Source organism: Meleagris gallopavo, chromosome Z (genome assembly GCF_905368555.1).
Source record: "Meleagris gallopavo chromosome Z, MGAL_WU_HG_1.1, whole genome shotgun sequence".
NCBI classification, from domain to species: domain Eukaryota; kingdom Metazoa; phylum Chordata; class Aves; order Galliformes; family Phasianidae; genus Meleagris; species Meleagris gallopavo.
Window position 1 is genome coordinate 44969402 of NC_139435.1, and position 235864 is coordinate 45205265.

The 235864-nt window shown below is 38.6% G+C and overlaps 1 protein-coding gene and 1 long non-coding RNA gene across 3 annotated transcripts; both read right to left on the reverse strand.

Annotated features, from left to right (window-relative positions):
- Positions 1 to 1212: 1212 nt before the first annotated feature.
- On the reverse strand, positions 1213 to 171509 carry SSBP2 (single stranded DNA binding protein 2). Of its 2 annotated transcripts, XM_085212588.1 has the most exons (17): positions 171309 to 171503; positions 134577 to 134649; positions 127120 to 127181; positions 125091 to 125175; positions 64859 to 64948; positions 48948 to 49007; positions 45693 to 45759; positions 45344 to 45414; positions 41497 to 41564; positions 35375 to 35423; positions 33689 to 33724; positions 29594 to 29648; positions 26495 to 26565; positions 25210 to 25288; positions 22206 to 22234; positions 16541 to 16639; positions 1213 to 14383 (listed from the first exon to the last, which is right to left on the reverse strand). In XM_085212588.1, the coding sequence occupies exons 1-17, from the start codon at positions 171365 to 171367 to the stop codon at positions 14354 to 14356; spliced, it is 1083 nt and encodes a 360-aa protein (XP_085068714.1). In that variant the 5' UTR covers positions 171368 to 171503; the 3' UTR covers positions 1213 to 14353. The 2 variants fall into 2 exon arrangements, with proteins under 2 accessions (XP_085068714.1, XP_085068715.1); XM_085212589.1 differs by lacking the exon at positions 64859 to 64948 and having other exon boundaries at positions 171309 to 171509.
- A 22849-nt stretch (positions 171510 to 194358) lies between these two features.
- Positions 194359 to 212494, reverse strand: LOC146542241 (uncharacterized). The gene is made up of 3 exons (XR_014880510.1): positions 212275 to 212494; positions 198775 to 198938; positions 194359 to 195750 (listed from the first exon to the last, which is right to left on the reverse strand). It is a non-coding gene; the product is annotated as an uncharacterized LOC146542241 (long non-coding RNA).
- Between the last annotated feature and the right edge of the window lie 23370 nt (positions 212495 to 235864).

Genomic DNA, 235864 nt, shown 5'->3' on the forward strand with positions numbered 1-235864 from the left:
AGACTCCTCAACCTCTCTTGGCAGCCTGTTCCACAGCTCTCTCAACCCCACAGTGAAGTTCTTTACTGATGCCCATTTGTGGCAAAGGGAACAAGTGGTCATGGGCAGATGGAAGATGCCTGACATCCAAACCCACAGATCGCTGAGCTAGTCTTCAGTGAAAGTAGTCTTCTGAAATGAGAACTGGCGATGAACTAGAGTGAGCTCAATTCCAAAGGTTTGGTTAACCACCTAAGACATTGGCTTTCCTTCAGAAGTTATTTGCTAATGTGGTTTTAAAGTGTTTGTCAATAAATGATTCTCACTTTATGGCTTGAGACCTGAACTGAAACAGTAAAAACAACCAAAGAAACAGGTGCAGAATTGTTTTAAATAGTTTTAAAAGGAAAACAAAACAAAACAAAAACAAAAAAACAACAACCCCCCCCCCCTAACAATGGATATTAGATTATTCCATCCTAATAACATGTATTTATAATGGAAGCAACACAGTGTTAAAGGCTTTGTGTGGCACAGTAGCACGTCTAACGGGTGCTTTGATGAACAGGACACTGTAAGGGAACTGTGCCAGGGGAGATAAGGCATTTTATTAATAAAGGATGAGCTCAATATTACATGTGAATAAATCTTCTGTAAAATAAAGCCATTAGAGCTAGCAAGAAATATTACTCAATCGTACAGTAGCAGACAGTTCAACTAATGTAGCTGCTCTAGATTTGACCCTCAGCCAAGTGAGACCTTATTCTGTGAAATGTTGTAGGACAAAGGAGGTCTGATTTAGTACCAAAATTTCACAGAAATCTATAATCTAGAACTGGTTTTTAGGTGCCTACCAAAATTCTGTCAATGTTTGAACAGATTTATGCAAGACCAGAGAGCTGTGGAGTTCTTTGGAAAACTACAGCCTCCTGTGTAATGTTGACATCATTAGCGTGTTCACAGATCTCTTCTTACCAATGGAATCAGGAGGGCTATGACATGCCTCCTGACTCTTTTGGGTAATCTTAAATACAGATATCAGTTAGTGCAGTAAGTTGACTGGAATATAAAGCTGTGCATCTTTATAGGTTTTGTGCTTCCATTTCTTGAAACAAAACACACTTCTGCCTGAAGTTATACACGTTTTGGAGAGTCATATGTTTCTCCCATAACCCTAGTTATTCCTGGAGAAAAGTGGTGTTTCTTTGACACAGCTTTTGAAAATACAACTACTTCTTGTAAAATGAAACTTTATTCTAAAATGTATCCAAAATTGCAAGACACAAGCACCATTAAACAGATAAATAGACATATATTTATGTACAGAGAGCATCAAAACACAAAACAATTGTTAATATAATTCTTATACCATTTTAATGAGTATCCATCAATAAAACCTTACAATTTAAAGAAGACTTTTCAGTTGCAAAACAGTTGTAAAATCATATGTATAAATTATGTTTACTACAATTCCAATAACAGAGGCAAAGTAAAATACAAAAATAATAATCAATACTGCAAATTCAAATACAAAACCCAAAGTAATGCTGCACAGGTACATACGTACACTGGATGAATTCATGCAGCTAGGCAGTGCAACAAATTAACTGCTTAGTTTAACTTATCACAAAGTGGAACAACCATGTCGGCAAACAGAAGAAAATATATTTTTGTAATAAATCATAGTGCATTTTGAAGTTAGGCTTTATAAAATGATTGTTGAGTGATATACTTCTAAAATCCCCCATGTGATCTGAGATTCCCCAACTCCTCTCCTGCAAAATAAAATACAAATGACAAAAGCTAAAAAACCCACTGTAGTACAGAGTCTGATGTACTGGTACCATGTTGATTTTTTATCCTTGGTATCAGACTTGTTTGCAAGAGTCCATGTCCCTAGGGACATACATTACTCCTTGCTATGTGAAAAGTAAATCTTAAACGTTCAAATGCTATCCCCATTAAGTTGAATCTCACATGATGCGTAGACTGCGCTGTTTAGAGAGACACAGCTGAGCCTTGAGAAAATAACTCTTAAATCCCTACAAATTACAGAGAGAGAGAGTAAAACGGAGGACAGAGAGACCTCTTCATTACCGAGGTTCCTATCCCTAATTGCTTTGATTACACAAACACAGAATAACATAAAAGGCTTTTATGGCTTGGATGAAATTTCTTCGAATTTGCTGGGCAAGCGGAAAGCCCATGTTTCTCCACAGAGCTTGCCTTTCACAGTGTAGAAGGCTACGGACTGTTTTGGGTGAAAGCAAGCCTCAGGTAACTGGATGGAAAAATACTTCCACAGTGAAAATGCTTTAGAAATAAGGAAACAAAATCAGAACAGAACCTCGTGAAAACTCGTGATTTCTTGTGTAGCTGTGATAATAAAACATGGCTGTTCACCTTTCAGTCTGCGTTGTTTGGTACATCATGATCAAACATAGTTAAACGAGAGGCTCACGCCTCATCAAATGTTACTGGTTAGGTGTCTAAGTTAGATGAGATACAATTACACAGTCTGACGCTTTTTCCTAAAGTCTTAAGTGATAAGCACGCTCAGTGTTTTCACTAGGAAGTCACTGCTAATGCTACATTTCTTTGCTGAGAAGACATTAATGCACAGCAGCCTGTAAACTACTGAGGAGTTGCTCCCTGCATCCTTTGTGCATCCACAACTCCCTTTCAAGCCAATGATAACTTTCGTGTTAATAAGTTTCAAGCAAACGAGGGATGCAGGAAAACACCTGTATTGGGTAAACAAGGTAGCAATTTATACAGCAGCATTTCTAAATTTTCAACATGCAAGCACATGTAGAGAGAAGCTAAGAGACAGCATGCACTGCAGTGATATGTCATTGTGCTTATGTCTGGTGGAGAACAATATGGCGTTTTCACCTGGGAAAACATAAACATTAGACCCAGAAGATTCATATAGCCAATATTAATGAAGCCATCAGCTACTATGTAGTAAAGAATACCCCAAAGGTTTGTCCGCTCGTAGCTTATAGATACTGAAGCTGAAGAGAATTACAAAGGCACAGTACAAGCCTATATTTCTTGTAAATTATATATATTCATATATTTTGCTCAAACCACCTCAAGATACTGAATGATAAAATATAACTGAAAATATAAACATTAATTGAAAGTTAAGCACTAAAAATAAATGCTTGCTGGAGAAGATAGCTCATTACTTGCTACATTTCAACACTTCCCGGGTGCTAATCTTGTCCACATCTCCTCCATGGCTTACAAAACCCATCAAGATGTTCAAGAATATGGTGATCCACTGAGAAAAATGCAAGAGTATATCAGGCAACAGACAAAATGGCTGTATGCATCTGAAAAGTTGTCCATAAGTGGCTACCACAGTTACCTTTGTCACTGCTACTGCTTTACTTTTGGTCCAGAATTCACTAAGGACCCAGAAGCAGGAACAGAAAAAGTCATGGAGGGATGAGTCTCGGGTAATTCTCAAAGATAATATTTAGGTTCAGTTCAGCACTTAAAATATGAAACAGCAGAGCAGGGATTGTACTAGCATTATCATAAGAAGCATTTCTCAGTTATTCTATTCATAGCTACACAAGATGCTTATCATTTTCAACACCAAATGACCCACAACTCCGAAAATATAGCAAACATACCACTGCTGTTAGACTCATTAAAATATGAAAAATAAATTACATCTATGTTTGAGTGATGAAATTATATGGCAACTTTGGAGGAAGCCGCTCTTTGGAGGCTCAGCTGAGACAATGTGGACACTTCAAGAAGGTGAAAAGGCGCAAATTGCAACATTCATATTTTTAAACCTCAGCTGTTCCTCAGCTTGCAACAAGAAGTGGTACGACTGTTTTGACATGGTACCCATGGTGAGTGAAGAAAGACAGATACCAAGTTAGGTGAGAATTAAGGTAGGTGTATGGTGCAAGCCTGAGATGGAACCTAGATGGGCTTTGCTAACCCAGACCATAATGCTATCTGCAAAAATCTGGTCTATCTGAAACTGGGTACCTTCCTTATCTCCAAACCAGCATATGAAATTATATACATTTACAGAAAGCGTACAAAAAATCCCCATATACTGCCATTACTACCTGAATTTTCACAATCCTAAATTAGGAGCTTCTAGATTCATTCCTGAAAGTTCTTAGGAAAGGAATCTAGTCATCCCTAGAAAGTATATACATTAATATCTTAGTTACAACCTCACAGCTGAATTTAAAAGCAGCATATGCTATTGCTGGTGTTGATTTATCTATGCAATGGTTTCTTCATATGTTGCTTTAAATGAATGAATCAGTGCAGACAAAGAATGAGAGAGCCCATTTAACAAATAAGGGAGGGCAGGGATAAACCTTCCAGAAATGTTTAACAAGCTAATTCAAGTTACCCCTGCTTATATATATATTATATTTAAAAAAAAGGGAGAAAAAAAAAAAAAAAGAAGTACAGAAGGAGACAATAGCAAACTATGGGACAGAAATTACATTTGAAACCGAAGGATTAAAAAACTCATCTGGAAGCCACATGGATTCAGATTCTCAGGAGCTGTGTTATTCTTTCCCATTTTAACCCATTCCAAGGATGTGAAGCTAAGTAAGCCAAGTATTAAACCCAACTGTATGCTCTTAAAAGCAATCAGGATTTATCACTGGAAAGGACAATGGATGCCATCATACAGTTTTCCAGAGGCAACTCTGCTTCTGCCCTTCCTGTGACTTAAAAGCGGTAACTTAGATTGGTAATTTTTAGGTGGCTAAAGTTAGGATAGGTTGAATCAGACCAGTGGAACAAAACCAAGTCTGGTATGGTGGTTTCAAATTACCATCACCAAACACCAGTCTGCAAGTGCACTGTCAGATGCTCCAACCCAGATACGCCTTTGGTCATGGACCATGCACTCCATCACTTTGCAGCTCCCTGGTCTTGCCAGGAGCCCTCTGAAGATGAAACAGTGAAGTGAGATTTATGACCTTGTTTCCCATGTTTGGTCCTTAGGCTTCTTGGTACACCAGGGATTCCCAAAGATGTGCCAGCCTGACACCTCCTGTGGGGAAGCTCTCTGCAAACAGGCACAGGTTGTTGTTTCTTGGTACAACAGAACTAACTCCACCAAACCTCTCAGCAGCTGGACATTTTTTTCAAAAAGTACTTTTAAAGAAGGGAGGCCTTCAGGTGCATGTCTGTTTTCTGACACATTCAGTAAGCTTCAAATTAAGATGCATATGTGGTATAACTGCTTCTAAGAGCTGCCATTGGACTAGTTATGATCCCCCAAAGCAAAACCTTAAACCATTCGGAAAGGTACGCTGTCAGGCAGCTTGTTGGACCTCTCATTTGCGCAGCCTGCTGCCCTTTTGAAACGGTCCAAGAGACTGCCTTCAAAAATCACATGCAAATTCTGGAGGAGTTTGCAGCTGGAGTTTTTACTTGCCCTAATGCAACATGCATGCATCTGCATATTTACGATGCAGAGGGAATTTTGTATTGCCATACTTTTGGTATGCCATGGATTACCTCTTTGCTGTACCTGTCAATAATGAAAGTCAAGCACTTACTGAGGAGAAATACAGCTGCACTGAAATATACAAAATCTGTGAGACTCGACACAAAATCAGTATTAATGCTCAAGGTCAGAGGCAGGCCATCCTGCTCTGTATGGATTTTCTATATTAATATTTAGATTGACAAATTTAATTCTGGATGAGTTGGAAAATTTCTGAGGTTCTCCTTATTTCTAGAGACTAGAGTTTGAGTGTTAGTTTCACTTGTGATATTGAAAGTCAATCTCTGTCGAGATTGACACCTGCCTAGCTGTTTATACGCAGCCAGCAAGCACTTTTCTTTAACTGGGATTATGCCCTGTTCTCTATGTTTTTCCTTTCCGGCCTTAGAAATATAAGGACTTTATCTACAAATGGTCTTGGAGGTGTAAGGAACATTTTTTTCAGTACTCAAGAGTTTTACATGAATGCGTGAAGGTGCAAAGTCACTAACAAATACTGCCTTTATTCAAAAGGTCAGCCTAGTCCCTTAAACTAAAAAATAAATGACTAGGAAGCCCCTTCAACTTTCTCAGGTTGCATTGCCAGTGATAGCTGGTGACAAGGGCACACAGCACAGAGAATGTTCCCTGACTGCAACTGACAGTTCTGGGTTTCTGTCCTGGCACCATGGCAGAGGCTTTGATACACCAGGGGAGAACCTGGCGTGTGTTGCCCACAGGGTCTTATTTCCAGCCGCAGCTTGCACACACAGCCAGCATGGCGTTGCAAGATGCTGGTTCTCCAATCGTGCTTGGCCCCAGGCCCTCATCCAGGCTGCAAATCGGGCCAAATTCGCTTAGGTTGTGTTTGACTTAATATTCCTACTAGCAGCTTATGTATCCTGCTGTCTGAAATAAGTCTTGAAATCACTAAGCGTGCTTAACAAAGGTTTACCTAGACGTGAACAGCAAGTTTTGATGACAGAACAGGTACTACTGTAGTACACAGTACACATGGCTGCACAATCAAAGCCACTTCTTGCTTCAGGGCAGGAATTTATAGTATTAGGCAATAGAGACAAGGTTTCTTGCACAGAACCTGTAGGAATTTACAGACCAAGGGTTGCTGAGGTAATAATGCCAGCAGTTGGCTACATAGAATATATGTGCAATGTGAACCAAGTTGACAACAGTTTACCAATGCTTTAAGTAATACCACAAATACGCAATTTAATCTTCCTCCTCTCTCTGCCAGAATAAGTGTTTTCCAGCTGCACGTATGGCAATAAAAATCTGGCATAAAAAGCTGCTTTGATGTTTTTTTGTTTGTTTTAGGTAAACATGCACAAAATAGATGCACTACAACATTCTTGGAAGGGGATACTTGCCATAGGAAAAAAAAAAAAAGGCTTCACAATTGGTCAGTAAGCATATAGGGCATGCTGATACACACTTCTCAGACAGCCACTGCAGGGCAAACAGGGTTCCTTGGATGCCTTCCTTTTGTCTAATCCCCAAGAAAAAGTTACTCTATTCTCAGCAGAAAGTTCCAGCTCACACTGTCCTCATGCCTCTCTTCCCTCATCTTATTTTATTTAGGAACTTGTATTCTTTTCCTTAACTTTTAATGTCAATGTAAATTAAAACTTATTGCCAGCTAATGTACTTTTCAAATTCTCCTAGAAATTACAGCTTTAGTAATCATTTCCTACTTCAATCACGTAGGCTCTGTTTGGGTTTTATTTTTCCTCTATTCTGCATAGCAAATATCAACTTCTGTCTCAGGCTATTTTATGTCATTGCTGGAAGTCATAATGTCTAATGCATAATAAGCCTGTGAGAAGCTAACTTTCCTAGTGCTGAACACTTAACAACAGCTCTCGGGATTTTGCACAGCCACAATGTTTGTAATGAAATAAATGTTCTATAGGGGGACTCTTGTTACAGATCTGAGTAACTTCCTGTGTGTTCATTGGGCAAATTGTTCTTGTTTTTGTGTAAACAGCTGGCTGAGTATATTTAATGGAAAAATCCAAATGAGAGGAAAAAAAAGAAAAGAAATAATGCCTACAAATCTACAGTTCATCCAGAGGAGAATTGTGGTAAGGAGCAAAGTTCCGTACTAACAACTGTTCACACCAAACTGTTCACTCTAATGGGGACAAACATAGGTTTGGCCATGGGTGTTGTTATAACTCCCTCCAACCCTGAAGAGCTGTACATATTTCTGAAGCAAACCAGACTTCCAAATGGTATGATCTAGTTCCTAGCACACCCAAGGTACTGGGGAAATGTGTCTATTAAAAAATAAAAAAATAATAATTAAAACAAACAAACAAAAACCCCCAAACAAACAAAAACCCAAACACATTCTTCGCTGATTCCAAAAACCAGTGCCAATGTCCCACAACTTTCTCTTAGAAAAACCAGACCTCTTGCTCCAGCCCTGCAAAATTCCAAAGATCCCACAGGCCTAGCTGCCAGACGCAGTGCAGCAGTTCCCTTGGAAAGGTGAGGCTGGATATGAAGGTCATTTGCCACCCAGTTCTCCACAGCCAGGCCCCACATAGGCCTGCTGAGCCATGTGCATCAGATGTGAGGCAACTTGCTCTTAGGGATATGGAAGGAGATTTTAGCATGAAGGCCTGTATTATTCATAGCAGCTAGGCAATAAGTTTTGGTTTGGTCTGGCTTCCCAAAAACATGTATTTCATTAAGTTTTTACAATGCTGAATTCAAATAAAGAGAAAAAAAATGTCATTTGTTTTCTTGAATTCTTTTGCACATAGATATTAAATAGTGGCTAGAAAGTGACCACTTCAAATCATAACTGAAAATTGTCTCTTTATTAAATGTGAAAACATGTACCCGAGAAAACCCTTACACATTTTTATGGCAAGTTTTCCCATTACATGAGAGGCTTTCTTACATATTTTAGGCTTAGATGAAGAACAGTGACCAAAGAGAAGTTCAGACTAAAACTGCAAAGCTGTTAGCTATGTTGAGGGAAACTATGACTGCGTGACTGAAAGCAAAATGAAAGGACAAGTTCACAAAAACATTTAATATAGTAGTGAACAATGCACTAAGAAATAAAATAAGAAACAGAAGAAAGCCATATCTGTTCCACATATCAGTACTATGGGCACATGAATGTGTTCATGCACCAGTAAAATCAGTAAAATGAGATAAAATGTTGGCTTGGGGAAGACGTCTAGACTGTCCACGCTCAGTCTGGGTTTAGCATTTTAGCAGTCTCACTCTTCTGAAGGATATTATTTGTATTGTTAAATCTGCTTAAAATTAAGCCTGTGTAGGCTTTATTTCAAACAAATGTGCATGTGCAGGATCAGAATTTCAATTGCTGAGTAGACAGTCCATTTATCTTCCCTAAATTTGTTACTGTATTTGTTTCCAAGATGACAGTGCTGGCAAACAACTTGCAATGCATGCACTCAAATGAGTAATTTAGCTACAGATTTTTTCCTCTGTTTTTCATGTTGAAACATCATTTTGGTGATTTCAATAGACTCTTTGTATTTTTCTCCATATATAGATCTGCGAAATAATGTCACATCTCACCTCCGACAAATTCTACATTTCACCAAGGTCAGGGTGAAATCCTACAAGAAAAATGATGCTATCTGAGTGATTTCATCAAAGTTTCAGCAGAACAACTGGCACAAACAGCAGCTTATAGGATGGAGCCAGTAATGTCTGGAAAGCAGAGGGAGCTGCACACATTGAAATTTAAACCTAAGTCATTTACATTTGAGGGTACTCAATTTTTATAGATGTTGTTGTCATTACATCCTGAATTAGATCCTTAGTGTAATCAGTTTAAAGAAAAATGAGCTGTCACTGCTGAAACAGTTTTTTTTTTTTTTGGGGGGGGGGAGGGGAAGGGGTTAATTTAACAGATGTGCTTTGCCAAGATTCCCTTCCTGAACGCCTAACCAATCCCAAGAACATTTGGGACAGAAGTTGTGGTTCTATCCTCACTTACTGTGAAATAAATTAGAAAAAAATTACCAGGTTTTCTTTGACTGTTTGTTTTGCTTTCAATATCTTTCAACCCTCTTCTATGTTCTGCAAATGCAAAAATATATGGTCAAATTCTGGAGATTCATTCCATATTTATCAACAACAACACTGGATCAGAGATGCCTAAGAAGAAGAGAAAACACCTAAAATAATTAACTGATCTGAGAAGTAGAAATCACAGAAACATTTGTCAACTGAACATTCATTTTAACTAGTACAGTAAAATGTTCGACACTGACTCCTGTAACAGCTGGTCTCCCATTACACTGCCCATCTAATTCTGAATCCTCTTGAAATGCAGTTTTTCATTTGCTAACCACAGAGCAGGGCAAAATTCAAATGATTTTTGGCCAGTTCATGAAGCTGCCCTAATGCAATGATTCTGAACTCCTCTCCAGAACAAGGTTCTACTCCCTTCTTCCTGTTTTCAATTATTTAAGATAAATGATTAGCCTATATCTCTCTCCTCGTGTTTTACAGGGAGAGCAAGGGCTGAATGCCTCCAGAGTACACGAAATGAGACATGGGGCACTGTGCTCTGCAGAATCAAGTGGGGAGTGAGCTGGTCATTCTGGCAGTCAGTACTCTCCTTGAGGAGGTGACACACGGGTGGGCTGGCTTCTGGAGACTCCCGGGGGATTTGCCTGTCATTCAGATGCCAATCATCCCGAGGCAAACTAGGACACATTTGGGCAGCCTACAGAGTGTCAGAAACCTGTCTTGCCGTTACTGCTGTCTTTTGCATGTACCAACTCCCAGAACATCAAGTGCAATTGCAGTTCTTCCTTGTGCTCAGGCAATTAAGAAAATAATGCAACCCATGCATGCAAATACAAGGTACTTGTTTACATCAAGCTACATGTTTTACTAATGATTCATACAGCTTCTTCCTTGCCTTAACCCCATTCTTGTCTATGCAAGACTCAGATATGGTGATAAAATCTGTGTATGGGTGCTCCTACTCATGGGTTTATGCAGAAGGTAAAGTACTGATTTCACTGTGAAATCCACAAATGAATCCCAACTCCAGCTGAATTCTGCAAGACTAGAATTTTTGCCAGAGTTCTGATGGTATGAGACTCTATTTCTGCACTTCCAATAAATTATTCCCATATCTCTACACTTTTAAGATTTCATCACTAATTCTTAAAAATCACAGAGTCACAGAATTGTAGGAGTTGGAAGGGACCTTTATAGATCATCGAGTCCAAATCCCCCCAAAAAGCCTTACTTTAACCTTGCCTGAAAGATCCATCTGCTAAATCATTATCTATTTGTTTCTATATGAAATCAAGAAATCTATCTAAAAACACAGTGTGGAAAAACTACTCGGCATCACAGAGAATAGTATTTTTCCCAGAGCTGGACAAGTTCTGACATAATCAACAATGCTCTTGCATAAGGACAGATAAAAACATCAGTTACATTACACACTGATATTTAGTGCATTAGAAACATAAATGAGTGTATTCAGTCAGTACGTGGAAACAATCTTTCTTTCCATATTAATACTCCTTTATATGATGAAAATCCTACAAGGATCACGAGCAAAAGAAAGAAAAGAAATGACCAAGCAAAAATCTCCATGCAAATTTAAAAAATAATGGGATACTTGTAATTTTTAAGTCGAGCATTTAGCACATCCTGTTGTTTTCTACAGATTCACTTCCAGAATGGTTGTAATCACCTGATCTTAGCAATGAGTAATGAGTTATTTACAACTTACATACTCTCATTTATGTAAGCACAGAAGGCAAGCATTCCTTACAAAAAGAAAAGCAAGATGATTAGGCTTCTTTATATCTAATTAAAATTCTAATAATAAGATGTTCACCGATTATTCAAACATCCCAAATCTACAATTTTGCAAGCTTGCACATCTTCTATCCCACCTATCTGTGGAGCTGTATTGTTATGGAAAGCGCTGACATACCTAGTAACTTGAAGTATCAGGGCACAGGGTTACATGTTATAAGAAGCACAGCCCAGTTCTGTTCCTTTCAGAACCAGCAGCGTATGTGCTGACATTCATGCTGCAGGATTGATGCAACAATGTTTAATTTAATATAAATGTCTGACAAATGAAATGTAAAGGGGTAACAAAGATTTGCTGGCAATAAAAAAAACTGCATAGAAGGGAGGTTCAAAAGAATACAAAAGAAAAGATATGTCTGAAAGGATGCTATGCTAATGTATATACATTAGGCCAACATATTTTGATAATAATATTCAATAGGTGCTGGCAGCTCTTTTTAAAGTGTATTGCTTTATGCATAGATTTAATTTAATGGTCAGATAAATGGTTAATTTATCCTTAACACGTGCCAGTAAGCTAAGCTGCTGAAGATAATACCGAATTCAGGAGGAAAAATAAAAAAAGGAGTTTTGATTAATACAAAGCCACAGCTCTGTTTAATTTTGCTAGAGCAAAAAGCTCTGGTGCCAATGTGCACTGTCTTACAATCTCAGTGATGCTTTGCAGGGGCTCCCTCCAAGGCGCTCAGCAGACCCCAGATGGACTCAGGTCACAGGCTCACTCAAGGGCACACTTACCTGCTGCAGGAAAAGGGCTTTGGCACGTGATGTCCAGATATATTCATCTACCTTAGTCCAGCAGCAATGACATCATGTGCCTGATACTGGGCAGAAAAGAGTCCTAGAATTGTTCTTGGAAGGCTACCAACAAGGATAATACAGATGACAAATACAAGCTGCAAGGATGCCTGCACTTCGCACTATTTCTGGGAGAAGCTGTGCTGTACCTTGGACATAACCAGGGAAACTTACTAGTGACAACCACGACCGATCTCAGGAAATTAGATCTTGCTTTATGTTTGTTTGTTTGTTTTTTTTTAATGCAAATTATAGGGGCTCCTGATATCTCTTTAGACAGCAACAAAATGTTTTCCAAAGAGAAGCAAATTAATTCAACCTTCATAATCACTAGGAACAAAGTCCAAGAAACTATATGACAATCTAGTTCAACATTACAGCTAATCAAAGTAAAGTACTAAAAAATAACACTACCAAAACTTTTAACATAATTTTAAGCCTCCAAGAGCTTCATCCTTAACAGCCCTAACAAGAGAATAAAAATATGTATTTTTTTCACATATATATAACATATATAAAAATAAAAATGAGTTATGAGATTCTGTTACTTCTTATGTGCATCTACCATCACAATGAGCATACTACATACAATTCTTCAGCACAAATTTATGAAAAAATATCCCCTTACAAGACTGCATGGACATTGTCCAGAAGTGCTCCTCCTATTAAGTGGCTCTTCCATCTGCAAAGTCCACAGTGGACTTTGGTTTTTGTCTGTGGCAAAAATTTTAGTGCAGCCACTTTGTGTTTGCATTGCTGATCATCAATGTTTTGACCACTGCTCAATTGAAAACTTTCATTTTCTTGGGAGATCTAGAGGTCACTAGGAACAAAATTAACTAGTCTTGGTTTTAGAGCTTTGCCTAAAGAGACATGGGATTACTTCGAGAAGCTCTTCCTTAAAGACCACACACCTTTTCTCCATTCTGTTCCCAGCTTTCATATATAATATCCTGACCTTATAAAACGCCCCAGACCTTTGTTCCTCTTCTGTTCATGGCAACAGGTAAGACCCTCACAAGACATACTAGTCATAAAAAATTTACTCCCTCATTTTGTTTCACAAAAATGGCTGCTTACTGAAAGGTTTGGGGGGTGAATTCATGTACCAGAGTGACCTGATTTCAAAATGGGCTTGGGAGATTGTGTCATCAAGACCATGCATTATTATGATTCAGTTGAGAATCACTGAAAAGGGGAAACGTAAACATAAATTGTTAGAATTTTTTGTTAAGGTTTTGTTAATAAGGACACTACTGTATTTCCACTAGTTACCACCCCTATGGAGGATCGTGCTAAAAAGAAAATCCAATACCAAAGGCAGAATAAGCCCTGACACTTTATTGCTAGATTCTATAGCAATTGGAGCTCACATATAGTAACCTCATAGTACTCTATATATACTGAGAAGCTTGTATCAAATTCAGGCTTCCATTTCAAAATAGATATTGCAGATATTAGGCTTCAATTAAAGAAGAAAAATAACCTTCCATGCTTCTTTTTTTTTTTTTTTTTAAAGGCAAAGTATTAAAAAAAATCACCAAACTAGGTGAAAATTATTAAATTTCTCCGAAAAATTAAGATGAGCTTTCTTCTATTTCTTGAGACAACACAGTTTGTGATTCACAGGGTATGTAACTGGTATCAAACACAAGTTAATGAAAGCTCTTATAAGCAATTTTATTCCTATCCATAATGGCAGACATTTACAAAATCAGAATTTATCAAATGAGTTCACCTTAAAAAATAACTTATAAAGCAATGATATATGCAACGTAAAACAGTTCAGGAGGAGAGAGGGCAAGCAAATTTTAACAATTAAATGTAAACGTGAAAAAAAAAAAGATGGAATATAAGTCCCTACTTTTCATTTCTACTTAAGATGTCATGTGATAATATTTTACAGTGTCCTGCAGGGCTATATATGTATGTGTGTATTTCTGTGCCACACACACATACATATACATTTACCCATGCATGTACATACACAGATAATTGCAGTTCCATCATGGGCAGTTCTGTTATGCCATTCAGTTGTCTCAATCATGTTTGGGACCCACTTTCTTGAAAAAACAGGGGAGATGGTAGGAAAAAAAAATGGTGGGTCTGATTGTGTCTGAGATCCTTTTGTTAAGACTGTACACTGGGATGAATAATTTTCTTCTGTAGTAGCTCTCTGAAGAGGGCCAACTCACTGTGGTCTTCAGGACGAGACTTGTTAACGGATCACACACTCATTGTCATGCTAGGGGAGTACTGAAAAAAGAGGAATTCACATTTTAACAACTGTTTTTTACCCAGGTAACTATAACCACTTCAGGACCACTGAGTTCAAATGTCAACATGCTCTCTGAATTTTCTCCTACATCTGTATTATAGCCTGAGCAAAGGCTTGTAGTTCAATTTGCAGAATCATAATTTCTATTACCCTTCATTCATTATGTAAAAATACAGCTCTTACTGATTGAGTCAACTCACTCAAAGATTACTTCCGTGTTACCTGACTGATGTGATGAGCCATTACTTCAGTGATGCTTTCCAGACCTTTTCCTGATTGATTTTGGCTACTGGGGATTTAGGTAGTCAAAGAGCTGACCTCAAGTAGAGCAGCTGCATTTGTGGTAGGCTGAACCACGTAAATATTCTGGAGAGCTTTTTATTACTTGATGGGAAGAAGGGCGTGCAGATAAGCCTGACTGGAATTCAGCTGCGCTTTTAGTCTCTATTATTCAGTGTTATTGACTTTAGGAGACAAGCTGAATCAGTGACCGCTCTCCTTTACGTGAACTGAAAGTTCAGTCACCACTTTAACTTATTATTTTAACACAAGCTGAACTGCAGCCCTTATAGAAGTTACAGTTGTCCTCCAGTTAGCAGTACTTTATTACAAATAATCAATGGCACAGCACAGAACTCCACATCTATATACCTAATTTGTGACTTGAAGACTATAGAAACTCAATCGGCCTAAAATCTAAGTAGAGGAAAATGTTCAATACAAGAAAATTACTGTAATGAAAACTGATAGAAGAAATGGAAATATTTATTTGCCTTTGCAAAAACAAGGCAGGCAGTGAGATAATTGCCAAAGCTGGAGCTTTGAGTTGGCTGCTTCCAAGTGTCTGTGAATACCTGATATGGGTCTTTGTCATGTAGATTGCACAGAATCTACTCAGGTAAAATATCCCTGATGTTTCTTCTGTTTTGAAGCTTGATCTCACCCTGGGCTGAGCATTCTCACAGTGGGTCAGCATGCTTATGTTAACCAATGAGAGAGAACAACTCAAATGTTTAAAGTAGAGCCTTTGTTGAAGTGAGTTTCTGTATTATAGTAAAGGTCAGTGTATCCCAGTAGTCACTTTGGACAAGGAATCTAAAGACAAAGTAATGCTTATTTGTCAGTTTTACTTTATTATAAGTCTCCCTAATCCCAGTCAAAACCCCTGATGAATGGCAAAGAAGTTCTGCCTTCTGTTCAGGCAAAGTAAGCCAAATTGAAAGTCAAAGATTACCACGACCAAAGATCACATTTAATTGAGGTTTTTCTGTCTAGTGCTTTTTTGGCAGATTTTAAAACATCTATCTATTTAGGTGGTACAAACTGATTTCCTCCAATACTCCAAACAGTTTGACCATATGCCCTCTTTCTGAGGATACACGCAACTAACATGTAGAAACTGCTCTGCCTTTCTTTTCACTTTCAAATAAGTAAATAATAACAACAACAAAACACCCCAAAATCTGATTCCCATTGAACTTGCCATGCAATTTTTCTTTCTGTGATTTGAGAAGAACTGTTTATTCACATTTAATAAGTCAAAATTCACCACTGGCATAGTTAATGAAGTTGCACTCACTTCTGGCAGCAGTGATTTCCAATAAGAATAGAAGTGTTGAAGCCACTCAGCACTTCTGAAAAATCAGGCCACTTCTACTTAGGAACCTAAATGTGGATTTAGAAACCCAGCTTCAGGCACAGGAGTAGGAAAATACCTTGCAATGTACTATACCATGTTTTGCTGCCTTAAGTGGTCTCCGTTACAAAAAAAAAAAACAACACCATTTGTCCAAGAATGAACACTAGAGGGCACCTTTGCCTTTTCTGCCTTTGAGACCATACTACCTCCTTAAAACAAGAGATCTGGTGCTCTTATTTATATACTTCAGTGTGAATTTGTCCTAGAAGATATTCCTGCAGTGTAAAACACATTGTTTAGGAGTCAAATGTTGAGCAATCACAAACTGAAATACTCAGATGTAAAGATTTGTACTTCAGCTGCTCAGATAGCACCTGATAAATGCCCACTCTGCATCACTGAACACTGAATGCATATTATTTTTCTTTTTCCTTTTAAACAAAATATCAGGAACAAGAGTTCCCAAAGTAAAACAACTCCATAAATAAATACTTACGCTCTCACTCTGAAAAGGGTTTAGGAAGTTTCCACCCATCTCACCGTCATCTCTGGGAGTGCCAGGCTGATTACTCATGCTCATATTACTGGGAGAGTTCTGTTAAACAAGATTTTAAAACACAGATTAAGTGCTGAACACCAGTTAATTTCCAGGCTTCATGAAGTGTCACACACTCGGTACTACAACACAAAGTAGCGCAGCATACTATGCAACGCACTAGATTTACAAAGAGAGATAAGACTGCTGAGATCTGCAGCCTTATGTCAATAATTTCAGCCCATGCAGACAGGTTTCTGGCCCTGAAAGAACAACTATTTACCTGCAATCCTAATTTTCAGGGTTACTGCCACCATCCTCTCCTAATAAAGTCAGGAAAAACTATAAATGACTTCAGCAGGTCTAAGAGTAAGCTTTGGCACTGTGTTCATTCATATGGTCAAATCCAGCGAAGTCTACGAGTATGTGTCTTGACATACATGACTTCTGAAGGCATACCTGGTGGTCAACATGTGGACAGTATACACAGACCTTACAAATCAAGGCCCATATCTGGGGACTCTGCTCACACTGTTAATGGAAATAATTTCATAAGTAGTTCAGGAATGTAGTCAGACATGGAGGTGCTAAACCACTTCACTGTGAGCAGCTAATAAGGAGTTTATAGGCAGCTGAGTTAAGGAAGATTCAGACAAAGTGCTCCCGATCCAGCCCCCAGATCAGACTTGCACACACTTTCAGAACCAGCTGTACTTTTGTATTTGCTTACACGGAGCCTATTGCAAGAGTGTCTTAATTTACTTTTCCAGTGTCTAGTTGTAACTGAGATGCTAATTAATAGTAACAATACAAAGGCATCTGAAGATAAATGTCTATTTAAAAAAAAATAGATATTACACAATCAGATCTACAAGGTTCAGAAAATGATTTCATGATTCAATTACTTACAGAAGGGATGAAACTAGTTAACTGTTACAGAAATTATTCAGTCAACAGCTAATACATGATTATATCAGACACTACAATTCATTAGCTGTTTTCACAAAGCTCATTTGTGGCAACCTGTCACGCCTGGAGTACAAATGCTTCTATTTCTATCACTGTTAAGACTCCTGTTAACAGAGTTTTTGTGTTGGAAAAGGAATAGTCATGGAAATATGAAACCAGGATCTTCTTTAGAAAAGTTTATAATGTCTATCATAGTTTTCACCTCGTGTCTCTTGATCCAAAAAACTGAATGTTACTGCTGTTAAATTTTACCAGTACAAATCCAAGTTTGATACATCAATATGAACTTAACAAAAATCCAGTGTAATTTACCAGCAAGCTGGTAAAACACAACTTTATTTTGTTGTAAGTGGCCAAATAGCAACAGCTCAAAGAACCCCGAGTCATCCTTTTTTTGGTATGTTATTTCTGAATTAGAATAACAGATAGTATGGCTGCTAGCATAGTTTTATAAGACTTCTTTAAAAAAAGATGCACCTTACTTTGAAAATACCTACAGAAAGTATTCATTTAGGATAACTCAGTCTGCAGTAGGATAAACCATGAATGAAAAAAATACGAAAGATTAAATTAAGAGAAAGACTCCTGAATTCCTTGGTATTCCTCACTACTACAAAGACTACCCACCCCACAGTGGCTTTCTAAAGAATTCCAGAAGGATTGAGGCTGGCATAGTCTCTCTGTCCCAGCCCCTGCTTCAGCAGGAACTCTCAGAGGAGGGTGCCCAGGCTCACGCCCAGGTGGCTTTTGGAGATCTTCAAGGAGGAGATCCCACAGTTTCTGTGTCCCTGTACCAGCACTCCATCACCTGCACAGCACAGAATGCTGTCTGATAGTCAGAAGGAACCTCCTGCGCTCCAGCTTCTGCCTGGTGCCTTTTCTTCTATCACAGCACCACTGACAAGAGCCTGGCTCCATTCAAGTGGTGCTCAATGGCAGGAAATAACATGTTCTGGAGAATTCAGTGAATAGCTATAACTTCTTTCCCTTCACACCCTATTTCTGAACAGTCCTATTGGTACTCTAAAAGCTCCATTTTGTCCTCTGCCCATGATTTAAATATTGTAAAATGTTACAGAGTTCCACAGGATTATTTACTTCCACCACCAGGAAGAACAAAATTTAATTTGCACCTAGCTTCTCCAAAGCTTAAATCTGTTACCTTTGTTACCATACGAGCAGACCAGTGGGACTGATTGTAGTACATGCCATCTGCTTTGAAATGCCTTTTGCATAACTAATGAAAACATGCCGTTAAGTTTTTACCATAATCTGAATCACCATTTTCAATCTGAATGGTTACAGGTTCAGCTTGGTGTATCTATTTGCAACTATAGATTAATTATTAAATTATTACACAATCCACATGCAGGCAGAATTGTTTTTATAAGCAACCTGAAATATTAAAGTTGGGTCAAGATCTAGGCCTTCTGTGTTCTTTACCAGCTCATTCACTCTGCTTCTAATGGTGATTCTCAGATCCCCAGGAATCACAGTACAGCAGCACTAACAAAAACTACAGCAAATTAACTAATTAACACAAGGCAATTACATTTGTTTTTCAGTGAAGTTATTGGAGAATATTTTAGGGATCCACAGTTTGTAAAAGGTTGAACACTATTGCCTCAGTTCAACCGCACCTATCAGACCTGAAGCAGGAATTAATTCAGGGTAGTCCTGTTGCCAATGTTATGCAGGAGGTCATACAACCCAATCATAGCAGTCCCTTCTGGCCTTAAAATCTATGAATAAAAAGTTTAAAACTCACTAAGGCCTTGTCACATTTATTTTATATGATGCTCCCGTAATTTTGATGATTCCTTGGGGATTTACCCCTATTTTATCTTGCTCTGTGTAGTACAAAGCTTTGAAATTCTGCAATTGCTACAGTATGCCAGCCCCAAAGGTTCAAATTCCTGACATAAATGCTTTTATAGCAACTCCCCTGGGTGGCTTTTATGGCCAGTATGGGGTTTCTCATTGTAGCACTAGCTGAATTTTTCCAAAGCTAGTACTTCTTTGATGACTGCACAAATTCCACGGGCACTGAAAGAAACACTGGTTATTAATGTTTATTTAATATGCATAATTTCAGTTCATTTACTTCCTCCATCTCAATCTACTTCATAAAAGCTTCATGTTTTGCCATTCAGCCAATTAAAGTAAAATCGTCTTTGTCTATGGAAAATGTAGCTCTGAATTCTGTGAGCTGTACTGACTCCACCAAGGCTGGATTAATTTCCTTTATCTCATGGGAAAAGACAATCAGCTACTCTAATATGCATTTTAATCCACTGGAGTTCTACAGCGTATCTGAGCATGCAGCAACGCCCAAGCAAACTCTGTTAGCTCCATTGAACAATTCCTGTCATATTAATTAGTAATCTGGAAATCTGTGTGTGAAAAAGCCAACTGCAGGACTAGCTGGTGATGTGTAAAGGGAGATTGTCGCTGTAACCAGAACAATCCTGGTAAATGTGTACAAAATTGGAAGGCAGACATGTAGCAATTCTGCATGCATCAACTCTATAAATACACAATTTCCTGCAAGCAGAACCTCCAATCAAATTTCAAAAGTATTATGTGATATTATCTGCATGAAATTGTCATTGCAATACACAAGGCTCTGCCCACAGACTTCTTCTGGTACCAGTGAAGGTTGCCTATTGGACTGTGCTATTAAGAAAAAGGTATTTACAAGCGATTATATAGAATACTGTAACAAAACAACTCTGTTACTTCCAGAGTAAACACCATTTTCTTTTAGTTATTTGAAGACGTGCCTCCAATCTGATTTGTATGATGTTTATTAAGGTCAACAAATTACAGGACTTCCAGGTAAATGTCTGGATCCAGGTTTTCAGAATACCTGATTATCATATTAGTACATATACTGATATTTAATACCAGTGGGTTCAATATAATCTTTTAAAAATAGTCCTATGGCAAGCTAATAGATATGGCTTTATTGTTCTCTTTTTTTTCTTAAAAGTGCTGCAGTTTGCAAAACAAAACATTACAGGATCAGGAACATTGATTTTTAAAGTGATGTATGCTTATTATCATTGAATCCACCTCTGCAGCTCTCAGCATAGCTCATTTAGGACAATATGGTCATTTCAGACCCTTACTTTACACTTTGCAGGGCCTGAACACAATGCAGACCTTAAAGGCTTATAAAAACATAGCACTGCTATACATGCTACTCTATCACAGGAGCAGCAGCCAGCTCCAAGACGCACTGCTGAGCTACTTCTCTTCAGGAATGGCCACAGAGGGCTGTTGTAGAGCCATAACCACCTGCACAATTTTGAAACTATGCTGTTTGCCTGTGGTGAATTTCTTCTGATGCAAGATAATGTCTTCTATATTGGCAGCAACTGCAAATCCATTATGAACAGCACAGCACACTATGATACATGTCTATGTACGCTTTACAAGCTGCTCTTCTCCCACAGCCCTACCTGAGTGCCACCTGGGGAACAGTTCAGGCTCCTCCTTCTCCACTTTAGAAATACAAATACATTTCACTAACTATATGTGCCTTTTGGACAGCTGGGAGTGTATTCTCAGCCTACAGAGTTCTATTTCAACAGAAATTTAGGCATCTATGTGTTGCATTTCACCATAGCCCAGGGCCAGCCTGAGGGTGCATCAACAGTGATGTCCTCAGTAGGACCACAGCATCCACAGACACGTCCAAAGTAAAAAAGCAGTGCTGTGGTACTTAGTCCTGAACCAGCCAAAGTACAAGAGCACTTCATACACTTATCACAATCTCATGCTCCTTTTTGGAAGATTGTTAAGAATTTTGCAACAAAAGAATAAGCTACAGAATTTTAACTGAAACAAGCTATTCATCTTTTTCTATATTTGTAGATCAAAAGCACAAAAGTGCAGCGGTTTACTGATATACTTATTAATTTTAGTCAGTTACACCTGAAGACACTGAGTACAAAACAGTAGTTTGCAGGGACAGATTTATACTGCTTTATCAATGCCAAATAAGCTCATTAATTCCTTATTTGAATAAGTTCCTAAATTAATAATGATCACATACATAGTAGAGTTCTATTTTTATGGAAGAAGTGACACATTAAAGCATAATATTATTTTTGCAGATGCAAAACCCCTGCAGGTTAAGCTCACATTTGTTCTAAGTAAACTATTTAATGGTTATGGAATCAAAACAGTGACTCTTCTGCAAGTATTTTTAAATCTAGCTTTTAGAGACTGATTAAGATATCAACTGTGCCTTACAGAGGTGACAAAGACAATCATGCACTGCATAAAAGTAACATCCTAAAGGCATTTTCCCCAGCTGGCACCTAATGATATTTATTAGAACTGTACTATCACAGAATCTTTGAATGGCTTAGTATAGAAGGTTGTAACATGATTAATCAAAATATGAAATGGACATATATTAATCACATGCATTATTAGTACACATTATTACACAATATAAAGTGACTCTATTTATATTCTCTATATTCTTTATAATTTCTTTAAAATTTTCAGCTAATATTTATTGTCCGCATTGCCTCCAAATAGTTAACGAGCAGAAAATGTAGATACATAATAAAAAGATTCATAACAAAGACAAAGAAAATATGTTTACAATGAAATATTAAAAAATATATTACTAGGTACTCACTTTGGAAATACTGTCCATGTCTCCTGACCCTTAAATTAAAACAAAATAATTATTCAATTAGTTTTGAACTGAGATTACTCAAAAAGCTTTTTTTCCATACTAAATATAAAGTATGACAGCAATATTTTTAAATTTACTGGTTCACTATCTCCTTCCTTCCCAGTATCTCATTTTGTAAAAGTTTACTGTCAATATAGGATAATGCTAGTTTCATGTACGCACCTACTGTAAAAAGAAAAGAATGAAGGACACATTTCTCTTTTGCACTGCCAATTTGAATCACATCTGCTAGGATGAGACAGCCTAGTACAATCTGAAGAAGAGTATGTCCAACCTCCCTGACCTCTCAGCCAGGGCAGGGTACAGGTAATGCAGTTAATTCGGGGTACATACACCTAAGAGAAATGTTGCTGCAGACCAAAGAAAAAAAAGATAAAAGCAAAGTCATGGACAACTAGTGGAAGTTAATATTTTTGGGGTAGGAAAAAAAAAGAAAGACCATATTTTTACTGAACTTAAGTTATTCAGAACTCCCTTTTAAGGAGTGCTCTAGTGAACTCTTGTTCATCAGTGCCTTTACTCAAAAAGCACTAACCTACACTCAAACTTGCTTAGATGATACCCACTTTTAATGTATTACAAACACTGATGATGACATTATCATTTAGAAGCAGATGATCCTCAGGGTTGGAATAACAGAAACCAAATAAACTGGAATACAGTGAATGAAAGACTACTGGCAAGATTTTTTTTTACATGTTCTCACTTTGGTAAAGACAAGAATAAAGGAAATATTTTAGGAGGCATGTATCACAGAAAGCATTTTTAGGAGCAACAGACAATAAACAATTCTGCTCACCTATTTAGAGGAAAGACACTCCAACTAGAAGAGTGTCATAGAAAAACAATGAAGCAAGTGGGGTTGTGGGAAGTGACTGAAGTAGCTTACTAGACTTAGCCACAGAAAATAAAGGTTGAGAAAGAGTAAGATGTCTCTCCATAAATGCATCAAATTCATGAATGTTATGAAGAGAAAGAGCTATTTTGTTACAGCCAAAATAACACACGGTGGTGGAAATGAGCAAAAGACTTCCAACCACCAGCTCTGCACTCTACCACCGGTACAACAGTTGTGGTCAAAGAAGATTGGTAAATAGAAGATTGTACGTACAATTAACACCTTTGATTGCGAGACACTGCTGCCTACCGCAGCACGGAAATGAAAGCAGATCTCCCCCAGCCTTCCTCAGCAGAAAGAACTCAATTTCACTTTCAATTCAAAATTAACCTTATGAAGAAGTCATAGTTGATTTGACTAAGCATGTAATCATTTTCACTGCCAGAAGTAACTAAACAAATGCTACATACATACAAAATCCTTCTGTAACTTTCAATTTTATTTCTTATTTTATCCAAGAAACAATTCCATGGCTATGGAAACTGACAGAAAAAAATGTAATTACCTTTTGTACAGTTTCTCAATTATTTGCATGTAATGTGCATCATTACTAATTAAAGCAACAACACATTTTAGGATTGTAATTCGTAAAGTAAGGCTGTAAAATCACTAAATTCCCTTATGTAAAGTAATTTAGGAATTTTAGGAACCTGTCCTCCTACAAATAAAAAGGACAATTCTATCAGGAATTAGATGTGTACTGTTGAATTTTAGTAGTTCAGAATGTATCTCCTACATAGATTTTGATAGCATAGCTATTTCTCATCTTGTTATAAACTTTTTTTGAAATTTCTCCCTTTCTTTTGCCTTTTTATGATTCTGTCTCACAGTCCGCAACTCTGGTGTTAGGAATGAGAGATACTTCTTTGCCATGAGAGTATAGAATTAAATGTTATTAATTGCAGGATGAAGTTGAGGTTCATCCACACCCGCACTGTGAAGATGACAGAGCTTTTTGCCAGGGAGAAAAGCCAGATGGAAGTGGCAGCTTGGCATCTACCAGCTGGACATGTATTCAGCTTGCTGGGGTTTTTCCCCATAAAGGAAAATGGCACTCGGGAAAAAGCTGCTGGTGCTTTGTGGAGGCAGCTCTCAGATGTAAAAGAGAACCTTGCCTGGCAAACAAGAGAAACAGAAGTTGCTGCCTGTCACAAGAAGATGGAAGAGTAAGACATGTGAACTGTATTCACTGTTACTGCCCTGTTGTGAGCAGAAATAAATTCCTTGTCTCTATTTCTTGTGGGTGTGGAGAAGTAAGGCAGAAATGCAATTTATTTAACTGTCCCTTGTTTCGTACAGCTTTTCAAGTGTCTATCATCCTTCTAGCAAAGAGCAAAAGCAAAGAGCAAAGAGCTTGCTAGTCAACAGATAAAGCAATGAATGTTTTGTAGAACTGTGCAAGGCTTCTCCCTTAGATTTGTGTCCTTCAAAAATTATAGTGTCAACAGGCAAAATAGTATCCCGTTTTTCCTGTGTTTGTACGCTCTAACAAAATAGCGTGCTCTGTCTTGTTGCATTAAAATTGGCACTTGTATGATGCTGCTTGTGTGAATGGAGTAATAACACTAATTATTAACAGACGGATGGTTAATTATAGAACAAATGAAGATATCCAACTGTTGGGATAAAAGCAGTTTAACACATACATCAGTGTATGTAATAACTTACTTCCAGGTAATTGATTAGAGCCTACACCAGCATGTCAGAGTAACACCTCAAGTTTTTGAAAGATGAGAATAAGTAAAAATGGCTCATAAGCCATCACTTCCACTTAACTGTCATATTACATATGCTTTTAGAGTGTTTTCAATCCACTGGGATAAAACTATACTTTGTTACATTAATACAATACAGCATTTTTCTTCCAGAACTACATTATATATGCCAATTCATAAGCACAAAAAGTATCCTAATACTTTTAACTGATGTATTTACAGCTATTTTTTAACAAGATTTTTACATACAGTTTTCCACGTCACTCAGAGAACACAGAAAATGGCACTGGTTGTTGAAAATTCACATTGTCCATGATATTACTATTATTACCTAATGATCCATTCATATGATGTGAATCCATTCCACCCAGTCCACTCATAGGTCCATCTGACCCTGGCCCCATTGGAAACTATGAAAGGATCAGACATTAAAAACCGGTATTACTGTACAAATTTTTTATTAGATGTCATCTAATAAAAAGAAAATATTCCTCAGGACAAAAGTAAAAAAGTACACAGTCCCAGATCCGAATTGAAAGTCAAGTGAAAGTCCTATGTGAAGACTGTAAAAGCATCATTGCTTTTGTTTACTTTTTCTAATTGCTGCCTTCATGATTTTTTGAGAACTTACCTCTGTAGGCTGGCACAAAATTTAGCAATAATTCATTATTCACTTCAATACCTTGTCAGTGTATGACACAATACATTGTGTATGACTTTCAAACCTGCCAGTGCCCTAGCTCTATTCCTATTGAACTTACAGGGAATTTTACTATTCTCTTCAACAAGTACTTGATTAATGAACAGCTTTCATACCCCATCCTATCTATACTGACAATCAAATATATTTGTAGTGTGAGTAGTTTCTGTTCAATTGTAGTTATTAACCTCAATTCAGTTTTTCAAAAACTCAGAGGCATTAACATTATAGAATATTTTCTACAATTCACTGAGTAGTGAACTAGGAATATCTGAAAGTCTGATTTTTCAAGTTCTACTGGCCTTTGTTTTTCATTAAGGCCCATAAAGTGGACTGTACTAAAGTGAAATATGGTTGTATTAAAGAAATACTACGAAACTGAAAGCACAGAGATCAGAAAAGATACAAGTTCCACCTAAGAATCCAGATTTTCATCAGTTCTAAAACTTCTGAAGTTTAGGGCTAAAACAGAAGTTTGTTTTTTTCTTAGAAATACTAATCTTATCCCTTTATTACAGAACACCCAGGCAACATGACATTGCGTCACTTTCAACGTTTCTATCTTGGAGATATTATGGAATTTTTGAGCCTTTCAGAAACTAATACTTAGTGGCAGCTCTAAGGATTATGACATTTCACAAGGAAATCTATTTTACATTGCAATCTGACAACTAAGCTATCACCAAGACCCATAAGCACAAGTTTCTAAGGTCTAAGTGTAGAAAAAGTGCCCCAATCATTATTTTATATGTACTGTTATGATTGATTTGAGAAACATTAAAAAGGACAGGGAAGCAGCTAAAGCATCATCCACAATAACAGAAAACTTATTATTAAAAATATTTGATGTAAATGTAGCAGTTTGGATATAACAACCCTTTTTATTCAAATAGAATATAACCAGATTCATATTTACGTTAGGTCTGTTGGGTCCAGGTGGTACTGCATTCATTAAAGTGTACATGTTGTCTCCAGAGTTGGTTGAATCTGTAATAAGAGACTATTTTAAGTGCCAATATGTATATTTCAATGAATCTACTCACCTAAGACGTTTCTCGTCATTTTGTACATATTATTTCCTGTGCCTGAATCACTGTTACACAGTAGTAATATAAAGGAAGATTTCATTCCCTTTCTATTTCTACCACACAACAGAGCTATGAAAAGAAATAATTGCAGTGATCCCTGAGTGACTATTTCTAGACTCCAGCTTTACACATGACTGTTAAAAGGTTTATAAATCACCCAGTATCTAAGTATTTAATTCCATAAACCCTTTCTCCTGGACTTTCAAATTATTTCAGTCATCTTTGACATTCTCTCTAAAACAGGAGTCTCTTTCTTATCAATGCTTTCTGTAATTTGTTTTCCATCTGTAATAAATGATAAATAGTTTCCCATCATACAGACTTCAAGTTAGTATAGTAAATGGAATTTTTTATTCTTCCTCATCTGTGTCAGTCCATTAGATTTTGAACATATCTAGCTATTCAACAGAGCACTGTGCAAAGATCCTCACTCTAAGAACAGCTTTAGTTGATCTGTCTTCAAGGTGCAGTGTGGTGCAATGCTTCAAAACAAACCTGTGTTCAAAGCCAACAAAACTATTCTGGAGCAGCATAGAGCGTCAGCTATTAATTCTGACAAGATTTTCACTGGGCCTTGCTGTAGACACAGCTATAAGACTTGATCTCCAATTTAATGTGCATGAACTTTCTTCTCTGGTGGAGCACTGCACCTCCAGCGTGAAATGCAAGATGTAGCTAGCAAGACATACAGGAGTCTTCAGGTTGAACTGAAGAAGCCAATAGGTGAGAATTACTATTAGATACAAATTATTCATTCTGATCTCAAACTTATCTGCTAACACATATAAAGTCTTAACACCTTTCATCAAAATATCAAAGAAAGGGAAAGGAAAAAATGCAGCAGATGGTGAACAAATTAGCAAAAGTCTTTCCCAAAGGAACCTGAGAAGAAATAGGCCATATAATGAAAAATTTTACTGAGAGGTAAATGTCTTAGGTAAAGTTTAAATATATTTTGAAAGGGACAGCGTAACATTAAAAAAAAATACTGGCAGCTCTGGAAAATCTGTAACCTCCACGGTATCTGCAAAAAGATCTCAAACAGACCATTCAATCTCTTTGAACCAAAGTTATGAACTCCAGACCATGCAAAATTCAATTCTGAGCTGCAAATCTTTTTTTCCAAAACAAGGTGATGGATGTCTTCTAAGTCTGAAGTAATGAAAGTAAAAAAGCCTAGATCTGATTGAAATGTTTTGGAATTGAGAATGTGGCCTGATCTGATGTGGCGCGAGAATATATTTGTAAACTGCATTCATTAAAATCAAGATCTGTGCCTATTTCCCAGTCTTTCTGATGCAGCATTTTAAGTTTCAAGTAACCTTGGTAAGTAAATAATTTCACTATACACAGAGCTGTATTATAACTAGGACATCCAAATGTACTGTTTGTAGATGAGGGGAAATGCAAGCTTTTAACTTCAAGTTATCACAGTGGAAGTAGCATACAGCAAGCTATATTAATGTTTGATGAGGTAAACAAGAAGTTCTTCAACCACAAGATTGTTTTGAGACATACATCCCTGGCTCTCTCCAGGCCTTGAGAACACTCGGAACTGGTCTTCTCAACTAAGTACCTCTGTAAAATTCTCAGATACTTCCTAAGCATCTGCACACTTTGGAATACAGAGTGTTAAAAATTTTTGAGTACCTTTAACTGAAAATAGGAAAAATTTCTCCACAGAAGCTTTACCTGAAATGCACATGGAAAGCCTAACATGTCCCATAACTGCAGGACTGTTTATTTTTAAAGGCGTAGGCTGTCTTGAAGTTTGTTTTATAATAAAATAAATTCTAACTTTTAAATGCCAGCTTGCACTATGTATCTTTTTCCACAAGTGATATAGCTGATGAAGCCCTACTCTCTACCTTGCGTTTTTAAAGCCTTGGAATTGTAATTTAAAAAAATATTATATTGATGCAAGAAGTTTTCATGGGAAATTAGGTAACTTCCCTGCCCTCATACACTACAGAGGACAGCAAGAACATGTTGGATATAAAGACTGAGGATTCTATTTCATAACTGAGGTGAACAGGTCTATCTTAGCTGGGTAAAGTTAAAGTGCATTACAAAGACAAACGTTGTCCAAAAGGAGTCTCAGTAGCTACTAAATACTGTGTAATGTATTTAGTTTCATCTTAGACTCCCGATGTTGTCCACAGGGGAGGACAGCATCTTCCACATGTTGTGATTTTTCCCTTCTTTGAAGAACAGAGATGTAGTATCTGTCTGATGAATTTTAAGCCTTGAAAAGGTAATTAGCTGGCCTGAATCTTCCCATCCTGATCGGTTCTTCAAACCTTGGTAGCAGTGTGGCCAGTCTTTTGTCACCAAGTTGTCAGAATGTCAGTATACAGACCATGTAACTAGGGAAACAATGGGGCCCTGAAGATCTGGGAACAGATAACTGGTAGAACACAACAAGGGTCCTTCTGAGGTCTTAACTCCTTCACAGCAGGACAGAGGAGAGCCATCTGCCCACAGTGGCTGGCTGCTGGATGACACAGCCATGCCTGTGAGTTACACTTCATCTGAGATCCACAGGCTCATCAGGTCTGTCCCACAGGATACTACAATGGAGTTTTACCAGTTCAGAGATCTCCTCATTTCCAGCCTGACAGAACTGTCCCAGATAACTTTACCAAAAACAAATAAAGACGGTGTCTTTTTTTCCTTTTTTTTTGTTTTCCTTTCTACTGCTGAAATCATGCAAGAAAGGTCGGGCTAGAAATGAACTGCTTTGAACTGTATAGATATAATGACTTGTATGTCTGTAAGACAGCAGGGACAGAAAGGGAGTTAGAGAGTAGGAAAAAAATTATATAGAACATATAAGGCTAATAATTCCTCATTAAAATCAAAGTTTATAACGTACTTCTAAAGTCCCTTATAATTTTCTTTTATAGTTTCTAAGTACATTTCAGTACCTGCTGGACTAGGCATGATGGGTGTTCCTGGTGGCCCTCCACCTCCTGGAGGACCCTAGAGAGAGTAGGAAATGTCAGTTAGAATGAAATGAAAAAACACCACAGAAAAAAAAATGAACACAGCACAAATGAAAACAAAGTATAAATGTCCCCCACACACATATTCTGATAAGCAAGCAGAACAGCTACTGAAAGACTGAGACAACACAATTGCTCAGCATAGGCATAAACCTATGTACACAGGTATATTGACACAAGAATATCCGTTAGTCAGTAACTGTACCACAATGTGAGTCAGACAAGAGAAATAACCTGGATCAGGACCTGAAACAGTTATATTTAATTCCCTCAATTGACTTTTGTTACCACTGTTTTCTAATTGGATTTTCTATTCTGTTGTGCTTTGTTTCAGAGTAGCCGGTGTTCACTAAGCGCAAAGTGAAGGGGTCTTATGGAAAGGGAGGAAGGTAGCCATCTTAAGGGTTTCTTTGAGACAGTTAGTATCTCTGTGCCTTTAGCCAACTTAATTCAGCCTGTATAATATTCTACATTTTTGAAAAATAGCATCTGTATACACACTTCCTTCTCAAACTAATGACAAATGGATAAAAAAGAGTCACTATAGTAGTGGCAGCATAAGTTTGGGTACAGTTTTATCACTTGTCTAGACTGCTAAATCATAGATTACAAACAGCAACAAAACACAAACCAAGCAAGGAATATTACTTCCTTAGTTTCAGGTATTCCTGTGTTACAGTTTTTATGAGTAAGTGCCGTACACCAACATGTCTGGTTGCTAAACATGCTTTTAAAGTTTATTTAGAAACTTCACTATTTTTATTATCAATACCCTAATTGTTTACTAAGCACAGAACTATAGCTTCTTGCTTATATTTGCAGACTCACTAGCATTTTAACCTGAAGAACTACCAACTCAGTGTTATTAAAATGTCTATGTCAATAAAATGTCAATAAATACAAATTGCTCCTCCTCTGCATAATAAAAAACACACAGGTTGGGAACAACAGGTGATTATTTTCAATGCTATATGAATGTTATTATATCTCTTTTATTGTATTTTAAAACAGCAGACAGAGTGCTCCAAACAGTAGCAGATTTTTCAAGTAACACTGACTATGCAGGTTTGGCTGCTCCTATCTGCTTACAAGAACCATTGCTGGGATTTGCTATAAATCACTGAGATATTTTGCAAAGAAGCAACAAAGTTTTGGATTTAAAACAATAAACTCTTTCTCTCAGTGATCTACTAAAACTAACATTTCTTACACAACACTTAGCAGTGATGCACTAGTGTACAATGCTTTCATGCAATCAATATCAGTAATGTAACAGCTTTCTGATTGATACCATTCCTGCCTCTGCTCATTCAAGCAAAATACTTATCACATCAGAAGCAAACCTCTCTATCTGCTAATAAGTGATTAACTCACAGTTAATTGTAAACAAAACAGAAACTATGAATATTAAGCTCAGAAACTCTATGATTTTAGGTTTATATTATTTTTTCAGCCATGGTATAAAGAGATGTAGAAATCACTAACTGGTCATTTATTAGAATAGTAACTCACATTCACTGTTAATAACTGCATCTAATATAAGTTCGGTGTTTGCCCTCAGTGTGTGTATATACCTGTATTTAAAAAAAAGCCTCCTAATGATTTTCCCCCTCCTAATATATTTATATATATTGAAATTATTTCTCAAAAAGCTGTATGATAAAATAGACAGAATAAGCTCCCAAAGTAAGTAGTTCCACAACAAGAGCCCTTTGGCTAAAAAACTGCTTTAAGAACTCTCCAGCTCACACCAGCCCCCACATGATTGCAACTGTTCTGTTCTAAAAAGCTCCTGCCCCCGAGCTTTGCTTATTTAACTGTCTGTACGGCTGACCATCATGTGTTCCATTTTCCAAATTGCAGAGAGTCTCTCTGAAGCAAAACTACTTCTCTCATAGTCAAACAAGACATACAGTGTGCAAGCATTCGTGTTGGCAAAAGCTTTCAACCCATGGTACACCTCATCTGCTCCATCACCGTACTCTGCAAGAGGCAGTCTCTGCTCTGATTGGATCTTCATGAGTGAGTGCCCCTCAACATTTTCTGACTCAGTCTCACAGCTTTACAAAGGATCTGATTCTCCAAATGCTTACATCAACTTCAGCTGTTTTGAATGAAGAGTAGCATTCATGCTAGGAACATCCTAGAATTGGTCAACTTCAGCAGAACAGTGGGGACAAAGAACTAGGCAGCAACCTCTCCCATGGGCACAGCTGGAATTCACAGAGCATATCTACTCAGAGGCTCAGGTATTTTTTTCCAGTACTTTTAATTTTTTCTGTCTCCTTCTTGCACCTTCACATATACTGCTACTTCTCTTCAATGTTCAAGTTAGAGATAGTAAACCACCATCAGTCTCATCACTGTCACTTGCGAAGTAAAATCACCTCATTATGCTTATTCCTCTTCTGCTGCTTATACACTGAAATATGGTGATGTCTTTTTTTGTAAGTCACTTATCCCAGCTGACCTTTGCCTTAATATTTGTACAACAGAGAGAGTCCTTCAGTACAATGTCTGTTTTACTTAGTTTTACCTCTTCAAAATTAATTTCTTTACCATTTCCTTTTCTAGTTTTTCAAGACTTCAGATATTTCAAAGGCTACCATTTCCAAGATCTGCAACAATAAGTGATCACTGGTATCTCGGGCAAAAACAGCAAGAACAGCCTCCCCAACAGAAAGAACTTCCTGAAGTCGATTAAAAGAATTTGCTTGGACATCAGCAGATATAGACTGTGTAAATCAGGCAAATGAGCCCTAGAATTATGGATACTTATCAGAAACTTAATCTCTTCAGCAGCTAATTGTTTAAATAAAGGACAAAATAAATTGTTTTTAACAAGCTTATCCTTGAGCTCATCTTTCAAGCATTATCTCTGAAGGATCATCTCTTTTACGCAGAAATAAAGAGAAACCTACATGTAGCAGAAACAGGTTAAAAAACCATTGATATATTGTCCTCATGGTGAAAGACTTGATATTTCCATGTTCTGAATGATTCATGTTTTTGTTGACTCAAGCTAAAACATGACAATTATCTGACCTTCAGAATATGAAAAATCAAAAGAGAATATAGACTGTCCAGAAAACTGGAATCCAACAACTTGCAAACAAGAATGACAAATGGCAAATGACTGCAGAGAGGAGACAAAATTTCCCCCCCCCCATTACACCATGACTTCAATACTAAATGTGATATAATACATGAAACAATATGCCTTAGAAGAGTAGAAGGGAAGTACAGATAACCCAAGTACAACAATAACGAAAGCAATTAAAACTCAAAAGGGTAAACAAAGTTAATCTCTTGGGATACAAACAAATATGAGCAGCACATACTCCAACAAAGACTTTTGTTGATAGGTAAAATGCTTTTGTGAAGTTCCAGAGAGATGGTTAGCATTCTGTGTTCCACGGAATAACAGATCAATGCTGGGCACAATGACAGTGTTTTAACTATTTCATTCTAAAGTACAGAGTAGGAAAAAGAAAAGCCGCTGACTAACCCATAATAAATTAAGACAATCTCTGTGAAAGACATAATAGACTAGAGAAAAAAGATTTTCTAAGTCTCCAGTAGGTAATTATTAGAATAAAAATTTACATTAAAATATTAGCTAGTATCACCCATTTATATATTTCTTTGGGGAGATAAAAGTTTGCACTCATTCTTTTTTTTTTTTTCCCCTCAAGAAATGAAGGAATTCATACATATTATGTTTCCAATATAGCTGGGTTTTTCGGCCTTATTATATAAGACAATATATTGTATTGGTTATTATAAACATGTTGAAATAAAACAGCACACAGACTCATTTTGACCAGCCTGATAATGATTCTTGTAACAAACATCAACATATGCACCAAAGATGGCAGACAAAATACTCAGTGTTGATCAGATGTTCAGTACTCAGCCAATACCCCAAGGTTCTTCTTAACATCTGGGCTGTTATTCCTTTGCCTGAATAAAATGTAATATCTATTCTAATAAGTAAACACATACAGTAGTACTTACTACATAATTCCCAGGAGATGCTGAAGAATAAGGTATCTGTAACATCAACAGAAAGAAAACAGTAGGTTCTTCTGCAGTGACATGAAGTTCATGCCAATATTTATGAAGACTTATAGGTTAGTGCATTTTTGTTTGTTTCCAACACAAAGTGAAAAATGATGGAAACATATTGTTGTCTTCAAACATAAACACCTTATCAACAACTTGTCATTTTATGCATGTTCAAGTCTAAAATTTGCAATATAGACATAAACTAGATTTCATATCAAATACTTCCATTTAAGGCTACTGCGTCCTCATGGCCACCCTACTGAAAACAATACAAATAATTCATACATTTAAATGTTTACAAACTGGGGTCTGGTGTCTGAGACACCTTGAATTTGTATGTTCTTTCATATATTTAAGCTTGATTAAAATCTGGACCACAGGAGGAAAGAGACTCTTGTTTTGTTCACCCTAGAAGCTACTCATTTTATTTCTCAGCATTATTCTTTCTTCTTTCTTTTTGAAAGACAGTGTTCTAATTTCATGTAAAATTCAACTATGGTATTTGTTACACAGGGTATCTTCAGAAATCCAGTTGGTTATAAATAACCCAATTCTCTTCTTTATGCAACACTCTTTTCAATGATTCACTCTTAAGGAACGTGCAGCAGTGCCATTATAGGAGGACGAGGTAAGAAGAAACTGAATTGACAAAAGATACATTATTTGTAGAATAAGCATCTTACATCAGCGTGAATAACTTATAATCCAACATATATTATTACACATATTTATTACTGAACTTCTCTATTAATTTTGTAGAGGAAGTATTTCAACCACCCATTGAAAAATATCCTATTTTAGTTGAGTCCATGCAAAAGAAAGCTGAGGAAGAGTTTCAGCTCTTTCTTTCTGCAATTGTCTTTCAGTATAGTTAAAAATTCAAAACTGAGAACAGAAAGAATCAGTCCATTCTATTAAACAAAATTTATCCCACGGCAAGTGCTGAAAAGGGATATATTTTTACACTAATGATATACGACTGTTGAATGAAAATGAAACTCTGCCTTTGTGTTTTCTGAGGAAATAGCAGACACTGTTGCTCACATGGGATACCTTACTGACCTCCTCTTCCTTCAAGCTGCTATAAGACTATCTCATTTTGTAGTTTTAGCAACAAAATTCAACACACTGTACTCCTTGTTACAAAAAGCCTATAAAAAATGGTTGATTTCTGCTATTTGACATTCCCTAGTTAACGGGAGCAAACGTCCTTTTGTTATATGAAATACGTGAGCAGACATTAAGCTCTATCTGCCCAAGCTTTAATTTCTGTAGAGCCTGCAGGCCAGATAGCTTTGCCCTAACTCTTCCTACTTAAACTAAAGGAAGTGAGAATGTATTTTAAACATCCTCCATGGTAACATTCATCTTCAGGAGGGTCTGTAACTGATATGGAGATGTAGGGCTGCTGTGTGATCATGGAAAGAGCTAGATATTCACAGGTCACTGACTTCTCTGTTAAGATATGCTCATCACTGTACCTAATCTGCAATAGGATTAGCAGGAAAAAACAGAACGTATGCGCAGCACTTTAATTGGTGAATGAAGTAGATTGTGTTTTTCTTCCTGGAGTACTGATGAGAAATAATTCCCTGAATGTAAAATGATATTTAATACATTTAAATATTTACTTACGGAATTGGCATTAGTTGGATTTGGCCAAGGTCTACCACCCCCTGGGCCCCTGTAATAGAAAATGAAAGATGAGACACAGAACAATTCTCTTTCCTAGACCCATTTGGAGGAAGCTAATATTTCAAAGTAACTTATTACCAGAATAAGTCATGAGATGGCTTTTTTCAAATTACATTACAGTGTGATTATCAACTATACCAAGTTACACTGTTGCAGCAAAGCTCGCACTGTTGCACAACCTTCTTCACTTTATCAGTTTATGAGCTGATGAAAAATTGCTTATAACTACTGCCCTGTCATTTACAATTCAGACACCTTGGGTCCTAACTCATTCCGTGCACATGTGCTTTTCAGGACACTACTGGTAACATACCCTTTGCCTAGCACCTTTTACTAACATTTTTATGTTTGTAGGAAATATCACACATTCCACAATAATCTTGCTACTATAATGACCAAGGAAGAAAAGTTCTAAAATGTAAGTGCAATCTCAATCATCAGAACTGTACTCTTGATAATGTAATGAAGTAGCTCCCTGAAAAACTGTGGATACATGTATTGAGTATTGCTGTATAATTCTGCATGTATAATACAGTTTCATTAGCAGTAGTGTTCTCCTTAAAAAAGTTTTGGCAACAAATACATTTTACGAAAAGAAGCCAGAGAAAATTAGCTACTCTAATACGTATCTGAGAAACATACATAGTACATATCTATATCATAATGTAAAATAGTGTATATATTCATTAAAAAACGAAAGCTTGCCATTTTATACATATAATTTAAACGTATCTAAATAAGCACCTACAAACACAATGCTACTTTACTAAGGATACATTATTTCCACAGACATATCAGAAACACAAAATTTGTCATAAACCAAGCAAAATGGAAATTTCAGACTTCTCAGACATTCTTGTTACACTTGGCTCAAGTAGCATATCTATGACTAAGTAGCAGCTTCCTCGCAGGAGGTAAAAGAGTGTAACATGCCAAAGAAGTCTTTGATAAAGCTCATTCAGACTAAACATCAGGCTGATGCTAACAGCAGAGTGGAATGGAAAAAGGAAAAAGGAAAACTTTCCAGCACCTTTTTTCTCACAACTCTTGCTGTTCTTTTGAGTTTCTTATTCTTAGCTGAGATCAGAGAAATGCTTTGGTGGATAGACATCGTCTTGAGGGTACTAAACCATAGTCTTGAGTTGTCTTGAGGAAACTAAACCATATGGGAGGCAAAATCTCTATGTGTACAGTCATAATATATGAAAAATCATAATTATCCCTGGAAACATTAAGAATTCCTAGTTATTTATAAATAAGACAAAATCACTATCTGTGAAGGCCCCGACAACTGAAAGGCATAGCAGATGACAAAGCCTTTGCATTTAAAATGGCATTTTGGCCTCATTAGCTTTAGAAAGGGGACATTAGCAACCACAGCTTATGAGACTTGGGAGAATTGTTCAAATAAAGAAAAGTAAATTTTATAAATGAGTTTGGGAAGTATTTTAAAGTTTTACAAAACTAAAAACTATTAAGTTGTTATGTTGCCTGAGGGATTTAATATAAAATTTATTTTTTATTGCATTGTTGGCAAGACTATCAGAAAGAAATTACTTCAAACCACCAACAGAAATAAATCAAGTGAAAATTAAAAGAATCACTCCATTTAGAGCTGCTGACATTTTCAGGTGGTTGGAAAACAGAAATGTAGGAGAGGATCTTCTTGCTGAAACACTCCCCCCACCAAAGAGGAAGATATTTTTAAATGGTCCTTCCATGAAAAGTGTAACTCCACCACCCCAGCAGCTCTCCCCAGTCACCTCATGCAGCACATTCAGAGAGGCTTTTAGCAATGGCCTGCAGCCGCCTTCTAGCCAGGAAATGGACTCACTGCCCCAACCAAGCAATGTCTGATACTAGTGGACTTTTCAGATACAGTACTCAGGTCGAATATTCAGCAATTTCTCCTCTGCTAATAATTACATCAGAAATATTGGATCTTCTGCTTTTGCTTTTCATTTTTTCTTTTCTGAAATGTCACATGCTGCGTGTGGTTCATTGGCACAACTCTTCATGAGAAACCAGCAGCATTCGGAACAGCACCAGAAGTCTGTGTTCACCATAAAACCCTACATGTGTTTTGTGTAAGACAAGAATGGCCTGCAAAAAACATCAAGTGAATGGCAGCCGTGATGATACTGATGGTTACTGCAAAGTACAGAGATACGAAAAAGCTGGCTCAGGTACATGTTCGGGTTAGCCATGGCAACAGGCAAATTCAGGTGGGCTTTATGAGGAGACTGGGAAACCAGATCCTTTCCATGTCACAGTATCTCTGGCGAGTGCACAAGTTTTAAACTAAGCCCACAATAATGCCTGTGCTATCCTGCAGGCTGCACTGCTGCTGCTTCCAGAGAGGAAACTCACCTTTCATCTACACAGCTGTTGGAATTTGCAGATTTACTGGAAGTCAAGGACAGCTCTAAGTACAGACTTAGAAAATGCTGTAACAGATTCTGCTTGAAAGCCATATGGTTTATCCAGAGCATAATGTTGTTAGCTTATAAAACACACAAAAAGACTACCTGGATTTTTTATTTTTATTTTTATTTTTTTTCTGAAGCAATGCAAGCTTTTTTTTTTTCCCCCCTCTTTTCTTTACTTTTAAAGTTAGATAATTATTAATGTTCCACTTCCAAAATAAGAGTAATTTACGAGGCTAATCCACTGCTATCCCTAATTTCAGTTGCAATCTAAAGGTTAATCTTGTACCCTTGATCATAAAGTTTCATATCTCAGTTTTCTAACAGGAAAATACATTCCATCAAGAATTAAACCTCTAGATACAAGTTTGGGAACTGCAGTTAAAAAATAAAATCACATTTTTTTTCTTTTCAGGCATGACGGAGATATTGTTAGCACTTGAACAGAACTGCGGGTCACACCAACCATTAAAAAGTGCCAGAAAAATGTAACAATGCTCCCTGAAATTTGCCATTTTGGTCCTAAAGAAAGCATTTTTTCCACAAAGGAAAAAAATATTATTAAAAATGGCTCCACTGATTTTCAGCCTAAAAACTTATAGCTAAAATAAAATTATTTTGAAAAAGACATAGGATATGTATCAGCTGTTTCAAGTAATCTAGTATGCATTAGTTATGATGAAGCAAGGAATTATTTAGCAGTGCTACATATAAGGAGTACATGCTCATGGAGCGAAATACTGTCTATGAGCTCTCAGGCTGGTTGCTGCTGCTTTTGACAATAAAGAACACTTTCTCGTTGATAGAAATGTAAAATTATATTTGGCAGATATTCTGCTCTTAGCCAGAGCAGCTTCCTTTGAAGCTTTCCCAGGAGAAAAAGCTGGATTTTAAAATGGCATCTGCTTTTGTAGAATGCATGCTTTTATATTTTAACTTGCCAGAAATCAAAAAACATTGAATACAGCAGTGCAGAATTTTAATGTACGATATGGCTATGTGAAGACACATGTAAGTTAACATAAGGCAACAGTTTTATATATAGCTATCCTCTTCCCTAGAAATGTAAGTAGATGAGATGATTTACACTGTTCTTCCTTAGTGCTGTGCCTTAGGTAATAGAGATGTGTAAGGAGTAAAACAGAATGAGCTCAACACACGTGCTGCTGCCTGTAGGTCATCTGCAGATTCTCTATCTGGTTCTGAACTAGACTGGACATGACAACTCTTTACTGTGGCTGCAGGGTAATGGCAAACCTGACAGCAGCAACTTTACAGTAAGAAATGAACGCAGTGTCTTGGAAATACCATTAAAAGAAGCCCACATCACAGTAATGTCTCTGATCCTTGTATCAGTGTACGTCAATCCAGCTGATGACTAAAAAGTGTAATTGGTTTGATAGTAAAAAACACCAAAAACATTTATGTAGTAAAACATGCATTAATGAAATTCCAGATGTCTCCAATTCAGCATGGACATATTTCAATATATACTAGAGCATAACACTCCTGTACAAGCACTCTGGACTCCCTTATGCCTTCAGCATGCACTATAATAAGCAGATGGACAGCAGGTTGTCTTATTCAAAACCAAAGTGCTCTGTCCCACTTCCAGCTGAGCTGGAGGAAAGATGAACTTGTAAGAAATGTAGAGGAGTGTCGTAAATGCATGACAAATCAAAGAGACAGCTATGGTTACATGCTTCATAACTGTTGTTTTACTTTGTGCTCTTCTCAGAATATCAACCAAAGTTCTTCAACTTGTGGTATCCAATTCAGTGGGACAGACAAATTCAAAAGTCAATGCATTCCTCACATTTCTGATTTAAAAGAACATGACCTACATATGTTTACTGACTTGACACAAGATGAAGCTTGCTTATGAAATGTTGCGATATGGAAATGTCAGTATTTCAACCCATAACCATCTTGTCCTAGAAAGGGATAGACAAAGAGTTCTTTCTGTCATCCAGAATCCCATTTATTTTTCTTCGGTAAACTTTTGTTTATGTGGATAAGTGTTGTTAAAATGCCTTATCTGTCCTCAGTTTTATTCCTAGAACATTTAATTTTAGGAAGTTACGTTTTCTTTTCATAAAAATCTCTCTCTCTTGCGTGCTTATACTCTCATTGAATTTCATTTATTGCCTACCCTTGGAAGGTTCCTATAATTCTCTCTAATATATCATGTATACGACAGAGTAATATCCAACTTCAGAATTTATTTTATTTGCTTTGAGAAGTCAAAGCATGTCTGGGATCTGAAGAAATTAGGGGCAAGATGGATTAAATACTTTTCCTTAATGATATTATTTCAATAACTCTTTTTCAAGTGTGGAACTTTTCACTTTTAATGCAAATTCCCATCTTTCTTTCATTTATGTCTCCCCCCAAAAAAAGAAGAAATAGGAACCTAAGATGTAACAAACATATGTCCTGGCTGTGTTCTCAGCGTCCATCTGCTGGAAAGTCATTCTTGGAAGACAAAGATGTAAAAGGAATAACAAAATAAATTGTTCTCTGATTTGGATTGTTGAATCACTTTTGTGTCTTGATACGCTGGCTGCCATGCTGCCTTCTGCAACTACTCCAGGGATGGCAAAGTTCTTGTTATGAGAACATGTAGTAACTTAAGTAGAAGCAGGGCCAAGATAAAAGAATGATCATGCAGTTTCTTGTCTGTATTCTCCTAGTAGTAATTATAGTAGCCTCTTAAAAGTTTTGTATCTCCTATGAAATAAATCTAAATAAAACAAAGAGCATCTTACTTTTTTTAGGCTTACTGATCATTCAAACAACTCCATACAGCCAAAGATTTATGTGAAGTGCAGAAGATTCCTCACTTTGAGTCACTTGTTCTGTTAAAATCCATAGTTTAAATCTAGTTCACTTAAGAAAAAGTAATTTTACATATGAAATTGTTCTACGTGCTTAAGAGGGGGAGCTGGCTACAGGTGTAAAATGAATAATCCACTCCAAAGACAAACTCCATGCCTAGAATAATTCAGTAAAGCTCAACAGAACTCAGCTGACATTAATTTTTACTAAATAGGAATCCAGCCTCAGAAGAACATAGAAATACTGGAAAACTTACACTCATATCTGTAAATCTGTTCCATCTGTTAAGAGTGAAAATAAATGTAGCCATGGAAATAAAAGCAGAAACAGAGAATCATCCACATTTATTTCAAAAAGTTGTTTTGTTGTGGGTTTGGGTTTTTTTAAATGAAGAGGGTTTGTTTTTTGTTTTTTGTTTTTTGCTAAAATTATGCATTATTTTGCAGAAAAGAATCATACTTTTACCAATCTTTACCAAAAGAAAATTAAAAACACAAAAGATCATAATGCATACAAGGACAAATTGGTGGCTCTACTGACAAAATATTTTCGGTATTTTTACTTTGGCCTGTGAAAGAAACTCATTATTTTTATAGACCTGAAAGGACAGCAAATGAGCCTGAAAAAGATACATGCAGAACAAGGAAGCTGCTGTGGGTTTTTATAATTGCAGTTATTAGACATCAAAGCATGTTACTTATCAAAGCATGTTCTCCCTTAACTTATGTAATCCAAATGTCACTTCTACAATGAAATAATGATTTTTCTAAACATTGTAAGGTTTATCATTGTGCTTACATGTTCATTCCAGGCATCCCCGGGCCACCTAAAGCATTCAGTGGGGGTCTCATTGCACCTCCATAGTTCTGCAATGATAACCAAGGGTCAGACTACCACAAAACAAAAAAACAAAACCAAAGAGGAGGGGGAAAGAAAGGACAGCAGGTTAATGATATCCCTATATAACTGCTGACTGGATAGGCCAGTGTAATTCATTCTTTCAGGAGTTTCCATTGTTGACTTAAAAAAATAATATTGTTATCCCCAAGGACAAAGAATTACACGTACTATTCAAATAGAAATATACTAAGAATACTTAAAATTGTTACAAGAGGAATTATTTACATATAGAGAAGTCAAGTCAATGTCCAGAGGAACAACTTTTATAACATATTCAGCTTTTAAATCAAAGAAGCTCATTCAAAATTAGAAACCTGGACTTAGATTCTGAGATTTCTACATTACAGAATTTAAATAAAATTTCTTTTGTGACATTTTGTTAGGGTATCAATAAATTCTGGTAAGAAATTACACCATACGATATCACTTCACAATAACATACAGCATAACCATCTCATTTCTCTTCAAATCAATCAATTCAAAATGTGAGCAAGAAAAAAATTACTTAATATGATAATGAATGTCATAGCAATGCCAAAAAATGAATTGTCTAATGCCTATGAAATCAGAGCTATGCTGTGATAATGACAAAAGCCTAACAATTGTACTGTTTTATATGAAAAACTAAACCGTACCTATTTTAATTCAGATGAATACAAGCAGAACAGTCTATCATCACAACTCACGTTCCTAATATACTTTGTGGTCTGTGTTGACTTTTCTTATTTTTTTTAAACTTTTTTTTTCTGATATTGCAAAGGAATGGAAAACATAATATTCTCTAAAATGAACAGTACTGACTTATACATACTGGCTCTGCGTTTCAGAAGGTAGAGAGACAAACAACTTATTTTAAAAAATCAAAGTTGTTGTCTATTTTCCAATAAATATATTAATATGCTTTAAATTGGTGTATATTATACTAACTACAAAATCTACATAACATAGCCTTATGGGTATTCTCCATGTCAGCCTAATTCACAAAGCATGTAAACATGATGTCATGAATACATGAGAAAAATCCAACAGTATTCAAAGTATTGGTCCAGTGCTATTCACATGTTAAGTGACCTAGATATCTAGAATTGATATAGAATTGGGAGAAGAGGTCCCATGCCCCAAACAGATACCCCAAGTGTATAATTTCCCTCACTGTTAGACACTCCTGAAAGTGTATGATACAGAAGTTTGCAAGAACACATCCAGAGGCTGAAAACAGGGGTCATTTTCCAGATCTACTCTAAGATCCAACAGTGCCATCTGAAGATAGTACTAGCCATAGCTGCTGGACATCAATCATTACTCATTTCTTAAATTTGTGTGCAGCTGACAGATCAATTGGTGTGCATGCTCAGGCAAAAATCAGCCAGACTAACTCAAACCTCTTATTTAACCAAGCTACCCCAGATAATTTTGCCTGAACCACTCCTCTGTCAGAACTGTAGGCAGGAACTAATGAGTAGTCAAAGCAGATGGTTACAGTAACATCATCAGATAGTACTAGTGGATGTGGAAGAAAACATAGGCTAACTGTAACAAAACAATTGTTTCATATCTATTTTATTTCATTTTCCAATCTTGATCTGGAGGGCTGAGCCATTCGTCCCTTTTAGGCTATCTCCCATCTCTATTTTAGTATAGGAACCATTTTTGTAGGACAGAATTAAAGACCATTATGGAATACTGAGGACTGGAATTTTTTCTAATCAAATGTACTTCCAACTCTAATTACTGCTAATTCTAATCAAATGTACTCTTTCGTCCTAAAATAAGAGCACTTTCATTAAGTCTACTAATACACACATTCCTTCAGCTGCAGCTATGCTCTCTGTCCTAATTTGATCCTTACAGGTTTTTACTTAAAGTCACCACCACCTCTGTTTATCTCATATTGGATTGTTCATAAAAGGACTCTCTAACATCAGGTGGTCAAAATGAGATAAATGAGTCTAGACTTTTAAATATTTAAGATAATCTATTTACTTTTTACTTGAATGTATGAAAGACACATTGTAAGCTCACCAGTAACTTTGAGGGACTAGGAGTAAGTAGTCTATCACAGTGTGCACTGTGTACATTGTCCAGTTGGTATAACCAAGGCTTGAAAAAAACTCAACCTAATTCTCTGAAGCTTTTCATAGATTCAAGCACTTGTAACACTGCTTTTAGCTTCATGGTATTTAGTTTGGAACAGTGTAGAATCATAAAACACGAAATGCTGAGCTGCCTGTGCAGCAAGGTAGAACAGAGCCTTACACTCTGGGTACACCAAGGCCAAATTTACAGCACTGTAGCAAGAGATCTTTAAAAACAAGTTTGAGAGACAAAATTCAGTTCGGTTTTAGAACTGTTTTCCGAGATGATTCTAAAAGCAATACACAAAGATGATCCATTTACAGAAGAAAATTATTTGCAAGTTTAAAGTTGTGTAAATAAACAATGTTTTCCCCACTTTAAGGGGATGTTTAGCGAAAGAAAGAAGAATTTTACAAATGCTGCATTTTAAGAGACAGCAAAAATGAAAAAAAAAAAATAACCACCCTTATAAAAACTGGCATGAGATTTGCCTGCTGTGTGACTCATGGTGCTGCATACAGTATCAGCTCAATCTCATCTGGCAGCACTGCAAAGCTTCTCTTTCTACCTGCCAAACACAAGTGGTAAATAAACTTCAATGCTATACAAGAAACAACAAATTTATTTAATAAGAGTTTGTTGGTCACACAACAGACGTCGCATAGAACCACACAACTGGTTTCTACCAATAGGACCCAAAAATGTAAAGGCAGTTATGAACAGATTTGAAAGGCAAGGCTACTTAATCACTTAAAATTCAGTTTCTATTCCAATGAAAAAATAAATCACTAGAGAGATTATCTAAATTGAGAAGTAAAAATGGTAAGTATGAAAAGAAAATACTGGCAACGGGGTACAAAACACAACTACCTAAATTTTCCCTCACCAAGAATGCTAACAAAACACACAAAGTAATCTTTAGGATTAATCTTTCAAGTATACATCACAGCTGATGTATTTGCCTATCTTAGTTTATTATTAAAATGTAATGCCAACAAATACTGGTTCTACACTTATGAGAAAAGCACCAATATACAATTATGAACAGATCAGCACCTTGGAGAAGATGAACTCTTACAATCCAAGATTGCTTTCCTCCTTGGGATCAAAGCTGGAGAGTTGTTTATGATTGATACGCGGCAGAAAAAGAAGCATGAACTCCTAATTTTACATTAAAATGTCTTTGAAACTAACAAATAATCTATCTCCATAGTGGTTAAAGAAAATCTTATCACTTTTCCTTTCACTACAGTTTGCCTGAGTAATATTGTAGTACTACGTAGTACTGTGAGATGAACTTTACATTCCTTGATGGCATAATATAATAGGTTGAGAGAATGAGGAAACTCTTCCTTGACACTCAGACTCCTTACAAATCCTATCTTTTAAAGTATACACTGGATGAAGGAAAAATGTAACTTTCCTGAAATAAGTGACTTAAGGAATTCCTTCTAATTTCAAATCTTTAAAGTGTGACTTTTGAATTTTAGATTTTATAAAGCTGTAAATCAGAATTAATTTTTAGAATTGATAAAATTTATTTTTAAATGGTATTTTAAGAACAACTCCTAGTACATTCTATCTTCAACCTATGCAACACTGGAATCAAAGTAATTAAGTATAAATACAGATCTATCAATAAAAATAGGTATTTATTTGTAGAATGTACCTGTGGTCCTAAAGGAACCATTCCTCTTGGAGGAGTCATTCTCTGCATAGGTCCACCCATGTTTGGATGCCCTGGAAATAAAATTATGTAGTTTAAAAAGCTATGTGAAATACAGACACCTTCCAAATCAACTTTAATTAACCATTCTACTGGGAGGTGTTCCTGACTATAGCAGGGTGGTTGGAACGAGGTGATCTTAAAGGTCTTTCCCAACCCAATACATCCTATGACTCTATGACTCCTTCTAAATTAAGAACAAAAAAGCTACAGTAAACTTTGAAACACTGACCAAAGGATGCCAGCTTGAGAAAATGTTACATTACACGGTCCAAATATTTATTTCATTCACCTTGCTGCCGTGTTGGGTCCATCCCGCTAGGCAATAATGGCTGACTTCCTGGGACACCTCCAAGTGCCTGCAGGCATAGAAATCGTATTACAAGAACATAATACACTGAAATGTATGGTAAATAGATAATATTTTGGTTTTAATTCTTAGATGTTTCTTCTGAGTCAAGAGTAACACATTAGAGTTAACACTCTTAAACATCCCTACTGAATGTCCTGAATGCCCAACTAAATGTCCAGTATGTCCAACAACCGCATCTATAGATTTGTATCGACAAACTCTTGCACTTCTTCAAATTATAATAAATAATCTCCAAAACAGATCCTCATCTGATTTGCTTCTTTTCTCCAATTCTTCCTTTGCTTTAGCTCACCTTTCTTTAATGTCAAATCATTGCCTATTTCTTGGTTACATGGCAATTTATCCTAAGTGTATGTTATTACAGTTTTCCCTTTTAATAGTAATTTTAACATCTTGTTTTTAGAGGCCCCAGTGTGGACACCATGATTTCTTCTAAGAGTGAGCTGTAACTACACCAGTTGGTTTCAGTACTCAAAGGGTTAGGCAAAGCAGGGCTGTGATGTGGGAGATGGATATTTCTACCTGCCTCCCCCTTGAGGAGCACTAGCTTATTACTCATCTACAGGATATAACAACAGTCACAACACTTGCTCCTATAGCTTGCCTTCATGTCTGAAGAAAAATTGTAGTGTTACTTCACCTCTGGAACAAATCAAGTGTGTTTTTATTTTTATGTCCCTCTTACAGTAACCGATTCAAGATTAAGGCTAATTTCTACAATCTCTTAGCTACAGTTTAGTCAGCTAGAATCAATTTTTTATGAAAGGATCTTTGCAGCTGATTCACCAAGTGTCATTTAAAATTCCAAAACAACAATACTTTTTCATTAAAATGTGTCTGGAATGAATAATTCTCGTGCTAAGAAAATAATCTACTAAGGCAGCATAGGTAACTGCTTACTGAGGGAACGGATAAGCTACTGCTTATCTGAAAATGCTGTGGTGGTTTTGGGTACACACAAAAGGGAATTTATCTGTAAATATTTTATAGTTTATTTCCAAAGAAGGAAGTTCAAAATTAAGATGCACATTATCATCTTAGTTTAGCACCAGGTTAAAAGGTATTCTACTGTAATATTACAGAATAAACACATCATCTGTTAAATTCTGTAAATCATTTAAAACTGAGTTTTGCATTTACTTCTGTGGCTTGATTGTCCTAAGGACAGTTGTAAGAAGAAGACATGAAATACATAGAGAAGCATCAAATACTCCCATAAAGTAAGAACTGGTCAACTCTGCTCAAGATACCAGACAAATAAGGATGAGCTGCTGCAACATTTGACTGATACTTGGCTCATGTGGTCATTACGATTTCTTGCCAATGCACCAGGGGACTCTTCAACAACATAGAGTGTGCCAGCACAGCATGGGCAATGCCAAGAGCAAATACACTTGCAGGGCTGGAATTTGAAGGTATGATGGAGACCTGGAAACATCCTGGGGGTACTTTGTGGATGCAGTATTTACAAATGCTTCTCATCATGGGGCCCAGATCCAGCTCATGTACCCCAACACAGGATTGGAAGTGCTGGGAATGCACGTTCCATGTCACACCTCCCTGTACAAAATACAAACTTTACGTTGAGGGATGTAGGTATAGGTGTGGTGAAGGTTTAACATCAGAGTAAACTCTGACAAATATCAGATAATCTATCTCCTTGTAACCCAAGTGTTGGCCTTAAAGTAGTTCACTGCTTTCAGTGGTAGCCTTAAGGTCCCTTAAAATCGAGCAGTTGTGCTAAGAGCAGTAATTCATGAATGCAGCATAATGTAAATGAATTGCAAAAGCTGTAATTCATGAATGTTATCTTGCAATCCCGTGAAAATGCAGTGTGCAGACAAAAACGCTTCTGAAAGCTGTAGTTTGGCAGCAATTTCACAGCATTCACAACACCCAGGTTCTACTTGCCATATTTGCACAGTTCAGAAACACAGAAACAAAAGAATAATGGACATCCAACACTGGTGTACTCCTGGCTGGGACGTTAGTGAAAGCTGGAAAACTCTGGAAGACATTTTGAACTGCATTACAATATAATTTAACTGTTGATAGCCTTTAACAAAGTACTCTGGATGCATTTCACTGCACTTGCATTGTCCTTTGATGTTCCACATCAGCATTGTCACACATTTCCCTTGTGAAAAAGTAGCTATGTTATAGATCACCAACATTTGATCTAAAGAAATCTTGCAAGCTAAAATGTCCCCAATTCACTAAAATTTGGTGTTCAATTTCATGACAATATTGTGCCAATGGTCAAGAAAACATTTTAACACACAATTACAGAAAAGTTGAGCTCTGGTAATAACAAAGACAGTCCTGGAAGCCTAGGTTGCACAAAATGATATTCTAGCTTGCCCATCAACCTTTCTAAATCTTGCAAATAACACAGTTTTTCTTAGAGCTCTGTCTCCTTCTCTATTAACATATCAATTGCTGACATTCACTTTCTCCTCTTCTAACTGCACTAAAAAAATAGAAATACTATCTCCTTCCAGAACCATCTTTTCACAGACCGGCCCATAAAGGTCTCTGCTGATGAACAACAGCTCATTACTTGTTGCTGTTAAACTAGCACTCATATTCTCCGGTGGAGATAAGAAAAAAGTAGTAATCTGATGCTTTTATAAAGTCTTCAGAGTGCTTATAAAAGGCACAGAACATTTGACAATAGCTGCTTCTCACCAATCATCTCCTGTTTACTGTGGAGTAAATACATTTCCTTGTTACTGCAATACTTTACACATCCAACAAAGAGGAACAAGTGATGCACTGTGTGTAGATTGAAGTAAAGCAATTCTAAGAGCTACCTGCATAATGTGTTTAGGAAAGCTCAGAGAACATAACAGTGACGGAGATACACTGCCTTCAACCTGGGCAAACAGCACAGCCTGGCTGAGGTTAACATGTCTCTCTCTCTCTAAAAGGCCACTATTCTCTCTCTGCAGAGAGACTAAGAGCACAATAAATTTTGAGGTATACACAGTAATTAAACAAAGGAAGGTGAGCCAGCAGTGGCATGATGTGTCTATTAATGGTCAGACAAAATGGAGTGGAGAGGGACAGACAGTTTTGTGTGCCAGACATTGATGGCATTCAGGACAAAGCACCCTGCACCCAGAATTGCAACATGACCTGGATCACAGCTGTGCAGGAGATATAAATTCTTACCTGGTTGGGTATTCTTAAAGGTGGCCTTGGACCTCCAGGGTACCGAGGGGACATGAAAGGCTACGAAAAAAGAAATACTGCTAAATAATTCAACTTTGATTGAGTCACTGGATGCATGGCTTCTGCCACGCTCAGACTTTAGACATCCATCTTAAATACTTCCACAGAGCATGCAGTAGATTATTGCACAACCTTTAGCAGGGCTAAGTAAATTTAGAGATTTTCACTGAATGTGTCTACCAAGATACATTATTTAAAGTTTTTGTTACAACTATTGTGAATGCAGAATATAAACAATTTAATGCTTTAACCGTGAAGAATAAGCCAGTTAGCTCATGTTATCACACATCTAATCTCTTCATTGCAGGAATGAGACAGATAACCCTGGAACACAAAAGCAAAATGTTCTTGGAAGAGTCAAGAGCCAGGTACCAGCATAATGATTCACAAGTAATTTCCCCTCACTTTTTCATTACAATGCAGTGAAATATCATACAGGACTTCACCTGTGAGGGCACAGATGTGTTCATGCCACAAGCTTCCACAACTTCATTGGTCTATGTGAACCATACTAAATCAATGTATCAACTCCTCTCATCCCTCCACTCACAACTCCATAGTCATTACAACTTTTCTTCTGTCAAAACCACAGATACACTAATCCTGTGTTCTAAGCTTCTAGTGGCTTTTGGCTTATAGCGTACTACTTCACAGCCCAGAAATAAAGTCAGTCCCTTAAACTCAGACCATAAATAAATGATAAACAAATGGCACTACAAGCAAATATACTTAACATCTCTACTTACTCCATCTCAAAGTGTGACAGTAATCTAGAAGTCTAAAAAGCAGGGAGATTACCAAGAAAAAGGCACAAACATCTGACTGAACAGACAATGAAGAGGATCATTTTGGCATGCAGAAGTAATTATAACTCTAGAAGAAAATGAGGAGCTAAAAGTGTGTGCTCTTGATTGTGAAGACAGGGACAAAAATGACTGATTTCTTCAAGAGCTGGAGAAAAAGTATTTATATAAGGTGTCTTCTCAAATCTTCCAATAATACACTACTTATTCTCTCCTATGCCAAAATTGTCAGGCACTTGGAAAGCAAAAACTTTCTTTCATAACAAGAGTTTATTTCTGTTCATGACCCAGCCTAGTAGTCATCGGAGAGAAGAGAGGGATGAAAGACACAAGTCGCAAAGCACAAGCCAGGAGAAATTTCTTCTGACAAATGAGTTACTGAACAAACTCAATCCAAGGGGTCTCTTGGATGAGAAACTAATACACCTAAACAGGAATTATCTAGTCAGCTTTAGCTAATGACCACTTGCAGGCCACACAAACCCCCATGTTCAACATCATTTCACGAATGAATGACATGTTTGAGCTGTCATCAGCTGTGCTCTGTAATAAAATACAATGCTAGTGATCATCACTATCACCAATGAATGCAGTAATAGTAGCAAGACTAGCAGAATAGTTGTAATTGTTGCTAATAATTAGCAATGGTAATTTTCCTATGACCTGTAGGAAAAAAGTCAACTGAACTTTTCATGTTGGGGTCAGATGAAAATTCTAATAACCATCTACACAAACAGGCTTGAAATAGACACCAGAAAGTGATTTTAAATACAGATAGTTTACCAGTTGGAGAAGAAAGCTTGAACAGCAATTGTGAAAAGTTTGCATTAATAAAAAAGACACTTGAAATGTGCTAAAGAGAAGGTTTCTTTGTGCATTCTTATCTGTTGGTGAGATTCCACAATGGGAAAGAAATAGAAAAAACTGCTCTGCTTTAGTGAAGGCTGTAAACACAAGGATCCTTGAAAGTGTGTGATGAAATTAAAATTTCAAGAATTTCCTTACAGGTGAACCAATTGCATTCTCTGGCGTGAAGCAATTTTAGTGACCGTGTCACATTTGGCTCACTCTGTATATTCAGAGAATGATATCTCACAGTTTATTAATATTTGTAAAATGGAAATCAGGAACATCTCACACGTCAACCATACAATGTAAAATCACATGATCAATATTAGTGCATAATAATGTATTTGTTAGTCACAGAACAACTTCTCTCTTCCAGATTTCCTTTAAGGCAGGAGGGATACTTGCTTGTCCCCTGTCTTACCAACAGGTTTACTTTCCTGTTCACTGTATACAAATATCTAAAAAATCAGTTTTTGTATAGAACCTAAATTTTATAACATGTGCTAAAACAGATATTAACTCAAACTTTACTTTGCACAACATGACTCACACTGTCACTAATGCATAAGTTAGAATCCTCATACTCTGGTTTGCTGCATCCCTGAGGTCAGTAGCTGTTTCAGGTATTTCAGATATTTGAGTTAGTCTGCACACATATGTCTCAAGTCTATTTAATAAAAATCACACAAATTACACATAAGATTTTTCTCTGAAATAATATAATGAATACCCATAGGAGCCTCTTTGATACAACTCTGTCTTACAGGAAGTTTTATTTGCTGTAAATATTAATGCACGTATGTATTTCTCTTAAGTATTATTTGTGGAAATATTTAAACCTTCTCCCATTCTTTCAGTATCTCAATCTAAGAAAAGCAATGAAATTTCAGACAATTTTTATAGTCCTTGATTTTTCACGGATATGAACACTGCACACAAAGAACATTATATTCCATGGGCATGGAAATAAATAAAAAACTGGTAAGTACAAATAGTATTTTGGTGAATGTACGTGCCAAAGAAGTACCATGTAAGATTACAGAAAATGGTGAAATATTAATGTCAAAGACAATTCTAAAATATCTTACACCATTTCAGATGAGCATTTAGTATTAAAAGCTACCAGAAAAATTATAAAATTCACCAAAAGAAAAAATAAACTAATTTTTGTATTAGTTGTTAACTTTTGTCTGCTCCATTATTAATGTCATGTTTGCCAATAAAGAGTTCTACCAAGACATATCAAGACATGAAAGAAATTCTGCCAAATGCTTTATGGAAAAATAATTAAAGATAAATAGCTATTCTCTACATTAGGAGCAATTTTTTTAAAGTCTGACACACACAAGACATCACTAAGATATTCTGAAAGACAAGTAATCAAGCAGCAGGCACTTTCTGTCATATGTACTGTTTTGCTACATTTTTTGTAATTAGGAGAAACAGTCTCTTGTTTTATTCTATTGTTCAGACCTGCTGACTATGGTTTATGGAGAAACAACACTGGACTTTGTTTCTAAAAGTTAGCAGCATTCTCCTTTGCCAGCTCTTTGATTCTCTTCCCTCAGAGATGTTGCAGCATATATATCCGTATATATAGGTAATGAGCCCAATGCATGTGCACTGATTTGAAAACAGTGACCACAGATTTAAATTGGTCAATGTGATGCTTATCATTTGAAGACAAATGCAATTTATGTTGCACTAACTTTAGCTTCTTTAGCTTCCTACCTGATGGTAGGAAGGGCCAAAAGACATTACTTCCTAGAGCCCTCCCTATGCAGAAGGATGCAGAAACACGAGGAATATCACAGCCAGATCTTATTTAATATAAGAAAAACCTTGAGCAGTGTATTAGAACATACAACCTCTTAAGAAGCTGATCTGCCTGGGGAAAAAGGATATTACTAGAGTGGTTCAATTCAACAGTAATTTCCAGATTCTGCAATGGCTCGATTGTTTCCAGTGACTAGTGCAGCCTTCAAGTCGCTTGAATCCACAACAGAGACATTACACTGAGTACAAGGAGGTACAAACAATGCCTTCACACATTACCCAAAGCTACAATTAACTCTCAAACAGTTCAGGAACTGGCACACAACTTCAGAAATAAGAAAAGCAAGAGCAACAACAACAATAACAAAAAGAGTTCAGCCCAACCCAAAAGAATATGAAGAAAATAAAATGCTAGACAGGTATGTCTGATCCAAGCCACAACTGAGAAGACAGCCCTTGATGGAGGTGCTACCAGCATTGGAAATGTGTCACACAAGTTATAATAATATCAGAAAAGTAAAGCAAATGTTTTTAAAGATCAGCTTACTAAACACATCTGCAAACACCAGTATATTGTTACTACTGCAGTCAGATATAAAATTTATTAATTTGGTATCACAATATCGCTTTGCAGGCTATTGTCAAGTAGCTGAGACCAAAGGAATAGAAAAAGAAAATTCCACTAAACTGAGTGAAAACAAAATGTGATGGGAGAAATTTTTCATTTAATCACCAGAGGACATACATTCATCAACTTAAAGAAATGCTAAAAAAGAAGAGAGAATAACATTTTTTTAACTTGAGTGTGCATAAGTGTGTGTGAATGTACAATGTAAAGATCTTGTAAAACACAAGGGAATCAACAGATAATAGATGTCTTGCAGGGAAGTTAACTGATGTTGAAGCTTCAGTTAGTAGTTCTCATGGTCCACATTCTTGTTCTGATATTTGGGAAAAATGATTTCATAAAAAAATGTCCACAGGGAAGCTGATGACATAAGAGCATGGAAGCTAGCATGTTTCTGTGCCAGTTATACAATTTTCACTCTTGTTTTTTTCATTGTTTAGGTGACTTTACAATATGATGCACTTCAGTTTACTTGTACCTAAAACCAGTGGAATAAACAATAATAAGTTAAAAGATAAAACCTCAATAAGCAGCACAGGTTTCAATAAATTTACTTTTCTTTAAATTTACCTCCCTTCCCAACATGGCTAAACTATCAACAACTGTGTATTGTTTGACATAAATTACAAATTACTCAAGAATCCACATTATATTTCATTTCCTATTCGTTGCTTAATGAGGTTGAATTTACTGTATGTATTATAATAACTATATGCATTCCAATATTACATGATATTCCACACCTTGTAAAACTGCATAGTACAATTTTGTGCGACAAACAAATGTACACGAGGAAAAACAAGTAAATGCAGTTCAAAAAGAATTACAGCAGTTCCTAGGCATGAGCAACGATGAGGTTGTGTGCATCAGCTAACAGTAAAAATATCAAGGAGCAAAATGACAGCAAAGAAGACAAGGGCTGTTTCTCTGAGGAGAGTAAAATGGAATGAGCAGTGCTTGAACAGGAGAACTTGTTTACAACATATGAAAAAGAAAACCAGCACTTTTTAAATTAGGCTAGCATAAAATAACAACACTCCTGCAGATTCACATTAACATCTTCCTAACTTGGTGTATCAAGCCCTTCCTCTTCCATCAGCCCAGCAGGTTGCTAATGGACGGTGGGAAGAAGAGGATATGTTTCTAAGCTACATCCAGATCTGGAAGAGGATGTTATGCCCTGCTCTTGCTGCACTTGTTTTGGCTTAGGAGAGCAGAGGGATGGGTTCTGCTTGCATCAAAACCTGAAGGCAAACCTCCGCAAGGCTTGCCAAGGCCATTTCTTACACGCACACTTCCAAAAGCAAACAAAAACTTCTTATTAGGATGCAGTTTTTTTATCACCAAATTTAGTAGTTTCCTTAGATTGTGAGTCTCAGCATCCCAAGAGGCTGCTGATATTCCCAGCTAGAGAATGCCTCGTTATGAGATAAGAAGAGCACATTACAAATTTAAGAATACAAGGTGAAACACGGTTTTTAGCACTTGGTATAAAAAGGATAGAAATTATTTAATTAATTTGCATAACTCAGTCACTGTAATCAGCACAAACTCTAAATTGTACTTACACTGGAAGCTGAAATGGAACCACAGCCTTTGTGCCCTTGCTCTGATGAATTATTTTAAAATAACTGCACTTCTACAAGTGAAGAGCAGGTATACTTAGAGGGTCCAAATTACTGGCATAATGATTATAAAATAGGTATGAATTCTCATAAAGAGCAAATCTCTTTACTTAAAAAGTTGAAGTTCTAAATATTTGTTCTCTGCTCCTCCACTCAAAACAAACAAACAAACAAACAAACAAACAACAAAAAAACACAACTATCAAATTATATATTGTGTTGCTAAAAATAGGATTCATATTTTCTTTTTTTTTTGCCAAATTCCATTTCTGTTGAAAATGACCAGTATTATTTAACTATTTATAATCTAAATGGTATCAAATAAGACTTGATGATTCTGTTTACTTTTTAAATTATACTATTGGTACAGAAGAATGATTAGGAAGTAACATTTTAATATATCTTCTTAGGATTCCCATATTCTGTAGAATAAGTTGGTTAGAGGTACTTTACAACTTTCACTGGTGTAATGGTTTCTGTTATAAAATACATGGTTTTGCGTTTAAAGAATACAATGATAAACCATTAAATATGTGTGAATGGAATGTATCCAAGTTACTTTCCAATTTGTATATTTTAATTTAGTTTCCTTTGCATTTTTTGTGGACCTCCTCATTAGCAATCACAGTCACCATAGCATATAAGACACTCACAATTAACACACTGTAATTCCAACTAGGACTATTACTAAATTAGCCCTTACAATGACACTCTTGTGCTGGCACAGTCTGCTGATAAGCATAAACATGTTAACTGATCCTCTAAGAAACTCAGACAAGCTATCATTCAGTTCTTAACAGAAATTATTTTCCTATTCAACTGCATTTTGCTGTTAATTTTTACAAATCCTCTTGTCCTCCTTTGCCCCCCAAAAGGCTGACACAGTGTCAGAGGTCTTTTTATTCTGCTGTAGTATTTTAGAGCTTAAATTTGGGTTACACACTGCATATCTTGTACACTACAAGTATAAATCAAAAGAATTTTTTTAATCTACACTACTTCAGATAAAATTGTATAACCTCAGCAAAAGACAGGATGAAAACAGCAAAAGATGCAGGCATTTTCTGATGTTGAAAATAATTTTCATGACCAAGTTCTTCTATATGCGTCAGATAAAGATCCCCGTAAAAATCCTTCCCATATTTATGGTTTTCTAAAAGCAGCATTACATAGTCTGACAACTTACAAATGGCAACAATAAGACCTCTATGTTTCCACATTTAAGTTTCTAAAAGCCATAACCAGAACAATACTTGCATTTCAAACAAAATGAATGCATCATTCCCAGCCAAGAAGGACTCATTCCACCATATGAAAGAATACTGCAATACTTTGAATATATATAATTTGCATACTCCACATAGAAAAAAGAGAATCAAAACTTCAAAAAAAAAAAAAAAATTCCTTTTGTTCTTAGCTAAACATTTCTCTATGATCTGAACAGCAGGACCTGCCTCCTAGCCAGGCTATTCCCCCAGAAATTACTGAGAAAATAAATATCATTCATTTTGATGATAGATGATCTTCAGGAAATGTACTGTTAATACATCTGCCTCACTTTGTGAAGAATATCATTATTTTTTGCTCACAAAGACTGAACAAGTGAGAGAGAAAAAAGATAAATTATGCATATGATATATAAAGGAAATTATCAAGAAATGTATATTTTAAGATGGTTGCCATTTGCATTTTAAACCATGTTAACAATTTTTACTTCAGTTTTTATTAAATAAAAATACTACAAAAACAAAATATTTTGAATGTGATTTAAGCTGAAACTGACAGGTCAAGCATGACCTTTTTAAAACAAATAAACTGTGCTTTTACAATTCAGACATCCACACAGCTCACAAAGCTTGAGATTTTGCTTAAGTTCAGTGAGCCTGCTTGTCACCCCTAACTATGAATTACAATCAACTTTTTAGAACAGTTTTGAAAATGACAAAGAGTTTATTACTCCCACTGTTATTTCTTTATAAATACATTGTTTTGAGGTTAAATGCATTACCTTCCCCTAAGAACTTTGGTCTAAACCCAGGTAGCTCATACCTGGTGACAGCAGAATGGAACAACCTCAGCAAGAAGATGCACGACATATAAATGTAAACCCTCCCCTTTTCATACACTTCAAGCAGCAAATAGAGCATCAGTTTGGATGGACGGTCAGCACACTTTCATTTATGACATTTACTTTGAGAACAGGGAACATGAATGTTCAAGATCAAGATGCCAGAAGTCCAGAGCAGACCTCCGAGAAAATAACTTACGCCTAACTCTCCCTTCCCTCCCTAATCCATGGCTAGCACTGGGTCTGCTTAAACTATGCGTATGGATGGGGAGGAGGGGAAGTGTGGACTCAAAGCTTATTTAGCTACTCAGGCTGAGCAGTTTTAATTTGTTCTAGCAGTTACATGCAGCAAAACCATTACCACAACTGGAATTGTGGTAATGGAAGATAATACCACAAGATGGAATTATCAAAACCAGCAGATGTCAGACCTTCATCTTTTTAGAAGTTGGCTTTCTTTCTATAATATAGAGAAAGCAAGTGAAAAAAAGGAACACATATGAACTACCCTGAGACCTTCTTAGATGCTAATCCCCTCCCCTCCCACACAGACTAGGAGGTCAAATTAATTTTTAAAATATTTTAAGATGTAATGTGATACTGGCAAGGGCAAAAATGCACATACTCCTATTCTGCAATGAAGAGACATACTCATAAATTTCACGCAGTGACGTGGGTGGATGCATTTGCAAACAACCCAAATTGCAGATACAAGAAATCTTTCTTCACTAACTTCATTTATATAGACTCACAGAAAAAAAAGTCCCTTAAAAATGTGCTTTCCTATTTTCAAAGCTTGTCAAGGCCTAGCAAGCCTGCTAGCCTTACTCACAAGCTATATTTGCAGCTCTGAAGATGAGTAATTGACTCGCAGTAATGGCTTGTAGTCCATGTTGCTTTCCATACTTCTTCATTCTATCCATCCTTCTCAAGGATGGTGCTTTAACTTTTCAATTCCTCATCTGCAGTTGTCTCACTTGTTCAAATGGAATTGAGGTGGGTTATGAACATGCAGAAAGCAGAGCTAACTTTAGTCACAATAAAGTTCATTTATAATTATGTGTACATTTTCGTTACAAAATGCTTCACAGCCTTAGAAACTTTTGGTTTCTTTATGCAGTCTTAATAATAAATAGCTCCTTGCTTTAGTAAGCAAAAATAAAGGTCTGCATGTGTCATATATAGCTTCATTTATGCCATTCACCAGGAAGCAGAAAATCAGAATTGAGAAATATGGAAAAGCTGATTGGCTCGGTCTTTCACCAGAAGCCAATAGAGGGCAGGCTGCAGATTTGGCACGGAGGAGAACATAAGATTCTGAACTACCATCCATAAGTTGCTGTCTGTGAAAAAGCTTATAATTGCTCTCAAAGATCAATTGCTCTCAGAAAGACAGGCAATGCCAAAAAAGTGGGGAAAACATGAGGACCAGCAGTGAAAGATAAGTGACTAAGCGGGATGTTAAGTAAGTGAGGCCGTCCAAAGGAAAATTCAGAGGGGGGTTAAAAACATGGTAGTCCCTGCAAAATCAGGAAATTATATGAGAACTAGGGAGAAGGCAATAGCTGAAACAGTGGGATTTAAAGAGAAACAGGACATTTTAAAATGCATGTAGATGCTCATTATGGACCTAATCAGACTGAGAGGCATCTGTATGTTTTAACTCTCACCATGTAATGGAGCATCACAAATTTGGAATCTTCATTCCTTGCAAAAACAATGACCCACTGGTGAACAATTCACAGAAACAAAAGAGCCACTCCAACGTGGCTTTGAAGGCACTCTGGAGAATTTCTCCTTCCTCATCTTCCTTGCTGCTGGATGCACACCCAAATTAGCGGTCTGGGAGGATACTGCGCATGCCTGAAGGGCCAGCACAGAAGACAATGTACCCAGCAGACCTCAGGCAGATAACCTGTGCTAAATGTCTGCAAAGGCTGAGAGAACTTGTAAGGGGACAGTCAGAGCTCCTAGCTGCCTTTCAGTCAGAACCATATGTATTCAGCTGAATACAGGAGACCTTGCTGGCCACCAATTTTTAAAAAGGAGCAGATGTTTTATAGCCTTACACAACGGCTTAAAAAAAAAAAACAAACAAAACATTTTATCTTTTCATATAAATAATTCATTATTTATGTTTCAAAAAGCGAAGAAGTGTGTGTTACCCACTTTCAAGCCAACAATTATTTTTTGTTATTTTCACTACTTACATTTAATTTAAATTCATTAAACTCATTTTTAGACAGCAAATAATAATGCAAGTCAGAAAGAGAAATGGAAAAGTTCTTATGCTCATGTGCTCTACTGTAACATGCTCTCCAAAAGCATTAGGTCAACTCTACCAAAGCAAAACAAGGCTAAAAATAACATTTTAGGACATGTATTAAGATAAAATTGCACCAATACAGGCTGGGGGATGAGCTGCTGGAGAGGAGCTCTGCAGAGAGGGACCTGGGCGTCCTGGTGGACGACAGGTTGGCCATGAGCCAGCAGTGTGCCCTCGTGGCCAAAAAGGCCAATGGCATTCTGGGGTGCATTAAGAAGAGCGTGTCCAGCAGGTCGAGGGAGGTGATCCTCCCCCTCTACTCTGCCCTGGTAAGGCCTCATCTGGAGTACTGTGTCCAGTTCTGGGCTCCCCAGTACAAAAAAGACAGGGATCTTTTGGAAAGAGTCCAGCGGAGGGCCACAAAGATGGTGAAGGGCCTGGAGCATCTCCCCTATGAAGAAAGGCTAAGTGAACTGGGTCTGTTTAGCCTTGAGAAAAGAAGACTGAGAGGGGACCTGATCCAGGTTTATAAATATCTGAGGTGTGGCGGCCATAGCGGTGAGGCCAGTCTCTTTTCAGTGGTACGTGGAGACAGAACGAGGGGAAACGGGCATAAGCTGCAGCATAGGAAGTTTCGCACGAATGTGCGTAAGAACTTCTTCACGGTGAGGGTGACGGAGCACTGGAACAGGCTGCCCAGGGAGGTTGTGGAGTCTCCTTCTCTGGAGATATTCAAGTCTCGCCTGGACGCCTACCTGTGCGACCTGGTGTAGGGAACCTGCTTTGGCAGGGGGGTTGGTCTCGATGATCTCTAGAGGTCCCTTCCAACCCCTACAATTCTGTGATTCTGTGATTCTGTGAAAATGTGGATGAACAACTGCCACTAGATGGCACGACAGCCCTGCATTACTTCAGGGGGTTGGGTTTCTGGTGGTTTTTCTTTTATATAAGAGTAATATGTAACATTTGTTTTTCAAACATGGTGTCGACACATTTTTCCCATTCCTATCCAAGTATATCTGATGATCAAAAAATTGGCAAATGAAGCAAACTATATGACAATTCCTTCAGATGTATGAGCAGTGGAAATAAGATTTATGGATGCAAAGAAGTAATGCATTCAAAAAAAACTTACATAAAGAAGTTATAGTCAGTGGTAAAATTCTTTAACTTCTTTGAAACTATCAAATTTTAAAAGTGAACTGTGAATTATCAAACAATCTATTTCCTACATTTCTCAGCTGGCATTTTAGTTACTTATTCCGCCATGTCTCTCAGGTGAGTGAAGTACAAACTCAATGTTGCTTTATGGATGAGTGCCATTAAAACAAAAGAAATATTCTTTGTATCGATGCAGGCATGGTGAACTTTTGATCAGCCATGTAGCAAAAGAAGTGAAGATAACTGGTGTTTAATTAAATATGCATTTAAATGTTTTTCATTAGTGGAGTGCAAGAAGAAGCAACCTGGGTCATATCTTTAGCAGCGACAGTAATTTCATGAAATATATTGGATTAGAACTAGAACTCTGCGTTTTCACAGAATCACAGAATCACAGAATGGCCAGGGTTGGAAGGGACCTCAAGGATCATCAAGCTCCAACCCCCCTGCCACAGGCAGGGCCACCAACCTCCACATTTAATACTAGACCAGGCTGCCCAGGGCTCCATCCAACCTGGCCTTGAACACCTCCAGGGACAGGGCATCCACAACCTCTCTGCACAGCTGTTCCAGCACCTCACCACTCTCAAGTCCCTTGATCATCTTTGTGGCTCTCCTCTGGACCCTCTTCAACAGCTCTGTCTTTCTTGTAATGGGGGCTCCAGACCTGGACACAGTACTCCAGATGAAGCTCACAAGAGCAGAGTAGAAGGGGACAATCACCCCTCTGTTTTCACCTGCTTTAGAACTAAACAAGTAACTAAATGGCACATAAAATCACACAGAACCAGCACTTTACATGCTGTTTAAAAAAATTAAAATATTCTGCTGAACACAACTCCAAAACTTTCCTGTGGCATTTGTATACATGCTCATGAAAGCTCATTATTTGTAACAAAGGTACTGCACCTCTACCCAATACAACTTTCAAAATCAACACTTCTGCACTGCGTGGAAATATCTCTTGTGAGATATTTCACCTATTTCACCAATAGGTGAAATTGGATTGCATCCTAGATCCACATAAATCTGCTTTCTTGACTTCCCAAACTTATTTTTGACATTTTAAACCACATTAAAAAAATGAAGTATAGTCGATGCTAATAGCTGTACATAACTCTTCTATCTTTATTCCACTGTATCACTGCACTGTAGTGCTCAATTTTGACACCTGAATTGAAAATACAAAAAATGCAAACATGGAAGCACAATGCAGATTCAGCTTCTTTCTTCAGAACTCCACTCCATGGTCCAGGCATAAAATTACAGACTGCTGAGTAATGTCAGCAACAGTGGCCTATACACACATGAAAACCTCACTTTTAGAGAGCAGAATAGAGTTTTTAGTGGCTTTTCTGTCTGCAAATCACTCTGTTCCCATATTGACCTACTTCACATGCCATGCCATTGTACTAGATTACTGTCTTCTTTAAAGAGATACAGAACTAATGTTAGTGACCAGCAGTGAAATGGGAGCTTGGGTAAAGTTTCCTGGCTCATCATCCCAAATGCCACCTTGACCAACCTCTCATGGGAAGAACTGAGTCAGGAATATCATCCTGCCTATACCCCAGCCAGCATTTCATGCTGCACAAGAAAATACAGCTCCACTACTGATTAGAAATGAATTGACTTGAAGACATCCAGCAAACCTGAGCTAGCCAAGCAGAGCTGGAAAGCAGTAGCTGTGGACAGCTTTAGATTAAGAAAAATGTTTCCACAAAAGTAATGAAAGACATCTTTATCAGGATGGTCTTCCAAATATTTTAGACTGCAGAAAGTTGAGTTGTTACAATATTTTTGCAGTGCAAACTCTTAGTGAACTAAATACTGACAGAAGTACCATTCTTCTGCTGTTTCTGTCATCTTCTGATATTCAAAAAAACCCGAACTGTTCACTTTCACAATCCAGGAGCGAGTTGCAAGTCTGGGCACAAATTCCTTGACAGAAGACGAGTAGTTAATAGAAAAAGGACTGCAGTTTGCCATTATTCAAAGACAGATGAACATGTTTTCTGTGATTTTGTTTATTCATATGCTCTATAAGGACAAGTGAAACTGCAGAAGCGCATATAGAAATTGATTTTCTGTTTAAAAGTGTACTAGGAAGAAAACAACTATGAAACAATACAAAGTTTTGACCAGGAGTTTCATTTGTTTTTTCACCTGCTTTTACAGCAACAGATGCTGATGTTCCTCCATTTTTTGAAGTTCATATACGCAGCTGTCTGCCAATATATTTTCTTGTCCTCACATAAATTGACATTGGTAACATTCAGCTCTCGGAGGAACTACAACCAGATACTAGCCATTTCTTGACTACATTCCCTTTAAACCCACAACACTTGTTGTGGTCTGTCTGTACATATTTGCTTTATACCCACCTTAGTGTTTCAGCACATCCTTATATAACTGACCTCATTTTGGCCTGGCTCTCTCTCTTGGGATTGCTCCCATGTTAATGCTATTTCTTTAAATACAGTCATAAGCAGATGACTACAGTGAAAACAAGAAGTTTCTTGGAAAATGCTTGATTTGTTAACTGGGCCATTCAACAAAGGCAAGTAGATCACTAACAACTAAGACATTAAAGGACCAGTCTTCTGTATGGCATATTACAGAGACACATGATGTCATCACACTGATGATTTAGCAGTTCCAGAAAGAGGTGCACAGTGCTATCAAGAAGACTGGACTGTGCAGATTAGCCCTTGGAACATCCCTTGCAGGAGTCACCAGATGTCCTGCTAAGTTATTACAGCTCTGATTAATGTCGCAAACTGTGTTACATCGCAAATGGATTTTCCTCTGTTTACTTTTAATCCCAGGCCTTGGTAAAAGCCTGTGAGCATCTCAAATAACCATAGAATCATGCAAGCATATAGGTTGGAAAAGACTTCAAGATCATTAAATCTAAACACTGACCTGACTTAAGGAGTCCTATCACTAAAACACATCCCTCAGTGCCATTTTGAACTGACCATACGATACTGACATGAAAAAATTTTTACCAATACTTAATTTTCTGTCTTTCTTGTATCTTTAAAGATCTAAAATGGATAGATGTATTTTCATGCTTACCTAATGCAAACTAAAATCCCATGCCCTTCTCCTGCAAAACTTTTGAACTGTCATTCTCTCCTCTATTTTTCATATATTTGTCACATCTGTGCCTTTTTCTCTTCTTCATTATTTTGTGAGACAGTAGAAGAAAAAAACCATTAAGCTTCAGTTTTTTTGACATTATGGCCAGAGTGGGTGATTGAAGTAAGAAAAAGTGAAATATTTATATAAATATAAAAAGTAAAAAGTTCTGTTTAGAAGACTGTACTTAACCAGTTGTTTAATACAGAAAAACCTGAAATAAAACAATTTATCACTTCTGCCAGCTGCTGACGATTTTGTCACTGGCAACAGTAAAATATTTTGTACTTTACTTACACACACCCTTTCACGCATGTATGGAAAATCACAGCTTTTTTTTTTTTTTTTTACATTGATCAAGGGAACAACATTTTCATGCCACATTCAGGATCTCTTTAGATAAATACCAACACCACATACAACATTTTTTCTTTCTTTGACTATGGGAAATGGAGCACCATATAAATAATGTTGCAACTCACATACAGGCCAAAAAAACAAAGTATACTTTGGGCTGATATCCCCCCAGTTTTCTGTATAGTCACCATGTAGCCAAAATAGTAGGAAGCTGCTAAGTAAAACATCTCTTCTTTTTCTTTGTCCGGATGAAAAATGTTTGACTACATCTCTGAGGAGAAGGCATAAGACACTTGTCTCCACCTGGATTTCAATGCCAGCTTTCAATTCAACATAAGATTACTATCATGATTTTCTCCTCACACCACAATGATGGAAATCTGGATTGTTCCCTCCCACCATGAGATGAAGTTTGTGAAGTGGAAACCTCTGTTCTTAATAAACTTTTTAAGCGGCAGCATTTGCTGCTACAGATCGAAAGCCACAGTTTGCCAGTTAGGAGAGAAACAACTGAACTTTGTTGACGAGATGCGAGCTGTCCAACCTCAGACCACAGCTGTCAGGCTGGCCATGCACCAGAAGCTGTCATTTTGCCCATCACTACATTCTACACCATTACTGCCCAATGTGTTAAGTGGGTGTTTCAATACATTTATGACAAAATTTACTAGAGGCGACATTCAATATAAATCCCTGGCTTGTTTTTCAGGCTTTAATGTCAAGATTTTCAATGCAGAGGGAGGTTCAGAGAGATATTCCCAATTGTCTGGGTCTAATTCCCATTGAAAGTTGAACATCTTCAAATCTGGTCTGTAGGTTTATCATAGAGCTAAAAGTGGCTGAAAAAATTCTAATGCAGTTGTAATACTTTATCATAATAAACTGTCATAAAATCATATTCAAGCAATTTCATTCTTCACTCACACATAGGTACCATTTCTTATCCTCGAAATTCTGAAATTAGATGTTTTGTACTATTTTAGTAATAGAATACCTGTCAGTCAAAGAGAGCCCTTTCTTTTTACCTATTTACTTTTGTTAAAGAAAAACTCTCAAGTATTGCACCATATAGTGAGATACAGTTTAGAAGCAGGACTTTTCTACAGACTTTTAAACCATTATTATGGAGGATTTTCTATGCTAAAATTCCTGTAATTATAATTTTTCTGAATACCTGAAAAAAACCCGGTGGTACAGGACCTACTGGCATGCCATCTCCCGGGGGAATGTTTCCTAGCACTGGACTGGGAGCTGCTGCAGCACTCTGAAAAGAACAAAGGGAAAATAAACCTTTGTCATTGCATGGTAGGCAGTAAACCAAAAGAGAAAAAAGAAAAAGAAGAAAAAAAAAAAAACCTTCTGTGACCAAATACAGAAAGTAATTCTCTAAGTATGTTGCTGTCGTCGTTTCATTCTGAAGGTAAATTAGAATTGTTTAGTGTCTAGCCTTCTTTTATACAAGCATAATGAATTGCTAATAAGACAGGTTTAAGTTGAGAGGAAGGATGCTAGAGATTGCACAGATACACATGTATGTATCAAATAGATAGATCTCAATTAATTAAAAAAATGTAAATGCAACTTGCATATTTTGTCATTGTTTTATGTGCATAAACATCTTCACACATGCACAGACATACATGCAGCATAAAGAAACTATTTTATGCATCTTACACGCAATTTCAAGCACTTTAGAGACAATTTCAGCAGACTTTAATACCCTTTCAGGATTATACCGAGCTTCAAAACAGGAACGTGTTACAAAGGGTACAAGAAGGAATGCTCACAGTTCTGATAGTACTGACCATGATTTTACGAACCCCCAAAATAAACACCATGACAAATTAGAAGAATTCAGGTTATATTTTTGGAAGGAAAACGAAAAAAGATATTTTTAAGAAGTAAATCAAAGGATGAAATTAGTTACCTTTGCAGATCCTTCAGCTGGAATAAGCAAGTAAAGAATATTGCTTCTGGCAATTTACAAGCAGGAGATCACCACAAAAAGGGAAGTCAAATTGATTTTGTTGTCATGTATTGGAACCTCAATTACTTTTAATTTCTAGCACTCTTCCTACAGTACATCTCTGCGAGGCATAAGGCTCATAAGGCTGAATCACCTATAAAGGCTTACGGTCTTTTGTGAAAGTACTCATGCACACACAATGCAATGACAGCCACTTGCAGTTTACTAATGATCTGCCAATATCTGCTCTACAAAATGTGAATGACTTATGTTTATTAACTTATCACTCCACTGCATGCTCGCACTTGATATCCAGAAGATGCAGATCTAGAAACTGCATTTCCAAACATTTGGCACTCTGTCTAGGAAATTAAGGCAAAATGGTGGAAAGATCTAAAAACTGGCACAAAGACAAGCTGACCTTTTTAAACCAAGCGGAAAGGAAAATTGAATTAATTGCCAGAGATTTTTCAGTGGTCTAAACTGTGCTTTAGAATCATTTTTCTAACAGTAACATACTTAGCATCCAAGCAGTATGTCCTTTTCAAACAAACATCTATAACGTATCTTTAAAGTACCTACTGTAAAAGATACTGGCATCAGAGCTGACTGACATCCAGTTTTATTCACCATATAAGACTGTGATGAAGGCTCGTATTTTTGTGAAGATCTGGACAGCAGGATCAGTGCTGAGATTGCAATTGACAAAGTCAACCAGGTGAACTGCAGGTAGCAAATACATTTGAATCACAATACTTTTTTGCTGGAGGCTTCACAGGCCAATCAGACCCATTGATAAAACTGCAACAAACAGTTATCCGCGAGCACTACCTGAAGTTCTAGAACTAGAGCACAATGCTGCCTGAATTCACAGAGATAACACCTGAAGCAAAATAATGCTACTCTTCTTTGTTTTTGCAAAGCTTCTGTGGATCTCCACTACTTACTTTTACATTATCTACATTTCCAAAGGAAAGCAGAAGAGACCGATATTTGTAGTTGTTTATTTTTTATATACAAAATGACTTGTTTAATCTACACATCAGATAATCATGTTGATTAAAATCCTGATTAGGTGCAGAAACAGTTTGAGTGAAGTATAGTGGATCTTCCTTATTTCTAGATGAAGAATAACATTAGCATTACTGAAGAAAATCAATGTTAAAAGCCTGAGCATCTCAAGCCTTCCAAAACAGCCTGCACTGCATTCTCTGTATCCTATTAAAGGGGCACAAATAATGATGAGCCTTATTTCAATATCATCCCTTGCCTACCAATTCCTGACTGTTGCTGTGCAATCTTAGCTGTCTATCTTTATTGGCCATGTGTGAAGCACTGTAACAGGTCCATTGGAGCTGATTCTACAGAATAACGCATTTGAACAGACAATAATCACTGGACAAACACATTTCAACAGTGTGAAGTCAGATAAACAAAATCCTTTAAGTTGAATACTCTCAGAAAAAGAGCTGAGCAGCACCTCCACTGACACATGAACAGTTTTCAGAAGCCTTCCAATCCAAGCTTCACCCTCCTGCTCACATTATGTAAATGATATTATGCATTAATGCAAGACGGAGAGTTGCAATGCACAACGGAGAACGGGTCTGAGATGTCCTTTCCTGCTGAGGTCTCTGCTAGACTCGGCAGGTTGCAAAATGATGTTCATAAGAGAAGGAGAGAATGACTTCTCACAACACTCGTATAGGGACATAGGAGTCTGCCCCCACAGAGTTCATTGTTTACCGCACTTTGACACTATTTAAAACGAAACAAAGCAAATGAAACAATAACAACAACAAAACCTAGTAAAAATTCCTTAATAGATAAAAGAAGAAAAAAGGAAATAATGATTATCCCTATAATGGGGAAGAAAATAATTAACATTGTATCCGTTAAATTTCTGTTAGCCATTAAACCTCCTAACGAAGCTTCATTTAAAAGCTGCCCAAAGGTAACATTTAGTGAGTTATCAGTAGTTATTTTTAAATATATATTTATTTTTATTTTTTAAACTGTCTAAGCACTAAGGATACTGGAGGAATCCAGACTCATTCCTCAGTGCACCCCGGGGAACAGCAGGCAGCTCTTCAGCAATGGTGCAAGAAGTGCATAACCATTTCTTGTCTTGTTTGGGATGTTCTTCCCCAACACACTTGACAAAACCTGAAGTATGGTGTTTTGAGTGCTTTAGCTGTACAATGTTTTCTATCTTACACCATATGATGAACATTTTAGAAACTTATACCAGATAGATCAAACATGCAACAGCTACATTGAGACATTCTTATTTATTCCATTCTGATCAATTATTCAGTTCTTCTTCCACAGTCCCACAGTAAAATGATGTCTTCATTTTGCATGCTTTACAGGTCGCTCATCATTCACACTTCCATTAGTTTGAAATCGTAAATATTTGTAATTTGCTTCTTCCACTTTCAAAAACGATGAAATAGGAACAGCAAGCTGGTCTCATGTTTCTATATTATATTTCATCTCCTTAAAAAATTGAAAATTTTATATGCTCTTGTATCTAATATACTGATTTATGCTATCTTTTCACAGTTATTAATTAAAATGGTGTACCTGAACGACAGTTACTGCAGATATTCACTGCTATTTTCATGCAACCCTGAACAATGTAAGAACAGACTATAACACAGAAACAATTTAAACTGTGTCTTCTAGGTAGATTTCAACAGCCGTAGTTTAGAATAGTACTTACTAACAAAGAAATCACGAAGTAAACATAAAAAATGAAGTTACAAGGAAGTGTGTTATATTAATTTACTCACATATATCACAAAATGTTTCCACAAGGAGGCAACTTCAAATCTGTTAGAAGTTTAGTGAGGAAGATCTACAGCCGCCCAACTCCCTCATCATCCAAGCAATCCTCCCCACCAGCCTCTGATCTGCACAGTTAGTTAAACAGCCTCTGCAAAATGGCTCTCAGCCTCCCAATAATGGGGTAAAGGAGGTGGTATCTGGAAGAGCACAACCTACCTACAGCATTTACACACTTCTGCTGTACAGCTTGATGCCCTACGAGTACAGCAGCACAGGTTGCACACATTAAAGAGAATCCTAGCAGCATAAGAATGTGTATGTAAAATCTTCCATATTGCTAAAATTTTGTAGCAAAAATGTCTGTGAGGTGACTCAGAAAGAAAAATTTCTAACTTGCCTCTGTGAGTCCTACTATGTGAATAGACCAAGAAGAAAAATTCAGTAGCGGAACTGGCTTCAAATTCTATTATTGCAGTTGCATGTTCTATGCACCCATTTTGGCACCAAGGCCAAAATGAGGAAAAACAACAACAAAAGACAAAAAGACATTATGTTTATACTATCTCTCAGAACTCTTAAGTCCAGGTAGCACTTGCTGAAAACATGGTGTAGGAACTCCTACTTTTCACTGCAGAGACACTAACAATTCAGTGATAACTTGAAAGCTTTTAATTATTCCAAAATTTCATATCTGATTTTGAATGAGAATCGGGAAAAGGCTTCTGGTGTTTGTACTATTGCAAGTTAATGACAAACATACTGTAGCTTTCTTTCTTCTTTCTGGATCCAGTTTCAGAGTTAGGTCATGAGAATTTAGACATCTTCAGGAATAACAGCACTTTATAACAGTTTTTCTGGAATTCACATTTTGCATTCATATATTATGATATTTTCATAGGAAATCCACTGCAGACAAATACAGAGAACTGGTTCTAATATGTAAGAAGAATCATTTTACATTTCATGTAAACCTTAATGTCAGAATGATGTACTTCATTGCTCAAGCTAAAGTTTTCAAATATAGATAAAATGGACAGTTAGGACCATTTTGACATTGCAGTAAGTAAAATGATTATCATTTTATTTTAAAATTACTTAATTTTCTAATGTAAATGAATTTAGACAAATGATATTAACAAGACTTTTTTGAATATGGTATATATACAACCAAAATACAGTGGCCAGATAAAAATGTTCTGTCGCAGAGAATACAAAACAATAAATTCCTCTAAAATAACATCATTTCAGGCTAATGTTGTTATGCTTACATGACACCAACAAGCAGGTATTTTACACAAGTGAACAGCAAACAGAAACTCCGTTTCCAAAAAGTGCTGCAGTCTCAAAATGTGACCTGTCACCTGTCTGACACTGCTTTGTGCAGCTCCTTGCTCCTATGTGGCCTGCATGCTTGGCACCCAACACCTCAGCTGCACTTCTTGAGCTTTGTGAAAGTATCTCCACAGAGGCAGGCATGTGCAAGGATTGATGTGAACGATAACACAGGGAAGTGACAGCTGCTGCTGGTATGAAGTTTTAAGCACAGTGATCACAGCCTACCATCGGGAGGGAAAGCTGAAATGCCTGATTTTTGGTAGAAATATCGTTAAGTTGATATTTAAATCCCACATTGCCACTAAGCCTAAATAAGACTCTGCTAGGCAGTCGATAGTTCTGAGATGAAAACAGAAGCAAGTTCCTATCAAAGTCAAATGCCTTCCCAATCAGTACTGCTTATTCACCACACCCAATGAGAAGAGAACTGTAAATAAACCGGGCCATGTATATTCACATCCAATGAAAAGAGAACTGTAAATAAATAGGGCCATGTAAATAAACACGATGGGACTATCAGGTTTATCGGTGACCAGTCCTTGATGCACCAAAAGAGCTGTGTGAGCAGCAAAATAATCCAAAACCCAACTTTCTCTCTTTGTCACTTTCTCATACTCTCTTTTTCCCAATATTTTTTGCAAGTTAAGCACAGCATTCTGGCTGCTGTCTCACAAGAAGTGTGGATATGAATAACATACCCAAAATCTAACTACTTATTACCTATTTACTAGTTATGATCTTAAAGAATACCTTCTAATTCACAGAATTTCATGCATTCTCCAGCTTTATGAAAACAAACAATTAAGTGAATAAAAACAGACAAGCAAAAAGTGAATATTACATTTTACTGAGTATTTTGGATGCAAATATGTTGTCTTCATAAGGACCCTCATATGATGTTTTGTTTTACACAGAGGACAAAGGATAAGAAATATTTAGTACTGCTTATTCAAGATCATAAATTTTGGGAATGGTGGAAATAGGGGATTTTTTTTTTCCTGACAGATAAACAATTAGTAGATGCAAGTCATTTGAAAGATCTGCATTGCAAGTCCTGATTAATTGCTGATGTTTTGCTGATACATCTTTGTCTAAAATGTTTTATTTCAGATAATAGTACTAGACTAAAAAGTGCTGTGGTAAAGGATCATAATGCTACTCCTCACAACTTCTCTCCCTTTTTTTTTTTTTTTTTTCCAAATTGCAGCTCCCTACAAATAAATTTAGACTCTGGAACTATTTCTGTTTGCTCCATCTTACACAATATTATCAGTGTATGGATAATGTACTATAGCAATAATTCTACTGATAGCTTATTTTTTTTATTCTGTTGTCTGAACGAAAAAAAAAAACCAAACACATTTGATATTTTGGGGGAAAAATATTGGGTTTGCCTCAGTTTACTTTTTCAGACCTTCACTAAGGTGGGGTCCAGGAGAGTACCATCTTCCTAAAAAATAGTTCTTCCCACAGGGTAACCTGCCACCCAAGTAACCTCCGTATGAGCATGGCATCCCTGTATCTTAAGTAGGATTACAGTTTGTTTTACTATATCTCAGTGTCAAATCCTGGATTTTCACTCTACTAAGCCAAGATAGTGAAATTCTATTACAGAACTGAAAACTACATACTAGTTTGGAAGTATGCCAAGGATAACAGAAAGAATTTAAGGATATATTTGCCATCAATGATAAAAGCATTTCAAACTCTCGTTCAAAGACAACACAACAATCCTGTCTCTTAGCTACATCTTCCAGGATTGTAATAGTTTCTAGGCAAAGATTCTCTGAAGTATGGTTATAAAGAAAATTTATTTTGAAATAAGAGTTTACGATTTGCTAGAAGTTAATAAAATCATTATTACATGTACATGTTAAGACATTACAGGTCTCAACAGAATGTTCACTATTTAAAAAATAATATGCTTGTTTAAATAGCGAAATAGGATTGCCAAATTTTTGTAAACTCTAAAAATTAACAGAACTCAAATTGAAAAGTATATACTTGACTTTTCTCATTTATTTATAAAGATGCAAACAAATTGGGAGCAATATGTTAAGTGGTTTTCAGACAATTTTCTGCTGAAGTAAGGGTGTATGTTTCAGCTTGTGTGCTGTGCCAAGACACGTCACTCAAGCAGGAGATAATGTGAAACAGATTGGAGGAACCGGCTTAATTTTGGTGATGGTGAGGCATGATATGCACTCCACTAAATGTATCTGTAAGTATTCAAAGCATTACTTTCACGTTCAAAGTTGCTGAAATATAAATATAAAATATAAAACTGCATTAATAGTCTTTTTTCCCAAGTGTTTTCTCAAATGACTTTTGGGATCATAATAATTTGACTGCAGAAAAGAGAAACATTGCTGCATGTTTTTAAAATTCGGTATTGAACATGGCTTGCTCTTGAAGCCATTATTCCAAATAATATTAAGTAACTGGTAACCAGTCATATGGCATCCTCTTCAATCACATCAACATCTACACTAAAGTTAACTTTCAGAAATACCCCACCTAGTCTTCCAGTGAGCATGATTAGTACTCAAACTATCCCCGGGCTCAATCCATAACATTCTGCACAAAAGTTGGCTGAATGCTGCTGATTTTCCTCTTCCTGCTCCAAACATTTCTCCCCTTTATTCTCTGTTGATGCTCTACAGAAAACTTACAGTTGGTACATTGCAGTAGTTAGGCTGATGTGATAGGTCTGTCTCACATCCTATCTTCCTCTAGTAATTAAGCTCTTTGGTACAGTGTCTTTGAATCACCTAATTAATCCAATTCTTAATCCTGTTTTACTTTCCAAAGATTTTAAGACTGCTGTACTATTGTATTCCCATTCTCATGACAATGTCCTCCACACAAGTACTTTTCCCATTTCATCAAGAATATCATCATTAATAACAAAAGTTTCTCGGCATCTCTCTTTTCTGCAAATTATGAAACACAAATAAAAAAACATGCTGAGAGTTAATACGCATTATCATATGTTGAAAGTCTGAATTTGGAACAATAAATGCAAAGTAGACAGGTTTGAGGTTATCTTTAGGTCATTTGTGAGTGATTCAGCAATCCCAGCAGTTTGGAACAACATTGTCAGAAAACTAACAAATCCTGCAAATCCCTGCCTACCCAAGGGGAGTTTAGCCGCTGCAGGTAGCTGGCTGAGAAGGAAAGCATACAGAGTGAAAACAAATCGCTATTTCAGGACAAGCTGAAATGCAAAATTTACATCACCATGAAAATACTGTTTTGCTGAAGAAATGATGTGTTTACGTGTTCTTGTCTGGGCCTTACTGTCATGAAACTACACTTTCATACATTACTGAAATACTAACTATAGATATATCTCTGCCTTTTTCAAGGCCATGTTGTAAATGTGGTCTAATTGTAAATTACTTTAGCGAAACAGGAAAAAGCCTGACTTCACAGGTATTTTGACAGCAAATTTTCATTGACTGAAATTGACTGAAGAAGGTTTTTAAACATCACCTCCACTCTTGGTAAAGTTACTGATATGTTACACATATTTTTTCTAGCCTGAATTTTGTGACTTAAAAATCAGTGGCATTTTTCATATATACAGATGCTAAAAAACAGAGTGTTTAATTCCATGACAAGCACGGTACTTTTAAATAGTGGGAGACTAGAATTTAAAACAAAACCAAAACTATGCAATATTATTACTCTTTGAAAGAAATTTATTTCTTTGTCTTAAGTGAAGCAGCTTCCTAAACTTCTTGAAATTAACTTCACAAGCAGAGACATCAACGTAAGGTAGATATTTTCAAGAAAAAAAAAAATCTGAAAATTAATGATATATGCTCAAATATCTCAATTTATATGTAACAGAAAATAAAGCTCCAACAAATACATTTTTGCTGTGCAAGACTAACAAACCTAGGGAGGCTCCCTCTACAGTCAGCACAGATTGTCAGCTGCTCTGAGCCACTCTCTGGAGATGTGCATCTTTTTTCATCAGCTACTAAGGATGTGCAATGATGTTGGCCTTACAAGACCGAGTTAAACCTTTCTGAAAATCCTCTGCTTTCAAGCATTTTTCTATATCTGAAGCATAGTATGCAATCAATGGTGCACAATATTTAAAATAAAAGCAAGTCCACTAGGTAAGATCTTTGAGAGAGCTGTTTGTAACATGGATTTTGAAGAATAGCTAGAATTCTAAATTTTTGAGTACGAGAAAAGTCATGTGAAATTGAAAAAAAGCCATGATTAATACTAAACTCAGTTTAGTATTAAATAGAAATCCACACATAAGAAAAACATAAAAAATCCTTGATGAAATTTAAACCCAGTAATTAGTATGTGGAACTAAAATTTCTGAGGAAAAATAAGATAATCAATCCATTCTATCTACTGTCCTCCAGAAAGCCTCATGTTGTGTATGCAAAATATATGAATGGCACAGCATCACAAGCAAGTGGTGTTCTCAGTATGTCCATCCCTGCAGCTGGTTTGCATCCCAGTGGCTCTTCTAATGCCCAAATGAAAAACCCCAGGCAAAATTTCAGTGTCCCTCACGTTAAACACAATGGGTTGCTAGAGATAAACAGATTAAAACTTCTGGGAAAGAAGTAAGGTGCTAATGTGAGAAAATGAATTGTTATTGCAGGGCCACAGCCATGGGGTTCCTCAAGATAAGCAGGAACAAAGAACTGCATGGGTGGGAGCCCTGCCTTCAGCGTGAGTGACCCACTGTGGGGCACCTGGAACATGGTGGTCCCTTTGGGTTACTTCTCCTTGGGGAACCAATTATTTTATACCCTACGGAGACCAACAATTCATAGCTGGAATAATGAGAACCGGAGACTTTCAAAGTAACTAGCCACTAACACTCTGAAATTTATTTATCTTAATTTTCATGTGGATTCTTAGATTACCCTAAAGATTAGTCATTATGCAGATTCTTAGAATTATGGAATCATTTAATTTGGAAGGATATACAAGATAATCAAGTCCAACCATCACCTAACTCCCTAAATCCATCACTAAGCTATGTCTCTATGCACCACATTCACATGTCCCCTACAGTACTTCAAGCAATGGCAGCCCCTCTCTTTCCCTGGCATAGAAGTGGTGATTGGTTTATTTCTACTTGGTTTACTCTTTATTGGTTTATTTATGCTTTAAACAACAACAAAAAGCAATGAAACAAAAGCACTGCTGTAACCCTTTCTTCATACTGTCTCACAGACTCAAAACAAAATAACAAACAAAACTCAGCCTGCCACTCTCACAACAAAAAGAAAAAAAAAAAAAAAAACCCAAACTGAAACCTGTTCCTTATCCTAAACTACAGCAGTCAGAGGTGTTTTCCCTCTCATCCTGTCTACAGCATATCCTCCTATGATACCATTTCTCCTCATTCTGATAGAGCAAATCTAACAATGTACCAGCTGGGTTGGTTAATTATAGAGAGCTAACTGGTTCCAAAGTGCTGTGCTACAAGGGCATAACACAAGCTGCAAATTGCTAACACAAACCAGCACTCTCGCTGTGCCCCCTACTATCAGCTAAATAGCCTATATTATGCTGGGGAAGCTAGCAGTGGTGATACAGGCTTTTGATGGGAAATTATACAGCTCTATCTGCTGATAAGATTCACATCAGTAAAGTATTGGAGAGCTGACATTCTTCTCCTTTGAATCTTGAACTGGGGAAGCCTGACAAAATAAGACTCACTTGCAGAAGACAGCAGCTGAGTGGCCAGATATCAGGTTCACATCCAAGTGGTGTTTTGTTAACAGAATGAAGGAAATGCAACATTTATTGGGATTTCCCAAGTGACAGCCAAGACTCAGAACTTTACAGCTCATCTATCCTATCACTTCTCCTTTGCTTCCAAAGTTTTAAAATCTCTGGAAACTACTCCAGACTTCCTTTTGCCCAGGAAGCTTGGCTCCTGACTCACAAACCAGCAGGCGTCTACTGGCAGAGGGTCTCCCTTGGTACTGCTTAGCTCCCAGTGGAGGGACAGTCACGTACCAAAGCTGACAAAATCCAGCAGTCAGGTAATGGGGGATGATTAAATTTTACAGAAGAACTTAATTTTACTGCTTAATACACTCTTTTTTTTTACATAGCAAGAGTGGGTGAGAGGAAAGGACAAAGATTTCTGTGACTGTTAAAGCAGTTCTTTCACAAATTAATTTGGCAAAGGTAAAGCTGCTAACCTGCACGCCTGGAGATCTTTATCCCCTGTAGCTCATGAGCTACTGTGTTTTAAAATTCCCTGTGAATAGCTTTCCACGGTGACACACAGCACCAATGTATGTTAATTCCATGACATTAGCTAAGGAACTCAAACTGCTGCATTTGCAGTGGGACTCCACTTTTCAGTCTGGTTCCCCATTCTCTGTGATTATTAATCTCATATTTTGCTAATCAAAATTACATGCAGTAAAGGCTTTTTTCCTTATTTCCTAACCACTCAATAAACCACTCCTTTTAAAATGGTCAACAAAAGCACTCCCTCTCAAAACTGGCCATATGGCAGAGAACAGGAGGAAAAAGCAGCACAGAGTTTGTAAGCACAAATACTGCCATAAATACATTTTTCTTATTTCCATCAAGCTGCAGTTTCATTCTTTCTCTTGGTGGGCTCATCTTGGTGTTGGTTCTGTGCTGACCTGAGTTACTGGCATACAGCATGTTAGTGCTCCATTAACTTAATGTAGCAAAACTGAAGTATTTCAAGTCAGTGAATGTCTACCATAGATAGAATGAAACAACTTGAAATCTCCTTACCGAAAAGAAGCTCAAAACACAGTAATAACTGTCTGAAGACAAGAACAGGGTTTAAATACATACAAGATGGACAAAACGGTTCCCTTCTCAGGCTGAGATAGCACTGTCAGAAGTAGGCGGGTCCACATTTTCAGGTCAAACTCATGCCTTAGCACAGCCTGAGTAAGACACATGCCAGCAGGAATATAGGCATGCATTGGAAGCCTTGAAACAGCTCTGCTCCCCAGGCACAGACGGCCATCTGCAGGCCACAGGATGCCATCGGCCCGGCATGGGACAGAGGAGCCGTGCTGTCTGCCTGCAGCCATGGTGCCGCACCTGGGGATGGCCAGGGGGGAGGTTCATGTTGGGTGACTGGATGCCTTCACAGGTCAGCCAAGAGGAAGGAAAGATGGCGTGACCTTCTATGTCTAACGGACTGGAAGGGGATGGCAGACTGTCTGCTTGGTACAGCTCTGATTCACCTTCATCCTAATAAAAAGGGGGTAAACTGCAACACAGAACATCAAGTTCAAAATCCCTCTTAAGTATTGTGCTCAAAAGACGCTTTCAAATGCTTGTTTGCCTCAAAAATTTCCTGTATGCAACATCTTGCTCCAGACTAGAAAATGTTTTCTGCAGGCAACCCTTCCCCCCTACTTCTACATTGTTAGTTTTGGCTGAGGCCACTGTTACAACAGGAAATAAAAATTATAGTGCTCAGGAAGGAAGCTAATGAGTTTCCCCTCCCCCAAATGCCATTAGACACTTCCTGAATAAAGGAGAAGCGCATTAATATAAAGAACGACAGTACGCAGTAAGTAACCAGGAGCAGAGCCTGCTGCACGATTAAAACTACGCATGGTTTCTGGATGGAGAAGGAATACTGGATCAGCCGCTCTAATGCAGCACTATTACAGCACCCGATAATGCACTCCTGACCACCTCATGCGTTCTGCTCACAAATAGCTCAGAAGCAGCAATGCTCACATCACTTCCTCTGGGAGAATATTCCAAGCCATGAAACAATGACTTGTAAGGAGCATTTTCCACATGCTCACTTGCAACTTACCCTGTTCATTTGTCTTATTATCCTGAATTTAGGTTTGCCTAGCAAAAGTAGGGTTTTTATTTGGTTAATTCTGGATGCTTTAGAAGTTACTTAAAATGAGGGATTTCTCAATCAGGGAAATACCAGAAGTCTGACAAGTAAAATACCTTTAGTGCCAAATTTATGGAGGTTCAGTGACTGTCCCTGTCCTGTCATGAACATTCAGCATTATTCAGCTTTAAAAAATGCAGCAACTCTTTTAGTGTGCAAAATGAAAATATTTGTTTATGATGAAGAGATTACATTAAGGCTTAACTCAAAATCATCAAGAGTTCCATGCAGTTTAACTGCGCAGCATACTTTGAACAGTGCTTACTTCAAATCAGTTTTACTGTATTTTATTTTTTTTATCAAGTTACTATAAGCAATTCAAGTTGCGTTTCTGCAAAACTATAAGCAAATAAGGAGAAACTTATCAGGGGGGATGCTTTCTACATGTTTAGAAACCTCACAAGATCAGTTCTAAAACCTTCTCCACAGAGGAACAGATTTTCACTAAAAGTTGGATCAAAGGCACATAAAATACTTGAGTTTTTAGCTGGTTTACACAGGTGAATTTTTGGACTGCTTCAGAACGATCACTCGGTAAGATGATGTGTGTGTTCCCAGGATAAAGGCACCTTGCTGTATGGCACTTTGTACCATGCAGAATGACATCTTCGATAGGGTTAGTTGTACTGCTGAACCTTGTCCTTTTCCTTTTTTGTCCCCCCAAATTTTTAAGACAGCACCTGCAAAATCAACTTTTTTCTGCTTTTGATTAATCTATTCTTAATCTTTTTTCCTCACCTGTCAATAAAAAGCTTGTTTTCCTGCCTTCTTCAGGCTCCTCTCTTCACTTTTGTCCACTACTTCCTTTTTCACCTTCAGACTTAGTTCATTTTCCAAGATTTCATAAGGTACTAAGAAAACATTAATCCAAAGATTTTATTCACCTCTTACTGGGAATAAGAATGGTGAAGAAAAGTCTCCTTAGTGGCATACTGTCTGGGTCATACACCCAGCAGTACTCAGTTCTTATATGTAAAAAAAAGAATAGTAATAAAGAGACAGCAACTGCCTGCTACAGCTTCTCCTAGCACTTGTATTTTAAGACTTCTTCTGTATCTAAACACTGATTTGGAACTACTTTACATGTCATATAGTTCATTTTAATTTCAAACAGCATCTATATAATCTAGAAAACAAAATAATTGTCTAGCTTACATAATTTTAATTTTCCATGTTCTTTACATAGTGTTACATACATTGTACTTATATTATAAAATTGGGCCATTTCATAATCACACTAAGACATTCTGGAGTGTGTCTCATTCTGGGATCTCTTAACATTTCACCAGTATCTAAGACACTTGGCTTTTAGTCCTCCAAGGAAATTAAGATATGGCAATATATGCCAACAGTGCCTGATTTAATTACAAAGATTTAATTACAGGATCTTATTTTTTAAAACGAAATCACACAAGTCCTCACACCACGTTTAAAACAACAAAAATATGTCATTTAATCTGTATTGCCTAAATTCTTTTGCTACACATTCCAGACAAACATTGTATTTGTGATGCTAATGTGAAACACTCAAACAGCAAAATAAATAAAATCTTTACTCCCAATTTGTTTACCCTCCCAAACAGTACAGCTGTTATTTCGAAACAGAATTATAAGCCTTTGACTACAGCAATTCTGAACATATTTAAACAGTGTTTTGAACAACGAAGCAAGTTTACAATACTGGGGAGAATCTCTCCACTGAGCACAGAGAGAAGATGGCCTGAGGCCAACACAGCCAGTCAGGTTGGGGCAGACTTTGCTCACAATGATCCTAAACTAGAGCCTTTCAGACTAGATCACCTTCAGACACTGCAGAGTGAATAGAAATGATTACTAAATGACTCCTAGAAAAATAAAGCACGTTTGTCCAAAGCCTCTAGTGATTCTTACTCTTAAAAAATGAAATGTAAATGAACTCTTACAATTCAGCACCTGTTAATTCTACAAAAACAGCCTACGTCCTCAAGTAATTAATGTAAAATTTACTTTAGAGAATATATTTTTTCCAAAACTGCTTGTTTTCTGTTTGCAATACTCAAGTGTTATATACACTAACTTTCTTCATGAGTGTGTCTAGTCAAGAATGTATTTTCAGACTCTTCAGAAAGCTTGCCATTATTTATTTGCCACAAATCTAACAGTTCAGAAGTTTTTACATAGCGGTCTCTACATCTGCGACTTATGATATCACAGCATATTCTCTTTACATCAGTGTAAACTGTAAATACACAGCATATTTTTCTGATAATTTGTATCAGTTGCGTTGGAAGAAAACAAAATCTAAAAACATCACGCCTCCAAATTCTTACCCTACCAGCTCGCTACCACTTTTGGTTCATAAAATAGCCAGGAGACATTCCATTAAAACACAAAGTTAAGAAAACTTTTAATCTTTTTGTATTAGTGTGTTGTGAACACAGCAAAAAGGACTAAACATCATCCCAAGTTAGGAGAAGTTATTAATTAACACAGGCATTTTTAAACTGCAGTCTTCTCCAGGGGACGCCTCTCCATTTTTGCAGGCAGGTTGAGTGCTCTCAGCCTGGTAACCCCAGCTTATGCCAAAGGAGCAGCGTCTCCTCTGACAAAGGCTGTCTGTGAGCAAGAGCATGTTCAGGAAAATGGAGCAATTCAAAATTGTAAGAATTTTCTTTCAGTTTAAGTGGCTGCTGGCAAAAAAGAGGTAACCAAGAAAACTGCAGAGAAAGCAACAGAAGTGTAGTGGTGGCAGAAGTCCAGGAAGCCCATCATTGGTAATGACACCATTTACCTGGACTTGAGCAAAGCCTTTGACACAGTCCCCCACCACATCCTTATCTCCAAATTGGAGGGATGTGGATTTGATGGGTGGATCACTCGATGGATAAGAAACTGGTTGAAAGTCCACAGACAGGTCATGATGACTACAGGTGGTCATCAATAGCTCTATGTCCAGGTGGAGGCCAGTAATGAGCGGCATCCCCCAGGGATCTGTCTTGGGACCGGTGCTCTTTAACATCTTTATCAATGACACCGATGATGGAATCGAGTGCACCTCAGCAAGTTTGCTGACAACACCAAGCTGAGTGGTGAGGTTGACACAGTGGAAGGAAGAGATGCCATTCAGAGGGAACTCAACAGGCTAGAAAGGTGGGCCCAGGTGAACCTGATGAAGTTCAATACAGCAAAATGCAGATTTCTGCACTTGGGCCAGAGGAATCCCAGCCATCTATACAGACTGGAAGGAGTGGTCCTTGAGAGCAGCCCTGCAGAGAAGGACCTGGGGGTCTTGATAGATGAAAAGCTTAACATGAGCCAGCAGTGTCCTCTTGCAGCTCAGAAAGCAAATGGTATCCTGGGCTCCATCAGAAGAAGGGTGGCCAGCAGGGACAGGAGGTGATTGTCCCCCTCTACTCTGCTCTTGTGAGGTCCCATCTGGAGTACTGTGTCCAAGTCTGGAGCTCCCAGTACAAGAAAGACAGGGAGCTGTTGGAGAGGGTCCAGAGGAGAGCCACAAAGATGACCAGGGGACTGGAGCACCTCCCCTATGAAGACAGGCTGACGGAGCTGGGCTTGTTCAGCCTGAAGAAAAGAAGGCTGCAGGCTGACCTCATTGCAGCCTTTCAGTTCCTAAAGGGAGCCTACAAACAGGAGGGGAATCAGCTCTTTGAAAGGGTTGATAACTGCAGGACAAGGGGAAATGGTTTAAGTTTGAGGGAGAGAAGATTTAGGTTGGATGTCAGGGGGAAGTTGTTTACAGAGAGAGTGGTGAGGTGCTGGAACAGCTGCCCAGAGAGGCTGTGGATGCCCCGTCCCTGGAAGTGTTCAAGGTTGGATGGGGCCCTGGGCAGTCTGCTCTAGTGTTAAATGGGGAGATTGGTGGCCCTGCCTGTGGCAGGGGGGTTGGAGATTCATGATCCTTGAGGTCCCTTCCCTTCCAACCCTGGCCATTCAGTGATTCTGTGATGCAAAGGGCAGCAGGACTTCTGGATTCAGGGACAGGTACAACAGGTCTAACCAAAAGTGAAAGAAGTGACATGAACTTGTCAGGCTCTTTTATTTATTTACCCATTTGTTTGTTTGGGGCTTTTCTTAGAGGACAGTGAATTAAAATTAAAAATTGGAAGAGTGATATGAACTTTCTTTGTGGGTGTGACATGTGAAGAAGGCTAAAGGACACTCCATCAGCAAATTTTGTACGCCCTATGTCATGGTTTGTACTGAAAAAACTGTTCCAGTCTGCTAAAAAAATCACTACTTCAAAATCCATTTGAATTCAGTAATATTTTTTCTTTTTTGGCCTATTTTACTGACACTTAATATCCATATGAAGAGCAACCTTCTTTTCACCTAGAGATCTTGAAAGTGCTGGGCATAGAAATCTGTTTATCTTTAAGGTATTCAAAATCTTTGAAATTAAAATGCAAATATTCAAAGAATGCCTCCCACATCAAGACTAAAGATAGTAATGTTTCATTCCCATTGTATATTTTGAACTCCGGAACTGGCAGTTTCGGATTTCTGAATTTCTGAGTGCTTTACTCCAGAAGATGGAAAAGACTGCACAATGATTTCATCAAAGCTCAGAAAATATTTTTAACCCTTATTTAAAATGATTTTCAGCCTACCCTCACACTTCCTGCTCAATCGCAGGGGGCAGACCCACATCTTCTAAAGCACTTCAACAGCTTTATACAGCATAAACAAAGCATTAAATCATCATTTCAGATTTATGTGATTCAGCAAAATCTTTTGAACTGAGTTTCTAAACCTAAGAGATCTAAAACTCCTAAAACATTGAGTCAAATTGAGCTTAAAAACCTCAGTCAAGACTTTCATTAACATTGCTGAGGCAGAAAATCCTAACACCTAAAACTATTAGTCTATTTCTAAAGGGTTTCAAATATAAACACGAGGTCTGCTCCAAAAGTAATGCCTCTATTTTATTACATTGGCCCATGGCAAAGATTTTCTTGAGATTTGAGATCATATATCATGTACTCAAATTAATAACCATTTCTTTGGTGTGGTAACAACAGTGGGAAGTATCTTAATATAAATCAAGAGTCCATGCTTGCAAAAAAGCCAGACCAAACAGGATATGACTTCTCTAGGGAGCGAGAAGGCCTTGTGTATAAACTGTCAACTCCTTCCTCTTCCTCTAGCAGCAGGAAAGGAAGCATTCAGGGTGGGACATTACTTAAACGCCCTGCACAAAAATGTTAGGGATCACAAATATGACAACGCGCTATCTATGCCACACGCAGAAATAAATCCTTTTTATTCAGTAGAGAGAAAAATAAAGTGCAAATATTGTACTGCTAAATAATTTAGGAGAGAAGTAAAGTAAAAGCACACATCATATAAACATAAATACATAAAGCCAATTTTTTTGTAATTTTTGTGGTTAATTAAGAAAAGGAAAAAAATCCAGCCTTCCAACCAAGTTCTTCCCAGCACTCGAGTTACAAAAATGAACTTATGGCCATCCACAGGACTCACATCTTTGCTAACTAAATTTCACATAATATGGTTTAAACCAATTTTATTAAGAATTCAATTATATTGAAAAAGGAACTTAAATTATTTCATTGATGGCTTGTAAGTCACTTAGCTAGTTACTATGTTATTGAGGTTCCAGGTACTATGAAGGCACCCCAAAAAACAGCGAAGAATTGAACCTCTGTCAGCCTAAGTTACTATATTTTCACTGGTCAGCAAACAATTTTAGAGTGTAACAGTTAATTTTAGAGCAGTTCATTGTTGTCCTTGAGAAACATTTTTTGTTCAGCAAGTTTGTAGCTGGGTTTAAATGTTCTGGTTCTTACAAATGCTAATCTGTCTATGGCAGATCTTCACAGGTCTCTAAGCAGTAGTTCTTGCCTATGGTGGTTTGATAACAGTTTCAGAGAAATTTCCATTCACAACAAGCTCCTGAGCTTCAAGACAGCTTTGAAGTTCACATCTTTTTCAGACATTTGCTTGAAATCTTTGTTCATGGAAAGAATTAAATCAGTGTATCGTGCATCTTTATGCCATCAAAGATCTCTTCAGCTGGACAGAATGACATTTGTGGCCGTTCTTCGCCCCAAGAGCCACAAGCTCCTAAAGGTTCTCTGTAAGATCAATGAGTAGAATTTTGAAAAGAAAAGAAAGATTTTCCACCAGATTTTGAACAAAAATTTCTATCTGAAATAGACCAACAAATAAAAAGTATGCTTGCTAGCATCAAAATAATTCAAGAATAAGGCAGTTTGATTAGATTATTTTTATTACTTCCTACAAAAGTCTGTTATTTTTGAATTTCTTTTTCCAAAGGAAATTCAATGAAGCTCCACTCACTTCAAAGTATGGAGACTACCAAGGATGAAGAAAATAAAAAACTGGACATTTTGCCGAACAGGAAGGACCTTTTTAACAGATAAAGCACACAAGTAATTTTTTCTTCCGGTACATTTTGCTTAAAACAGAGGAAAAAGACAGTACAGAATTTTTCAATTCTGTTTCAAGTAGCCTGTCATTCTAGAAGACATTCATATGTCAACACTCAGCACAAAAGAATGGTAGGAATATGATTGTAAAGCAACCACAACTATATGGTAAAAGAGAAAAGGGTTGAGTAAGTGTCTTGAATAAATACCCATATATATAAATATACCCATATATATAAATACTCCACAAAACATAGTCTAATTTTTTCAATGTCTTCGGATATTCTCTAGTAGATTATCTCAGTGCTAATCACACTGATATAATAATGAAATGACTAGGACTAATTAGATACAATTAATTTGTTTTAAGTCTACCTGTCAATTCTGGAGAATACTCAATGCAACCTTGAACCTTCATATCCACTGCTAAAATGTGCCTACTGCTACAGAAGCAAGTTATTAGGTAATGTACACTGTCTCTGTGTTACTTCCAGAAAAATAAAAAGCACAAAAAAGTCCACTGAAAGAAGAACAATGGTTTGAGTGGAATAAACAAATAAATAAATAAATGACATCAATTTATAATAAGAACTATACTGACTGACGTCCCACTTCAAAAACATCATGAAGCGCTACGAGGATGTAAACACAAAAGAAGCCTGCCTGTGAATAAAAATATTTCTCAGAACAGCATTGTGGAGGTATAGCTTGAAGGTAAGATGAAACAGAAAATTCTCAACCAATTCCAAAGAGAGAATGTCAGAAAAAACTCCCTAGAGGTATAAGTCACAAAATACAAACCTGCCCACGATTATTATTATTAGGGAGGGAAGATTTAGGTTGGATGTCAAGGGGAAGTTATTTACAGAGAGAGTGGTGAGGTGCTAGAACAGGCTGCCCAGAGAGATTGTGGATGTCCCGTCCCTGAAGGTGTTCAAGGCCAGATTGGATGGGGCCTTGGGCAGCCTGGTCTAGTATTAAATGTGGAGGTTGGTGGCCCTGCATGTGGCAGGGGGGTTGGAGATTCATGATCCTTGAGGTCCCTTCCAACCCTGGACATTCTGTGATTCTGTGATTACACCATTAGAAGTATCTTTCTTCAGAATTAAGCTTAATTTAATAGTTTAATTAGAAGACACTCTTAAGTCCTTAACTGATTAGGGATGCATAGAGTGGCATGCATAGGAAGAATTACTAAAAATAGAAAAGATTATATTCTTTCAGAATATGTAAACAATGGGCTATTATCACTTACTATCTTGATTTCTCTGAGTCTATAGAAGAATGTAAAAGCATGACTCCCCGATAAATAATTAAAATGAAGGCCTTACCTGATTCTAGAATGCTAGCTATGAAAACATCATACAGCTTAGGTGCTCTGCTAATGGCTGTATAGGAACAAGTATAAAAATCAGTGATAGAACCTGTTAAATATGAAAGGCACTTTTTTTCACTTGAACAAGCATTTTTAAAACCATGCCTACAATTCCCATCTTCCACAATCAAATTAAAAAAGCAAACTGAAATCATATAACCTATAACAATTGAAGAGCCCTCATAATACTGAAGAACACCCAGGCAAAGATTGCTTTCTACAGGAAGGAATCTTGTACAGTGACTCTGCAGAGTCACTCATATATGCAGTAAATAGTTTTTGCAGTGCGGGAATAAAAAATCTGCCACAAAACTTAAACTAGATGGAAGTTTTTTCTCTGATATACAGCAAAGAGGATCTCCACCACTGGACCATCATGCACCTATTGTATGAGATCACTTAAAACACTGTACAGACATATATGAAAATTCTTAATAACATTTCTTCCTCTACTTATGCAGAAATCCGATTAACAACACAGGAATTTCACATTCATATGGAAAAATATATCAGTTTTTGAGTAGTAATTGGGGGGAATTTCCGAAGTTAGTTATTTTTTGCAGTATCTGTGGTATGCTGCATATGAAACAATACATAGATCACAACAGATAATCGAAGTTTAAAAAAGAAACATGGGTCATTAGGATTTTTGAAATTAAAAGTACATTATGCCTTAACTGGCATACCTGAAAATGACTGACTGCAGTTGCATCAAAAAGATAGTTTAAAGGACCACAGAACTGGAAAGTTGAAGATCATTAGCTTGTTTCCAAGCTACATGGTGCTCAGTGAAACAAAGCACCAATCAGTTCCCCATGGGAAAAAAGTTTTACACTTTTCATATAGAATTCACTTGACATTTTGGGTTTGTCTTCCCCTCCTCCCCCCCCCCCCTTGAGGAGATGGGTAGTAAGTTATTCTTAAAATCAGGTAATAAGTAAAAGTTTAATTGCACTCCTTTTTTCACAACTTATTTACTGTTGTAACTAAATAACAGGAAACTAGTTCCAGACCTTTTCAAACAGGCATTTACACACAATGTCAGCAGAAGAGTAGGGAAATGAGCATATGAACAGAAAAAAAAAACAAAAAAGAAACAACAAAAAAAAAGAAGTAAATTAACACTCTCATCCTTCTTTGCCTTGCAAATAAAATGCATCTTGAGCTGCATTTGCAAAGTCCTTTGTACCTTCAATATTATTTTCCTTCTTAGATTTTAGAAAGGGTCTCTCCTAAAAGAAACAACCTCCCACTAACCAGTCAGCTCCTGGTTTTCAATTTTCACCCTCCGTGATGATGCAAGGATTTAACCTCTTGATGCAAAATAAGCAGTTCCCTTGAATTAGCTATATGTATGGCTAAAAACAAAGACTATTATGGCAATGATTCCAATTAACAGAACTTCTCACAGAAGACACTATGTTTGTAACCAATTAACATCCTGCAGGGTAACTTACCAAGACTAAAACCTGTGGTTCTCCAGCACAGTTAGCGCTCTTAAAAGAACCTGAAAGAAAGGCAGCTCTAGTTTCCTCTGTGTGCACAGAAGCAAGTCCCCAAGGCTATTTAGTCATCCACACATTATAATACAACTTAGAAAAAAATTGGTCATTCTAATACAGCAGTATCTGTGATGTACGAGCATGACTTACATATGACTTTTAAAATGCTCTTCTTCATTCAGTCATCTAAGAAATGCAGTCTATCCTGGTTTTTGCAATAATGCTGTAGATTTAAGGATGCAAGGTGAGTGCAAATAGAGAGGGTTAACATTTATTTTGCTACTGACACGTTTGTATTCTTTTCTGCATCAAAACCAATGACTGACCTAATCACTGCAGAATAAAATAGCTTCTGCCCATTATTGCTAGCCTCAAAAACACATAAGAAAATACTGTCATGGAAACCAATCTACCCCTGCATTTTGCTAGATCCAAATTGTACTAGTATCCATGCTTCCCTTAATAGTAGAGACAACTCGAATTCTTTGACACATTATACATTGCACTGTGTGCAGCTGCAATTCAATATATCTGAAAACAGCTCAATGTTTTTAAAACAAATTACTAAGAAGCGTTAGGAAATATTCTATTTCACTTACAAGATTTGCTAATTGTGCTAAGTTGTAAAATATTGAAACAAAATTGAAGATGAATGGCAAATAGTGGAAGAAGACACAAAACATAACAACATGCTTTTTTGAAAAGAATCAGTGTTTGTGCTAGCCCCTGGTTCATTTCCCAGTACTTTCAAACTGATAGATTATGCTGATCCATTTCTGGACTTAAAGTGCTGTAGATTTACCACAGAGTATCATGTGTTTCCTGCAGCATGGGGCTCAAAATGTTTAGATATAAAAAATACAAACACTGAAAAGCATTAGGAGTGACTGTACTTCTACAGAGAAAGTTCCGTACGAGATGCTCACTCTAAATCTATGTTAGAGCACACTATGCTTACCTACCATATTCTATTAAGACCTCAAGGCACAGCCGTGGGAGGGAGATCACAGAAGGATCCAGGCCCCTAACAGCTGGTTGCCTACACGTGTTCATATGCTCGCACACATAAATAGATTAAAACAACACTTGTTTTCACAGAAATGTCCTGGGGACTGAGGTGTTTGAATTGTGAAAGATTTCTCACACCTAAAGACTGGATTTGCTTCGGTTGTATCTGTGGCCAAAGTGAAGTCTGAGGGAATTCAGTTGCTTTTCCCACTGTAAAATGACTCAGGAGGTAAACTTATGGACCCAGCTAAAGCAAAAAGAATTTGCTTGTCTGATCATGCAACAAAGTACCTTCTTGATCCTACAGTCACAAGAATAGACTGACCTCTAATTCTGTCTCTGTAAAGCCTGATGTGGACTATCTGCTCACTCACAACAGTATTTACATTGCAATTAATTTTACGATATCCTTGGGTTCCTTCAAACATCACCATCGATGAATGAATTCAAAACTCCATGACTCAAACAAATTTTGCAATTTTGTGTCAAAAATAAAGTTTCTCTCAGTGTTTCTTCAAGAAGGACTATGCAGTGAGTGATGCCTGTAGTGAGGGTAGCGACTGAATAAACCCAGAGTTAATACAATCAACTGCAAGTGCAGTCTCAGTAGGAGGGTACTACCTGCCAACCAAAATAAAACAGCTATGCTCAGTTTCTCATTCTTACTATTTTTCTGTGCTAAATGAAAACATGCCTCTTGGGCAGCACACAATGTACTGCTTCAGTTATCCTCACTCTAATATTTGGCACTAAAAACACCACTGCAAAACAGAAAGGAAAAAATCAGAAAGCATCTGAGTTCAGGTAAATCATGGTGAAGCAGAAAAACAAGCTCTTGGAAAGTATTTCAGACCTGATTATTGAATAGATAAAAAGAAGCTTCTAAAAGATTTTAATTACAGACTTTCTAAAGAACATTCAGTGCACCAATGTGTTTATAAAGAACTTGGTGAAAACAGAAAGTGATTGCTTTTTTGAATTCCAACTTACATAGACACAACCTCAAAAAATATTCCTCCAGAGCACCAGTTCTTTCAGCTTCCACAAAGGAGGAGAAGAGCTATAAAAAACTGCTGCTAAACAGCTAAGAAGGCAAAATAGGAACAGAGACATATGAAGACTCTGAGGTGCAATAAAAAAATATCAGCATAGAACATAAAGCAAAGAATATCTGCTGTTCCGTGAAAAAGAAATTAACAAATACTGTTCCGTACTCCACCAGCTCTGGTCTGAAAAATGCACACAAGGGAAACAGTCATATAATATCAGTTCTTTCTGACCTGCCAATGACCGCATGAGCTAATGACATCAGAAAGTACAAGAAGTACATCTGGCCTTACAGAAACTTCACATAGTATGACCACACGTAAAAACCTTTCACAGAAACAGTCAAAATCCAGACGGAACTTTCGGAGGCATTGTAGGACTAATGGTGTGATCAGGCATTGCAGAAGGTGAGTTAAAGCAGAAGACTCTGCAGAGGAGTGTACTCAGCTTCCTCCAGGGAAAGACAGCTGCCTGGTTCTGAAATGCCTAATAACCATTGTGAAATGTATGAAAGGTCAAGTGGGGAAACTGACATATTTTTTTTCATAAATGTTAATATATTTGAATGTAATTTGTTTTGGTGATCTGTGCTGCATCTGAAACTTTCCACAGTGGTTCAAACATCTCTTTTACAAATAATTTAAGTGACAAAATCAACCCAATGTTCAGAGTAGTTCAGTTTTCACTGAAGCAATTTTACCTATTTTACAAAAGTAATTGTGAAGAAAAGCTGTGAAGAAACTCAAACTCAGGCCTAGGCCATGAATATTTCACTTGGCCTCTTCAGGACAGTGTAAGCAATTAGTGCAGAAAGTAACATACTGGTTTTGTTGTCATCTATTTACCAGGAAACAAATTATCAAAAGATGGTAATGAATCTGGGAATTAATTTCAACCCTCATTTCAAAGTTTAAAGTATCTTATCTGACTAGCAGCTCAAGCTTGTAATTATTTTATCTCTTTCAAAATGATTTTGAAGTGGCCCAATGGCATCAAGTTGTTTTTACAGCACTGACAGGACACTCTTTCTTAGTTTCAGGTTCTGGTACTCGGTCTCAAGGTCAGCAAGGGCTAGCAATGTGTTGTAAGTAGTGGCTTCCACTATGCACAGTCCAGCCAGAGGAATGCACTATGCTGACAAGAGCTTGACCAGTAGGCTTATGGGTGCTCCAAAAATTCCTTTTGTCTTGTATGCATTTTTCAGTCTTCTGCTTTTGATTCCAGCTTTGTTTTCAGGGTTCTACCTAGCTTGTTTATGTTGCTATTTTTTTCACAGGCCATACTACACCTGCATATTATTCCATGGATTGTAAACAATATTGCAAAATAGTGAAATGACTTCTGTAAGTGGAACAGGAAATTTTCAAGTGTAGCTGATTACTACCATATGCTTTCATAAAAAAATACCAGGTCATATTTCCTCAAGTTCCTAATAGAATTTTTACAGACTGTAAGAATTACTTAGAAAAACTAATGCATGGACAGTGCAGTGCCACCTAAAGTAAGGCAAAGTTGAAGTTGTTCAGAAATTCACAGAACTGAAATTTGAAGAGACATCTGGAGATTAAATAGTTCAACTCTTGGGCTCACTGTAGAATCAGATAAAGGATCAGGTCTATGTCCAGATGGCTTTGGGGTATCCTCATGGATGGACTCTACATCATCTCTGGGAAGCCCCTGTATCACCCTTGAAGTCAGGTCAATACTCCTGAGCACTTTTGTCCTGAATACATTTAGAAATGGTTTCCAGAAATGCAAGGTTTCCCAGAAATGTAAGGCTGACTGGCCTGCAGTTTCATAGATCCTCCTTAATGTTCTGAAAAATAGGAGAAACTTTTTTTTTTTTTTTTTCCCCTAGGAGCCTGCTTTGAACACTATGACCATTCAAAGATAATCAAGAATGGCTTGCAGTAACTGCCAGGCTGCTTTGTACTTGTGGGTACATCCCTCCAGATATCTAGTTTCTCTACAGGTTCACTAGCTAAGATCCTGCTTCACAAAAGACAAGACTTTCTTGCTCCAAACCATTCCATGGGTCCCAGTGTCTTGAGATTCTAAAGGGCAAATTGCACTGTAAAGATCAAGACATGGAAGACATTGAGTACCTTGGCCATTTCAATCACCTCTGTGATCAGAGCCCCTGCTCAGTTCAGCAGTTGGCCCATATTTTCCATTAGATTATTCTGCTGCTCTAGAAACCTTAGCTGTTACCCTTCATTCCTTAGCTTTCATTTCAGCATTCTAGATTAAGAATTTAATTTGGAAATGTTCATATGACATTTGCTGCTTCACAGTTTGGAAGCAACTAAGAAGCAATAGAAATACTATTTTCCCCTTAACTTTGTAGGTATGCCTGGTGACAAAGAAAGTAATATGGAAAGTTCAAGGGGAAACATTTTTACCAGTGTAGTACAAGCTTATATATATACTTACCAGCTTGAAGCTTCATCAAGGTTGAATCACAACCCAAACTGTCCAAATATAAAAAGTGGCTTACTTTCAAAATGTGCAAGAGCCAAGAGTACTAAACAGTGGTGGGAGACATAAACTAACAAGTGCCAGTGTTAATCTTGCTTAAAGCCTAAATCACCCTCCTGGCATATTGCTACTGACATTATCCAGAAGAGGTTTGAACAATCTAAAATAGTGTATATTGGTGTTGCAAACTTGTATTGCAAACTACTTCTGTCTCTAAGAAAAATAAAGCTTCTTGTTGTACAAGTAGAGAATTAAACTGTGCAAAACAGCAGTGAAAGAAGGCAAGTTAAAATAAGAGGGGCTTGGAAAGCATGGGTGAGAACAAAATGTATGATAAAACAGAATAACTTCAGAGGGCCAAACAGCAATACCAAAAAACATGTTTCCTAAGAGTAAGTTGCAAAATTTTTCTTTTGCATTTTTCTTTTGACTGGTCTAATTGTAGATGAAATTTATAAACTAACCCAACAGAGACAGTGGGAAAACCAGCAAAGTCTATGGAAAACAGAAAGTTATATCAGTTCACGCTGTTTCCAGTTTGTCTCAAATTCAATAGGGGCTACTAATGTTTTTTAAAAACTTTCTACCACGGAGTTAAACCTCATTATTTTACACAGATTTTTAAATTAAATCTCATGCCTTTATCCAGCAAATTAAAGAATAAGTTTAAAAAAAAACCCAACACGCTATTATTTCCACACGGAATAGTTTTAGATACAAGAGGATTTCTTTTGTACTTTTGGACAATATGGCCAAATTTTAAAGAGACAATAAATTAAAGTCTATTACTATTATCATAAAGGCTGTGTAGCATGTTTCAACATCACTTAGGGTTTGTGTCTTCTGTAGTAGAAATTAATAACCCCTGTGCTGTCCAGAAGTGGTTTATTACAAAGTTACAACACCTAATGAGGCTCAAAAAGAGCGGTAAATTAATTTAATCTGTAAACCTCAGATTTTTAAAAGAGGGACATATTTAGAGAGAAAATATGATGAAAATAATCTAGAGGATTACAAAAAACAACAGAACATGGAACTGCAAGTGACTTTTTCCTTTGCACACAGTGTTCCAGCAATTATCTTTAAAACTGCTATTTTCAATGGATTAGGCTTATTTCTCTAACAAATGATTATTTAGAAGACATATAATCATGTTTCAAAATTAACAGGGTAGACACAGTTTCCCCCAATAACAACTACAAGACTGCATCAGCAAGTTAGTCCCTGCTGATATTTTTAACCACTTAGGGTTTGATGTTCTGATATCCATGACAATTTTGCATCAGAATCAGCAACTCAGTTCAGCACAGCAGCATGATGTATCTGGCATTCTTTTCATAATGCTTCAAAATCGTATTAGCCAGTATTAAGGAAAACTGAAAACTCACAGAAAATACCTTTTTCTCTAATGTGACCTCAGAGTGAACCTAGTCAGACTTTGAGTGGGGAATCAAGCAGGATCTAAGACATTTACTATAGAAGCAGAAACATATGACTGCTTCTAAAAAAAACCCGAATTATTACGGAGGCCTGAAGAGCATAAGCAGATGACAGCAGATAGGTACACAAATACCTAAGGCACTCTTAATTTGGATTTGTCACTCTGACAACAATTATTACTTTATGTGTGTGCATATTTTTGCTTAATCTGAGTGTGATTTATGATGCATATATTTATGCTAAATCATTTGATAATTTCTCAGAGAATCACAAAACCATAGGGCTTGGAAGGGACCTCTGGAGATCAAGTCCAACTCCTCCCCCTCCCCCCCCGATAAAGCAGTAGGTTGCACAGTAAAGCATCAAGGTGGGTTTTGAGTATCTCCAGAGAAGCAGACTCCACAACCTCTTTAAGCAGCCTGTGCCAGTGCTCCGTCACAGTAAAGTTATTTCTCACATGTATATGGAACTCCCTGTCCTCCACTTTGTGCCCGCTGCCCATTTTTCTGTCAGTGGACACCACCAAAAAGAACCTGGTCCCATCTTCTTGGCACCCACACTTCAGATATTTATATGCATTGTTAAGGTCCTTGCCCCTTGTCTTCTCCAGGCCGAAGTGTCCCAGGTCTCTAAGCCTTCCCATGTACAGGAGGTGCTCCAGGCTCCCAGCCATCTTTGTGGTCCCCCATTGGACTCTCTCTAGGTTATCCCTACCTTTCTTGAACTGGGTAACCCACAGTATTCCAGATGTGCTCTCGCTAGGGCAGAATAGAGGGGAAGGACGACCTCTCTCAACCTGCTGGCCTCAGTCTTTCTAATACAGCCTGGGATACCACTGGCCTTCTTGCCACAAGGGCACGCTGTTGGCTCATGGCCAACCCGTCGTCCACCAGAATACCCAGGTCCTCCTCTGCAGAGCTCTCCAGCAGGTCCCTAACCTGCACTTATTTCTCCCAAGATGTATGACTCTGCACTTGTCCTTGTTCAACCTCATCTGTACAGTCTCTGCCCAGCTCTTTAACTTGTCCAAGTCTTGCCGAATGGAAGATGTGTCCTGTGTGTTTATGGAAATTTTGTTGTAGAGGACTGTACCAATAATGTTTGTCAATTACATGAAGCTGAAAGGTCTCAACAGAAAAGGTTCAGATACAACATGTAAAGAAACAGATGGAAAGAATATCTTCAAAGGGACTAAACTTACTAACTGTAAACTATAGGATGTAATTATAAAAAAATCAAAGTTCCTGTTACTCACCTACAAAAAGGGAAACATATAAACTTAATGACCATGAAAGTAATGTAAATATAAAATTATAAATAATTTTGATAAGCACAATAAAATACTAATAACAAGCCAAAAAGCACTGGTTAAACTCCATACAAACCCTTTGAAAACTCTTTATGACTCCATCTAAACAACATTAATTCAAGCTGGAACAGAATTAGAGAAACACTAGTTTTACAAAGCAAAAGTGGGAAGAGATCCATTAAGAGATGTTGCAAATCTAGTCAGTCTTATATACTCATTTATTAACTATGTTTCTTCCCATGATGTGAATTAGCAATATCGGAGGAACTTATTTTAAGATGTAGTATCTCCAGATGGTGTACGTTCTAAAATATTTACATTGACATTGACATCTTCTGAAGTTACATAACAAAGCACCGGCATACAATTAAAACAAAAATTTATGACTACCTTTCTGTTATCAAAATGTTAACATTAGCAACTTAGATGAGAAGAAATATAACGATACTGATTTGTTTCAGTTCCTGCGTTTTTCAATTTAAGTGAGAAATTCTTACTTCTTTACATGCCATGTACCTGAAAAGATGAAAAAAATGTTTAAGGTGCTCATGTCTGTGTTTCCATAGCACTGTATTTGGCAACATTCTCATGCAACCCATTCATAGACTCACATGATCAAAATAACTCAAAATAAATTTCTATACACATAACTGTAAATACTGCTGTACTACTTCTGACTTTGGTCATGGAGTTACCACAGCTGAAAAGTTGCCCCAAAACATCAGTGCCAAAAACTAGTTCCAGTAGTGCACAACAAGTAAAAAGAAAGAAAGAAAGAGAAAAGACAACTTAGATAAAGTGATCTTTAAAAATCACCCCAAGTCCTTTTTCTTTCAAGGAAGTACTCAGATTGTTTCTTCATGTATGCTCCTCTTTAACATTTAAGACAGAAGTATCTTTAGAGGTGGTCATTTTCACTTCCCTCATTTACAGGAGCACAAAAACGATCCCACATATTTAGGAAAGAAAATCCACAACAGCACTGCAAGGAGCAGACACAGGACCACAGGAGTGCCAACATGACAACAAGGTCTTTTCACCACATTGACTTCTACTAAAGTTGAATGCAAGTATTTTGCCTTGAGAACTACAAGATATCAATCAACTGGTTTTATTGTTTAAACAAGTATTGTCACAGCTTTGTATCTGTGTTACACACACACACCTTTTCTTATCTAACTCTGAACATTCATGATCTGCATTATAGGCACATACAGAGCTCTTAACATTTCACAGAATCACAGAATCACAGAATTGTAGGGGTTGGAAGGGACCTCCAGAGATCATCGAGACCAACCCCCCTGCCAAAGCAGGCTCCCTACACACAGGTAGGCATCCAGGCGAGACTTGAATATCTCCAGAGAAGGAGACTCCACAACCCCCCTGGGCAGCCTGTTCCAGTGCTCCGTCACCCTCACCGTGAAGAAGTTCTTACGCACATTCGTGCGAAACTTCCTATGCTGCAGCTTATGTCCGTTTCCCCTCGTCCTGTCTCCACGTACCACTGAAAAGAGACTGGCCTCACCGCTATGGCCGCCACACCTCAGGTATTTATAAGCCTGGATCAGGTCCCCTCTCAGTCTTCTTTTCTCAAGGCTAAACAGACCCAGTTCACTTAGCCTTTCTTCATAGGGGAGATGCTCCAGGCCCTTCACCATCTTTGTGGCCCTCCACTGGACTCTTTCCAAGAGATTCCTGTCTTTTTTGAACTGGGGAGCCCAGAACTGGACACAGTACTCCAGATGAGGCCTTACCAGGGCAGAGTAGAGGGGGAGGATCACCTCCCTCGACCTGCTGGACACGCTCTTTTTAATGCACCCCAGAATGCCACTGGCCTTCTTGGCCATGACACCAAGTTGTTTGCAAGGATCCACAGAAGTAAAATGGACTTGAACAAAATTGGAGAAAAGGGTAATCTTGATCAGCAAAAGACAAGCATCTACCTTGATGTCACATTTCATCTACTCTGCTACGAGATGAAATCTGGTCTTTAGAACAAAAGTTTTTATAGGCATATAAAAACTGCATGCATTACAGAGGAAAATAGAGTTTCAGAGAAAGGGGATAGCTTGAAGACAGGATAAAAAATCCAGAGGTTGTCTTTGTATTTCAGTATAACTTTACAATTACAACTTTACAAAGTATGAGGACTAGACTGAAAGTAATGCCTACAGTTTCATTAACACCACAACATTAGAGGCGGATGAGGCTGGCAGAGCGCAGAGGATCGTCGTTGGTGCAGCAGAGTCTGGCTGGAGACCTGTAACCAGTGGTGCCCCCCAGGGGTCTGTGCTGGGTCCAGTCTTGTTCAGCATCTTCATCAATGACCTTGATGAGGGGATAGTGGCCATCCTCAGCAAGTCTGCTGATGATACGAAGTTGGGAGGATTGGCTGACACGCCTGAAGGCTGTGCTGCCATTCAGCGAGACCTAGACAGGCTGGAGAGCTGGGCAGTAAGAAACCGGATGAGGTTCAACAAAAGCAAGTGTAGGGTCTTGCATCTAGAGAGGAATAATTGCATGCACCAATACAGGCTGGGGGATGAGCTGCTGGAGAGGAGCTCTGCAGAGAGGGACCTGGGCGTCCTGGTGGACGACAGGTTGGCCATGAGCCAGCAGTGTGCCCTCGTGGCCAAAAAGGCCAATGGCATTCTGGGGTGCATTAAGAAGAGTGTGTCCAGCAGGTCGAGGGAGGTGATCCTCCCCCTCTACTCTGCCCTGGTAAGGCCTCATCTGGAGTACTGTGTCCAGTTCTGGGCTCCCCAGTACAAAAAAGACAGGGATCTCTTGGAAAGAGTCCAGCGGAGGGCCACAAAGATGGTGAAGGGCCTGGAGCATCTCCCCTATGAAGAAAGGCTAAGTGAACTGGGTCTGTTTAGCCTTGAGAAAAGAAGACTGAAAGGGGACCTGATCCAGGTTTATAAATATCTGAGGTGTGGCGGCCATAGCGGTGAGGCCAGTCTCTTTTCAGTGGTACATGGAGACAGGACAAGGGGAAACGGACATAAGCTGCAGCATAGGAAGTTTCGCACAAATGTGCGTAAGAACTTCTTCACAGTGAGGGTGACGGAGCACTGGAACAGGCTGCCCAGGGGGGTTGTGGAGTCTCCTTCTCTGGAGATATTCAAGTCTCGCCTGGACGCCTACCTGTGCGACCTGGTGTAGGGAGCCTGCTTTGGCAGGGGGGTTGGTCTCGATGATCTCTGGAGGTTCCTTCTAACCCCTACAATTCTGTGATTCTGTGATTCTGTGATATTGACGGCACGGAGTAGAAGCTGAACCTTCCTACCAATATTCCATTACATGTTGTCACCGTGCAACAGATGGCAGCAGAGGAACAGTCTGACAGAATGGTATCTGACATGAAGCTGCAGAATAAGTAAAGGAAAAAAGCCTTTTTCCATCTGGAAAAGGTGGCTCCCACTGACATTCAATGATGCTTGCTGAACGTTTCTGGAGACCAACCAGAGGGTATGAGCACGGTGAGATGGTGGGTGGTGCATTCCAGCAAAGGCAATAGTGACATGAAAGACAAACCATGTTCTGGACAGCCATGCACAGCTATCACACCACAAAATGTAGAGTCTCAATCAACTCATCCATGCAAATTGGCTGACCATCCAAAAAAAGTGTTTTGTAGCTGAGAATTTTCCCAATCAAATTGTGTTATTGCGCTCTCTGTTGTAGTTTTTCCATGGAAATAAATAGGAGGCATTACTTTCAGAATGACCTGCATAATTATGGTTAAAACTAGGCTTGGTAATACATTTTTTAAGAGTGTTTTACTGTATGTAATGAGAAGAAACAGCAAAAATCTCTGCAATAAAACCATAGTGAACTAATATACTTGAGCTTGAACTAAAATCTTGCATAAACTGTCCAAACTACTGTAATTAAGCATGCTTACTTCCTTTATCTCACTTTACTTATATCACCTCACCTCACCTCACCACTTTCCTGGAAAATACTTCCTCTTGAAGACAATATTTACATTGTGATTATCCAAAAGGTTTGAGCATGAATATTGTCATAAAGGAAAATAAAAGAATTTTCCACTGACTAGAAATCTAACTATCTATTTTCCATAAAAGCGAGTATCAAATATAAAGGGAGTATTTTAAAATACAAATGTATCTTAAAATATGAACACTGTCATATAAACAAAATGATCAGATACTTTTCTGGTCAGCAAAGAAAAATCTGATGCACATTTTCTTAGGAATAAGTATGACATGGAATGGTTTCTTTTATAAAATACTACCACATTATATTTTTACAAATGATTAACTATAAGAGAGAACAACGATAAGCATATACAACTCATCAGCAAAGGGGTTAAATTAAAAATTGTGCCACAGTAAAACAGAAAATTACATTTTTCTACAGTGGTCATTAAAAATGAATCTTATACTAAAATTAGATAACTGTACACTGGTAAAAGAAACTGTCCACATCCCTTCCTAGTTTAGGTTCTCCATGGAAGAACATCCAGTAGTGTTTACAGTAGCTGACTTGAGCTCTGAGCCTACTCAATCCCTCTAACTGTTAATAATTTAGTAGGTTAAGCCACCATCACTACCATCAAGTACTGCACATAAAGTTTTTTATGGCTTCCTTCACTATTCAAAATCCTGTCAGCCAACAAATATCAAAATTCCTCTTTTTTAAAAATCTTCTATTATCATCTAATATTACAAAATCAGTTCACTGTATTACTTCCCATGTGAACTTCACTTCCAGAAAGTACATTCTGGAAAAAAGAAAAAGAGAATTAGTTTATGTATTAAATATTAATGACTCAAAAAATACTTCATGTTTTCAGTAAGGGTGTACCTAAGAAAGTTGGAAGGGAGAAAAATTTTATTAGCTATGTCAAAAATCTTGGATTTGAAAAAGAGAACTCCAGATATTGCTGTCATTGAGAAATACTTCATAGGAATCTTTTGTTCCTCAGAAAAAAATATCAAAAGAAATGACAATGTGTATCTTGAAATTGAAAGAGGCATATTCTTTCATCAAAGTTTTGTCTTGTTTTTTTTTTTTTTTTAATTGAAACTCTTTTTAAAACTATTTCCAAACTAAAACAAATCCAAATTGACAGCACTCTTGGGGTACAATGACATGTAATTAAACAATGTTTTCCTTCTGCTTCAATAAAGCTGTAGCAATAATTATCATAAACAGAAACTGTATTTTACTTTTAAACAATGGGACTCACATTTCTGAACTAAAATGCCAATAACAGAAGTATTTTCAAACAATCCAAATATATTATTTGAATTCTACGTTATTCAATTATTTCGCTGGCTTTAATAAAATATAGTTTTAATATCATCTCATTGTACTATTTTAAAAATCTGTGGTAATTCAAACCTACACTAAGAAGTGTTTGAAAACAGTAGTTTTCCACAAATACTAACAAATGTAATAATCACAATCTACCTTGTTTACTATTATAAAACAAGTGGAGTTATGCCACATCTTGAAGTGAGTCCTTCATACTTCCCTAGTATACAGATCTAATGCACACATTTAGATAACGTTATCAGAATGCCTATTAACCAAATTTGGTTCTTTAGAAAAATTTTAATACTGGATGTACCAACCAAGTGTGCTCCCTAGTGGATCAGTTAATTTTAAGTGCTGTGCTCTTTAAGATCTTCTAAAAAACTCTCCCTATGATTCAAAAACTAATCACGCAGAGAGGTACTTACAACATTATCTTAGATGTGTGGTAAAAAGACTTCAGCCAAACAAAGATCTTGTGGAGTACTGGATGTCTGGTACACACCCAAGCAATACAGATAGAGGACATAAGGCTAATGGTGAGGAGAGAGAGCATCTGACTGAAAACACGACGAAGAAATGATAGAAAGAGAGGATGAGGAGAGAAGGAGAATGTTGTTTTCTTAAAATGACATTTTATCTATCATAACTGAGAAGTGTCATTTTGAAAAGAGCTGGACTAAGACGAAGAGAATCTTTCTAAGTATACATGCTACATGACAAAAAATTACTTTGCTGTGATTGTGAAAAAACAGTGTATAGCCAGAAGTTAACCTTTTCTGCCTACCAATACAGCAGGGGAAAAAAATGAGTTCCTGAAATGGGATGAACCAGGGAGATCCCTGGGACTCCATCCTATCTCCACAAGAGGACAATACCAAGAGACAAAAGAGCTGAAAGCAGAGGCAGAGTAATTTGACCCACAGCACTGAACGTCATCCTGGTGCTAGATGCATTCCTAGTGCTAGACATTTGCTTAATCTCTAAAATATCAGATTTGATCATACTTTCTAGTTGTTTGATACCTATCATTCTAGATGTTGCTTTAACCCACAGATATGTATCTCTTTTGACATCGTGCACGCTAATTTCCAATGGCAGGGAGCTCTTCAGCCTAAACATACACAGTTGTTTTTTTCCTCTTCCAATTCTGCCTTGACAACTTCTTATTTTTGCTCACTACAGCTTTTGTGTGTGTGTGTGTGTGTGTGTGTGTGTGTGGAAAAGTAATTGGCTTTAATCAATAAACACTGATCCTTTGCACTGCTCCTCCTATGAGGCCGCAACACCTTCATCCAAATCCACTGAACGCAATTTATGACCAACCTCAGGCCCATCTCACCTCTACTCCCACAGATTCATACTTCTTGAACCCAAAGACCTTATTCTCTTTCTCACCACTAACTACTGAACAGCTAAAGCACTGGCAACCAAAAATAAATCTTCAATTGCTAAAAAGTTTAATTTCCATTATAAAACAAACAGCACTGTTTTATGTAATTGCTCCTCTACACAAAAGCACAGGAATAGGACAGTTTTGGAGAAAGCATTAGGAATTATGCTACTTTTGTTGAGCTCTGTTATCCTCAGTGTCACCTATTTTAAGTTTCTGTGTCCTTCACCGATGTGGCAGTTTTTCTTTCTCATCATGCAGTAGTACTTCTGGCACTGAGGTGAGCCCTACTGCACACAGAAGTCAGATGATGCCGTAACAGTCATTTTTCATAATGAGGTTACAAAATACTCCATACTGCTTTCCATTCTGTTTATAATGTATGTGTTACCACAGCATATCTTCCTCTGCTTTCATACCCAATTTCAAATTGAGGTATATTTTTCAAAGCTAAGGAACAAACTCCTTGCAATTATAGTTTCAGAAACACTGTAAACTGAAACCAAAATAAGCCATCAAAAGCCACTTCTTCAAAAGGATGCAAAGTGGAATACAAAGTGCTCAGCCAAAAAAAAGCTGGTCACTATTGAGTTCTGGATTTATGTGAACAATCAAATAGTGTTTCTCATTGATTACATGTTCTGTCAAGGAAATCTACTTTTTTTTTTTTTTTTAATTTGTGCATATATTAATTATGCATTGACAGTATTAGTTCTAGTTTATTTACATACTAAGAAGGATTACATTTTTAGTGATAAAACTGTGGCATGCCCACCATTACAGAGCAACACTCAGTACTGGAATTTCCCAAGGTTCATTATAAAAGTTCCTCAGCCACTGAACCACACACATTATAAAGCAAATGTTTATGGTACTAAAAATCCACCTGATAACAGAGAGCATTTAAACTGATTCTGCCTGTGGAAACAGGCACAGGGAAATCTTTGATCACACAGGATTTACCAGACTTACTGACAAGTGCATAACAAGATCCAATTACTGGAAGTTAAAATTACATTGTTAACACTGAAGAGCACTCAACATTAAATGCTGTTTTCCAGCCAGCAATCCTGAGTTGCTCCGCTCCTTTCTTCCTTTTACTCAGCCCTGGGGAGCACTGGATTGCATGCACTGCCCTGAATACACCTGGAACATGTGAAACCCCATGTTACGGCACCAATCAGTCAGGTGTCCCCTCTAAAATGGCCTTTGTCAGCAACCCTTCAGAGCCCAGGAGCAAGTAAGAACTAAGCCTGGCTTATATATCTGTGCTTTCCTTTCCACTGAAGCAAACTAGGCTGGTGTGTGACATGGTCCTGAGGAACGATGCTCCCAGAAAGATATGGACACCTCTACAGACGAGTGCTAGTGCATCTTGTTTACATCTTCAAGATGCACAACTGCACATAAAGGGCCAGAAAGAACACGATATGGTACAGACGAAGGGTATCTGTCATTATCTGCAGCAGCTCACAACAAGGTTTGTCTGCTGAAACACTTTGATAATGTCTTATCTAGCCCCTGCCCGTCAGCTCTGGAAGCACAAAGCTCTCCTCTATGGCCCATATTTTTATGCAGTCCTGACAAATTCTTGGAGTTTGGGTGAAACTTTGTAGCCTGACACAGACAGAATGCCAAATCATTCAATTTAATTTTTCTCTTCTGCTTTTAATTTCATCTTAATCTGTTTCCTGGACCACAGTTATATGCAAACATGTTACATAGAAGTCTCCACCAAACTAGCTACAATGGTCCAGAACCTATTTTCCTTTGTTGTAGTTAACTATGGTAGTTAAGAACTTTCTGGACTAATTCTAATTTTTAAGCAATAAGCTATCAAATATTTCATAATTTGGCTTTCCTAACCCTCAAAATTCATTTGTGTACATTCTGCTTTTATTACATCTTAAGAATTGATTTAGTTTCCTATTTTTGCCCACAGAAAATTGAGAATTTATTTTCACCCTTCTAATTTCTCTTTGAGTACAACTTAGTGAAATTCGTGTTCTTTTCTCTTTACTCTTCACTAAAATGTTCCAAATTTCCATGTTTGTTTGCTGTCTGAAGAGCTTTCACTACACAGGTTAATCACCTTGGCTTATCTCTACTTTCTGTTCAATGGCACACTGACTTCCAAGGAACTGTTGGTCTTCTCTCAACTAACACCCAGGCCATGTTTCTAGGTTTTCCTTTCCTTTTTGGCTTTTTTTTTTCTTTCTTCTTTTTTAACTTTTAACCTCAGGGCCTCTCTGACTAACCATCTCATTTTATTGAAATCACTTCCTCTAAAGTTTAGTCTCTTTCTTTGTTGCTTCTTGGTTCTGTTTCTCCCCCTAGGATATTGAATTTAATTATATTGCAATTATTATTAACTTGGCTGCTCAGCTATACTGTCTTTACTTTAGTTTGCTATTTAATATTAAACTGAGAATGCGAGCTCTTGAGCTACCTGTTCTGAAAAAAAGTTCTGTAATGTGTTAAAAAGCTGAAAAATATTGTGCTGTCCAACCACTGTAGTTATGACTAACTGAAGTCCCACATTATTATAATTTAGACAGATTTTACACTCTTCAGCTTCTTTGCTGTAAACTCAGTATCCTTTTCTCAAGTGACATTCAATTATGCAGCACAGTTAGCCTCTTGCAGCAGGGGAAGAAAATTCAAAAACTGTCTTTAAATCCACTAGCTAACAATATCACTATAAAATAATCAGTGAAATTTAAAAATAACCTCTGTTAGGGCTGTCCTACTGATTGTCACACCTTGCTATTCACTTCTGCACATAAGAACTTTAAAAATCACATAATCGTAGAATCATTTGACTGGAAGGGACACTGAAAGGCCATCTAGTCCAATTCCCCTGCAATGAACAGGGACACATACAACTCCCATCAGGTGCTCAGAGCCACATCCAGCATGACTTTGAATGTCTCCAGGGATGGAACATCCATCACCTCTCACACAACCTATGCCAGCGCCTCATCACACAACATAAAAAAAAAATGTTTTCTTGTATCCAAACTAAATCTCCCCTCTTTTAGTTTGAAACCATTTCCTTTGTCCTATCCCCACCCACACTGCTAAAGAGCGTGCCCCTTTCTTTCCTGTAGCTCCTCTTTAAACATTTAAAATGGCTAAAAACCTATATACTCTGGCAATCTCTGCCTCCAGAGGATTCTAAGTATCAGCTTGCCTTAAGGCTTTTTTAATTTGCAGCGAGACCCCGTGCCTTTTACTACTTATCACTTGCACTCTGATAAAAAATATTCAGTAAAGACTCACAGTTTGATTATGGTAGACATTATATAAACAGAAAGCATTCTTACCATAAATAATTCAGAGTTTACAAAGAGGTAAGAGATCTAAGGAAAGGACAATTACGATCAGTTTAGAGATCAGGTGCTAAGGTAGAAAACTTTAATGAACTTCATCCATTAAGACTGCTTCACAGTTGGCCACTTTTCTTAGTCCTACCCAGTTTACGCCTACACAAGTATTTACACATTTAACTACAAAGTCATCCTTTCTTTCTGGATGTAATGGGAGGTAATAAAAAGAAAGTTTAAAGTCCTCCCTTGAACCATGTCTTATAAGCACAGAGTGGTTTAATGTTTGATGATAACCTTTCACAAAACAGGAACCAAACTGGATTTCCTACATGTGCAAAGTCAGGCATGTTTATATCCTCTGTTAAATTATAATTGTTTGTGATGTTTTTACTACATTTCACTAATATGCTGGGCCTGCTATACAGAACAAATGAAATGCAAAACAATATACAATCAGCAGGAAGCACACAGGTGTGCATGTGGTACCTTAATGTAAGTCATTATCTGTCTTACACCAGTGGTTTGGAGTGATGGGAAGGATTCTCATTAACGTAAGTCAGCACTGAAACCAATGCATAGCAACAGCTCCTTACTCTACGGCTTTCCATCTTTTTTTTTTTCCACCACTGGAAAAAGTTAATGAAATTCTGACACACCACCTAAAAAGACCAGTGACAATATTCGCTTCCTTTGTTTATTGTCTGGACTTACTTATATCCTTTGATTAAATATTTTTAGATATGTAATAATACTCTGCTATTCTTTAAGATGTAAAATACACTGTCATTGATACTTCCAGCTCCGATCACTGGTTGCAAAGTGGTGATCAGTAACACAAAGGCACACAACAAATACACTGATTTTGAAAACTGGAAATTGTTCTATCACTTGCCAGTAATACTTTCACAGAGGGCTTTATTATAAATTTCTGTGCAATCCAGGTATCCCAGAAGGCATGTGAATCAGCAGTTACGCAACAAGTGAACATCCACAGGAAGCAACTATTGTAAAATGAACGGCAGGCTGACTTCGCTCATATTTTCAGGTTTTACTGTTTTACTCCACACTGCAAGACTGGTAGTATTAAACACTGCACTTAATTTACACTTGCATATTTATAGTTGATCTATTTGATGTCCTCCTTTCTTTGCTGTAAAAACTTTCATAAATATCAGCTTTTACAAGTATATAAATACAGCAATGTACAGAGACTTCAATCGTTGTCCAATAGTCACATGAATTGCTTTTTCATTTAACTGAAAAGCTCTACCAGTGTAATTGAAATGCTGCTTTGCCACTGCTTTTTTTTTTTCTGTCGCAGAGCAGTAATTAGAAGAATAACTACAAGTATATTTCCTTCTCCCGTACAGCAAAGAGAAAAGTAGTTTTGTTAGTATTCGCATAGGTCTTGTCTCTGGAAAAAGGAAAGAGACATGTTGTAACAGGCTGTAGTAGTAAGAAAATCTGAGGAATGTCTTATTTGAAACATATGCAATTATCTCAGTTCTATAAATTAGTTTATTTAATAAACAGTAAAACATCACTGCACTGCTTTGTATATTTATTTTAGACTGCTAGTACTGTTTCATTTGACTATTTTGTTCTCAGAAACTGCAAGTCTTAAGATGTCCCCACTTCTAAAGCAGAACGGAAACACAAAATCTGTTACTTTTCCTTTATTCATTAGAAAAAAGAAGTTATTTCTCTATTCCTTCACAGCTTTAGAAAAAACAATAAAAACCCCAAAGCTCAATTTGCTTCTAGTATTTACTTCTTAGCTCTCCAACTGAGTATTTAAAACTGCACACAACAGTTCTGCTTGGGATTCACACGATAGGCTTGGCACAACTTACAAGAGCATCACTGTCTAAATACTGCAGATCCTTTTGCCTCCAGGACAGAGAATGGATGACACATGTACAGATACTAAGAGAACAGACAATACAAGAACACAAATACACGTCCAACTCTCTCTCCCTTAAGATTGTTTTCCTCTAGTTCTTCTGGTTAGTGTAAAATTGCCATTGAGAGTGAATATGGAATTTGTTGCTTCCATTTAGTAGTTCTGTTTTAGGGACAACTTTCTGATAGCTCAACGTCTGGGAGAGAATTTACATTCAGATTGTACTACGGTTAATTGAAGAGGTTAAAGCTGTATTAAAACACTCCTTTTGATTAAATACAAGTTTGGAGTTGTCTATTATTATCGTGTTCTTATGCTACTCAGACAAGATCTTCTAAATCTGCATAGAGAGGGATGAAAGTTTTTTTTAAATGCTGCTGAGTGGAAAATATTTTCTTGTTTGTTTAGTCTTTTTTTTCCTGTACAGTACATGAGGATGAATATCCAGGGTATTAAAATAACTCAATCATTGTTTTAAAAAACAAACATGTACACCCTAGGGGAATAATCCTTCCTGAATTTCTTCCTCAGATCTATCTAGATTCAATTCTGTGAACTCTTTTTCTCCCACAGAAGAAGAAGGAGAGATGCACATGCTCTTGTTTCCTTATTCTTAGGGATTTCTCTTTTATTTTTCCTTGATCTTTAGACTTGATCAAGGAGGAGCATCAGATACAAACTGTAAACCATACTCTTCTGCATCTCCCCTAAGCCGCGGGGATTAGTCCCGTTATCAATATGCTATTTGGAAAAGGAGGCCAAATCATGCCAATGTTACATTGTGAAGTACCTCTTTTTACTGTGACACAGCAAAGCTCTGGACACTGAAGTCTGGTTTTACGGGAGACGATGCAAGCTGACTGGGAAGGAGATTAAGGGGTCCGTGTGCTTCCTTTGTCGCACTGATATTAGTACAATAGGCAAAGACTCAGAGGATAAAGAGGATAAAATGCCTTCCTCTGCAGTAACACTGCTGAACTGCTTTCTAATCAAGACACTGATTGCTGTGAGGAATAAACTCAAAGACTGCCACATTTAAATGTAATACATTTCAGAAGGGCAGCAAATATATTTACTACTAATCTTTCTATTCTAAAACAACAATGCCTGTGATAACCAATAGGGTTAAACTATCAACAGAAATCAATCTAACATTAAAGTGGTTTTGCTACAAAAGCTGAAACACATAACATTAAGCAGTAAATAACTAAGCAGTTCCTAACATAGAGAGCAAACTGAGTAACAGCTAAATCTGCTCAAGGTGTCAAGCATGGCAAAACTCAATCATCTTCACTTGGACTTCTATCATTCTTGCAAATTTTTCCTCATATCTGTCTCAATTCTATCCCCACCATTTGCACTTCTGTTAGATATGTACCTCATTTTCAAAAATAAGTCACACATTAAGACATTACTGATCACACATCTACTTCTCCATATTTATTATCTGAGAATTTACTATTTTTTCAGATAGCACACTAATATAGCAGGGTACCTCCAATGAAAACAATTTATTTAAAATCATCTTACTGGTACAGAGAGCTATGCTTGTTTACCATCTTTAGTCATACGGTTTTATTTATTCTCTAGTCTGAGAAGATGTAACATTAAACTCTAAAAATCTCCCTTAGGATTACTAGCTTTTTTTTTGTTTTGTTTTCAACTACTACCTTTTAAACATCTTGAATATGTTCAAGTAACATTGCTATGGATATCTGGAAAAAGACTTATCTTCTTTCCTAAATGGATAACAGTATGTACTGTTCTAGTTTAAATACAAAGAGTGATTTTGTTATCTATAATTACAACCAGAAGTTTTGGCCTTGCTATTACTGTCTGATCATATTCCAGCAATCATCATTCTTCACTTAATCAGGTTTTCTGTTGTTTATATAACTCTTGTCCACCTCTGAAATATTCTAATATTTAGGAAAGGAGTTTGGGAAAAGCAAGTAGCTCAGATGTGAAAAATAAATAACTAAAATAGAATTTTGTCAACACATATCTACAGAACAGCCTCAAGGCTGCTATAAGATTTCTGGCAAATAAGTCTGACCTCGATAGCCCTGCAATCAGTAAATACCAAGATACCATAAATGTCTGCACAAGTCACAGGATATCTAATAACAAATGCTGAAATTGGTTATGGTGTTACATTTCTCAAATTTCATCTTGTGAAGAAGAAAATTATATTTAATAAATTAAACCAGATACACTTCGACAAAAGAAAAAAAAAACTTTGCAAATTTATAGGTATGAAGGAAGGAGAGCAAAAGGAACATTTCTTGTACATTTTTCTATTACCTCAAGCTCTGTCTATGAGAATGGTGAAATGAGCACTTCGCTGTTTACTCCACTTTGGGACACCATGTACCCCTAAGACTTTGAATTCAAATTCTGTCCCCCTCCACAGCATCTTAAAGCCTGCGTGTGGCAGCAGGTTTCTCTGCAAGGCAAACCTTATGGGCCAGCATGGCATCAACTCAAAAGCATATGTGGAACAGAGCCTACTTATTTATACTAGAAGTTCTGGAAAAAGTTTGTTCAAGCGTTGCATGTCATGTACTCCCCTATAACATCAAATTACGACCAGCATTTTTTCTTGCAATGGTAAATACACGGAGGATTATGTTGTCCAGATCATATTCTTCATATACTATTCTTAAGCATGATTGTCTCTGAAGAAGTCCAAAATTGGTCTTCCCTACATAAAGACAATTACAAATTCAGATAAATACTACTAATATTAGTTTTCTGGCTATTTTAACATTTAGAACTGAAAACACAGATACAAAGAACCAGAAGAACTAAAGCTGAAGATGAGACAGTATTGACCACCACAAAGGCAGCACACATGCCAAATCAGCAGTACAACTCCCTGATGAATACAAACATATACACTTACATTTTACATGTCTCATTAAAGTGAGCTTTAGCAATGAAACTGAAGGATGGTAACAAGGTATGTTAGAGCATATTCAGATGCTGTCTCTGATGCAAAGGAAAAGCACAGGAGTGCTTCATCAAAAACTCTATGCAGGAATAACAGAATACTGTGTTATGGCAACCTAGGAATACTGGTAAAGCAAAACCAACTTTATCACAGCCAGAATAAAGTACAATTCAGCAGTTGAAATATTGATTAAGCACAGACTTTATGTATATAAGGATCAGAACGGGTATATGTACAATATCTAGCAAATACAGCTCTAAGAACAAAGCTGGTTATGGTTAGATGAGTTAGAAAATAAGACCACCTACTTCACAAAGCTGAGGGCAGAAAGTGTATTTCTTCCATCAGTCAAATAAGAAGGTAGAGAGAAAATCCCTTTCTTAATCAAAATGGTCTTGAAAAAGCGCAAGAGAAAACCTAGCATTTTGTTTTCAGTTTAAAAAAAAAGTTGAAATAAACATAAGTAGCTGATTTTGTGTTTGGAAATGAAGTAAGGATGAATATACAAAGAAAGGGCAGTAAGTTGGTGGGAAGGAGAACAAGGCAGCCAAAAGATAAGAAAACTGTCATAGCACACGTTGAAACAATATCTGAAAAGGAGGAGAAAGATATGAGTGTATAGCCAAAGAATTAAAGACACTGAAGATAGGACATGGTAAATTCAATCAAGAGTGGGTCCAGAGCTGCAGTTCACTGCAACATGACAGGGCAAGTCTGGATCAGGGCAGGTCTCTCAGACCTTTGGAGGAGGGGTGTTACCAATTTGGGAACAGCACATTAAGCCCGACAATTGGAAAAAGCTGGTGAGACAGCCTGTGGCTCAAGAAAAATGAAACCAAGAGAGCTTCTGTTTTTAAAGATCGGGGGGACTGAAAAGAAATTAAGTTTGATATCAGATGGGAATGGCAGTTAGGAACAAGTGAAATGGAGAAACTATATGAAGTATGCAAGAAAAGAGGACTGAAGCACAGGAGCAAGTGAAAGGATTAGAGAACTAGGACTCCTTCCTGAATACGTAATATTAGAAAACTGAGAAAGGCAAAGATGGAAAGAAAGGCAAACCAAAGAAGGGTATATACAGTATGTGTAAAGTCATGGTTATTTTCTTCTTTTTCAGAAGTCAGTGAGATCATACATGGAGACGGACGAGAGGAAGAAGTCAAAGACTTTGGCAGGGATTCCAAGCAAGCAAAGAAGAGCCAACTGAGATGGTGAGCAATGGAGACCTGGTTATGTCTGAGGATAAAACTGATCAACTACAAGGATGGCAGAGATGAAAAAAATAAATCTATAGCAAAAGGAAGTTGGGCTGGTCAGAGGATTTCCGCTGGAGATCCTGTATGTGCTACATGAGAGCAGGACTGTAGGAAACGGATGTTGGGAGACCGCCAGGGCCAGCAATTGGTAGGGAAAAAAGAAGACAGGGTAGTTTACCTAAAAGCTCTGTTCAAATACATGATTAGAGCAAGACAAACTCAGAAGCCAGTATAAACAGAGGTCAGGACCAGCAGTGTTTGCTCCTTTAGGACAGAATTTACAGTGACTGTACAAAAGCCTCAGAGGTGTTATTTGACAGGTTTGGTCTTGTTTGCAGGCTGAAGAAGATGGAAATGATTGGTGAGCATGCAGAAAACTGAAACATTATCAGTTGAAGTATTAATTATCGCCAGGAAATCTCCTTTTGATTTGGGGGATTCCAGCTTCCCAATGGCACAGAGCATGTATGTGTAGAACTGGAGGTTTCTGAAGTGTTACTGCATGCCTAAATTACTGGTTCCATGGCATAGAATCGATTTGACCCAGTACTCACTGCAGCAAGTTCTCAACGCAACAAGTGATTTCTCAATTTTCAGTTTTACATCCCACTATGTCAGTGTACAAGAGGTTCCTGCTCACATAAACCATGGTTGCAGGCTTTAAAATATGCCTCCTCCTTCACTGAATGCTATGAGTAGTAGTATAATACAAGCTCTGCAACCTGTACTTGTTTTTTAGCAAGTACTGGGACTGAAAGATATATGCATGACACTGCTTCACAAATTAAGTATAGAAATCAGAGATCTCCATTTTGAGCTATAGTTTATAATGCTTCCATTCATCAAATGTATTCACACATTTACACATTCTATACATCTTGCAAATCTCTAATGCTAACCTAGCAGTCAATTTTAAAAACAATCATAGATCATAAAATGGCCTGGGTTGAAAAGGACCACAGTGATTATCTAGTTTCAAACCCCCTGACATGTGCAGGGTCACCAAACCACTAGGCCATGCTGCCCAGAGCCACATCCAGCCTGGCCCTGAATGCCTCACATATTCAAGGAAGCAGATAGTAGCAGATAACAATCTTTCAGCCAAGTGTCAATGGTTTACGGGCTGGTTCAGTCCGGTTCTGTGACTAGAAGGGCGGAGGGATCTGCGGATCCGCGCCCCCGGAAAAGGAAAATAGGGGACCCCGAAATAATTGAAAACAGCGGCAACAATCTGAGGTGAAACAAACTAATTTACTAAATATAGTATCAGCAGAATATAAGGAGAGAGAGAGTGTGTGTCTGGAAGGTGGATCGGCCTCACCACAACGCTGAGATGAGAAGTGCAGTCCAGTTGAGCCGATGAAGAAGCGCAGGCAGAGAAGCGCAAGCGAAGAAGCGCAGGCAGAGAAGAGAGAATCAGGTGACCTTGCTGGGAGTTATATCTCCCCACTGACTGCAAAGCCCCCTGGGGAAATGTAGTTGTTCTTCTCCTCCAGACAGACACCCGGAACTTGAGCATCAGCAGTCAAACCCCCAGTGCATTACATGATGTTATGATGTGGAATACTGATAACCAAAAATCATGAAACCATGACACCAAGGAAGGAGTTAGAGCTCGTCCAATAAATAGAAAGAGAGAGAGAGAGAGACAAAGAGAGAGAGAGAGAGAGAGAGAGAAAGGATTAACAGCTTTAGAGGCATTGGTAATAAAACTAAAAATCAGTTTGGAGAATTACACAACAGCTGTAGAACTGCATGATACTTAAAAAGTTCAAACAAGATATGCTATCCACAAAATAAAAATGCAGCTTTGCAGCATTTTGCAGCTTCAGTAGCGGTACGGTTTGCTTATTCAGCAAAAACGTAACAGAAATTACTATAAAATGCAGTTTTCATTGATGTAATTCTTCTTCCAGGAGAACATGTAACATACATATTTCGGTTATGATTCTGTATAATTGCTTACAATATGCACAGAAATAAGACAGAAATAATTCAATTTCTGCTATCATCGCAACAATTGCAACATTTGTCAGGCTCCATTAAATAAAGTTACAATGCACTTCCTGACATGGATTCTAGTCAGTAGTAAATAAGGAATCCAATATGCAAATGTTTTATGATCTTTTTCCTGAAATATTTCCTTTGACTTCACCCTGAAATTCTGAAAACTGCGAATAATCTGAAAACGCAATAAAACAAGTAATGAAATCACTGTTTCACTACAACTATTTTTCTAAACCAGCAGTTCCTGACAGAATCAGGATACACAAAGTCTGTTGTGTAACCAGTTTGTGGAATTCCTTCCATTCATTCAGTGTATTTCCTGCATCAAAAAATTCTCATTTTTAAAAAAGAAAGATATTGCTACATGAAGATGAATGAACTGAACCATAGCATGATAATATAAACCTCATGATTTACAAAGATTGGTATCCCAGTGCCTATAGATACACTCAGCCTCCTTAAAAGGAAGCCTGATTTATGACAGAGATCCTCTGGAATTCATTTGACTTCAGACAAACTTACTGCATACTCAAGAGAATTTGAAGCGAAAGAATAACCAAACAACAACAAAAGGGGTTACGAATGTTAACACGACCTTTGTAGCCAGCCTTCATGGTCTCAGAGCTGAAATTAATTCATAGTGACAAAATCATCACAGTACAGATTACTAGTCCTTTCTGCTCCTGCTATCTTCAGAGGTATTTTTAAAGCACATAACACAAACAGAGGTTTTAACAATCACTCATTCTAGGCTTAATGGTAACAACCTTAATAACGTTAACTGGACCATTTCCAGTTAACATTATTAACAAATCATCCTCTGCTCTTTCTACCAGCCCTGTTTTTGAACCAACTGCTAGAGAACAGGAATCTCATTAATAGCACTCCCCTGCTGGTTCACAAGAAGAGAATAGTTAGGATAGTCAAAGTACACTGCAATGCACATACTGTCATTCTATTATTTTACTTGGTTTTTTTTTGTTTTTTTTTTTTTTAAGATTAACTTATTTTACATCTTAGAAAGCTGACAAACTAAGAATTAATAGCAAAATGAACTTACCAAGATGATTATTTTTTACTGTTCCATTTACTTTGAAATTTTTAATTTGTAAGCTTGTCAACAGTAGCTACACACTAGTTGGGATTGTCTAATGCAAGGAAATGTACCCAGACTGTCACGAATACTTTAAAGACAACTGTAGAGACAAGGGGTCTTGTGGAAGAAGAAGAATTTTCAAGTTGGGCACAGTATTTGAAAAGTACAGAGCTATTTAATAAAAACAAATCCGGAAAAATCCATCTCTGCTACCACATAACTTTACAAGTGTCCAACTGCCATTACAGTCTATTTCTATGAGATCAAGCTGCTACTTATCTAAACTCTCCTCTTTCCAAGAGAATTACTCTTTAGGGGTGCTTGGGCTACACTTTCTATTACTCCAGCTCCCAAAATCAGGCATCCAAAGTACAACTCCATCAGACAAACATTTGTATTCCAGACTGAGCTATATGGAAAGTGCAGTGACACAGTGCATTTACTAATTATAAAGGTTCTAGAACTACTGCTACAGGATGAGATTAACCTAATATCAGTCTTAAAAGCCACAGCAGAGCCTCCTTTTCAAATCAGTCCTTTGGATACTCCTTTCATATAGTTCTCTTATTATAATTCAGGTTTAAGGAAACAGAATATAAGCAGGTCAACCTCTTTTTTTGAAATCTAATCACATCCCATCTTTCTTTCATGTCATATTTTCTAAACAAGCAAGCTGAGAAAGATATTTAAAATGGTAAGGAAAGCTCAGTTCCTTACACATCATTTAAGGAACCTGATGCTTCAGCAAACCCCTCCCCCCCCCATACTCTAGTGCTGCAAAAAGAAACTACAGTACCACATTTCTTGCAGGAATATTCTGCATGTTATCAGTAAAGAAAGCAAGGATGTAGAGGAGTTTCCTTCTTTCTATTAAGAGAAAAAGGAATCAGCAATTTTCCCTGTGTCTCACTGTTGAAAAGGCTTGGGAATGGATCTCAGACTTGAGGAAGAAGAAGCTTTCTTCCAAAGCTTTGCTTGAATATTCATGGCAGTACAGAGGATGCAGTTTTAACTATCCAAGAACTAAGAGCATTCAACTAGCTGCCGGAAGTAGGCAGCCTCTGAGAGAACAGCACAACCAAGCAGCAAGAAAGGCCTCTGGTAAAAGGAACACAGAAATTCAAGATGCTGACAGACCAGTGACTTCCTTCTTTGCACTCATGGAAAACATCCCAGAAGACAGTGAAAGGAAGACTTCCTTTTTTCCCCGCATCATGAACATTCCACTGACCCCCAAAGGATGTCCATCACACAGTGAGAGAAAGCAGTTGGTAAGAGGCAGTTTATTTTTAATTTTGTTTATCTTTCAAGGGAGGAGGGCAGTTACTGGAAATGCAAAAAGTAAATGGTTCTAAGTGAGTAAAAGCCAAGTCAGCAGCTGTATCTGACTGAGGAGTGGTCATCCGTCAGTTCCCAGTCCTCCATGTAACAACAGGGAAAAAGCAGATGAAGCAAGAAAAGTGAAGCATGTGGCAATGGAAGACAGAAAAAGTAATTCTTCATAAAATAAAATTAATGTTAAAACTGTAAGAATAGTGGGAAAATAAACACAGTATTCCAACCAAACTGTTATGACTGAGTAAAATGCTTTCTGCAATGACACGAGCCATTCAGAAGATCCCTCTTCAACAGCTATGAACTTTTAAAAAGAAACTCAGGATTCTTCTTTGCAACAGAGAAAATTGGAGAAAGGCCTCTTTCCACACAAATACAAGGGGGGAAAAAAAAAAAACACTACAATGGAAGGATGGTTTCTATACTGAGAAATAAATAGAACCAGACAGAGAACCAGAATGGCCAATTTTGTCCCTACTGTTTCCTACGACCCCAATACTGCAAAACACATACGTGAGTTTAATGAAAGCATTCAAACATACAGTGCTACTCAACCATGAAATTGTTCGCCAGATTAGGGCCAGAGTCGCTGATCCTGCCATCAGATCTGTGCAGGCAGATCACAAAATCCCTGTAGATCTGTGATAAAGTCAATGAGGTCGTGCTCCACAGGGATTCCAGCGTCTATTTTTACAAATCTCACTACAAATCTTATTCCTGTAAAATTGATTTATTAAACTGTAACATCATAATTCACTATAGGCACATATAATATTTGCATACTTTTCTCTTTCTCTCTTATAAAAGTTACTAAAACTTACCTTATGGATTATATCCCCTTAACTATTTTATAGTTAACAACTTTGTGTATTTCATAAGCTAAAATTTCAGTTTCAAATTACTTTTATAGAAGTCTGATTTGAAAGTATTTTCAAGATTCTCAGTGGTTCAAAACATAGTATTTACCATAACCTTACAAAAAGCTTTGTGTTCCCCTTCCCAAACCAGAGTAATTGTGATAGGTCATGCACTTCTTCCTGTGTGAATTGTGGACAGTACTGCTTTTTTGGCAGCATTAGCCTCTGAAGAGTTACTGCTACATCTGTGTTTTGTTACAGGTCTTCTTCCTATCTAGCGCAACCATAGTTTGTGCACATTAATGCAACAGCACTATGAAGATGGCCATTTAAATTAAGGGAAGGCCACATTTAAACAGCCTATCATGAGTAAGTGCAAACTTTCATCTTTAAGGCAAATTTAATTTTTATTTCCCTTGATTATGCCTATTTCCATTTTTCTTTTAGTGCACAGGTCTGTATATTATTTTCCACAGTAATACATATGGGAATGAAATGCTCTGTACACCTTGCAATTTTACATATTTTCAGCAGCTAAGTTAACATTTACGCTGTTTGGGATGGTATTAATGTGAAGATTTTAAAAAGCCATAATTTTAAAACCTCGTTTGTTAAACAGATATCCAAATATAGAGATTTGCGTTTCACTTCCCTGAACTAAAACGTTCAGTACATGCTCAAAAGCCCATGTTACCACAACTGTTTGTAACAGTAAGGCATTAATTTGGTAGAAAATTCAAGTAGGCTATTATCTGTTTGCTGTGGCTTGTGTTATATAATGTGCATTTCATATTTAGTGTAAGGTTTAGATGTGACAGTTCTAGTCAGCCATGGATATCCACATTCCCTCAAGAGGCTTCCTCCTCATTACTTCATTTTTCACCACCTCTCACAAGACATTTGTTGTTCAGCTGTTCTTATTAAGAGCTGCATGTCTCCCACAATTTGTGATCTTCAGGACTCATCTTTCATCATATCAGAGAGCAGATGGAAGTTATAATTCCTTGGTTTTTCCAGGCATGTGTTAAGCAAGTCTGAAATGAGTCACTTAGAGATATTAGCAGAGCAGTCAAGCTTCTTACAAAATCTCTGTTTGGCATATTGTGCAGAAGTAAGACTTTCACTCTTACGATTTATGAGGCTAAAGAAGAACATATTCAGGCAAAGTGACTCAAGTCTAGCTAAATACTGTTATCAGAAAAATAAAAATGCTTTAAATCAGTATATTATTGGATTGTACTTCACTATTCTGTTAAACACATATATATCATATACATATCATATGCATATATATGCACCTGTGGACGCATGTACCTAAGTAGAGTTCTTGAAATACCTCCTCATAATTACCTCTAAGAGAAATTTCCCCAGCTAAATTGGAACCTACAATGCAAAAAATTATAAGAAGACTACCTGAAATCTCTACCCTCATTTACCATAATAAACATCAAATGAAATGAGAAAAGAACATTAAGATGGGACAAGGAGCTTACACACGAAGTTGGGAGGCTATAGTCCAACATTTGCTCTCTATTGATCAAATGTTTGTTCAATACTTTATTGATGTAAAGCATTATGTACAATCAATGTTAAAAATTAATGCCAGAAGATCTTTAACTCTAAATTCAGAACATTTGTTAGTCAATTTAGTATTCCCAGCGTTACTAAGCTGCAACTTAACCTTCCTTAATAACTTTCTAGAGTGCTGTAGACACATGCGGCTTACACTGTGCAATGAATACGAATGATCCGTATGTCAACAGCAGTGAAGATAAATGATTTTACATGTAAGAAAGTATAAAGGTTTGAAACAGGACCTTTCTCAATGCATGTTACGTAAAACTAACGTATATTCTTATTCTGAAAAGTAAAACGCATTAAAAACTTTGTTAAAAAGACTGAGTTCACACCAAATATTAAAATCTACCACAACTTTTGCTATAGTAGCATACTAGAAGTGGAAATCTGAATTTAAATAAATTGAGTTCTATTCCAAATACACTACGGGTACTACACAAAGATTTGCAGTAAGACATATTTAACAACATCACTCCAAGAAATAGTTGAAGAGCCATACATGAAGACAACCAAGCAGAGAAAAAATTGCAATATCCTGGGATTTCCATCAAACTGGTAAAAAATGTTCAACAAAGGCTTTATCCAGGCAATAGTATAAGTCACAACTTCAGAAATATCTCAGATTTACGTTAATTATAAAGTAAATGCCAGTATTAGGAGGATAGAAATGTAAGCCCATGCAGGAATCTATTATGGACTAAAAATATCTAATAATTTCACAGTGTGTCTACCAGCTTTTTAAAGATCACCTCACAAACAATTTTTACCTACACACTATAAAAATTACATTATTCTGGAAGACTGCAAATCAGCCTGAGCATTCCATCCACCACCTCTCATCTTTTGATGTTTATCTTCTTCTGTACGTTTCATGTTATTCCTTAAACCACCCACTTCTTTCTTAACCTGTTGAATCCCTATTCCCTCTTACCTCCAAGCAAAAGAAAACAAAACTGTTTGATAAATTTGACATGTTTTAAATACAGTCTATATTGTATTTTTTTTGTATTTCATTATGATTAAATATCTGTTTTTTTCCCAACAGATCATTCCCTGAAAGTTTCGCCTCATTAGGAAGGCTTATTTCCTTTGTTCTCAATGAAAGTGAAGCTTAAAACATTCTTAAGAGAAGAGGCACTCAGTTCAACTAGTCCATTGCCTAACTCTGGGAGCAATGAAAGAGGAGCTAAATTGCCTTCAGGGGAGACCGTGATTCCTTATACTGTCAGAAGCTTCCACCTAACTGAAACTAATTAACCATTTTATTTCTAAATTCTGCAAAAATGAGAACTCCATTCAAACAGTAAAAGTTGAAATTTTGGGAAGGATACACTGTTTTTTCTACTTGAAACAAATGCTTCGGTGCCCATATTAAAAGTGAAACATAGCATATATTTACCTATGAAATTACAAATAGGAAAAAAGCCTATGTGCACTGTAAGAAAATACATTTCCTGTATCAGCACTTACAGTTTATAATTTGACGTAGTTCAAATCTGAGTAACTATGTTATCCAAGAATGTATGGGAAGCAGGAGGACAAGGACAATGGTCACATCTTTCTTCATGAAAATGTGAGGAGAATTCTCTCTGGGGTTTTCTTAACATGAACTAAGATGAAAAAAAAAAAAATCCCTACTTTCCTGCAAAGAGTATCCATGTAATCCAGTGAAAACACCAATTTCTCAAGCTGGCCAATTTCTGAAGAACAAAGGGAAACAGTTTAATAATCTTGCAGATAACAAGCAATTCTACTTTGTGCTACTTGAGATGTACGTATAATTATGTGGACCAAATCCTGACACAAGTTAATGCAGTTTTCCTGCAAACAGTGATGCCTACCTTGCTGGGAGTATGAAGCCTCCTTTTCTTTATCCCTTTCTGAACAATTGCATTAAAGAACATCTATTAAGCAATAAAATTGAGCAGTCAAAAGGCTGGAAAAGTGAAGCCTGATTGTGCATAAGTCCACCAACGCCATTATTAGAGTCTCAGATCATGAATAGCAACCGTTCTCCAAAGCAATAAATATTATTTTCCAGAAAGAAATTCATCCAATTTTATATTAGTGCCCCTTTACAACTGCTAACTAAAATATAAGAATTCTTCACATTCTTGATGTATTTCAGATTTACTGAATTCTGGCTACAGAAGAAATCAAGGACTTACTACCTTGTAAGGCACTTTAACAGAGAATCTTAAACTGAACACGACTTTTTAATTATTTTATTTTTCCAATAAACAGAGTAATCTGGTTTATTAATCTACCGCGTTTAGACAAGGGATTTCAGAGTAAATGTCAGAAACCTCCTTGGTTTCCTTTTAGCTTTCACATCCATATTTTACTCTATCTAAGCACTGGGAAGCAAGGCATACCTCTGCAGAATTAAGAGTAGTAAACAACAGCATTTCATTCATATTTGAATGTCATGTACACAAAAAGCAAAATGTATTGTTCTAACAATGACTTTATGGAAAAGAGATGCTCTTCATTTCCGTATCAGTTATGAAAAGCACTCTGTGACCACTTAAAAGAAATTTTTTCTAGCTTTAAGAAGTAATCTATGCTGCAGGGACAAGGGTAGTTACCTACACGCTAAGAAGAATTATATGTCTGAAGAAAATACTCTTGTCTCCAAGGGTGAAATTACAGATACAGTGATGAATAGTAAAAAAAAAAAAAAAAAAATAGTAAAAATGTTAAGGCTCTTCCAAGAGTTTGCAGAACTACTCTGTTAGAGACTCTACTACACTGCTTCAGTAGAACAATCCTTAAAACACTACTGGCAAATCAGCCCAAGTAGAACCTCTGCAGTGCAGCACACATTCCCTTTATCAAGGGAAATTACATCCAACCACAAAAGTGTGCTTTAGAATCTCTGCTGTTAATGACAACAGCCCATAGACACATGGAGAACCTTAGAGACAAAGAGAATAAAGCAACAGAGAGTTCACAGGAAGGCCGTAAATTGCACAGAGATCTAAAATCTGTCAACTTACTCTCATTTATGGATCTCATAAACCTGTGGCAATACAATTTGGCATTTGTCCCATGAATTACACCGAATTCAGCATTTTGTAGATCCTGTCTGCTGCTTCCTCTCTCCTCTCTGCTTGGATTTCTCATCTCATGCTCTCCACAGCTTGGAAGGATAGAAAAGCACCACTGGTTTTGGTTTTAAGCAGAAGGAGTTACCATAGATTCTCCATGCCCTGTTCCACTGAAACTGATAGGCTAGAAGACAGGACTAGAATCCAGTTTTCAGCAGAAAATCTGGGAGGACCTAAAAGCACAAGATGCCTAGTGATGCTGCCCGCAAAATGCCACAGTAACAACAGCTGGCAAAAGAAAGAAAATCAACAACTAGAAGATTGCTCCATCTCTGACACACATGAGAGTTAGAAAAGGAATTTCTCTGATGCACTGAAGAGATCATGACTGCCCAGAGCACCTGAAGAACGTAAGAAAATCTGTCGACAAAAATTATCCTGAAACAGAAAAAACTTGCATGTGTTTAGGTCATCAAAAATCTTCACCTAAAAAGATAGCTCTGTGTGGGTTCCAGAAATTATTATTTTTTGACATATACATATATGTTTCATGAAAATAGAATAAAACCAGATCTTACTGCAGAATAGTTTTCACTGTGGGAACAAAAGGCCTGAGATTTGTGGTCACATCCAATAAACATTCAGTGCTGCCTTAGATGATTTTCTCATAGACCTTATGTGGAAATCGTCAGTACTTAAAAAAGCTGTAAAAATATTCATAGTCCTTCAAGTTCTGTATACTACTAATGACGTGTTAGAATTTGAGTAACATTCAAGGCAAGCAACTCTTCTGAAAGATAAGCACAAAGAAGAGGGAAGAAAGTGGTATTTCTTCTTCTATTATATGTCAGTAAGTGCAAAGGTCTAATTTGTTTCTGTGAAATACTAACAGACTGATTCAACAGACTGAGCCATTTCAAGTGTCTAAATACTATTCCAATTAACCTCTAGAAAAAAATTATTTATATCACTATGATTTTAGATGGAATAATCTATATAGAATTAATTATAGTGGTCTTTAATACACCCTACAACTTTCAAGCAAAGCTAAGCTCCGAGTCATACAGCTTTACTATTAAAACATGCTAACAAATCAGATGGAAATGCGATACAAGCTTACAGTAGTGTTTTGTAGCTGAGAATTTGCTCTATCAGATAGTTACTGTACTCTTTGTATTGGTTGTCATTTACATGGAAATAAGTAGGAGGCATTACTTTTGGAGCAACTTATGTATATGCAGCACAAGACAATTCCTCTTAGTGCAGCCCAGGCAATCTCAAGGTTGGACATTCATGCTATAGAAGATCTTAAGTACTAAGCAAGGAAATCACCTTTCAAGACAGAATTTCACAAGTACTATCCCTGTACCAGAGATGCACAGGTGTGAAAGAATGGCTGAGCCAGCAGAATTGAAGAGCAGCCACTTGTGGTGGTCAGAAGCTCATTGGTAGGGATGATTCTAAAAATCCTTTCTGCTCTGAGGAATTACATTTACACACCAAGTTTTTGGCCTATAAACAGATGAAGGAAAGTCAGAACAACATGCACATAGGAACCTGCTTCTCTCAACAGAAGATCTCAGCTCTAATCAAGATAAATGAGATTTTAAAAAGAGAGATAGTCTCCTTAGCATTTTAGCAGGTGCTAAAATGTTATGGCAAACTAAACAGTAAAGTAAACCTCATCATTCAAAAAATTTTGTCCAATTATTAGTGGTAGAGGATAATTAAATAGTATCATTTTTCTTGCAATTGTAGTTGAAATACTGTGAAACTTGAAGAAAACCCTTCTGTGCATATTTACTGTATGAGTTAATCTCTGTGTTGCAGACTGAATATCAACTATGTTGTTTGAGGCAGCAACATTTCACAAATTAGTAAAGCGTCTCCAAACACCTTCCTCCTTCATCAAACATTCTTAAACCTTTCTTCTTTCACAAAAGCAAAGACAGAAAACATATTGGGTCAGCTCATTCAGACTAATTAGTGTTAAAAAGGATATGTCTAGTGTAAAAAGACCACACCTTCAGCAAGAACGACATTCCCAGGTCAAGTGGAAAAACACACACCTAGTAAAAAATTCTAAATTGCTAGTATGAAATACTAAGCAAGTCTTCTCTACTTTTTGTACTTGGCAATTAGTTTTCAGATATGACAACACAGCTATGAATGCTCTTATCCTTGTCCTGCAGTCTCACTGGAGGACTGGTGTAACAGCCTGGCTCTCTGACAGTCTGCACTGTCAGTGGAATTTTGACTCCAGGGGAGTCAACACTCCACATGGGTCAAGATTTCACAAATCATTAATAAATGTAAAATATACTTAATGGTACTTTATAACTATTTGTTAAGTCTGTTAATATGAATGTAAGTGTGGTCATGAAATATTAAATATGTGCAGGATTTCAACAGCATGCACCTAAAACAATGGAGACTGCTTTACAAACAGCACATGACAGTAAGGAACACATATGAGTAGTTCTAGGTATTAGAAAAGTTTACCTCAACTGTGAGAAAGTAATGCAACAGCTTGTTTTTCTTGTCACATTAAAGGATTAAGAAAGTGATTAGAAACGCTGGGTGAAATAAATAATAAAATAAACCAAATTTTTTTCCTGACATAAGCATTCATCTTACTCTATGCAGATTGATATGTGCATAAAAGAACAGCATTTTATTTTTCCTTCATCAAACATGACTTTATACGGTAACTTAAACATCACACAATTCTGTTTCACATGCACACTCATTTGACTGTTTTCTCAGTATTTTAACATACTGTAACATCTGCCATAATGCAGATGAACTGAGCAGCAAGATGATGTAAATCTGAAATCCGTAGAAGTTTGAATTACTAGAAAGCTGACATCAAGATAAAATTTATTTGACATAATTTTGATTTGGCTACTCAAATTCTTAGTATCAACACTTAGATAAATAGTGACTTTACTGATCAGTGTAATTCTCATGAGTTTAAAGAAGCTTGGACTCCATTCTGTTTCAGATTCCAAGTGCTTTTGAGTTTAAATTTTCACTGCTAATAATTTCAGAATTATTTCACGACAGGTTTCAAATTTTTTGCTTTGGTTACTTACATTACACTGCAAGTGTGCAATGCCTCCACTGAAGTCAATTGTCCTACTGTGGATTCTAATCTCCACGGATTAATTCACTAATGTCATTTCCTGTGGTCATAAGCTATTCTTATGAAACTATTTCTCCTTCAGTGAGGAATTAAACCTTGATTTAATAACAAAAATTCAAAACAACAGCAAAGCTGTTGAAATGCTGTATTCTGCCAATGACTGTGTATTGAAAACAGAATAAGTAAAAAACATAATGGAAGTTCTGCTTCCAACAGTTAAACTATTCTTATTCTGAGGAAAGCGCTTTGCCAAGTTGGTTGACTTTAACACCTTTGCGAGTGGAAACTGCCCTTATAATTTTGTTCCCTTCTCCCAACACTGCTTTTCAATCATTGATTATTACTGTGAGTGATCAATGCAGCATGGAAAAAACAGTGTAGTTATCCAAGTTCCTTTACCAGTCAGCCTCAGGTATTAAGGAGAAGGTATTAAAGAGTTATTGGTCTGTAAATAAAATATATTTAACATATTAACTGTGTTGTTGATGCATTAATAGCAGTCACAGTTAACTACATATAAGGCAAGATCATTAATCATTTGCACGCTAAAGGATGCCAAGCCATGTTCAGATTATGATAATAGAAAATGGTTAATTAGCTGATTTATTTTTTTTTCCAAATTTATGTTTGTAAGACCTTCAATTACTGCAGTCTAGTTTCATTTTTGTATAATTTTTTCTGCAGAGACTAGACAGTATTTCTAAGACAAACCGTGAAAACTCTGAAGAGGTTTCGTAACCTTTTCAGTGCCATGAGGGTCCCATACCCCTTCCTTGTACCATACGAATGACCCAAAGGAACAACAGCTCAGCCAGTTTTCTGAGGACTTCCTTAGTGAAAATGAAACCAACAGATGGAGAAGAGCTTGCTGGAGACAGAACCCAAATTCCTTGCAGTAAAATGAAGTAAATTCAAAATCCATAGAAGTTTGAATTACTAGAAAGCTGACATCTCTGCTTGCTGGAGACAGAACCCAAATTTCATCCTAAATCTGGAACACAGACTTCTAGATTGCTCCATGTACATGATGATAATGGATAAAAAGGAACTTTTTTAGTGTTAGGTATCCTAGTTTCTAGAACTATTATTTTTCCAGGGGCTGGGGTCTTCACAGGCAAAATACCACCAAACTCTCTACTGTGTTTTAAACTGTGTCTCAAACATACCAAAACTGGCATAATACTTTAAATTCCATGATTCCTCCTGTTCTCCTGGACAGGAAAATTTATGTCTAATTTCCTCTGTGGTACATAAGAATGAGAACAATCACACCTGAAGTCAGCACAGTCCTGACAGAAGCCAGGGAGTCAACTGACAGAGTATGGGTATGCAGACAGGACTTATCTGTGCTTCCATCTGGCCTGTGCCATTTTGATTGGCTTGATGTTTCCATGTAGAAGAGACAGAATTATCAGTTCATTCTGAATTAATACACAGGACAGCACTTTGACCTCTGAGATGGGTACAGAGTTTTGCAGATGGCACACCTGGTCACACAGTTAGAACGTCCTAATTCTGAAGCATCACCACAAATGTTCCTTATATGTGACCAAACCTGCATTTGAAATGCTGTCATGCAGAAATACTTCTGTATCACATTTTCACATACAGTTAATGAAAGCATGGTAAAGACAGACAAAACTTACATAGTCATGAAAGGCTTTTGCTTCACTTGAATGTTCACATGTTTCACGTCTTTCTGGAGCTGCACAGTAGAGATCCCAAAATACACTGCAAGTGAAGAAGTTACAGATACAGTGAGAAAATCATTGTGAGAAAATCATTACTCCAGTAGATTATACAGTGCACATCACACATGCATGTTTATGTGTAGAAACAGATACATCCCTTCCTTACCAGCGGCTGAAAGCACTTACCTTAATGGAAGAATTTAGGCTGGTAAAACATCTCAAACAAATCAAGTCCTGTTATCTGATTCTCTGAGGCAAGAGTTTAAAACTACTGAAAGTATGAACTAAAAAGCTAATTTAATATTCAGTGTCAAAGGGTATGAAGCTCTGCATTTAACCTTGAACCATTTGTGACTGTTATAATTTACCTCCACAAAGCACTGGAAGGAACAGATACATACAGTAATAACATAAAAAGGCATGAAACTGAGGAGAGAACTGCAGGGTTCTTCCGAAGTTCAATACTATGCCTTCAACAAAAGTTCCTAGAGAAGCACATGTATGGAGAAGAGCAGGAAATGGATGGGTATCTTCTCTTAGAGCTTTTGGTTTACAAGGAATAGTGGTGGCTACAGTCATTCTTTGTCCTATCACTCCCCTTCAAACAGAGTTACACATGAATTCGCCCTAACCCAAAGTTTCTAGAATGAAAATGTGTATACTAGAACAATCGTAAGAACACAATTTGTCAAGAGTTTAATATTCTTTATTACTTACTTTTAAATCTGAAAACTCTGCTGCCAAAAATCAAAATTAAGGATAATTCTTGTACCTTCACAGGTACAAGAAACACAACGTAATAATAACTAGGCTTTCATCACATAGGTAATAAAAACAGAAAGGTCAGTGAAGAATATGCCACATTTTACACAGCTGCATAAAAAACTTGGGTTTTTGCATTCAAATGGAACTACTTTAAAACTTGTAAATTGTTGTACTCCTGACAGCTGGATATATTCTCCATAATTTTGTATTCTTGTAAACACAGACATATTGGACATATTCAAATCCAAATACAACAATATTTATTAATATAAGTACAATGACTAAATAGCATTGATTATGAGCACTCTTTTCTCCCTGCAAACTTTACACTTACAAATGTGTCTCTGCACAATGAATTTTTACATGAGGAGATAGTGATAGGACAAGGGAGAATGGCTTTAAACTATTAGAAGATAAGATTTAAACTAGATATTAGGAAGAAATTTTTCACTCAGAAGATGGTGAGGCCCTGGCACAGCTGCCCAGAGAAGCTGTGGGTGCCCCCATGGGGCCAGGTTGGATGGGAGTCTGGGAAGCCCCATCTGCAGAGTGGCAACTTGCCCACAGCAGAGATGTTGGAACTGGGTGAGGTTTAAGATTTCCTCCATCCCAAACCATTCTGTGATTCCATAATTGCATGATGCTGCGGTAACATACATTGAAAACTGCAAATTATTTGTCTACCCATACGCTGAGCTGACAGAAACTATGCAAATGCAGATACTGAAACTCCAAGCCCATGCTAACACACACTGAGTTTCAAAAAGGCTGCTGGTTTGGGTTCATCTAATTACTTCCATATGCTATACCCATTAATAGATGTAGGCAAAAAAAAAAAAAGAAGCTCACTTCTATATGCACAGTCACCGCATGTCTGCATATGTTAGGTAATATACATATATATTTCTTTCCTAAAGTGCAATTATTTGGGATTTGTATAAGGATCCTTCAAATTCAGTTTGCTGAAAGATGGTAAACAAAGAAGTGCAGGCCACATTCTTTCTAAGATGCTGTATAATTGATTCACAATGTAGTATCTGTTTTCCCGTATCTTATATCTGTGCCTTTTCCTCCATCTTATTTTCTATTCATTTATTCCTTTATAAGAAAATGACCATTCCACATTCTTTTAACAATGTTCACTTGAGTTTCTTGCCTGCAGCTGCTGAAACTTGCAATTGTTGTATTCTAAAAATCAGAGGAAAAAAATTTCACTTACCACCACCAGGAGTGCAAGAATCCTGGGGGCTCCCCCAGTGTGATGTTTTTTTCCCATCTTATCTGAAACAAAACCATAAAAACACACATGTACACTTTTGTGACTATTGCGAAAAACCTTACTTAATAATAAAAGGGAAGAATAAAACATTCTGTAGTTATGAAAGGCTTCAGCATCATTAATCTGGATGGACATACTATGTATTTTATTATTTATACTATTTTAGCCGATGACTTTTATTTTGGGAAAATGTATTTTAGAACATTTTCATAGATTGTGAAAATAATTTTATTAAGGACATACTTTGATCACTCCACCACTGAAACATGCTCTTCTAAAACATTTTCCAGTTTGCACTAGGAGAAACTTAAGACACAGAACTAATGTTACTGATTCAGCAGGTGGCAGTCTTCTCTCCACATTCAAAGCTAGCCAATGCTTCAGTATCCTCAAGGAGTGCTGTACTGTTAGAGATAGCGAGACAAATACACCCCAGCTACAACCTGTTCTCCCACCACCCAGCAAAAGTGTAAAACTAGTTTGGCTTACTTTGTCTGCACTGGCAAACGTTCTTGAAAAGACACACACTGTCTATGAGTTTTTTCCCCACTTATGAAGTCTGGTTTATTCAAAACTGTTTCCAAAGGAAACGCAATTTAGGAATGTTTACACCCTTAACTTCACACTTTTATTGTTAGCAGCTAACTCAGTAGACATCATGCCATGAGTATCCAGTCTCTCAGCAATCCTTTACAAATGCTCTACCTTAGATATTATCAACAGTCATTTCATTAATGCCACATAGTTTGTCCTAAACTATAACAGTAAATAGTTTGGAATACAGTAAGCCTAGTATAATTGTTTTAGGAGCTTTGCTGCAAATAGATTCTACAAATTTTACATTACACAGTACAGAAAAGACCATACAGAAGACAACATCTTGTAAAAATAGAGTGGAAACCAGAGCATTACGAACGTTCAAAATTCCTACAGTTACAATTACACATAGCACTATTTCCTGTCCAGTTTTGTAAAAAAATAATAATAATAAAAAAAAAAATTAAAAAAATTAAAACTCCATTGTTTAAACACAAGCCATATTCCATCCAACAGACATAAGCACTAACTAACAATAATAATAAAATTTTAAAAATTCCATCAAATACCTAAACAGTCTTACACGAAAGGCATTTTAAGTTTTACATAAAAACAAATATAAGCTTACTAGAAAAGGTGGCCACAGTGTTCATACTGCAACGAGCACTGAGATTTTTCTAAATAGAAATAAACTTTGATTCTCAACTCTGACTTGATTACCACTCTGAATTGTAAAGAAATTTACTTCTTTGAGGAGTAAATATACACTTCATACATCGAAAAATGTTCTTTGCACACATATCAGGTAACCTAATATAATTTCAGTATGTTACATAGGTCACTCGGAAGCACATTCATTGAAACTACAGGAGATACAAAGAGCACAATAACATAATTTGATATAATGAATTCTCAGCTACACAACACTATTTTTCAACACGGTCACCACCATCTATTGCTATGCATCTTTGCCAGCAATTAACAAGAGTCGGCATGCCACGCTCATAAAAATCTGCAACAGTGGGGGTAGCCCACTGTTTCACAGCTGCTATGACAGCACAGCCAGCATGGCTTCACCAAGGGCAGATCATGTTGTCCATCTGTGATGGAGTGATGGCAATGGTGGACAAAGGAAGGGCAACTGAAGTTGTCTACCTGGACTTGCATAAGGCCTTTGACATGGTCCTGTACCACGTTCTTACATCTAAATGAGAGAAATACGGATTTGAAGGCTGGATTATTAGTTGATAAAGAATTGGTTGGACGCTTGTAGCCACAGGGCTGTGGTCAGTGGCTCTATGTCCAGGTGAAGGCCTGTCACAAGTAGATCTGTCTTGAGACCAATGCTCTTCATCTTTATCAACAACATAGTGCGAGTGAGCATATGCTCAGCAAGTCTGCGGATGACACCAAGCTGAGCGGTGCAGTTGACAAAACAGAAGTAAGATATTTCATGCTAAGGGACCTGGAGAGCTCACAAAATAAGCAGATGAGAACATAAGGAGGTTTAACAAGGCCAAATGTATTGTGTTGCACTCGGGTCAAGGCAGTCCCAGACATGAATACAGACTTGGCGAAGAACTCATTGAGACCAGCCCTGGGGAGACAGACTTAGGGGTTCTAGTGGATAAAACTCAGCAGTGGGCACTCAGCCTAGACGGTCAGCTGTACCCTGGGTTGCATCAGAAGAAAGGTGGCCAGCATGGAGAGGGAAGTGACTGTCCCCCTTTGCTCTTGTAAGGCTCCTCCTGGAGTACTGTGTCTCTCACTATGGGAAGGATGCAGAGCAGCTAGAACGAGCCCAGATGAACTCATGGAGATGGCAAAAGGGCTGGAGCACCTCATATACGAAGAAAGGTATAAGGAATTGGCCTTGTTTAGCCTGAAGAAGGCTCTGTGGTGACCTCATTGTGGCCTTCCAGTATTTGAAGAAAGTTTACAAGCAGGAGGAGGACAAACTGTTCACATAGTCTGATAGTCATAGGACAAGCAGGAATGGCTTTAAACTAAAAGAGGGGAAGATTTACATTAGATATTAGGAAGAAATTTTTTACTCAGAGGGTGGAGGTTCTGGAACAGGTTGCCCAGGGAGGCTGTGGATGCCCCATCCCTGGAGGCATTCAAGGCCAGGTTGGATGGGAGCCTGAATATCCACAGTTTTAGTGGTCAGCAATTCTGCCATGGCAAGTGGATTGGAACTGGATGATCTTTAGGGTCCCCTCCAACCTACATCATTCTATGACTCTATGAAAATGTTGCCCATGCAGTTCAGTCAAGATTGGCAACGTACTCCATGGTCTTCAAAGTGGTATAGGCCTAGCATTATCATGTTGTAAGAGAAGAGTTGCCTCTGTCTCTGGCCAGGTTCTGGAATTTCAAGCCTTCAGCTTAGTCAGCATCATGATGTAGTGGTCAGAGTTGATGATCCCAAGAAATCCAGAAGGATGACCCCTTTTGTATCCCAAGAAACAGTGCACATCACTTTACTGTCTGAGGGCTGCATCCTCTTTTTTCTTCAGTGGGGAATTCACATGTCTGCCACTCCATGGACCACTGTTCTGACTTCAGCTCATAGTGGTGACACCAGGCCTCATTAGCAATGCTGAGATCCAGGAAACTATCACCTTCAGCATCATATTGTCAGGGTCTCAATAGGTCCAGACAAACTTGCATACGTTGCCCTTTCTGTTCCTGTATGAGCATTCATAGCACTCACCTTTGAATTAGTCCAATGTTGGCATCATCGTTTTCAACACACTGAAGCTTATGTTCAGCTCCAAACACAGTTTCCTGGTATTAATCCACCAATTCTTGAGGATGAGCCAATAGAGGTGCTCTTCATTCTATGGTGTGACAGCTGTGCACGGCTGTCCAGAACATGACTTATCTTTCATGTCACTGCTGCCATTGCTGAAATGCACCACCCACCAACTCGCTGTGCTCACATCCACTTGTCTCCGTAAACATTCAGCAAGCATCAGTGAATGCCAGTAGGTGCCATTTTTTCCACACAGAGGAATTCAGTGGCACACATTTGCTTCATACTCACTTCCACGTCAAATGCCATTCTGTCAGACTATTCCTCTGCTGCCATCTGCTACGTGGCAACAAAAGTAACAGGATATTGTTGGAAGGTTCAATCTCTGCCGCCATACCACTAACATCAACCTCTAATATTGTGAAGCAACATAATAGTAAGAAGTATTACTTTTGGAGTAGCTCTTGTACACAAATACTCAGAACTACTTATAAATCATTTTGCTGCTTAAAGAATATTATACAAAAACAAACTCCAGGCATTATAACTTCTATTGATAAAACTGGCAGAACAAACCATTTGCATGGCTCTTAATCCCACCACCACCACACCACTTAACAGCACTTAGTATAGAAAACGTCCTTTTGAAATTATTGAAATCCCGCCTAAACTGCGCCAGAAAAAATGTAAGTTAAAAATTGAAAGATATAAACAAAGCCAAAGCCACCAACAAAGTTTTATAAACAATTCAAATGAGCTCCTCTGGGGCATAGCCGTTTCCCACATGCATTCAGCCTCACTTAGAACTAGCTAGGAAGTTTCAAAAGCAACATAATGGAGAGGTGCAACATATAGTCAAGACCAATTTCTTTTTCCTGAAGTTTCAAAACTCATTGACTTAAGACTAAAGTTTGTGTTTGCACAGAAAGGCCTCACTACATCTAAGCAGTATTCATCCTTTTCAAAGCATGGCTCACTAAAAATACCTTATTCATAGGTCTTATATTTGTCCTTTATAATAGGACACAACTTATCCTCACAAATGTATTCAAAGAAGGAACCTGATAGGAAAGTGGAAATTTTGTTTTAATTTCAATAAACACACATCTCACATGGCAGGTCTTAGTCTATCTGAACAAATAGAAAAGAATTATGAAACAAAAAATTAAAACAAGAATACTCTTATTGGCATCTGTATCAATAAGCAGCTTGTAACAGCTGGGAAACACCTGTCTTCCTGGTCTAGCCAAGAAAACGGAATTATTCCTCCAGTGCTAGAACCTAACTTCAAGAATAGAAAATGCATATAATAAGAACCTGCTTTTCAAGAAAACACAGCAGTTGCCACACCAAAGAAAAGATTCAGGAGCAGAGCAGTTTATTTCGTTTCAAATATTAGTGTACCCAATCTGAATAGCTCTATTCAATCCTCAGCAGCAAATGGCATGGCTTAGCTAGTGGCACAAGTGCCTGGCCATTTTGCCAGATGTACGACAATTACACATTTTGGGATGAAATAGCTACTGAGTTACTTCCATCTATTACTTCATGACATTTTTCCTGAAAGGAAGTTAATATGTAGAGCAAAAGACAAGGATTATAGGTGTTTCCAACATTCAAAGCTTCAGGAAAAGACCAGTTGAACAGGTGGTCCTACATTTTTGAGACTAGGGCAAGAAAGTTTTGAAGGGTGTACTCAACAGGGACCACAACAAAATGGAAAGCACTGTTTGCCTTGTAAATAAGAATGACTAGCACAGATCTTACTGGCCTGTGAACCAGCTCTACAAAATATATACCAGATACAAAGGATTACAAAATTGAAGTCAGGCTTAAGACAACTATCTCTAAGTCATATAAGTGATTTTATGATATCCAATTTAAATTTTCTTCTCTCTTTTTCTTTCCATTAATCTTACTCACTTTACTTGCTAGATCTTGAAGAAAGGGACATTAATCTTTGCCATTTATACTCTTTAATTATCACTGATAGCTGTGCTGCTCAGATAATCCATATGTGTTTATTTCTGTTTTGTCCAAATACTCTGGGTTAGAGCAACTTTGAACTGAATGAGTTTTAAAGAAATCCATCCAAATTATTCTGGCAGGTGCAGGCTGCCAGAATAGAGAAGGCAGTGAGCCCAAGCAGCCATACTTTTTAAGAAGTGATAAAGCCAATATAAATTTCATCCTATGCAACCTGGACATCTCCTACACATCCTGAAGTGCTCTCCTATCACCTCAAATCACAACAGGATAGTTGCTTCCCATCAGCCATGAGTGAGAAAAACAAAAAAGACACATGGAAGATTGCAAGTTTCACATCGCCATAAAGTTGTAAGAAGACATTTTTTGCAGTGCTCAACTGCTGTTATTTTCATCCTGTCTTGTAATTTTCCTTCTCTAACAAGAACAACGACTCACATGGGGTACAGAGTTGGACTAAAGCTTTTATATTGTGGTTTCCTCCTTTAGACAGAATGGGCATCACAAAAGAAGGTTCTATATATTCCATAATAAGCTACCTTTCCCCCCCCCCCCCCCGCTGCTTTTACCACTCGCCATTTAACTCTGTGTTTAAGGTTACTTTCTCCCAGTCATGTTAGTGTACATTTTGCTCAGCCTGAATCTCATTGCATCATTTTAATCTCAAATATTATATTTTCCAGGCTTCCCTGTAACAATGGTAACTGCATTTGGTTCCAACATGTAGCCATTTACAAATATTATTAGCATTGTCTTTACCAATTCAGTACACTACTAATATATGTCTCTCTACATTGCAATATACTATATTTTATCTCTTACCAATTTGGGAGTAAAGTTCAGCATCAGACGGATTTGGAAAGATTTTATACATTCTCAAATTACATTTGCTCAGATCTGAGAGTTTCTCTATAATCTGAGACTGAATTAGGTTTTAAACGCTAAATTTCAAGATACTGCATTGAATGTTTTCCTGAAATCCAAATGTCATACCAGTTACACTCCTGCCAGCTGCTCATTTTGCACATAAACGATAAAAAACAAAATGAGCAAAATGAATCTTGCAACAGTGCATTATTTACAAATGACAAGTGTTTCCAGGAAATCAAGATATTTCTTATTTTTCCATTGCTTTACTAACGAGAAAAAAAAAAAAAAAAGCAATTGTTAGAAACAAATTTTAAAACATTAAATGATACTACAACAACCCTACTCTTTTTGCCTCTCTCTGTTCCATGAATTGTCTATAAATACCAGAAACAGCCCGCCTATACTCACTCCCCCTCTTCAATTTCCAAAATGCCATCACTAGCGTAGAAATTCTATTATTGAAGGAGGATCAGTTGAAGCAGGAAATTTTCCTACTACAACATGCTGCCTGGTTTTCTCACTTTTGTTCACTATTCAACTACTACCACTATTTTACATGTTCTCATCAAAGACATATTAAAAACAATAATAAACCCCAAAGACCTCAATATTTCTGGCATGTGTTTGGGTACTCTTCCATCCCAGAATAATTGTAGAATATTCAAGAAAATTGATTTACTTACATCTTCAAATATGTATATAACTCTTTTAAAAAACAATGAAAAACAGTAACTATTACATGATGGTAAAAATTGCATCAGAAGTTAAGAGTGCTTAAGAAACAGGACGTAAGTGATTACAGACATAATAGCTTCACCAGATGAAAAGAAACTAAGTAGTTAGAAGCATGGTAGGAATATGCAGTGAGATCAGTGTAAAATAGCTGCTAGCCGTGTACTTAGAAAGGATACATCATTCAGATTGGAGATTCCAACAGTATCACGAAGGAGTACAATGGATGTACTCTCCATCACCCACATTTATTACAGAAAATAGATAAGCCTTTTTTCAATGTAGCACCAAATCAGACAACATGGCTAACAAATCACAGCAAAAGTAATTATGCAAAGGCATACAAAATGACATGGCAAACTCTGCACAAAATCAGAAGTCTACACCGATCAACATAAACAGATATGCAAAATTGTCATTGCTGTTTATTTTAAACCAACACAGATTTAATTTCACTTGCACACACACATTGGAAAGTTGTGCAAGGGAAAAAAAAGAGACAAAGAAAACATACCTCCGATAAAAATGTCTGGGCTGATTTCTGTGCTCCTACATGGAGCAGATATTCATATACATACAGTGCTAACCTGAAAAACAAACAAACAAAGAGACAGTATTTAGAGTCGTGTACTTGTTCGCTTCTCTTTTTATGAAGATAGGATTTCAAGAGGTTTGAGTCGCATGCTATTTCCTTTCAGAAACTACTATGTACCAAATATGTCAAATCTATCGCCTATAACAGAACTTTTAAGTTAGACATATAGGTCAATCTGAGCTGAGTTGTTTAAATAGAGGTTAATTAAATATTATTAAAACCTTAAATTACTTAGAGTCAACATTTTTAATGATGTTTGGACAGGTGCCCAGTTAGCTAACTATTGACCTACTGCTGCTCCGTATTTGCCCACAATACACCACGCTCATTGTAAATACAATATATTCGTACAGCACCATTATTTCTCTGAGACAACTGGAACGTGTCAGGCTGTTAGCAGGCTTGAACAACACCTCACATTTACTGAAAGAACACACAAACTTCAGGCTGCAGAAGGAAAAGCAATCCTAGAATCCACATCCCCATTGTAGTACAACCATGTATCTACTGTAAGAGAACCACATCTCTCAAGTAAACAGATTTTTTAGTTTATTCAAACTTGGGCATCTTTGAGCTCTGATGACAACAGCTATGTAAAAAAGATGTTGTGGCTAAAGAAGGGCTCAGGTCCCTCTGGACCATGGGCTGAAAAGGCCACTCCAAAAACCCAAGAAAAGGGAAAGCAAAAGCAGCAAGGCTTCTGTTAACAGAGGTTAGATTTGAATTAGAAAAGTGAGAAAAGTAGCACTTCCTATTCTTCAGCTGACTCCCTAGAGAGTCCCCCGTCTGCTTGTACTTTTAAGGACTTTCAAAATGAAATCTCATTTGAATGTTTGATTTAATAATGATGCTTAAAAATTGTCTATAAAATATTTCAGTCCAAGAGAAGAAAAGGAAGTCATACTGCATTTCTTTCAAAATTGCTAGCTGAAATGTTTTAAAGTATACTCTATTTGCACTTACTTTGTGATATACCACCATTCCTATTTGGAACATTTTACTATTTATATCCTGAAATACAGTTTAACTAAACGAAGCAGAGAGGCAGAGAATATGTACTTTCCTGTAACTGTTCAAAACGTTTAGCAATATGAGATAACTGTCATCACGGCACTGACAGAGCACTAATTATTTCAGTAAACTGTAACAAGTGAATTTTTAAAACGTATGAGTGGATGTTTTCATTAGTTATTTATGCTTCACACATGCAATACTGCTACCACTTTACTCTCCAACGTTGAGGTGGACATGGATGCACCCTTGTGAGTTCAACACAGATCTCTCATACTTCAGCCCCCCACTCCAAAAGAACCACCACATCTGGCAAAAAAAAAAAAAAAAAAAAGCCACTTTTCCCTGACTTCATTCTTTCCAGTTCAACTATCACTCAATTCTTACACATTAAATGGCTGTAGACAAAACCTAAGATCCAAGGAAGATGAAGCACTCTCTCTACAACAGCTAGGATGACTTGAATACCTACTAACACTTTAAAGCACCTCATTTGTCTTCTGAGATTCCTCTTCTTGCTCTTATCAAAACATGAAGCCTGTAGTCCAGATAAAAGGATTTGTGTGATCCTATCCTTTCTACACCACAAAGGCAAACCAGAAAGTAGAAAACCCAGGAGTTTATTGCAGAGACAGAACCTTCTTCAGCCTGCCATCTCTGGAAAGCTTTAGCCAGCACTGCACTGGGACAGTCAAACTGATTAATGCTACAAGTCTTAGGCTCCCAAACTTGTGTTAAGCATGGCAGTGACAGGAGAGCCAAGTTCAGGGCCTACCACAGACACACATCAACCTGCTGGGTGCGTGTCTGATCTAAATGGATCCTTGTCCATCCCCAGCAATTATGCTGTCAGGAAGTCTTCACAGAAGTTAACAGCGATACGGCTTCATTCAGAAATAAATGCTTTTACCACAGAGATCAAGAGAAAGATACTCATGTTCTACTGCATTAGTTGCAGCAGGAGGATCAATGGAAACTGACACTCTGAGGAAAGGCAACAAAGAAATCAAAAAAGACGCATCAGAAGGATTAGCAGGGATAGTGACTTTAACTACTCCACAGGAAACACAAGGAGAATATACAAATGGCCACAAACCAAGTGTGCAAAAAAAATGAATTACATGTCTCAGCAGAAGACTAAGAAAATAGTAGTGAGGTGGTCTTCAACACCAGAGGACTTGGGTTTGAAGTGGCATTTTAAAAGACAGTCTTCACCCATTAAGTTGATGTGAGAAACAGCAAGAAAACATACGATAAATTTTCACATTTGCGTGCTTGTTGACATGCTATGAGAAATGTGAGGAAAAAGTATTTCTAATCAGTTCATGACAATGCTGAAGTAATTCTTCTTGAAGACATGCCGCATGCCAGAGCTCCCCCATCCTGCCAAGACAGCTAGATCACACATTCATCTAAGACCTGATGATACATTCAAAAAAAGTTATGTCATTTTGGTGAGCTGTTGTGTTTTTCACGAAATCAATGCTCTAATTTCTTAAGTTATTCATACATTTTACAGGAGAAATATCGACTGCATTTTGAAGTGAAGAACCACCCAAGGGGTCCCAGTCATCTAATTTTCACAAGAATATCTCCAAAAAATAAACAGTAACAGCTCTAAGTGTGCTGTGCAAATGACTTGCTACATATCAAGGTGGAAATACACAATTAACTTTGGGAAGACTTACATCCAAGCTTTACAGCTGTATGACCACTGATTAAAATTGGGCAGAAAAATGCCCCCGATTTCAAGTCCAAAGATTACAACACCCAGCTTTCCATAAAAGGGAGTGAAAGCTGCAAGCATAATGAGGATGTTCACCTGGTCTATCTTTGGCACTTGGGTGCTTTGAGTCACACTCCCTCCACCGCCCCAGCAAGCCTTCCTGACGCTTTGTGGGCTACTCATCTGGCTCTTTGGCTGAACAGGTGTTGGCTGCCTACAGAAAATACTGCAAGCAGCAAGTACATTCTACCTGCACACCCACGTTTCTTGTTTCTGTCTGGTAAATACCTGAACAACTCACAGAAAAAGAGAAATGCGAATCTTCGCTGAAAATTCAATGACAACATCTAGTCAGATTCACTTGTGTGGAGGGTGAACCAAAGGTCTTAAGTTATAATCAAACAGTCTTAGGAAAGAATGCAGGTGAAACACTATTATCTTGTTTAACTCTACAAGAAGATGTGTATCAATACAGTTTCTGTCTCTCAGTCTAAGACTGAAGTTCAAGCACCCAGTTTGGTGTACTGTTATTTCTAAGGAAACAAAGAATAAAAGGATGAGGGCCATGTTTTTCTGTCACATTTAAAAGCTGAGCTTAGAAGAGAAAGGAACTGCAATAATTTAGCTCCTACTTTCTCTTGTAAGATGTTCAATAAACCTGCCAGAAGTAGGCAACTATTACACACAGCGTCATGCAGTTGAGAAAAAGTATAGTTACTTTCACTGTTTAATTCGCCACATGTCGTATCTAAAATACATGTATTTTAATTGAGAGTACAGTTGTGTATAACCATTATCCATAAAGTTATAAAATCAGTGTGGTAGAGCAAAAGCCTCCAGCTCCCCAGATTTGGCAGTATGTCAAAGCATGGTTCAAGTACTGTGCCTCTTCTAAGGCCTATGGCAAGCTTACTTTGCATTAAGCAATTGGTGCTCCTTTTTCACTAAATCTGCGGAGGTGAACTAGTGCACGCTGCAGAAATGTCCTTCTGCCAGCAGCAGCCATTATGCTGTGCTGCTGGATGCAAACAGCAAAGTAGAACTATCAATATTTGGAATGTTCTAGGTCTGAGTATCACAAAACAAATCTTGCATTACTTTTAAACTTGTTACATGTGGAAAATTCTATCATAACACCCTAAAAATTAAAAAATAAAAACAAAAAAGAACTGTAATTAAAACCAATGAAAATTAGTAAATCAATACGCATTATTTTTAGTTTGTGTGAAGAAGGATGAGGCAACTGAGTAACATTTAAAAGCATTTCCATTGAGGAGATCCTAAAAGCTTCTGTTTGTTTCACGAGACTTGCAGTTTTCCAGAATTGTTACTCTGACCTATAGAGGGAAGCAGCTTCTTCTCTTCCTTTTGTTTCATAAAGGTACGCAGAAATTGTTTCAAATCCAGAGTGCCCTTGGAATCTCTCTGATGAGAGAATACAACTTCAGTCACTAAAAATTATAGACAGCAGCACTAAATCTGTATTTTAAATATAACAATTAAAAACATCTCTAATTTGAGGCTTCTTGAGCAAACTTGCTTGAATCCATCACTTTAGTAGCTTTAAAGCTCTTTAAAGCTGCTTTTGGTCAGTTTCAACTAACAATGGCAAAAAGTATCGAATTTTGAGTAGATTTGCATGCTGTGGCCAAACAAACCCTTTTCCACTATTTAATCACACAAACAATCATTTCCACACACACACATACATATGTATATATTCTTCTAACATATTTACACATCATAATATAATCTATATATCATTTTTACATATTATTCTGCAGCACCAAGCCAGAGCTATGCCCAAGAATACACATGCTTTTCCATTTGCTTGGGCAGGTAGGTCAATTAAAGCGTCAGTGTTGCAGAGGTACTTCAGTGCACACCTTCGTGCATCAGCCCTCCTGGGCGTGCCGTTCCACCTACGCATGATTTATGTTGTTTGTTTAGCTTGAGGCTCACAGGCTGCTCTTTCAAAAGTCTCTAACCATGCCAGTCCGCAGTTTCTCTCCAGCTCAACAACTACATTGGTGCCAGTGCTGCCTATCCTATCTACAACATGATCAGTTTTCTTAGAAGCACACACATATTAAGCAAAACACAAACACTGGTGTAAGGAAACAGCATTTCCCAAAGGTGATATCAAATGTTTGTTTAAGTATGTGCCCCTCTTTTTCTGGGAGTTCCTACCACAGCCCTGCAAACACACAGAACATAAAAGTGTGTATACTTGGCAGTATTCATAGCCACTCATTTTTCCTTCTCTCTGTATACAGCAGGAAGAGCTCTCCCAGCACATATCCACTTGGGGCTTACGCTCAGTGCCTTACATCAGGTTGGTGTCACTTTTGGAATAAGATGATGATTCCCTGTTTATTCTAGTTTTACAGAAGGAAGACTTCTACCACGGCTCTGGGAAGATGCTCTCAATTCTAGCCACCTTTCTACCTGCTACTTGAAGATACTCCGAAAACATGCTCACTAATGCCAGGCACACCCCTCCTTGATTTATGTACTGCTTCAAGTGTTAAAAACAGTTGTAGCTTACTAAGTGCTCTTTTATTCAAGAAGTGGTTTTTTTTTCAGTTTACTCATGCACTCAGAACTCGCAGATTTTGCAGGATAATTTCATGTCTTACTACTGAATCTCCCATAGATGTCAAGAACATTAACTGGTTCCAGCAACATGCTAACTTACATGCCAACTAAATATTGAATTGATAACTGGTATCTGTTGATTTTTTTTTTATTTTTTATTTTTTTAAGAAATTACATTCTGTGGTGGCATCTGCAGTCTCTCCCAAAAGCATGCATTGCATGGTTTTATATATTCTCATCTGCTAAGGATCTCTTGGTTTGTGCCAAAATGTCACACTGCATAGTGCTCTGCATGTTACTTTTGACTCTGGCTGAGTTTAGAATCCATTTTAGTCTCAGGTCTCAGCTTGTAGAGATTACTACAGATTCAAAACATCCAAAAAGTAACAACAACAACAAAAAAATTATCCACAAGCCCAGAGAAGTTGAGGATGCCCTAATCCTGGAGGCAGGCTTGATGCAGTCCTGGGCAGTCTGATCTAGTGGATGGCAACCCTGCCCACAGCATGGGGGTTGGAAGTAGAGGATCTTAGAGATCCCTTCCAACACAAGCCACTCTATGATTCAATGATACTGCAGTACTGTTAAATCTTCTGAAGATTTCATGTGGAATGGGATAATTTCCACTTCCATTGATTCACAAATTCCCAATGCTTCATGAGAACATAGATTTTCTTGGTGACCTGTAAGGTTACAAATCAAAAGCTTGTTGTTTTTTTTTTTTTCCCCACTTATATTCTGCACACATACACCCCGAAAAGCTTTTCTGTTGAATCTCAGTTTTCCATAAGCAAGGCTTATGCACTTGAAACCGTCAACTTTTTTCTAGCCTGGCTGGTGTAACAAAATAACACGCTTCTCTTCTAGCCCACTTCTCTTGGTGTGTTAGATATACAGCATTATTCCCATAGTATAGCTCTATGAAAATCGTTAAACATTTCTAATGCATCAACAGCTGCAATCATCACAAATAAGCTTTTACTTTCATTTCCAAATGGCAGATGCAAATGAAGAGTGAAACATGCTGAAACTGACTTTGTATTTTCAGTTTCTTATACAGTTTCCCAGTGTTCCATTCTTTCAGTTTACTCAGTAGATATTACCTTTTTTTTTCCTTAAACAAATTACGTGCTTCTGCAGCCTCTTTTTCCCCTTTGCCTCCCCAACCTGAGGTCACTGATCTAGAAAGCTTCAACACTCAGACACATTGTTTCTGAGGCCACATTACAAAGGGTCCTCGGCTCTTGCGCAGGTTGAAGGATCTGCACCCTCTCCCTTCAGTCTCATGGCTCAGCCATTCGTTTATTCACATTCTAGTTAAATTATCCCAACTGTTCAGCTTAACTATAAAATACGGGAAATGACAGCTAAAAACGTTAAGTGACAAAACACATTTTAAAATGTACCTGGGAGAATTCAACACCGTCATAAATACATGAGGTTCCCCACTTCCCAGTAATAAAGGTGCTAACCGTGGTCTTCCCTGCTGCTATCACTTGGGATAGTCAGGTTTTTACATGCTATTTTTTCCCCATGGTATGTAATTTACTATAGTTAAAGAGTTTATAGCAACGCATCCTGCCCCGGCAGTAAACAGAGCTAACAGCATGGAAATGTCCTAAGGAGAGTCACTGACAGAGAGTAAAGCATCAGTACAGCCCTTAAAAATCTAGAGTTTAAAGCTATACATTTGCCACAGGATTATCAGTAATTGGTACCTGGCCTTGAACTACTTGTAAGGTATGACAAAAGGTTGCTTTAAGAGGCTGGTATCCTCATCCATCTAGACTGATGTTGATCATGGTAGCACAAAAACTGGGCTTCACTGCTCACCTGCTGCACTGAATAGAAAAACTAACGGGCAGAATGTGCCCATGCCTTACATATTTTAACATCATGCGTGAGGAAAAGTTAAGTTTGTATTTATACACCAGCAGAAAAACAGAACTGGCTTCTCATTAATCTGTCAGTGCTGTGCGCAGGCTGCTGAGAACATCACTGCTGAAGCACTGCTTGCCAAAGGCAAGGACTCGGGTTTTTACCAGTTGCCTTCCTAGCTTTTCTCAGGAAATAGAGGGTTGATATCAGTATTAAATATAGTGAGCAGGTCCTCAACATCGTATTACTAAGCCCCCTCCTGAAAGCTGGAGCTGAGACAGCAGGAAGTTTTATCTCAAGTGAAGTGAAGAAGGGAAAGGTGAGGACTCTAGGCAGTAAGACATCTATAGGACTCACAGTTCTATCTCCTTTTTAAGGATCATAGCAAAGGCTATGTGGGTATTTTTTTTGTTGGAGCATATAATGGCTGAATCCACATAAGTCACTAGCAAGCAGCATACTTCTTAAATAGCATGTAAAATCACTATTGATTAGTTAAGCACAGGCTACATTGTTTTTCACAAATAAACCTAGATGGCAGATTATCTCAATGGCAAGCTAAAGTAATGGGCATTAGCATCAGAGAATGAAACAGCTGACTTCAAGGAACCATAGGCAAACATGAAACAGAGAAAGGGGTAGGGTGAAAAAGATGAAGAGACTAGCATGAAGGAGCTACCTCATGAATCTTGAAGGAACCAGCTGGGATGAGAAAACTGAGAACGAATTTCCCCTAGTATCTATCTAAAAGTAACAGTAGAGAGTAGTAAGTATGAACAATTACAAAATGACAGCTTCTTGAGAAAGAAGGTCTGAAAACATCAGAGTACAGCTAGCAGACCTCAGACGCCAGGCAAATTTAGAGAACTGGCGGAAAGAGTGTCCTCAAAAACAGATAACCTGAAGAGAAAGTACAATACAATCATAAGGCGATTCAGGCTTTATTAAAAAACATCAGTATCAAATAGCATTGGAAGAAAGACAGGAATTAATATAAAGTAATTCTGGCTTCATCAGTAATTCCCTAGCGATCCAAGAAAAAGAAGAAGAAACACAAAAGAAAATAAAGGCATGCATTAAGGAACAATACAAACACGTAATGACAAAAGTAGAAAGGCAAAAGTGCAAAATGAGTTTCAGTTACCAAGGACGTTATGATGGCAGCAAGAACAAGCCTCACAACGCCAGGAAATGGATTTCTACTACTAAATGAAAAACAAAAAGTGCAAAGAAAAGAGAACGTAGAGAAGTTTTAGGTCTCTGTGACTGCCTCTTTTCCACCTCTAGAAAGCAACAAAAGAAAGCTGAACTACTTGAAACAACAACAGAAGGAAAAGAACTTTATAGTAAGATAGTGGTATTACAGGCAAAAGGACTGGACAATTCCCCCACCCACGCTCAGACAGGAAACAAAATACGTTCTGAACACAGAAAAGCTATGGGAAGTTCCTGTCTAAAGGAAGAGGGGCACCCAATGGCAGCACTGGCTGCATAAACAGGATGCCTGGGCCAAAGCAGCTCCATGGCCTCCTCAGTGCTACATCACTTCTGGTAGTCTTAGCGTCATCAGGGGCTGTCACTGACCTGCAAAAGATAGGGCCTGTACTTCTGAGCACCAGTGCTTGTATGAGAGAAAAATTAAGCTTTTTCTAAAGCCCTTAACCCTCATCCCCCAGTTCAGAATTGCTTTATTTGTTTGAGGAGCTGCATCACTTCTTTCAAATGCTTTGGACTCCAGAGCTGCAGATGACACATCAATAACTATGACACTGACTTTCACAGAGTTCTTTATTTCTTCCTGTGTCAGCTTATCTGCATAGGCCAGGAGCACTGCATGTCTGCTTAATGGCTTACGGGATGGTGCTGGCTCAGTCAACACCTGCCTGTTGAGGCAGCTTAGAGAAGCGGTCTTCAAGGGTGTGCTGTTAGTTTCAGCACTCTAAACCTGGGATCCAGTAAGATGATCCATCTGACTGAAAGTTTCCCTTTCAAAACAATGAGCTGCTATGTTGATCACTGAGACTGGGTCCTTGGCTTCCAAGTCTGCTCCCCACGCTAGGCAAAGAAGTCCTGCATTGAAAGAACTCAAGGCGTTTCTCTAAAAGAGAAAAGCAAAACAGTAGCCAATCACAACCAAAAGCATATAAACAGAAGCTCTCAGGATGCATACATCAACCCTCCAAAGCCCCATGCACAGTATTTCTCTTTGAATCACTGCCATACCCATCCGTGGGTCAGTTGCACACAATTAAGTACTGCCAAACACAGTAACCATCTGTCACAGGGCTGCCAACCCTGCTACACCTGTCTGCTGAGTTCTCACACATCTGGATAACCTGCTACAAGGTTTCCAGCATTTGCCTGCAGTTTCTTCTGCTGGCTGATGTAAACATGCTGAATAGGCAGCTGGAGGTGTTCTCCTGCTGCTCTCCAAACTGGACTGAAGCCAAGAAGGATTATACAAGACCCCCAGCTTACTCAACATTTCCACTCAGCCACTACAGCAGATAAGCTCAAGCACCCAGCTGCTGGCTAGGGCTCACGCATGACAGGTTTGCTGAACGTCAACTCCTCTCTCAATATGCTCAGGGAAATTGCTAACCAAAACATACGTATTTTGAAACTTGCAGATGATCCACTTGGAGTCTAAAGGGGAATTTACTGGAAATACCTTCCTTTGAAATGTAGGTCATTAAAAAATACTAGTTTCGATTTCTTACCAAAAATTTTTATAGGAAGATGCTTTTCAAACAGAAAGAATTTTATCCACAGAAAGGTACTTGAAAATCAGACTAAGTGTTGCACCCAAGAAAACCAAAACAAAACAGTTACAATAAAATCCTGTACTTGTGAAGTTATCCTAAAAGCGTTGGACCAGCAGTCTAGAAAATGTCAATGCTGAGTCTCAAAATTGCTGATGCTTGTTGGTCTTCAAAGGGAAGAAACCAGACAATAGGAGTGAAAGTATCTGATTCCACACTCATGGCTGACAATAGGTTAAAAAAGAATGATAAAGAGCTGTATTTTCTCAAGAGTTAAGAGAAAACAAGTAAACTATTTCTCAGACAAATTTTGCAATTCTGCCAAACCTCTTCTTGTTTCTAATCTCAAATTTAAAGCATAAAGGCATTAAAAATTACAGTCCTGTCTGTACAGGACACACTTCAGGCTGATTATTTAACTCTCACAAACTATGAATACATTTCTGTACAAAACAGTCAATTCAGTAGAAGTTACCTTACATTCCACTCTTCTGTGTGCCCAGATGCCCAAATTATATTTTCACAGTTTTTTAAGTAGGCATTACCAGAACTACTAGAATCAGAATTGTCTTTTGATGGCATAAACCAATTCAGTCTTCAAGTTAACATTACTGACTTCTTACAAGTAGGAATGTCAGGAAAGACAGCACGTAAGCCAGTTTTGCCAGTATTACTGCTGAGATGCAATGCGGCAGCATGTACCCAAAGCAGGATAGTGAGTAGTCAAATGAGATTTCAACAGGCGAAGGTGCCAGAGCACGGCACTGGTTCCAGAAAAGGGAAAGAAAGAAACAAACAAACAAAACAAACAAACAAAAAATCAAAGCCATATGGGGTTCTTGGAAATGAAACAATTCACGTTTCCAGAAGTCATCAATGAGGCTTGTCCTTCATAGGTTGATGCACCTCAATGCTGCATATCTAATTAATAAAGCTGGACAGATGTGGGGCAAATCTTGAAGTCATAAGCACTCCTGGGGGCTACAAACTCATGCCATTTACAGCAGAGCAACAGTACTTATTACTGTTTTCTTACTATAAGGAAAAAATAGTGAAGATGTCCTAGTGAATCCAAGGTTTACTATTAAGAAATGCTGATGAGTATTTTGCAAAAAGTTTGGGCTTGCAAGATTTTCAGAACACATTTACCAAAATATGACCAGTGGCATTTTACCTAAACATCCTCTGTAATAATAGAGCAAAATAAATTTGACAATCAAAATGCACTTAGAAATGCTTTACTGAATGTAAATACTACTTTCCTTTGCTCAAGTTCAGACTACTAAGGAGTATTTTTAATTTCTTCTCAGTGACATTTTAAAGAATTTTTTACCAAACTACTTGTGAGCATAGGAAAGATGATTAAAAAGACTTACACAACTTTCATGTTTTTCATTTGACAGTTAAATACAAATATTGATATTCAGCAAATATTTGCATTTGAGAGGCTGTTTACACACTATCTGAAACAGACTTGAGTTATTTATATGGTATTAAATAGATCTGATGTCAAACCACAAAGCTACACACACACACACTACAATGGTTATGCTGCTACTCCATCCTCCATTCATTCCCTCATCATTTCTTCAATCTATCCGTTTGTTACCAGGAAAGAAAAAACCATGTATAATCTTGATTTACTCTGAAAACTCTTAAGAGCACTTTCCAACATAAGCAGTTGTCTGCTCAGCATGTGAGAACTACAGATATCAGAAAGTAAGAACTCCGCCTTGCTCAGTTTTATCCTAAACAAGACCCATACCTGCTGAGCCAAGGGAAAAGAAGCATTTTTTTATGAGCATCTTTCCCAGGCTACTAATGTTATCAGAAACAGACAAATCAAAGAATCAAACAAAAAAAAAAAAAAAAAAAAAAAAGGAGGCAGGGAAAAAAGGTTTTAAGACTTCTCCAAATATATTTTGCCTGCTGCCTCACGTATCAGCTGGTTAAAAAAGGGAAGACTGTTCTTTCAAGTAAACTATGTATTTCTGTTTACTTGTTTACATAAATAAATTAGGGAGACTATGCTTTTGTGTTTTCTGCACAGAAAGGCTGAATACAGAATTTCTCAAATGCAACTACTTTAGTTTAACAATGCATCACAGTGAAATGATCACAAAAATCAAGGCTTCACTTTCTCTGAGCGACAAACAGGTTAATATCAGAAGAGAAACTGTAAGTATGTAAAACTTTCTCTATAGGGCTAACCCAATGACAAAAGAAGGGAGGTAAACGCAACACAGGAGACAACAGTGGGATAGCACCAAGTTACTGTTCAACAGTAGCAGAGTTTCCTTCCCAAAGAAACAGGGATATAGGCCTTCCCAAAAGGCTGAAGGTTCTTAATCTGTGTCAGGGTTAGAAAAGACAGGCCAGCAGATGAACTCTGCTTGAAATGAATGACAGCAAGCAGTTACCATTAAAGAAAACACCATGGGGCCACCTCCCCCATGACCAAAACAAAAAGGTTCATGGTATCTCCTCATTCTCACTGGGTGTGATGTGAAGCACATCTCCAGAAGTTTCCCTCCTCAAAAGGGAAAAATTAAAGACATGTTCACAAGACAGAGCATGAATATATACACAACTCTTGCATTAAAACCATGAGCAAAAAAAAAAAAAAAAAAAAAAAAAAAAAAAAAAAAAAAAAAAAACTTCCTGTTTAAATACAAATTAATTCATGTTAGGTAATACTTTTTTTTTTTTCCTTTTCATTTTCTAAATGAGATTTCACTAAATATCGCACTCAAGTTACAAAACACTGTTTTAAATTACTGATGCTCAACTTGATCCTACAGGTATTTAGAAAGCAAAACACTTTGTTTTCCAAATTTCCTCTTATTAATATGTTACAAAGAGACAGCTTGCCAGCACAGCACCAGGCTTTCACAGCCTTGGATTCTGCTGTCACCTTGAAAACCTTCCACTGCCTCATTCCCTTCCCAGCAGGGTTTCACTGGAGGGCTACAGCCAAGGGATGATATTATACATTAAGGTATTTATAAATGTGCATGACGTATTACATTTTTAATGCATGTTTTAACAAATGGTCATTCCTTACGGACTTTAGTGCAACAGTTAGACAAAATGCTGCCTCCAACACCTTCTACTGGTGTGCTTACTGCCATATATAATACACTCTATTCATGCCTGTAACCTATTTAATAACAGACATTAATTATTTATTTGCTCTCTATAAACAATTTATAAATGTACCCTAACCATTAAGTGTGACTACTATGGCTTTACAGAGATGCTTATTTCCACAACAAAACATTCTGCAGTATTTTAACTGTTGTATTAAGAAGTAAGCCCTGCTTACAAAAAACTTAATACACTAAAGAACGTAACAGTAATACGCATTTTGTGATATAAAACCCTAATGAAATAGCACAGCAATTCCTTTATCTCTGAGTTCAGCAGTATGCAATGCAGTTAACAAAAATGTATGTGAGTTGGTTAAAATTCCACTGTAAATGAAACTAGAATCCTGCTTAGGTACAATAAAATGCTATCCCTCTGTCAGGCAGCTATCAGATAAATTCAGTTTTCCACTTAGGACATTTAACTACCCAATTTTGAGAGCAAACGAGCTGCTACAGAGACAGGCAGTCACACCAACGAACTGAAGGTGAATTTTAGCACCAATTTCTCAGCAGCAGCTAGCCCATGTGCTAAGTTCTTCTGAAAATCCCACTCTCCAGTTGCATGATCTGCACAAGCTACTCCAGGTACACAGCTAAGATGACAGGTTGCTGCCCATACGTTATTTATAGAACTCACGTGCATCTTATTCACATCCAGACTGAGCTAACAACACCAGTGCTTCTTCCCCCAGCACTTAAGAGCTCCTCAGTAACTCTCCAGGCAATGGCCCTGCACACTAAGAATCACAATTCTCCCCCTCAGGTGTGGGTTGAGGAGGTATCAGAGCTACGCTAGTTCCTCAGACCATCCCAGCCAAAGCTCCCCGAAATCTCCTTCACTGACAGTACGAAAATCTTAAGAATAATTTGTGTTTCATTATTCCCTCATTTGGGAAGAAAAATAGAGAACTAAATGTAGATGCTGAAATTGGTACTGTATGTTATCACTCCTGCAAGGTAGTTAACGTTCTATATATTCTGCCATCAGTAATTAATTTACTATGTGCAAGGTGCCCTGTCGATTCCTGGTGCAGCACTGGCCAGCCCTTACTACTAACGTTTTTCTTCTCATGTAAGAACTACATGAAATTTAAAGCAGATACATACCATGTAGCGAGAAATGTAAGACAAATTCCTTAACAACAAAACAAATACGTTCATTAAGTTCTCAAATCTGTTGTCTGCTCCCCACTTCCCTAGGATTCTTCCCCAGCTCAGTGAGTAATCAACCACAGCTTTGCGACAGTGCCTAAACTTGTGGTTTTTGGCCTTTTTGTTTTGTTAAACTCAGAATTTTCCTTACAACAAAAAAGTCCTTCTTGAGTCACATTAGGACATCTAACATGAGGATGTTAAGATATTAACTTCTAACATGGGAATCACTGGCGAGTAGGCTTGCAGAGCACTTTGCCTATCCCCAATAGCACGATCTGCCATAGAACACAGCAACAAACTACAAGCAAATGCCAAAAATTCCCCATCACCACCCTGGTATCAGAAAGAATACAGCACAGCCTCCTGGTTCCCAGCAGTCTGGATTCATTGAGGAAAAATACACAGCACCAGGGGAAAATAAAATACAAAACAAAGGCCCAGAGCACAAAATTAACTCATGGAGCTCAAAATTACTCATCTATTTTATGTCAATTAGAAACTATAAATCACATCCAAGGCTGCTCTTTATGCATGTGAAAAATGCCTGTCTTAAAAAATAAAACGTCCTTTTCAGATCTAAATTACATCTTCTATACCATCTCACAACACAAAAGCAGGGAACAGTAAGGGAAAAAAAGCGTTCTTGTGCATATGAAGTTCACGTGAAAGCTGACAAAGGAGCGACTACATAATCTGAATAAAGGAGAAAACAAGATTTCTTGGTACTACATTTCATAGGGAAGACAGACCACCCCTAAGGTGTTTTTCTGTTTGTTTGGGTTTTTTTAACATGTGGGGGGTGTTTGTTGTTGTTTGTTTGTTTTTTAAAGCACTGTTTCATTAGATATGTGAGGAAAAAAGAAAAGCAAGCAAACACAGAAGGCAATACGCATGTATTTTCAGGTAAAAGAGGAAAGTGCAAAAAGTGGAGGACAGAGAGAAATAACCAGAGCGATACGTAATATTACACAGCATCATATTTCGGCCAAGAGAAAATGAGCCAGACATGGACAGAGGTACCAGATGAAGGTTCAGACAGTTACAGCAGCAGAGAGGAAAACAGCACGAATGTTCTGACAGCGCTGGGTGCAATCAGTAGTTGGACCGCAAGCAGATGGCTGGCAGTTCCTCAGCCATCTCCACTGGCCACCACACATTGTGTGAACTGGATTCTTGTGCGACTGAAAATGGAAGTTCTACCACCCTCAGCAATGAAAGTCCACTTCCACCTTGAGTGGAACGTCAGGGATTGAACCTTGTGCAGCTTCAAACCTTACACGCAGTGAAGAACGTTCAGTTTGCAGGACCAGACAAAAGTCTAGCCCAAAGTATAAACCCAGAACCTCCAGAACATGGGATCTTCAACATCCACTGATGACATCTCCAGGTGTGCTGCTATCACAACAAATTAGGAGCTAATTCAGTAGGCACTCCATGCAGAGTACACAGCCTATCTTATCTGTATGTGTAACCTCATCTTTCCGCTGCTTGGCCAATGAGACAATTCTGTGTGGAATCTAGACCTGCTAGAAAGGTCCATGGTACAATACCAGGGTGCAGATCAGTCCCTGAAGATGCAGAGCACTGAGTAGCTATGAAGGCATCCTTAAGCTGTAAAATGACACATGCGGGAAAAATGCATGTATTAGAATAACAACTAAACAAGCACAACTGAGATAAAGATCTGTCAAGTCCAGTGTGAGACAGACAATCTGTGCAAGATCAGCATGGTTAAAGGCTGCTCATTGTTTTATAATCTGTTCTCTCCGCAGTGCCTCTGACCTAAATAAGAATGTCCTTGCTTTTTAGAAGATGGTTACTCAGTGGTTCCTTGCTGCTCTGTCTTGAGGAGAACTCAAGCCTTGCTGTGATAATCACAGTAAAATGTGAAGGGGTTGCAACCTAAATCCCAGGAATTCAGCCATCTTCCACCACAAAGAAACCAACAAAGTCCAAGACCAAAATGAAACGTCCTTGAAAAAAATGCAAGGCGCAACAAAAGGTGCCTAAGCCTGAAATTGCATCAATCAAGAATTTGCAACAGACAGAGAGATGCAGTTGGAAACACAATTGATCTCTACAGTGTTCTCTATTACACTATTCAGTCTCTCATTATCACAAGAAATGTGGAGGGAGGGGAGGGGGGAGAAGAGTAGTAGGAGAAAAATCAGCAAAGTAAGCCCTGCTAGAAGCCTGTGGCCCCATGAAGCCTACATTTATAAAACATTTCCAATGAGAACCTTGCAAATTCAGTAACCATCCCTGCAGATACAACAACCACAGAACAGGAAGATAATCCTTAATAAACACTTTTTTTCCAAAGCAGCCTGTTACGGGCATCAGTCATTAGAACTATCAAGTCTTATGTGATGACTGGGACTTGGTGGTGAGCAATCTGACCAGGCCTTTGCACTTTCTGTGCATATGATTTCCACTAGATCTCTCACACGTCTTCTGTTGAATCACAATCACGGTTCTAAGTAACCAGATTTGTTGTGGCCAGCAAAGGGAAAAAAAAAGGAAGTCCTTGAAACCCTACAGCATACACCCCACCTGTATACAGATGGTAACAGACCTGTTGGTGCTGAGGAAGACAATCCTGGCTCACAGGCTTCTTGTATTGTGTTCTGGAGAAGGGGTAAAATCTTTCTGTGCTAGGTGGTGGGTGCATGGCACCAGCCAGACACCATTTTTTCCTCTGCAGGAGGAACTCACAGGCCAGCTCACAGACACCAGGGCAATCTTCCCCACCAGTGTTTACAGAACAGAGGGCAGCCCCTAAGACCAGAGCCCATTTCTTGTGGAAGAAGGAAGATTTTGTAGCACATGTTGTTTCATTATTTATGCACCCCAGTGGTGAGATCTACAAAGGTCATGGGACCTGCCCATAGGGCTGTCTCCTGCTGATACTGTAAGTGGCTTGCTCTTAGTATTCCTGCCACATTACAGCTCTTAGACAAGTTGGACATTTCCTTACGACTATATGGGAATGCTGCTGCAGTCTGCATTCAGGCTGCAAACTGAATTTTATATTTAATTTACTCTTCAACTCTTTAAAATTCTATGCAAAAATAAACATCTTCACCTGCAGTTCTTTGCTTCATTTGGAGGAGCAATTAGTAAAACAGGGAGAGGTTCTAGGAAAGAGTTTTTTCTGTTTTGGTAATCTTATACTATTGACTTAAAAAAAAAATAAAGAAAGAAAGAAAAAAGGTTATTGCTTGATCATAAAAATCTCACATCACATTCAACGGTCAGGCAACATTTGCTTCCCTTTTATGAGTTTTGCCATGCCTGTACAGTGACAATTTCAATAATCCACTGAAATATGAGAGCACTTTGAAATCTTCTGGAATCAAAATACAAGAGGTCACAATGATTTGTTTTTATATCTCTCCTTATAACTATTTCAATAATGTTGTCTAAGGGAATGCAAAAGTAAAGGTTGTCTAGAGACTGAAATTTCTCATGATTCATCTCAGCAGTATGACCTTTCCTGCTGTTTCAAAACTGTTCTTTTTCCACTCAACAGACTAGGAAATAACTTTCTCTATACACAGTGAAGAAATAAGAGTATGTTACCACTTACAATGTCAAGATATGCCAGTCTTACCCCCTAAAAGTTGGGCAGACAGTTCTACAGAATTATTGTTTTGTAAAGTTATCAGTCTCTCAAGATTTTATATCTTTGCATTGTTCAAAATGTTTTGGGTGTGCCTAACACACACGTCAAATGCCTAGACGGTCTGTAGTTTTTTGTATTGATCTGAACGTGGTACAAATGACACCATGCTGAAGTGGTGTCACAATCCTCAAATGAAACTAAAATAAGTAAGAATATCTGTCCTTGAACTTTATGATTAGTTTTGTGATTTCAATCCCAAATTTAAGCATTCAGTACACTACCCTTAAGTGAGTAACAGGTTCCCTTATTGCTCCTATCGCAAGTGTTCAAGCGTTATTTCTAAAACCAAACTTTTCAGAGCCAACTGGCAGCTCTTCAGGCTCTTGCTTTCCTCTTTCACAAGCATTCTAACACATTTGCAGATAAGAAAGGAAGATAAGCCTCCCTAAAGGGCTTTTAACATTTCATTCAAGGTGAACAGTGCATAGAAACTTTCTTATGTATACCCGTTAACTTTACAACAGCAGGACTATATTCAAGCCTGTAAACTGATACTGAAGATTAACAGGGGATATTTGGTAACAAAGGCTTTACCAAGCACCCTGATGGCCCCGAGCTCAGCTCAGTCCGACCCAGCTGGTACCGAAAGGATGATTATCGCCTATTTACTCTACAAGGGCTAATGGGTCATAGTAATGGTGGTACGTGACTGTGCATCTAATACGCGCACACCCACGTGTGCACACACACAAACACACACATACGAAATCTCTCTGCCATTTTTCCTAGTGGCCGAGTTGCTACAGTGCTCTCCTGTGCTGCGCAAGAAAGCACAGCTTCATTCCTGCTCTAGTTATTTCACTCCCCAGGGCTTCTATGAATACAACAAATGAAATCACATGGACCGTGATATTGTCAGATCTCATAAGCAAAGCAAGATTTGGCCTGGTCATTACTAGAGCAGCAGATTTCAAATATACGCTTGAAGCAACTTACACAATTTTTGTACACAAGTCAGTCACTGCAGCTTCTAACATCTTCCTTTCCTCCAAATACCTGACCAAACTGCTTCTCAGACTGAAGAAGGAAAAAAAACAGTTGTACAAATGGCAGAGATAAGGAGCCAGCTGCTCAGTTTAAAACAAATTGCACAGGAAGCTCAGTCACCAATGTAAAATAAAGTTATTCAAGATAGGATATGCAAATAAAAAAGCCAAGGAATTGTCCAGTAAGATGCTAACAGTGCAATCAAATTAACCTGTTACAAAACAAGTAAGAGCAATGAAATTTCGACTGTTCTCAATGTAAGTGTTAAGCTGCTCAAGATCTGTGTTTAGTTCATCTAGTGGCCCCACCGAGAAGCCCCAGCACAGACACACAGCATCCTTAAAGGCTGCAGCCTGCTTGCTCTACAGCCTCTTGGCAGTGTCAGTCACCTTGGTGCACATGGACTGGTGATACGAAACAACAGCAGCTTCCTAAAATTATTTTTAGAAGGTGGAATGGAGACACCTCTCTCTACAAAGCACAAAAAAGCAGTTCATAGCTAACAGCAAAACACAGTAACTCTATCTTTAAATACGAGACCTCATGGCTTACAGCAGTAGAATGGCAAGTTTCCAAGAAGGTTACAATTATCAACAAAAATTCTCCCTGGTGCTTAAGAAGTACACAGAAACAATTTTCTAAGTGCTTTGAGAAAACTGGGGCACACGTATTAAACTGGGTCCTCAAAGCTAAACAGACACGTCTACACAGGGAGCGGTGACTGCCCAACCTCAGGAAGCAGCTAAGAAGGCAGCATTAAGCAAATTCAAAAACAAATCAGAAAAGGAAGGGAAAAAAAAAAAAAATACAGAACACCACTACTCTTTTAGATGGCATATTTAAGAATTCAGCTTTGCAAATGCTACTGGAAGGTTCAAGCTCCCAAAAGGAATAGTTGGGTGATGAAGAGCTACTGCATTCTGCCAATACATACTTGTATCCAGCTGGTCCCAATTAATAGGATACATCCTGGTGGTTGTTGGCAGCCTTCAGGCAGCTCTGACTTATGCCACAGACCAGACTGGCAACCAGAGGACAAAGACGCTGCATAGATAGCACAAAGTCATTTCCCTCACTCTGCAGAACTGCATCGGATAGCTAAGTGGATATGAGTAAAGCAACACGATAATACCACCCTGCATAATAAAACATCTCTGAGGTGACAATGAGAAGATTCATACACAAAAACAAATGATACTTATTTAAAACAGGGTATTTGCTACCAGCCCCCTGGAGTCCCACAGAGACACTGCACTAGCACTTAGTGGAATCGGTACATTTCACTGTGGCAAATGTATGTATAACCAGTAAGCTACGCAAAAACATTCTCAAGAGTAATTTCTGAAGAATAATTTCTCTTAAAAGATACTGGTCCAGTGATGTAAACAGTTAACACTCAAACAGATTATTGTTTTCAGTGCAGAAAATCAGCTCTACCAAAGCTTTTCACTTTTAATCTGAAACTCTGTTAGGACAAGGGAAAATAATTGATGACAGTAAGATCTGTAACGTCATGGTTAAACAAGTTAAAGCGCTTCTTAAATGCAGAAGATCAATATTAAAATATTTTTAGAATTTTCTTTCAAAGTAACATTCATATAAATTTCATGGAAGGGTAAGTTTATCCAGAAGCTTGGAAATGCTGTGTATACAAGATGCCAGCAGGTTCAATATTTGCAATATTAAAGGACTAGATCAGACCATACGCCAGACAATCAATACAGCACTAACATGAACAGTAAGACAGAGGATTCTGCTACTCAAAAGGACCTTGGAAAAAAAGGAACAAGGACAACATCAAAGAGTCAAAATGTGAGTTGCCACTTTATAATTTTTATGCTCTTTTTAGTCTATTTACTTCTTAGGCTATTTAAGCAGAATATTAATTTTATATATATATATAAATTTAATACTAAAAACAACCTCTATAGATAAGGAGTAACGTTCTATGACAACATAGTTATAGAAACATCAGTCACAGAATGGAGTAATGAGGCTAATTCAAATACTTAAGAGCTAAGCTCAGACTTCCCCAAAATTCTGAGGTGTTCAGATTCCTAACAGTAAGAACAGCCAATTTGGCAAGCGTGCTCATTAATATATTAACTAATAAGAGCCATTTTTTCTCCCCAATTAATATATCTCAAGGAGAAAACATGTATAGAGGTTCAAATAGCTAAATATCTCAGGCTAAAAATACCAAGAACTCTCTCAGCTGGAAGTTGTTAGCAGAGCCCTGATAAAAATAAGGAACCAGGACAGCATAAATTCCTTCCCCTCCCTGAAGAAAATGAGCTACATTTGGGAGGAAAGTATCAAAACATAATAAAAGAAGTGACTCACTCCTATCAGCATACTGTACACACTGGAGCACAGGGTGGGGTGGGGTGGGGAAACAGGGATGCAAACCCAAGCATGGCCTCCTGGTGGGAGGAAAGAAGCAGCTCTTGGCTCCTTGCACCACAGAAACATGCTTCTCCTGCCCATGGCATAGACATGAAACAATTACTACAGCCTTGCAATGCTCACAGTACTCCCACCCTGCAGCACTTGAAAGGTAAATGGCATGGCTGAGTTAAGTTACTGCTCCTAGAGCCTGCTGCCACTCAGATGACCCCCCCTTGAGGAGCTGGAGGCCCTTCCATTGGTGCTGATCCAAAACCAACCCCTTACCCAATAAGATTTCTGGGCTATGTCCTCTGTTTCTTACCTATTTTCCAAGCTTATGGCAATGCTGTTAAATGAGTAAACCCAAAGCCAGATCAGCCAGCTGTGTTTTGTTTTGGTTTGCAGGGCAGATATTCAGGGTTTTTTTGTTTGTTTGTTTTTTGTTTTTGTCTTTGTGAGCAGTCAGGGTATTGAAAAGAATGAAATCCACTTCTGTTCAGCAGCTTTTTACACTCAGAGTTGATTCACATCAACTGCAAGATAGACATAGCAGCCATGATATTTTAGGACAGTCAACGCAGACCTGAAATCTGAGATTCAGTGATATGTGTTTTGGATAGAAAAAGCTTAAAATGCTAGAGAAACAGCATACAAAGAAATCATCCTGATAAAGCCTATCACATAGTGTATTAATATTTCACAATCATATAACAATACATCATATTGAGTCCTACCACAGCTGAGACACTTGAACGGGTTTGTATTTTTCAAAACCATCTCATGTATCTCCTCCCACGCACCATCCAACAGAAGTGCAGGATGCTTTCAGCTGTGTAATCCTTAGTAGGTCCTCAATGACATGAAGCATTTCAGTTTGGAAAAGAAAGCAAATACCAGTACAAGCCTGCTGGCCTCTTAGCCGATCCCACTTACGCTAATAACAACAAAAAAAAACCCAGCTGAAATTTACTTAATTTTACAAACTGCACAACATTAAAAAACAAAGATAGCAGTAATTCTACCACTAGAAAATACTTCTATTTCACCACTTCAGTCAGCAGCATTCTCAGACCCTAAGTAATAAACATAGAATAATAAGAAGCAAATTATCTATGGGTTGGAAAATGACAGTTTCGTGAGTTTCGAAACTTCAGTGTAAAGAAAAAAAGAAAAAAACTACAACGTAATGACATCTCATTATATCTAGACTGAGGGATCCCAGAAGTGATAAATCACCACAAATGCCATAGTCTTTTCTATCACTATATAGAAGCCTTGTCTGGCTCCTACACACTGGATGGAAAACAGGCAGAAGAAATGCTGGGAAGTTCCCAAAGCTAAACAGCAGGTGGAAGGAAAAAGAAATGGGGTGTCCAAGGAGCACCTGAGCAGCCAGGCATATCTCCAGATAACTCAGAAATCTGCCATACTTATATATTCAGTCCTATGGTACAAAGAGGGCTCAGACACCACTGTGACATTTAGGGCAGTTCAAGCACTATTTCAGAATGGTGAAAACCAGGCCTGTAGTCATCAAATACTTACGTTTAACTAAAGTAGCTGCTGCTCCCTTATGGGCACTGGTTCCGTTTCATTCACAAAACTCCACATGCTCTCTCCCTACCTGACAAAATCATACACTGCTCACAAACAGCTGTGGCAAGGTGAACTGTTGACACATCAACACATTGTTTCCACAATCCATGCATTCATAAACGGAATAGGAGATGATAACGGGCAAGGAAACAAGGCCAGCACCCAGCACTACAGCAACTGGTTTGTGTTTAAGGATGCAAGGGATGCCATCCAGAGGGATCTTGACAGGCTTGAGGTGGGCCCATGACAACCTCACGAAGTTCAACAAGGCCATATACAAGGCATGCACCTGGGTTGGGGTAATCTCAAGCACTAATACTGGCTGGGGACAGAATGGCTTGAGAGTAGCTCTGAAGAGAATGATTTGTGGGTGCCAGTTGATAAAAGACTCAACATGAGCCGGCAATGTGTGCTTGCAGCCTCAAAGACCAACAGTATACTGGGTTGCATCAAGAGAAGTATAAACAGCAGGTCAAGGGAAGTATTCTGCCCCTCTACTCTGCTCTCATGAGACCCTGCCTGGAGTGCTGCACCCAGTTCTGGGGCCCAAACACAAGAAGGACATGGAGCTGTTGGAGCAGATCCAGAAGAAAGCCAGGAAGATGATCAAAGGGCTGGAGCACTTCCCCTGCACAGACAGGCTAAGAGAATTGGGGCTCTTCAGCCTGGAGAAGAGGGAGACCTTATAGTGACCTGCCAGTACCTGAAAAGGGCCTACAGAAAAGCTAGGGAGGGAGCTCTTTTTATAAGAGCATGTAGCAATAGGATGACGAAAAATGGCTTTAAAGGGGAAGACTTAAAGGCAGATTTAGACTAGGTACTAGGAAAAAATTATTTACAGTGAGGCTGGTGAGACACTGGCCCAGAGAAACTGTGGATGCCCCCTCCCTAGAAGCATTCAAGGCTGGTCTGGATGGCGCTTTGACAACCTGGTCTAGAGGGAGGTGTCCCTGCCTATAGCAGGGGGGTTGGAACCACATGATCTTAAAGGTCTCTTCCAACCCAAACCATCCTATGATTCTGTGACTCTGTAAGGCCGTACTGTATCTCTACGTAGCATCATTCGCTAAACCAAACTGACACAGCAGGAGGGAGGGGGGGAACCAAGCAAACAAAAGAGAAATCTTTAGGGCACAAATGCTTCTTCAGGTCACCTAGGCTGCCGGAAGGGAAGAAAAAATTCTTACCTTTTTTGGATAAGCTTGTGTCGATTGCCAGAGGCTATCCAGGGAAACACACTGTGAAAGGCTTTTTGGAAGAATCAGATGAAGCTTGTTTTACTGGATAAGCATCAGGGGAGTTGTACATTCCTAGTCAGAAAAAATTACATATACAGACAGCTTTTGTTGTCTTCAGATGCTCTCTTTCAAATTGCTTTAGGTCTGAACAAACGCTTTGCTTTAAAAAGTTTGGTTGCTGGCTGCTCCTGTCATGGCTCCCTAAGAGAACTAAATCACAGGAGTTGAACATAAAGTCAGCCTTGGTGTGGTAATTGCAGTTATTACACAACAGACCATACCCAGGTCGTAGGTAGGAATAATAATTTTAATGATTTCATACAAAGAGGCATGACAAGAGAATGAGGATACAACTGAATAAGCTAAGAAGCGGATGAAGAGTGCAGTCAGCCTATGAACTCTGACAATGCCTCTATTAATTTTATTCCAAATTTGAATTAAAAAAAAAACATAATTAAATCAACCTGTTCCTGTAATTCAATGAATGCAGGTTTTGTACCGTTAACTGCTCTAAGGACAAAGAAGATTTTAACTTTGCCTTCCAAGCTTGTGCATAAACACATCGACTAAAATGGAAAGGTAGTACACTCAACTTTCAACTATAAAAATGCAACAGTCATCTTTCCTCATATACGTTAATTCTTTTAATATGCCACTGTACTGGTAAAATAGAATTCAAGGAAAGTCATGGCCACAGTTACAGAAATGATTTCAAGCTCAGGTGGCACCAATAGGGAGTCACAAAAGCAAAATGAGCATGACATTTCTATTTGATGCTATAGAATCAATATCTCTTTAGCCAAATTATATCACTGGTCTCTCCAATTTAGCTTCTTGTTTTTATTTCCAGCCCTTTGGAATGCTTCAAAATAAGGTATTAGAGACCTGAATCATGTATGACACTTTTACAAGTTAGGTTTCCTTTTACTTCACTTGTTTTTTCACCTCACTCCAGAATTGCTGAGAATTTCTATGTCTTCACCTAAATAAACACAAAATCATTTTCAGAATCTAAGTTCTTTTCCATAACAATATTCTACACCAGAGAGCTCTTCTCTTTAAATCGACATTGTGTGTTGAACTGTATACATTGTACAAAAGAGAAATTAAACACAAACTAACACCAAAATAAGTTTTCAGTGTTTCCACTGTGTTTTAACTCTTGTATTCACAAAGTTCACCTTGTCCCACTTTCTCTTTTCCTTTCCTCACACTATCTTTTAATCACTACATGAGTGAGCCCAGGCCACAATGGTGCATCACATAGCTAGTAAAATGACATGACAGAAGTAACATTGCAAGATGAGAAAATAAGCACAATTTCAGCACGTGCATAAACAAACCCTATTTGTTTCAGAACACGTCCAATTACTGGAGCTGAGCATTTCATGCACTTTAGAAGTGAAAATAAAGGCTCCTATAGGTGTACTTTCTTCACTGCTGGGTAACTGTGAACCAAAACTATGTATGCAGCAGCTTGGATTTTTCAACGAAGTTGAAAAGAAAAATTGATTTTCAGCTTTGGATGAGGTGTATTTCAACTGACTGGGCTCCTAAGGGCCAAGATGGTATATGAGATTAACCAACGCACTGCCATGATTCTCCTATAGTCACAGAATCATTGAAGCTGAAAAAAAAAAAAAAAAAAGAACAAAAAAACCCATCAAAGATCATCAAGGCTAACCACCACTATCAGGTTCCCATCATTAAAGCATGCCCTTAAGGATTACCTATCTCTTGAATACCTCCAGGGCTGGGGACTCCACCAATCTCTGGGGAGCCTGTTCCAATGTCTTATCTCTCACTCTGAGATATAATTCTTCCTAACATCCAATCTAAATTTCTCCTACATAACCCGAGTTGTTGATATGATCTGCAGTTTTCAGCAACTGCTTGTGAAAGAGCTTAGAACAGAGAGGAGGCATCCTGAAAATCTGCTGTGTGCATGGTTGTATACTTTCAAATGCATTTGTTTAGCTCACAGTCTAAATATTAAAAACAAGTGTCCTTTTTCAACTTTCTAAACTACTTACTACTACTTACTTCTAAACTTACAAGAGTTTTACTAGATAGTAGTGTGAGTGAAACACTGATCAATCCAGATCTATGGCACTGCAAGGTAACAAATACAGCTTTATGACATTTTTCATTATTCTATGAGTTTTTTTTTTAATAGATACATAATCTCACACAGAATTGAAAACTAACACCAGGCAGCTCCAAACTGTTTTATTTTTCTAATTTTGAATAATTAACTACAGACTCACAGAGCTTTTCAGAGAATATTGGGAAAGATTTAAAAGCAGCTTTCAGAACAACTGGAATTTGACTAGACTAGTATTCCAGTCTGATTTTTTATTAATTATCTATTTAAAATGTTCTGTGAAAACATGATGTGCTTCTCATTCACTTTTTATAGGTTCCCCAACCATAACTCAAGAAATTGTTTGAGCTACATCTTCAAAGAGAGTTTTCTTCAGGCTTTGATGCATTATATTCTCATCTTATTTCTAGAAAGATTTTAAAATACACATAACTATGTTTATAGTTACACAGCTCAACAGATATTAGTCTCATAAGAGTAAACATCTCTTTTATAAAAACTTAGATATACAGGTAGCAAAATTAAAAGTGACAGTGAATTATAGTACCTGCAACAGAAGTCAAAAACACCAATGTGTACCTTTCAGATGTGCTTGTCAAGTATTACTGTAACTAGAGGCATATTTTCACATTTCTCAAGTGTGTTTTTTTTCTCTTCTGATCTGAAGCTTTCCTTTATCTCTGTGAGCCTTGTATTTTTTATGTATTGTCCTGTGCATAAGCACTAAGTGTTTATTTGTTGATCGTGTACTTTTCCTGCTTCAACTCAGAAAACCAACTTCCATTTGTATTATTTTACAACATACAGACAACGCACAGGAAAAACAAACATAATTCCCCAGGACAGGAAATATGCCTTTAAGTTTGTAAAACATCCTCTCCACATACAGCACTCTATAAATATTTCATCAATGCTGGCATCACCCCAGAAGTTTTCTGATCTGCAGGATGGGGCTGAGAAAAGCAGAGACTGTGAATGCAGAAGACACCAGCTACTGAGTCGCAAGTTAACCAGTTTTAAGAAGCACTCTTTGAAGGTGCAATAAATTCAGACAATTTTTCACTATATTACTCAAAGGCCTTGACTTGTAATTCACATTTCAAGGCAGATTAAACAATATACATCGACTTAGGAGAGTTTTAATAATAAACAATTAAAGGAGACAAAGAGTTCAAGAGGCTGTCGATGGGAGCCATAACCTTCACTTCTCAGGCAGTTTCAGATTCAGCAGGGTGCTTCATTATTCCCGACACACCTGATGAAATTTCATTAACGCACCCGCACTCCCTACCTAACACATAGCTTTTACCAACATCCCACCATCACCTTGCTTCAAAGGATGACACAAACAGAAATAAGCAGAGCTATCCACAGCAAACCCCTCCTTTTAGCAGTTGTGGGAGAGGAATGGCAAATGAAATGCTAAGAAGGAAAGCAAAGTACTTTTTTTTTTTTTTAAATCAAATCTCAATGTTGTAATTACAAATATTTGATAAAGCACTACAACTTTTTTTGCATGAGCAACAGATAGAATCCTTACCTTCAGTCTCATAAATCAGTGAATATTTATGACACAATCATACAGCCTGTCAGCCAAATGATCCATTTTGTTCTGAGACTGTCAAGAACAACATGTTTATTAAGGAATAATAGATCAGTTTCTCAACTCAAATATTTTCTTCAGAAAGTGCAGACTTTTCCAATGAAAGCTTGCAATATGCCAACATGACAGCACAGGCGAGTTCAAGTTGCCACTGATTTTACTGTAATTTAAACAACAAAACAGTCTCCAAGACTAATTCCCAGTTTTTATGAACATTAAGGTGGTTATCACAGAAAACAAACAGTACAGATGATACCTATTTTCTTCAAGCTACCAACAGACACACTTAATCCCAACAATGGAACAGTATTAATTTTCCAGTCTTGTTAGATGAATTTACAAGCACATCTCCTAACAGCAAGACATTTTCAGTATCAATATCAATATAAAATTATATATATATATGGAAGCTTATAGAGGTATCTATAGAATTACACTCAATTGTTTTTATTGCAAATAAAGTGGAAGTGAATATAAAGCATGAAACAATCTAAATTACAGTGTGATTGTAATTTACTGCATTAATTGCTTGAAATTCTCTCCCTGATTGAAATTCCCTCTGCCTTTCAAAGATGGTCCTTTCTTTCGGGATAGCAGAAAGGAAAGAAACAAAATAATATTCACTTCAAGGAGTGTCCAATTTAAAAAACATGAAACTGCAGTATTGCCAGGCTCCTCTGGCTGCAGGGACAGTCCCAGGACTCAGGACAGGCCGGTAAGAAATTGAGCTAAGTGTACCATTGCAATTAGGTGAAGTCTGCCTGAACCTTTTCTTTCTTTGTCCCCAGCTGACACTCCTTGTTAGGGGTTCTCCACAGCTTGTTTTCCTGCCTGAACCACAGGGAACCCAGAGCTTGAGAACAACATGCCCTGAACTCCCAGAGTGGCCTCACCCAACACACAGGCCTCAAGCCTGACTGTTAAAATGCATCCATAAGGCAAGGCCCGAACTTGGATGTCTTAAATCACCACCACTAAAATGGCAGTGAGATTTTAGCCACGTTGTTGCAATAGCCTAAAAAAAAAAAAGAGGATCTGAGCTTATTTACTACTTCAGATTGAACTCAAATTCATACCTCCGCCACTGTACAGAAAAGCAAGTGAGTTGAAGGCAACTGGAAATGAACTTCTCTGTTCCACTGTCATATGATGAGCAGAAGTCATAATTTTGGCCTGTTTGTACATATTGCACTCATTTTACTGAGGGGAAAAAAAAAAAAAAGAAACAAAAACCTTAAAATGCCACAGCATGTATTAAAACTCACACGCGCATGCACACAAAAAAACATATTAGGAAATTTAATTCAGACATCACTCTTGCTATCATAGAAGACAACTGCAGAAACAAATTCAAGAACACCTTCCAAATACAAAGATAAGAGCGAGCCAACATAATCTATCCAGGGAAAGAACCAGACAGCTCAATTTTATTTTAAAGGGTGGCTGAATAGAGGGTAAAAAGGAACTGTTATTAAGCTATCCCCTTGTTAGGATGTAAGAGTTTTGACACCTGGCCTATCACGACATTGACACAAGCAAAGGAAACCATCATAAAACTAAAAAATGGCATGTAACTGCTTGGAAAAAATAATAATAATTGAAAAGCCATTATCAGTATGTTTCTAAAAATGAGAGGACATTTCAAGAATGCTCTTGCTGTCCTCAACAACTTCCACTAAAAGACCTTTATTAATGAGTTGTATGTAGAAATACAACCTTGTAGATCTTAAATTGGGAAAGATTATGAGCCCTTATGGGGCAACAAAAAGAATAAGGAAAGTTAATAAGAGAAAATTCAATGCACACAAATGTAAAGTACTATGCTCAGGAATAAGAAATCAAATGCATAAATATGAAATGGAGAATAATTGGCAAGGCAGCAGTATTATAAAAAGAACCTGGAGGGCATGTGGACTGCAAAATGGATTATTTAAAAAAGAAAGAAGAAAAACAGGCAAGCATTCTAGCCAGTATTAGTGACAATTTTTTATATATAAAATCAAGCAGTATGTAATATATTAAAGAAGAGGTAATTATTTTACTCTGCTCAGTTGTATCCTTTGGTCTGAACACTACGTTTGTAAGACAGTGAAAAGCCAGAAAGAGTCCCCTGGCAAGAATAACTGAAGGTTTGGAGTAAACGACTCACCACAAAAAAAATAGCATTTTATTTTCCACCAAGACAAAGACTTAATGGAAGTAAGCAAGAAAAAACATAAGTTGTCATGCTCTTATTACTGCCACCTTTCAACTTCTTAGGTATGGTTTACGTTCTCACCTTTCTGAAATTGTAAGAGAAATATCCCAAAGTTTAAAGAAATCAAGATTTCTGAATGAACTTGTCCTGTTACTCTGAGGAAGACCTCTCTTAGTAGATAAATTAACAGTAAATCTGACCATTATTTACCTTTAGCAACCTGAACTTAAGAGGTCTGTGCCTCAACCAGGCAAACAACAGAGAAGAAACTTCAGCTTCAACGCAACCTCCTTTCTGTTCTTTTGTACATCCAGGGAATAGGAGCCAAGCAGCCCCAACCGTAACCACCACTGCTGAGAAACCCTCAGTCTGCAGCTACAGGATATTCATGGAGAAGACCTACCCATCTAGACTTGTTCCTCAGGATTGTGCCCTTTTCTACATCTCCTATGTGCATGGAAGGATCACCAGTAAGTCTCTCTCCCCAAACGCAATGCTATCCTGAATCATACGATCATATATTTTTAGCCTCAAACAGACAGCAGGCTCCAGGATGTGGTATAATGTCAGGCTGCTGCAGGAGGACAGTCTGTGAGTCTGCAACTGCATCTTCCTGCAGTAACCTCACAGCATAATCCATCATTGACATTATTCTCCCTTGGGTGGGCCAGGAGATTGTCCTGTATTGCAGAACAACCATTTAAAACAAACTTCACACAATGAGAAGAATAATTTTCTGTTCATGTTCTGGATACTTACCATCATAAAATGGCATATCTCAGCCTTACGTTTAATGGTAGCAGAGACTGTGGAAGCTGTATATATGTATTAGTGGCTTGTGTAGTGCTCTGAGATAAAAATTCAAGATCAAACAAAAATTAAAACTATAATAACATGAGACTAGATGTCTCAAATTGAGCAGCCAATAATCAGAGAGTACTTCTGCCTTTCACCTTTCTTTGTCCTACTGCCACTGCTAAAACCACATATCTTCTTGGGTTTGTGGGACTTAGATGCCATGGCACTGGGAACCAAAGAAGCTACATATTCTTCCTCCAGGAACACTAGTACTGTGAAGTGGCAAGTGAAACCGTAAGGCATGTATTGAACGACAACAAAACAGCAAATAATCAAATGGCTACTCATTACAAAAACAATGCTCTCTTTTGCACAATAAAAAAAATCAGAGTTCTTCCAGACAAAAATTAGTAAATCAATCAACACCCAAATGAGAACAGAGTGAAAACTGTGGCTAGCATGCAGCCACATTTCCCAACTTACGAGAAAGTTACTGGGAAGGCAAGATGAACATTCAAAACTTAGATATAAGTAGACACCCTGTTTTCTGTTTCTGGAAGACAAGTTTGGTCTTTCTGCGCCGATATTCCCTCACATGGCAACTTGTACAAGCCTCAGGTTTCAATACCAGCACACACCTTTGCCACTTCAGCTAATTCAGTATTTCACAGCTGTTCATAGGCTTCATCTCCAAGACAGGCATTTCACCACCAGCTTTCCAGCCAGTTGCCGGAGGAATGGCAATCCTTCAGCACCCAAACTCAATAAAACCCTTCCAATTCCTGATCTTCTTCTCCAAGGCACCCTGTTCCAGCTCTGCTCCCAGCTCTGGTTCCTTGATCCAAACCTCTGACCCCCAACGCTGGCCCCACAGACTTCCTTAACCCCTCTGCCTGTCCACCTTCACACTCCACCTTCTCACTGTGCCCCAATTCCAGCACCCTGCACCCACCCAACCCTTCACACCAATGCTGCTTTTCCACGTCCCAGCTCTGGGTGGAAGTCTGCTCCTGGCCTCAGGGTGACTGCAGACCCTGGTTTGCACACTCACACCCATTCACAGGTCATGTCCTCCAGCACTCTCAACACAGACAAAATATGCAGACATTTTGGACAGCAAGCCCTAGGCACATGCAAATTGCTTTCTGAAAGGCTGCATCCTGGCTAAATTCAGGTGTTTTGTCATGCAAACAGAAAAAGGCACATCCCTGGAATAAAATCCGACATCCATTCTCAACCAAATCTGTCAATCAAAGAAGAAAGATGCAACTGCTTTTCCACCATAAAAGTTGTGAGAGCTTTGGAACGCTGGATGGTTCCAAATCTTTTCTTTGTCTGATTTTGAAAACCTGCCAAAGTATTTCAGCTGAAACTTTACAAAAACCGAAATTAAACAAAGCAGCACAAGGCTTATATGTGCCACAGTAAATTTTCCACCCAAACAGGTAAAGTTTGGTGAAGTAATAAAAATCTTGTTTGGCTACTTCAATACTTGCGAAGCTACCATATTGCTATAATTTCAGCACAATGAATTATTAATATATGCTGGTTTCCGTTAATTACTGTCTCCTCCAGGAAGATTTAATTACCTCTTAACCAAGCCCATACCATACTCGCTGCCGCCCAGGGTACATCCGCGGCACCCAGCGGGTCTGAGCGGCCCCCAGCAGTCCCTGCTCTTCAGCAGCAGAAGTTTGTGTGGTGGCAGAGCCCAAAAAGGTGCAATTCCACACCTCACAGTGTTAAAAAAAAAAAAGTTAAGGAAAAGTATGGGGGGAAAAAAAAAAAAAAAAAAAAAAAAAGCACACACAAAACAAAACTGTAGGAAGACCAAACAGAGGAATCACTGTAGAAATTGAATTTTTTACCGTTGGTTCAAGACCAGTAAAGTAATTTTATAAGCAAACAAGAAGTTGGGAGCATATTTCAGCAAAACACTATAGTGATGTACATTTCTATGGGCAACTCCAACTACTGCTCTGTCAGTATCTGTTACATCTACAATGCAAAGCCAATTGTTGTTAGACGGTCTGAAGTGCAGCATACGCATCTTTTGGAATGCCTTCATACACTCTCCAAAATACCTGTATGTAGTATAAAAGAACATCCAAAACACAGGGATCAACCACAAGTTTTGAGAAACAGTTACTCCTTCCAGAACCTTCTCCTCTGCGCCCTTCCTGACTAAAAAAAGTATTCTTCTGAAACAGACTGCCAGCCCTGCAAACCTCGCTGTCAAACACAGCTGTGATACATTTCCCAAAAGTTAAACATGATGGATGAAATCAGTGTGCAAACATCAAATCTGAATTCTGTAAAGGAGTGCAGGCTAAAGTACCAATTTTGTTTTTCAACAGAATAAAAAAGAGAATTCATTGTGCCCTCCACCACCTGAAACCTGAAAAACTACCTCACCGTTTCTCAGGGAGGAGCAGAAAATTTATCATAGGTGACAATTAATTTCATTCTATATCTTCCTTCTTATGTTGCTTATAAGCACTGTAGTAGAGATGGATAACATCACTAATTTATTACTGCAAAGTCATGCAATGCTATCTTTCCAAATTTGAAGAAAAAGGAAAAAGAAAAAATCAAAAGAAATATATCCAAAAACACACATTTTCCAAAACACCAGGAAATCTCAGCTTTTCTAAACAGTGGTAGAACGAAATGAGAGAATCATTGGTCAGTTGTCCCCTGTTTATGGAGAACCCCATTGCCACTAGCAGAAACATGACATAAATTGTGTAAATTTCACTCTGCTTTCCTGCTGGGAAAGTGATTTAAATCCATGTAGGCAACCACACTACTCATAAATGAGCCATTCAGGCACACCAACCAACACAGACTTGAGGGAAACAACAAGGTGAAACCTTTTTCCTTCTGAGAAGCAGCAAGCATGATGAAAATGAGAAAAATGCCCATCTTCCCTCACACAACCAACTGGTGAGATCAAACTGGGAAGATGTTTGTATCAGCAAAGCAAGGACACTGTGACAGCAGCAACCAAGTGGTCCCACTTTCTTGAGGTTTTCTGCCATGCCAAACGGAAGAGCAATCAACCACTGACCCCAGTGGTTGCTCCTGTGCCGTTATTTTGATCATGCATCTTTTGATATTTAAAGGAAATCACAGCTGATAGTCACCTGGTAATTTTGGAACAAGATCTGCATGTATGCTGAACCCCATAAAGCAAAGGCATCTTGGGGAGAAAAAAAAAAAAAAGAAAAAAAAAGTTGGAGGACCAGTGAAAGAGTGAAAGACCAGAGCAACACAAAACCACTAATTCTTTCAGAATTTCAGTTTGCTTATGGCATATGTTTTTGTTGTTGTTGTTGTTTCTATTTGTATTTTCTAACTTTAAGCATTATTTATAGGTGAATAGCTCTATTTCCAAATCCTTGTGAAAGTGCTGTTGGAAATGATGCATGACAAGACACACAAAGCTGTGTGGTCCTACCCTTCTTCCTCCAAGACCAGAAGTTTAGAAACTTGAGCCATTCAGTTAAACGACAGGGAGTCCAAGTTCCTTAAATTTGAATTAATCCAATTTTACAGAATAGGAAAAACGCATTTGCCACAAAGAGATAACAAAGGATGTTACAAAGAAATTTAGCCTTTTTTCTCCCACAGAATACATGAAGACCTGCCTGTCCCTGGCCAAATCTGGACAGTGGAAGAGGTGATGCTGGAACACAACTGTCCTGCTTACATGTGGAAGGGGCAGCCCAGACCCAAACCAAAGCACAGCTGCTCCAGAATGGGAGAAATGGGAGAAAAAGCACGCCTTCTCAGTTCATCTTCTCTGCTCTTCACAGGCATCATGCCTTCATTGCACTGCTTTTCAAGCAGCAGTGTACTGTACATCTCAGGTACAGAACCTGGTATTATTTCTCTGGGAATGAATCTGTCCAAATTTCACATTTGTTGTTAAGCTATATAGTACAGGTAATTTACCCCAAAAGTCGGGTGGGAGGGCAAAGAGAAAGACCACAGAATGAATGTTGCTTTGGAACTGATAATTTGCCAGGGGGTACTGTAAATGACTTGCAAAACTTGTTCACTCTATTTAATAGAGATGACATAACCTCAAACGAGATTAATATTAGAGGCGGCACACAGTGAGATACCACATTAGAAACATATTTGGCGCTGAATCAATCTGTAAAATATAAGATATATCACATCTTTGGCTGAAACAAAATGCAAACAACACACACAGCTTCCACATTGGTAAAATGCTCCTCAGGAGCCTCTTTGCATGCTCACAAGGAACACGTGTGTTTTGCACACCCAGACCCCACGGCGTTTATCAGCCACTGCAAGTGCATTCAGATATGCCACTGGCTGCTCAACTTGGCTACCTAAACCTCAAGGAGACAAAACTAAGTTGCATGTTTGGTTCTAAAAACTTCGAAAATTCAAATTAAACGCAATTACAATCCCGTTTTTCTTGACTAAGTGACTGCCTAATGCCTCAGACATACGTGTTTCCAAACGGACCAAACCGTATGCAGAAGTCAGGGCTGTGTTCTCACAGAGACCTTTAATCTGATGGCAACTTTTTAGCACAGAACAAGAACTCGTGCATCACCTCGAGAGCAGCACTACACAGCCGTGGAGCAGTGTCACAAGGAAAAATAATGCAACCCCCCAAGAAAAGTATGAGGACTACGACGATGGAATCTGCTCTGCTAGGGGATAAATTGAAAGGATGGGATAGAGGAATAAATCTGGAGGGTAACGTTGTTCGTCGGGGGAAAAAAAATCCTTAAGAGGAAGCCTGGGAGATGAAGGGACACTTCTGAGTGCCTGGCTGAGCCCGTCACTACGCCGTTGCCCCCCACCGCTCCCGGCCCGGCCGTGCCCGTGCCTAGGCAGCAGCCCATCCCAGCTCCGCAGCGCGCATCCCGTCCGCGCGCACCCAGCGCCGCGAGTGAGCCGGCGTCCGCAAATCGAACAGCACCATCTAGCAGGGCCCCGCAACTTTGCCGAGCAGGGCAGATACTTCTCAGCAATACGGCGGCTCGGCATCTCTGCCTGGAAAAGTAGCGCGCCTTTTAGCACCGCACGCGACGTTACGATGGCTGGAATACGGAAGACAGACCGGACGCAAAGGGAACAGAGGGGCTGAAGGCGCCACGAACTTCCCGCGCCGGGCTCGGAGCGGAGCGCCGCGGCTCTGCCCCACCGCGAGGCGTGCGCCGCTCCCGCGGTACCCCGACCCGCGCCCGCGGGGCGCTCCACAACTCCCCGACAGAGAGCGGCTACTCCGCACCGCGCCGCCCGCAGTCACTGCCGGGGCGCTCCGCCCGCACACCGCCGGCAGCCACCAGTTGCTCGGCCCCGCCGTGCCCCACCGTCCCCGCGGGTATGGAGGGGCCGCGCGGCCCGGGCACGGGCGCCGGCTCGGCGAAGCCGCCGCGACGCGAAAACTTTCAGAGGCGGCTCGGCGCGCGGCTCCCCGGGGCTCGGCGGCGCGGCGCTCCCGGCCCGGTGCGGTCCCGGCCCGAAGTTGGAAGCCGGGCGCTGCCGGAGCTCCGCGCCCCGCGGCCGCCGCGCTTTGTTCCCAATTCGTCTCCGCGCGGCGTCGCGCCGCCCGCTCCCGGCTCCGGCCCCGCCGAGCGGCGCCCGGGACGCCGCGCCCCCCGCGGGGCAGCGCGGGTCCCGCTCCGACCGCTCCCCGGCGCCGCGCGGCCCCGCGGCCCGAGCGCGGCCGCCCCCGGCGAAAAGTTGTTGGGCGCGGGGCCGGGGCCGGCGGCGGGGCCGTACTCACTTCTCCCGGGCCTGGCTGTCGGACGGGACGCTGCTGTTGCTCTTGCCTTTGCCGTACATGCCTGCGGAGAGCTCCGACTGTCACGCACCTGTCAACCCATCACAGCCTCCCCGGGAACAGCCCCGTCGCCATGGCGACGCCGCCACACACACAGCCCATTGGCCGGCCGGGCCCGAGGCCACGCCCCCCCGCGCCGTGACGGGCAGGCGGGAGCCGAGCGGGCTGCTCCCTCCTCCCCCCCCCGCCGTCCCCCCCCGGCCCCTTCTCTTCCCTCCTCCTCCTCCCCCCTCCCCGCTCGCGCTCTCCCTTCCCCGGCGCAAGGGGGAATTAGAAACGGTTCTAGAAGGATTTTAAACAACTGGCTGTTCCGAGCGCCCGCCACCCGCCCGCCGCCGCTGCCGCCGAGGGGGGAGCGCGGCGGCGAGCGGCAAAACGCGGAGCGGACTGCAGCCGGCGTCCGGGCCGCTCCCTGCACGGAGCCTGCCCGCGGCCGCGGAGCCGGGTCGCCCCCAGCCACGACGCCCCGCCGCCCCGAAGGGCTCGGGCGCTACCCCCCGCCGGTCCCCGGCCGCCCCTCGCGGTACCGGGGTGCCAAGGTCGGGCGTGCAGCCCAGCAACGCGGCCGTAGGGCGGCAGGGAGCGCCTCCTGAGGAGAACGCTGTCCTCGGGGAAACGGAGGGGGAACGCACGGTGGCGTGAGGGAAATCGAGGAAATGCGCTGGGGGGCTTGAAGGCTGTGTCACGGAGACGGTGGTCGGAGAGAGCCGGGGTCACGCATCGCTCTGTTCTCCTCTCGCGCCCCGCTCTCCTGGAGTCCGGCCCCACATCTGCCGTCCTTTGGTACCCACTCACCTTTACTAACACACAACTGACCCAAACCCACCCCGTCGTGCCGCCCGAAGGCTCTCGGTGCGTCGTGCCCAGCGCTCCTACCGCTCTCCGGCCAGGCCCCGCCGTGCCAAACCACCAGACAACACCTGGGGCGGGAAGTTGTGCGCGGCACAGACCGCCGGCATCTGTTTATCATTGTGAGAGCCGCAGCAAAGCGTCCTCTGGATCCTGAGCTGCAAGAGCAAAGGAAACGGTTGGGGAGGTGAAATTGTTTTGGGGGGGATTAGGAGAGCATTAATGAGCGACTGGAACAAATTAGCGATGGAGCGGTAGAGACAACAGGAAGGAGCAGAACGCCAAGGAGTCCTGCACGCTGGTGGCTGCACGCAGACCGTTCCCCACTGTTGACTCCAGTGGGGTGGGATTTGTGGCTTTTGCAACTCGCTTCAGTAAATCACCAGATTAAAGCGAACTGCAACAAAGGCCACTATATGCCAAAGTTGTCTGCCTGCCCCGGGCTTTTGCCCCGCAGTGTTTTTCATGCAGGTCAGCGTGGTGGAGTGGTTGAGGTGGATCTGCTGGATGGTGCCAGCATCAGCCCAGGCCTCCGCACCGCCACCACTCCTGCCCACATCCAGGTCGCACCACCTGCACTAGGGGAAGAGCTTTCCACAGAGCACTGGTGGGAACAGGAAGGAAGCGGGCAACTGGAGAGAATGAGCATTAAGAGAGAGGTGGGAAGGGTGAGGGAGGCCGACACAGGAAGAGAAAGAGGTGTAAATGGCCATGGGGGAGAAGAGAAAAAGGAAGCAAAGCACAAGAACAATGCACAGTGAATGTGGGTGATGAAAAAGGAAAAGGACTGTGGAGAGAGAATCTGAGATTGGCATGTAAATGAAGAGCCAACCAAAAGGATGCGTTTTGCCTGCATTCATACTGAATAATACTTACATGTCTTGTAGCATGGAGTTCACATGAAGGCTAGCCATGTGACTGATTGTATTCAGTGTGAATACAGGGAGCGGAAAATGGCACAAAGAAAGAAAGGCAGAGAAAGAATCAGGGCAGAGAACAAAGAAGGACCTGGGTTGTGGGTAAAATACAAAAAATAACGGTAGTCTCAGGGAGGAAAATAGTGAAGATGGACACGATCAGGCAAATGCACGCAAGATAGGTAACACTTATTTTGGTTCAGATGGCCACAGTCCTGAGTACAATTTTCATCTAAAAATTTGCTTAACCATGTGGAACAGCCGTTGCAGTCCCATCAGAGACGTTGGCTATCTCCTGTCCAAGGCTTCGTACTGCCGTGGTATCAGCACAGCTCTCACATGGAGCTGGTAACAACAGTGAAGTGGTTCCTGGCTCTTCTCTGTGTCTTCCTCTTTTCCCTCTTTATTCATTTTCTGCAAAATCTCCTCTCTGGCTTGCCTCAATAGTTTTGATTGATTTGTTTGTGGCTTGAATGGTGGGGGGCTATTTTGAGAAGATGACTATGTCAGTGATGTGTTGCTCTTGCAGGGGGAAAAGTTGCTATATGAAAAAGAACTATATTGAGGTGTTTCCTAAAAATAAAATGAGTTTGCTCCGCTGTCCTTCGGATATGTATTCCATCCATGAGAAGATTTTCACAGCTGAAAATACTTTGTTCCCATTTTTCATTTGTGTTCTTATGATTTATTTAGTTCTGAAGGACTGCAGATGCCTTGGATGTTCCTAGATCGAATGATGGTTGGTGGGCATATTGGAGCAGGACAAACTTCTAGAGGGCAGCATTGGATGCCCAGAATTGAGCAGGGTGAGTTTGCTCCCAGGGGCAATGTTAGAGCTCCTTCTCTGCACAGGTATGACCCTGGACTACCATTAACATTCGGGTGATGACTTTGTAATTTTGCTCAGAGATCCTTCAGTGAGATACAGACATAATGCCAGTATTTATTCATTTATTATGTGTATGAAAAACAGGAGGCAAACCGGAGTTTGATCATAGGGCTTTGCTGTAGATCTGCCAAGCTAACATTGCAGCTGCCTCTGTAGAAATGCTATCGGAATGTAGTACCCTTTGGAACAACTCAAACAAAGCACTATCGTGTGGATACAAGAGTTTGCCAAGCGAACAGGTACAGTAACACAAAAACATCCTATGGTTCTTGTGAAGTTTTATGTATCGTTTGTCCTGTTTTAAAGTCTTTCTGCACATGTAGTATCTGTATCTGTGCCCATGCTCAGATCATTGCAAGCAGAAACACGGCACTTAATAGCAGTAGTTGTATCTCATGAGGCCAATATTGTAATTAATGAGATTTGAGGCACATATACTGAAACAAATTTAAGTTTCTGATATCAGAAAGGAAGATTCAGTGTTTGTTTAAAAGGGGGATGAAGGGGTGGCTGTACTTTAAAGCTTCTCAGTCCAACACTGAAAAGGAATTCACAATGTATTTTTAGAGTGTTATAAAAATCTCTTACATAATGCTGATTAATTCTTAGGTTTTAGGGAAGAGCACTGGGCTTTGTGTGTAAGAGTGTTGACCAGCTAAGCCACTGAAAAGGGCTGGTTTGGGCTGGATTTTTCTTGGACTGCTTAGGTACAGAATGCTGCAATTATTCAATTATTACAAGATTTTGCTTTTGTTTGGGCGTGTATGAATATTTCTCTGGAAACTGCATCTTATTCTTGGAAGTCTTTATCATTTTAAAACATATGCTATGTTATATCACCCTGTCGGAGATACGGGATAGCTACAAACTGTTGGTGTGGGTTTTTGTTCCTCTCTCTTGCTGCAGCTAGTTACATTATGGATTAACATTAAGAATGTCTGCAGTGAAACATTACTCCTGTGGCTGTGTAAGACTTACTTAAACAATGTAACTTGTATTACAGAATCATGATTTTCCTCATATACTTGCAGTAATATATGCAATTAATATACAGTTCTGCCCATTCTGTTGATTTTCAAAATCATCAATCTAACTGGCAGCTTTCAGACAGCTTTTAACAAAGGCCTATTCAGGAAATTAAGCCAGTAAATGCTACTCCCGTCTTTTAATTGTAGTTATATATAGTTATTGCTGCGTGTAGCTGGAAAGATTTTTTAGACAAGATATCATGGGAAAGAGAAGCTTTTGTTTGGTCTTTTTCAACAGATATGTGACCAAGGCAGCTTTGAAGCTGTTACCAAGATTCCTTCTTCCTTCTGTGGGATGTCTTATCTTTCTGTGGAGTTTCTGACTATGGACCTCATTATGCAGTCTTTCATTCTTGTGCCATACAGTTGGGTAAGAATTGCTCAGGTGAGTGAGGTGAGTCCTAGATCTTTATTAGAGAATGAAGATAGCTGGAATGCATGGTTCAGAAGTGTTAAACAAAAGCTTTGTTTTTCCCTATCTCCCAGTTGGGAGGGAATAAAAGGAAATACAAGTAATTACGGCTCAGCAGCAGAGAGAATAATATAAAGAGAATGTTCACGAATGGCTCTTTAATAACCTATTTGTCACCCAGGTCTCCTGCCAGCAAGGGCTCTTTTTGTATCCATGATGCCATTTACAGGTGTTTCAGCCCTTCAGCTAGAAGGAGTCTCCACTGCCACAGAGAGTTAATTCTGCTCTGCAGTGCTTAGTTGCTGGAATTCTTTCATGTTAAAGGACACTTGTCCTGGGAGACACAGAACAGCTCACTGAAGGAAGCTGGGGGCATCTTGCAGCAAAGAGCCACGGGATGGGGAGAGGCAGTGCTGTACACTGAAAGCAACTGGAAGCTGTAGTTGCTTGCTCACTCTCATTCTCCCATGAAACCTACGTTATAGCCCTGCCTCCTCCTTGCTCTTTTTTTTTCTTTTTTTTTTTCTTCCAGAGAACCGCAGTTTCTTTCTGTTTTTGGAGAGGAATCAAAAATTCCTTCCAGCCTCCTGCTACATGGTTCACCCATGAAGGGGCCAGGTACAATCTGAGTGCATTTAGCTTAGAAATGAAACTTGGCAAAAATAAAGCTATCATTAGTTTATTGCTCTCAGTGACAATGATGGTTGCTCACAGGTGTAAATAAATACATTACTTTCCAGTTTGTGTGCAAGTGCAATTCAGAGTATCAGGAATTATCTGCAAAGGGCTCTGTGACATACAATCTGAGTTCATACAGTAGAAAAAGGCATGATTTGTAGGTACTGTTTCCCTCCATATCAGCTCTTTCTCTTGGATTCTCTGGTATCTTATGTGGTTTCACATCTCCCTAATGTTATTTCCACAGGAGGGGCTTTCCCAAAGTCTCCTGCTCACTCTCACACGCAGGTGCATGATTTTGTCTGATGCTGGTGAAGGCTTGAACTCTCAATGCCTGTCATGTAGAGCAGCTCAGTTATGGTCTCTCTTTTCTCCTTGGCAACATACTTTCACCTAACTGAATTACTACTTTTTTGGCTGCTAAATTTGATTGTTACTTAGTAATATCTTAAAATGATGACTGTCTTACATGTAAGCACATGCAGCATGTGGGATTGCCCTCATTTCTTTCAATGGTATGGTTGAAACTGGTTGTTTTAATCTATCGGACTGAAACTACGTATTATTAAACAGACCAGTCTGTAAAGAAATAGCGTGTAGCCTCAGTTACTAATTGTTTGAAGGACAGCTGAAAGACACCATTGATGGTTCAGTGATATGCCAAATCAGGAATATGAGCTTATGTGCTGCCTGGGCCCAAAACTAGAAGAAAACAGCATGAAATTTGGAGGATGCAGGTCCTTCATTGGGTAAATGTAAGGCCATTTTGGGACTGGGCCCTACACAGTGCTCCATATGGACAGATCCATTTCTGTGTGATGTGGGTGCAAGGATTCGTAAGGACTTTACTGCTATGGTGCCTTGGCTCCCACTTCTAGGACTTAGTACTAGGTTTAAAAAAACAAAAAGCACATAAAACCAATAAACAACAACAACAACAACAAAGCCAGAAATGGCATTAGGAGAATTAAAATTGCTTTTAGCAAAATCAAAATTGCATTTATTTTGAAGGTCTCTACACTCAGTGGAATGTTACAAAAAAGGATGAACCCAGTGTGGAATTGGTGAAAATTCCAGAGTTGGTTTGACATATGCACTGCTGTTGGCTTCAGCAGGCTCACTTAATGTGTTTCTTACTTTGGGCTTCAGGACGAGTCAGAATGCAATGTTGTTAGCCTGTATCAATGAGGCTGTAAGCTGGGAGTTGCACAAGTGCATCAGCAGAAAAGCGTTTGGCTTTAGACAGCAATTAATCATGACTAGGACAAGTAACCTCTCCAGAACTCTCAGGTTTTTGTATTTATTAACTGCAGTTCATTAATATATGAATATATATATTCCAAAGTAAGCAGTAGCAAAGTGGAGATCTGGAGAAATAAATGGCACAAACTATCACACTGTGACAGCTTTGGCCAAACCTTTATTCAGTTTTAGAAAACAAATATAGGTAATGTTCTGTTGTCAGAATATCTCTTTTCATTACATGCTCATTAGTGAATAAAATGGTTCATTCTATTTTTCCATGCGTTTACTGGGCATCTGACAGTGAATTCAGTGTCATCCCAATGGTGTGCCTTATCAGCCACGCACATCAATAGATTCAAGTTTTATGGATTGTTTATGGTTTGTTGTTTTTTTTTTTAAAAATGTGTATATCCCAAGAAAGATGGAAATCACTTCAGACTGTGTTATGGGCTTAAAATTCGAAGGAGGTAATTTTCTCTGGATCTCAAAAATCATAAGAAATAGTCATTGTCTGCAGTCTTTCTCTTCTTTTCAAGAAGTACGAGATGTGCAAGAGGACTCCAACAGCTGAGTGTTACTTCGTTTGCTTTCCTCACCAACATTTGAGCATTTTCTTATTTTACTTTTTATGAACTATTCATGTCCAGTTAGAAATGGATACACTGAAAACAGCTAAAATTTCAACCCGTTTTGGACCTGGGGCCCAAGAAGAGGCTGATGATGATTGAAAACAGTGGCACACAGCAAATCAAAGTTACATCAGATCTGACTCATTGTTTAACAGCTGCCCAATAAGAGCTGTTAAAAGTAAGAAAGAAAACCACACGTTATTCATACATTCATATTTATGTATGTGTTGTTTCTCTTCACCTTCCAAGAGATCATAGATTCAGAACTGAACAACAGCATTTGGGGAATATAATCCACAGAACGTACCCCAAAATCCAGCAAAATCACAAGAAAAATTGATCGCTACTCACTAGTGTATTGAATCATGAAAAAAGATGTTGTTTAGCTCTCTGTACTAAAAGTACGTGGAACTTTTTTGGTTTGCCAGTTTCAGGTAAAATGCACTGTAAAGCTCACTTTGTTGATGTTTTCGGCTTTTCATAGGTAATTGAGAGGTATGAAGAATAATGACAAACTGATGCCCTGTTACAACTGTGCTTTACAAGCACAATTACACCAGAGGAACCAAATTACAACCTATTCATTCTGATCTCTATGTACAGAACAGTAAAGCATGGTTATAATGGGGTATGGACAATGCCAGAGCACTGAGGATGCACTAGCTTGAAGGGGAAACCATTTAACTCTAAATACCTTCTGTGATAAAAGTACAGAAGCATTGTGATGATAATGTGCACTTTCAGCTCATCTTCAATTGAATATTTTGAACAGGTAAACAGGTAAAAGGCAACTATGTTCTGTAATGTTAACACGTGAAAATCGTTTTAGACATTTGTTTTGGTTTTGTGCAGCAGATTTTTGGTGTTTTTTTTTTTTTTTTTTGTGAGACAGAGCCTTTTATAGAAACCAGACTATTAATTCTTTGGCATTTCCATTTATAAAAACTACTCATGTTTACACACACACACACACACACACACACACACACACACACGATATTGTTCATCATATATTGTTCATCTGGTAAGGAAGAAATAAAAAAAGAAATTGATACCAGTCTGCATATGTGTTCAAAAGCTTAGTGAATTCTTCAAGCTCTGCTGTGGATCATATTTCATTAAACTGCAATAAAAAAATCCTTTCTTACCTTGTCTTTGTGTGTTCTGAGGTGGGTTTGTAAGGTTTCAATTAGTAGGTAATCACCAAGAAGTCTCCTTTCATGAGGCGGCAGCTGGGAAATGGACAGTTTAATATCAATAGAAAGAACAAACTTTCCATCTCCTTTCTCTTCTCTTTCCTCTCTGCACTTCTGCTTCATCATTTTCTTCTTCAGGGTCCCTGTCCTAAAGTCATCTTTGTAGAAATCCAGGAACTATAAAGCAAGAGTAGAGCCTAGTTTTTCAAAATCCTGTTTACTGACTTCAGTGAGAACGGTAACATATGAATATTCAGGACGGAAAAAAATCCTATTCATTGATGTATCTGTGATTACTTATTCATCTAAGAAACAAATATTAAATGAACCTGCAGGCTTATGAAATGTTGTGCCATCACCGTGCCAAGGGGAGGTATGGAAATGATCACTTTGGCCTCTCAGAGAGGAAAAACATTAAGTGCTTAAAGAAAACAAGCACAAGTGATTGAACTTTGTTAGAAATAAATAGTAGCATGGTTTTGAAAATGTGTTATGTATCTGCACCTATGCTGTCTGTACAGCAAGAATATCTTCAGATGTGACACTGGCTTCCATCATTTAATGACATGTCTTGGACAGTGTCTGCGTATCACACCTTCTGCTGCTGTTTGCCTGTAGATCCATTCTGGCTTCGCTTTCAAGCAAATTGAACAAGAATGTGAAGCTAATTGCAAAATTTAACTTCTTACATTTTTGTAGATTAAAGGACATTTATTCAGACACTTCATCACTTCATCATTTAAGCCATCTAGTAGAAATCCAACATGATGAATGAGAGAGGACAGTCCCAAACCAGGGTCACCAGGGACTGATACGTCTAAGGCAAGCATTGATTTAACTCTTTTTGTTCTCTGCACACAAAGGGATCTGAGAGCCTGTTGGGACATGATAGAAATCGTGGGTCTGGGCTGAACAGAGTGCTCCAAAAGGTTTCTCTTCTTTTCTGGCTATAAATAGCACATTTGAATAAAACCTTTTGCTGTTTACTTCTCTGCTCTTCTCTTGAGTTACCTTTTACATATCTGGTATTTACAGGGTATTTACAGTGCTGGACTAAAGAATTCTGCTGACTCTTGTGAGATTTGTTCATGTGGGCAGATTTATTGTGCCTGAATCCTCCAGGTGTCCTTCTGCCCGATGAAGGACAGCACTGTGGGTCTGAGAGGAGAATCAAGTCCTTCCTGAGCAGCTGGTACTGGGAAGGTCACAAGTGAAGCCCTGAACAAGGGAACAGAGATGCCCTGGGGGTTTCATTAGGAGCTGTGACTCCTCCAATCTGTTTCACCTGTTGAGGTCTCTACATCTGGTGGTCTGGCTGACAGGTAATATCTTGGCTTTGTAGGATATACAGCTACGAAACCCGAAATTTAAAGTGAATTGTGTTATTTAAAATACCTTTTTTGTTGTTGTTACTTTTTTATACCCAATGTCAAAATTTACAGCTCATCTTCATGATGTTTACCTGACTTGTGGGAGCAAGAGTCCTCTACTGATTCAAAAGCAAGCATGTCTTCAGTTTCCCCATTTTTTTTCAATTTTCCTCACACACACAAAAAAAGCCAACAACAAACCACTCTTTTTTCCAATAGAGCTGGACACTACTCCCTTCAGAGTTGACAGTACCCTGAAATTCCACAGCATCAGCTCCTGCCTATAGTATCCCATGCTGTAAGTTTTAGTAAGAGATAAAGAGGTGCATTTTTTATAAGACCGTGAATAATGTAGAAGAGTGTGGGGTAGGAAAAGAGCTCTTGAGGAGATCCTCCTTGGCATGGAAGGGCATCATGTCTGATTAAGACAACTTACTTAATTCCAAACGTTGGTAACAAACAGAGGTGTGGAGGGGCATGTATATGAAAGAGGAGGACTTTTTAATCTCACAAGCTGGCCTCAGGGGTTTTGGTTCAGAAACAGACAGAAGTTATATAGAATTCCCAGAATACAGCTGGTGCACCCATAACAGCATTGGCTATAATAGGATTTTTTACTGTGCTAGGAATGAAATATCGGGCTCTCATTGTTATCTTCCCTTGTGCAGCTGTAAAGAATTTATTTGTGAGTTTTACAATATCCAGAGGTGGTTCCTTTGTACCCTTTTTCAATAAAGTTGAAATGCCAAAAGTTTTTTAGTTTCTTATTACTCTCTTTGCCCAGTAGAAAATCCTTGTAGCAGACCTGAGGCTGGCACGTCTGCCCTATCCAGAATGATTTCTGAATGGGGCTGTTGTAATTTCCTTGCATAGCTGGTTGTCCTATTGCCATTTTTAGTTAACTCAGTACTGAGTCTTCTGCATCTTGTTGATTTCTACAAGCTCATGCCAGATGGGTGAGACACTTATTGATGATTCTTAAGTGCTTCTTTATTTTATCTATCCTTGAGAAGACTCAGATTTTAGAAATTCTCTGTGTGATGCACTGAAATTTCTTGTAACCCTGAGTGTCTTCACCTCACAACAGAAAAAAATCTCATATGTGAAAGGGGGAGAACATGTTTCACTAGAAAAATATATCTAATTGTCCTGAATGCCAAGGGATCAGGGAGCCCTTTTGTTCCCATGTGCAAGCTTTCTCCCAGTTCATATCTGTGTGAGACTGCAGTTCCCTGCAGAGTTTGGCCCTGATTTCTCACTGCCCGAAGTTGAAGCAGGAGTAGGCACTTGACTGTATTTCCCAAATACTCCATTTTCCATCATCAGTCAGTGCCTGCTCATGCAAATTGTTCTGGATTTGACACTACTGTTTGAATGTATTCAATGGTGACCAAAATATTCCTTTTTTAAAAAGCTGTCAGTATAAAGATAACTTTAATGTTAATGGCAATGAAAAATTAATCTAGCTAAGAAATACACAACCAGAAGGAGAGCCCTTTTTAGATAATATTTATCTTCCTCCCTGCATACTGATTTTTAAAATCAATTTTAAGAAATCTTTTTTTTTTTTTTTTTCCACTTTCTTCCACTATTTTTATGAATTCCCTTTCACCTCCACAGATGCTTGTAATGTCCAGGGAAACTATGCATTTTAAATTCAGGTGTAGTAACTCTGTTATGCAGTCATGGAACCTGAAAGGACCGTGGTGTAGAACAAGACACTACTACTAAGAATTAAGGAAATAACACACTAAGTTTTGGAAAGACATGAGGGAAACTTTGAAGAGAACTTTTCCCTTAACCCTTTCAGTGAATCTGCCACACGTCTCTCTCCAGCAGCTATTACACAGCAATCTCCTTCTCATTCAATAAATACTTGGACAGATAGAAGTCAAAACAGTAGGTGACTGATAAACTATTTCAATTTGTAAGTACTAGCATCTAGTAGGAGCAATGCCACCGATTTCCATGATTATGGCAGTATCTGGCTCCTAATACAAATACAAATGTCGTAATTTGTTTTCCATCCTCTCTGATGTCAATGTAAACAGTCTTTTGGAAGAATTTGTATATTTCTCTGCAGGAAGATGAAGCCTAACTCCACAGCATTGTGTTAGTTTATGGGAAGTGTAAGGGGAATCTGATAAGTTTAGTGGATTTGTCCAAGCTATCTGAAACACAGAAGAATTTTAGGTAATGAAAAGCTTAAGTTTAAAACATATTGTATGTTCATTGATTATGTTAGAAACCAGATACGTTGAGATTTGAGTGAAAAATGACCAGGACAAAGCAAAAAACATAGGAATAGTCAACACATTTCTTACAATTCACTAAGTCTTCTAAGTATATTTAAATGTTTCTTGATATTATTTATATATTAAGATTTCTGAGAAAAGTCAATCTGTGATACTCAAAGAAGGCAAGATTCAGTCCAGTCTCTTCTATGCTTTTAAGAATAATCTGATGCAACATTCGCTGAATATTTCTTTGCTTCTGCTTTGCAACTTGAATCTGAATTCAGAAAAATAAATTTCCCAAGCAAGTCTTGCATTCATACTCAAGTTAGTAAAGCATTTGCTCACTGCTTACAAACTATCCATATCTTCTGAGGGAGGTCATTTTTCAAGCTCCTTTTGTCTGAAATGTTTCAGGAGTGCAGTTTTCATAAGCAGGCAGATAAATACAGTTGGAGTTGCATGTACTCGTTGCCTGTTTTGCCTTGTTGTTGGATGTGGTGTTGGCATTCAGGGGCAAGCTTACCTCCTGACAAAGAATGCTCCAGCACACCACGGGCCATGCAGTGTTTCTGTTTTTGCCTATAGGCCTGGCTGTTAATTTTGAAGTCCAGTCACTGTGTCCGCAGCTAGCAGCATTGTTTACCACAAAAGATTCAGCAAAAAGCTGCTGCAAAAAAAATTGCTCAGTGGTCAGTCGTGTTTCTTGAAATTAATTTTCAGACTGAGTAGCTGCCTGCTGTGAGGACGTTTATGGTAGACTGTCTCTCCTGACTGCCAGAAGTTGCCTAGGACCTTTTTGTACACAAGCAACACATTTTAAAATATGCATTTGCTTAGGCACATTAGTATTCTAAATGTCTTGAAGTTATGTTCTTGCTCTTTGTCACCATAGAAATGATTATACAATTACTTCCCAGTTTTTCCAAAGAAGGACTGTCTACGTGTCTGGGTGCAGATACAAAGGCTCTCCAAGGCATTGAAGAATTGATCACAAATAAGAGACCATCACACAGCACCGAGTGGGGAAGGAGCAGTCATAAACCACTGTTGATCAAACACGGCACTTTGCCCCTTGGACAGATGTAGTGGCAAGCTAAAGTGCTAAGCAGCTGTGCAGTATCATGATTTAGCCAGTGTTTAAGGAAGAGATACTTAACAATTTAATCAACGAGACTGATTTTCTTTCTTGTTTTTTTTTTTCCCTGTAGAAGTGCACCTGACTCATTCTCAAGGTAACCTCTATCATATGCAGCGTTTTCATTTCCTTTATTCTTCTTTCTGGTTCAGTTTACGTTTCTGTCTCACTATTGTATTCATCTGTGTTGTGTCTATAGAAATAATCTTTCTCGTATCCTGGCTTTAGTGTCCAAGTTTACTGAAAGCCCCATGAATCTCCTTCTCTGAGCAGTGCAAACACTATACGTAAGAAAGAGAGCCCAGTCAAATCCAAACAGACAAAAATAAACAGGAATAGATATATATATATAAAACAGCAACAGCAACAAAGCCTATAAGGAAAATGCAAACAAAGGTGAAAGGCAAGTGAAAGGATAAGGTTTCTCAAAGCTGTTGTCTAGGAAAATGAAATAATAAATCCTCAGAAAAGAAGATTTGAAGTGCTTTTCTCTGAAGTAAGAAGAATTACACTGAGCGTGGTCTCAAAGTTCATCTGATGCTGTGCCATTGCTGTGCCCAACTAGCCATTGCTTTTATTTCTCTGGGCTTTTGTTTTCTGGCAAGTTCAGCCAGAGAAGTGGAGACAGGTAGTTAAGATAAAGTTGGACCTAAACTATTACCTAGCAACTTTTCAGAACCTTTCTTTTCATTCTAAAGCAGTCAGTCTACTTTAAAAGAAACACATTTTCTGTGTTTTTCCCTATTTTCAAGCAGTAAAGCAGTACTAAAATGTAGTGCCAAAGCCTTTTCTTCCAGTATTTCCATCTCATTAGAAACCACAAAGTGAGGCAAATGCTGAGAGCAAGCTCCTTTCTGCAAAACTTCCAGATCAGTCTGTTGAATACAGAGGTTTGGATGAGTTTGATTAAGCTTGCAAAGGTTGACTCAGTTCTTCATCCTTCACTGGCAGGTAAATTGAATCATGGGGTTTATAAAGAATAAGCCTCGCTAGACAAACCTGATTGCATTTTTGATGGAATTACAAAATTAGCAGATGATGGGAGAGCAGTAGATGTAATATATTTGAATTTCAGGGAAGCACTTGATATTGCCTCATGAAGTCTTACTGAAAAATTATCTCCAGATCAGCTGCGACTAGAGCAGCATCATGTGGGACAAGGTACGAACAAGTACAGCACCATAGGGCAGAAGAAACCTGGTTGCATTGCGCTCAACCCGGGCCAGGCCTGGAGCCAGCTTTGGCCTGTGGGTATGAGCAGTAGCCTGACTACGTGTCAGGGCATCAAATTGCCCAGATGCTGACGTAATGGAATTTATGTACTTTATGCATATGCATATGCTTGCATATATCTACACAATAAAAATTGGCTGGCTAAAAGGCAGCCCTGGGAGGCTACTGATGTAAAACACTTAGATGGTGTAAGGACATAAATACAAATGACAGTGACTGCACCAGAGAGCTGGGGATGGTATGGCTGAGTCTTGTAAGAGCTTTCTGAGAGAGGGAGGATGTCATAGGATCATAGAAACATAGCAAGGCTTAGATTGAAAGGGATCTTAAAACTCACCCAGTTCCAACCTCTCTGCTGTGGACAGGCTGCCCCCCTCGAGCTGAGGCTGCCCAGGGTCCCATCCAACTTTGCCTTGAGCATCTCCAGGGTTTGGGCACCCAAACCTTCTCTGGGCAGCTGTGCCAGGGATTCGGCCCTCTCTGAGTGAAGAATTTCTTCCCAACATCTAACTAAAATATCCCCTCTTTAGTTTAAAGCCATCCCCCCTGTCCTATCACTACCAGGCCATGCAAAAAGTTGGTGTCTCTCGTTTATAAGCCCCCTTTAATTACTGGAAGGCTTCAATGAATTATCCCTAAAGCCTTCTCTTCTCCAGGCTGAACAATCCCAGCTCCTTCAATCTTGCTTCATAGGTGAGGTGCTCCAGCCCTCTGATCATCTTCATGGTCCTCCTCTGGACCCACTCTAGCAGTTCCACAACCTTCCTGGGGGCCTCAGGCCTGTACACAGTACTCCACCAAGTATGCACTACAGAGTCCTGGGATTCAGTGCAGAATGACTGGGTGCACAATGAGTGGCATAACAGGGTGGTTGGGATTGAATCAATTAAAAAAAAAATCATAGCTGAAGTTCAGTTGAACTTTGAACAGTGAAAATTCTGGGTTCATGAAGTTCTCAGTGGAAATGGAAAACAGCTCATCCATCAAGACTCGTACATCTAGCTTGGAGAAAAACTGTTTGTGTTTTTTTCATGTGGATTCCCCTGGCCTCTGCCAATTCCTTGAAAGCTCACAGAAGTCTCAGTGGGCCTTGGTTACACCTCAGCAGAAGACAAGCCCTTATCCACCCAGTAGAATAATATTTCCTCTGGCTCTCTGCCATGTAGAAACCAGATCTTAGTGTTTGCTTCCATTCTTTCTTTCAGTCTCTCTTTCCCCATATGTTCTTCATGCCTTTTCTCTCGTTGCTGAGAGGGTTAGCTTTGCAGGTGCAGAAGGGCAAGCATAAACCTTTTCCCAGGAGCATCCATCCAGATCCATTGGTTCACTTTGCAGGAAGTGCTGCTATAAGTGTTCCTACACTGGGACATCCTGTACCTTTTGCCTGTGGAAGAGAGGTTGAGTTTGACACCTGGATGGGGCAAATTTGCTCATGCAAGCTACCAATTTGTTATTCTCTGTTCAACTGTTAATATTTTGTAAACACTGAGGGCCTAAATCTAACAACCCACTGCTTTCCTAAGACCTTTTAAGTCAACTTTCAAAAGCACTATTTTATTGCTAGGTTATATACTCCTTTGCAGAAGGAAAGCTTTAAGCCTGAATATTAAAAAAAAAGTGTTTAAAGTTCCTTTTTGAATTGCGAATCTATTATTAAAGCAGAATGGAAACTAGTTTGCAGTCTGCTTCTTACACAGAGCATCCGTACTGCCAGAGTCCAAAATGAAGTCACTTTTTTGGATGAGGTGCAGACCACAGAAGGCTTGGAAATGCCACATGTAATTAAAAACATTGGGCCTGGATCCTTCTGTCTTTATCGAGGTTAAATGGCCACTGAAAGCAATACAAGTTGAGACTGAAGAACAACAGCACGCCTTGTGTCCTCTATTTTCTCATATATTTCACTGTTTATAGATGCTAGGAAAGCTTTGTGCATTTTGTACATTTGAACAGTAAAGTGGATGCAATTTCCTCTAACTTTGATAGTGACTGTAATAACAGTTAGTGCTCTGGGAGGCCAAGCAGAGCCACCTTCCCTTGTCCCCTTCATGCCATAGAGATCAACTCTCAGCTTTCCTGTGTAGACAAATCTGTTGTTGCAGCTTTCTTTGCCTTTTTTCAGCTTTACCTGTTGTATTTCCGCTAAAGCCTCATTAACTTTATGGTTTGGAGACTTTCATTGTCTGAAAGAAACCTTCATCCTGCCCAAACTATAACAGCATCAGTACTAATTGCACAAGATTTTAATTCTTCAAAATTTGACAGTATCTGTGAGTAAGATTCAGTATGGGATGCATGAGGAGAGGAGCCTGGCTGGAGCTAGATATGAAGCAAAAAGCAGTGACCTGAAACTGGTGGCAACCAAAACTCACCAAATCAACATCTTGGCTGACATCTCCTGTCTGAAGCTCCATAGTGCTGCAGAAGCCTCACATTTTTCTGTTTGGATTCTCCCTGCTGCCCCAGTAAATGCCCTGAGCATGTATATTGCATAGGATCTGACCCTTGCAGTAATACAGCTCCAGCTGCTTTCTCTCTAGGTATGGTGGGAAAGACAGACCCACCATCTCCCTGTGTGCATAACTGTTCTCTATATTCAAGGAAAAAAGCCCAGACTAGAGGAACAGAACCCCGCAGATCAGGGCTTCACCTTACCTTGGTACATAGGGTACCTTGGGTAGCTCAGCATGCTGTCTCAGACAGCCAGGAGAAGCCAGGGGGAGAACCTCTGTATAGGGAGATCAGAGCCTCCAGATTCCTGCATTCCAGCTGCCTGGCTGCCTGGTCCCAGCCTCCCTGTGGGATGAAGATGGAAAGCCACTGGGAATTTTTGTTCTTTTTTCCTGTCAGGAATTGTCACCGTTACAGTGAATTCTTTGAAACCACATCTTTTCAGAGGGATGCCCTTTTCACCATAAGCCTTCTATGCCCAAGTTGAGATTCTTTCTGATAAGGACTCCCAAATGCACTGAATCTGGCATAAAGGTATTTTGTGCACTTAGCAGACCACAAGATAGAGGAGATAAGCCAACAGCTCATTAACCCTTGTATCCCTCTGCTTTTAACAATATTCATTATATCATTTACCAACACAGTAGAAGTACTGCAGACAACTGTCAGGAAAGACTTGAGGGTCAACTGCAGCAGGTAGGCATCCAGACTGGAGCTGCTCAAGTAAATGGTGATAGGAAATCATCCATCACGGTGCAGCTGTTCCTGCACAGGACTAATCTGCAATGCATCTCAGTTGAACAGCAACATTTTATTTTAATTTTTGTTTTTAATTCCATTCACAGATGTGATGTCACCTTCCCTTTCAAGGTACTTGAGCACTGTATTTTAAGCTAGATTACAGAATTCCAACCTGCAAGAGTAAAATTGTGGGTTAAAATTTACTGGTGATTTCTGATGTAGAGAGCCCAAGAGTTCTGCAGGTGATGCTCCCAGGGGCACTGCATGTTGTGAGGGGATGGCTGGATCCCTGTTTAGAGCAAACTCAGTATTTCCTGTGGGAGTGAATCAACAAACCTTGCATACAGGAGGGTGATGGGGCAGAGCGTGTACTTGTGTCACATCAGCTGGCTGAGCACAACAAAATGAACAACAGATTCCACTAACAATGCGGCAAGACAGCTAATTCTTATTTTTTTCTGTTTGCATGGAGACAGTTTGCCTCGGTCAGGAGCACTGGGTTTTGGGCTCCCCAGTGGGTGCAGAGATGCAGGGTGCAGACAAGGAGTGCAGCTGGACTCTGTGGTGCGCAGATTGGTAGGGACAAGCTGACAGAGGAAATCTGTATGTTATTAAGCAGCTCAGTTAATAAAATCTGAGTATACCTGACACATTTAAAGGTTTAAATATCTCTTAAAATATTTTATTGGCAGAATTTTAAGGCCATAGGTATACCTGTGCTGAGCCACGGGACTGTGAGAATGTCTCGTGATGTTTTGTGCATAGAAAATGTCAAGAAGGGCAAAAAGGGCAACTTTAGGTACAGGAGACAGTGGAAAAAATCCTACATATTCTGATATTTCTAAACATTTACATATATAAAAACACCCATATTCTCTTTGTGCAAAGTGGTTTTGTGCTGGAGAAGCTCAGGATGAAACTAGGAGCAAAACAGACTGTGCAAGCAGCAGCTCTAAGAGGACATTAAGAGGAAAGCACTGAAAGTCAGAGACACTGTGAGGCAGAGGTAGAGATACTGCAGTGGGTGCTTGAGAGAAGGACAATGATATGCTCAGACAGGGGAGGCAGCAAGGTGAGGAGCTTGCAGATGTGTGCCCAGCTTTAGTTCTGCATTCCCACACTGTTCCTCCTGGGACAGACACCAAAGGTGTCAGCAGCAGCTGGCAGGGATGGTGCAGGGGAAAGACTATAGGGTTCCTCTTAACACAACTAGTACTGGGCAACCTAGTTCTTCTCACTGTGATCCAAGCAGTGCGCCTTGTGTTGCTGCAGTACGGAAAGTTGTTTGGCACACAGTTACTGGTGTCACCAGTACCAAGCAGGAAGCCCAGTGAAACCATGCAGTGAAGCATCACTTTGGATAAAGAACAGAGAATCGCTGATAAATTATGGCCCGAATCCTACAAAAAGCACTGCCTTCACATTTGAAATGCACAATAGAAAACTGTCCTAAATGATCACTGACCTTCAAATGGAAGGGGGAAGAAAGCCAGACCAGACTTGACAATATCTTCTCTGAAGCAAAAAAAACTAAATTTAACTGGATTCTCATGGAAGATCACGTGTGCCACAAGAGGATAAATTTGGAGCATTCTCAGTTTCAGAGTGAATATTTTATATAAACACACTAAACATTATAGGAAAAATACAGTGCTCTGCACACCAGCAGTGCTCAGCGAGCGAGGAAACCAGGCTGGGCCAGATCTCAGCTGTAATTCCCTGTGCAACTTGTTCTTGAGTATCAGGTCTCCTGAGAGATACCTTACATAACAGGAAATTGTGGATAATCGCAGAAAATACATCAAAGACATTTCAGATGTTTCTAATGCAACAGAAACACATGAAACATTAGGAGGGGGAAAAGGAGAAGCGTGAATTAAGGTTTAGTTTTTTATCTTGCATGGGCTGGGAGCTGTGTGCAGGAGCAGGGCTGGTGGACCGGGCTGCAACCAGCCTGCAGCGCGGCACGCAGAGCGTGTGATCCCAACAGGAGAGCACGGAGCGGGAGCAGACGTAGCGGATCAGAAGCAGTCAGGGAACATTAACTGCATACATGCATAATTATTACTACAGTGACCTGATGGAAATTCTGCCAGGGTTTCAAAGCACTGCTGTGTACCAGAAACACGAAGAATCAAACCTCTACCCTTTGTGTTAACAAATAGAAATGACTAATAATATTATGAACAAATATGAGTCCCTCACAGCCTCTCGGATTTCGGCAGGGATTTGCGAGAGAGAGTAGCTGGGGCTTCACAATGGTGAAAGACTGCGGTAATGCACCGGATCACACTGACTGTTGTGTTGTAGCCTGTGCGGGGACAGCTATAAAAATAACAAAACACGAGAGCGAGGGAATTGCACTGCCACGGCCGTGCTGTGTGCTCTGCGTCCATCTGTCTGTCTCCACGCGTCTGTCTGTGCTACAAAAGGACAAGGATAACTCGAAGGAGAAATTCAAATCCATCGCACTTTTTCTTTCATCGGGGTGTAATGGTGCTGGATGTTCCACAATAACAGAGTCGGGGGCTGTAGAGTTTTAAAACACACTGAAATTAATGCAAGGCAATCCACCGATCCATGGTTTTGTACCAGCCCGACTCAGTCTAAGGTCAAATCAGAAAAGTTTTCTGATGAGACCTATAGGACTGTTCCCTGCTTTGCTGCTGACTGAGCCGGTTACCTTTGCAAGTATAGCATAACCGGGAAAATAATCCAAAAGAAAGAAAATAAATTGTCAAATTTAGGTTAAAAACAAAAGTTATGGTAACATAAGTGTCTTTAAGTTTTGCAATAATCCTCCAGTACTTTTGCATCCCAAAAGGCTCCAGATGTGACCAGCCACTGCAAAATGGCAAGCTGTTTATCAGCATTCTGTGCTGTAAACGGCACCTGTAATTTCACTCTCCCTTTGCATCAGCAGAAGGAAGATAACTAGAAAAACCCCACCAAGACGGGTTTCTGTGAGTTAATGTGAATGTGTTTATAGCAAAATGTCCCGTCTGCCAGCCTCAAGGTGAGGCGTGCAGCATCAGATCCTTCCCCCCTAGCTGCAAGCATGCAGCATGATCCGAGTGTTTCTCCCTGCTGGGTGCTGAGGGTAGCTGCATCAAGTGAAAAAGAGAAAATGCATATAAGCCAGTTACTGATACCACTGCTAGCAAACATTTTTTTCCTGCTCTTTTTGCAAACTGCCTTTCTCAACCATGTTCCTTTGGGGAACCTTAAGGACCACTTGGCACAGCCAGCCGGACCCTGCAAATGCCCCAAGCGAGCACCAGGTGGTGGAGGGTTGGCTGATGGGGGGCTTGTCCAGGATTAGGGCTTGCGACCATGGCCCTGGTGAGCTTCTCTTCCTGCTCTGCTCTGTTTGCTGCTTCACCTTGTTTTGGGGATGAATGCTTCCTCTTGCTGACTTCTTTCTTCCTTCTTCATTGTTACAGTTGTTGAATCCCTTTGGTGATAAAAGCGATGAAATGAACCATGCTTGGCTCAAGAGGCAAATGTATTTTCAGAAAGTCACCTCCTGATGTGTGAGAAACACCTGCCAATTAGTAGGCTTAAAAATATCACTGGAGTTATGTAAGATCTTTTAAAATTCTTCTGCTTCTTGACTCTGCGGCACTTCACCTTTCACTAGAAGTAATCAACCTTCAACGTACTTTAAAATAAACTCAAAACCAAACAGCCCCAAGGTAATAGGAGAAAGAAATCACTGACTGCTCGCCTCTGTGTCCAAGTGGATGTGGCACTCGGGCACGGTTTAGCAGTGGATGTGGTAGTGTCAGGCTGATGGTTGGACTTGGTGATCACAGGGGTCTTTTCCAACCTCAGTGATTCCAAGATTCTGATTCTATACAAAGCTACCCAAGCGGCATGCAGCCTGATCCTGCACTGGTGAACTTGGCAGAGCAGTGGTCCCTGGCCAAGCACACCAAAGAGATGGTGCTGGCCCCACCATCCTTCTCTGCTAATGTTACATGATGTATGTGACACTGTTCAGAGTTTATTGGCATGAGGATGGCAACAGTTGAATTAATTCCAGGCATTCTGTTCTTCTGAAATGTTGATGGGAAGACTGTATGAAGATGGTTCTTCTGGAACGAGTTCTGGCAGCTGTCTTCCTCTGTAATAGCTGAAGTTTTGAGGGTCAGAAAAAAATTATTTCAGGTAATGTGGGTCCCTATTAGGAATTACATATACATACAAGCTACAAAAAGCATAAGGGTCAGGCAAACGTGTTGCTTATTGTGCTTATGCTATAACATGCATTGTAATACAACGAGGCTCAGGCAATATAAATATCAATTCCTTCACACTTACTGTTTAATATGTGGTGTGTTGGAAGCAGTAGAGTTACTGGCTTAAATTTAGAGAGGAGACTGAATGTAGTACGTGGTATTTTCTTTTTCAGGAAGAAATTCAGGGCACTGAAATTAATAAAATTTTTTCTCCTGACTTCTGTGAGATTGGGATCTATTTTAAGGTTAGAGTTTCCACATTACTAGAAAACTAAAATGCCCCTTTCTCATTCTTCACCCTCCTACCTGGAGGTTTTTGGGACCTGCAATGCAGGAAGACCTATGGCTGTGCTGCAGGTACTCCAGGGAAGAACCAGTGGCTGGCAACTGCTTGTTCTTTCTGGAGCCTTGCTACCGAGGTATAAGCAAATCTATTTACTTATGATTACTTCATTCTCTCATCAGAAAGATATATGAGTAAGAATTGTTTTATATCTTGTAAAAACAGCGCTACACTTGTACATGCATGCGTAGAACTGTTAGGGATTTTACAAGATACATGGGAATGTGCGCCTGCTTATCGGAGGAGAGGAGCGAGCCCGACATTAAAAAAAAAACCACCCTCTAGCTGAGACCTTGCCTGCCAAGTTTCAGCTATGTATGCTCTGAAGCACATACTCCCACGTCCCGCTCTGAGAGGTGAATGCACTCTTTAATTTAGAGTGAAGATTTAGGATCAAATTCTGCTTTCATTTACATCATTAAAATCCTAATGAGGCTGTAAATCAGGATAAGAATATGGTTGAGGTCGATGGGGTTGGGTGGATTTAAATGATTGTAGAATTTGTCCATTTTAGGTGGAAATATAAACCAAAGACTAGCCAAAAAAGAGCACTGAAAGAAAGATAAATGCTGAAAGAAAAAGATTTCACATTCATGTTAAAATCTGAACTTCATAACAAGTATGTTGTGCTGGCCAAAAATAATTTAGAAAAGTCTGGATCTCAAATTTTAGTTAAAATATCCTCGGTAAGGTAATTAAAAATGCACTTTTATATTGAGGTTGACAATTCTCTTTAATTAAGCTGCTACTGTATTTCCCTACTTACTATATTTCCCAAAATACACCAGCTCAACTACATTTTCTATGATTTCCTTATAGTTAATAGGCTTCAGTGTTTCAGGTATTAATGCAGTGTGGGTGCCAGGGCAGTACACATGCATTATATTCACCGAGAGCTTTGGTTATGCATGAATAGAAAATTTGTTCTAGAAATGGGAGTATTTTTAATTTTGCAAAGGTGCAGTCTGAACTTACTGCTTAACATCCTCCTAGGCAATGCATTTCTAGGGTGCTGCGGTGCACCAAAGCAGCTGCCATTTCCTGAGCTGATGTTGACATGGCAGGTCACCCGTGGGGTTGACTGTATTCCACCTCTTTTTTCCAGTCTTTCTCTTTTTTCCTGGCTCTCTTTTATATCATGATTAACAGATTTCCATTATATTGTTAGTCTCAATTAATGCTGCTTTATGTGTTTCAGCACAGGAGAGCAGAGCTGCAAAGCTGGAAACGTACCCCGTCCTGTATGTCCTGTACAGGTCACTGGTTTCAGTGGCAGCCTCCACTAAGCACAGCTCAAGGAGTCAGGCTTCTGAGCTGAGCTGTAGCCAACTTATTTCTGTATTCCTTAAAAAGACATGCAGTACTTGCCAGGAAACACAAGAAAATAAAATGAGTCACTAAAACAGTAGTTGTTTTTATTGGAAATTATTAAAACAAATAGTAATGTTATCATATGTAAACTTCATTATTAACATTTCTAGAGCAAAATGATTTCTGATAATGAGTAGAGGCACAACGTCAAGAGCCATTTTGTCTTACAAATAATATTAATATGAGCTGATGCAAGTAGTGAGATTGCCTAATATAATTTTGCTGACATAAGACATGTAATGAGAATCTATGGAATATGGCATATAAACCCATTGTTTAGTGAGCAAAGCTCACATCTTCAAACTGCACAACGGCAAATCTATGATTTAATTGTGAAGCTCTTTCCTTAGAGGCAGCATTAATTCCATATGCCACTGATGTTAATTATGTTTATATTAGAGAGACATACAAACACGATTATTCTTCCTTTTCTAAAAGGTGAAAGGAGAGGTTTTAAAAAGCAAGACAAAATTCTTCATAAGATTTCAAACCCACGAGAGAATTTACAGACAAAGAATTGCAGGCAAACAGACTGGAACTTTTCTTTTTTTTCCTCTGTTACAAACATTGTGATCGCAGTTCAAGATTCTCCATATTTTTTTTTAAACAGCAGTATCTCTTTTCTTGCGTGCTTTGATCCATCTAACAAAATCACACCACATCCTAACACTGAAACATCGACTTTAAGATTGGCTTATGCAAAGGGCAGTATCTGAAGGAATGAAAATGTCAACGGATTTAAATTATATTGTTGAAATTACTTATTACCTGGAATTCTTAAGTCTCACATGGGTGATCTTCAACGCCCTTTCTGTTGTTGCTATTTAACCCAGCAGGTCATAGTTAGTAAGTGTAAAACTATGTATGCATAGACATATTTTCTAATTTGATGATTGCACAAAAAAGCATACATTACAGTACATCTTATAATTAGATTCCTAGTGAAAACATTTCCATTTCAGGGTCTAAAATATATTTTCCATGACATTTTTGAAATATTTGCTTAAAATGTGCTGTTTCTACAAACAATCCCAACAGCAAACCTATTAGTTAAAATATTCACAAAAAGTAAACAAAAGGAGCATGAACAGAGCCAAACCAAATTCAGCATTCTGTCTTGGTAAACACTTGGGAAGAACATTTTTAAAAGCGCGTTTCTCGCTTTAACTTGGAGTCCTGCTGTGATAGGCATCAAATCTTTCTAAATCATCTAAATACATTATTTACAGAATTACAAAACATAGAAATGTATGTTTGCTTCCAAGAACAACAGAAGAACTGTTATAAAAATGAAATTATTAAGGTGGCAAAGTCAAGCACTCAACAGATAGGAAGAGATGATGCAACTCTTGCCCAGGGACCTCAGCTGCTCTCTGCACACATGCTGATGCAGTCTTGCAGAACATGTAGTTATGCTATCCTTTTGAAAGAATACGTGAAAATTTAGTTCACAGAGCAGATTTAAAAGCTATGGAGTATTTATGCAACCTCATTTTTCAGTATGGTCACAGCCTTAGATGTACTACAGAATACTTTGGGCCCTGTTTTGAAAAAATAAATATTAACTTTCTCGCTGGTTTTCCTGTGACTTTTATGTTACTGTAACATCTGGAGGCACAATTATTAATTGTATTAAACAATGCATTTCCAGAAAAAGTATGAAAGAATGTCCATGTAACTCTTACTGTCATTTAACTTATTCTCTGTTTTCATTGCCATTGAGAACTCTCGCTAGCTGCCCGACTGGTGGTACCTGAATCCATACTATTCCTTTTCAGTGCTAACCCAGTTTCAGATGCTTTCTACACTGGAAATGCATACAACAGAGGTCCATGCAGTTTCCGTGTTATCTCAGCTGATCTAGGAATATCTGGAAATGCATACATCGTATTAACACTGACAACTGGGCTTTAGCCCTGCCAAGATCTATAGTCTTAAGTATTCCTTTACTTAACCACATCTGTAAGTTTGGTACACTGGCAGATGTCACAATTGGCCAAACCTGTGGTCAGAGTCACAGCAAACTGCTCTCAATCACAATGCACAATATTCTGAAACGTATGGAAGACAGTAAAGAGATGGTAATAATGTAGACTAGAATTTGACATGGAAGAAATTACTAAAACTTCTCATGAGCAATGTCATTTGGTGCTAAAAGACCTCAATATTCAAGGACTTTGATGTCTGACAGATGACACCTCTAATAGCAGGTTGCCTCCTAGTGCCATGCTAAGGTAATGACTGAGAAGGCAAAATACCAAACCACCTTCACCCACTCAGGTATTTTCTTGCAAGTCCCTCTTTTAATTTAAGAGTAAATTTCATATCATTAAATTTAATGTCCACTTTTATGAGTGGATCACCATTTTCAAATAAAGAGGAAAAATTATGTTAGATCTGTTTAAAAATAATTCACCACACACAAAAAAAGGGGTTGTTAATCATTTCTACCATTAGTTATAGATACCCTTTATTACAAGAAGTCTACCAGCTGCATTCTGCATATTTTTACCACTTAGAACTTTACTTTAGCTCATTCAACCGTTTAACTTTTAATGTAATGATCCTTTAATCTCTCTCTTTACTATGATATGTATGATGAGAAAAAGAAAGGAAAAGGGAAAAGGGAAAAGGGAAAAGGGAAAAGGGAAAGGGAAAGGGAAAAGAAGATAAGGGAAGGGAAGGGAAGGGAAGGGAAGGGAAGGGAAGGGAAGGGAAGGGAAGGGAAGGGAAAGGGAAGGGAAAGGGAAAGGGAAAGGGAAAGGGAAAGGGAAAGGGAAAGGGAAAGGGAAAGGGAAAGGGAAAGGGAAAGGGAAAGGGAAGGAAGGGAAGGGAAGGGAAGGGAAGGGAAGGGAAGGGAAGGGAAGGGAAGGGAAGGGAAGGGAAGGGAAGGGAAGGGAAGGGAAGGGAAGGGAAGGGAAGGGAGGGAAGGGAGGGAGGGAGGGGAGGGGAGGGGAGGGGAGGGGAGGGGAGGGGAGGGGAGGGGAGGGGAGGAGGGAAGGGAAAGGGAAAGGGAAAGGGAAAGGGAAAGGGAAAGGGAAAGGGAAAGGGAAGGGGAAGGGAAGGGGAAGGGGAAGGGGAAGGGAAGGGAAAGGGAAAGGGAAAGGGAAAGGAAGGGAAGGAAAGGGAAGGAAAGGGAAGGAAAGGGAAGGAAAGGGAAGGAAAGGGAAGGAAAGAAAAAAAAGAAAAGAAAAGAAAAGAAAAGAAAAGAAAAGAAAAGAAAAGAAAAGAAAAGAAAAGAAAAGAAAAAGAAAAGAAAAGAAAAGAAAAGAAAAGAAAAGAAAGAAAGAAAAGAAAAGAAAAGAAAAGAAAAGAAAAGAAAAGGAAGAAAATATTTGTCCTAGGTCCTTTCATTTTTCTTTGAGCCTAAGGATGTCTTTTGGAAGCACAGCTCCTCCATCTTCTTTCCAGAAATGACATACATAATCTATACTTCTCTGTGCTTGCTTGGCAGGAGTAAAACAATTTTTTTATCTCCCACCCTTCAGATCCTTCACTAAGAACAGTCAAGTGAATTTCACACCTCACACAATTGCAAAGAAATTACAGGCACATTGAGAACACTTCACTCAATTTGCTTCCAGGATAATGTATTTTTGGTTAAGAAGTAAAATTTACAGTATATAAACCCTATCTTTGCAAATGAAATGTAGCAGCATAAGGGAACATTATATACATAAGAGAATATGATGTGAGTACTATTTTTATCTGATATTATATGGGTTGCTCCAAAAGTAATGCCTTCCATTTTATGATGTCAGCCTACAACATCAGAGGCAGATGTTGGTGGAATGGCAGTAGAGGGTGAACCTTCCCATTACATGTTGGTGCCACGTGACAGATGGCAGCAGAGGGGCAGTCCAACAGAATGGCGTCTGACTTGGAAGTGCTTTTGAAGCAAAGGTGTGTCACTGAATTTCTCCGTGAGAAAGAAAATAGCACCTACTGACATTCATTGGTGCTTGCTGAATGTTTAAGTAGACCAACCAGTGGATGTGAGGACAGTCAGGTGGTGACTGGTGTGTTCTAGCAGTATTGACAGTGGTAGTGGGTCCCTCCACTGGATCACTGTTACAAATGCAGCATGCAGGCTCTTGTACATTGGTGGTTGAAACCTACAGCTGATGGTGGTGATTGTTGAAAAACAGTGTTCCATATCTGAAAATCTACTCTATTAAATGGTGTTATTGTGCTCCTTGTATGTATTGTAGTTTCCATGGGAATAAATAGGAGGCATTACTTTTGGAACAACCTACATATAAAGGGAACTTCAAACATCTGTTTGACAAAATGTAAGAGAGTGTTCAGTGTGGTATCTGGCAGCTGCAGCCATAGACAAATGAGATGGAATTGCTTCCAACTGGATGACCATGTAGGAAACCAATGCAGACGTGCGCACACGAAAAAGGGGCACAAGGCAAGCAGTGTTCTACCTACTCCTTACCTGGGCTTACACATGGATCCCTGCAGTGGGTGCAAAGTCTCCATATGCCAGAAGTAAAGAGGAAAGCACAGTGAGCTGTAAGAATCAAGGTACATGTTGCATGCCCAGATGGCAGAACCTGCTCTGCTCACACAGCTCTCCTGAGCAAGGGGCAGGAAGGAGCCCTGAGGAAAGAAAAGGCAGGAATATTAAAGACTAAAAAACTCACAGAACTTGCTTGCAGAAGTGATTGAGTTCCCTGTCTCATTCCAACCAATCCATGTACCCTTTGTGGTACCTCAATGTCAGTGCAATGCTACTTCCTGCACAAGCAGCTGTGAAAAAAAACATATCGTGAATGTCACAAATAAAGAATGGCTTTCAATGTGAGAAAAAATTCTCTCTCATCAGATCCCCAACAGATGAGCTCCTTTTGTCTCAGAACTATGAATAGTGCAACAAGAAATGGGAACCATGAGTATCCATGGGAATTAATGCTTATCTTCAGATGGTCAAAACCAATCACAGTTTCAGTTTTCAGCTAAATATGAGTGAAGAGTTCCCAAAGTTCAGGTCTTTAAAAACTCTAGAGAAAGAAGTTTGACTTGCTCCCACAGGGTTCATTATTTCCCACATAAATGTAACACGTTTTTTCTATATGCTTGTATTGTAACGTCACCAGTTTTTGCTGTATATTTGAAATATTGTAATATTTAATAACAGTTCATGACAGAGTTCTTTTTAAAATGTACAACAGTTACAGCATTCAGACATACTACAAACTTCATTTGAATGAGAAATATTGTTCAAGTTTATGATTCACTTGCATTACTGAAATTGTATTTTACTGTCATTATCAAAATTATATTATTTAAGTACTGCACAATTCCAATGCCAAATTATCTTTTCACTGAAAAATTCCGTGTGGTCAATTACAGCGTATTAAGATCCCAAACACCATTTTCATATTACATTACAAACATTTTTGTGCATTGTTTTTTGCCATAGCTTTTCTGTTTAATCAGATCAACCTCACAGTTGAGATTTACAAAACTGGTCTGAATTGGGAAGAATAAATAAGGGATAATGATACTGGGATCTGTTATGCTAAATATACGTGCTTATCATCTGTGTTTAGTATCATTGTGTTTTTATATATTTTTTTTGCTAATTTTCCAGGATCAGGATATTGCAGGGATTTTAGTATTCATGGATAAGGTTATTGTATTAGGGTGACAGTGTCTGACATAGAGGAAATGCAGTAAAAAGCTGCTGTGTAGAGTTGTGTTTTCCAGCAGACATGCTGCTTACTCTGTGAGGGCTCAATGCAGCAAGAAGAGCTAGGCCTAGGAAAGGGGATTGCTTTATTTGTTTGAATTCATGGGTGGCTCTTAGTGCTCTGGGTCAGTTATTAATGAGGGAAAGAAGGTTAATGGAAATGAGAGATGTTGACAGTCCAGCATCCATCTTTGTGTGAAATCCATATAATATCAGATAAAAATAGTACTCACATCATGCTGATTACAAAATCAGATGCTTTTCAAACACGTCTGATTTTAACAGGACATTTTTTAATAGATGACACAGAAGAATGTAGCTACCAAAAATAAACAAAATAACCCCACACAAATTATAGATTAATGTGACAAATTTTACTTGTTATAAGTAAATGCTAATCTAATCAAAGCTGATGTTATTTCTGAACAACATGGAGCTGCCCTTGTCATAAAGGATATCCAGGCTGCAGAGGTGAGTTTCATCCCTGTTCACTTGCCAGGCAGTTGTGCATGCAATCTAAGATAGTGCTTGGACTTCCAGGATGAGCATTTCTCCTCATCTGTCAACTTTTGTCGAATGCACATTACAGAAAGAGCTGCACCATGTGGTCAGGGAAGGACCACGTTTAATGCCAGGAAACTAGGTGGGAGAAACATACTAAACTCATCTCTTTGAACAAGCAGCCAAAGGTACATCTTCATTAGTGTACTGCAGGGAAGGGTACACAGAGCAACTGTTTGTCTTGTTGCTGATGACCCAACGTACACTGATATTTTGGGGGGACTTCACATAAGACTAACTCAAATCTGATCCCCCAAGCTTACTGGTCAATTGAAACAAGTTAAGTGGGCTCCTAGTTTATGTCTTTCACAAAATTATGGAACCACTAAGGTCGGAAAAGACCTCTAAGATCATCTAGTCCAGCAGCCAACTCATACCCACCATGCCCACTAGATCATGTCCCTCAGTGCCACATCTACCTTCTTCTTGAACACCTCCAGGGACAGTGACTCCACCACCTCCCTGCACAGCCTGTTCCCATGTCCGACCACTTAGTTTCCGAGAAGAAATCATTCCTGAGATCCAATCTGGGTTAGCTTAGTCCAAAAGGAGTCCAATCTGCATGCTTCATAATACAAACAGAAGAGCAGTAACTTAAGATAATTAGTAGATGCACTTCAAGAGCAAACCAATTTGAACTAAAAGAGATAATGAAGATACATCACTCTTCTAGCCATTCTTTAGCACTATTTTACCTCTTAGTTTTCTGTGCTACCTCACGTCTGAAAAAGAGAGATGGGCTGGAATAAAGAAGTGATATTCTTCAGTTGATAAGTAAATGCCACCTGAAAATATTCGGCTTGAGCAGAGGATTCCTGGAGAAATGCATAACTGCAAAAGCAACGGAATGTTTACTTTTATCCTGCTAAAGAAATAGGTCTTAATGGTCACCTGAGAGCTGAACCTCCATTTGCCATACACCCACATCACAGTGGAGTGGGAAGGACAAATAGGGATAGTAATGATGGACGCAGAACATGCAGTAGTTTCACATTTTTCATCTTGATAAATGCGATCTCTGGGCATTTGCTGAGAAATGAATATAACTAATAGCAAAGGAAATGCACACACAAATCTACAAAGATTAATTACTAGTACATAATAGAAAACCTGCAAAATCCAGGATTTAGAGAAAAAAAGTTTTTTGCAGGGCTACTTGGATATAGTTAAAGCTCTACTGGCAAAATCATTTCTTTGCAAGGGAGTCCCACATATCTATGCCATAGGAATTAATTCTGCTTCTCCAGAACAGAGTAGGGAAGCACACTGCAGCAGGGTTGGGAACATATTTGTGATGTACTACATAATATCCATACACTCCTTCTTTTCATTAGTATTCCTAATTTTATTTATTGTCAGTGTTATCGTTAGCATGACTGTTTTACCATAAAATCTCTATCACAGAGTGTGCATTTCTGTATGGAAGAAGACAAAAAGAGGGCTCTTGTTCCAAAAACTTTACAAACTGGCAATGGTACAGCAACAATTGAGATATGGGGCTCCGTGCTGCTGTGTATTGATGCATTCAGGTTTTAGCCCTTTAGCCATAAGTACCACACAAATCAACTTGCCTTGGGAGTGTCCCATCGCGGTGCTCTTTTAATTAGAGACTGGACAGAGGAGAAGGAACTTTTCTACACTTTCCTCTGGAGCATCAGAGACCAAATCCCTGAGCTTAACTTTTTAAACTAGCAGAACAAATGTGACAAAAATTGTTTGCATGAAGATCATTGGAAATAAATGATGTCTTAATTCTAAACACAATGCAATCTCTTAATAAAAATTTAGAGAAAACTATGTAGAAAATAACCACTTTTAATATACATAAGAAGTATTTAACTTCTGGTAATTTAGGACACAGTGCAGTCCAACAATCCAAAAAGCTCAAATTATACATAATAAATGATTATTGGGAAAGAAGTATCATGTTATCTGTCTTGTGCGCAGAAAATTATAAAGCTATTCTAAAGCACAGATGTTGAGCTCTTCATCAAAGAAATTACTTACAATAATTTTAATACAAGTTTTTATATAGCTGTGAGGATGTATGCCTGATAGATGATAAAATATTTTTATAAGATCAAATGTTATTTAAAAATTCATACTACTGTATGTCTTGAAATTATACTGACGAATCTTTTCATTTTTCTCTGCTCTTCAGTACTGCATAGGCTCAATACTGCAGTCTTTACAAGCAAAAATACCATGCATGGATTGCCTATATGATGACATAATGGGGGGTGCAACAGCAGCCTCCAAACAGCAAAGATCACAGTGAACTCTTGCTTCCTTAATTGAAGCCAGTGTGAATTTTGCTTGACTAAGAAGGTTAGGGCTGGGTCCCTGAGAAAAAAAAGAAGATAATGAGATATAACTAGGAGTAATGGGGTGATATGAAGACATGGAAAATGTAGGTTGAATATCATTAAAATCTTCCTGACAGTGAGCTCTATTATCCCAGTGAATAATCTCATTGACTTCAATGGGAGAACTGCCAGAGTAAGATCTGAGTAAAGGCTGGAGAAGCCTTGGTCCCTATCCAAAGCCCACTGACATCACCAGAGATACTTCCACCAACTTCAGTGAGCTTTGGATCGGGCCCAGTGGAGGTATATTTGCCTGAACCAGCTTAACTCCCAACACTTTTTATAATTGTTGCAAACAGTTCTGAGACACATCCAAATATGGGCAACACATGCCATTATTGGTTCATTTAAACATAGCTTAATGGTCAATTGGAGAGGCATCTTTCATGAAGTATAAATGTAAAGAAGCTGCTAAAGTCCATTGCACAATCAAGTAATCCACAGAACAGATGCTACTGTGAAGAACACAGGTACGCAGTAAGGCCGTACTGCATTGCCAACGGGAGCTTATATGCTTAAAGCAAAGGAGGCAATGGAGGTTGGGTTGAATTAGAAATCTCTTGGTTTTGCTTTTATGTCTACAAATGGAGTGGGCAGAGAAGTAGGGAGACTAAGAGCGGGGAAGGACCCTGGGACACGGTGCCAGGGATACTCACAGAGCAGTGCACAGGAAAAGTCAAGAAACAACCTTTTTTTCCATTCGTCTTGTGTACACACTTGGTAAATAAACGGGATTATGTTGGAGTTGCCAGCTCCCACATCCGTTTCCCTCCTCACAGGCAAATCTTGCAGGATTACAAACTTTAGCCACTACCTGATTCAAGAAAGGCAGCAGACTAAATAATTGTGGCTTATGGTTCTATACATAAAATTTGTGGATACCAGAGACGAAATAGGTTTTAATAACGACTCTCACTGAACATCAGTAAAGTGTCACAAATACAGAAAAATAAAATTTTGTAACAGCAAACATGCTTTTGTCCTTCAGTGAATTCCCTGCACCTGGGCATTTTTCCCAGCACATCGTACTGCTCTCCAGCCTATCCATATATTTCTACCCTCTGCAGCAGACTGGCAATTACTTACTTGAAGGTTTCTGTTTCTCAGTAATGTTTCTATTAGCTCATTGCTTGAGTCATTGATGGGAGAGGGGAAAGGAAGCAAGGAAGAAGGCCTAAAGCTCATCAATTTTTTATTCATTAATACATATACCACAGTCAATGAGAAGGAGCAGTAGAAATCTGCAGCACTCATATGAGACTAATATAACCAGATTAAATAAAACCGCTGCATTTGCACAGGTAAATTTATTAAAACCTCAGAATCAGTATGGGAAAAAATGAACATATAACTTCTTAAATTTTAACTTGCATCACTCACTGGGATGTAACAGATTTGGAAACACTTTACAGTAGTTCCTGTATGTTGCTCTGATTACTCTAACATTTTATCATTATGTTAGTTTAACCCAAAGGAAAATAACTAGAGAAAAACAAAACAAAACAAAACAGGCAGCTGAAGACATCATCTCTCCACTCTACCTTAAAGTGGGTCAGTTCCATAAGCCATAGGAAATACATGGGCTATCATCCTTTGGTGAAGGTTCAGTTACAGACGTAGCATCCTATATTTCTGGTTTGTCCAGTTTCATTCTGGAAAAGTCCAGTGGTGAAGATATGATCCTAGGGTATCTGTCCCAGTGTTCCTCTGACCTTACTGCTATTTTCTTAATACCTAGTCTATACCTCCCTAACTGGAGTTTAATCATAGAATCAGAATGGCCTGGGTTGAAAAGGACCACAATGATCATCCAGTTTCAACCCCCTTGCTATGTGCAGGGTTACCAGACCAGGCTGCCAAGAGCCACATCCAGCCTGGCCTTGAATACCTCCAGGGATGGGGAATCCACAACCTCTTTGGGCAACCTGTTCCAGTGCATCACCACGCTGAGTGAAAAACTTTCTCCTAATATCTAACCTAAACCTCCCCTGTCTTAATTTAAAGACACTCACTGTCACTATCCACTCTCATAAACAGTCTTTTCCCTTTCTAATCTACTGACAAATATGGAAAGGAATGGATTCCTGAACAGCTACTTTTGAGGCGTTTGAAGTCTCTAACTATATTTCTATCTTCTTCTATGCAGAGTACGCAACCCATTTCCTCTACTTTTTTCTTCAGAGATAGTATTTCCAAGACCTCATTCTTACTGCTCTTCTCTGTATTCCTTCTACATAATCATCAAGTGGTGGAGCACCCATAAAGCAAAAGGGGCACTCTGCACATCCTACAGAATACCCTTCCAGACACACATCCATTAACGATGCTTGCCTCTGTATCAGTCTGAGGATTTTGAGCCTCCTAAACTTCATTTTACTACATCTTTATTTCTTCCTGCAGTACATCTGTCCTTACTCTATGTAGCTGTGTTACTGCCTGTAAGTGAAATTTTGCAGCTATCCTTATTTCTCAGATTTTCTTGTATTTTTTAAACAAAATATTGAATTATAACCTTGTCCTTGAACTTGACTGCAGCTGCCCTACATTTGCTGTTCTCTTTAGATTCAAAAACATTTTCTATTCTGTCATCTAAGTAATCACTGAGACTGTTCCATAGCATTAGACCAGAAAAGACCCTTGTGAAACCCCATAGGTGTCCCTGATTTGGTAAAGAATCTCTGATACCTTTTTCTCTCAAAAAACATTTTCTGTAAGCTGTTTACCACATAACAGCAGTTTCATGTAGCCATGTTTACACATGGGAATTATATGACACAGTGACAAAAACTCACCAAAATGTGATGATATCTACTGCTTCTTCCTACTCTTGATGCCCATTACTCATTCATGGAAGAAAATTAGATTGGCTTGACGTGATTTGTTCTTGACAAATTATGTTGTTTGCTACTTTTCTCTTTGTTATCTTTTAGAGACCCATAAGTAGTTGAATGAATCCACGACTTCCAAGACTGAAGTTATGATGGCTGAACTTTGCGGATTTTTGCCTCACTCACTGGTTTCCCCTTTATCAGCAGTACAGAACTTCAGCCATCCATCATGGGCTCTCAGGAGTAACCAGTAGTAATATTGCTACTTACTGTGGCTTGATCTCCATGTAATGCTTAGCCTGAATTGTATGAGATGCAGATAATTTGGATGCATCTCATGGTGTTAAGGTTTCTATGATTTTCTCCTCAGCCAACTGTAGTCTCAGTTCTCACCTCTATATTTAGTATTAATTACTTGTGTTGTTTAATCATGGGCTTTGTTGTTGTCTTTCAGCTGGAAATAGAAAAAGCATTGGCCTTTTTAGTATCGGTATCTTCTCTCTTTTGATAAGCAGACTAAACTTCTCCTTGATTTTCTTCCTTCCCACCACAGTATCTTCCGAATACACTCCTGCTACACTTTGTGTTCCTTATTAGCTGCCTTTTTTTTGGTTGTTGTTTTGGTCCTTTTAATTCACTCCCATGTCTTTATATTTTTACATATATATACACACACATACATATACCTGCAGATGTTCCTGTTCATTGCAGGGGAGTTGGATTAGATGACCTTTAAATGTCCCTCACAACTCAAATGATTTTATGATTATATGAAGTCATGATTTAGCTACATTTGTTTCTTAATATACTTCCACACTGGAAGAGTCTACAGTTCTGCTTTTATAATATTTTTTTAAATAATCTGCCAGATCTATAGGATATATCAGACTTATAAAGTCTTTCCAATTCCGTGAATTTATTAAATAATTCATTTTTAAAATCTGTTGTTTTGTTTTTTTTTTTCTGCCTGGAGAACAGTTACTGGTCAGTCTCACCCAACGTGACACACCTTCATGTTCTCAACGAGTTTCAGCTGGTTGGCTTGAAAAAAATCCACAACTGCTTACCTTCTTCTCTTTCTTTTCTTTCCCGAAAGCTATATAAAATTATTTCCAATACATTACATTTCTAGAATTTGCTTGTCTCCTATTTTCCTGGTTTCCTACCACATGACCAGAGGAGTTAAATTTCTGCATTTCACAAAGCCTGGTGCTTTCAAAGAATTTCATCAGCTTTCAAAAACTTCACTCACTTAATCTTCATGGTTCAGTGGCATACAAAGGTCTGCACTGTGACAATGCCCTCATTTTTTTCCTGCTACTTTTACCCACAGACTTATAACCCATCTCTCTTCTTTCTCACCCTGGGCCTTAGAACAAGAGTTGCATGATCCAGAAGTGCAATAAAACACTACCTCTCTTTTGCTCTCCCTACTCTTCCCGACAAAGTTATACCCTTACATATTAATATTCTAGTCATGTTAATTACTTGAACAAGTGCCTGCTATGCCAATTAACTTGCAGTTTTGAGCACACACTGAGACTTTCAGAGCTTCCTGTTAATCCCTGCACTTTTTGCTGTACCAAATTCTAAGATATTGAGTAGAGGGCTGCATTCTCCTTCTCGAGTCTCCTATGAATCCATCAGGAATATCCATTCCTATTCTACTTCCACGTCTTTTAGCTGAACTTTTTTTCTAACACATGGACTCTTGTTACAAATTCTCATGATTTCTGATACAATGTCTGCATAACTGAGGTTGCAAGCCTATGCTATCACAATTAACAAAGACAAATTTTAACGTTTTTAAATAATGTTCCTCCTCTCCTCCTAATCTGCAGGTGCTCTAAAGCAGGAATGGAAAGGGTTGGCTACCACAGACCAAGCAAACTTGGTAAGTATCTTGGAAAGCAGCCTTTGCATGGAAGAATTTGTTCAAGGGGACCAGACTGAGATACAGATGAATGTCTGGACCACAATCAGGAAGGACCGAGGTCTAGATAAGATAAATAGGCATGTAGAGTGCTTTTTGGAGGCCTTTCTTATCCACCACTAAGTAAATACTTTTTGCTCAACTGCTGGATATTGCAATGGCAAAAGGGAAATCTGAAGCACCCGTTTGCCTGAGGTCACAGAGATATCATTAAAATAATGCAATTTTACCAAATGTCATCAAGAACTCTATTGAAAAAAAAATATAAATTAGTTCCAAGGGCAACCTCTGGGTGCTCCTTGGAATGTTTGTTAAACTAAGGCCCATTTCTGAGTAATTTTAAATGTGAACATTTCTTCTATTTAGTAGTATTATAATTCCCTGGGTTACTGAAGCTCCGCTGATCCTTAGAGAAGCTATTAAGAAAAATTTGGTGGGATTTAGGAGAGTCTTTCAGCATCTTGTGAAAGCAAATTTTCCACCAGATGTTTGTAAAGAAAGAAAGAAAAAAAAAAAGCATATTTTGATTCCATTGAATCATCAGCTGCATCAAAATCTTTGTCTTTAAGTGCTTTCTGTGGATAAAATATTAAGAGGAACTTTCATTAATTAATTTTTTTTTTATTTTTTTTCTTTAGATGAGAGGGTCTAGATTTGGAAGCTTTTGCAGGAAATCTTCTAAAAATCTGGGAGAAAGGATCCTATTTTCTGAGATTTTTGCAGAACTACCAGCTAGAGAATGGCGGTGTTTTTCAGATTAGCAGAAGATGCTGTTTATAATGCAGAAATCTCACTGTCACAAAATTATGTGAAAAATATCAAAATAATATATTTTAATGCCACTGATAATTGCCGTCACTTAGCAAAAGCAAATCATATTTATGTGGAAGAATTTTCTTTCTCTCTCAGGCTTTACTGAAGCATGATTTTCAAACTCTCTGCGATGATCACATGCATAATTGCTTCTGTTGCTGTTTTTCAGTACTTCCAGTTTATGCTACATTTCTAATGAAAACTGATACATTGCAGTCACCAGGAGTAAGCCATTTACAATCAATTTCCATACAAGCCATCTGAAATAATGCAGCGATCACTTGCCCAACATTCAAAATGACATGGGGATGGCTCAGACAGGGCCCGAACGTTGGAGCTCTTGCCCCCAAGTATCTTGCAGGGATCCTGGGCCAGGTCTGCACTTTCAGTGGCAGAGCTGCAGGAGCAGACATTGTACCCCTCCAGCTGCTTCATCCCCCCCTTGTGCTGCCCACGGCCAGGCAAACAGCTGTGCAAGCACAATGCGGCGGGCGGTGCGCAATGAAGAATGGGGATCAGGAGGGATGCTTAAACCATGAGGAAAATACATGTGGTGGCAGTACAAAGCACGTAAGTACCTTGAAGTGCTATCTCTACGCAGTCCGACAGCACAATTACTCTGTTGCACCTGGATATCCATTTTGCCATCTTCTCTTGAGGAGATAGCCTCAGGAGAATGGAAAAACAACACACCAATTGGCCAGCTGTGCCTTCTTTGCTGTACCAATCGGTGGTGGGGACTGATTTCAGCCCAAAAGAACAGACAAAATTTCAACCTCTGGATCCAGCTACAGAACCAAAGACAGCAGAAGACAAATCTCCTACAGACACAAGAGCAAGATGGTGTTGGTGGAATGATATGGGAGCACTGAGCATGCAGCACTCGTTTAGTGGTGAGAGGTGGATTTAAAATGTGCTGCCTCTTCCATGGTAACTGCTTGTGTGTGCATGAGGATAAAGCAAGGTAACTCAAGGCAGACTAGCCCTCCTTGTATGCATGCATACTGTCTTGTAAATTCACATGCCAGCTTACCATGCAGCAGCTTGACCATGTGTTGTGTCCTAGGGGAATCAGGCTGAACAGTGTCACAAAGGAAGTGAGAACATCACTTTCCCAAAACAGAGATGAATGACTTCTTAGCCACAAAAATAAAGGCTTTGTAAAAAAAGATCCTGCTGCGAAAATAAATGTTTTGATGGATATAAAGTGGGTAAATTCCAGTCCTTTGGTTTGAGAAATACAAGTCAGGAGTACCAACAAATGCAATTGCAAGAATATGTGTCCTTGGTATTCCAAAGATGAAAGTAACTACACAGTTTGAAACAATTTGTTAATTTGCAATTTCTTCTTAGCTCAAAACAAACTTAGGTGTATTGTTTAAGGATTCAGTCTCCTCCTCTTTTCAGGTCTTCTGTATCATTAGCTGCTAGAATCAGACATTTCCAGTACAATTTTAAGGAACTCCCAGAAAAGATCCACAGTAATCAGCCTGGTATCTGTCTTTATCTCAGCAGTCCTTTCAGATTTAATGATGATCTGGAACATGAGGTTTTCCATCTCTTTCTGTACTTGTTTGTTTGAGTATTATGGTTTTGAATATTCTTGCCACTCATGAAAAACACTGCTTTTCTGTGTAACTTGAGAACTACTTGATCTCAGATTTCTACTGTGGCAATGTGTTCTCTCATCTAAAATAATCTGGTTTAATAAAACATAAAGCAATCTTTGTGCCGACAGAAGTGCCCAAAATATTGGCTCCTGCCAGTGTGTCAACAACATCATATATCTTTTGGAAACACTGAATTAAAATGATTTTTAGTTATGAATAACTTGTAGGGCAGAAAAGCATAAAAATAAATATCTGAAAGGGGTCCCATGCCCTCCTCCCTTCCCCATAACTTTTCAGTTATTCTATGCAAGTTCCTAAAGGTGTAACTTCAGACATTAGACAGAGTATATGCAGTCTACTGATTCTTCAAAAATATACCATTCTGACTCTGCAAAGGGAGCTGCCCAGCCATAGAATGCTCCACAGGCTTCTGTAGGACAAAGGCTTCTTCCAGCCTTACTAAAAAGCCACAGCAAACAGCTCCTCCAAATGCAGAATTAAAGCTATGCATGTCATAGCTTGTCTCTCTACAGACTGTGGCCAAAACCACTCTTTCTTTCCAGATCCCATTTGATCTAGAAGCAAATTCCTGGGTTTTTTTAATAATTTTTAATATGTCAGAGCATCACGCTGAGAGACTAAGCATTTTGAAGTAGGTGTTTCTTCTCATGACCTTCTGGATCCTTGGAGATGATAGTCTGGAGCTTCTTTGAGTTTGTGGACCAACTTCTTTGTCTGAACTCCAGGTAGCCCCGTGTTATTTATGCTTAATAAAAATTATGACACACAGCTAACATTTGGAAAATACTTGCAGGAAAAAAGAAGGTGGCTGAAAAAAGGTGGCTGAAAAACTCAGGATGCTAATTCTCATGAACTACAACTTGAATGCTTGAAATAAGTTTCTCAAAAAGGAAAACCACACCTACCAATTTTTCTGAGGTTGTAGAAAAGCTTGGGAAAAAAAAAAAAAGAAAGAAGAAAGAGATGTAATGCAGCTTTGCATAGGATGCAACAGAAAAGATTTGGCTCAGAAAAAGTTCATGGTTAGTATAACAAAATACATCCATGTTCTTCATCAGAATTATAGGATTAAATAAGGAGGTTGAATTATGGCAAATGGAAATTACTGTTTGACGGGTAAGTGTTAGAGGCACACAGATAGCTCTGGGTGCCATATGTGAAAGCATGGTCTCACTAAAGTCAATGGGAATTTTTCAACATCTGGATTTCTTGCCAGCTACTCTTCAGAAAGAGGAGAGTTAATGTTGGTATATGAGTGTGTGTGTGTGTGCGCACCTAATCGAAGTGTTATCTTTTTTAGATAGCAAAAAATCATGTATTAATTAGCAGCAAGCAGTGCAGTTGGGCAAGGAACTGTGTGGAGGATACAGCTGAAAGAGCGAAGTGGACCAGCCTAGAAAAAACAGCAACCGGAGCAGGGCTCACAGAACATTATAAAGCAGTAGGCTGGAATAGTGCACCATCCTGGACAGGGAATTAAGGAAGAAATTAAATAGGCCAGCTTGCCAGGAGGCATTGCAGCTTACTGGACAGCTCTGCTTTTAATGAGCCTCCAGCAAGCCATGTTTGCAGGATGTCAATAGTACTCACGTTTGTATTTATTTTATTTATGAAAAGGCATCTCTGTGGCAATGGCAAACGCGGAAATATTCTAAAGATACATAAGAGTCAATGCAACCTCTTTGCATGATGAGGCTGTGTCAGAACTTAGTAAAATCTGGCAGTAAGGGGTGGCTGATGCCATGATGAAGTGTTGGGGTGTAACTCTGCAGATAGCAGGATGGATCTGGCAGACACAAGATGTACGCAGGTAGCCTCGTCCATAGAGGGCAAACCAGAGCGATGCAATGTTGCTACTTCCCAACACTGCCCAACTCCTCCAGAAGTACGCCCAGATGTAGAGCTCTTACATCCCCAATGTGTGGTCAAAAGGCCCCTCTGCTGAATCAGCGGGAGCTGCCAGTTATCGCCCATTTCCTAAATTCAAGACGTGAGCCTGCACGATAACATCCGCTTCTGACACCCAACCGCTCCTCTTCCGCTGAGAACCCGCACAGCTGCCCACCTCAAAGCCCCCTCGGGCCCACCGCGCCCTGACAAACTTCGCCCACCTCCTTAAGAAGACCTGAGACCTGCCTGCGGGACCAGGGTCACGGAAGGCCGCGATGAAGGACGGGCTCTGAGGGGCCCACGTTTCGCTTCCGATTCGCCGTGACCTCTCCAGCCCCCTGTGCCCCGGCCGCGGCCGGGCGGCGTGTGCCGAGCAGGCGCCCCGGAGCCCGGGCGGGCAGGAGCCGCGCTCAGGTTCCCACTTCGTCTTGGCAGGGCACCGCCATCAGACGGAGGGGGAGGAAGAAACATTAACTCCAGCAGCTGTTTCTTGACCCCGGCTGTCAGCCTGCCTAAGAATACGGTTGTTTTTTTTTTTTCTTTTTTTTCCTTTTTTTTTTTTTGTGTGTGTGTGTGTATGCGTGTGTTTTATTTTCTGGTGCGTGTGTGTGTGTGTGTGTTTTGCACACTACCCGAGCCTCTCCGGGGGACCGAGTTTCGGCGGTGCCGGAGGAAAGTTGGGTGCCCCCCCGCTTCCCCCGCCGAGGAGCGGTACCTCCGTTCCGCCCGACGCGTGTGTGTGAGCCGGGCACGCACACACGCACTCACACACACACAGACGCGCGCGCGCACGCACACACAGCCAGCGCCAGCGCTCAGAGCCGTAGCTAGACTACAGTAATTCCCCAGCATGGGCGGCTTGAAACTGCTCGGGCTGAATAGCATTTGCTGTTCCGTCCCCGCGGCCGCCTCCCGCCGGCCCCGCGCAGCGCTCGCCTCGCTCTCCTCCGCCCGCGAGTTGTGCTGACACAGGCGGGCTGCGCCCTGCAACGCTGCCAATGGCCGCCGCTCCTCCCGCCGGCGGGAACACCTCAGCGGGATGGGGTGTTGGGCTGCGCCCCTGCCCGAGCCCGGCTGTTCTCCTCGGGGTGGTGTTTGTGTTTACGTGAGGGCTTAGGCTTGCTGCTTCCTCGGGTGTCCCTTGGTGGAGTGGCAGGGAGGTGTTCCTTCGCTGTGCCTGCTGTCAAACAAAGAGGGGTGACGACACTCCTCTTGCCTTGCAATTTGGGGAGCAAGGAATAGTGTGAAGTTCTTGCCCGCTGATACATAGATACACATGTGTGTGGAGTTCTCATGTGTAAGCACATAGGTACATGTACTTATGTATGGGTATTTTGACACCTTGTCACCAGGCAGACTGCAAACTTCAGTCAGAGTCTTCGCCGTACATTGGACCAAGGTGGCCTGAAGTTGCTGCTGCACGATCCTCCAGGCTGGGAGTTTCTGGGGGTGGTTTGCTGCTGGCTTCCTGCCCTCTGAAGGCTTCTTGGGAGGAAGATTAACTCTTTGTATGGCTCAAAATCTGCATTTCTCAGCAGTGCTGTCCTCTTAAAAACAGCAGGCCTGTTGGCAGAGCTATGCACTGGCATACATAAGGGTCATCACTTATGGAGAAGGGAGAGCAGACTGTACCAAAGCAATTGAAACTACTGACAACAGCTCTTTTTCTTCCTCTCATTCACTTCAGATTTTATGTTTTACAGCATCAGTTTGTCTGTGACCAGCAAGCATGCAAGCCTACCTGCAGCAGTGTTCTCATCTGCACTGAGAAACTCTTAGAAATTGAGGGATTGGTCTGCAAAGTGCTGGTCATTTGTGTAGCTCCTGTGCAGGAGGTGCTCAGGGGACACATTTACCTTTTACCAAATGAGTTGTACCCATGGCATTGACAGGGTACAGTCCCACAAGACAAGAATTACAGCATGCCCCACAGTGATCCTGTTGCTCTCCATGCCCCAAACAAGCTGCATATTTTCAGCCTGAATTGTGAGTCTGTCTCGTGATGTCTAATGGGACACGGCAGTGGTTCAGTCCTCCCTGGCATCCCTAACATGGGAAAAGGAATGAGGAGAAGAGGAATATTGAAATGAAGATGTCTGTTAGTGCACTGGGGAGAAGGTGGAGGTGTTCAAGACTCATCTGGATGCCCATCTAGGGAACCTGCTTTTGCAGGGGGATTGGACTCAGTGATCTCCAGAGGTCCCTTCCAACTCTTGCAATTCTGCGATTCTGTGTGAGAAGTACTGCAGGGCTTTCTGAGGGCAGCCAGCATGACGCTGTGCATGCAGTGCTTTTGGCAGTAGACCACCCATCCTGATCAATATTTCAAATGAAATAGTGTCTATGTTATATATCTCACATAAATTAAAAAAAAAAAAAAACAAACATCTTTAACACATAGATTAAATATTGATAGAGGGCTGTTTGTCTTAAGCTAGCAAAGAATGGGCTGAGTTCTCCATGACACCTCAGTTCTATAGAAAGCTTCCTTATTTTGGGGCAATCAAGGGGATTTAGTGATTCTAAACTTAATTTGATGAGAACTGATGATAGCTAAGGCTGTTTCTGCTTGTTGTTTAAACTGTGATCTTACAAATAAAGGATTGCTGATGGTTTTTGGATGTCTGAAGCTGCCAGAAATTCCGTGAATGTTGTTGCTGCTCTTTAACAAAAATCTGACTATCTTCTCATACAGTTTCTGGAAAATGCTATGATAGTGCCTGAGATGATCATGCTGACCTATTTTTTCTGTCTTTTTTTTTTTTTAATCTTTCTGTTTAGTATGACTGTTCTGGAGAAATGGAGTTGGAGTTCTGTAGCAGTGTACCCAGCATATGCTTCCAGACCTGCCAGCTGTGGTGTGCAGATGAGACATCAGTGGCGGTTGTACAGACATGTCATTTTCACCACATTTCACTTATTTCTATCCATAATAAACTGTACCAGTGAGGAATACCATGCCTAATTTTTGAAAGCTTCAAAAACTGTTGACTGACTGAGGGAAGTAACAAGTAAGGGTATGACTATACATTTGAAAGATATGCAGTTTTATTCTTTCTGTGATACTTTTACCTTGTTACTGACATTTTTCTATGACATTAATGTACAGTCTTAAAATGAAAGGTACTACAATGTGTGAGAACTATGAGTTCATTTGGATCCAATTACTCGTAAGCAAAACAATACATTAATTTGCAGATGTCAGTATCAGATGCCCCAGTCTGTATATGGCCAATGTGGAACATCCAAGTTCTGAAGGCAGGTGGGGTTGAGTGCAGAGGATGTTAAGGATATGTTCTTAATTGAATGTTTTCTTGGAACTTTTTGTTATGCATCAAAGTCACATGTTAGTTGCAGGTAATAATTACATGATTTTTATTGATTTTTTAAAATTATTTTTAAAAGGTTTTAATTTAAACCTTACTTTTGACTTCTTACGGATACAAACCTTGGCTCTCCGAACTGATAGGGAATTAGGCTTTAAGATCTTAGTATTTTCCCGTTGGACCATGTGGTATGTACTCACACAAACGATTAACTAAGGGATCATCCAGCATGGTCATGCTTGATATTGAGTTACTCTCACTGAACTGCCTGTCTGCTTAAATATGAGACCTTGTAAACTGCTCAGGTGTTTGGCAGAGTGATATTTTCATTTCTTTTGGCTTCAGCTAGAGCCTGTGGCACTCTTGGTGCATGAGGTGGTTGGCGCCTTGATGGATTGGGCCCCGGGCTCTCCTAAGTCGTTGTCTCAATTGACTGCAGTAGGTCTGCTATTAAGAAATCTGTGGATAATATAATGCTTTAGCGTTGCAATAAATAATGACTTTTGTGTGTTTGACTTTTTAAATCTTCTTGGAGAGGCACAAATTATTCAATCAAACTTTATCAAAGCTGTTTCTGAATGAGGTCTCAAGACACACATTCATCATTGTGAGAAATTTCTGAGACTCTTAAGGAGTTCTTTCTACAATCTGTATCTACAGAAACATTTTTGTAACTGGAAATGTTTTCATATTAGCTTATACAGTACATAATGTCAGCAATTGCTAGGATGACCAATGCATTTGTTTAAATATGCTGAAGCATATAAGAGGCTGCCTTTAGAATTTCTTAGAAAATGACAAATGGATGCCTGCTCTCTAACTCCGCCCATGCACCACCATTTTGTTTGCAGAATACAAAAATCGAGTGCAACATGTGCTCTTTGTTCAAACAAGTAGGCATTGGTTGTGCAGGCACAGAGGAGACAGAATGAGCAAATATTCTAACGTAATTAGTCAGACAGATCCCATTTAAAAAAAACTGTAAATTTAGTCCAATACTGTGTAAACAGGAAAAATAAAACAAATACGGTGAATAAAAGGTAAATCCAGTGTAACAGTTTGTCTTATGTACTCTTAGTTTGTATATTCCAGTTGCAGTCATAACTTCACTTTAAAAACCTGCATTTATGAAGTATTTCCTTTTGTAGCAGCAAGAATACTGAAGTTTGTCATCAGCTCCAACTGAGAGAGAATTTATACAGTGCTGACCGTAATACAGCAAATGCCATTTTCTTTTTCTTGGCAATAGTTAACAATTAAGTGTACACCTTTCAATTTTCTTTTATTTAGTATTTATTTTGAAAACACTGTTGAAGTAATCTCTCGAATAGTAATACCCTTAGATATTCAATTTAGCGCTTATTATGCAGTAAGTTTTCAACTCTTCTTATGACAAACACCCAGAATTTATTTATTTATTTGTATTTATACTACCCATCATGCAGGGTTTGTTTTTTGCATATCTAGTAATAAGGCAGGTGTAAGGAATACTGTGCATGGGATTGAATGCACAGATTGTGTTGCTGCATTACCCTGCAAGAAAGAAACATGATGGGGCAGTACATACAACTAAGATAAGTGGAAAATGTGCACTATATTCATAGCCCACAGACAGTTGGTATACAGATTTTATACGTAGATCAGATGGAAGTATCTGGAACAAAATGGTTCATTTACTTTAAAGTTAGTATCCAAAATCTGTATATTCAGTTAAGGCCAAATCTAAATTCCTTATTTGATTGCAGCTAGGGAAAAGCATCAGAATTGACAGCACTGTAAAAATTAGATTAATGCTTTGAAAGAGTCCTCAGAATAGTAGGTGTAGCTTTCTTTCATTGCATGCTACCTGGTGATAACCAGGAAGTATCCAAAATTTCCAAAATTACTTAAAGGATTACTCTGAATCTAATCTGAGCGATTCCATGTTTCACACAAAATTACCTGTATTTTGACTGCTTTATACCTATAATTGTGCTTGCATATATTTTTAATCAAAGAAATGCAATACATGCAATTAATGAAGTACCAAATCTGTCAGAATAGTCACAAGCATAAGGAACCTTTGTAGGGGCTACAACTGTTTCCACTCTTGGTAACAAAACTTCCAGAGATCTCACAGCTGCAGGATCAATTTTCTGAAAATATTATAGTAACATCAGTAAACAGAAAAATAATAAAAGAAGGAGAAAAGAGTAGACTACTTAACAAACACAAACTACTCTATTACCCATGCAGCTGAAATTCATGTTTTTCTAAAGTTTTCATTTTGTTTTGTTCTTTTTCACTGCAGCTGACAACCATCACCGTGATGATTTGTGTAAGAGTAATTTTGCATCACTGCTGATGCTGGTTTTAACCCCTGAATGCTTTACCTGGGGTTGGAATCTGTGGCTGTTTTATAAAATGCATCGTGTCTTTACATGCTTAGCAGTAGTGTTAATGCAAGTTTGATATGTGTGTGCTCAATTTGTGTTTCTCCAAAATGCATGTAATTCTCGGGTAACAAGTTGATAATGGATTAAATTATAATAAAAACTCAAAGTATGCTTTTGCTGGTGAAGACATTACCTTGTGTTGTATATTAGAGAAAATTCTCAGCCTCGAAAAAGCAAATGATGGAGGAAATGAAATAGGTAACTTCTAGTTAGTATCTTTGGAAGTATGTTAATTTGGGCTGCAGTTCATTTGTTACTATAGTGGACACCAGTTTTCTAGCCATGAATCATGGCAGAGTATTTAAGTTACCCCTGTGGACAAATATTTTGAATCTTTCCTTTTCATAGCAGAACTTACAAAACGGTTTTGCTTACTATGTGTTAGGAAATGATGTAAACAATGCACCATTTAACATGTGGCTTGCTTCATGAATTTATACAAGAAGAAAATATAAGCATCTGAAATGTGGATTTAATATTTCAGTGGCTATCTAAAGTGTGAATATAGTCAGAAAATGAACTTGGTAAAAATTGACATCTGTGTTTATATCCTTCCGTCCAATGATACAGGTCTGACCTAGAGAGGAGAGGAAGCTGAGAGTGACTCACAGCCCTCCATCTGGATGACCTTACAAAAGATAAACCTTCTTCCTCCCAACGTCATTAATTATTATTGTCTGGTCAGAGGCTTTATTCAGTGCACATGGTGCTGGATAAATGTAACAAAGATCCAGCCTACGCTATTATTTCCTTATGCACTTTATCTGCTTGCATTTCTAGCTCCACAAGTTGACAGTTACTTTATTTTCACTTAGAACAAATTTATCAAACAAACAGAAAAGAAATGAATAATGGAACTACCAAGAGGCAGCTCCTGTTAAGCAAGTTTTCTGAGTGCTGAAATCATTTTAGTACATAACATACATCCAAAAATTTTACTCCAAGTCTTGTCTTGTCTTACTGCAGATTTGGGGTTACACTTAGGGAGTGCTTGGTTCCTCTGATCTTACACTGAGCCCACATCTGGTTCCACGAGCCCTGCGATTTCAAGTTCTCCCTCTGTGCTCTGATGCACTGTATCAGAGAACTGCCAAATTGGTCCTGAGAGGTACTCTTCTGCAAAAAGAAAGTGGTCACATTCAACACTTAGCTGGTCAGGAGGAGAAACTGTTTGGCGGAGGTGTGGTTTAGATGACCTCTGTGATGACATTTGGTGGTGAAGATTTGCCCTTCACAGGAGGAAAGATCAGCCTGATGTAATATGAGCAAGGACAATCCAGTCAAGAGCATTAGCCTTCTGCAGTAATACTAGCCCATGCTAGAAGCTAGTGTGCCATCTGAGTAGCATAATAGGAACTGGTCTTTAGCTAAGAGGAGCAAATGTACCTCTGCTGTGGAGCAGTAAAAAGGTTATCTCAGAATAGTACAAAATGACTGTTCATATACTTGTGCTGGCTAATGCAACTCCTGCAGACTTTAGCTGGAATTATATTATAACTGCATAATAATAAATACCATTTGCAAAACAGTCTCAATTTCTTGTCCCTAGATTTTTTGAAGGAGTGCTGTGATGCTCTCAGATTATATATTAACTATGTCACAAAATTAAAATCGCTGTCTGCTATCCAAGACCTGAGTTGACAGTGCGAAGATACGGAACTCAGCTAACAAGCATGATATTTTTGTTACAAAAATGTACTGACAATTTACAATGTTTACACACTGATTACAAAAATCTCATGAGCTAACCTATTGCCATGGCTTTGCAAGTACTCAGCTGCCACCCTGCTCAACTTTAAGTTACTGCTCTGTGGTAGTAAAAAGAGCTATCCTGGATCCTTGTTATTTTGTATGCCTTTAGGTGAATGCAACAATAATGTAGAAAAAAAACATATCTTCAAAGGATATTGATGTACATATCCATTTAGCATGGAGTTTAGCACGGAGGTGTGCTCCTGCTGGAATTAGTGAAGGACTTTATTTATTTATTTTACTTTTTGTCTTTTTTTTTCCTTTTTTTTTTTCCTTTTTTTTTTTCTTTTTTTTTAAAATGAACAGAATTGAACTGACTGATCCACTTGGTACTAGGAAATGTGTTGACTGTATGATTAAGTTGCTGTTGCAGACTAGTGTGCATGTGTTTTTAACTATTCAGTGTTACCACCCAGTGTTAGTACTCTGATTTGCACGGTCTATGTCCTGCCTGTGTCCTTAAGATTTTCTTTTTCTGAGGAAGGAAATGATTACTGTTATTGCCATACTGGCATGTCTAGATACTAGAATTTTTGGCCAGAGAGAAGAAATGGCTGTAGAATCGTCAGACTTGCATGTATCTATGCAAGTATTCTAAAAATGTACATGTTGCAAGCTAGATGGGAATAATGTGAGCATGAAAGACTATACAGCCAGTGTTCAGCAAGCAGATTGCTCAGTTGTACAGTGTAGGTTGTATTCCCCTTAAAAAAAATTAACTGAGTGGGGTGCAATGATCACAGACTCTTTTCTGAGGATTGAGGAGGTAGAAGTGAAAGCAGAGCAAAAACTGCTTTTTTTATTTTTTATTTTTTAGGGTGTGTGAGGAATTTAGAGAACAAATGTTTGGGCAATTTTTTATTTTATTTAAGAAAGAAGAAAAAAAAGAGTAAACTAGTTCCTCTATCTATGTACCTATGTACCTAGCTATGTTCCTACCTATCTATCTATATGAATTATTATTAATTAATTTATTTTTTTTTAAGGGCATAGTTGTAAGTGCTGTTCCTTTTCCAGGAAAGATAGATTCTCCTAGGAAGTTGTTCTGAACACCTTAAGGAGGACAGCAATGAAAGAGGGATTCCCAGTGGACCCGGATCACCCACACTGATGTGGGTTTGTGAAAGAACAACGATAGTGCCAGAAAAGCATTTCCTTATTTTAGATCCTCCTTCTCAAGTCTTTATGCATTTTTGTGTTAAAGGTTACATTTGTTAGAAAACCATGAGAAGATTGCAATCGGTGAGGCTGGGAGTGACAAACCATCTGCCAAAGGGACAGTGGGATTGCTCCCTCTGGATCTGGGGCTCAGGTTCCCCAGCTGCTGAGGTCCTACCACCACTCTTCTGATCATAGCCATGGTGACTGGAGTGCCAAGGAACTGCTACAGTTCAGTCACAGGACAGTTCTCTAATTTACCTAACATCTTTGTCTTTGTGTCTGTGGAGAAGGTTGCAAGCCGATATCTTATTCCGATTACCTTTATCTGTGAAAAATGGCTGCTTTCTGCCCTAGGTTCAGCCTAGGTTCTGCCACAGCTCTTCAGTGTCGGTACATGTCTCTTCAAGCCTGCCCTGTCTGAGCTCTGTATTTGGGTGCGCGCAAATACTCTCCTCATATTTCCCCTAGTCCAGGCCTAATACACTTTGTTCATGTATTCTGATAATTGTAATCCTGAAGTATTAAGTTATTTGTTTCATCAATATTTGGTAACTACAAGGTTACTGTAAGTGGTATGGACAGTAGCTGCCTGTTACTGAGACACAATTCCTGCTAACAAGTGTTGAACTGGTGATAATTTCAAGAGTCTCCTGGCTGAAATTTTCCAGGCCAGTTGTTCACGTGCAGCTTAGACTCATAAATGCACTCTTGTATTGGAGTTACATGATCATACAGTGATTTTTCACAGGCACTCTTCCCTTGTAAATGCCTCAGGGGAATCTGTTCGTGGATGATTCATGGCTTGTAAGAGGGGTGAATGTTTTCTGTAGAACCTCTTTCTTGATCTGGAAGTTAGAACGTTTGGCTGGTGAGTCAAGATGTGGCTGACACAGACATGATGTTTTAATGATTAAAACAGTTGAACACTGCTCTGGTGAGTTGGATCTTGTCTCTGATGCAAGGAAGCAAGTAGTTTTAACCAAATTTACCATAGACAATCATTATCTGTGTTCTCCTCTTTTTGTAAGTTTTTGACTAAGACTCTGGTATTTCATTTGTGGAAGATGGAATTGCTTATGCTTACCAAAAAAAAAAAAAAAAAAAAAATCTGTGGAAACTGTCTGTGGCACATGTAAGTTCACTGAAAAAAAAAAGTAAAAAAAAAAAAAAGTCTTAGGCTTTCCAAATATCAGATATCTCTGATTTCCCCCTTGCATTGCAGTTTTCTTCTATAAAGCAGTGCATGGTCATAACAAGTACTGCCTCAGCTCACAAAGAAACCATGGATATTCCTCTGATGAAGCTCCACACTTTCTTTATGAGATGCTCAGAAAAATAATTAGTAATTCAGTCTTCCAAATGGTGTTTAAATTAAGTACTGAAAATAAGTCCTGCAACAACATATTATAGAATAAGAGTAAAAATGTATTATTGCTCATTAAAGGAACACCATCCATTCTGTGCCCCAAAAGGGCAGGCAAGTACTCTACAATTCAGTCACTAATTATATACTAGAACACTGATGTGTAAGAGGGAAAAATTGAAGCTTAATTCTGTATTTTGTGACTTTTGAGTACTTGACTTCGCAAATGTAATAATATTATTTTAACATATTCTTTTGTGTGTAATACGTATAAATGCTGATAGTATTCCTAATTTAAATGTTGCTCTTTAGAGGGCCATTTTACTAGTGGGAGGGTCGCTTAAAGTCCCAGATAAATCCCCTTTTATAATACCAAAGAAATAATAAAGAAATAAAAATTCACAAAGAAGTAACTGTGTATATATATATTAATCCCTCAGCAGTCTTTCTAAAATACTAAGGGCACTTCTCCTTAATGAGGCCAAAACAACAAAAATTAAAGCAAAGATTCCAGAGTTCAGACAAAATGAAACAACAACAACAAAAAAAGAATTTTCAGCATGTTTTTACAGCAGTGTAATTCAGGATAATATTTTACCAAAATCTTTTAAAAAATCATATCCAGAGATGAGAAAGGTTGGAACATTTTAGGGAGAGTTATATTATTACAAAAAAAAAAAAAAAAAAAAAAGGAAAGAGGAAAAGGAAAAGGAAAAGGAAAAAGAAAAGGAAATGGAAAAGGGAAGGGGAAGGGGAAGGAGAAGGGGAAGGGAAAGGGGGAAGGGGAAGGGAATAGGTGGGAGAGAAGGGGAAGGGAAAGGGAAGGAGAAGGGGAAGGAGAAGGGGAAGGGGAGGGGAAGAAAAGGAGAAGGGGAAGGGGAGGGGAGCGGAGGGGAGGGGAGGGGAGGGAAAGGGAAGAAGTTGGGAAGGGAAGGGAAGGGAAGGGGTGGGGAAGGGGAGGGGAGGGAGGGGAGGGAAGGGAGGGAGAAGGGAGAGGGAGGAGAAGGGGAAGGGGAAGGGAAAGGAAGAGGAAGGGAAAGGAAAGGGAAAGGAAAGGAAGGGGAAGGGAAAGGAAGGGGAAGGGAAAGGAAGGGGAAGGGGAAGGGAAGGGGAAGGGGAAGGGGAAGGGGAAGAGGAAGGGGAAGGGGAAGGGGAAGGGGAGGGGAGGGGAGGGGAGGGGAGGGGAGGGGAGGGGAGGGGAGGGAAGGGAGGGGAGGGAGGGAAGGGAAGGGAAGGGAAGGGAAGGGAAGGGAAGGGAAGGGAAGGGAAGGGAAGGGAAGGGAAGGAAGGGAAGGGAAGGGAAGGGAAGGGAAGGGAAGGGAAGGGAAGGGAAGGGAAGGAAGGGAAGGGAAGGGAAGGGAAGGGAAGGGAAGGGAAGGGAAGGGGCCAGCTTGATGAAAATGCTTAAGCACATGTTAATATTAAAAAACAAATTCTTTTCTGGAGAGTAGCATTTGCAACCCTATAATAAGAATATCTTAATGCAAAATCAATACAAATACAAAGAAACAAATAATGCAAGCATTATGAGGCTGGTTTTGCCTCATATGGCAGGTTTTGAAGACATGCACTATTTTTGTATTTGATTGAGAACTGAATGTATTTTAAGAAATTATGTTTTAATTGCATAATATATCTCTGTACAGCAAAACTGAGCTCTGTGACAAAAGTCTTAAGATATCTGACTATTCTGGTAGTCATTCAGAATTGTAATCCTCACCTATGGTGTGGAGTGCTGGCACTGCTGACAGCTATTTCAGATAACCAAAACAAATCATAGCATAGAAGGAACCTCAGGAGGTCTCTAGTACTTCCTCCTGCCCTAAGCAGAGTGACTTGTGAGATCACACCATGTTGCTAAGGGCTTTTCTCACTTGGTTCTGGAAAACCTCCAAGGCTGGAAACCAGAAAATCACTTCAGACAATCTTGACCATCTTCATGAAGAAGACTTCTTTCCTGGTATCTAGCCAGAATATCACTTGTTTAAACCTCTGCCCACCGTATTTTTAAAGCATGTGTTTTAATTGGATTGCAAGTATTCTTTCTCACTCTTCACTGTTAACATTTTGAATGCGTACAAAAGTTCAGCCACAGGTGAAACGGACAGAGATTTAAAGTACTTTTGTATGACCAGGATGCTCCAAATTCCAAACAAAATTGTAATAATGAAATAGGAAAATCACCGAACGATAAAATAAGTTTATTAGCATCATAAATATAAATGATGAACAATGCATGTATTCGCCAGTGAGAATAAAATTCAAATGAGAATATGAAACTAAATAAAACATGGAACAAGCTCAAATTTGTACAAACTTGTTCACCACACACCTTTGAGAAATATTATATACTGCTGTGATCAAACAGATCATCTGGAATTTCCATAAGATACCCTCATTTTATGAGTGGCATTTATTGTTATATCTCGTGGACACAAACTTTGAAGAATATTAAAAATATCCTATCTAATGACCCTTAAAAAAATAAAAAATCTATGTCTCAGCAAGTCTACTTGATGAGAAGCTTTGTTCCTAACAACTGCTGTTCAGAAAGTTTGTGGTATTGGTTTTAGATGACAGTCACAGAAGCCATACCTGGTACTTAAGTGCTCAGCAAATAAATCAAACAAAGAGCACAGACTGACTAGGAAGGAGGCATTCCCTTCTACTACCAAACTTTCCTTACCCATTAGCCAGCAGGTCAGGGCTAGAGTAAAGCACAGGTAGGACAAAAAAGCTCCCTTTATATTCCAACATCGTTTCTCTGAATAAAATCTGAGTCAGAACATTCCAGTGTTTCAGGACGTTTCTTTTAAAAGCTGCAGGAAAAAAACGACGTCTAAAATGAATGGTAAGGTTTGAGTACCTGTAACCATCTGCTTCAGATACTATGAAACAATCTTAAAAAGGCTACATGCAAAGAGTAGAGCACAGAGGGTATATATGCTTACAAGATGGATGTAAGTTTCAGAGGTAAGACCAGGTGCCAGTGCAGTCATGAAGGTTATGTTAAGCACTGCACTGTAACCACATGCCCTGGAATGAATTATCGAGCTTCTTGGTCATGCTAATGTTTTTACTTATGAGTTCTTACCTGTAAAGGTATGGTCTCATAATTACTGTAATTACAAGGCTTATGAATTTCATCACTCAAATCAACTTGCTCCCTGAAGACATACTCAAAATTGCTATCTGTCTGATTCTCACACTCTAAAAAAGGTAATTTTGGAGTAACGTTTCCACACTGAAAAAACAGCCCAAAGTCAGAGCAAAGAAATACGCAGCTATGTAATGCAGCTGCTAATACACTCACTGCTTACCTTTCTACCCCTCTGTCAAATCTTTCTGATCATCCTCAGTCAACATAGTGAACACTTTTACCTTAGCCAATCTGTGTGCAACTTTCTTCACCATAGACCATATATTTGTTGTACAATTAGGTTTTGATGATGAGGGTAGTTAATGTAGATTGCATGCATTACAAAGTGAAAACTACTGTGTGTTCTTTTGTTAGCTGCTCTTTGAGTTAATATCAGACAATAGATGGTGATGAAGAAACTTTTTTCTGTAATACTACCTTTGACATTTCTAATAACATCAAGTACACCAATGAAAGCTGCATGTAGGGCTGCACTGGCAAGTACATTTAGGATTTAGGCTTTTGAATATTTCTTATTTTTCTTTAAAATTAGGGTCCAACTTTAGTTAAGCATCGCATACAGCTAAGTATTTCCCCTGGCTATCATGACAGAATTTATTTCGAATGCAAAAGAAATCTATCCTAAAGGGAATAGCTGTATGCTTGATTTTTAAAGTTCAGAATTGCCTTATGGCTAAAAATATGTATGTGTGAAATCTGAAATTTGTGGAGATGGTGGCTGCATAGCCCCAAAATGCATAAAAATAAAAGAAAAATAGGAGGAAAAAAAATTAGGAGTATTTAGAAATGTATCATTTTTTCACAGCCCCAAAGAATTATAAAAATGATTGTCTTTTGAAAGAATACTGGGTAGGCTTTCTGACTGAATTCAATTATTAAAGATATCTTAATTTTGTTTTAAGGGCCTAATTACTGCCTCATTGAAACTAATGTAGAGGGGCATCCAATGAAGAGATGATATGCTATAAATAGAAATCCAAACTGGAGGGCTGCTACTGGAGCGTTCATGATATTGTATGATCCAAACAAGCTGATAAATTAAAGAAAGTTCAATAAATGAAATGTAGGGTAATATAATATAACTTCCGCTCTGTTAGTGTTATATCTCATTTATGTCTGACTTTACATCATTTGTAGTACAGTTATAGTTAAATCTGATTTGTGGCAACTGGAGCTTTATGAATGTCATCCCTTTAGCCTTTTCTGGATTGAGTTGTAGATAGTCCATTTCATGAAGTACTAAATATTCTCTGAAAAAGACCATTAGTTACAGAAGTAACACTGGTAACACTGGCTTCTTAAGAGCAGCAAGGGGACTCAATGGCAACACAGGTTACTTCAGACCTTTGATCCCTTATAAACAGAAATATGGCAAACCTTCAATTAATTTCTTACTGTATAGTTCTTTAAAAGTCTTGCAATTATAATAAACTCATACTGTCTCTGTTAGATCATTATCTGATAATATAGCCAATAATAAAACAACAGGGACCTAAATCTAAACTTACCTTTTTAATACTGTATTTACTGGGACTGTGAGTCTATATATATAGGGTTGGGCATTTTGAATGGTATTTTACATCTTTCTACTTCCTATCATGCTGTATCTTAAATCTTTCTTAGATAGCGATACAAACAAACAAAAAAAATTACAAAGGAAATGAACATTTCTTGCTAGGAAAATCTTCTCTAAGCTCAATTAAGTGTTCTGCTTTTTACTTATCTAATATCAAGCCTCTAAATCCTTCAGTTCCAGTGGTTTGATTATCACATCATCCTGTCTTCGATTCACTTTTACTCTAAACAATAATGTACATTTTCATAATAATTATACTTTGGTTTTCTATACACTAATGTTTTCACTTGAGTATCTGAAGGGGCCTTAAGTAGTGTTGAGTTAATCTTCAAAACACCTATTACATTATCATTCTCATCCTGTAGATAGATGAAAATAACAGCAAGAAACAAGTAACCTGCCACAGGTAATTGAAAGAGTTAGTGGCAGAGATGAAAGCCGATGTGATCTGAAAACAGATGACCCCACCCTCATCATTAGCCCCCAGTAATCCTGCAGTTTATAAGACAGAACACAGCAGCTGTTTCTAAACTGCTGGATACCTATGAAAAGCTGTCATCTCCCAGGGTGCTAACCACCGCTTTAGCTGCTTCTGTGTCTACATACTTTTCCTAAAAAAGGGAACATTCACTAGACAGACAACATTTATAAATGCTGTCGAAAACATAAATGAAAGTGTTTTTATGTAACAAAATGCATTCACCAATAAAGCAATATTGTTCGACTGTGAGCAGGTATGAAGAAAGGAACAGTTACAAAGTGTTGGAAATAAAGAGGATTAAACAGAAAGTGACCTGGATTTGAACATGATTCTAGAGGGCAGACAAAAGAAACTGGGCTGGGAAAACGCAGCACTCCAATTTACTGGTGTTGGGTGGGTCTCTTTCAGATTTGTGCTTGGGGCTACATTCCAATATTGTTACATATGAAATTACTACTTCTCTGGCCTCTACATTACAAATCACATGCAATATATATACATTGTACATTAGGGATCCAAAACGTAAATTTACATCTTATTTTATTATTTACTATTTATTTCATGAAAACAGTGGAACTCAAGAATTTCACCGTTTTAATGAAAAATCTTAGGAAAAAATGTCTGTCTCTTAAACATGATTTCATTTGAATCATATCTAGTTCAATCAATTATCTGTGGACAATTATGAGCCAGATGTTGCCAATTTTGGCGTAGAGCTATATGCAACCTGAACAATTGTAAGCTATATTTTAGCTCATATATAAGCTAGAAAACCCTAAGAACATGAGTCAGCTCCGAACAGATCCAGCCCTGGAGTCTCGGCATTGTTCTCCAGCTACGAGGAGCACTGGTTTGCAGTTGATTTTGTGGTTCTGCATGAACTTATCTGGCCAATGCTGGAATGGATCTAATAAATCTGTCTGGGATGAACCCAGTTTCTGCACTTGGCTATCTTTGTACTGTGCTCCTTAGGGCTCTAGGACTCACTAGCTCTGCAATACATCCTTGACCCACAGCATTTTGGAGCACCATGTAAAGGTACCTGAAGAGTTCCACAGAAGTAATTTCACCTCCAGTTCTGGGCCTGTACCGACTACACTGTGACTCAGTTATTTCCAAGAAGGGTCACTTTGATGCTGTCAGCTGTGCACCACAATACCCATATTTTACTATGTTTTCATTAGCCAGGTGTTGCAGTCCCACAATTACTCCAGGTAATGGGGAATAATTGTCAGACTAAATTAATTCTGACATACCTTCATCGACTTCAGCAGAGGCACAGCAGGGGAGAATTTGGCCTATGGATTTCATTGTTATGTTAAGAAGCTGTCAGTGCCACGTACAGATGAGGGGAGCTGACACTGATGAGTTGGTGAAGCTAAAGTGTGCTATTTCAGTGTTATTAAATAAATCATTCCTATTTCAGTGACAGTCTGCTCTTCATCCTCTTGTCTTCCTGACTTTCTTTGACTCTTACTGTATTATTTACCTTGTGTAAATGCTGCATATGACTCTAAGTATGATGACTGAAACTCAGGACTGGAAGTAGTTTGGTTAACCTTTACACCTTCCGGCAGAAGATATTCCAGCAAAGCGTAACTGTGTTATAGGTAAATATGACTTCAGTGAAAGAAGTGGAGTTACAGCCTCTTATGCTAGAGTGGATTTGGTCAATTGGGTCAATGCATTTCAGACTCCCAGACAAAAAGAAAGAAATTACCAGGTATACAGCAGAGTAGAAAAGAGTACTGAGACTGAGATAGTTTATTATGAAATATTATTGACAGTGTTTCATGGGCTTAGATCCCTACAGCTCCACTTTTTTTGCACTTATTTTTTCAGTGGCAATCAGCAGCAGTTTTGTGATCAGGACTGGGAAAGTATTCCAGAATTGTTCAAATTATCATATTAGTTGATCTACTCAATGATGTAATGTTTTGTAAATTGAACTCTATCTTAATAAACGTACAATTTTTCTGGGAAAAAAAAAAAGCATAGTGGATTTGATAATATCTCAGTAATTTAGCAGTGATTTGAATTCTGAAAATCTGGTAGATTTCTGGAGTACGATTCAAACGACTGAAAAAGGCTTTTAACTATGTCCAAAAAAGGGTAAACAGAAGCATCATGTCATATATTAGATAATGTGAGTTAAGAGAGTTTTTTGAAATTTAGTGTAGAGATTTTTACACAGGCCAACCTGCCCATTTTAAAGACAAAGAAGGAGACTGAAGGAGATTGAAAGTTCCTTATGTCCAGTTATGTACACGATCTCCTCTCTCTATATGTATTAACCCCTAGATATCTCTGGGAGAAATTAATCTCATGGGCACAGGTCAGTACCTAGCATATTTTCTTAACATAGGAATATTACATGCATTGGTAGTACAGAGAATCTTTCAGAAGTATTGTCTGTGCCTTCTATATTTATCATCTAGATCTTTATGCTCTCCACCGACATTTATGTTGATCTTTACCTGCAAGCAAATAGCACCCTGTGTCATTTTTTAGCCCATCATTTTTCTTGTGAACTGCTTAGTTGGGCAGCAGATGACTTCCAGAAACTCAGCTTCCTTAATACACTCATGGTTAAGGATTCCTGCATCCTTTCCAAGTGCATGCTTGTTTAACCATTTTCCTGCTCAAGATCTTTGGGACAGAGGGTGGTCTTTAAAGGCTACCTTGGAAACAGACTGGGGACCACCCTAACCAACCATCCTTAACCAAGTACAAACTGCTAACTGAGGCTCATATTCTGTTTAGTTCAGGCTTGTCTAAACCAAGATTGGCTTACTTTGGACTTAAATGAAGCACTTTGAAGTGCCGAAAACAATCTGAAAAGGCAGAAGAACAGAAAAAGAGAGAGAGTGCTGAGTATTCATACTGCGCTGCTTTGACATTGTTGTTAATTAATCCTTTATTAACAGTTCTGTGACAGTTGAATGATCAATTATTCACTGTTCAATCTATCATTTTATCAGTATAGGTTCTGATTTTTCCAGTCCTGGCAGGTGATACTTATCTATTTTTTTTTTCTTTTTTTTTTTTTTTTTTCCAGCCAACCAGAATTTTGTCAGTTCAAACTGATGAAGTAACAAACTCTGCAGATGACTGACTTCTCCTACATGCTAAATTCTCCATTTATTGATGTGCTGTTCTCCCACTGAGCTTTTAAAAATCTCATTTGCATTTCCTGATGAGAACACCATCACTGATTGAAATGACCTTTTTTTTCTTGCTTTCAATACGTTTTGATTTTTGGAAATAAGTCCAGAAAATAGGCAGGACCGGTGACAACAGAAGAAAATCAATCACATTCTCGTATTATAACATATGCTGTAATTATATAAGAAATGTAATTTTAGAAAGGGCTATAGCATTCATATCATATGGAGGCCATTTGCTTAGTAGAATTATTGTAAGTAGGACAAAGAGATATACTAAAAATGTTAGAGGCCATATGTTGATGAAGACAACCAAGTATGGGAGCTTCTCTCCAGAATTTTGCAACAAATCAGATAACACTTTTTTTTCCTTTTCTGTGTCAGGCACTTCCAGATAAGAATGCGTAGCTATATCATTCAGAAGGCTAGCCAAGTAAACAGCAAGCTGCTTAGAAAATAACAACAGACGACGTGTCTGAGAATCAATACTGAGTGCACAATACAGGTGGATTCAGCAGCTATGAAAGAGGATTGGAGCTGAAATTAAAAACATTAGAGGCATCTTACTTAGCTGGTCAGCCTATAGGCCTAAGTGTCTGACTAGTCTACCTTTGACAATAGCAACAGGAGAAACCATTTCAGGAAAACAAGTGACACTAACCACTTTGGCTCATTCCTCAGCATCCACAGTGAATACAATTTTAAAAAGCCTTATCTACGGAGAGGAGACATCTGAAGGAGAATAGTGGAGTTGTGTATACCCACAGCAGGTCTCAGTGAGTGCTAGATCTACAGTTGTTTGTGCAAATGTAGCTCCAGTTCCTCACCGTACATCTGCTGTATGGCAATTTGAACTCTCAGAGGCTCTCAGCATTAGCATGAAAAGAGAACAAAGAGAACATACACTGGACCTTTTTCTTGAAACACTACAAAAGAAAATCATGAAATACAGACAAGGGACACTCCAGACAGCAAATCAGTTATCACTAAATCTAGTCTCAGATTCACTCATCCTTTCTCTATTGGACAGAAACTTCAAGATCCCTGTTTTAGATCACTTTGTGTCTGCACCCATTTTGCTTACTTTTCAAAAAGTGCCTTTAAACTCTTCTTAATGTAATCACCACGATATACACGTGCATTTTTGAAAAATTTAATAACATTTTTTCCAAGTAAATCTATTGTTTCTTGCAGAAGTATCTCCAAGCTACTTACTATTCATAAACTTGCACTGGTTTTAACAGATCTATCTTCTGAAGGCACAAATCAGTCTAGTTTCAGTTTTCTCTTGGTACCCATGCAGTTAGAAAAGGATTTCATGTACTTTAACAAAGACATTAGTTGTTACTAAAATAATGGAAATAATACTCCATGAGTAGCAACATACTGGGGAGAACTTAATTTTGTCTGTGAAATTAAGCATTAGGCTTCATTACTTTGATGTCAGATATATTTGATATATTTGAAATATTTTCCACTCTGTTGTTAAAAACACTGTCCTTATCATCCATCAGGCCTCTGTTGAGTACAGTGCATCAATCTTGACATGTATTATTCTCTGAGGACAAACTGGGGGCACCTGTAGTCCCTTAGTAACTCTAGGACTAGTCAGCTATGAAAGCATTATTCTCTGACAGCCACTTATTTCCCACTTTGAGAGCATATGGTGAACGAGGTTTTGCAAAGCAAAAGCAAAAAGCCCAAACAAACAAACCAAGAAACAATCTAATTCCTTGAAAGGCATTTCTGATGATCCCTATAAATCCTCAAATCAAAACCATAGGTATGCTGGATCTCATGTGCATATAATGCTGTGACATAAGTAACATCCACTAAGTCACACTTACTGGGGTACAACATGCACTAACTATACACATGTACTTGAATTCAGACTTTTCAAGATGCATTTTCTCCCATCATGGTGTTGACTTTACGGTAAAAGTGCAGATGAGGTTCCAGGATAGGATCTTGATATAGATTGGAAAACTGCTGTGAAGGGATTACTTCATTCAGAGAAAATGAGAACAGCTGCCTGGAATGAGGAAAGGTGGCTCCATGGCTCCTCTGTTTCCTTTCACTTAGCTGTACTGTCAGTGCAGGTAAGGCTAATGCCCTGATTCATTGTGTAATTTGTGTCACAGGCACTACTTGGAGTACGTTGCCATTTGTACACCTACAGGATTTGTTATGAATGCAGTACAAAAGAATTACTGATACAAACCTCCCTGGATGAGGGTGCCAGAAATTTACAGCCAGGAATTTGCCATGACAGACAAGATGATCAGATGGTGTCCCTTCCAATAAGACGGTTCTTTATCAGCAGCATATTACTCAGGTAGGTCAGAAAGAGGTGCTTAAAAATATACAAAAACTCATTCTTAATTCATGAAGAAATTATCTCATATTTCAATTCACTCAGCTTCCTTAAATAACACAGTTCTTAACTTTTGCAATAAACCTTGTTAAGCTCAGAGTCTTCTCGTTAAGCTCCGAATCTTTTCTCTATATGAGGTAGATGATAATTGCTTTGCTCTTGCCTGTCATTTTCTATCCAGAAAGCTTCCCACTTGACCTTTGTATCTATCATCTGAAGAAAATATTCTCAAAACATAGCTTTGCAAGTTACCTTACATAACTCTGGTTCACAACAGGAATTGAGAATAAAATGCTCATTCCATAACACCAATATCTGTCAGTTTTGACTCACTTCAGTGTTCATTATGAGGTGGATCTTCAGAGCTATACCAAACCAACTAGGTTTCTGGAATAATTTATTCTGGAGCTTTACACTAGGTTTTATTTAACCTACATGTAGAGAATGAATTTTAGCTCTGATCTAGTTAGCATCCTGAACAAAAATATTTCAGATATTGTAGTCAGAAATGATTTCTGATTTGCTGGTTTCAGCAAACGTGACAGTGGTAGCATAACTTTGCTGGCTTAATGACACATGAGAGACAGATGGTAACATGTTAATTTTTTGAATATATAAATATATATTTGCTATAGATTCTAACAGTATTTTTTTACTGCATATTCATATAATCCTCCACTATAACGACCTCTGCTCCACTGTCTGCAGATATTTTAATGTTGATTTGACCACGAATATGTAAGTTGATTTAAAAATTTGCCTTTCTGTATCAATTACTTCTCTTCATTATTTTCAAAGTCCCACTGCTTAGGAGCATCGTTTTTTGAGGCCTTCATTTGCTATTATGTTCCATATTAAAGACACAATAATTTCATATGCAGCCTGTCTCAAATTGGTCTAATAGGAAAAACAAACAAACAAACAAGAATGCAACATAACTAACAGTAACAAAAAAGTGAAGACAAAACACATCAGGGAAAAATCTGAATCCTGAAAGATTAAATTCTTACATTAAAAGAAATAGATAAAAGTAGAGCAATTGTTAAAACCTGAAGAATAGAAGAACTGCTGCATTGTACAAGTACTTTCTTCAGTGCCGGTTCATAGCTGCAGGAGTAGAAGAAAAATATCCATGAAAAATGTATGCTGTTTGTACACCTCTCCGTCTGTTTCCTTTTGAACTTTTTCTCTGAACAATCACAGTACCAAGGCAAGTAAACTGAAGGCAGACTTCAGTTTACAAAACTTAGCTCCATTCACCAAAACAATGGTTCACCATTTACCATTCACCATTCACCACAGCCTTTACCAAGTTAATTCCTCTTTTTCTACCAACAAAAGAAAAATAACACCACTCTTCTACTTTGTAAGAATACTGCAGTTATTATTGAAAAGAAAGGTCTGTATCTCCATTAACAATTTTGAAAGAGTACCTCTTCAACTAACAACCTCTATCAAGGGAATTTCATCTATGAAATCTCCTAAACAAAGCAGAAAAATGCAGAAGAACGTATTTTTAATTCTTATTACGTATTATTCATGCAGAATCTCTATTAGGTCAATTAATCTAGTAGACAATTAAGAGATTTAAATTAAGTGATCAGACATGCTTGGTGTTTGCTAGTACCAGTTTCAACTGGAACAAAGTTCCACATTGCACTTTTGTATATGCAATCCTTCTTAACTGCAAATGAGGTACATTTGCTCCTGCAACCATACCAGTAGAGCAAATGAAGACAGGATGTGTTATAATACAAATAACATTTTGCTTTTGAACATGCTGTCAAATAGCCTCATGAGATTTTCAAAACCATTTTGCTTTGGCTAATCCATCCTTTCTTATTTGGCTTAGCTAACAATATTTCTTTGTAGTACCACTCTGCAACCCAGGTACACTGCTCACTGTTGGAAATCAAGAGTAATCAAAAATCAAAGTGGAAGAAATAGCATTAGAATTACTGTGAATTGCTCAAGATCTGAATCAAACTAAAAAAGATTTACAAAATTGAAAGTAAATCATGTTAATTCTATCAATTCTAGAGATGCAATGTTGCCTCTGTTCTTTGAAGAGCATTACTAGCAGAGTATTGCCTGAGTTTTCTGACTGATCAGTGAGTTCTGAATAAAGTTGTCTTCCCTGGAACCAAAGACAAGAAAGAAGAGATGAAAAAGACCTTTCAGAGATCACTCTGTTCACCTGCTAGGTGATGAAAGATTACTCTCCATGATCTTCATTCAGTTTAGTTCTAAAATCCCAACCAACAAGGTTGGTTGGATTACTGTATTTTGCTCTGAAAAATTATCAGTGTTTGATGATTTTGTAAATATATATATTTGTGTATTTAGAGTAAAAAATCACCAGATGACCTGCACCTCTCTTCATCAATATCTAAGTAATGACACAAGGAACAATACTATTAATGCTTTTGTATGGCAGAGATGAGATAGGAAAATGGGGAATTTATTCACAATACAGGCAGGAGAAGGAAAGGAAGGGACAGAAACCTTCATGTTCAGGCTGAGAGAGCTGGGTTTGTTCAGTCCATAGAAGAGAACGACCAGGGGAGAGTTGGTAGTGGCAGTAATTAAAGGGAGCTTATAAACAGGAGGGAAATCAATTTTTTACATGGGTAGACAGTGATAGGACATAGGAGAAAGGTTCTAAACTAAAAGACGGAAGATTTAGATTTGATGTCTGGGGAAAATTTTCACTGAGAGGGTGATGAGGCACTGGCACAGGGTGCCAGTGAGCCTGTGGGTGCCCCATCCCTGGAGGTATTCAAGATCACTTTGGATGGGGCCCTGAGCATCAGATCTGGTGGTTTTGGGGGCTAGGGTGTTGAACTGCGTAATCTCTGAGGCTTCTTCCAACCCAATCCACTCTATGACTCTACAGTTGATTATATTTGGGGCCTGCTGTCAAGTAGTTTTAGAACTATGACAAATCCTTTGATAAAAAGGCACTCGCTACCATTTTCTGAAATGACCTGACTGGTCCTTGGCACTCTAAGAATATACT

Excerpts from the sequence above, each read along its gene's own strand:
- SSBP2 (XM_085212588.1), bottom strand. The coding sequence starts at position 171,367 with ATGTACGGCAAAGGCAAGAGCAACAGCAGCGTCCCGTCCGACAGCCAG. Across the intron at positions 29,649-33,688 it reads CATCTCCTGGGAATTATGTA|GGTCCTCCAGGAGGTGGAGG; the intron begins GTAAGTACTACT and ends TACTCTCTCTAG. Across the intron at positions 25,289-26,494 it reads CTGGACCCAACAGACCTAAC|TTTCCAATGGGGCCAGGGTC; the intron begins GTAAATATGAAT and ends ATCCTTTCATAG.